Here is a 205192-nt window from a genome sequence, read left to right on the forward strand (position 1 = left end):
CCTCGGAAAGATGGAAAGCTGAGTCAACCTTGAGCCCTGGTGAGATTTGAACTGCCAAATGGCAGGCAGCTGGTGATCAGCAGAAGTAGCCTGCAGTATTGCAATCTAACCACTGTGCACCAAGCTTAATGCGGCTAGGGAACCTTCCAGGACTTGAAAGTTCAGTACATCTCTGTGGAGTCAAATAGGATAATGCTAGTAACTGAGATATAGAGTAGAGAAAGGTTCATTTTACAACCCAGGTCAAAGTCTTCCATCTTCCCTTTCATGAAATCCATGCTTATCTGATCCAGGCTGAATCCCACAGCTTGCAGTCGTAGGATTCATTACAATGATTTTTTCTAAGCATTTCTTCCCAGGCTTATTTTAAAAAAAACAACAACAAAACAAACACTTTAACTTAATTATAACTAATTGCTGTGATGCACAAATGGGCTAAGAATGCAATATTATTCAATTTATATGTCATTAGGCAGTAGGTCTAATCAGTGTGGTGCAGTACCATTAAGAATGCAACTCACCCCCACCAAAAAAAACCCAATCCAATATGAGCAGATATTTGCAGGTCATTGACATATCTAATGCTTTAGCTTCTTTAAACTCATCCTAATGCTAACTTTCTCTCTTTAATCATGATTTGTATGATACTGGAGAGCCCTCTATAGAAAACAAATCACCTGGTGCATTTTTGTTATTGCAAACTGCTACAGAATTGAGGAAAAGCTTCATTGACTAATGTTTTCATAATAATTTGCATGTAATAGGTTTTCTATCCTGTGAAGCAAAATGTTAAAATATATCTTAAGTTAGCTATTATATTATTGGTTAATTATCCCAGTCTTTTCAAAATCCTCAGGCTGGCACATATTCTTCTTTCCTTTCTCTCTCATTTTATACAATGCAACAAATTTTGTCTATTGAATTCCATCACTGAATGAGAAATTGAACTCAAGGCTCCATAATGGCTTCATTCATGAGTAGGCTCTCTAGTTTCTATTCAATATTTTCACACCTACACCGGACGTAGAAAAAAGCAGAGTACAAGCACAGGAACAAGGCATCACAGAGACCCAAATAGCAATTCTGTCCTTGCCTTTATTTTAGCAGATATATATATCTGAATGATATATACATTATACATATACATATATACATATATACATATATACATATATACATATATACATATATACATATATACATATATACATATATACATATATACATATATACCTATATACATATATACATATATACATATATACATATATACATATATACATATATACATATATACATATATATATATATATATATTCATTTATTCATTCATTCATTCATTCATTCCTGGATATTCATCCCATCATCGGCCAGCACAGCTTGTTTATATTCTTTCTGTATTCTTCTTCTTAAACTAAGGAATAAATGGTATCTATGTGATCAGAAATGGCAATGTTCACAAAATCAGTAGGGAAACATTTGACTCTCCTACAGAAATCTCTCAATAATCTTTGAAATCAGTGTTGAAAGTGAAATAGCTTGCCTGCATTTCCCCAGGTGCTTTGATTCAATTTTCTGTGATGTGAATAGGGACAAATAATATTTTAAAGTCACAATACTCTTGTTAATTAGCCACTAGTTCAAAGATGTTCATGATGTAAACGTCAGTCTCTTCCCTGTTTTCTCAACCTCTTTTTCTAATGCCTCCCCATCAGAGCTGTCTATCTTTTCATTTGCCTCTTTACTTTAACTTCAGGAGTTTGGCTCTGTTTATTCTTCTCTTCTTTGCAAGGCCTATGGCTGCAGAATTCCCCAGAAGCCATCTTGTCTCCCCCCACCTCCTGTCTAATGCTGCTTTTGATGACAGCTGTTATTTGATTGGCAGCTTAGTCATTATGATGATAGAAGACAGGCCATAAGGAAGAGGGAGGAAGGCACCAAGGGGCTTCTAATCAGCTCAAACAGGCTGTTCTTTCACACTCTGGTTTTTAATCTATAAATTACAGGAAGTTCTTGTTTAGCAGCTACAATTGGGAACAACAACTCAATCGCTAAGTGAAATAGTAGTTCTCTGAGAAATCACAAATTTGACTGTACTTTCCTTCTCCTCACTCCCCTGCCCTTTGGAATGCTCAACTAGATGCTGGAATAATTTGCAAGAAGAGAATTATTTGTGTTTACATTAATTGGGGAGGAAGGGATATAAGAGAGTAAGCAGGCACACAATCGGGAATATACCAGGCTGTGTGTGAAGCATACGTATAGCTACTAGAGGCAGTACATTGCTTTCGATGGATATTCCCCATTGTGTGCTGCTTACTCTCTTGTAACTCCTTCCTTTCCAAACTCCTCACACTACAAGGGATGGGGAGAGGAAAAAAAAACAGCTCCTTCACAGGGCAACATGTACTAACTGTAATGGTAATTACACAACTCGGGGATGCTACAAAGTTTGTAAATGTGGGCATTGGTTATAAAGATATTTTTTCAGCACCACTGTAACTTCAAATGATTATCATATTTTTTGGACTATAAGATGCACTGGAGTATAAGATACACCATGATTTTGAGGAGGTAAATTAAAAAAAGTTTTTGCACTCTGCTGGCCTCCCAAACCCTCTGCATGCCTTGTGTTTTTGCAAAAAAAAGGCGGGGCATGCAGAGCTTTGGCAGGCTTGTAGAGTGCTCCTGGGGGTTGGGGGGCAAAAATGGCCTGGTTTTTGCTCGTTTTTGCCCTTCCCAGCTTTTGCACTTTGCAAGCCTCCAAAACCCTCTGCACATCCATTTTTGCAAAGGGGTGGGGTTTCAGTAGGCCAAAAATGCTGTATTCAGTGTATAAGACACACCCAGATTTTCACCCTCTTTTTTGAGGGAAAAAGGTGCATCTTATACTCCCAAAATACAGTACCTAATGGGGCAGTCGGTAAATGAGGACTACCTGTACTGGAAGGGAAGAGAAATACTTCAAGGCCATCTTAATGGATAATTATTAAAATGTTTAATCTGCTTATTTCTGTCCACAAGGATGGTGCTTTTATGCTTCCCTTGAATACCTTGCCTTTCAAGTTGTAACGGGGGAGCACTTTTGATTACTATTCTTTGTAGTTTCTTAACACCCAGAGGTGAATGTGCAAGGGATGGAGTAGCAAGCATGAGTCAGTCTTGTGAAGGTGTTCTGATACTTTTGTTCTCCAAAAACTGGTCGGTTCCATTGGACCACTTATAGCTGAGGCATTCAAATTTCTTTTTTTCTTTTCTTTTAGAATAGCAAAGTCCCAGTTATATAGTGAGCAGGGTGGCTTCATTTATGAGTTCTGAAATGATATTATGATGAGGCCAGAAGCACAGAGAAAACTAGTGAAATCTTATGTAATCAATTATGGTGGATGGGAAGGCATCTAGTGTAGTGGTTCCCAACGTGGGGCCCATGCCCCACAGGGTGCAATTTGATTTTTAATGGGGCAATTTATTTGAAAAATGGAGGATTTTTCAAATAAATAATGCTCATGAGAGTCTGTTCACTACAGTGGTTAAAGTTGCAAGTCTAGATAAGTTACCAACAGAACATGAATTCTAATCCTGCCTTATGTACAAAAATCAGCAGAATGCCTTTGGGCCAGTCATCCTCTCTGACCAGTAGGAAGAAAGCAATGGCAAGCCACCTCTCAAATATTCCCACTTGTCCAGGCAGTCACCGGGAGTCAAGACTGACTTTAAGACACAAAAAAAAGTAAATGAAAGAGTTGAAAAGAACTGTGAATTTTTTTTAAAAAAAGATATTTACATAGTTTTATTACTCAGTTTTCAGATACAAGAAATCAAGCATATACACATGCACAATCAAATTCAAATATAACTTTGAAAAGTTGTTTTTTGAAGCTCTGTTTATTTGATATAAAAATAATCAATAATAAAGAGTCTTTAGAATCCAAACAAGTAACTAAATTGTGCATGAATCAACCAAGATTTTCAGCTGACAGCATGCTTGTCAAAATGTTTGTCTCTGTGTAAAACTCTTGCACCATTCTCCTTGCCTGCAGGATAATGCAAATGTAAAAGCTATTAAGCCTCCATGAATGCACAAATAAATATGCAGCATGGTTAACATTTCATGGCAGTCTGTTTAATACTCAGGAGAGCTTGTTGGGAAAAGGCATGTACCTTTCTTTTGCCTGACACTGTAATATTTCCTGCTCTTGGCTTTTGGCTGTACTTTCTCTTTCTTAGGCAGGACCACAGCTTTGGACTCCGTTTGAGACCTGACCTACAAAAATTAAAACTACCTCTTGAAAACCAGCAGATGCCCAGCCCTTGGCCACAAATTCCCAGAACACCGGAAATGATATCATCTCTCAGCAAGATAGAGATTCAATTGGCATTTGTTTTTGTGATTGTCATTATGCTGTTTTCTATTGCAGGAAAATATCCCCCCTCCATTATTGCATTAATATTATTTAACATATTAAACAAATTTATATAACTGCTCAACTCACACACAATGATTCCAGGAAGTGTCCACATTAAAAGCCTACAGTTAAAACTCCACAATTTAATATCCACTCATCCCCACTGGTGACGACAGAATCAAACAAGCCACATGATCAGCTACAGAAGGGGCCTCTAGGCCCACTGACAAAACCATGTCTTCAAGTCCTTGCAGAAAAACATAAGATGGGGACCAATTATATCTCTTGGGAAGGATATTCCGCAGAAAGGGAACCATCACAGAGAAGGTCCTTTTTTTAGGTGCCACAAGTGTAGTTCCTTGATGGTTGGGACCCACCCTACTCTGGTGGGGCAGATATATGTAATAGGGGAGAAGCAGTCATTCATTAAGCAATCCCCTGACCCACAATATTGGTCCATGTCTAGCACAAATATCTTCAGAAAACAGAAATGCAGAGCGGAAGCAAATGCCACAACCCATTGCCAAAGGGATGCCATAATAGGGGTCCTTCCTTTGGCTCAGGGGTTAAATCTACTTACCTTTGTTACCAGTTCGCAAATGTGAGTGCATGCACCACCTCCGTGCATGCACAGGACCTTCCGCTCATGCGCAGAGCATCAAAAATGGATGTGATGGCGTTGAGGCAGGTGGGCAGAGCCAGCTACCAAGCACATCTGAAATATGAGTAGAACAGCAAGGGGGGGGAAATCTGCTGTGCCACGCGATTTAGATTAGCTAGAAAGCAGGAAATCCTGCTTTCTAGCTAATATAAATCACGTGTCACAGCTGCATCATTCAGAATATCATTGGCCTTTTCCCCAGTGGTAACTGGTTTGGTTTGGTTTTGGTTTTCCTTTATTTGTATGCCGCCCTTTTCCCCTGGGGGGACTCAGGGCAGCTCACAATTCAGAAGGGTGGGGGACAAGACAAACAGTATTCCAAACATGGAGACAATACAACATATTAAAAAAAAGCACAACAGTCACACAATTCGGGTGGGGTTAAAATCGTAACCCCAGGCCAGCCGGGACAGCCAGATCTTTAAAGCGGCGCGGAAGGATGGAGGGTGGCGAGGGTCCGAATCTCCACGGGGAGTTGGTTCCAGAGGGTCGGAGCAGCCACGAGAAGGCCCTCCTCCGGGTAGTTGCCAGTCTGCACTGGCTGGAAGATGGAATTCGGAGGAGGCCTAATCGATGCAATCGGATCGGTCTAGTGGAGGTAATGGCAGTAGGCGGTCTCTCAAGTACATCACAGGTACATCACAGTGAAGCAACATATTATAAAGCAGCTAGAAACAGAATGTGGGTTCTCCTGACATCTTGGAAGGTTGGAGTTTACTTAAAAGGGCAAGGGAGACAGAGTTTTACTTCTTTAAAATAGAATATCCATGTATTTATTGAAAGCAATAGAGTATTTTGACATCTTAAAACAGTTTGCAGCTAACAAGGATTTCTAGATCAAAGATCATATTGTAAGATGCATGGTGCATTATTCAGAGAGAAGAAAGTATTACAGTATTTATGTATGTGTAACTGCTGGGAGGGAGGCCAGAGGATGAATAATGAAAGGAAAGGGGGGGGGGGGAAATAAAATTTATTTAAGGGTAAACATAAAGCAGCAGTTACAGTAGATATCATATAGATGTTCTTGCACTGAATAATTTATGAATATGTAAAAAGTAGAGAGTCGCTCTGGTTTAGTGGTTAAAAAACCAAACTAGAAAATGAAAGACTATGACCTCTAGTTCTTCCTTAGGCCCAAAAACAGCTGGGTGACCTTGAGCTTGTCCTCTCTGAACTAGGAAGAAGGCAATAGTGAACGATTTTTCCATACAGCTGCCAGAAGTCAACATTGACTTGCAGGCACTGCCCCCACCCCCCCCAAAAAAATAGTGTGAAAAGATAAAGACATTCCAGTTTAGCTTCATCCCAGCAACTAAATTCATACAGTTTCCTTGGCAACATTATGGAAGTCATCTATCTTAGCCAACCTCTGTATCACCATTAGAATATATTTCTTATATGTTCAGAGTAAGTTTAAATTAAGGAAAGACTGTATAGGCAGTAGCCATTTTACATAAGTAAAGGTTGGTTCTTGCCATTTGAAACAAATGGGGGCATCATGTAGAAAACCCCCATAAAGGAAGTTATATCTGTTATGTATACCTATGTAAAGGAAGACATATATCTTATGAGCCAGAAAACACATGGACAGATAAAATGCCCATTTAAAAACAAATCTGTTTTCAACTCCAGATAAAAGACACTTGTTTAACTACAAATAACGAGGTATCTGCTTTAGTATTAAGATAAGGAAATATTTGTAAAAAGCTAACACATTCCATTGAAATGATCTGCTAAATCTCCACACTACAAAACCCTATAAAACGAAGGTTAGGGGCAGTTCTTTTTTTTTAATTTTAATTTTTATTTATTTTAAACACATAAACACATCAACAGAAACAACACATGACTTAAAATAACATAGGAACAAGAAGTTCCAATATCATATAGCAGTTCCGTATCGGTTTCTTTACAGTTAGTGTTTTCCCTTCTATACATTTCTATCTTGCATTCATGGTCCCCTTATTTGTTATCCATTTTTATGTACTATTCTATATTTATTTATACTTAGCTATTTATAACAAAATATTGTTTACCTATATTACACTTTATATTCTTACTATCATTTATTCTCTTACATACAATTACAGATATACATTCACATAGTTATTCTTTTTCTTTGCCATTCTTATATTTTTGTTATTCCATTTAAAAGGTTATAATATACAGTTTGGGTTGCTTTGTTTACCATCCCTAGCGCCTGTTGTAACACCACCTTATTTTCCCTTTCTTTTCTCCCTCCCTTCCTTCTCTACTTCCTTCCTCCTCTCCTTCCCCTTCCTTCTTCCCTTACCTCTCCCCTACTCCTACCCTCTCTCTTCCCCTTCCTACCCTCTCTCCTTCTTTGATGCACCCATCTAAAGTTAATTGAGACCTTTGGACTGAATAAATATATTTCTTTTGACTCTCCAGTGAACATCTGGTATGTTTCCTTGGCATCCCAGTTTGGCAGGACTGTGGAAAAAGAAGGAGTCTAATCCTTCTGACAATGACAAAAGACTTCAATTTCTTCAGTCATCAGTCAGATTATCATCTTACTTTGGCTCTCTACATCACATTCTGTTTGCTTTTCAGAGAGCTCTCTTGAACAGAACCTACCATACTTTAGATAATGAGGTAGGGAAAATATGCTGAAAATGGCTCCTAGAATTCTTTTTCAAACTTTTTACCATCAGTGACTCTAGGAGGTGCCTAAACTCTCTTCTGCATAATGAAATAGCATGTTGCATCTCTGTATGTGTTTCTGCTCTTTTGCTGTGTTTATATGTGAAAGTGTGTGATGGGAAACAAGGGGCAGGCTGCATATGCTCCAGTTTGAGTTACATGACCAGGAGAGCAACTGTGAATGAAAGAATCAATAATTCAACCATATCTTCCATAATGTGGATTGAATTTTTTTTCCTGGATTTTTCCCCTGCACCCACCGGCTCGATCATTTCAAACTCAAACTTTCTTGTGCATTCTTTTTCCATCATTTGACATTTAGCCCTGTTCTGTTTAGTTTTCAGAGAATTATTATGCTAATGGCCAAGTGGACATAGCCCCTTTGCCCAATTGAATTGGAAAGAATAATAGAGAGGGAAGGAGTTTCAACCAACTAAAAGGTTACCAGTTCCTTTTATATGTGATGCATAATCTCAACCAATTGGTTTTTTTAAATAAACATAGCAATAGCAATAGCAGTTAGACTTATATACCGCTTCATAGGGCTTTCAGCCCTCTCTAAGCGGTTTGCAGAGTCAGCATATCGCCCCCACAATCTGGGTCCTCATTTCACCCACCTCGGAAGGATGGAAGACTGAGTCAACCTTGAACTGCAAATAACAGTCAGCTGAAGTGGCCTGCACCCTAACCATTGCGCCACCTCGGCTCATAATTAAGGAACTTGTGGTTTAGTGAGATTTTTCAACCAAGTCTCATATTAACTGCAACCTATCTATTCCATTGTGAAAATATTATACCAAATTGGTAAAAAATATATTTCTTTTTCAGGATAAGGAAACTTGTATTTTTAACAAAATAAAAGTACAACCACAGCTCTGAACTAATACCTCTGAAAAGTAGTATCAGTCCCTTATTTTAATGAAAACCGTCCTTGAGAAATGTCTATGGAGATTCTTGCTCACCCAGATCATAATTGTCCCAAAGGTGCTTTTTCAAAAGGCAACTGGACTGGTTTGTTTGTTTTGAAGAGGAGGAAGAGAAAGTGGTGGAAGAGGAGAAGGTAGAGGAGGAAGAGGAAGTGATGGTGATGGAGGAGAAAAACCACATTTCATTTCTCATCCAAGAAGCTTTATAGTTGTGTCTGGCTGGTTCTTCAAAAACTTTAGTGTCCTTGAAAAACTTTTTTTTTTTACATTTCAGTTCATTCAAATGCCATCATAAAATAGCTTTTCCTTGAAATGTTTGGTCTAGACCCAAAAATCAGCATTCCCAATCTCCAGATGTTCCCTGGGAGTTTCAGAAACTGGTTTTCATAAGTCTCAAAGTTCAATCTAAGCACAGATAACTGAAAGCTACAGCATGTTGTTTTGGGGTTAACTCTGCCCTCATTTCTCTCTCCCTAGAGGCAAACTGAGATTGTAAACTCTTCAAAGTAAGATCCAAATATTTTTTTAAAGAAATTACAATCCGCACTACAGAATTGGCATCATTATTAGTCATTATTCTGTAAGTCTGAAAAAATTCATGTGGAGAGGAAAGTGTAGCCAAGGAGGGTGTTCTTGCATGCCTTCCTAATGCTATTCTCAAATTGCAAAGACTTCTGATTGACACTAGAGTTGGCTCAGACACATGGTTCTGACGTCACAACGATGCATACTGAGCTGTATGAGTGACAGTTCTATAGTGGGAACAAGGCAGCATCAACAGTATCTTGTTATTTTTCTGCCGAGGAGTTGACGTGCAGGCAAGGCAAAATTCATGGTAACTCAGAGAAATTAACCTTTCTGCTTAGGGGTTTATGGTCCCAATTATTAAAATCTCACCCAGAAATTTCAATTAGGGAGCAGTATGCAAATTATTTCTTATTCCTTTTTTTTTTTTAACCTGAGCACAATCTGGATGAATAAAGGCTAAGGAAAAGTTAGCCTTTCACTCCCTTAATGCTGCTGCTCAAGTAGTATAGCTACTTCTCTTCATGCAGGAAGAAGACGATTTAATTCTTGGCTCCTACAGGGAATATTGAGAGAGATTCTGTTAGAAACTGGAGCATCATTGTCAGATGGGGTTAGCATCAGAAGCTGAGCTGTTCTCATCTTTTTTTAAGGCTATCACCTATGCTGCAAAAATCTAGATCACCACAAAATGTCAGCAAAGAGCCAATCATTTCTTATCTGCTTGCTGGATTTTTGCAGTCTGGGTTTCACACCTCTCAACTTTAACTGCCACATTTTCACATCAAAATTGCATGTGCCATTGTTCACATCTTTGGCCTTGCACAAGCCGATACTGAGAGAAAAGAAAAATAACCAAATTGGCTGGAGAGGGTTATAAGATTCTAATACTGCTAAATCCAGGTTGAAATCATATATTCCTTTGGGAGAAGCCTTGATTTCTTAGCAAAATATAGATGTGGGTAACATTGAGAAAAGTGCATCTGATTTGATCCTCAGTCTATATTCAGCTGTCACTTAGCTAAGAGCTATTCTTAATTTAAATGCCTATGCATAGCTTCAATAGAATGTTTAGAAAAGGCTGAACAATTATGATCCAGCAAATTAAACGCTATGCAAATAACCAATTCCGGCTTAATAAAAGCACTCATCCAGGGGTGGGATTCTACTGGTTCAGACAAACTGGTAGCTCCGACGATCAGCTGGGAGCGAATTGGTTCACTCCTACAATCAGGTGGGCCCGCCCACCCCTGCTCTATCCTGTCCTTTATTTCCTGCTTTCTAGCTAATCTCAATCGTGGGGCACAGCTGATTTCAACCACCACCACCCCGCAGATTAGGGGTGGGTTCCGGCCGCTATTACTACCAGTTCGGCACCTGAAAATTTTTGTGTGTGTGCACACCAGACACACACTTTATGTGTGTGTGCATTTGCACTTAAAATGATCTGCACATGCGCACAACATTAAAAAAGGAATAAAACTGTGTGCAGAACAGAAAATCAAGATGGCACTGCCAAGGATAGAACCGGTATGGTCACGTGTCTGCCAGAGTTACTACGTATTCAGCTGAACCGGATCGAATAGGTAGGAACCCACCTCTGCCCCAGATGTTTTACTTAGCGTTGCTGACTTGGAAGGTAAGCAGCTGAGCTTCTAAATGCTCCATTTTCAGAGCTGCGTACACAAAGCACACTTGCATGCAAAGTGCATGCTCAACAAACTGGTTGTTAAACCAACAGCATCCTACCCCTGCTCTCATCTTTCTGGATACCTGCGCTTGCAGAAACAGGAAGCTTTCTCAAACAGGTAGAATTCAGGAGTACAAAGGATGCAAGTGAGTTATTATTTGATTTGGTAGATCATCAGGTAGCATAGCATTACATTAGATGAACAGTGTGAATTCCAAACTGAAATGCATTGGCCTCTCATAATTTCTTCAGACATTTATCCAACATTTGGATTTTTTAAAAAAAAAAGACAAAGGGACTGTAGCCATATTCAGTGAAATATCTACCAATTGGTAGTACTTAGATAAATACATACATAGGCCATTTTCAGTTAAAATCAAGAGCATCCATTCACATTTATTTATTTTTAATCAGAGCATGCCTCCTTTAAAAGAAATTTCAAAATGCCATTATGTGAGATGGCTTTGGATATAACTGGGTGTATTGTTTCATGATAACAATAGAAATAATAACATTCATCCTGACTCTGTGATTTTATGTCATTAAGTTTAAAAGACCAAACAATGAAAGTGGGGGGGAGACATTTATTGGATGGCCTTGTTGAGAGGAACAGACAAACAACAGAAAAATCTAGCCAGTAGCGGATGAGGTTTTTTATCTTGGCAACAATTCCTCCCAGCCCTCTTTGGTTTACTTTTCACCCCTTTCCCAATCTGTTAATTCTCATTGTCCATCCTATTTCTCAAAATGCTCATTATACTGTATATAATTTATATAACAGTATTGCAGAAATTTTCAAAGCTAGCATCTTGCAGGAGAACCTGCTGGTAATTACATGGGCAAAATTATTCATTTCTTGGCAACAATATGGAAATTCTCTGCCATTGCGTTCTTTTGGGGTGCTGTTTGTATGTGCACAGAGGGATTTTCTTTTTTACTTCATAGTCTAGCTACCAAACTAAGGATTCCATGTGTTCTTTGATCCAAATGTTAACCATGTTTGCCCCTACGTAGTTTTTTCAAGATTGGCCAAGGCTAACTAAGTGCTGCCAATGACATCATTGTCAATTTTGATTGATTAAGTACCATCATGTTATTGTTGACCACATAGATAGATTTCTCTTCTCCGTCTCTAACCCAGCCTTCAAATCTTCCAACAATGCATTCATCACAGGGGTGGATTTTGGTCGGCATTACTGCTGGTTCGCTCGTGCATGCGTTGGATGCACAGTTCAATGGCAATTGTTCTGTGCATGCGCAGAACTAAAAAAAGATGGTAGCGATGACAGTGATGACCGGGGAACTGGTTCGGGGGCATGGCCAGTCTGGGTTGCTGCTGGTTCTGAGACCCAGGCCGGCATACCACTACCGGTTTGGCTAAACCGGTCCGAACCGGTAGGAACCCACTACTGATCCACCACCACTGTAACTGAATCTATTCACCTTGCTGCACATTTCCCTCTTCTTTACATTTCCCACTATGAGAAACCTTTCCAGAGAGCTGGGTCATTGCATAATGTGCCTGAAGTAGGATCATTTGAGCGTGGTCCTTTGTGCCAAATGTAAGAACACTGGGTTGACCTGCTAAATAATCCATTTGTTTCTTTTCTTAGCTTTCAATAGTGTTCTTAAGAATTCTCCCCAACACCAGTTCAATTAAGTTGCTTTGTTGCAATACCTTCATTTTGTACTGGAATTTTATGGCTGCTATTATCTATATACAGTATATATAAACATGTGTTTGTGCGCATGTGTGTGTGCATGCACATGTTCCAGAATAACTCTGGAATGCCTCGAGCAATTTCAACCAAACTTGGTACACAGATGACTTATTCTCTGGAAACAAATACTGTGGGGGTAAGACACCCCTAACATCCCTCGGGGACGTGTTCTGTTAAGCTACAGCATGTTGTGCCTTAAAATGGTTTCTACTGTACTACCATAAAATGACTTCTACTGTACAGCGCAGTGGAGTTGCCATGGTAACGGCTTCACAGTACTCCACAAGGAGGTTCCGTCTGGTAAGGGGGAAAATCCAACATTAGAAATTACATTTCCCCCTCTGTAAATAAATACCAGGGCAACGCCAGGTTATCAACTAGTATTTAATAAAATTAAAAAGTCTTCTTCACTAAATTATAGTATAGTATCTACTCTCTAGATTTTTAAAAGCACCCTTTGTCTAAATCTTGAGCCAATATTTCCTTTCCAAGATAACTGTTTGTCAGATATAAGCAAAAGAATGATTAGACAGATAAACCTGTTTACCTGTTTTCGTTCCAATGGTTGCTGTTTTATATTATGCCTGGGAAGAAAGACCGTGGGATTTTCCTTTTTTTCCAGTGAAATTCTGCCTTGCCTGTAAAGCTATTCATATAAGGATTTTAATGCTGCTAATTCTACAATGAGATGTAGAAGCAACAACGAGGGCCTATCTCCCAAATTACATGTGGAAGATTTTAAATAAACACATGAAGTTGTAATAAATATTTTGTTTTCATAATGTTGTATGAGCCCACCTCATTATGTTTTGTTCACCCGTGGTGTATAAAATAGTCTAATCAAATCATAGTTAAACAGATTACGAATTGATACTTAGTGATTGTCTACAATTGTGACATTAAAAAATACAGGAAATTGATGCACAGTGATTGCATTCATTCATCACACTAAGCAAAAATGTATGTGGGTTTAGCTTTCTGTGTAATGTAAACATAGTTATCATGTTTTCATTTCTTGCAACATGGCTTAATATAATAGCATAAATCCAGTCAAAAGAGTCTTATTAAAGAAAACATATTTAGGGTATATTCATTTTCATCCAACTTGTTACAGGTCCAATCGGCTTTGTCAGTTTGGGAGGGTTACTGGGAATCCCAATCCCCATTCCTTGTGAGTCTCAACTAACAACTTTGCCAAATTCAGACAATCCATGGAATAGCAGATGAGAGGCCAGGAACAAATCCTGACATAGCTATGAGTAACGTTAACAACTCCAAGGCAGACATAGTATTCAGCAGGTTCTGACCAATTCTAGAGAACTGGTAGCAGAAATTTTTACTAGTTCGGAGAACCAGTAAATACCACCTCTGATTGGCTCCGCCCCCCATCTATTCTCTGCCTCCTGAGTCCCAGCTGATCGGGAGGAAATTGGGATTTTTCAGTAACCTTCCCTTGCCAGGCCCACCAAGCCATGCCTACCAAGCCATGCCACGCCCACCAAACCATGGCCACAGAACTGGTAGTAAAATTTTTGAATCCCACCAATCCTCCAAAACCTTCCTAACTAATTTGGATTATACTTCTATCCATATGATGTTACAACGGTATATTCCTCCTTATTTTTTCATTTATACATGAGAGAAGCAAAGATTCTTGATTTTCTCAGTATTGATCCATCAGTTATGTCAACAGTAATTAGTTTTCCAATAAATTCATATTTTAAAAAATTAGCACATATACTCAAAAGTATTTTCTAGAATATATTTCATGTGCATTGGAAGGTTTTAGTGAATGAACAAGACTATGCAGTTCACTATAAATAGCACAGCAAACATTAATTGATTAAATTCATGTGACAGACTATTTATTGTTTCCATCCCAGATAAAAATAGATCTCTCCTTAACAAGAGCAAGTTCTTTAGATCTGGACTTTCAAATGCTCACTGTTAGGCCCAAGTTAAATACATTTATCCTATCAAAGCCCCATTTCACTCCCCAATTCCTTGTTCAGGTTTTCAATATATTTGCTATGAAGCATCAAGACCTACAGTTAGAAATTACATTATAATGGAATTGGATTTCCCTGCCTGTGTAAATATTTCATTTCATTTCATTTATTTTATTATTATTCTTTATTTGTATCTCACCTTTTTATTATTTTTATATAACTGAGGGCTGAGAACATATCCAATACATCTTCTATTTTCCCCACAACAACCACCCTGTAAAGTAAGTTGGGCTGAGAGAATGATTGGCCCAAAATCACCCAACTAGATTTCATGACTAAGGCAGAACTAGAACTCACAGTCTCTTAGTTTCTAACTTGGCGCCTTAACCATTAGATCATACTGGCTCTCCTTATACAGTACATTACATCCTTTTTTCAGTATTTTCCGTTGTGTCTTTCAATTGCTATAATATGTAAGCTCATTAAATGTAGCTTTACACATAGCAATTCTGCTTTGTGGGTTTGGTGAGCTTGGTAAGCATTAGGAAATGATGAAAACTGTCTGAGCATTTCTATTCAGTCATGGTTTTTATGCTTTTGGTGCAGAGGTTGTATATTACTAATAGTCGGTACAGCTGAAGATTCTAATTCTAAATTCAGCTCAAGCAGTCTGAACTCTGGAATTGCACAGGAGATGGATTCATACAACATGGTATAATGGGTATTATACCATGGGTATTAAACCATAGGACTGTGTGTTTATTTAGCCTTATTCTCCCTTAAACTGCCTGCTGCCTTCCAGATTATGAGAAGTCATCTCTTAGAATTGCTCCACAGCATCATCCATTCCTGAGAATTCTGGGAATTGTTCCATGGGAGTGATGACTATCTTAGCTGGGGAATTTATAGAATTCTTTGGTTTATCATTATTTAGTTATTAGATTTGCCTTTATTCCTCTTTTACAACTTACTCAGTACACACCAGAGGTGGGTTCCTACCAGTTCAGACAGGTTTTGCTGAGTAGGTAGTAACTCGGCCTGCCATGCCCCCAAATCTTGTCTTTTGCTTCTGCGCACGCGTAGAAGCATTTTTTAGTACTGTGCATGCATGCATTGCACTCACTGCATGCATGAAACGTGCATGCACGCAGTGCATCCCTGAGCGAACCAGCAGTAGCAGCATCTGGAACACACCCCTGGTACACACCCTATTCTTACTATCTTAACAGCATAGTTAACTTTTAAAGAATCAAAGCAAGTCTACTCTTGTTCATCTCCATGTATGATATAAATGTAGAGGTACTTCAGGGGTGGGCTGCTATCGTTTCACCTGGGTCCGGGGAACCCATACCTAACGTTATGGCCTGTTTAGAGAACCTCCAAATCTCACCCTTGGCTGGCCCTGCCCACCCCTCCCATCCCAGGCGTCATCATGCGGCAGTGATGTGCGGTGACCTTCATGGCCAGTGAGGCAAGCGTGAAAACCCCACCGAAGCCCCGGCGCCGCGTCCGCCATAGAGCGGGACCCTCACCGGCCATGAAGCTCACCGTACGTTACTCGGCAGTTCAAACTCTGCTCTGCAGCCCAAACTTTCTCCTCCCAGTAACTTGGCCTGTTGGACACAGTGGTGGCGGGGGAGGAATGGGCTGGGTGGGCTGGCTGGCTGGGGAGGGGGGAGAAGGAGAAGGAGGAGGAGGAGGGAACCAAGAGAGGCGTTTAATGGGCGTGCGCCCCACAGCCAGGACCGTCATTGCCCCTCAAGCCGCGTTTCTTCCTGAAAAGCCCTTCGGGCAACCCGAGAGCTCCGTCTGATGCCCGAAGGGCTTTGCAGGAAGAAACGCGGCTTGAGGGGCAATGACGGTCCTGGCTGTGGGGCGCACGCCCGTTAAACACCTCTCTTGGTTCCCTCCTCCTCCTCCTCCTTCCACAGCCTGTGCGATGTTGCTGCCGTAGGCCGAGAGCTGCCGCCGAAGCTGCTGCACAGCTGAGAGAGGGAGAGCGCGAAAGCCGAGGCAGGGCGCCAAGCTTTGGTTAAGGCAGGCAAGGGAAACCACGAGCCGAAAGGAAGTCTTGCTGGGAAGGCGCGGCAGCAGGGCTTTAAAGGGCTCCCCCCTCCCCAGCCAGCCAGCCCACCCAGCCCATTCCTCCCCCGCCACCACTGTGTCCAACAGGCCAGGCGTCTCACGTTTATGGCGGACATAAACACGAGACACCTGGCCTGTTGGGACACAGCGGCGAGAACGTCCCTGCCGCCTCCGTGCTCCGCCGCCTCACCCCCCCTGCCTCCTCCGACCCCACCGCTGTGAAGAAAGAAAAAAAACACACACACACCTCACAATAAAAAATTACAAATTAAATTACAATAAATTTGAATTCCCCCCCCCCCCGTCTGATCCACCTTTTCCAGCTGTGGAAACTCTCTCAACTCTCCTCTTGTCTGCCCAACGTAAGCGTGCTAACGTAAGCGTGCTCTTAAGGCATGATTCGCTGCTCCCCGATCAGGAGGCGGGAGAATCAGTGCCTCTTTTGCATATGAAAGTTTTCGCTTGTTAACTCCTCCTTAACTTTTAAAAGGCGAACAATTCCTTAGGCAAAAGAGGCTCCGAGTTCTCTGGCCTCCTCCCATAGTTAACACTGAGAACAGACACCAAGCCACTGTGACTTTGAATCTGGTAGCAACTACCCTGGCTTTAATTATTTAAAAAAAATTATTTAAAATTCTTTCTTTTCCCTTAGGAGACTGGTGAGGCTCCACCTCCCCTGCCTCTAGTGACTGCACGTCCCTGCCATGCGGACTGTTTTGGATGCAAAATAAGTGCAGAGTCTGAGCAGAGGCTTGGGAAGGGGAAAAATGGGTCTCCTAGAAGGCTGGAAACTGGCCCATTTCTAGCTTCCAAAGGGCCTCTGAAGCCTGGGGAAAGCAGTTTTCACCTTCCCAGAGGCTCCAGGAAAGCCTCTGGGACTGGGGAAGGCAAAAACACTTCCCCCCACCATGGTGCAGGAGGCCAACTATGCCAAGTCCACACCCACACAACAACCAGGCAGAGAACCCATTGCTGACATTTTTGAAGCCCACCCCTGAGATGCTTGTGTTCTGATGGAACTTTATCATGGCCAAACTGAGTTGTGGATTAATTTCAGATTTTCAACTAATGATCTTATGGTGTGAAGAGATATATCTGAGATGCAATGATCTTTTGGGGAGCTATTTAAAGTGCGTTTTATTAACTTAAAATCTAATTCAGCACAAGAAGCAATGGATGGAAGCTCAAGGAGACAACCAACCTAAAACGAAAGAGAAATTTCCTGGCACTTAGAACAATTAATCACTGGAATAACTTGCCTCCAGATGTTGTGAATACTCCAACATTCGTAGGTTTTAAGAAGATTTTGGACAGCCATTTATCTGAAATGGTATAGTGTTTCCTGACTGAGCAGGGGGTTGGACTTGAAGACCTCCAAGATCCCATCCAACTCCGTTATTTTGTTATCCTATAAAGTGTTGCACCCGGGAACCTTTTCCTCCTACCCTTCAAGCATTCCTGGGCCACCTTTCTTCCACATATACCATGAGGCCCTAACAGGTGGGGAATTTACATGGAATTAGATTTAAATTATGTCCAGCCACTGTGCTTGTTATTCTTTGCGGGTAAAGTGCTTATTAAAATTCAGACAGTTGAAAAAGCGCCTGTCTTTTCAACACTGCCTCTATTTGTAACACTGCCAGAGATATGAGTGGGAATGAATGAAAGTCATGTGAAGGAAGCAGATTGCCTGCACAATAACCATGCTTCCATTTCTGCTAAGTTTTTTATTATTATGTTTTCCACCTCCTCGTATACATAGCCCAAAACGTCTGTTCCACATTTTGCAAAAGAAAGCTATATGGGTCAATCTTTTTTCCCCATAAACAAGCAACTTCTGCTTTTGCATACGCAAGCAGTATCCATTTCCAAACATAACAGAAACGAAACTGGCAACAGCTTCCTATCGAAAATCAGCTGAGATTAAGTGTAATGAATAAGGTAACAAAGGAGGCTCACCTGGTAATACCTTAACAAGATTTCAAAAGTCATGAAACACTGAATAATGAAATAATTTATTACTGAACAATACAGAACTAGAAAGGCACAGCTTGCCAAACAGCACAAGTGATTAACTGGGTATTCAGATTCAATCGTTCATATGGAAATGGCTTCACTGCAAATAATAGCTCAAAGGTCCTTTACCCTAAGCTAGAAACAACACATGTACATCTGTATGGATTGATGCAAAATCATCTAACACAGCATGGGGAATAAGTAAATGGATTGCTGATTTTGCCACTTCGGGAAATGGAAATCTTCGTTCTGTTAGATTTTTGTATTCTTCTACAACACAAAACTATTGAAATTGTAACTGATTCATTAGGGGTTTCCACAGGATATTATGGGGAAAAAAATGGTATTGTGGCTGCCATATTCTCTTTTTTATTTTTTTTACCATACACCATAGACACCCCTGGGCAGGCTTATCCCTTCAATCCTTTATTGTTCTGTGTCTGAAATCTTTATACGTACATTGTACAATAAAGCACAGAAGTAAGTGGAAAAGCTGGTTCCTAGATTAATAAAATTCAGATGTTTCTTTATGAAAGCATTTGGGTATTCTGTTCTTCCTCTAAGTTATTCAAGATATTATGCAAGATCTACCATATTAAACAGAATATTTGTTACATCTAAATATATTTATTTTTCAGATTTCTTGTCCATTATTACATCATATGGTTCCAATATTAATAAAAGTCCAATAGTACCTTTTCTTAAGAAGCCTCCGCAAATCCTAGAAAAGCCAATTGAAGAATGAACCAACATCTTGTTTTTCATTTGAAGTTTGAGTCATTCAGTTTCTCTACAGCAGCAAGAGATCCCTCCACCCAAATCGAAGCATATGATGCAATTGTGCCTACACTACTTCTGAGTTTCCTGGATGAGCAATGCTCGTCTTCTGAGGACAGCTGGCACTTTTGACCCACTGCCAGCCTTTCTGAATGGGTTTCAAGAAAAGACAAGGGCAGAAAAGAGGCCTTCAGAAGGAAAGACTGGAAGAAGTTTCCACATTCGCTGAAGCCTTCGGCTGTATCTGTTTCATTTAAACACTTATAATCAGTAGAAGTGGAATTCATTAAAAGATTAATGGTTCTGGAATTCTTGCAGAGTGCTTTTTATAGGCAGATTGTTTGAGTGTCCAGTGTTTCATGCCTACATGAAACAAAGTATTTGATACCACAAAATATAAGACCCTGATCAGTTCTTCTGTTTTCATTTGTTCCAGTTGCTGACTGTATTGTACATCATACCATTTATCTGTCAAACAGTAAATGTAGATGTTGAAAATATTTTAATATATAAATTAAAATAGTACAATAGATTGCCCAATTAATTTAAAAATCGGTGCACAGTTTATTAAAACCAAACACTTCCTTGAGAGATGGTATGGTATCCCACATCTTTAGGGTATCCTTTCTTCCAGAACTCTTATTTGGACACAAAGGTACAGGACAATTTTCATCTGTTTCCAACTTTTTCTTTTTAGGAAAAGCTGTTGAGAAGGTGATTGGCTTACAAGTCCAAAAGGTTCTGGGTAAAATGGATTATCTTGGCCCCTTCCACTCAGGTTACAGGATCCAGTTCTGAGATGGCATTGACTGCATTTATGGATGATTTGCGGGGGAGGGCAAATCATTCTAGTCTGGAATGGAGGGCATCCATTCTAGTCTTCCTTGATCTCTTGGGGATTTCTTTGTGATTGATCATGATAGCCTAGTTGCATCTGTTTAAATTTTCTGGTCATACAGAGCATATACTGATTTTTGAAGTTCTAAAAACCGTGGTTATATCTGTTTCCTGGACACAGTATGCAATTCAATGCTGATCCAACCATATATTTGGCACACCCGCTATCATGAAATGGGGATATCAATGAGGTGAAGGATTAAACCAAATATGAACCACTGAAGAAGAAAAGGGCAATGACTACAGTGTTCTGCCAAGAAAATCCACAAGGCATTCATATCTAAGACAATAATAACAACCTGACATTAGAAGATGAGTCCCCCCAAGTTATTCTTTTTAGGCATCCATCAAACAGCTGAGGAACAGCAAAGCACAAGTGTGAATAGCACTAAGGTTTATCCAGTGGCTGGATTAAAGCTGTGTGGTTGCTGATAGACCAAGAAGCAACAGGAACGTTTGAGGCTGTAAAGATACTGCTGATAACAGAATATCAAAAGCATGCAAATTTCTTGTAAAAGCAGAAACACCAAGATTGCACAGTATCATTCTGGTAATGAGCTAGCTGAAAGAGGTAATCTGATATGAGAAGAACATCCAATCTATTGCTGACAAGAAAAACATTGAATGTTTCTCAATTTCTAATTATTAACAAAGAGGTGTCAAGATCAGTACTGGAATACAATCCCCCAAATGGTATAATTATCTCAGTTCAAGTTCAAGGCCAGTGAATTGATGTCATAGTGATTCAGGTCTATGCACCAATAGGATTTAGAGAAAACAGATTAGTTTGATGGTGACTTGCAACATCTTCTTGATGCAATGCCTTAAAAATATATCATACTAACTATAGGAGACTGGAATGCTGAAGTGGGAAATGAAATAGCATCTGAAATAACAGGAAAATTTGTCCTTGGTATATGAAATTAAGCAGGAGACAGACTGAGAGTTCTGCTGAGGAAATTATAGTAAACATCTTCTTCCAACCACCTAAAAATTACTTTATTTATATGAATATCACCAGATGGACTCACAAAATCAAATTAACTATGCATTGTGCAAGTTAAAATAGAGAAGTTATTTTCAATCAGCAAAAACAAGAAGTGGCGCTGATCATGGCTTATGAATGCTTTGCAAAATAATAAATTAAACTTAAACCATAATAATGAGACAATAAAACATTATCTCAGCAATATTCCACATGACCGAATATTAAGGTAAAGAACAACTTTAATGGGTTAGATGTCATTAAGAGGGTGCCTGAAGAGTTTTACTCTAAAACTCATGACAAGATTAAAGATGAAGTGAGTAAAAAATATTCTGAAAGCTGTAAGCAAAAAAAAATGTAGACTTTTTTTCTGCTGATACACTGTGAATAGATGAAAAACAAAACAAAGAGAAAACAAAAAGCAAGTCAGGGAGGAAAACATGCCCAATAAAAACTGAATTCCAGAAAACATTGAGTCTTAAAAATTCATAGCAAAAGTGACTGTAGTTATGAAATAACATCTGGTTCTTAGTTGGTCTAGACCAGGGGTGTCAAACTCAATTTCATTGAGGGCCACATCAGGGTTGTGTTTGACCTTGGAGAGTTAGGGGAGGGGGTGGGCATGGCCATGGCAGGCATGTTTATGACGGATGTGAGATGGGACCATACTTCCACACACATGGTTTTATACACTTATAAAAATAGAGAGGCATACATTTCTGTGATTTTATTTTTTAATACTTACTTATCACCTTATGAAAGGGAGACCAGATCAAGAAACTGACTCCATAGGAAGACTAGAACTATAAATTATTGACCTAGGCCAGTGGTGGGTTTCAAATTTTTGTAGAACCTCTTCTGTAGGTGTGGCCTGCTTTGTGGGAGTGGCTTGCCATGTGACTGGGTGGGAGTGGCTTGCCAGCCATGTGATTGGGTGGGCATGGCCAACTTGTAAAATGTGGTGAAACTCACTTAACAACACTCTTGCTTAGCAACCAAAATGTTGGCTCAGGAACTCTGGCATTGAAGTGTGGAAGTCTTAAAGCTGTCAAGTTACACGACTGTTGCACCCCTAACCCTTTAGAAAAAAAACCACAGGGGTGTTCAAACTTGACAGCTTTAAGACTTGTGGACTTCAACTCCAGAATTCCTCCTCTCGCTCTTCATCTTGATGATGTGCGGACGAGCGGGGGGGAGGTAGCTGGAACCGGTTTTAAACGGCACAGTAGATTTGTGGAACCTCTTCTATAGAAGAGGTTAGAACTGGCAGGAACCCACCCCTGACCTAGGCTATAGTAGCAGAATCTTGCAAGCCTGAAAGATAAAATATTTTACCTTTCCTCCCTTTTATAACCTTCTGAGTCAAGCATGGTTTCCCGGAGGCGCCGTTTTGGATCTGGATGGCTTCCTGGCCACCTGGCCCCCTGTGCCCCATTTTTGCTAACATAGTCACTGCGGGGTGGTGCTTTGCTATTTCCATGCTGACCCTGAGAGCCAGATCTAAGTACCAGTGGGCCAAATCCAGCCTATGAGCCTTGAGTTTGACACCCCTGATCTAGACCAAATTTTGAAGTGTGGAAACATCACAATTACAATAAAGAAGTACATTGTCAGGGACTTGAGAAAATCCTCAGTTATAACAAGAATCAAGATAAAGCTAAAATATTTTGCTTTAATAGTTAAATAATACAAAGATAACACAAAGTCAGAGGTTATTGGAAAAGACACTGATGTTTGGAAAAATGAAAAGAAATAAAAAAGAGACTAATAGGAAACAGGATGGCTAGGTACTGTCATTAACATACTAAGGACAGCTTACAATAGTAATTGACAATCCAGGTAAAATTATGTCTGTGGTCAGATAAAGTCAAAACTGACCAAAGAACAATAGACTCTCCAATGATATATGTGTAGATAAGAGTGAGACAGTGAGTTGGACAGATTCAGGATAAAAAAAAGTAAAACTAAGTTCTTAAGTTTCAGTCAGAATTCTCTACATGATGCTCATGAGCATCAATTGACCTTTGCTCATCTCTGATATAGCTCATCTCCAGGCAATTTAGAAAATAAAGATGGTAGATATCTTTTTTGACTGGATATATGTACTACACAGAAAAACAAAGATAAAGATTAATTGAAATGATAAGAATCATCTTAACCTGCAGGGAACAGTGGTAGCATTCTCATCCAGACTATGTTTTGAAAAATGAGTATTTTGTGAACATTCATGTTCACTATCTCAGGCATTTTTCACGCATATTTAAAGTTTTCAAGGCAGCCATTTTAAGAATGACCAATAATGCTATTTTTAGAAATAAACCAATTCTCATTTTTTATATCTGAATCTCTAAGTTAAAGGATGAGAGTTTGAAAATATGTATAAAGAAATGTAATAAAAGATAACAATATGAAGAGGTTTGTGCTATAACTGATCTTTATGTTTGTATTTCATTCTTTCATGACCCAAATTTGTTTATTTTTACTTGTCTTTCTTTTACAGTTTTCTTAAAGCTTGACCATTAATCAAGTGTTAAATATTACAGCAAGGCTATATGTGCCTGGATTCTGATTATTTCAGTGGTTATCTTCTACTTATATATATATATTAACACCTCATTCATTCAGCTGACATGTTCAAACTGATAGCATTATTATCTGAAATCAATTCAAATAGATATGTATATGATTTAAAAAGCACTGTTGCTTTTCTAGAATAATATATCCTATTGTTACTTCCTTAGTGGTCTTTAAAAAGTTTGGCCGATGTGATCTCTTAATTTTTGTGCAGCATTTTATCTATTTATTCCTCTTTTACCCCAGCCTCATGATTTATAGCTGTGATGGATTTATCCTGCCCCCTTTAAATCTCAGCTAGCTAGCTACACTTGGAAGTCTAATTTTTGTTACAATGACTCTGGTATTTCTTGACCTACTGGCCATAAGAGGCAGACAGAGTCAAAGATTTATTCTGTCTCCCCTCTATCACTTTGCCTCTTCTCTGTAACTTTATTTCGGGATGGGGTCCTTTGCTCCCAGGCCTTTACATATATACTCTTACTTTCTGACTCTCCTCTTAGCAGGATGCAATTAGCTAGGTTCTAGGGCTGTATCTCTATAATGTATATCCTTAAACAAATCTTTGTATATAGTTAGAAATCCTGTTCCTCTATTGCTCAGGTTGGATTCCTTGTCTAATATACCTACAATTTTTTTCCTTCCAACTAAACCTATCAGCAGGGCATTACTTTCACCAATTTATCTGGGAATTAAAGATAATCTCTCTCCCCTGGAGTACAGCTCAACTCCTGGTAACCACAGAAACATTCCTAGGACGGTCCACAGCTTTCTTTCAAGTATGTCTTTTGCCCCTTCCCAGTCTAGTTTACAAATGTACTGTGCTAACCAAATGTTAACCAGGCCTGACACTGTTTAGGTCCCAAGAGTAGAAACCATGGCATTAAAAATGACCAAAGGATTATCTACCCCATTATCCATGAGAGGTGGAGGTCCAGAGATGGAGAACCTACAGCCTCTCTAGACAGATTGTCCCATTGCTCTATAAATCCTGCCACCTTGAAGTTTCTTTCTTATACGTTTTTTTTTTAAGTCCAAGGTGGTGCAATCCCTAAATTGCTTTTTTAATTCAGGGAGCCAGGTGGTGAAGAGACATGTAGGGTTTGCCCTTAAACAGCATTATTTTTCTCCAGCCATCTGATGGTGCCCTAAAATAATTCCAGATGATGGATGGTATTTAATATTCCACGTCGCGCTCTGAAGCCGAACTTCACGAGCCGAAAACTGGGTAGTGGACTCCGAAAGGGAGGGAGGGGAGCGCTCGCGCCTTCGCTTTTCGCTTAGCAACAACCCCCGCCAACCAGTGTAGTAGCTCAACCCCTTTTAAGACTAGCGTCTGTCTCTCTCTCCACCCCCCCTCCCCGCCCCTTCGCCTTTCGCCAGCCGGCTACGATTGGAGGCACTGCCTTCCAGGAATGACTTCACGGCAGACTCCGCCCCCGAAGCTGGAGTGAATGAAGGAGCGGAGCGAGAGCAGCATCCGCCGCAAGGAGTTGCAAGGGACGTAATTGACTGGGAATCGGGCGGCGGAGGCGAGGGCGTCCGAGGAGACGGGAACTGAGCAGCAGGTGGTCCTCTCGCCTGCCTCTGTGGAGCCGCGGAAGCGTCTTCGGTCTCTGGCGGCGTCAGCAACTTCAGCATCCCAGCACTGCTGCATCAGCGGCAATCGTAGACTCTGTATCCCTCTGGCCGGGGCGGCAGCATCAGCCTTTTCCCGACAACAGCAGCATCCCTTACCCCAGCCTCCTCTTTCCCTTGAGTACCACTAGCCTCGGCTTATTCTCGCTCTCGCTCTCGCTCTCTCCCGCCCCGCCGGCGTTTCTGCGGCTCTTTTCCATCCTCTCCATCGCTGCCTGGGTCCCGGCTCCTTTTTCCTCGCCGCCTCCCCATCCCGTCTTTTTGACTCGCTTCAACCTTTCCTCCTGCCGCCCTTTTCTCACCTCCCCGAGGCCCCCTCAGCAGCCAAGACGCCGCGGGCTGTACTCCGAGTGAAGAATGGGGCGTCGAAGCTGGCCAAATCCCAGGCGGCGGCAGCGGCGGCGGCGGCGGCCGAAGCCCCCGGCGGCGCCCCCGGCGGCGCCCCCGGCGCGGGGCTCTTCATGGAGCGTTCGCAAAGTCGCCTCAGCTTGTCCGCCTCCTTCGAAGCCCTGGCCATTTACTTCCCCTGCATGAACAGCTTCGATGAGGAAGAGGCGGGTAAGATTTTTTTTTTTGGGGGGGGGGGGGGAGAAGAGGACCAAGTGGAAGGGAGGACACACCTGTCCGCGGTTTGGAGAGGGAGTGGGGGAGGCAAGAGACCCCCGACCCGCTGGAGTGAAGCCAAGGAGGTAGTCTACCTCAGTGTTTCTCAACCTTGGCAACTTGAAGATGTACGGACTTCAACTCCCAGAATTCCCCAGCCAGCGAATGCTGGCTGGGGAATTCTGGGAGTTGAAGTCCATACATCTTCAAGTTGCCAAGGTTGAGAAACACTGGTCTACCTTACAGGCAATGGGGTAGCTTAAACTCCTCCTCCCCTAATAAAAGGCACCAACTTTCTCCAACCAGGTGCCCTCCTACTAAAAGCCCCTGAGCCTCAGACAGTAGGATGGTACCCAGGGGAGGATTAGTTGTGTTCTCCCTCCACTGTGTTTTTTGTGGGGAGGGGGGTTTCTCCTTTTTTAGCTGAAGGTTAGAAAAGAAAAACAGGGTGAGGAAAAGGCTGCCCCCAGGAACTCTCCTCATCCTTTCCTTGTGGTCTACATCAGGGTGCAAAGGGAACGACTCTGTGTGTTTTTTCCTGCTGGGTGCATTTCAATTTCCCACCGCAGTGGTGAAAACCACCATCGTGAATGGAACTAAAAATGAGAAAGCTTACATTCTGGAAAGGCCGCTGGCTGAGGAAGAGTTCACCCACTTTTGTGAAAGCTTTTCTGCCCTGTGATGTGTGGAAGCAGGGCACTGGTGAAATTAAATGAGCTGGTAGGAAACAAACAGGTTTCGTGTTGAATGAGCCAAAGGCATCTTTTGGATAAATAACCAAGAAAGGGAAAAGTGGAATCCAGGCATGTCAAAGAGAAAGAGAGAGAGAAAGTAAGTCAGGGTGTCAGCTTTACCCAACTTCAAGCCTTCCAGAGATGTTGAGTGACAGCTTCCGCCCAATGTGGCCATTAGCTGTACTGGCTGCTGCTAAGAGGAGTTGCTGTTCAATAATCAGGTTGAGGAAAGCTATAATATGCAGTGGTTGAATTCTAGAGAGGAATGAATGGAAGGTGGGAGTAAATGCCGGAGGAGGCTAATATATCAATGAAAGTGTGTTATGGGATAGCAGTGTTCAAATCCAAGGGGGTAAATAAGATCCGTGTGTATGTGTGCAGTTTCCTTCTCTGAGTTTATAGAGCTAGGGCTGTAGCATGACTGCTATTAGCCTGTAAGACAACTGTCTGCAATCTGGTGGCCTCAAATATTGAACATGAGCTCCCATGATGCTCAGCCAGCATGACTAAAGTGTAGAATACAGGATGGACTAGATTTTTGAAGTTTTGCTGGCCAATGGCACGGTCATGGATGGGCTGAGTCAATTTCTACCTGAGTCAGTATGATGACAATTTTATTTAATCTGGCTAATTCTTTTTTGCAAGCTGCCAGATGCAGCTCTTTGTACATGTTGTCTATGTGTCCTGTGAAGCATACTGTGCTAGATTTCAGAATTACTGTGCATAGGATTAAAGGGTCATTTTTTACCCATAATCAAACTCCTTACTTTTTTATTTTTACTGAATTCAGTGTATTTATAAAAGTATCACACATATTTTAATCCTTTTATTTTACTCCTCGGCCTTCTGAGAAAAACACTGAAATGCAAAAGTTTAAATATGATGAAAAGGCCTCATCTGACAATGAATCTTTCCAAGCATCCTAAGCACCAGTTGTCGTCATATACTGATTAAGAATATATTGATTTGACTCTTTGCACAGCAAATATTTTATACATATAAATAGTTAAATTATGCTAATTGAAGAACATTGTTTTAATGTTTACTTAAATTTGCAAATTAAAAGAAAACTTTATCCATCAATATAGTGGTATACAACTACAATAAAGATTCTGATTCAATTACTGTATCAATGTGGCTAAAATGCAAGCAAATATATGCATTGTAAAAATAATACTGGATGTGAAAAATGCAATCTGGGGCTTTGTTGACTTTGAAAAGCTGGAGGTTCTTTTTTATTATTATTCCTTTGGAGGAGCAAAATGTCTGCTTCCTGAGGGAGAGGTAAAAGCATTAATTAATGGATTTACTCAATTAAGGGATTTACTCAAATTTAAAATACCAGGTGTTAATCTCATAGATACACTCTTTATGAGCCAGTACTAACTACCTCTTCCAGTATAGCTTACATTTTGTGGACCAGTGAGATTGATTTATAGAATCAAAGAGAAAAAAACTATATATTAAAATTAATTAGTCATACATTTTTATATTCTGGGATCTAGTATTGAAGCTGTTCTCCAGATTAAAGTTTTTGAATGTGGGAGAAAAAGCACCTCTAATGAAAAAAATCTTATACTTATTGTCTTTCCTTGATATTTCATGTGTAGTATCTCCGTGCTATTTTTTTTTAATGAAAGTATAAAATGGAAAGTGAGTTTGTAGATTTGCTTGCTACAGCTACATGCAAACTCTCCTGCAGAATCAGAGTTGCCAATTAATGAAGATAAATGTTCACCCATGCTATTGGGTCAACTGTGTTGGCTGCCTCAGGCAGCAATAAATGCTTTGGGAAGGGACAAATTCAGAATATTTTGAGAAGGCTATGCCACCGGCTTTCCACTTCTAGATTTATCTTGCCATCTCCAAGTAGCGAAAGTTACCTGTCGACTTTACCTGTTTCCTGTTACCTGTTTCTTTTGAGAAAAACTGCAGTATTATTGTGTTTAAATTCCATATTTGGACTGGATGTCCTATAATTTAAATTCTTTGCCTTAATAAAGTACCCTGGATCTTGTGTGTAAACTTGTGTCCATACATGAAAAGTTTTCATTTAGTTTAACAGTAACCTTCTTTTGATATCTTACTGCTACTTTCATATTTCTTTTCTAGCTTTCATTTCTAATCCTGGGTTTCTCTTTTAAATGATGGTTAATGTGTAACCCTTGTAACCATTGGTTATTAGCTTTATTTCTAATTACGATTTCTCTAATGTGACAACCACTGATAATTCCAAATTTCTTTGTCAAAGAGTCATTTCCAAAGAAGCAACATATATGGAAAGGGGAAGGATGAGGCCAATTTGATGAGTAATTGGATGGAAATGCACATATTAAGCCTTCCTTTAAGAAAAAGGAAAAGTATCAGTTGTGGAAGAATACCAGTGTTTTTGTTTTTTGTTTTATTAGACATTTATAGGCCGCCCTTTTCCCTGAGGGGACTCAGGGCGGCTTACAGTCAAAAGGGAAGGGAGTGTCAGACAATACAAAAAGAAATGTGCACAAAAGTAAATTAAATAGTAAAACTCAACATTCACTCAACATTCGGGAGGGGCAAAAGTAAACTTATCCCCAGGCCTGACGGGCTAGCCAGTTCTTGAGGGCTGTGCGGAAGGCCTGGACGGTGGTGAGGGTACGAATCTCCACGGGGAGATTGTTCCATAGTGTCGGAGCCGCAACAGAGAAGGCTCTCCTCCGAGTAGTCGCCAGTCGGCACTGACTGGCGGATGGAATACGGAGGAGGCCAACTCTATGCGATCTGATGGGACGCAGGGAGGTAATTGGCAGAAGGCGGTCTCTCAAATAGCCAGATCCACTACCATGGAGCGCTTTATAGGTGGTGAGTAGAGCCTTGAAGTGCACCCGGAGATCGACAGGTAGCCAGTGCAGCTCACGGAGGATCGGTGTTATGTGGGCGAACCGTGGTGCGCCCACAATCACTCGCGCGGCCGCATTCTGGACTAGCTGAAGTCTCCGGATGCTCTTCAAGGGCAGCCCCATGTAGAGCACATTACGGTATTCCAGCCTGGAGATCACAAGGGCTCGAGTGACTGTTGTAAGGGCCTCCCGATTCAGGTAGGACCGCAACTGGCGCACCAGGCGAACCTGGGCAAATGCCCCCCTGGTCACAGCTGAGAGATGGTGGTCAAAAGTCAGCTGTGGGTCCAGGAGGACTCCCAAGTTGCGGGCCCTTTCTGAGGGGTGTAAGTTTTGTCCCCCCAGCCTGAGTGATGGTATGTTGGTCAAATTTTTGGGAGGGAAACACAACAGCCACTCGGTCTTGTCTGGGTTGAGTATCAGCTTGTTTGCTCTCATCCAGTCTTTAACGGCTTCTAGACCCCGGTTCATCACGTCCACCGCTTCATTGAGTTGGCACGGGGCGGACAGATACAACTGTGTATCGTCCGCATATTGGTGGTATTTTATCCCGTGCCTTCGGATGATCTCGCCCAGCGGTTTCATGTAAATGTTAAATAGTAGGGGGGATAGGACCGACCCCTGCGGTACCCCATAAGTTAGGGGCCTCAGGGACGATCTCTGCCCCCCCACCAACACCGACTGCGACCTGTCCGAGAGATAGGAGGAGAACCACTGCAAAACAGTGCCGCCCACCCCTATCTCCCGCAGTCGTCGCAGAAGGATACCATGGTCGATGGTATCGAAAGCCGCTGAGAGGTCCAGGAGAACTAGGATGGAAGCATGGCCTCCGTCCCTAGCTCTCCAGAGATCATCGGTCAATGCGACCAAAGCGGTTTCTGTGCTGTAACCGGGTCTGAAGCCAGACTGGAAGGGGTCAAGATAGTTAGCTTCCTCCAAGGTACGCTGAAGCTGGAGAGCCACCACCTTCTCAACAACCTTCCCTACAAAGGGGAGGTTGGAGACTGGACAATAGTTATTAAGAACAGCTGGATCCAAGGACGGTTTCTTCAGGAGGGGTATTACCACCGCTGTCTTGAGCGCGGTGGGAAAGTACCCCTCCCGAAGAGAGGCGGTAACAACCGCCTGGATCCAGCCTCGTGTCACCTCACTGCTGTTGGCAACCAGCCAGGAGGGACACGGGTCCAGTATGCAGGTGGAGGCACTCACAGCTCGCATAGCCTTGTCCACATCCCCGGAGGCAACTTCCTGAAACTCAACCCAGAGATGGTTTGCCAAGTCTTCTCCTTGTGTCTCGGCTGGATCTACTGGGGTGAAGTCCAGGTCCGCTCGAAACCGGGCAACTTTGTCCGCCAAGAACTGGACATACTCCTCAGCCTTACCCTGTAGGGAGTCCCCCATCTCCCTCCTATTTAGGAGGGAGCGGGTTATCCTAAACAGGGTGGCTGGGCGGGACTCGGCGGACGCTACCAAGGAGGCAATATATGTTCTTTTTGCTGTTCTTAAAGTCCGAATATACTCCTTGGTGCATGCTGTTAAAAGTGCCCGTTTCGACTCGGACCTATCGGACCTCCACGAGTGTTCTAGGCGTCTCCTCTGGCGCTTTACCTCCCGGAGCTCCTCAGTAAACCAAGGAGGCCTCCGGGGGCCGCTGACCCGGAGGGGCCGTAGCGGCGCAATCCGGTCTAGAGACTCCGAAGCTGCCGAGTGCCAGGCAGCGACGAGGGTCTCCGCCGAACTGTGGGCGAGGGTATCAGGAATAACCCCAAGCTCCATCTGGAACCTAACAGGATCCATCAGTCGCTTGGGGCGGAACCAGCTGATTGGTTCCTCCTCCCTACGGTGGGGGTTTGGCCTCCGGAAGTCTAGCCTCAGTAGGTAGTGGTCTGACCACGACAGGGGTATGATCTCATTACCCCTCTGACCAAGATCGTAACTCCACTGCTCCGAGAGGAATATGAGGTCGAGCGTGTGACCCGCTGAGTGAGTTGGGCCTCGGATTACTTGAGTCAAGCCCATGGCTGTCATGGAAGCCATGAACTCCTGCGCTCCATCAGAGTGTTCACCGAGCGAAGGCAAGTTGAAGTCCCCCAGAACTATAAGTCTAGGGAACTCAACTGCTAGCTCGGCTACTGACTCGAGGAGCGAGGGGAGGGCTGCTGCAACGCAGTTGGGAGGCAGGTACGTAAGCAGCAGACCCACTTGACCCTTGAGGTCCAGCTTCACCAGCAGGGACTCACACCCGACAAGCTCCGGAGCAGGGATCCTACGAGGTACTAAAGACTCCCGGACTATAATAGCCACACCGCCACCCCTTCCCTGGGCTCTCGGCTGGTGTAGCACCTGAAATCCGGCTATTCAGTGTCCTAGAATAGCCTCACAAATAAGCACTCACAAAGGGCATCACAAAGAGATTTGTATCTGCTTGAAACCGAACATGGACAACTAGACATAGAAAAACATAGACTGAATAAATACTTTCATTAACATAGCTAATCACTTGAAAAGAACAACTGGACAAGTCAGCACAGGAATAATTGATAATATCAAATATGAGAACATTCTACCTGGGTCAGAAAAATCTTATATTAGGGTCTAACTTAAAATTCCCCAGATGTGGTAGGGCTGTGGCTCCAGAAGTAGAATACCAGCTTAGTAGAAGTTGATTTACATTTATCATTTCATCTTTCAAATGTGTATTCTTTGATTAACTTTATCTGCATTATCAGAGGGATAGAATCAAGATCACATGAAGTGTTAATACCACTTTATAATGCCTTGGTAAGGCCACACTTGGAATACTGCATCCAGTTTTAATTGCCACAATGTAAAAAAGATGTGGAGAGTCTAGAAAGAATGCAGAGAAGAGCAACAAAGATGCTCAGGGGACTGGAGGCTAAAACATATAAAGAATGTTTGCTGGAATTGGGTATGTCTAATTTAATGAAAAGAAGGCTAGAGGTGATATGATGGCAGTGTTCCAATATCTCAGGGGTTGCCACAAAGAAGAAGAATTCAAGATATTCTCCAAAGCACTGAGGACAGGACAAGAAGCAATGGGTAGAAACTAATCAAGCAACTTAGAACTAAGGAGAAATGACCTGATATTACAATTAATCAGTGGAACAACTTGCTTCGAGAAGTTGTGAAAGCTCCAACGCTGGAAGTTTTTAAGAAGAGTTTGAACAACCATTTATGTCTGAAATGGTATAGGGTTTCCTGCCTAAGCAGCTGGTTGGACTAGAAGACCTCCAAGGTCTGACTCCTTTATTCCATTTTATTCTACTTCTAAATAATAATATTAAGCAAAATAATTTGGAAGGTATGCATGCATTTTGGTAGCTAATTGATCATGGAAAATGGTAAGTGAGCACCTGTCTTCCCTAGACGGGTTCAAATCACCAGGACCGGATGGATTACACCCCAGGGTTCTGAAGGAACTGGCAGACGAGATCTCAGAACCACTGAACTATATCTTTCAGACATCCTGGAGCACCGGGGAACTGCCAGAGGACTAGAAAAGAGCTGATGTGGTTCCCATCTTCAAAAAGGGGGAAAAAACATATCCAAGAAACTACAGACCTATCAGCCTGACCTCAATACCAGGAAAGATTCTGGAAAAGATAATCAAGCAATGAATTAGTGAACACTTAGAAGCAAACAAATAGCCAAAAGTCAACATGTGATTTTGATTCTATCCCTCATGTGAAGTGTTAATACCAATTTATAATGCCTTGGTAAGGTCACACTTGGAATACTGCATTCAGTTTTGGTCACCATGATGTAGAAAAGATGTGGAGACTCTAGAAAGAGTGCAGAGAAGAGCAACAAAGATGATTAGGGGACTGGAGGCTAAAACATATGAAGAACGGTTGCAGGAACTGGGTATGTCTAGTTTAATGAAAAGAGGGAGTCAAACTATTCTCCAAGGCACCTGAAGGTAGAACAAGAAGCAATGGGTGGAAACTAATCAAGGAGAGAAGCAACTTAGAATTGAGGAGAAATTTCCTGACAGTTAGAACAATTAATCAGTTGGAACAGCTTGCCTCCAAAAGTTGTGAATGCCCCAACACTGGAAGTCTTTAAGAAGATGTTGGATAGCCATTTGTCTGCAATGGTATAGGGTTTCCTGCCTAGGCAGGGGGTTGGACTAGAAGACCTCCAAGATCCCTTTCAACTCTGTTATTGTATTGTATTATAGCTTGATGTAGACAATGTGAAAAGAACAATATAATAGAGAAAATGTTACATTTCTATCTTTTTAGCCCTGTTTATTAATGGAGTCAATAGTGATAATTAAGTTAGTGATTCCAAAGATTTTCTGTGTATCCTGTCTATGTGTGTGTGTATGTGTGTGTGTGTTTGTGAGCGCATGACTTTAACTATAGAACAGGACGAATAAATGAGAAGTTTTTTTGTGTTATTATGTGATCAGATGAAAAGAGAGCAATGTAGAAAGCTCTAAAAGGTTGCAGTTCGGTTTCCATAAATCCTAAATTGCAGAGAGTGAGTTGGTTTAAAAGACAAAAACTGATACGGCATTAATATATTTTAAATAACTACAATGTACCACACACATGCTGCCAGCAATAGGTTACTGGGCAATTATATTGCGTCCTCCCATCCTTTTTAATTGGGGGCAGAGTAATAAAACCAAACCAACCCTGTGATCTGTTCTGCATGTGATCTAATGTTATTCTAGAGGAGTGCTAACTTAAACAAATAACTTAATGTTGTAAGCTAAATTCCTTTTTTAAAGCAATATCATTACCCTGTAATGCCATTCCTGTTCTCATAATTCCTTACATTTTCCCCATTTTTTCCTTGACACCATTTTTAATATTATGCTACATTTTTTGTGTACAATTCATTTTTCATGCAAATGCACTGGGGTTATTGTTATATTGTTTTCAGAATGCTGAAAGGGAAACTGGGTATGTTTCAAGTTGTGCTAGCCAATACAATGGTTTCAGTGGTGGGATTCAAATAATTTAGCAACTGGTTCTCTGCCCTAATGATTTCTTCCAACAACCAGTTCACCAAACTGCCCAGAAAGTTAACAACCGGTTCTCCCAAAGTGGTGCAAACTGGCTGAATCCCATCACTTAATGATTTTAACAAAGTCAGGGTTTTTTTGCCAAATAAATTGATTTCATGACTGATATATGTCATTTATTCTAGATTGTACTTTGTGAAACAAGAACATCTTCTGGGTCATATTTCTTCCATTCATCTAGAAAAAGATAAGATAAAATGCATATTATGCCCAACAGTAAACCTTTAAGACATTTCTCAAGGAATAACAGAATGAATTACTGCAGATTATAAATTCTATAAATCATATAAATATAAATATTTATACAGACAGCTAAAGCAATTATGACAGTCCTGAAACAAATGGGTAAAATAAACTATGCAGTAATTTAATAAGGGGAAATAGAAGGAAGACTATAGGTGAATCAGCTCTGGTTTGTTAGAAATTTCTGGAAAGACAGACTGCAGGCAACCCCATATAAAATAATGGTTTTATAGCATTTTTTAATGCATCCAAAATATGCTTGCATATGTTACTTGAGAATCCTTAAGGTAGTCATGGAAAACACATTAGCATTAGAATTGTTATATTATAGATGAGAGTTGAAGTTCATGGTTAGTATCTTATTCCAGTAGGTCAAGGCAAATGAACCTTGTCTAATGATCGTGATCAGAGAAGCAGAAGACTTTAATAGCAGATGGAAGACAGCAAGAACAGTCAATCCCACCCATGACTTAAAAAAAACAAAGGTATTATGTTTGAACTTAGATAATAGACACAGAAAAGGCTCAGAAATCTAGGTGTATATTATACGTCCTGACTAGACCACTCCCCCAAAGGTTGAAAATGTTGTTTCCACACACTATTTTGAGAGCTTTTTATATTAGTGTTCTCTGAGGCCTCCACTCCATTTTAGCTAATCCACATTCTTCCTCAAAGTGCAGTGCTACGTAGGAGTAATAGCAGCTCTCAAGTAAATTATTCCAACAGAACTCTTTGCTGAAAACTTTAAAGTGCCTTTAAATATTATATGTACATGTATACATACATACTGTACCTCCTATAGTTGGTGTAATATAATCCAAACTGGAGTTTCAGGAATCAAATCCTATGATTGTGAAAATTTTTGAGTTGGAGATTGGCTCTGTGAGTGTAGCTTGCAGAGATACTCTGAAGCTCACCTGCCTTTGAGAATCAGTCATTTAAGAGACCCGTGAAAATGCTGGTTTATCAAAGACAATTTTGTAAATTATTGTTGTGATACACTAGGGAACTCAAAGCAGTGGTGGGTTCTTACCGGTTTGGTCACTGGAACAGGCAGCAACCCAGGCCTGCCATGCCTCCAAACTGGTTTTCCGGGTGGTATTGTGGTTTTAGCCATCTTGTTTTTTAGCTTCTGCACATGTGCAGAACCATTTTAATTGTGTTGCGCATGCATGTACAGTGCGCATCAAGTGCACGCCATGGTGTGCACTCAAGCGAACCGGCAGTAGTGCCTGCCGGAACCCACCCCTGACTCCAAAGTCACATAATTGTTGCTATACTCCTAGAGACTATGATATACTTGTACTTCTGAAAGTGGAAGGGTAGAGAATAAAAGTAAGAGTAAGCCAAAAAGCAATGAACTTGAAACTTGCTTGATCCCAGTGGATTCACAAGCAAGCAAATGATTTGTAAGAGCAAGAAACCAAACGGTTGCTACTAAGAAATTAGGTAAGAGCTGTAAACTAGGATCAATTATTTGTCGCATTAGAGCTGTAATCTCCCTTCTCTTTTTCCTGTAGTTTGCACTGAGGATTGTTTTAGAGAAGTATTCTATGAACTGGGCTGTGAGCCAGAATTTCAACTGATCTATATGGAGATTAGTTGCAGGGGGATTAAAAAATTAATTCTTAAAGACCTACAAAGTTTGAGCTGGCTTATATGAACGAAGATCTTGGCTGAGATGTTTGAAAGAGGTCTTCTTCCAAAAGATGCTATTAGGTTTAGGCCAAGATCATAGTTGTATGATAGAGTTTGGCTTGCAGAAAGTCCTTGGATTTTCAGTTTGAAATGACCAGGTATCAAGTGATAATAAATCTGAACTCTTAGATGGTTTGATGAACAATATTTTCATCCTTGATTAACTTTTTGTAGTGATGTATTTTATACTTTTTATTTGTATACTTCTTTAATTTCTCCCATAGTGGAGAAGAAATCCAAAATATACCAAATAAAATGGTAAAAAAAATGATTTAAAAATGTTTAAGAAAGCTCTCTATGTCCTTTGGCAGATGTTCTGAAATAAATATTAATAGGACAAATTCCTGTATGCATAATACAGAATCACTGGTGCTTGGCTTTTGTATGTACAATGAGCTTCCATGAGGGTTGTAGCTAGCTGTTTTCAGAATACAGTCATTTATGCTCTGGCTGCAAGGCTGTTTATTTGTTTTATTGTTATGCCTTTATTATCTTTATTAAAAAAAAAACTCAAAATACTCCTCCCTCCTTCCCCACAACCTTGGGAGGTGGATTGGGATGAGACAGGGACTGGCCCAAAGCATGTCAGTTGTCTTTCATAACCTAAGTAGGACTAGAACTCACAGTCTTCTAGTTTCTAGTCCAGCACTTTAACCACTACACAAAACTCTCTATATTGTACGTATAAACGTATGCATTTATATGATAATTAATCCTAATTTTTTAGGCTTCTGAATTGTTTTTACATATTTCAGTATGTTGCAGATATAGTTATAAACATTTGCTGCCTCCCTCAGAAAGTGTATTAATTGCATGGGAGATAAAATCCTTTATGGGAATAGAACTATAGATATTGAACATATATTTTATATACGTCTAGGTTACCTTTGTAAAGGTCTGTTTAGGTTGCACAAAAACTTAAATATTGAAAAGCATCAATGTTCTCCAATTTCATTGTTATTTATTTAAACGTTTTTCTCCAAGAGCTTAAGGCAGTATGCATATTCTCCCTCCTCTAATTGTATCTCCATAGCACAATTTTGTGAGGTAAGTTCAGCTGAGAAACAGTGGCTGGCATAAACACATCTTCTATGGTAAGGATGGACTGGTCCATTTTCCACCATTTAAATATTACATCATATCAAGCAGGGGTTGGATCCTCCTGCCAGTTTAATAACTGGTTTGCTGAGCTGCGCGCAATTTAGAAAAAACTCGCTTTCCGCATTACGGCTGTTGAGGAAAAACAACTGAGGTGGAGCAATCTACTCTGCCGTGCCGATCAGCTGGGCTTCGGAAAAGGAAATATAGGTGAGTATAGTGCAGGTTCAGGTGGGTGGGCCCCACATCAAAGTCAGAGTGAACCAGTTCCCTCCCAGCTGATAGTCAGAGCTACCCGAACCAGTCCGAACCGGTAGAATTCCATCCTTGATACCAAGCATTCTTCATTTCAATCATTTTTGTTCATTCTGGTATTTAGTGGAACTGGAGAGGAGAGTGAGTTGCCTTAAGGTCTGTCTTGATAGTTACTTGAGGATCATAAAACAATAATATGGCAAAGATACTTTGGTAACTGTGCAAAGAGGCTATTCAACACTACAGGTTTTTTGAAAGATCAAAAAATTCATAATAATATCAACAGTTCATAATTCCCAGAATTCTTTGGGAGAATCGGGGACAAACTATAGCATTTTTTTTCAATTGTACAGCCTGCAGTATAGCTGGGTTGTTGTTTTTTTTAACATTATTTAGAGCTACAAGGTTCATTAATACTTTCAAATCTTCAGATCCTTATGATAAATACATCATGCTTAATTGGAATTATTAAGCATGCCATACTTTCTAGTCAATTAGCAAGAATGCCAGATTGTATATTAACATCTATGTTTGTTAGTGAAATATGAGTCTATATGTGCTATGATTTAAACAGGAGTAATAGAAGTTGATAACACATACAGGCATAATGAGATAAAGTTATAAAACATTTTAAAACGTAGAAATCTGTATAGGCTTCATACTGTTCTTTAGGAAAACTATCTCTCCTCTGCATTTTAATGTTCCACATATAATCAGTCATCTTCCGTCTGAATAGCTTCCACAAGTAACTCATTTTGTTGATACAAAATATTCCATTGATAGAAGAAAAGGCCTATTTTTTTATAAGAATGGGATGAAAACTTGTAAAATTTGCAGTTTATCTGTTCGGGAATTGTAAGTATTGGGAGTGCCCCAAATCATTTGAATAAAATTCAGGGCTTGCTGCTGAAAGTGTCCCATTTCTTTTTCCAAAATAATCAAATTATGCCAAAGTGTCCCATTTCTTTTTCCAAAATAATCAAACCTTAAATATGCTAATGCATAATTTATCCTAGTAGAAATTAGTTTATTCAATTTTTTACTTAGGACTTTGCAGTTCCTTGAAAAATTTAAGAGAGGACTGGGTAGAAAATGCAGGTAATTTTTCTTTTTGGAAGTGCTGTTTCCATTACATGCAGCATATAAAACAATTTGTCTTATATATATTTGTCTCAAATTACCTATTTGTGAAACTCTCTTGTGTTTTGTTTTTAATTATTTCTTAGCTAGGAAATATCCAAACAACAAGTGTTTAAGAATTCCCCGTTGCAAAGATGATTGGATATTGCAATTGTATTTTGTATACTAAATCCATATATTATAAACAAAGATGAAGAAATATTTTAAAAATCCAGTGAGAATAATTTTATATAAAGATATAATTTATTTCAGTTAAGATAATTTGATGCATCTAAAAACCATCTTTGCCCTTATAATTGGCTCTTAGTGTTAACTAAATTAAAGTCTGTAGTTTCTTAGATTAGCACCTTTAAAATCTTACTGTTAGAGTTTGCAGCAATCCTACCAGCACACAAGTAAATAATTCAGCAGGATTCATTTATAGAAGAAACTTGTTTATATACAATAATATAAAACATGATGCATGTATACAGTACCCATGCAGCTCTTGCAATGTGGTAGCAAGAGCAAGGAGCAGAAGCCAGAAGCCACAGAAGCAAGGGAAAATTGTTTAGAAAGACATAAAATATAGTATTGGTATCAGACTTAAGAAAAATATAAACCAAAACATAATTTTTCTACAACCACCAAAATAAAATAAAGATCTTTGTTATTCTGTCACTAGCAGCAGTGGTCTCCAACCTTAGCAACTTTAAGACCTGTGGACTTCAACTCCCAGATGCCTAGCAAAGCTGGCTGAGGAATTCTGGGAGTTGAAGTCCACAAGTCTTAAAGTTGCCAAGGTTGGATACCACTGATTAGCACCATGGAAAGAAAAGTGTTTTTATTAACATGGCTACTTCCATTTTTTTAATTCACTAATTAATCCCGTTCTTTTTGCAGCTAATCCTTATCCTCATCCATTGGGCACATTTCTTGTAAAAAAAATCTGCTTGGAGTTCTTTAAGTGCAGTAAAAGTTTGCTTCCTTTTATTATGGTTGCATATGTATTACACAAGACAAGATTAGAGAATATAATTCAAGGAAGTATACATCTGCATGCAAAAATGCTAAAAGGCCAATATTAAAAATATACACATTCCAAAGCTTTTTCATAACTGCAAAGGCAATTGTTTCAGTGGTAACATCTGCACATTTATCTTTAATTTGAGCATCAAATGAATTTATATTTTCATCTCTGTTGTCTGACATAATTCCTATGCTTTTAGAAATAAAATAAAATGAGAACCAGGAGGGAAATAATAACGCTCAAAACCAAAACATTTTTTTAAATATCAGAAAAAAAGTAAAACAATAAAAAACTATCACCAAATATCACCTTTTTCCCTTCAAAATTATTATGTGAGAAATTGTTTTTAAGTTTCAACCTTTTAAAAATATCACAGTGTTTTAATAGCAGATACAAACTATACCTGAATATTTAGTGTAATACTGAGAGTCTCTTTTTCTAGGCATCTTTTTCATTATTCCTTTTGTAGTCAGAAAAGCTCTTTAATTGATTTTAACCAACAATCCATGTAATCTCCCCTTGTTCATGAGCACAGTAAAATACATCTTCCTGGGTTGATAATTAAATGGCCAGGAATGTCTGTTCCTGTTCCATCAAGGATGATGGAACTGAAAGTGGAATTTAATGAGTCCTCTCTAATTGGGAAATCTATTGGTAAATCAGATATTTCATACCAGAAGGTCTCAATTAAATAACAGGATTTCTCTTTTTCATATTTTTATGAGTGCCAACAATTATGCTACTTCTTTGTGTTTTGAACTTCCAGGTACATAAGCTTTTTTTGTAACAGTTGAATGTTTTTTTTTGGTAAAGTTGTTATAGGGATTTCAGAAGCTGTTGAACTGCTATGCAGTTGGGAGAAAGAGGTCTCTATTTTATCAATTCTGGTTCTGAAGGTAGACGTACCACTAGTTGTCTGTTTCCTTTAAAATGATGTTTATTTAACATCAGGAATTTGTATTTTTTATCTTTACCGATGAACGAAGGAGGCTACTGTTCCAAGATTTGGAGGCTTATTATCTCCCCTTTAAAGATTTATAAACAATTACAGGTTATGAACAATTTCATTACTGGATTCACAAAAGCAAAGTTTAATCATTAATTTTAACAAAAGAGCATCACTGTTCTCTAGAAGACAACAGATGCAGCAGAGTGATACCAGGGACATTTTAATTAGAAGTCCTGGTATGTCATTTCTGAACACAGAATTTGAGATTAGCTGTATTCAGGGTGACTCTTAGTACTGTTAATCAAAAGATTTTCAGCAATGTTTCTGTGTTTGTCTTTTTAGTGCATTGTTTAATGTTAGGCAACAAGCTTAGTAGAAGAATAGGAAGATGGAAAAGGGATTAATAAAGGGATCTTAGTTACTCTTTATTTATTTATTTATTTATTACATCTGTTTATTACATCTGTTTAATACCTCTCTGTGACCAGATTGGTATATTAAACTAAGATTTGGAAGGTGTACCTTTAGATTAATTAACAAAGAGTTCTCATTCAAATTACAAATAACTTGGCCTATTTTATTTTGAGCACATTGTGAAAAAGCTCCACTCTTCTGAAAAGTCTATAATGAAGGAAGAAAAGAGAAAAAAGTTGTCAACCAGCAGTGAAAGTGATGGACATGATTTCAGCAAGGGTGGGTGTACTGTTGGAAACCTAATATTTGGGAAAAGATAATCTTATAGCAGGTCCAGATCTGATCACTAAGACTCAGTACTCCCTTGGTTGCAATAAAGTTCACGTTTTCATGAAAATAAGCCTCTTGCAATCTTGAAATCTAACATAAAATGTATGTATGTTGTAATAGTTAAAACATAACACAGATGTTCACTTTAATCACTTCGATTTAAAACCTTACATTTCTGGCACTGGACAAGAAATCATTATCTAAGCATATTTGTAATATAACAGTATGGTTAAAAAAAAGATGGTTTAAATCTTATCAAATTGTTTGAAGTTCTCTCATGACTCATACTGTATTTATCCAAAAGGAATGTAACCTTGACACTCTCATCCAGAAAGTAAAATAATAACTTTTTAGCTTTTTTTAAAGATTAACTTTAGATAGCTAGAAGGTTGCAGTATAAACATGTACGAAGGTCCCATATAATGCCCTATATTTTTATCCTGCCCTCTATGGTTTCCAACTCTCAATGAAGTCAATGCTCAGCATTTTTTTCTTACAATAAATTTGCACATAATACAACACCTGCTTGTATTTGCATACAGTATATGCAATGCTGAGAGTCTGTAACCAAAGAAGGACAGGTTAAAGGAAGGGAAAATCACTTAATATTAACTGAATTAATAACTACAGAATAAAATTAATTGCTTTTAAATTATTGTGTACACACACAAACACAAATATACACACTTACTGGTGATAATAGTAGTAGTAATTGAACCCCTTCTGTATAGGCATACAGGAACCATTCTCACAGACCCCTATAATTTCATACATTCGCACAAATATACAGATTCTCATAAAGAGGGGAAAAATACTTTGAAGAAATATAGGCTCAGCAAACTTGACCTATACTGTACTAGCCTACTTTTAATATTTCTCTCTGAGTTTGATTTATCTTCACTGCAATCAGTATGACTCTCAGGTGTTGACAACAAAATGCAGTGATATAATAAAGCATCTATGATAAAAATAAACCTTTTAAAATGCATGCCAGTGTAAAATACCAATGCAAAGTACCAAATCAGAAATACAGTACTGTCCACTGATGATACATGGAAATCCTTTATTTATTTATGCACTTATTTTTTTAATGTATTTAGTTATTAATTTACTTTATTGGCTGCCCATCTTACTACATGGTCATGATTATTTGTAATACCTTTGAACAGAGTGAGCTCTATCTTCAATGTTGTAGACAATGTTTATGTTCATATTTTCAAATAAAAATTAGTCATACATCAAAAGCGAATGTGTGATCCGACTGTTTTAATTGTCAAAATTTTAGGTCTGATCACTTTAATCTTGATACAACATTTCTGTTTTTAAAGGTTTGCCTGGGGCAAGTTAACCAATTGAATGGAAACATAATTCTCTCTGAACAGTTGTTGAGCACAGGAGATGGTTTCCATCTCTGTTGGAATTTATTTTCAGAGAATATGATTCCTCTGGAGTCTCTCACAGTATCTGATCATGTATTTAATGGAACTTCAAACCCAGCCATCTTGCTTCATCTATCCTCGTTGCCTATGCAGAAATGGAAGAGTATTCAGTTGCAACATTTACAGTACCATATGTTTGAAGGGGTTTGGAGGAAATTGCATGGGGTAGGATTACTTAAATCTAGAAATCATAAGAATAAAGGCATCTCAAACAGAAATACAGGGTTAGTGTCTCTTTTGGATTGTGTTTCCTTTTTTACAAATTAGTTCTGAATACATATGTTCTACCAGCTTTAGAATTCACAGTGCAGGCTTTTGTTCCATTTTAAATGAGAAAATGTTGGCAGGATGCAGATTTTAATGGTAATTACCTATTTATAAATCGAACATGATAGAGCAGTGATGCATTTGATCCCCTAAAAGCAATGTTGGTCTATTCTGTGTAAAGCAGACATTATCCCTTGAAGCTCATTATGGCATACCTTACAGCGGGAACACAAGTTTAAATCTGGTTTCACTAAGCTTGTTGTATTGCATTTTTCAGTTTTCACAAGAGTTAAGCCAGTTTAATTTGAATAGTAAGGGAACACTTTTCAAATAATTATGGTCAACTAGGATGTTTTATTAGGATCTGTCTATGTGTTCACTAGGAATTGAAAATGATTTGATGGCATAAAATCAGACAGGATATTTTAACCAGCAAAACCTAGCATTCAAAATGTAGAAAGTGCAAGTCTTCTATCTTGCTTTGGTTCATTGAACTACATTAAAACTAATCCAGGCAGCCTTACTCTCCCAAATTGCTTCTGGAATTAGGATCAATTAATATTTTTGAAAGAGACTTCTGCAGAAGACTCTTGTGATACAAAAAAAATGAGCTGTCTATAGGTAGTCCTCAACTTGCGACCACAATTGAGCCCAAAATGTATGTTGCTAGGTGACAAATTTGTTAAGTGAGTTTTGCTTCTTTTTATGACTTTTCTTGCCCATTTATTAAATAAATCAGTGCAGTTGTTAAATTAGTAGTACAGTTGTTAAGTGAATCTGATTCCCCCCCTCCCTGGACTTTGCATGTCAGAAGGATACAAAAGTTGATCACATGATCCCGGGACAATGCAACCATCATAAATGTCAGTCAGTTGTCAAGCATCTGAAATCACGTGACCATGGGGATGCTGCAATGGTCATAAGTGTGAAAATGGCCATAAGTCACTTTTTTCAGTGCCATTGTAACTTCAATCAGTCACTAAGTGAACTGCTGTAAGTTGAGGACTACCTGTGTCATGAAGATTTCTCTGTTATTTCTTTCTTATTTGGAGTTGTATCTTACACATTTCTTTATTTCTGAGATTTATATCTTTACAGTTTCTCTGGGAAGTCAAAATGATGTATGTATCATTCCCTCCTCTTTTCTCTTACTTATGAGGTGGGTTGAGCTGAGAGAGAATGACTGGCCCCAAATCACCCACTGAGCTTTCATGACTAATGGTGACCCCCTCAGTCACTAACCTGCACTGACTCTTCTGGATTTTTATAGACAACTCTTCTTTTTTAATGGAGAATTCAAATACCCCTATTTTGCCAGCTCAGTGTATTCCATTGTTAGGCTATGTTGTCCATTCTCTTTTCATTTGCAAAAACTAAATTTGCAAATGTTTTGGTCATGTAAAATTCAGTTATAGTGTCATTTTTCCAAAGCTCTAAGGAAGCTTTTGAGAACTAATGCATAATGATCTCTGCAATTTCTGGTAACCATACCTTTTATTCAGAAAATTATTGTAAAAAAGTTTTAACTGAAGTTTACAGTGTATTTCTATACCTACCTACCTACAAACCACATCTAGGCCTGTAGGAAAAATGATTCTACCACTGCTGTTACAGCTTCCTATATTATTTTAAAAGGAATACAACAAATAAGATGAAAATGACAAAATTTACTGCTGTTTCAAAGATGTCTAATTATAGAGATAAGAAAAACATTGGATTTTGTCATTTTGCAAGCAGAAAACTGAATGGGAAATCTAACATTTTAAATTTAAAAAGTTCCATTTGAATACAGGTAATAATATCACCATGTTGTAGGCTTGTAATGCGGGTGATTCCCCTCATGGGAGAGAAAAGAATATTTACACTTAACATACCTGCTATATATGTACTAATCAAGCTTGTATGTCACCCAACTTTCAACAACTTTGGTGGCTTACCATAAGTAAAAATAAGGAGAATATGGTAATAATCAGTTTAAAATAATAGCAATAATTCCCCACCAAGGCAGTACCTTGAAGTATAGAAACAAAACAATAAGGTTGCTTGCACTGAAGCTTGTTACAAGTTCATGCAAGTATTAAAAGATGCCAATACTATCAAAAATACGTACCAGCTCACTGTAAGAAACAAACCAACTGATGTATGGCACAGCTGCAATTATAATTAAAGATCATGCATGCAAAATCAACAAACAAGAGGGAAAAAGCCAAATAGTGCACTGCCAAAATGGAAATCAGATTGGAAAATACGATCAGCATGCTAAGATCAAATGCAACCAGGCTAGTACAAATGAAAGAAAAGAAGCTGAAGAACAAGAAGACTCAATACTATCTGATCGAGAAATAGATATAAGGAAGATCAAGGAATCATTGGAAATAATAAAGCAACCAATAACAGCCACAGCGAAGAAAATCGGCAAATATGAAGGTCCAATGGCACACTACAAGAAAAGTCTTCAGTCAAATCAGAAATATTTCTACCTGTCCATCATTGGAGAGACTGCAATGAATCAACCAACACCTGACAAAGAACAAACTGCAGTTCAGGACAACCCAAAGAAATACAATAAATTAAACAACTTGTAATTATAGCAGAAATGGTAGAGAAAAGGTCAAGGAAGATCAAGAATTGGTTGGCACCAACTGAAAATGGGCTGTGGCTGAAATATCTGACTGTTTTGCGCGAACTCATTGCTGAGCACTTTAACAACATATTGCAAGGAGTTAATGATGGAAGATTTGTTAATATCTGGCAAATCTGATAATGAGAAACCCAACAAAAGGGGAAGCACCAGCCAATTACACTCTTAATTACCTGCTTAACAACTTTCAACTTGCTAACTGGTATGGTAGTTGATACAGTCTAACAACATCTAGTTGAAAACAAGCTCTTTCCATTTGAGCAAATAGGAAAATGCTTAAACAGCAGAGAAGAAAAGATCCGCTCCTAATTGACCGAAAGAAACAATAGACCACCTAGTTAGCTGCTGCAAGAAGATGGCACAGATTGATTGCAAACAATGACAAAGTAGCAAGGAATGTCTGCAAGCAATTTGCCTGCAAGCAAGAACTGGCAGGACCGCAAAATAGATAAAGTAATAGAAAACAAAAAAGCTAAAAAAATTAGTCTTCAGAAGTCAGAAAAGCATCTGCCACGAAACATCCCAAACCTAACCATTTTTAATAAAAAGACAAATAATTTTGGATAGTGAACATTGCAATACTGGAGACAGTAAAACAGAGGAGAAAGAACTGGAGAAACTGTCAAAAGGAAGCAAGTATTGTATCAATAAAGTAAGGTTTCTCGGGTGCAATCCCAATGTATCTGGAACACCACTTGAATGCTATTGGCATTGACAAAATAACCATCAGTCAATTGCAAAAAGCAGTTTTACTTGAAGCAACTTACATCCTGCAACAATATCTTTAACACCATCAAACAAGAATGTCTGCCTATATCAGGTCCTTGAGAAGGATTCAATAGGAGAATAAAAATGCCAAATCCAGTCTAAACATCTGGCTGACTGGGATGAACCATAATAATAATAGTAGGTCCCACTTTAAAAGAGATGAGAAAGTGAACATGAGAAATGAAATGCTGTCCTGTGTGGATACAATAGCACTGTTCACACAACACGTTCAATCCAGTTATAGATTAAACCTGTTATGGGTTTGCACACTATATAGGAGCATAAACTAGCCAAATAACTTGAGTTTGCACTTTAGGGTAAGTCACAAATCATTAGATTAAACCAGTCCAACCTCACATGCTGCAGTTTTGCAACTAGATTTACAAGTGACCTGGTTAAGCTGATGCGTGAACACAGCTATTCACTAGCATCAGACTTACCTAAACATATCTGAAAGATAAAACCTTTCGTAACATGCTACACTAAGCAGACAAACCAGTAGTGCCCCTAATAGACATTGGGCCTTGTGATCCGTTATGAGATTCTTCATTTAAAAAGGATTTCTTGGGTGTTTTAGAGCTGAAAGCTTTCAGAATGGTGGGGATCCAGTGGCCACACAGCTTGAATTGTCTGTCCGTTGCTGCGGTAATTGTGGTGAGCTACTGAGACGTTTTGATCTGAGTGGTATTCAAGCTGCTTGCAATAAAACCGCCTGTGTCAAAATGCTGCACTGTATGAGGACATTTCCATGGCAACGTGCAGATCCCAAGGTACATCGTTTTGAACTTCAGAATCAGCACAGGCTTCTGTAGCCACCTATGCAGTCTTCTCCCAGAGGATTGCTTGCAAACAGCATAAACATCCTAAACTAGGTTCTAGCGAGGGTACACCAGGGGGGGATTATGAAACTTTGCCTGACCAGGTGTAAATAAGGTCAGACAGACTGTATTCAGGCAATCATATCTCATCATGTGGTGGTATGTATGGTGGTAGAGTTACAGGAAGCCTGGCCCTGTTTACATCTGATCATACAGGATACGCTTTGCCTACTAGTAGCCAACACATGGCTCACAATCTTTGTCTGAATATTCTGCTGCCTCTTGTATTGCCAGAATTCATACTGGGATGATTATAGTAATTTATTTATGTTGTAAAAGATTTGTAAACTAGCCTTTTAATGCTTTATAAAAAAACATGATAATGCCAAGCAGTCACATTTAAGTGTAATTGTAATTTTTAAAATGAGGCAACAAATAACAAAACTGGGAGGAATATAAATAATGCAAATTGAGATGTGTGTGGAAATATAGTCCCAGCTCCCTCCAGGACAGAAGTTTCAGTTAAGTCACTGCTTAGCATGGATGAATTACGTGCAGTGGGGACGGAACAAATTGCCTATGGAGATTCTCAGTCATCCAGGTCATGGTTGTTCCAAAGATGCTTTTTAAAAAGGCAACTGGACTTTTGTTTTCCCTTGCAGAAATTTCGCTTCTCATTCAAGAAGCTTCTTCAGCTTCTTCAGCGACTAATACTCTTTTGTTGGCTTCAATTAATTTTCATGCATTGCTAGGCATCCCTCAAATGGCAAGTAGCAGATTAGGAGATTGGCTTGTTTTTATGGTATGGGTAATATAACCAACCCACCTCAAACTTCAGGATCTATTCTGAGTTGATGTTTTTATAGGAAAAATAAAAAACCCCTTGGAATATTTTACTTCCATATCTTCTTTGAGTTTAAATGAAGTTCTTACAAGAAAGAACCAGACATAACATAAATCTTTGGTAAAGATGCTTACCACGGTCCTCTTCATTTATTCAAAATGTAGTGAAATGAAACGAAATTAAATGAAATGAAATGCAAAAGTATGTTACAATTTCATGGCAAACTCAGTAAAGGCAGGCAACAGATGGAGAAGCAGAGGGGGTTTTGTTGCCTTCTTCCCCTTTTAATTCTTTATTAAAAATTTAAATTGGAGAAGTAAAACATGACTTTCCCTCATTTCAATGGGCTGCTTGGGGTTTTGAAGCCAGTCATATGGTAGCTCAACAGGGACTTGCTTTATATATGAAGTTGAGCTAAACCTATTATTTTTAATGGATGCTTAAATAGTAAATGTTTATAGCCTTTTGAATTTTTAAACTTTGATTTTTGCTTTAACTTGTAAATTTTAACCCCATTTTCCATTTTGCTTTTAATTGTTTTATTATGTTGTTGTAAACCATAGCCATTTAGATAAAATGCGTGGTGCAGAAATTTGTAACTAAATAAAGTGTGAAAGAACAGGGTGCTTTTTAAAATTCAAGCATCTGATCTTTTATGTAGTAAAAAATCAATTGAAGGCAAGATTAAATATGAACTCTCTGGCCCAGATTCTTTCTTTTGTATCTTGCAATTTCACTTTTTTGTTGTTTTTTTATGTTTTTTTCCTTCCTTCCTTTTTTTGGTCCTTCATAGTTATAGAAAGTTTGAAAGGGGCACCATGCTGCATTGGGTATATAAATAATATTCTCCACCATTTTGGCTGAGAAACTTTTTGGGAGTCTGGCTCTGATGATAGCACAGATTAACTGAATTCCAGCTAAAATTTGACTTGTCCTTGAGAACATCTTCAAAGTTGTGAATAGATCTTGGAAATCCCACTAATTCTTATCAGTGTCCGATTATACTGAATGGTGATATTTTGCATTTGTCTTTTCTTTAATATTTAAAGCATCACTCCAATTTACTGGAATGCCCAAGTAATAACCTATTGTCACCCAATATAGGAATTCTATGAAGTGCTCTATAAGGTGGAGTCTTTGAGTAAAAAGACCTTTCCCCCACCCCAAGTATTATACATTGATTATTTTAAAGACTACAGCAAGGGAATAAGGGGATAAGACTTTACTCTCGCCCCTCCCGAATGTTGAATGAATGTTGGGTTTTTACTGCTAATTATTTTCAATCACATTTTCTTTTTGTGTTTTGTCCTGCATTCCTCCCCCCCCCCCCCCTATTATTGTAAGCCGCCCTGAGTCCCCTCAGGGAAAAGGGCGGCCTATAAATGCTTAATAAAATGAAAAAAAAAATGAAGGGAAACAGATTTCCTACTTGAGCCGGGTATGACTATAGGGGAGGGGGAACAGACCAGCAAAATTTGACAGTGAAATAGAGCAGATCTGATAGGATTTTGCATGTAAACTCTTTGTATAACCTTCAGACTCAGATTATGCTGGGTATTAAATTGTATGCAGCGTATGCATGTAACTCATATTACATATTTCCTTTTATAGACATGGTCCCTATATCGGCTTTGAATGAGGGTGAAGGTCAGTGTGTGTGACCCTCTTTTCCTTTCATATAATGGCTGACCACAGGAGTGGGGAGCCTAAACAGAGCCTAAACAGAGTCTTGTGATTGTTATATTTAAATGTTTGTTATAAAACACAGATTCTTGTCTTGCCTTTCCTACTTTAAGAAAATTTTTGTTTTTAGTTGGCTGCCTGCTCTGAAATATCCTGTTTCACTATCTCTTCTTTCTGTATTTCTTAAAAGTGTCAAGTTTACCATTGCTTAGATCTGCTGTTCTGCTATCCATGTTGTTTTGCAAAAAATTAGTGTCAATTCAGTATGCAAGCTGACAGGGCACTGACTTTGCAGCTGAATATCAGGTATTCCTTGACACCGCTGACATTTTTCCTTTTACAAGGCATTTCAGCCGTTTTATAGTGTCTGCTTTTTTCCATCTTTTGTCTACAACTCTCCCTTGGTTTTGTTGTGTCTTAATGTTTCTGGCATTGCTACAACTATGTGGGGGGGGGGGGAGAATCCTGCCATTTTGGCATACGGCCTGATTCCTCCAGGAGTTTTCAATTCCCATCCGTGCTACATCAATATTTTATGGTATTTGGGTTTTAAAAAAATATTACAGTAATACATTTTCCCCATGGATACAGTTATTAAACTGAAGGACCTTTCCCTGTGTTGGCAATTGTTTATCCTATTTATATAAAAAAGAATGTTCTTTACATCTGTTACGTTTGTTAACAGTTCGTCAGTATATAATTGCTATTTCATGTGCATAAGTTATTTTTTTTATTTGATCTTATATATTTCTTCTTTTTCCCCAAAACATAAGGCTTTAGTACTTGGCACAATTAGTTGGAAGAACAACCTATTTAACTCATATTTTACTTGTACCAAAAATACTGAAATGCCTATGCATCAGTTTCATCAGAAACAAAATAGTCTCTAACTGCATAATTCTGCATACATCTAACTTAGAAATAAATCGCAGATTGGTATTTCAGGCTTAATCTTTACAGTCTTGTACAGTATCCGGTTACATGGGCTTATATTCTTTCAATTCAATGTCTCCTCTTCTAAGTAGAGAATTCTAGGATAGCTTCTGATTAAAGTATTGTAGAGACCAAGCATAATCTGATAGAATTTCCTTTTTTTTTAAAATGATTAAATATTTCCATGAAATCAGACAATGTAAGAGTACTGATGCGTGAAACAAAAAGTTTTCACTGAAATGAAATCAGAAAAGAGAGCCAATATGGTCCAGTAGTTAAGGCAACAGGCTAGTCCTGCCTTAGGCATGAAAGCTGGCTAGGTAACATTGGGTCAGTCTCTCTCTCTCAGCCCATGACATCAGGATCATACAATAAGCCTGTAGGTCAATTTCTGTCGCAACTGATGGAACAAACACTCACTTGATTTGGAAAGGGAGATGCTGCACTTGCAGGAAAATTCTAGGAAGAAAAAAATATGCACTAGAAAAGATACAGGGTTAAGTTAAACATGTAACTTAACTGGATGAAAACTGTATAGTTTTGGGAACAGAAAAATGTGGTCATTTCTAGTTATACATGGAGAATTCATTCTGCCTACATATAACATTTATTAAAGGAAAAAAGTAACCATTTAGAATTAACAAATTTTTCAGTAAATCTTTATTTTCTCCTTCTTACTGTTGACTTGATGTATTTAACATACTAAATCCTACACCATAAAACATAGTAACTGGGTTTATACAATACACTGTCAAAACCAAGCACCCTTCATTGTTACAAAACTCTCAGTTTATTGTTCATTCAGTTTTACTTTCAGACATCCCTCAGAGGCACATATGCATGGCACCTCCCTTGCATTCTACCTACTCCAGAGCTAGATAGGTGCAGCTGAGGCTTTGTGACCCAGTGTTGGTTGGGCTGATTTATTAATGGATTTGCTCACACATATCCAATGAAATGCCCATAGGATCTCTGTTGCCTACAAAAGCTTTGTTGAATATTTAGTCACACATTGTCATTCAAATTGGCCAAAGGTTTTGGGATAGATGATGTGCCAATATCCAAAGATTCCATGCACAAATTGTGAAGTCTCTCAAAATGAGGTCCCTTACAGCAGAATTTTAAATCCCTATTTTTTTTTAAAAAAAAAGCCAACAGCATTTGTGTAATGGTAAATAGAAATGACCTTGGGAGACAGGAAGAGGAGTTGCAAACCAGACAGCTGTCAGATAAGAGGCAGATGCAATGGGGTGGGTGGGTGGGCACTGCCGGTTCAGACTGGTTCAGGTGAACGGTTAGTTCTGACCAGCGGCTGGGCCTGCTCACCTGCTCTGGTGCTATCACATCCTATATAATCGACGATTTTTTGATGCCACACACATGCACAGAAAGGTCTCTCTCACATTTTCGGTTCTGGGTGAACCGATTGTTGCAGTATGTGATGCCCACCTCTGGGCAGATGTGTCCACAGAAGGGATAGAGGCATTGCAAATGTCTCAGAAGGGACAAACCCCCCCCCCCAGTTTCTTGGCCTGTGTTTTTCTTGGACTTCAGACATGCAAAATTCTGTTAATGTAACCTTACAATAAAGTTAAACCTTATAGTTCTGGGTGTGCTTCTTGTCTGGACTATCTCACAAGGCTGACAATTTGTCACACATTTCTTTCCAGGTCATCTTTTGTTGACCATTGTGTGGTCTGTAGCATGGTTTATTTCCTTGTTGTATGCTGCATGATAGGGTGTTTGTTTGTTTTTGCTGGCTATTTTGAATTAAGGAATTCTTAGCAAATTGTTATTTGCTAAAATATTCTGATTAAGCATTCCATTTCTATGTTGTGCTTGACTCTCAAATGTAGTTCACTGACCTAGGAAATTTAAATGTCATTTGTGCTGATGTTATTGAAATGTTATCTCTGAAGGTTTTTTTTTTTACTTCTGGTATTCAGCAAATGGGCAAAGATATAACTGAATGTACCTTGTGCAAGCATTTTTTATTGAGTTATAGAATATTGTAAAAGACAAAATGCGTACAAAACTAAATAGAAGAGCAGTGAGAGGAGGTGGGGAAAGGGGAAAGAGGTGAGGAGAGAGAGAGAGAAAAAAGAAAAAGACTTCCAAATCTCTCTGTTACAGTAAAATAAGGCATTAACATCAAATCACAACTCTTTGCTTTTCCATAATAGTATAAACAAGCCATTTCTATAAAGATCTATCAGTTTAATCTGTAAAACTCAAAGTCAGAGTTTCATTCTTTTCCACATCGAGCACAAAGTTCAGAAGCGGTCTCCATGTGGAAGCAAAAATGCTTATGTTCTTTTCTTTAAATAATGTAGTCAGTTTTGCCATTTCAGCCAATTCCATCAACTTCTGCAACCATTCTTCCATGCTAGGAATAGAAGTATCCTTCCATTTTTGTGCATAGAATAGGCTTGCTGCTGTCAACATATATAGTAACAAAGTTCCAATTTTTTTCTGCTCTCTTTCCTCACCTCTTTCCCCTTTCCCCGCCTCCTCTCACTGCTCTTCTATTTAGTTTTGTATTTTGTCTTTTATAATATTCTATAACTCAATAAAAAATGCTTGCACAAGGTACATGCAGTTACATCTTTGCCCATTTGCTGAATACAAGTTCTTTTTCTATTAGGCCCAAAAGGAAAAGTTCTAGTTTCATTTTTATCTCCATTTTCAAAATTTTCTGTATTAAAATATGAATCATACACCTTTTTTTGCTTTATCACAGATGATAAAAAGTCCACTTCCAACATTAATTTGACATATTTTTATACAATTTAAATAACTTATCTGGTGTTAAATACCAATGATACAACATTTTATAGAAATTTTCTTTTAGACATTAAATTATAAATGTAAATTTAAACTCTTCATCCACATATTTTCCCATTGTTCAAGCATCACATTATATCCAAAATTCCTTGCTCACTGAATCATACCATGTTTTACATGTCCATTTTCCAAATTCAATTTCAATAACATTTTGTAGATCTTAGCAATAATATGTTCATCATTGCCACATGATAAAATTTCCTATTCATTTTTAATAGTCAAATCCATAACAATTTTTATCCAGTAAACCAATGGCAAACGTAACCCTCTGATTCAAGTTCTTCCCTCGGCTTCAATATTGGGTCACCAGAATTAAAAGATAACATTTTACCATACATCAACCAATCTGGCTTTGCCACCATTTATTTTCTTTAAAAAAAGCTTCCTGTGGTGACACCCAAAGGGGCAGCTTCATTGAGAGCCTTGTTGTAACTGCATGTGCTATTACGACACTGTTTTTATCCAGACTGTGCCTTTTAATAAAAAGGTAAGAGATGGACATCTTGTATTACGTGTTAACTGTCTACTGATTTTTCTACACCATAGGGCAGTGATGGCTAGCCTTATTTAATTTCCTTTTTAACTTTGGCAATATGTGTTTGTTTTAATGTTGTACGCCGTCTTGAGTCCTTTGGGAGAAGGGCGACATATAAATCCAATAAACAAACAAAACAAACAAAAACCTATTACTAACGGCACTGTCCTTGCTTTCTTTTGCCACAATCATTCTACTTCTATTTGCAGGTCTTTATATTTTGTGATTTTATAACCAGTTTTTTTCCCCTTCTATTCTCCTGTTTCCAGGTATTGCAATGATTTGTTTATATTTCTTATCAACAGTTATGAAATCTGTGGCATTATGTGGCAGATGCTTTTCTGTTTGAATTCTAATTTCCCAAAGCGCTTCAGTTTCTTAATTTTCTATTATTTGTTTATTTTGTGTTCCCACTAATTGTTGCTTGCAGGCAAATGGTATCTCTCAAATCTTCCAATGCACTATGGTTGCTACTTTGGCATGCCGTGGCTTATAATCAGTCTGTGCAATCTTCTTGCAGTGATCTTCTGTTTCTTCAGCTTCTTTGAAGAGGTGACGCTTGCTCTCTGTTGTTGTCTTTTCAATTCTGGCTTTGTATGCATTTGTTCTTAAGGCTTGGTTTTGTGCCAGATTTAACGCCCAATGTCTTCAAATTTCCTGCTCTTAACTATTACCAGATCTTGTTATGGTAGTTTTATTTTTTTTAATATTCTGGCCATGTAATACTTTGCCTTGCCATGTCTCTTTTCTATTTTTAATTTGATCTTTCATATACGTCAGTTTGATCTCCTTGCTATTCAGTAAGACTTCACAATGTACTAGCTTCAGTGCATCTTCTTCACTGTCCTTCAGATAGTCTTCTTATGTCCTTTTTTCTTCTCCTTCAATTGTTTAATGTACTTGCAACATTCCATGTCCACCTATGCCCCACAGAGTCTGTCAACGTTGCTGCATAAATGAAGGACATGATTCATGTCATTATTTTTCTGGTCTTTTTCTGTCTAGGACTTCTAGTTCAGTTTGAATCCAGTCCACTATTCTAGCTGTATTTAAATGACTGGATTCAATGACTCTTTGTGTTGTTTTTGTAAGCATCTTGATTCCTTCAGTTTTCACTGTTTCCCCCCGATTGGTGATAAAGGTGGCACGTTTCTCCAATATTTTGGCTGCGTATTTGAACAGTGTTTATCAGTAATTCCAATTCAGATCATGCTTTTCCATACGGCTTCCAGTCGTCCGTGTAAAAGAGGTGAGACAGCTGGACAGACATTTTGGGTATTTGTTAGTCATGGCCTGTCTTGTTCAGTATTGCTGATAGATAAATCAATGCAATGGCAAACATTAGTGGTGATAATTAATCTTCTTGAAAGATTTATCTCTTGATTTTAAACTCTCTCAGTCTATCACAATTGACCAGCAATTATGTTTTCCATTGCGCCATTGATCTTTGCACATTTTTTGATGTTTCTACTGATTCCTGTTATTTCTAGATACTTGATTATCCAATGATTCATCTTGTCAATTAGCAGCTGATTGTTTCTCTACTATTTGGGTGTTTTCCTTTTCTGCTCAGATGAAAACAGTTTGTTTTCAACTATATGCTGTTGGACGGCATCAGTTACCACACCAGTTAGCAAATTGTTAGTAAACAGCTAATTGGCCTATGATTGCCTGATGCTGAATCTTTCATTATCATTGCCAGATGTTCTGCTAGGCTATGCTCTGCTATTTCTAATTCTGGATGTTCTTTCCAGAGGAATGGAACTGGTGCCTTTTTTCAGGTATCCTCTTCTCACTGGACTTTGTAATACCAAATCATTATTTCTTTGCTTTCAGACTTTGCATTTTTGCAAAGTAAGCAATTTTTCTTCCAGTAGTCCTGCAGCTGTTGGTTTTCGTAGATCAGCCAGCAGTGCTGAATCCTGTATCCACTTGTCACAGATGTCCAGGAACTCCAATGCCTAGTACAGTCCTTGTTGATCTGGGCAATGACTGATCTGGTGTAGATTTCTATAAATTACATCTCACAATATTGTTTATGAGCGAGATACTCTTTATCTGGCTCCTCTGATGAGACTTGTCCAGTATGGTTGAACTTCTGGCAAAGCTCTCAAAGCATGCAAAGCCCTACAATTGCATCAGAGTCACGCCTCACTAGAGGATTGCTATTGTTGTCATTTAAGAAAACAAAGCTGAAGAAAGCAGAAGCTGCATTTTTTTTGCTCCAAATTTAGATTTTTGCTCTATCATTTCATGGCATCTTCAAAATATCAGTATCTATAAGACTTAGCCAAATTTCAGCATTATTCTGTACTTTAGAGGAATTATATGATGTACACAAGCAACTCTGAATATTCTGATTGCCAGAGCATGTCTTTTTTCCCTTAAGAGGTAATGGAAGAACTTCCATGTACTCATCTGTTGGAATTTATTAGGGTCAATGTTAAAAAAACAACATTGTAAGTAGAATTCCATGTTTGCATAAGTCACTGTGATCCTGTTTTTACTATTCATTTCCTATAACATAAACTAGCCTTGTGATCTGGAATTCAGAACAGAATTAGCCCTTGACTAAAAACAATCAGTGATGGAAAGCTATCTTCTTCTTGTCTCTTCTTCTCTTCCTGATTGTTTATGATAAACTATAGAGAATTGGTTAGTGAGAGCAAACAACTCCTCCTGTTGTATTACTTTTAAAGATTTTGAAATATTTTGAAGGCATTTTCACAGTACTTTTCTATGTAGAACAATGTTTTCAACATTGCCAACTTCAAAATGCATGGACTTCAACTCCCATAATTCCTCAACCAGCAATATTGAAGTTGCCAAGATTGAGAAACACTAAGGTAGAATGTCTATAACCAAAAATTTAGAACATGGACTACAATTATGGGGGAAATGTAAGAACTGAAAAGTATTATTCTTGAAAAGCATTTTGGTAAACTATAGAGTTGAAAGCAGCCAGATCTGAATTTAAACCCCTTTTCAGTGCAGGAATTCCAATTAAGGTTACCTCAACAAATCTGTGCACACTATATCTCTTTGCAAACAATCCCAGAGCAGTTTGTAATATTTCAGAATAAAATCTATTAACTCACAAGTATTGTAAGGAGTTAACAACTATGGAAAGCCAACATGAAAATGTAGTTTTAAAGATGAGTGAAACAGAAGGCAACCAGCCAGGAAAACTGTACAATCTGTTTCATTGCTACACTCATTCTCCATCAAGTATGTAGTGCCAGAAGAAGATTCTGGATGATGGACTATCTATGCCAGGAGGTTTGTGTAATGGAAGAAGGATATTGGAGTGTAGGGTCTGAATAGGTGAGGTGCTTATGTTTAATAGAGCATGAGGCAGGCGAATATTACATATGAATATTTTGGCTCTATAGAGGCTCCTTTATTAAGTGCTATAACTCCAGAAATGTTGCCATAGAATTTGATCAAATGCACAAGAAAGCTTGTCATAATTTCTGTAGGAAATTACACTGATATATCTATTTATGTAGACTGAAGCAAGACAAAGAATGATTTCATGCTAGGCATAAATACATCTTTCTAGGGTCAAGTTTTATAGAATATTTCCTTATTAATGCCTCCTTTATATTTTTGGAAGGAGAAAAACTGAAAGCACAAAGTAAAATGTGTTTAATTATAAACTGATAAAAAATAGACCATTTCAGTTTAACTCACTTTTGTTCTAGTTTCTTGGTGCTTACATTGTAAGTTTTGAAGCTGTACAAATAAGCTACTTTTATTGTTATTTTTTTAAAGACAAAAATGTAGGCCAGATCTGGATTATATTTAACACTGTTCTGTTTCAACTTGACAACTAGTTATCAGGTTGATAACCCAAATGAGACTTGAATCTGTGAAACATTCCAAAAGGGATGTGTTTAATTTCACTGGGTATATATAGCCACATAATTGTACCCACATTTAGGAAACAGCTTCATTAATTACTTCCACAAACAAATACCAGTGATTTCAAAGACAGGGGCATAAGATGCATACAGAAAATATAGCCATTTTTTATGCTTGCATTCTTTTTCCAGGCATCATTCTCACTTAAAATAGGTATTTTAATTGTTTTAATTCATGTTTGGAATAACGGAGCTGTAATTGGATACAGATCTGTCAGGTTCTGTTTTGTAAAATAGCTTAGTTGAACAAAAGTGTTATTTGCTTGTAGAGCATCTTTGTTTGGTAATGCGCAAACTAGATCGTAATACTGCTATTATATTTGTTTTAGTTTGTGAGTTTACAACTTTTGTTTAAATCGTATGATGAAACTTGCTTTATAGATGGCATTTGATCCATCTAGGTAATTCTGTTTAGGGTTTCAGATATGTAGCCTGAAGTCATCATGGACTGATCTGATTTTTCATGCAAATTATTAACTTTTGAGCTCTTCCCAATGGATTGCTTCACAAAAAACCCCCCCATTAAAACATGGATTTAATGGTATAGAAATTAATATGTGGCTGTTCAACCCTTTGCATCTTTGATTCCTGTTACTTTTTCAGTTATAGTTCATTTGATCCAAAATGACAAATCATGAACCTTCTATGTCTTGTAAACCTGAACTGAACAACACTTCAAGTCATTTGCAGGGCAAGCCTGCATTATTGAAACCAGCTGAGATATAACAGCAACCCATGTGCTCTGTATGACTAATTAAACATGAAGAGGTGAAATAATATGAAATAAAAGAAAAAGCCAACAGAGAAACACACAATAAAAATCAGAAGCAGCAATAAGGGCAATGAATATGGCCTACAATCACAATAGACGACAATATACAATAAAGTAACTATAAAATTTCAAAAATGTAAAACATCAAAATGGTTTTTATAGACCATATAATATTTCACCTGGCACTGTAGAGTCATGGTGGCACAGTGGTTAGAATGCAGTATTGCAGGTCAATTCTGCTGACTGCCAGAAATTTGTTCCTGACCTCCTCCAGGTTGGTAAAATGAGGACCCAGGTTGTCGGGGGCAATATGCTGACTCTGTAAACCACTTAAAGAGGGCCGTAAAGCACTATGAAGTGTATGTAAGTCTAAGTGCTATTGCTATTTCACCTGGCATTCACTCTTGAGAGACAATTCCATAGATGGAACACAACCCTTGAAAAGTTCCTTCCTCTAGTAGCCACCCATCTTGCCATATCACAAGATGAAAATCTTAAGGTTTTCATTAGTGAATAAAGTTTAAATAGTAAAAATGCTCCTTGAGAAAGTCCAAATCCAACTTTGACTGTTTTCAAAAAGATAAATAAGGTTAGACTTGATTACTATTGTAAAGACTGAAGTTTCCAAATCTGGAAGCAAAGAATTTGAGATTAGACAAGACCAGTCACAAAACATGATACAAGAAGGATGAGATACTCGAATTTCTTACATTAAACAGTATTGCTAGATTCCAAAGTAGCTGATCATCTTCAGTAGAGTTCCTGATATCTATAATAAAAGCACATTTTCTATATGAATAAACTCCTTGATGCTTTTGCTGCTAGCACACTTGAGTGCTGGTTGAGTTTCTACTACATAAGGGATTTATTGTTCTAAAGGCATTCTAAGAGTTCAGGCTAGACTGCAACATTTTAAAAGCAACCTAAAATAGGCAATAATTATTTTCATAGTGTTGCCAAGAAAAATAAATTGATGTACCCATGAAATCATTAAGAGTTGATCTTGACATGACCCATTTAAACCATTCTTTAGGTTAATGCCTGTTTGAAGATGTACTGGTAGTATCCATCTGAAGATACATCAGTAGCCAGTACTGATGATAAACTATTGGCATCATAGGATTGTTCTGGCCAGTCCTACTTAGCCAGTTAATTAATTGAAATTTCTGAAAGACAGTCCCATATATAATATATTGCTTCCTCCAGTTTCACCAGTGTTGTTAATATTTAAGAAGAAAGATTGCTCTGAAATATTTAGTCAGGTGAGCCTAATAGTTACATGAAGTTTCTCTCGTCGGCTTCCTAATACTTGATTGGATAAGAGAATGTCCCCTTTATGATTTCACAGTTCAAACCTTGGGGGAAATTATGGCTTAAATCAGTGGTGGGTTTCAAATTTTTTTAGAACCTATTCTGTAGGTGTGGCCTGTTTTGTGGGAGTGGCTTGGTGGTCATGTGACTGGGTGGGAGTAGCTTGGCATTCATGTGACTGGGTGGGAGTGGCCAAGTCAATGCCACTGAATTCTTTGCCCCAAAGAATGACCTACATAAAGAAGATATAAAAAAAGGAAATTTATTATTTTGTGCACTTACTACTTAAATAAGAATAAAATAAGTACACAAAACAATAAAACAGCTACTTACAGAGGAAATATGGCTGTCCTTGCTGGACTTCAACATTACTGATCACCTTACACACACTCTTCCAGCCCCTCTGCCTCTTCCCTCTTCCTGCATTCACCCAGACGTTTTTAAAACTCACAGCCTGTGCACAAAACACACACTTCCAGTCTCTCTGCCTCTTCCCTCTTCCTGCATTCACCCAGACTTTTTTAAAACCCACAGCCTGTACACATACTCTTCTAGCAGCCCCTCTGCCTCTTCCCTCTTCCCCAACATCCTCCCTCCCCACCCCAGCCACTCACCAGTTCTTTCTTATTCTGGTTCTTCTTCTGAGAACTTTTCGGCAGCATGGTGAGGATGGGATGAATGAAAGAGTGAATGAGGAGAGGGAGCATTCCGGTATGGGGCCTCCTGATCAACGGGTATGAGAAGGCACGCTAAATTTCACCATCAGGTATGGGCGTACCGGTCCGTACCGGTTGAAACCCACCCCTGGCTTAAATGCATAAATACATAATAGCAACTTTACAGTCTCCCTTCTATAAAAGAGATAAAGTGGTGTACTTTATTTTGCTTTACATACAGTGATCATTGCAAAAGAATTGATTGTAAGCCATCCCATGAAAACGGTTTCCTCTTTTATGTGCTACATAAATAATTAAATGTATTAAAATTAGGTGCAAAGCATTCCATGAATAAAATGTTTTGTACATGGGACTGCCACTTCTAGGTGATTCGTTTCAGCCTAAAACTGGGTATTCTGGACTTAAATGTTTTGGGTGGAATAACTGGGAAAATGGTGTGGAGTCTGTGGCAGTGATGATGGCTAGAGGGAAAGGAAGGTGCTGGGAAAATCGTGGGAGAAGCTAGTGGGGCAATGGATATATTGAGCTTGTTTTCAAGGGTGGCAGCACATAATGGCTGAGGGGTGGTGGGAAATAGTGTTGGGAGATAAAGATGAGCACCAGGCAGGCTGCCACCCTTACATCCAAATGCAGTTTATCTCCCACCCCACAAACATCTTTTCCATCTTCCTTTAGTTGTGGCTAACTTTGCATTCAAGCAAGGCTTAGTCAACCAGGCAGAGACAGGCTAGTCAGATATGCTGCCCTTGAATTCATTGGAGGCACTGATGGGTAGCAGTTATGGGAAGCATTGAAAAGAAGATGATGAGAAGGTTGGTGAGTGGGCCAAGATATACTTATTCCAATTTGTTTGAAACTGTCTTAATGTATGCTGCTCCGAGATGGAAACCTGAACAACAAAGGTAATTTGAACTATTGTTTTCCGTGGTTTGAAAATTATACTTTCATTGACGTAGGCTTAAATGATTGTTAGTGGGATTTTTGGTGGTGGTTATTTTGCAGTTACATCACATGGTTGACTAATATACAGGTTATGATCAACTATTATTCTAAGATATTTTGTATAAGTGGTGCAACCAAACCAGATATGCCTTATTCTGGTTTTTTTTTCTTCATTTGATCTATGTTTCCATGAATTATTTCTCAATTGCATCAATTAATCTTTGTTCCATTATTCCAAGCTCTGCCTTAGCTGTCAAGTTCAAATTTTATTTCTGTCTTCTAAGATATTGTATTATTTATTCCCTCAGTATCATATCAGCTGCAGTTTGATAAACATACTCTTCAATTTCTCATTCAAGCCATCCATAAATGTGGCAGAATGATGGACCAAGATGCTTGTGGCTCCCATTGTAAACGTAATTCTAGTGTGAAGAACTGCTCATAAGCACTCTAAACATGATTTTTCAGCTTTTGTTCTCATTTTCAACTTCATCTTAAAAAGTTTCTCCTATATTCTCCATCACTATTGATTGATACCACACATATGTTGAAAAATGTTCTGATTAATAGAAGAACCACACTTTACATGTTGAAAGTTCAAAGAGTAGAAGAACAGTCTTTGCAACTTTTCAAGCTAGCAGAATTTTCATTCAGTTGTCAGGAGAGGTGGTATTCAGCAGGTTCTGACCAGTTCTGGAGAACCAGTAGTGGAAATCTTGAGTAGTTCAGAGAACTGGTAAATAACACCTCTGACTGGCTCCGCCCCATCTATTTTCTGCCTCCCAAGTCCTAGCTGATTGGGAGGAAATGGGGATTTTGAAGTATCCTTCCTCTGCCATGCCACCATGCCACACGCACCAAGCCAAGCCACTCCCACCAAGCCAAGCACACCAAGCCATGCCCACAGAACCGGTAGTAAAAAAATTTGAATCCCACCACTGGTTGTCAGGTTATCCGGCTCTTAGTTAACTAGTTTGCAAATCAGGCTGTCAGTTTGCTAATCACTTTTTGGTCTAATACTTCGCTGAAGATATATTTCCTCCATAGCACTTCTACCAAGGAAATTACTCATTTAAAGAATGACATTTTTTGAATAAATCTATACTGGTTTTGATCATTAATGCATTGTTTTCAAGCTCCCTATAATCCTTATTTTTCTCTAGTCTGAATGCAGGGACATTTATCTTCCTCAAACCATCTGAATTTCCATCTGAAACTTTAGGATTTCTCAAAAATAATAAGAGTTTCAGCCAGGCCATCAGCAATTTCTTTCAGACCCTACAATGCAATTTGACTAGCTTCAGAGAATCAATATAATTAATTAATTTAACTATATCTCAGTCCAAAATGATTTCTCTGACTGTATCTCAGGCATCTATGTTGCTATTCCATCTTACCTCATCATAGTTATTTTTAATAGCAGGGAATTGGTGGCTGGTATGTCTCAAGTTATTATCACTGTTGTTTGTCGGGGTTGGTGAGTTGCATAATTTTTTGTATTCCTCTGATTTCACTCTTTTTAGCTACCTTTATTTTCCTTATTTCTATTCTGCCTTTTTCCACCTTTTGATTCAACCACGTTTCTTAAGGGTTTTTTTTTTTTTTGCAAACTGACTATATCATCATTTTGTCTTTGATATTCATAAAAACACTTGACACCTTGATATGACTCTATTTTTCCTGACCTATAGTTATTAAGAAAAACTTTTCACGTGGAGCTATATTTTCCCTATAGGGATGTTTTACAAATTTTACAAACTATTATTCTCTGTAACCATTATAAGTGAACTATAAGGAGAACTCACTGCAACATCCTCAATTTAGTACCTCCAGTTTTATTATAGCCAGCACTGGAAGCCCTAAAGAAAGGCTGCTCCAGAGACTGGTTTTATTTTAAAAAGACAAAAGACAAACATGTATTGATTTTGAACATGATTTATAGCACCATTTTCCCTCAATGTCTATGAGTAATGTATCTACATAATTCAAATATTCTAGATACATCTTTCTACAGATAATATACCTTGCATCTGTCAGAAAGTCTTTTAAAATGAATTAACAGAATATCTCTGTCATTAAGAGTCAGGCTCAATATAAGTATGGGCAAAAATCTTTGCTGATCTTTCCTATTTTCAGATGGGAAAGATTTAACAGGTTGAGATATAAATGGGTCACTTATTTGCTCTCCATTCCTTCATAGTTTGCCTGTTTGTGTTCTTGTCAGAAGTACCTACAAAGCTAACCAGAGGTTGCTTCTGGATTGAAAGGATTTGCTGGTGACAACACCGTTGCCCAGGGGACAACAAATTGCCAGACGTAATGCAATCTTCATGTCTCCCTCATAGTTTGTCAATGACCTGTTTAGCAAGCTGAATTATATTTGATGATGTCATTCATTTCTATTGCATAAATGTTGAGAAATTGGTGATATACTGTGCATTCAAGCCATTTTCTGGTGCAAATTTGGTGGATTTAATCAGCATGTGATACTGAATGGTGTAATTAACAAGGTATGTAACACCAACTTGGAAACAGATAGAGGTGAAAATAAAAAGTATTTGAAAAGGACAAAGTGGAGGTTAATGATGCATGATTAATGCCAGGCAAAATTGTTCACTAAGCTATTGTGATTTAATGATGCCTGCTCAGATGCACAAAGAAATCTTCAGATGGTTCATGACTTTCCTATCTTGGATCTTAAAGAATGCATGGACAAAAGCAGCACTAGTAGCTTTCTTGAGCCAGAGGACAGTAAAAGTCATTACAAAGCTACTTAGTGTTTCCATTAGGAGAAGATAAATGCAACTCCAGGTTGAACTGTGGCGTCCTTGATTCTCTCTGAGCTTGGTTGTTTGTTTGCAGATGTTTCCTTACTGACTAGGCAACATCATCAGTGCTAGTGAGGGGTTAGCTCTCTATTACATACAGTACCTTGCCCTGCCAGTATTGGTGAAGGTCAGTGGCGGGTTTCAAAGTTTTTTAGAACCTCTTCTGTAAGTATGGCCTGCTTTGTGGGAGTGGCTTGCCGACCATGTGACTGGGTGGGCGTGACTAACTTGTAAAATGTGGTGAAACTCACTTAACAACGCTCTTGCTTAGCAACCAAAATGTTGGCTCAGAAACTCTGGCATTTGAAGCACGCAAGTCTTAAAGCTGTCGAGTTACAAGACCCTTGCGTCCCTAACCCTTTAGAGAAAAAAAACCCCAGGGGTGTTCAAACTTGACAGCTTTAAGACTTGTGGACTTCAACTCTCAGAATTCCTCCTCTCGCTCTTCATCTTGATGATCTGCGGACGGGCGGCGGGGGGGGGGGGAGCCGGAACCGGTTCTAAACGGCACTGAAGATTTGTGGAACCTCTTCTATAGAAGAGGTTAGAACTGGCAGGAACCCACCCGTGGTGAAGGGTCTAGTTTTCTCCTTGGTAGTTCATTGATTAGGCTATTGTTTTTTTTGAAGAGGTTACCTAGTTAAGTAATGAAAAATCTTGAAGCAAACAACCAAGTACCAAAATCTCCAATTATGCATTGTCTCTGTTAGCTGGTTCATGAGATGAATCAGGAAATCTCTGAATCCAATTCTACGGCTTCTGCCATAACAAGTTTCCACCATTCAGTGCTAGGCTATTTGTCTTTTCATCCAATATCTATGGAGATTCTCAGTTATTCAGATCATGGTTGTCCCAAAAGTGGTTGTCCTCTCCCCCCCCCCCAAAAAAAGGCAAATGTAATTTGTTTTTCCTTGAAAATGTTTCACTTCTCCTCCAAGAAGCTTTTTGGGTCAGAGCTGAAGAAGCTTCTTGGATGAGAAATGAAATTAAAGCTGAGAGAGGTTGAATATTTTAACAATACAGTCTGAAACATACTTCTAAATTAATAATGAAGTACATGTATTTTCTACTTCCAGCCAGTTATTTAGTGACCGTTCAAAGTTTATAAAATGGAGAGAGGAAAGGGAAGTAGAGAAGAGAAGGAGGATAGAGAGAAGAAAGGAGGTAGGGAGGATGAGGAGAGAGGGAGAAGAAAATGATGGCTAGGGTACAAATATGGTGTATGGAGAGCAGAAAAGCCATTAATCATTTTTTGGGGTTGATGGTAAGACGAATTGACGTAAATATTTAATAATACAAAATAATGTTGGTTATGAAAATAAACAAAAATTAAAAACTTTATTTTTAAAAAAGTGACTGGTCTTCACACCTACAGCCATTGCAGCATCTCCATGGTCACATGATCAATATTCAGGTGCTTCGCAAGCAGCATGTATTTACAATGTTTGCAGCATCCCAGGTTCATTTGTTCCAATTGTGATCTTCCCCGCTGGTTTCCAACAAGCAAAGTCAATGAGGGAAGTAGGATCCACTTAATGACTAAGTGGTTCACTTAACTGCAGTGATTTCCTTAACAACCATGTGAAAAATAAGTTGTAAAATCAGGTGCAACTCACTTAATAAACACCTTGTTTAACAACAGAAGTTCGGATCCCAATTATGGTCATAAGTTAAGAGTGCCCTGTGTACTCATGAGATATAAAAAGATTTTAGAATGGCCTTTACAGTCCCCAGACTTGAATATTATTTGGACTCTGTGGGAAGATCCTAAGTTGCAGTTTATGCAAGGAGACCTAAGAATATTTCTGAACTAGAAGAGTTCTGTGGGGAAAAGGGTACAAAATATAACATAGGTAAGGACAGAAAAGTTCTTGGCTGACTATGGAAAATACTTGGAAGCTGTTATTTTTGCTATAGGAATATTCGGAATGAAAGTCTAATCGTAACCTGAGATATTTGCACCTGCTGTATTCAAAGTTTTACTATTCTGAATCCGTAAAGAACTGCCATAAATAAATATTCATTCAAGTTTGGTGAAAGATGTTGCATTTAACATTTTTGCCATGCAGGAGAAGCTTCTATTTTCTTAGGGAATCATTAAAGCATGCAGCTTGATTAGAGGAGCCTAAACATTTGCATGCAACTGTACAATAGTTCATATCATGCAATTAAAATACTGGAAAAAACTAATTGGTTTAGCATTAGTCCTAAAACAACATTCCTGACGACAACAAAGAAGATCCACTACTGACTTGTTCTATAAATGTACGTTGATGTCTTGAAAAAGTATTTGAAGTTATGGAATATATATAATACAGAAAATATACTACTTTGTGTATTTCAGTTCTAAGCCATCTAGGTTTTAAAGGAAAAACATAAGATTGTAATAAATATATACAGGCATTTGGGGGGGAAAAACACCATAGCATTTTAACTGCTTTTTAAAAAACTTTAAACAAAATCTTAGAGGCATTAAAATGCAACATTGTGTAAACTGTAATACTCAAATTGCACCAAATCTAATAAATATAAGAGTTCCTAATGATTTACACTGGTGTAAAAGTCTGCCTTGTTACATTAAAGAATTGTTAATTTTTTTCTTATTTTTTGTCTATAGAATGTCATTATTACTCTTACTTTAATGATGGAGGCCAAAAGTGTTATTTCAATCCCAGTTTAATATTTCCTAGATTGGCAATTTATAGCCAATCAATAAAAAGCAATCGGTTCTACATTGGTTAGTTATTGGCTTATGCACTTTAGGTTTTTGCCTGACTTAGTAAATTACTTTCTGCTCAATAATTCATTGCCCTCTAACCGTTTATTGTCATTTTGATTTATTAACGTGTTTGGCTGTCCTTGTACTGGGGGTGAAACAGAGTCTTACTGTGGTCACATTTTGCAGATTCACAGCCTTTCCTATAAGAACACCATGCTATTTGTGGCTAAGAGAGCCTGCAATATGCCATGTGATCTGAAAAAGGGGAAAGCCACAATTTTCAATAAGTGGCAAAGAAATTTGGAATTCTCCCACCAATAGATTTTTAATTGGACATCTCAGGCCACAGACGGTAGGTTGAATGAACAGAATCCATTTTGTCTATTGGATTGACAATGAACTTTTCTCTCTTGGGGAAAGCTGCTTACAATGAGGAATGTTAAGCAACTAGTTGCAAATGATAGGGGTAGGACAAGGGGACTTCCTTGTAGTTGTTTTCAATAACAAGGCATGCCGTTGATAGTTTTTACTTTTTTGAAATAAAGAACCTACAATAAGGATTCTGATAGCAAGAATCTGATGAGAATTGGTTCAAAGTGGCTAAAGACAAGAACTATTCAGAATGTTAAACGTTAATAACCTGAAAACTCATTATAATGCGGAAAACACACCTCCTGAATATGCAATTAGATATTAACAAGATCATGCTAACAATATTGTGAGATGCTATGAACTGTTACACCATAGATATATAGTTACTGAGCATGTTCACTAGATGCATGATGACTCAAATGATACTGGCCCACTGAAGAACGCATTCCAAACCCAACGTGTTTGAACTGTGTATATAAAGTAATTTCTCCCTTTTCTAAGGGTTTCTACCTTGTATCCGTGGGGTAGACTTATTTATGCATAAATAGATATTATTATTCGTTTCTAGCTCGGATGCTATTTTGACAAAGGTGTACCAGACTAAGTACCTTGCTGTGGTTTACAACTAACACAATAAGGATCTCGCTCCTCCCATTGCTCTCTGTTTGAGGCAGTGTTGCTCATAGATACCCCGTCTCTAGTTTAGAAATAGGTGCTTGTGGAGGAATGATGCCCAGTATCTGACATAAATCTCCAGAGTGAACTTTTTTTTTACAGCTCTCATGTGCAGCATATTTGAAAATTAGGATAAATGCAATGTCAGAAATAAATTGCTGTTTTTACTTCACATCTATAGCTGTTGCAAAACACAGATAGGAGAAATGCAATGACTGAACCAAAAAGTTGCATTTACCCACATTTTTTTGTTCAATTTAGGTCAATACAATTGCCATGACCTGCTTCACATGTAATGTTGATTCATGGGGAGAGTGCACTGAACAAAACAATCCAACAAAATGTCTGTGAGATAAGACTGTTCATAGACTACCATTACATACGTTTTATCCTAAACTCATGTTAGTACAATCCTCCATTTGAAGTGATGTCTGAATTAGCCTGTATCTTTGGGTGTGCAACCTCTAAAGAGAAAGGAGGTAGCACCATATGAAATATGTACACTGAATTTATACAAAGAATGCTCTTGACCACATTTGGCCAGCTGAGATCGTTCATTCTCTATTCTCTCTTGTGTTTCCTAACTTCTAAAACAAGTGTCCAACTCTAATGCAGTTGTTCCCTCTAATGCAGTGGGTCCCTCCTATGGGGCCCATGCCCCATAGGGGGCAATTTGACTTTTAATGGGGGCAATTTGAACCTTGTTTAAACCAAGCTAATGGCCTTTTAGACTTCCTTCACATGAGTAGAGTTCACTTTTTGAATGTATGTCATGGGGGGGGGGGGCGCATCAGGATTGTAGAGATGCTTAGGTGGGGCATGGCCAAAAGAAGGTTGGGAACCACTTTGTTTAAAATATATGGAGGTGATACCAACTCATTTCAGAATCCAGTGGTGTGGCTGATAAAGTTTGGCTGAGCACAGTTTTGCTCAGTCTCTTTGCTATTCCCTAATTACTTCCAAAGTCAGAAGGTATTGTGCATAATAAAGAAGAAAGTGGAAGAAATTATTTGTATTAACTCAGAATTATATATTATTTAATGAATATTTTACCTTCTGTTAATATACACTGTTCTGTTAATGTGTATACAATGTACACATTTGTCTGGAATCTGAGTAGATAGCACAAATTACCAATTGATGTTATTTTTTTTTCTTATTATTTTCTGGAATACTATTTTCTTTTCTCCTCCCCCCCCTTTATTGCATCTATCTTCTTTCCTTACTTCCTTTTTTTAGCTCCTCCTGAGATGTTAAGGCTATGAGTATATTTAAATATTAAAAATGGCCTTCCTACTTGGCAATTCTTATATCTGTCATGCTGCAGTCAATCTGACATGTGATTCTCTAATTGATTATGGCTTTGACTTGGTGGAATTTTCGTGCCAAAACTGAATGTGCTGCCTTACATGTTAATGAACGGCAAGAATTATGTTGCAGAAATTGCTCTTGCAATTCAGCGTCTGTTTATGAAGAATGATTAATTTGCTCCACACAAGCTGTAACATGCGCTAGCAGCAGCATTAGGGTAGATGGATAGCAGAAAATATTTAAAATGGCATACAGCTCCTATTTTATTTAACAAGTATGATTCACTGCTATGTTGTTTTGGAATATAAAGAGGGAAATCTCATACTTCATAGTAAGAGGAAAAGTATCCTTCTGCCGCGTTTTCCCTTTAGTCTGGATGCAACAAGAGGGAAAGGATTGGCTAACATGCTTCAACATAGAGAAAATCTAAATAAGTTGCACGTGGAATATGATTAAGCTTTGAATACATCTTAGATAGAACAGAAAGGCATTTGAAAACCAAGTAGGGGATTATGTGATTTCTCAAAGAACAAAATGCAGAGATTAAATAGTTCAAATGCCAATAAAAGAGCTTCATTTAGAGCTAACCAAATAATATTCTGAAATAGAAAAAAATGAGTCCAATCATAATTTAACATTACAGATAGTCCTCATTTAGTGATTACAATTGGAACCACCAATTAAGACTTAAGTGAAATGGTTGCTAAGTGAAACTGTGCTTATGAACTTATTTCAGCTTTCCTTTGCTTTATTGACCTGCAAAAGTCATAAATTTGAGGATAATTGCGAATTTACTTTTTATTACTGTCATAAATGTGAATGGATATAGTTGCTAAATGAGGACATTTAACTGTAGTGTTGTTGTTTAATGTAATAATACCATGAAAGGCAGGATACTCATTACTGCTCAAGATTGTATAAAGACAGTTCAGAAAACTGCTATCTATACTTTTTTAAACAAGACAGAAATCCTGTTCATGGAGCTTATAATAGCAAGGGGGTGTGGGGAAATCAGCATCCTCTCCTGGCACAGCATGGTATCTGCACTCAGAGACTTGTGACTCATGCAAAAAATCAGGGGTTTAAAAAATTATGGCTAGAACATATCAATCCATCTTCTGTGCAAGAACAATGGTTTGACTTAATCAGGATTAGTTAAACCGACCACAATACTTTGGTTCATTTTTCAGACTAAGTTATGATTATGAGTTCAGAAAGATTGTGTTTCATGTAACATGCCAAGTCAAATCAAATCATATAATGGCTTTGTTTGTGTTGGGTATATAGATGTAGCCTCTTTTATGTTAGGACTACTTCTACACTTTATTTTAGTGGGTTACAATAATAAAAACTGAAACAGTCTAATGGTTATTATAACAGATGTTCATCGAAACAAAAAGTCAGTGTGTCTTCACTCAGTTTTGGTTTGCAGTTTTCTCTTGCTCTGGCTAAGCTGGCTTCAGCTCAGACATTTTATGGCCTCTTATGAGTCAAGTCAGTCACATTTGCATTTATGGAAATGTTCTGCACAGAATCCACGTCGTCTTGCCAGAGGTCTGCCAGACTACATAGAACAAATTGCAATAGTTTATGATCTGGCATTATCAACTGGATGCTACAAAAGGGATATTATGAATGCAAAATCCTACCTTGGCCATAGACTATTAGTGAACTTTACATGTCATAATCTCTCTTGTATGCTCCTGCAATTGCATAACCATAAAAGATACGAATAATTGACACAATAATTGAAATTTGTCTCTTGGCAGAGATAATTTTTAAAAATTTGAGTGGGTAATTTTTCTTCCTACGTTCTTTAAAATTATAGTCTGGCTTGGTGATGTTTTACTAATAGTAAAAATGCAGCACATTACTAACAACATAACAAAATCCCATTGAGTGTAGTGGTTAAAGGCATCAGATTGGAAACGAGGAGACTGAGTTCCAGGCCTGTCTTAGGCTGGATCAGTCCTCCTTAAGCCTAGGAAGAAAGCAGTGGCAAGCCACATCTGAAAATTTTTGCCAATGAAACTTCATGGACTTATCAAGCAGTCTCCAATACTCAAGACTGACTTGAAGGCATACAGACACACACAAAATCAGCTTGATTCTTTAATTGCAGTAGAAATTCTGCTCCAAAAGAATATATAGTTATTTTATTAGTTAATTTACCAACTAATTTTATTGTGATTTACCATTGCTGTTTTGTTAATTTTCCTTGTCTGTAACGCACTGAAATTGCGCAAAAGCAGAAAATGTGCTTCTAGTTCAGGAGTTTCTTGTTTGAGCAGCATAAAAGACACAAGAGAAGTAACCACCGTCTGAGCTAAATAGGTATTACAAGGACCCAACTTCTAAATCTGAATCAATTGTGCACAAAATTGCATTTTAGAACCAAGTCAGGGACAGCTGAAAAATAAACAACAAAATACTGTGAGATACAATAAGTGCATACCATCTCATTTTCAATCCATTTATCTATAATGCAAGTTAAAGACAGATTTGTGCTCTTAAGCAATGTTTACTTTTATGTACATATGTGTAACTTTTTGCAACCAAAGGTTATGCTTTTTGCGCACAATCAAGAGGTACAATCCAAAATATGAGTGGGACCCAAGGAAAATGTGCTAAGTGATAACAAAAATTATATAGCATTTAATTTTGATCAAGATGTAAGTAAGCTTTAATTAAATTAAATATATTTTAAATGATTAAGTGATTATAATTATTTCCATGCATTTAAGAAATTTATGTCATATTAAAACTAAAGATTTTGGGAATGCTGTTAGGAATACAGTCAAGGTTTCTGATCTATCTCTGCTCTAAAGAACACACCTGGTTAATTCCTAAGAAGAAATACCCTGAAGTGAAAATGATATTGTAGGCTAATGAGTTTTTCTCCATGCCATGTAGTAACTATGTATGATATTCCTGAACACCAAATTAAGTACAAGTAAAATTATGCATTCTTAACAGCAATACGCCAATTTCTCTGAATTGCAGGTATTGTCAGCACGGAATCAGTTGTACGATAAATTATTATTGCATTTTCTCTGGGCCAATGGAGTTTTGGTGCTTCCACTGGATAACTGCTGGCAGCCCCAGAGTGTAGCTGAATTGGTACAGAACCACAACACAATTACAGTGCCTGTCACAAGAAAGTTCATGTGGCTCCAGATTTTCAGGCAGAAAATTTGTTGTGCTGCATATTAAATTAATTTTCTTTGTTGACAGCATCCGCCCTTCACAGAAATGAAGAAAAATCCAATGTATGTTAGATTCCCAAAAGCTCCTCAGTTAATTATGAAAACCTGTAAACATGAATAATGACAAAAAGATGACAAGAATAAAGCAAGCAAGCTGCATCTCTGGCACAGCATCAAAATAATTTACAGGGCCTTAAATAATCCAGTCTCTCCATACAGGCTGACCTTGTTGTAATCACAGTTTATTGCAGATTGTTTCCAGTGCACTCTATAAATCTGTCCCCATGAAATCTATTTCAGTAGCAATGGCAAAATGAAAATTCCCCTTTCCCCTCCCTTGAGACTGCATGCTGATACGTGACAAATGAGTTTCACGAGATTATATTAGGCACAGGTATGACATGCTTCCTTCCCATACTGCAAGCACTTGTGATGAGAAGCCTGAAGCTATTCCTGTTTTCAGAAAAAGCAGGATGGATTTAGTTTAAGGGTTGATTGCTTTTCAGGCTTGACTAATAACAGGACGTTCTCTTTCTGGTGTCAGATTTTGTTGTGGTGATCCATGGTTAGGCCTTTGGCATAATAAGGCAGCAAATGCCTGGCAGGGGAGTGGTGGGGTAGGCAAGAGGAAAAGCTCTGCTTTGTCACTGGATCTGTCCTGTTATCATTCAGCTCATCTGTTGCATTCAGATGCAACAGAAAGGGCACAGTGTTACCTGCGCTAGAGGAAAATTCAGCTAATTTTGGGACAAAATCTCTTGCGCTAGCAAGAAACTTGTGACTTCCCCTGAAAAAGGCAGAAAAGATGATCTTTTCATATGGTGCAGAAAGCTCTCTACATTCCAGCAAGTACTATTATAACTGTTGTGGTTGTCTCTGCTTGCGATTTTGATTATCTGTTGTCAACCCTGAAGCTGGCCTAACTGGAGCCATTTTCTTTCTGTAGCTTTCCTCTAAGGAGATTTCTCTTCACATTCCTTCAGGGCTGACACAACCTGGCGCTAAGGGACAGGGAGTGGTGTGTGTGTAGCAATAGCAGTTAGACTTATATACCGCTTCATAGGGCTTTCAGCCCTCTCTAAGCTGTTTACAGAGTCAGCATATTGCCCCCAACAATCCGGGTCCTCATTTTACCCACCTCAGAAGGATGGAAGGCTGAGTCAACCTTGAGCCGGTGAGATTTGAACAGCCGAACTGCAGAACTGCAGTCAGCTGAAGTAGCCTGCAGTGCTGCACTCTAACCACTGCGCCACCTCGGCTCTAAGAGTAGAGATAACTGGGGTGCGGTAGCCAAAATAAAATTCTTTTCCCTGGGAATCAAGGATGTTCATGCAGGTGTTCAAAAGGTGAGACTGAAGTAACCTAGCAACTGGACTATATACTGTTTGGACCATGTGACTGTATTACTTGGAACCCTGGCATCCGTTTGCTTTCAGGCCAAGTTTATGGTGCTGCACATCAAGCTTTAGAGCGTCTTTATTCTCAGGAGCTATTACATATCATTAGCTGAATTTCACTTATGGGCTTAAGCCGGAGGATTACCTAAAAGTGACCATTTTCAAGTTCAAGTCCTTTTATTTTATTTGCATACCAAGTTCATTTCTATATATCATCTTCTTCCCAGCACACAAGGTCAAGGAATGTGATCAGAAGCTTTCTGTTGTGCTAGAAAGATAGCAACCCCCCACAATTTGACTACAAATTGGGACAATTGCATACTGCTTATTTTTTTCTTCTCTGTCTGAATTTAATTAACTCCCTATCAAAAAGTCTTTTGTGCCTAATGCTCATATGAACACATTTGCACATTCAGGTCAGAATATTTCTCTGTTCCTTTTCTACAGTGGATTCAGTTAGTCTGGAAACAGTCAGGAATTTAATTCTCTGCAATGATTTCCATAAAATATAGAACTGCCTCCATCCAGACTTTAAATTATTTTCTCCTACGTTTGGAGTTGGTTGTGAGCTCTCCCAATTCGGCTTTCATGGAGAAATTGTCTTTCTTTGGCTGTTTTAATTGGCAATGTTGTTGTGATACTATTTGGATTCACGCAGTGCAAAACTCCTTAAGAACTCATTCTATGGATTGCTTTAATTTGTATTCCTGCACCAAGCAGGATATTGAAGTCAATAGCATAAATGGCACGTTCCATTTTTGTTCTTCTCCTGGAAAAATAGCATGGATATGTTCTAATATAATAAGCACATTTTAGTAAAGGCATTGGCTTCACCTGAGTTCAGACAATTAAGATGATTACAGACTACAGAAACAACATTATGATATCCAGTCTAACAGATCAGTTTTATCAGGTTTGAAAAACCACATTGTGTTGGGACTTGTGTCACCCCCTGTCCACAGATTGTGATCTCTGGAATCAAAACTTAAATAATTGTTCAGAATCTAATGCAGGGTGGGGAATGATGGTCCTTTTATGAGTTGTGGGTTTCAACTCCAGAATTTCTGAGCTAGTCATAATGGAGTCATCATTCCCCCACCTCTGATCTAACGGGTTGTTGGTTTTGAACACAAGTAATAAAAGTAAGCATCCTGATATATTCAGGTTGAGCAATTGTACACTTGGAAATTATTTCATTAATGGTCAGTTGCCAGACCACAGCTGAAGGTCTTAGGAGACTAAAATGTCATACCAGTGATTTTGAACATTTGAGATTAGACTTGTTCAGATGCCTAGCACAATAAAAGGTGCGTTTTAATATAGTCATTTCCCCAATGAGTTTTTTCTCCCCTATACCCAGGGAATTCTGGGGCATATGGGGTTATTTAGTCATTCTTTCTGATGTTGGCATTTGACTCTTTTCATGAAAAGGTATCTTTATGTAGGTGGATCTTTTTGGTGTGTTCACAAGGTCATTTCCTGGAACCAGGTTCCAAGATAAACAGGAAGAATTCATTAATAGTTTTTATTTCTTCTATTTTACAAAATGCAGACAGTCAGAAACATTACCATGACTCAGTTCCAGACTACTCCATCTGGGTGACTGAGAATCTTCATTTACATTATAGCCCTGGTCTATGCATTGTTTTTTTAAATGAGGCAAGTTGCCTTTTAGATATGGGAAACTTTGGTAATTTTTAATGCTGTTTTCTAAAGTCTTGTTTAACCTTTCATATGAGAACATTTTTTTTAAAAAAAATAAGATTGCCATACGAAAAGGTCAGTCCAAAGATAATGAAACTGTACAGAATTCAAAAGATTAGTTCTGCCCCAGATAGGCATCTGGATAGGATGAGGGACAGTCATCTCAGCTGAGTTCTCCTTAGTCTGGCAATAACCTCTGTTCCTTCTTCCTTGCCATTAGAGGAAAATGGTCTTCATTAGCTACTTCTTCTTTTTTAACTTCCTATCTGCTCTGCAACTCTGATTTTCTTTGTAGTCTCCCTTCCAAATATTAACTGGACCAATCTTGTTTAGCTTTTGGAAGTTAGTCAAGGTCACTTATTTATTGAACTGGGCTTCTTAAAAATAAAGACTCTTAAATGGCTATCAATGACATGTTAGCTCTTCTTACATACTCAGGTCACATAAGCTGCATCGACTACATTGTTTTTTCATTAAACCTCAGGGGCATCTCATTAGAACTGAAAGCAATTTCAGAATGCATAAAGAATTCATTGTCATGGGATATAGAAATGGCCAAACTGGCTTAGGTGGAATGAACATAAATCCTAATTATTCAGTTTAAAATGAAGCATTACATCTGACATCAATGGATTGCAGTTCCTGCATCAAAAGTGGAAGACTGTGATCTGCCTTTGTGGGATACACACACACACACAAACACACATACAAGCACACAGTTCTGCTTCACTAGAGGCTTTTTGTTGTTGCTGTTCCTTTGACTTTAGTCATTGACTTTGGCTTCTCTCTACTAAAGAGTAAGCTTTTTTGTTCATTCTCCTTCCTTCCTTGTCAAATTTACAAAATATATCCTTGTTTGCTCCTGGTACACCAATCCACAGGGGTTAAACATACTAATACAAGAAAATGAAAACCTGCATAAAATACCCGGTGAAAAACAAATCATTTTGTGAACTTAGAGTATGCAGCAGGAGTTTAAGTATTCATGTCATTCAGCTAAGTTACTATTTTTATCACTTTTATTTTGAACAAAAGGGTTTTTTTAATTCAGCAAAGAATGAATGTGTAATGAAATACCTCCTGGCAAATAATCCATTGGATTTCTGTTGTCTGCATGTGAATTAGAGAGAAAGAGAAAATTAAAATACATGCTATCAACAAAATCACATTGAACCAAGCTTCCTGAGACAAGAATCAAATTAAAGAATTGGAAGAAAAAAGGTGGCTGATCAGTACTAGAGGAGGCTCATCCTTGAAGTTCAGTAGATGACCTTGAGTCACTATCCTTGTCACAAGGAAAGCTGGAGAGAACATTGCTCACTTGATTTTTGCTCCTTGGAAGAAAAGTGACAGATGCAAATGCTCAAAATTTTGGACGTGACCTCTGAAAATAAAAACTGAACTTGTTAAAGAAGGAGGAACCTGTTGGGATTTAACCAAAAAAACTTTACATTCTTAATTCACTAAGAAGCTTTAGGGTATAATAATGTGGGCACTTTTAGGCCACCACATCAGAAGAAAGACATTAAAATCATTATAATGGTTATTTTTGTATATATATTTACAAGGCTTATCACATCTTTTTCAAAGTTTAAAAATTAAATACATCTATTAATAAAGTGGGCATTTAGAGATTTAGAGATTTAGAGATTTATTAATATTTGTAGGCCGCCCTTTTCCCTGAGGGGACTCAGGGCGGCTCACATAAAATAGGGGAAGGGAGATACAGACATTAAGATAAGACATATAATAAAATAATAAACACATACATTTATGGCCAAGCAACTGATGAACCTGTTCAGTTTGCTCTGCAGGACCAACTATTGATTAAACATCTACTGGAGCCCCTTCCTGTATTTATTTACTCTTAAATGGACCTCCCAAACAAGAATGCCTCCAAACGTTCCCCTGTTAAAGTTCCTAGTTTTTTTAAAAAAAATAAAAATAAAAATTGCAACTGGGCATAAGGGTGGGTTTCTTAAGTAGTCTATGAAAATAGATTTTTTTAAAAAAAATGGGAATGGTGACCTAAATGCGGATGAGAAAACGGGCTTTCTTGCCTATTTCTTAAAAATAGGCAGAAGACACAACCCACAGAAATAAGCTGAACTAGAAGACTATTAATTATGGGTCTCAAGACATTTGGCTAATGCTGATGAGAACTCGAGTTGTTGCTGGTGCATTAATGAACTTTTGCAGAAAAAGAAATGTTGGCCATATTAATGCACAGTGTGCTTTAAAAGCAAAACCAAAATTCTTGGAAGGTAAGGTTCTTTACACCATTTTTTTTTCTTTGTGTTTCAATCTTGAATCAGTAGTATTTAATTTAACTGTGAGAAAAGGCACTTCTCAAGTGAACTTTTCTAAACTATTAAATAAATGTTATTTAGCCAGCAGTGTGAAGCAGCTGCCAAAAAGCCAACACAGTTCTAGGCTGCATAAACAGAGGGATAAAATCAAGATCACGTGAAATGTTAATACCACTTTATAATGCCTTGGTAAGGCCACCCTTGGAATACTGCATTCAGTTTTGGTCGCTACGATGTAGAAAAGATGTGGAGACTCTAGAAAGAGTGCAGAGAAGACCAACAAAGATGATTAGGAGACTGGAGACTAAAACATATGAAGAACCTTTGTAGGAACTGGTATGTCTAGCTTAATGAAAAGAAGGACTAGGGGAGACATGATAGCAGTGTTCCAATATCTCAGGGGTTGCCACAAAGAAGAGGGAGTCAAACTATTCTCCAAAGCACTTGAGGGTAGATTAGAAGCAATGGGTAGAAACTGATCAAGGAGAGAAGCAACTTAGAACTGAGGAGAAATTTCCTGACAGTTAGAACAATTATTCAGTGGAATAGCTTGTCTCCAGAAGTTGTGAATGCCCCAACACTGGAAGTCTTTAAGAAGATGTTGGATAGCCATTTGTCTGAAATGGTATAGGGTTTCCTGCCTAGGCAGGGGGTTGGAGTAGAAGACCTCCAAGGTCCCTTCCAACTCTGCTATTGTATTGTTATTTAGTAATATGGGAATAAAAGCCACGTATGGATCTGATGAAAACTGATGATCACAGCAAATGGAATTTATAACCAGAAAGTCTAAAAGGGGAGGTGAAAAATGCCTTTTGGATAAAAAGAAGAAATTACTTATTAAGGCACAAATGTAAAGTAAAACAAAACTTTGGTCAACTTATATATATTTCTCATATATTGGGCTGAAGTAAGTCTGTGTGTTCACATATATTCTCCCAAATATTCATGTATGTTATTCAGTAATTTATACACTTGCAATGTAAAAATAATCATTTTAAATTTGTTATTAGAATTTTTGGATACAGTAAAAGCATAAAAATTATACTTTAAGATGAGTAAGTAAATAAGTAAATAAGAAAAAAAAAAATAAAGGGAAGAAATAAAAATAAAAATAGAATTATACCTTCCGGCCTTTAGTTATTCACTTATTCTTTCTATTCCTTTTTTTTTGTCAACAAAAGTTCATACAAAGTTTCCAATCTTAAAAAAAAAATCTTCTGTAAGCTTCATCAATTTTATAATCCAGTCTTCTTTTGTGATGCAATATTAATTTCCTGTATTTATTTTCTAGTTCAATGTCCATAAAACTCAGTAGAAATTTCTGATTTCATCATAATGTTAATCTGCAAGATCTTTTGGATATGGATTTGCCCCCAAAATTCCTCTGCTTTTTCACCAGTCTACAATGCATGATAAAAGGTCCCCTCTTCATTTTCACACTTCCAACGCTGATTTGATATTTCTTTGTACATTTTTGACAGCTTGACCAGTGTCATATATCTATGATACATCATTTTTTTTTAAATCCTCTTACTTTGTGATACAGTGCAAATTTAACACTACTTTCTTACATTTTTCCCATGTATCCATATTTATAACTAGCATTTGCAGCCTGAAGTAAATGTGCTCTGGATGGCATTACAATTAGGTTGCTTGAAAACTGTACTAAGCGTTGTTCATCAATAGTTATTCATCACATTGAAGTGGTATCAAGTGATATGCCACAAGGATCTATCCTGGGTTCTCTTCAGCATTTTATTAATGACCTAGATCAATAGGAAGAGAAAATGCTTATCAAATTTGCAGATGTTACAAAATTGGATGGCATCACTATATATAAGATAGAAATACAATTAAATGACCGTGATATGATATGGAAGGATGGGTTGAAGATAAGAATAAATTGGTAACAGAGTAATGTAGAAAATTTCACTTAGAAGCAAAATTTAAATCTTAGGTGTAGGATCAGATAATAGGAGTTGTAGGATCAGATAACAGGCACTGTGAGAAAAATATTGGAATAGTAGTTAGTGGCAAATTGAATCTGAGCCAAATGTGAATTGGTAAAGAAAGAAAGAAAGAAGAAAGAAAGAAAGAAAAAGAAAGAAAGAAAGAAAGAAAGAAAGAAAGAAAGAAAGAAAGAGAAGAAAGAAAGAAAGAAAAGAGGGAGGAGGAAGAAAAAAGAAAGAAAGAAAAACAAAGAATGAATGAAAGAAAGAAATGCAGTCCTAGGTAGCATCATACACCAAGTATTATTTCCAGATCATGGGATGTAATCATTTCACTCTATTCTGCTTTGCTCAGATCTCATCTCAAGCACTGTGTTCAGTTCCCGACATGACATTTGAAAGATTCTGAGAAACTGGAACAGGTTTAGGAAAGATAAAGAAGATTGAAGGATCTGGGCAAATTAAAATTGAGAAAAGACATGAGAGGGGATATTGTAGTATGCTTCAGTTACCAGAAAGGATTTCATATAGAAAGTAAAGATCTGTTTTCCATTATCCCAAAGTGCTGGATATGGAATAACAGATACATCTTAGAGAAAAGCACAAGTTCAACAACAGAACCAGTTACTCACAGTTGGGAAGCCTCCTTTTCCTTAGCTATGTTCAAAGAAAGGCTGGAGAGCCATCTGCTTGGGATGTTTAATTTGGATTTCTGAATTGAGAAAAAAATATTGCATGCATTGGGAGTAGTTCTGTTGTATTAATTAATTTGATCAGGTCAAATTTAGCGGTTCTTCTCTTTACCCTGTTCCTACCCATTTTTTTAACCTAGTACCCTTTTGAAAATTCTCAGGGTGGTCCTAGCCACCCAAAAGTATACTCTGCTCCCTTGGCATAGAACTACTTAATGGGTTTAGAGTGAATGAGGATTTCACATCACTTAATCTTATTTAATCACTGCGTGACAGGAGCCTCTGATAAGGAGCAGCAAACAAGTTCCCAGAAGACTGGAATAAATAATCATTACTGATTCTAGTTTTAGATAAGTGGTGGCTTCATCTGTAATTACTGTTTGTAAGAACTCTCATGGTGGATAAATTGATATACAGTAAAGAAGAAAGACATTGACAGGCTTTGACTTTAGCAGAAGCTGAAATTAACGGATATATTAGTGGGTCAAAAATTCATTGTTTTGCCAACTATCACTCAGTGCCACTGTGTAAGACTTTTTTTTCTTGAACTGGTCATAGTTTGGTAAAATGGTTAATTATCTCACGAAAGCAGAGATGGTATTCTACCAGTTCGCCCAAACCAGTAGCGGAAATCTTTGGTGGCCCCGCCTGCCCATCCCAGCTGTATGGCACCCCATTTAGGCCATTTTTTTACCAAAAAGTGCATGCACAGAAGACTTAGCGCATGCATGGAGGTCAGCGCACGTGCTCACATTTACGAACCGATAGGGAAGGTAAATAATACCACCCCTGCACAAAAGCCTAATCTGAATACACTATTAAGTTAAGAAACAGGGAAAATATTAAAATATGAACCACATTGCAAGACAGAAATAAAATACATAAAATACAGTGGCTGAAAAGGAATTGTTGCATAAATAATAACCTCCCTATCTTATTGGCTACATATGATTTTCATTACTCATAAAAGGAGATGTTTTTAAAAAATTTCCCAGGAATAGAAGCAACAGGTGTTCATAAAAATAAGTTGATAAATCCAATAGGTAGACAATAAATATCTCAGAGTATACTGAAAGAGACTGAAGGAAATTGTACTCTTAACATATGGAAAGCTACTGGTTTTCTACCCTTTATCTTAAAATTCTCCATGATATTTATGAATTGGCAGGAGAGGGGACGACTTTCACTCGCCCACTAAACTTTGTTGGCTCCAAATGTGAAAAATTAATTAAATTATTCATTATTCTCAAAGTCTTCATATGAAAGATTTCAAAAACTGGGCTTTTAGCTTGCAAACAATTGATGTTGCATCAGCTGGTTTTGGTGTGGTGGCTCAATGGCTTAAAGACACTCAAGAAGGTCTGTGCTTCAATTCAAGTCCTAGCACCAGGAGATGGAAGGAGCTAATGTCACTTGCCTTGGCTTCTGCCAACCTAGCAGTTTGAAAGCATGCCAGTAGATAAATAGGTACCATTTTGGTGGGAAAATAATGCCACTTCATGCAGTAGTACAAATCCAACTGGTGCTGAACTTGCCCAAATGTGCCACCTGAAGGTGAGGCAACCTCAATGGAGGAAGAAAGTCCTGAATGATGCTGCAGAAGGCTGTTAGCATTCTGAGTGCAGAGCTTGTTTGCCCCTTTTTGTACTCTTCTGGATATTGCACAAGCATGAAATGAACAGACTAGCAATCTTAGGCAGCCAAATAACTGTACTCTGTATTAACATAGTAATATCCTGGCTAATGTATCATTGCCATATACTAAATGAATAAATAATGCATCAGCTGGTAGCTCTGTATAACATTCATTTAATGGTTTGCCATGACAAGAGATGGTCTTTTCTCAGGAACAAATGCCCGAGCCTTACCGCACACTCTTTTCTGGTTGCATCCAATAGTCCAAGCTCTTCTGATTGCACTTGATCAGCAATGTCTCATTATTTTAAATGGGTGGTTGCGTTATTAGCACTGAAAATGACATTTTCAGACAGAACTGAATTTTTAAATAATACACAAATATTCTTTCAATACAATCTCAAGACAGAACCCAGAAAAAGTGTGAAAGAATAAGTGGGTCTAGTAATTTCAACTGAACCAGCATTTAGAGGAAAGACCAAGCCCACAAGTTTTGTTATTGGAGGATAAAAACAAAAAGGTTCTCCCTTTAATTTAATCTACAAAATCTGAAAAGTGTTATGGTAATACAGGTAGTCCTTGACTTACAACGGTGATTGTTCAAAGTTACTGCGGCACTGATAAAAGTGACTTATGACCACTTTTCACACTTATAACCATTGCAACATGCCTATGGTCATGTGATCAAATTCAGATGTTTGGCAACTGACTCATATTTATATCTCCCAGGGCCATATAGGACTATTGAGTCATTCTACCTTTTGCTGCCTTCTGACTAGCAAAGTAAATGGGGAAGTCAGATTCACTTAACAACTGTGTTACTAACTGAACCACTGTAGTAGTGATGGGGTTCAATTTTTTACTACCAGTTCTGTGGGCGTGGCTTGGGGGCATGGCATGGCTTGGTGAGCGTGCTGTGGCTTGGTGGGTATGGCTTGGGGGCATGGCAGGAGAAGGTTACTGCAAAATCCCCATTCCCTCACTGATCAGCTGGGACTTAGGAGGCAGGGAATAGATGGGGGTGGAGCCAGTCAGAAGTGATATTTACCGGTTCTCCGAATTACTCAAAATTTCCACTACCGGTTCTCAATTGTGGTAATAAGTGTAGGACCACCTGTATATCTGAAAGAGATCTTCTTAAAGTTAAATAATGTCTACGCTAGCTTTCAGATTTCAGAAATGTCAGATTTCTAAGTGTTGGTGTTTTAGGCATGCTGCTAGTATTTAGTGTTTCATTACTGAATATTCTTCATCCAATGTCTAAATGCCAATCTCTCTCTCTCTCTTTCTCTCTCTTCTCTCTCTCTCTCTCTCTCTCTCTCTCCTCCCTCCCTCCCTCCCTCCCTCCCTCCTTGCTTTCCCTTCCCCCAACTCTCTTCCTCTTTGCTTTAGAAGGAGATGGCCGGAAACTCAAAGGTGCTATCCAGCGGAGTACAGAAACTGGACTTGCTGTTGAAATGCCAAGTCGAACTATCCGGCAAGCCAGTCACGAATCCATTGAGGACAGTATGAACAGCTATGGATCAGAAGGAAAGTAAGTAGTAAGCAAAGAGACGAAGAAGCACAGGTTGAAAAACAAGTGGTTCCACACTCTCTGCAATTCATGCTTTTGATGGTTTTCCATATATATGTAACCATATATGTAAAGGTGGACTTTCCTTTAGTTCATGTGTATCCCTTTATATTTGATTATATGAACTGCATGAATCAATTTAGCCCCAGTTTGGGGAGACCCTTTTTTGAATTCTTTATGGTTTTTGTTTGTTTTCATCAACTGGAATAATCATTTAATTGTTTACTTTATTTAAAAACAATTTTTTTAAACATATCCAAGTTTTTTAGCCAGACTTGTCCTTCTGGATGGTTTATAATGTTACCTTTAAACGACATGTGATATCTAAAAACCACATGTTCTGATAAACAAAGCCCTGAGAACAATCTTGTCACGTAGAGAAAGCAGTGAAATTTCATATATTAAAATCTTATTTTTAAGGATCAGGGTTGTATCTTGTCTGTTCCCTAACAATTATATCTTCTTTATTCATTATTGATATTCTCAGTTTTAGCAGCTGTGCCCTCTCGGTGTCTTTTTTTATGGAAAAATCAGCAATATGCTGAACTCTTTCCTCCCACAAGATCCACATCACTGTCGCTCAGAGCCATTCTGCCTCATAAAAATCTGGTGGCAATCTGGTTGAATCTTTTAAGATCAAAGAACATTGATAATTCCATGCGGGTGCCTGCCAAGTAATGCTTACATTACATAAACCATGTACTTAATAATCTATTGTATCAATATCAAGCTGATCATATGCCTGGGTCCTCTTTTTTCTCCTTTTTTAAAGACAGGAACAATATTTCCCGTTCCTTGATCCTCTGGAATTATCCCCATCTTTTGTAAGTTTCAGAGTTCATAGAACAGGACCCTGAGGTGGCATCCTTCAAGGTCTTTCAAGACTCTTGGATATAAATGAGTTGGTCCTGAGGCAGAGGTGGTATTCAGCAGGTTCTGACCAGTTCTGGAGAACTGGTAGCAGAAATTTTGAGTAGTTCGGAGAATTGGTAAATGACCTCTGACTGGTCCTGCCCCCATATATTCTCTGCCTCCCAAGTCCCAGCTGATCGGGCGGAAATGGGGATTTTGCAGTAACCTTCTCTTGGAGTGAGGTGGGAATGGAGATTTTACAGTATCCTTTCCCTGCCACGCCCACCAAGTCATGTCCACAGAATCTGTAGTAAAAAAAATGAATCCCACCACTGTCCTGAGGGCATATTTATGGCAGCTTCCTGTCTCTTTGCGTATCTACTCTCTTTGCTTATATTTTCTTGTTGTTTCTGCCTTGAGGTCCTGGAACATAGTTCCTTTTACAGGGCAAGACTGAAGCAAAGTGTATACTCCCATCACCTGTTAATATCCCTGTCAAGGTTCCAAGTAGTACACTCTATTCAATAAGAACTCTGAGGCAGGCAATTCCTCAAATAACATTTTATTGGGATTATCAAATTGGCACATTCTCGGTGGAAAACCGGCTTTAAGTTCCCGTTGGTTTTATACCCAATTAAAACTAAAACGTAGTCACTCCCCCCTCCAGAGTCTCCAGTCACATGATCCAATCAGCATACAGTCCACTTGCTAAGTAACCTCACTTTCCACCTTTGAACACCTGCACCAACATCCTTGATTAGCAGAAGAAAGAATTTTATTTAGGCTACAACACCTCAGCTACCTCTACACACACACCCTCCCTGGCCATTCGCTCTACGCTGTGTCAGCCCTGAAGCAGTGAAAAGAGAAACCTTCCTAGAGAAAGCTGCCAAAAGAAAATGGCCAGAGTTCAGCCAACTTCGGGGTTGACAGTCCCACTATATATGAGGAGCATTTACATTTTTTAAAATTTGCTTTAAAAATTCCTTTTTAACCCCAAAGCACCCCTTTTGGGGATCTTTCAACCTAAGTTCCTTTGGCAGTTTGCCTTTCTGACTCTCTTTTTCCAGGTATGAGGCCCTTGCTGGTATTTCTGCTTGATGATTTCACCCATCTACCATTTTCTACACTTTTCTTTTAACTCTTAGCTTGGTCAAAAGCTCCTGCACATCCATAGCATTTTTAACCTGCCCCCTTGCATTGCTTTCTTCTTACTGGAATGGTGATAATGATGTGATTCATTTCTGGATCTGCAGAGGACACAATTTTCCTCTTCTCCTCCTTTCTCCAATGCTTTTTAAAACTGCTCTTTATTGTATGTTCCATCCCTTAGCAACAATCTCCTAGTACCAGTTGCTGGGACTAGTCTCTTCCAATGTTCCAATTCTTGGACCACTTTGAACAAGTCCCCCCATGTTGCAATTTCTCCCCCATCAATTGCTTTAAAACAGCACTTAAGCCAGTCAGTCTGTAGTTCTCTTGATCTCTTCTCCATTCCTTTTTTAAAATGGATGTTAACACTGGCCACTTTTCAGTTTTCCATATAAAGAAGGGCATGATGCCTGTTTTATTGAACAATTCAGAATTTTACATTCACATTTTTGAAGAATGTATAGTTGACTCTTATGTGGACCTGGTAATTTTCTTCAGTTTGTCAGTAAAATCTATGTTGTCTTCAGTTTGTCAGTAAAATCTACGTTTTAGATCCTAGTTTACCTCATGGCAATATTTGCCTTTTTCCTCTTTCTTCCTGAAAAGACAGTTGCAAATAATTCATTCAACCTCCTCTGCACGTTCTTATTTAATTTTTGCCAACCCTTTCACTGTCTTAGCATTCAGTATTTGGTCTGTCTCGCTAGTTAATTTCCTTCTAACTGATGTGTAGACAAGTGACTCAGTTAATTTTTGAAGGATGATTTAAAACTAAGAACCTTTACAGGATTGTTTTTTTTCCTCATCATCATATTACACTCATCACTGTCATCAAGTTGCTTTGCTCTATGTAACTATAATACAACTTACATTCTCCATGAAAATGCCTCCAGCAAATGATTCTCCTGTGTAATTTTAATAATGCAGCTCTGCTCCTTGTCTGTATTACAAAACTGAGATGAACAGGAATGCATTTTTACGCCTTTGACAGTGCTAAAAGCTGTTTGCCACATGACAGCAGATCTTCCTTTTCAGATATTCTGACTTTTCCTCAGAAACAACAAACACCTTGCATCATCTCAGCAGCTTTATTGCAGAGTGTGCTGCTTTTGCTTTCCAGCTGTGATCAGAGGGGAGAAGGCAATAACAGTGCAATCCTAAAAATAGTATTGCATCTGAACAAAATATAAAGTTGCTCCCTTAATGGCATGCACCTGTGGTCTTGGCAGTAAAGTCAGAGGAGGAATGGAAGAATAAAAAAGCTGCCTCGTATTCTAGACCCTCTCTTGTATTGATCCACAAAGGATTCTTTTACATTATGCTGAAAATGTCACGTTTGGGGTATTTTTAAATAAACCAATGGGATGTGGATAATGGTGTGAATTCGTGCTTATCTGGAAACGCTCATTTTCATTCTTGATAGTTTGTTCCCTGCGGGTTATATTTTCCTTAATGTAAAATGTCAGTTGATGGACATTTATGCATCTGAAGTATTCATGTCATGGGATTAATAGCTATTATACAACAGACAAAACGATGGCTCCATAAAACACGATAAAAGCAGAATTATTACCTTATATAATTCCTTAGCAAAAGCTTTCTTCCAAATTAAAGGTTAAGGTTCCCAAATTCAGACACAGTCTCAGGTTTCTAATAGTATCTCATTGTTGCATAATTTATAGGCAGTTTAAGGAAAGTGTGAGATGTGAATCCTTAAATTTATTCCAGTACCAGTCTCTCTTTTATTTTCTGGACTTGGACACCATTTGCTGTACTAGAGAATGTTCTATTATTGCCTTTTCTGTGTTCAAAGAAGGAAGGCACTAAATAAATATTTGCCATGCAATCTCAATTTTAATTTCCTTTTCAATTGATTGCCAAAACGAATCAGTGCTAAAGGATTAATAAAGATGTGTTTGAATTAAGATTTCAGTTAAGGCTGACTAAACTTGTACAATTATTTATTTAAGGCAATATTGATGATTGATTGATTGATTGATTATATGCCATTAAGTAATTTTTGACTCCCAGCAACAACAGATGTAGATTTTTTCCCTTGATGATCTGTCCTTAATATGTTCATTCAAGTCTTCCAACAGTGCACTGATTGCCACTGTAATTTATTTAAGGGAATATTGCTAAAGAACAAATGCACTATATGTATAACTTATATGATGTAATTATGACGTCCTTGAAGCTCTCTGAACTTGGTTGTTTACTTGCAAATATTGATGTAATTTCATTTTTCATAAGCTCTGGTTTAAATTAGTGCATTCAGAATATATGTGTTAATAATGACTATGCATCTTCTACTTTTCTTCATGGTCTTGTGATGTTATGATTTGATGTAAGAACTGATGCTTTCCATGTTGAAAGTTCAACATACAGTCCTGGCATCTTCACTAAGGATTGAATCTTTCCCATTAGAAACATTGCTTAAAATACTAGGTTATAGCTTACATAGTAGAATGCAGTTTTCAACCCTAACTTTAATATTCTTTCGATTAGATTTGAATTCATAAAAAAGTAATTGTTTAATGAAACTAACAAACAGTTACATTGACTCACCTATCTTCTGCATTGCTTTTAACTTGACATAGTTTACATGGAAATAAGTGCTCTTCATACACAAAGCCATGCAGCTATTAATATATAATATATTAATAGTCTCCCTTTATTTATTTATCAGCACAAACACTATATATATATATATATATATATATATATATATATATATATATATATATATATATATATATATACACACACACACATACATACATACATACATACATACATACATATACTAGTCTCCCTTTATTTATTTATCAGCACAAATACAACATATATATGTGTGTGTGTGTGTGTGTGTTTATTTGTGCTGATAAATAAATAAAGGGAGACTAGTATAGATCAAGCTATTTAGCTCTCATCAGCTAGCCATACCCTTACTGGGATTCGAAATTGTTACATTTAAAAACAAATGTAACAAAGGCAACAGTAAAAATATTGGGTTATTATTATTGACAGAAACCCAATATTTTTACTGTTGTCTTTGTTATATTTGTGTTTTTTTATTTGTGCTGAATTTATTTATCAGCACAAATAAAACACCACACACACACACACACACACACATATATATTCCCCTTGTAATTAATAGTATTTAGATAGGAAACATCTTTGAAAATGTTGATCCCTTCCTTTTAATGCTTTCAACCATGATTCTTTTTACCTTGTGAGCTATAACTGTGGTTTAGGATTAAACATGAACTGATGCTGATCTAATTAAAACTATTATTTATTAGAGGACCTGATGTTTTTGAGGCTGCTTTCCAATTTCCAAACCATGTCTTACAGATAGTCAGGAAGAAACCAGATCAAGCACTCTTCATGGGAATATTTTTATAAAGTGTTCATTAATTTCATCCAATCTGAAATGCAGAGCTAAAATGCCCACTGTTATTTGCTTTGTAAAGTACATTATCTTGATCCATCTGCATTTGTTTCAAAGGTCTAAGTACAATTTATTTGCAAGACTAGTCTCTCCCATATGAATCTTCCATACAGCATGATTTCATGCCGAAACACATGAACTCATGTAAAAAGGCCCACTCCACAGGACAAAATTCACTTTGTGAAACGGCATTATGTATATAATGGAGGCACATACTGAGGTATGAAAACAAATCTCCACCCAGTTAGAATCTTCCTTTATAGAAGACCAGACCTGGAGTACTGTTTACAACTCTAAGCAACATATTTGCAGAAAAATTCTGACAAACCAATCAAAGGACAGTAACAAAGATGATTCGGGGACTTCAGGAAGAGAGGATTGAAGTAGACATGATAACCATGTTTGGATCCATAAAGAAAAGCTATAGGGAAGCTGCCTGAGAACTATTTTCCATGCCCACAGAAAGTAGAACTAGAAACAAAGGATTTAAATTGTAGCCACCTAGATTTTTAAAAAATATAAGGAAAACTTTCCTAATAGCAGAACAAAGTATCTATGGCAGAGGTGGGTTCCTACCAGTTCGCACCAGTTCTGTAGAACCGGTTCGTCAAATCTACCGAACGGTTAGAAGAGGTTCCACCAGAAAGCAGCCAAAAATTTTTGAAACCCACCACTGACACCCACACACACACACACACAGAGAGAGAGAGAGAGAGAGAGAGAGAGAGACTCACACAGACTCACAGACTCACACAGAGAGAGAAAGAGAAAGAGAAAGAAAGGAAGGAAGAAAGAAATAAAGAAAAAAGAAAGAAAAGTGAGATGAAAGAAAAAAAGGAAAAAGGGACAGAGAGACAAAAGGAAGGAAAGAGAGAGAGAGAGAGAGAGAGAGAGAGAGAGAGAAGGGGCGGGAGAAAGAAAGAAAGAAAACACATGGCCGGCAAGCCACTCCCACAAAGGAGGCTACACCCACAGAGTAGGCTTGAAATTTTTTTGAAACCCACCACTGATCTATGGTGGGGCAGGGGGTGTTGGGTTCTATATATCTGGAATTTTTTAAGAAGAAGCTCTCTTGGATGGTTATCTGATACATCACCAGGGATTAATCGGACTACTATAGATAGCCTTTGTGATCTCTTTCAATATGACAGTTCTATTATTCTAGTTGGTCTGTATGTGATATTCAATACATGTCTAAAATTCCCTCATAGGCTTACAGGCATCATTTTAGCTGTGAAGCACAAACTGTAGCTAATTCCCATATCCTTGCAACGTTTTGCATATTCAGTCTATATGAAGACGTTCTTCAGAATTCTCTTATGACTTTTTTCATGTATTGTTGCCTTTAGAACTCTGGTTTCAGTGAAGAGAAGGACAAGTTTGGATCAGAGTATCACTGCTGTTCTTTCAGATTTGGAACTAAGTCTGATAGAAATGCAGTAGGCTTTTGTTGTTTTTTTTTCAGCAGATTATGTTTGTTTTATTGACTCTGTGGGATGCTTGCATCCTCCTACCGTGATTAGATATTGTACTGAAACGATTTATTTAGCCACCATAGGAATAAACTGCTGAACTAGACCTTTGCACTCATTCAGCACAATTTTTATGATGCTTTCTTGACTGTGTTTGAGAGTAGATGTCTGAGGGAAGTTTTATTGTTTTAATTATAATTATTTTGAAAAGGATGTTGATGTGGCCAGAAAGTGGAGTATAAGTGTTTAGATGAAATACAAGAGCCCTAATGTGTCATGGACTATTGCAAACACAGAAAAGATTATTCTCCCACACTATCCTATAATATTTACCCAGCTTACAATGTGCTGACTAGTCCACATGATACTAACAGTGCAAAAGTCTCATATATTCCACATTGAGTAGTATTTAAATGCTTTCTTGTTTTCTAATTTACCACTGGTTTGTTTTGCTTACTGAAGCTAAGATACCCTTCTTTAGAATAACTCAACAGTCTGTCACTGCAAGAAGAGGAGAGACATACATACTCCTGTTTGATAAGAGGAAGTAAAAAGAAAAAAGAAATTCAAGGACACTTTGTCATTGTATTCTGCCTTCCCTTTCAGGTTTTATTTGAACTCTTAAAATAAAATGTTCTCTTTCTACTTCCCTGGAGATTTTATGAGCCTGTTTCTCATTTACTCCACCCAAAAAGGCAACTTGAGTGGCTGAAGAGCCTACAGCTGTTTGTTACACATCTACTTGAGACACCATTTCTGTTCATAGCAGACACAGGTTTGCTAAACACTAGAAGATTCACCTGGGTGAAGTTCCCATCCAGTTGGATTAGATAATTCATGAATTATCCAGACGGCGGGAAGGTGTCTTTTATACTAGTACTAAAGGTAAATAGAGAATCTGGGAAACCATATGTTTATTAAAATAGATTATCTCGACTTGATTTAAACCCATTCTTCTTAGATTTGCCATGCCAACTAAATTGTCATTTGAAATAAACTGCCAATAGATTTTCTGCTCTCTTTTGATAATGAATAAAGTGCCTTTCAACTTTCTCACACTGGACTACCTTAAAGTAAAATAAAGATAGATCCAACCTTGGATTGCATAATATAAGGGGATGATAAACTCCTGTAGACTTTGTTGCTCTCCTTTGATTATTTATGTCTAACCTGCCTTCCAGTCTTCTTACATATCTAACATTTTTGTTCCTAAGAAAACACATGATCACATCTATGTAGTGGAACTTGATTCCAGGGAGGCCTTCTCTATGTAACTAGAAATGTTTCTGTCAGGGTTCCAAATAGCCTCCAAAAGTATATCAGAATCCAAGGCAAAGTATTGCTCAAAGTTCCAATTTATTAAGAGAGCCATGTTGGGACATCTGGGAAAACCTGAATCTGAAAGCTTCCCCACCCAGTTGAAAGTCAAGATCTTGCCCCTACACCCACAAGTCCATCACATGGCCCAATCTTCCATTGCCATGCTGGCAGTTGCACCCATCCAATTCCGGTCAGGTGCAAAGACAAAGGATGACCTTGGCTTTCTAGAAATAATTCTGTTATGGCTACATAGCATCTCACTCCTACAATTTCTCCTCCCATTTTCCCACAATAGAAAATGCATAGTAGAATAATAGAAAGTGTGGCAGACCAAAGATCCAAAAGAAAAGATGGCTGCAGGCCTGACAGTTTCCTTTCTATAGATCTATAATGGTCATTAGTCACTGCAGAATCTAGCCAGTTCAGTTTTTAAATGGGATTGCCATCAACTTTAAAGGATAATTGGCTGGGACATGCTGGTTTAGAAAAAAACTGACAAGGTGGTCCAGGGCTTCCTAACAATAAAGAGGAAAATTCTCTTGAAAATTGCCTGGGAAGAAGGGAAATAGAAATACATTTAATTGTCTAAATTATATGACATCAGCAACAAGAAGAGCTAATCTCTTTTCAGCAGTAAGGCGGTAAACAAAAAGCCAGTTCTAACAGATTATTTGCTCCATTTATTATGTTAGGTAATCAGGCAACTCAGTGCCACAGATTTCGTAAAAGACCAATTTTAGAAAAAATATATGGTGATGCAGCATTTAACAATTAAGACAATGGTTTTCGCTCTCATTCTTTTCTGATCATTGGTGCTTGCTTTATAAACCATGGCCCTTAATAAATAGTCTTCAGGAATAAGAGGAAGCTACTGCAATTCTCTTTCTTTTGACTGCATATAACAGTATCTTTGATTCAGCTTCTCTCAATTCTCAGGTCAATGTCTGATGAACAGAAGCATGAAATTCACAGCAATTACAGTATTCTTAGTATTGGATATCTGTTAGTATGCTCTCCATTATATTCCCTCTCACTGGTGATAGCATTTTGAATTCACTTATATGTTGAAAACTCACTTTCTTCACTTCCATTTGGCCAAATTATTGGGGCTTCTGACAATTAAATGCCCATCTGCCACAGTTGGGCTAGTAGATTTTTAAACTTTATAGTTTTGATGCCATCTAGTAATCATCCATAATTTTGTAGTTTATAACTGGTATATAGCAGGCTTGAAATCCAGCAGGTTCTGACAGGTTCTAGAGAACCGGTAGCGGAAATTTGAATAGTTCGGAGAACTTGAAACTCTTTACACAGAAAATCAGGGCAATCTTACTAAGATTGAGGCCTTCCCTTGCAACTGCCACCTCTGGCTTGCCCCAGAGTGGGGTGGGAATTGATATTTTGCAGTATCATTCCCTGGAATGGGGTGGGAATGGAGATTTTGCAGTATCCTTACCAAGCCACGCCCACCAAGTCACACCACGCCCACAGAACTAGTAGTAAGAAAATTTGAATTTCACCACTTGCGTATAGTTATCTTCCCAACCAAGCCAAACCCCAGAATGATGATTTGAAGTTCTCTTACTTAGGTCTTCCACTTCATTTAACATCCAGCAGCAAGTCTGGATGTTAAATGTTAAATTAAGTTCCCTAATTCTTCCTGCACTTTTCCAGTGGCGTGGTTTTTTTTTGGGTTTTTTTAGATTAATGATCACTGGGCTAGAAATTTCTTTTATTATTCTCTTTCAATTTGGTGGGATTAAAAAAGGCTTGCTGGGTGGAATATTCACAAGAATGGTGCAGGATTTTTCACCTACTTTAGTTATCTGGTGACATGAAATATGGGAATATTCTCTTTCCGTGTAGCATCATTTTCCCAAGGTCATGTCTGGAATCTTACTGAATCTCTAAGGCAAGATTCTTTCAATTAAAGTTGCCATGATTGAACTTGAAACTCTTTACACAGAAAAGCAGGGTAATCTTACTAATATACAGCCTTCGCTTGCTACAAAAATGCCATAATGTAAGCCCAAGTAAGTAACAAAAAGACAGGGCTTTTGAATGTCAGTCAGGAGGTTCTTCAACCTGCTTTTCCTACATGAATCTTTTTTTTTTTTGAGATATGGATCAATAGCTATTTGAGGGGTTGGAGGAATTTAAGAAGCTGAATACTAAGTTCTTGGTCTGGCACTGCAGAGCGGTGCTTGGCATGTAAGATCTTAGAAGAGCATTAAAAATAGATTTAAAAAGAGGTCACAAACTCCACACAGTCAAGAAAAGAAATTAATGATATGTTGGACTAAACTTAGCTGTGCAAAAGATGCTTTCCACCTGCTAATGTGTCACATTTGGCACATTGAAGGGAACTGCTTCCACTTGGGATTTCTTCAAAGCCATTCCCTGCTGCAGGCAATTTCTTTCATTAGGCTCTTTGAAGACTATGACTTTCCAAAATAAGAGTTTAAAAGCAGGTCAAGAATACAGATAATTTACAAGGGAATGTATTGGAAAAAATATCATTAAATCCAGCAAAGACAATAAGGTGATCTGTTTGAACATCTAGCTGATTGATGGCACAGAATAAATGTGATGCTGAGAGACATTGAGCTAGGAGAATATTTACATATTAGAAATGTCAGGTTCAACTAGGAGCACAACAGCAGGTTAACTAAAATGGGATTAGCCACTAGGTAAGCATTAATGAATTGGCTGACCTAGTATTGTCATGAATAACTGCAACATCTGTGACTTTGTTCTTTCGGTCTAACTTTATTGTTGATGCTGCTGTTGCTTCTATTTCTACATGGTTACATTTGTTCCACATGCTTTGTTATTTAATATTCGTGCCACTTCCTGTAAAAAAGCTTCTCGAAATGGTTTACAAAACAAAGAATAGGAACAATGCCCTAAAAATATATAAACCATAAATAGAAATGGGAAAAACGCTAGGGAAAAAAATTAATCTAACCTCCATACAGAGAATGCCTAGGTGAACAGAAGGATTTTCAGCAGAGGTCTAAAAGATGATGTAACAATAAGCCCCTTGTGAATTTCAGGGACAAGGTTATTTTTTAGCATAGCTGCCACTCAAAATTGACCTTCCATGACAGTGAAATCTGTAAGAGCCCCCTCTCCAGTGATTGGATTCAGTTCACACCTATTCAGGAGACCTGGTTGTTGGAAGAAATCTCATTTTGTTTTTTTCCATTTTACAGGGCTAATCCTGTAAGGAAGGCAGTAAGGAAACATTCTGGTGTTGTTTCTAGCCTAATCTTTAGTGCCCTGCTTACAGAAACTGCCTCTCTGATCAACCCTTATTACATTGTAACAGCTAAAGCGAAGCACCCATCGACGTGAGTGATGTTGAGTTGGCCATGCCCACCCAGTCACCTGACCACCGAGCCATGCCTACCCAGCTGGTCATTAGGGCAGAGAACTGGTTTAGGTGTTCTTTTTGACAACAAGCAAACTTCCAAATTTGCACACTGAAGAACTTCATGATCTTGTCATGATTTATTCTTAGTTTATTGGCTCTCATCCATCTCATTGCTGTCTTCAGACTCTAGTTTGGAACATGTTGACATTCTTGATTCATGTTATATGGAAAAATATAGCATCATCAGCATATCGACAACACCTGCCATAGATCTTTTTATATACATGTTAAATATCATTGAAGACTAATAAGTGGTCTGTGGTACTCCTGTCAATCCCTGTAACTAAGAGCAGAACTAGTTGGCATTTTCATAACATCACTTTTTTTTAACTTGAATTCTTCAAAAGTAGTGTCAATCAATAGAGAATTCCCTTCTCTTCCAACATTGGGGAAAAATAATCATTGATGGGAAACAAATAACCTCCCAAACCATGCCAAAGGGAAATAAAACATACTGCTTGTGTCCACACCATGCTCCCATGTCAATATTTCAGATGGTGTGCATTTATCTGCCAAAAAAAATCTGATCATTTTGAAATACTAAACTGGGAGGTAGGAGGAAGCAAATGATAAAATGGTCTACTCACAAGCTTCAAGCTTCAAAGAGCCTAGCTTTTAAAACAAAATACAAGCTGTACTACAATTTCAAATAAGAAAAGGCTAATCCAGAAATAAATCAGCTCAGCAATCCATCACAATGTTATGTGATCAAAAAGGATCAGAGATTATTGCAAATTTGCAGATTCGATATATGCACTTGTTCTTTTTTGTGTCTCCTGGTTAGCATGATACAGTAGAACAGTGTTTTTCAACCACTGTGCCGTGGCACACTAGTGTGCCATGACATAGTGTAAGGTGGTGGTGGGAAAAACACTTTATATATAGTCAATATAGGCACAGAGTTAAATTTTTTAAACATTTTCTAATGGTGGTGTGCCTCGTGATTTTTTCATGAAAAAAGTGTGCCTTTGCACAAAAAAGGTTGAAAAATACTGCAGTAGAACTACCCACAGTCATCCTCAAAATACCATTTTTGAAGGTGGTCTGATCAAAGGTTTCAGCTGGTAATTTTAAAAGTAAATGACAACTTGAAGCTATAAAGTAAACGACAACTTGAAGCTATCTAATTCAAATGAAACTGCAAGGCTGCTTTCATTAGCCTGATTTTCCCTGGAATCAGTGATGATTCCTGGTGACTCCAGGGACTAGTACCTGCAATTTTCTTAGTGATAATTTCAGAATTGGTTTGTCTTGCCTCCTTCCTAGTTCTGAGAGGGTGTCTGGCTGGCCAGGTGACCCAATTGGCTTCATGCCTAAAGTGGGATTAGAAGCTTTCATTTCCTAGTTTCTTGCCTGGTATTTTAACCACTACGTCAAACTGGTTCTCCAAATATTTATACACACCTATAAATCAATAGGGACATGGTGGCTCAGTTGCTAAGGCGTTGAGCTTGTTGATCAGAAAGATCGGCAGTTCGGTGGTTTGAATCCCTAGTGCCGCGTAATGGAGTGAGCTCCAATTACTTTTCCAGCTTCTGCTAACCTAGGAGTTTGAATAGCATGTAAAAATGCAAGTAGAAAAATAGGGACCACTTTGGTGGGAAGGTAACAGCGTTCTGTGCGCCTTTGGCGTTTAGTCATGCCAGCCATATGACCACGGAGACGTCTTTGGACAGCGCTGATTCTTCCACTTTGAACAGAGATGAGCACCGACCCCTAGAGTCGGGAACAACTAGCACATTTGCGCAAGGGGACCTTTACCTATAAATCAGTGCCTATAAACCTGGATTATATTGAACATTTTAAAGAAGTTACTTTTCCCAAGGAGGCAGTTCAGTGTGGAAGTTTTGATATGTAGGAAGAGAGCCAAAGTAACCCTCCCTAACCTTTTACCGGGTACATGTAATAATCATGCAAATTTGTGCTTAAGTCTGGCAAGATTCCTGTCTATAGGTGAGCAACAATACTTGAGGTACTACTCATGTCATGCTTAATTCCTTGCACCCAATGGTGGGTTGCAGGGGGTACGCCCTGGTACGGGCATAACGAAGGCTGCCCGGAGCACTGGTTACCGTTCTGGTACAGTGCTCCGGAGGGCCCACCGCCCACCTGATCTCCTTACCTGTCCTTTAAAGCCTTTGGCGTTTACGCACACGAGCATGGTGCGTACAGTGCCTGCGCGACACTCCACCGGAGACATTCCCATATTCCCATATAGCTTGTGGAGACATCGCTGGCAGGTACGACGCCTGTTCACGCCACGCGTGTGTGCACGTGTGCTGCACGCGTCCATGTGGACAATGCCAGACCCATTCCAACTGTACCGATTGGAACGGGATCCGGAACCCACCCCTGCTTCCACCTCACAAATCTATTAATAGCAATAGCAATAGCAATAGCAGTTAGACCTATATACCGCTTCAAAGGGCTTTCAGCCCTCTCTAAGCGGTTTACATATTGCCCCCAACAACAATGGTCCTCATTTTACCCACCTCGGAAGGATGGAAGGCTGAGTCAACCTTGAGCCGGTGAGATTTGAACAGCCGAACTGCAGAACTGCAGTCAGCTGAAGTAGCCTGCAGTGCTGCATTTAACCACTGCGCCACCTCGGCTCTTAAAAATCTCCAGTGCTTGACTGAGGGTAATGTGGGCTTATTTCTCCTTCACACCCTCCTTTTCTTGCTGATAGCTTTCTTTCCACTACAATGGCCCAGCAACCCTTTCTGCCCTCTGCTGACCTTGTTCAAACCTGATGATACAGCACATACTGGTTCATCAGCTGCTCCTCAGGGTAGGTTTTTCCATCAGTATAAAGTTTTGAGGAGGACTTTTCCTAAAGCCATCTGATCTAATTTTCTAAAAATCATTAACATGCTGCTGAAATGAGTACATCATTAATTATACTGACTAGAAGGCAGAAATGATAGAAGGCAAGAGATTGAAGGGATTTAAAAGAGGTGGCTCATTGAGTTTAGCTTTGTTTTTGTTCCTTGCTTGCATATGTAAAGATTAGAGAGCCAAGCACAGAGGCAAAACCATTGTTAAATAAAGAATGCAGCGGTTTCTTCAGGTCTGGTACAATTAATAGAACTGTGAACGTCTTATTTTATGTAAAAGAGAATAAGTAGAGCCCCTCCCCCTTCCAATCAGTTTCCTTCTTCCCTGATTTATATTTTCTGGAATGTACAAGAAGTAATTTGTCTTAATCTTTTGGTTTGGGTTTTTTGTTTTTTGGTCAAGTTGCACAGGAACCTGTTTATGATTTAGTTAAGTGCATCAAGTCAATGTTTATCTCCAGTGACTGCATGGATAAATCCCATCTCAACCTGTCTCTAGTAATAATCTGGACCTTCTGGAGTTTCTTTAAAGGATATTCCTGTAGGCCACTTAATGTCACTCCTTCACTTTGTCTATTTAACTTCCCTTTATTTCCAGTTTCCTCAGCCTAAACATGCACCTAAACATACATATACACATACATATACCATTAAGCATTTGCATCTTAGGTACAAAGAATGATAGTTTGGGAGCTTTTTGCTATTGCAGATTTAAGGTGAAGCTCATCTGTCTTTCAGATGGCAAGAAACTATGCCAGCCTCACATTTGCCAATCCTGCCAGTCTCCTCCTATTCCAATTCATTGTTGAAAGATGCTGGCTTGATTTTTCACAAGTAGCACAAGACTGATACATTTTTTTCCAGCCTTGCTTCTGCATGGCACCAACATCTGGGAGAAATATCTGCAGCAGGAATAGGGTGGGTCTAGCAGCTAGGCTATCGAATTCATCATCAACTATAAATGTGATCTAGCAATACATAATTTATTTTATTTTTCAGAAACAAAGAAATGCATTAAAGGTGGATATGTATTATCTGCAGAGAAGTAGAAAGGCCTTATGGTTTTGTGAATGTCACTCATTTTCTATGTCATTATACAATGATTAAATTATATTCCAATTAATAATGAAAAAAGTTTTGAACAGGGCTTATTTTGCTGATGAATAAACCCAGAAGGTATACACATTTGTAGAATAAAGGAGAAGGGACATTTTGGACTAATGTATCCAAATCAAGAATGGAGGATTCTAACATCTCTGATTATGAATTAACTACCATCTAACAGCTGGTGAAATATACCAGCTACTGATTGTTAACTAACTACAGTACGTAAATTTGTTCTTATAGGCCACACATTAGGCTCTCTATATTCATATAATTATGTGGAATGGAATTCTTCCTAACATGATTTTGGAACAAACAAATTTTGCAGGAAATGCATTGTTATTAGCATTCTGTTGGGCAGACTGAGCCTATTCATTTTTGCACTGATGACTGAAGACAACACTTGGGTCGGTTTCTCATTAGTGACTTCCACTCTCTTTTATGTCATTCAAACAGCATTGTACTGACATAACAGTAATGAGGACAGGTTTTGTACTGTATCAGTGATGGTTAGATGATGCCATAAAGATCTTTTAGCTTTTTAACGAGGAAGAGCAGGAAGTGCAGCATAAGGCAAAAACAAATGGTAGAACAGGATGTATCACTTTAAATTGCAAATAAAGATGATGTTATTCATGAAGGTTTCTTTACATAAAATTCTGGAGCTCCTTAAACAGAACGCTAGCATAATATGCTGGGATGAAATCTTTCAGCCTCCCACCCATTTTAATTTACAAGGGATTTGGAGGTAAAGGTTAAAATCTCCCCTCCCGTTTCTAAAAGGATTCCCATCAATTGATTGAAATGGTATAATTAATTTTCTGCTATTTTCTTCTGTGAGATGTGTTCATCAGGCATCAGACAAAGGAGCTTACTGCTATAAAATTCCCAATAAAATCATACAAACACATTGAAAGCAAACATTACAATATCTGTCTGAGAATTCTAAAAAACCTGAATGTGGAGATGATATTTTCCCGAGGCCAATTTCTATAACTTTGGAAACATTATGCAATTCCAATTTTTTTTTAAAAAAAAAGGCCCCAAAAGGAAGTTACTGGCTTATAGTCTCTTCTAGATAATTGCTGCAAAAGTTAATAAAGAATACATCAAGGAAAAGTCAAGGACAGATCTTAAGGATCAGTATGACTTCTGCAAAGAAAGTTTGCAAAAGTAATACTTAATAAAGTTCTATTTCATCAAGACTGTCAAAAACATGTAGACTAATATTTTGCAGTTATTATTAATCTGGATTTTCAAAAGAGCATATAATTAAAATTCCTCCTAAAAAACCACCCTACAGTTACCATGTAGAACAGAAATGGAGGTCCTCTGGTGTAGGGGGCTCCAACCTTGGCAACTTTATGACTTGTGGGCTTTGACTCCCAGAATTCCTCAGCCAGCGCATGCTAGGAGAATTCTAGGAGTTGAAGCCCACAAGTCATAAAGTTGCCAAGGTTTGACACCCCTGCTCTAGTGGTCAATATTTAGCTGAAGAACATATATGTGGAAGGTTTTAAAAAGTAATGATCCCCAGAGAGAAATCTTCCGGATGCCCCAAATTCTATGGCCTCCCCAAAATACACAAAGAAGGAACACCACTCAGACCCATAGTCAGCTCCATAGGTTCACCTCTACAGAATCTTGCCAAATTCCTTGCCAAACAACTTCAACCCTACACAGAATCCATCACCTCACACGTACAAAACTCACTCCACTTCATAGAAACAATAAAGAAACAAATGAATGAAATACCATGCAAAATCATCACGTTATTCATGTTGTGGGGGTGTTTCTCTATTTCAATAGCTTCCATAATTATTCTCTTGTTGAAGTGTTCAGTTTTGGAGACTAATTTGGTTCCTTCAAAATCAATTTCATGTCCTCTTGCTTTAAGGCACTGGAAAAGGGAGGAAGTTTTTTCTTCTTTTCTGACTGCGTTCTTGTGTTCTGCGATGCATGCATTTATTCTCCTATTAGTTTGTCCAATGTATGTGGCTGGGCAGTTTTTGCATGGTATTTCATAGAGTCCTTGGTTTTCTAGCTGGATCTTGTCTTTGGGGTTTCTTAAGATGTTGGCTATTTTTTGGTCAGTGCCAAAGGCTGTCTTGATATTGTGTTTGTGGAGAATTTTGCTGATTTTATCTGTGGTGCCTTTGATGTAAGGAAAGAAGGCAATGCTGTTGTCCTGTTCTGTGTCTTGGTAAAACAGCAGCTCCAATCACGCTTTGCTGGCACAAGCATGAAGCCAAAGGCACCAGCCTGAGGTTAGACACCCTTAACATGCCTCGGGATGTGTGTTCTGTTAAGATACAGCCTTTTCTTCCTTAAAATGGCTTCTACTGTACAGCACAGTGGAGTTGCCATGGTAATGGCTTCACAGTACTCCACAAGGGGGCTTTCTCTGGTAAGGGGGAAAATCCAACATTAGAAATTATGTTTGGTCCAGATATTTTCCCCCTATAAATAAATACCTGGGCAACACCAGGTAATCAACTAGTTTTTAATAAATAAGTTTTTAAAGGTGTTATATTGGGGTTTGTTTGTTTGCTTGCTTTATTCCTTTGCTTTTATTTTTGTTGTAACTTCAGACTATATTGGGGTCATTGGGAGAAAACTGAGTCAGCTGTCCAAGAAATAGATCATGACACTGTGGTTTATGGCTTGATGAAACTGTTCATTGGGTGTGGTTAAAATGCAAAACACAGCTTCCATGTTGGAAGTTCTTAAGACAGGAATTGAAAATAGATCAATGGAATGTCTTTATAAAAGTATATAGTGCAGTGTTTAAATGCTATTTTTAACTGGTTGCTGCCTCAAATGATTGTATTATCTTATATTATGCAGCTGGAAAAGGCAGAAAAATCAAAATGATAAAGAGAATATGAGCAATGATTTGGGAGCAATGAGCCCAATTTTACCCAAAACACGAGAGAGACATTTTGAGAGACATTTTGGGAGACATTTTACATTAAGGAAAAAATTGGGAAAAACAATTACATAAGGGAAAAAAACACCCTTGAATAAGATGAGGGTGATATTTGATTATAAAATTATGTATTAATTGGGGGGGGTTCCTCCTCCCCAGTTGTGACAAAGAGGTGCTAAAATAAAATTAAGAAATTATCTGCTTATTCCGTAGCAGACATTCTGTATGTCATACCCTGTTATTTTAATTTCTGAACAGGATCTTTGAAAGAATAAAAAGCTTAGTTTTTTTAAAAAATATAACAGTAGATAAATCCCCCCCCCCATTTCCAGCACTTTCTTTGAGCATAAGTAGCAAATAGCTGGTCTGTGCAATATTAGATTTCTTCTTAAAATGTGTATCAGAGAGAGATTCATTAAACATTAATTGCAAACTACTTGTCTCTGCAGGATAGATATTTTATATTTTTCTGAAGTATTTGGGGGAGGAGAGAGGAGTACAGTTGAGAAGGGGCAAACATCTAAGATTGGTGTAGAAATTATATTTTCCTCAAATTCTTTTACCAAGAAGAATTTGCTTGTAATTATCTGTACCTGCTCGCGCATATACATTTCCTAAATTAGAAAGAGAAATCGACTGAAAAAGACATGTAACAATCTGTGTGAAAATCAGTGAGAATGGCATCTATAGAAATAGTTGTTTATTCTATGCATATCTTCAATTAATTGTTGACTATTGTAAAGACTTGAAATAATAGTCAATGCTAATCTACTGATTTTGCAGCTTGAATTTCAATGGAGTTCATCTGGCATCCACTGGGCAGTTCAGTGATTTCTTGGGCAGCATGGGACCAGCACAGTTTGTGGGTCGCCAGACCTTGGCCACTACCTCCATGGGTAAGAATTTTTTTTTCTCTGAATGTAAGTAAGTATTCATTTCGTCCTATCTATCTCTGTGGTGCTTTAGAAAGAATTGGCTAAATCAGGGGTGTCAAACTCAAGGCCCGCGGGCTAGATCAGGCCCATCGAGTGCTTAGATTTGGCCCGGGGGGGCAGCCTGGAAATAGCTACGGCCTGTGGTGCCTCTGCTCATGAAAATGGGGCACAGGGGCCTCCAGTGCCCCATTTTGGCCTGGACAGCCTCCTGTAGCACTCTGCTGGCCAAAATGGAGTGTGCCACATTTTAGCAAGCAGGGTGCTGCAGCAGGCGTCCTTCCCGTCTGCTGTCTGTCCCTTCCCCCCGGCCGTCCTGTGGAGGACAACTGCAATGCTGTTCCACCCTTAAAGAAATCCAGTTTGACAACCCTGTGTTAGATGAATCCATATCACAAGGGGTCAGGGAAAACAACTCGGAGAGATTTGGAAAAGCAGGAAAGGAATAAGTCCTAATTTCAATTATACAGTATGTACTTTGCCTTAGCAGTTAAAAGGATACAGAGATTAAAAGGTTTTCTAATGGTCATAAGGAAGCAACCAGTGCAATTGAGATGGACAGATTAAGCTGAAGGGGAAGCAGATGAAAGGTTTAAACTATATTCTCTTCAATTTAGTGATCTGCAGCTGAACTTTGAATGCTGTAACATTCTGTTTATTAAAGTGGATCCATTTTCTTCCTAGCTTGCCAATACTTCCTTATATAGTTAAGGGATCAAGGCCATCCTTTTCTCTGTTATCACAGGCCCTAATAATGGGCACTGCTTTGCAATCAGAACTTTGTTCATATTGTGTATGGATGCAAGGTGGCATGACCTCTGCCACAATGCCAGGACCGCCATCTTATAGATTTTGCTACTCTATCCACCATATATATCTCCAGATGACCACCTTACAAAAGTAGCCAAAATTGTGGAAACCTTTTGGGAAAAGTGTACAGTATTGTTGAGATTTGATGGCTAATAACACCATTTTTATTTGGAGTAGTACCATAAAATTATATATCAATGGAAATATAATTTAATCAAGAATGTAATGCAATAACTCTTATGAAGGATTTGAGAGATAAAAGTAACTTTTTTTTGGTGGAATTCTAGATTTTAGGCCAAATTCCTGCAGTCCTTGCACTCAACTTCACATTGCATTGTACCCAGTGGTGGGTTTCAAATTTTTTTAGAACCTCTTCTGTAGGTATGGCCTGCTTTGTGGGAGTGGATTGCTGGCCATGTGACCAGGTGGGAGTGGCTTGTCAGCCATGTGACTGGGTGGGTGTGGCCAACTTGTAAAATGTGTTGAAACTCACTTAACAAAGCTCTTGCTTAGCAACCAAAATGTTGGCTCAGAAACTCTGGCATTTGAAGCACGCAAGTCTTAAAGCTGTCAAGTTACAAGACCCTTGCACCCCTAACCCTTTAGAAAAAAAAACCCAGAGCTGTTCAAACTTGACAGCTTTAAGACTTGTGGACTTCAACTCCCAGAATTCCTCCTCTCGCTCTTCATCTTGATGATGTGCAGACGGGTGGGGGGAGGGAGCTGGAACCGGTTCTAAACGGCACTGTAGATTTGTGGAACTTCTTCTATAGAAGAAGTTAGAACTGGCAGGAACCTACCCCTGGTTGAACCATTTCATCTTGTATATACCCAGATGGTTTTCTTATGTCATATAGGCACAGTCTCTTAATTCTTCTATCATCACTTGCTGTTCTGCACCTTTTCCCGCCTTTACCAGTGTGGTTTTGTAGTGACTAAGTCTCCTTATACCTCTACAAAATCTTAGAAATGCCACCTTTGGTTAGGTTGCCACCAATTTTTCTTCTAATTTCTTTATAACTGTAGCGTTGTTCACTTAATAATACTATTTTACATCACTTTCTGGGCAACCAGTCAATGCTTTGCACCATTACTTTAATTTTATTATGTTTTACAAGCTCACTAAATGAAAGAACACAAAAAAATCCCAACCAACTTGATAGCGATCACATAACACACTGACAAATGTCCTCCTCTCAGCTTCAATACATGTCATCAATAACTGAATCCTACTGTGATCTGATTGGCTCATTGCCAAAGCAAGATGACACCTGATTGGCTCTCTAAACACTCATGCTCATTGGCTATAATCAGATGAAGGAAAGCTACCTGATATCAACCTAAGCAAGTTGTGCTTCCTGTTTCTGGTTATTTGACTATAATTTTTCATAGAATACAGATAATTAATCAGACGTTGTTGCATTACATTCTTGATTAAATTATCTTTCCGTCAATATATAATGTTATGGTACTACTCCAAAAAAAACGTGGTGTTATTAGCCATCAAACCTCAAAAATATGCTTTTGCCAAAAGGTTTCAACAATTTTGGCCACTACTTGTACATGGTAATCTATGATCAGATATTTGTTTTAAAAAGAGTTATGCCCTACTTTATAGAACTGTCTATTACCATTCTTACATATTAAGAAATTTTGTTCTATAACAACATATCTAATTATGCTATGAAGTTAGGGAGGGATGAAGAGAAGAAAGAAGGAAAGAAAAGAAAAATGATTTTCTGTAGACAATCCTTAGCAGCAGACAATTTTTGTAACCCTGTCCCAGAAATGTGCAAGGATTGCTGAAATTAGCTGAGGCAAGGAGGCAAAAGAGAATGGTTAGCAGTATTTTGGAGTATTTCTTGAGGAAAAGGTCAAAGAGAAACAGATGGAAAAAGTGCAAGCATGTTCTTCCTGGGCAGATGGTCTCCCCGCCCTCCCCCCCCCCCCGGTTGATTCAGATAATATCTCTAATTGTAGCTGTTTCTCCCATCTTATTTGCACTATTGCCACTGTAGTATTGTTCGGGGAAATGTAGCAGTTAAGATGCTGCCCTGTAGATCAAAACAATTCTACGTGACCATAGAACTTACAGAGTGATTTTCTGGCCTAGTTCTTCTTTCACAGCCCAACCTACACCAAAAGGTTAATCTTGAATAAAATCACAGGGAACCCTCCATGCAAACTGTCCTGCATTTCCCAAGAAAAGGTGGTCAGTAAATAAAGAGCAATTGCATTTAAACTTATATACTGTCCCATAGCGCTTTGCAGCACTCTGTTACAAGGTAAACGTTATTTGCACATTGCCCCCAACAATCTGAGTCTTCATTTTACTGGCCTCAGAAGTATGGAAAGCTGAGTCAACCTTGTGCCCCATCAAGATCAAACTCCAGGCTGTGGGCAGAGCTCCAATAAACAAACACAATTTTTAAAAATTGAGGATTTAGGAGTATTCATTCCTCGTGGTGTACTTAGTGCTAAACTGAATTGCCAAGGTGATGGGTGAACACAAATGTCTGGAAGGAAGTATTTGGAAAAGCTATCTCTAAAGTTTGCAATTTTCTTAGAAATAATCAATGTTGAACAGACCCCCTTATATTTAAAAGCCATTTAAATGTAAAGAATCTGTTAAATGTTGCTATTTTGTATGGAATATTGGGAATAAATGTTAAGACTATTTGGCTTTAATTTACACCTTGCTTGGTGCACAGGAGATGTGGAAATCGGATTGCAAGAACGAAATGGACAGCTGGAAGTGGATATTATTCAAGCCCGAGGATTGACCCAAAGCCTGGCTCTAAAACCCTTCCAGGTACTATATTTCAATCTCAGTTCTTTCTTCCTTTTAATAAACTGTTGTTTCCTCACTGTTGTTACAAAATGCTGGACAATACCTGTGTCCCTGATATTGTTAGCAGAAGCTGCTTGATTCTAGAAAGAATAATCAGGAAGGGGTTTACAGCAATTTATTTCTCTGTACAGTGCAGTTAAATATTTTAGTGACAGCTGAATGATTGAAGTCCTTCTATGATAAATTTTCAGACATGGATAAACACTTTTAAAGATGTTTAAAGTGAAAACCACACCTTTTGAAAAGTTGCAATCTGTTCTAAGATAGTCCCAGCCCCAAAAAAGTCTAGATTAAGGCTTGAAATCTTTTGCCAACATTCTATTTTACTCAGCTAGTCTTTTCCTGCCAATCCCCTCCCAAAAGTGCCCATTAACGTTTCCTTACCATTGTGCAGGGTATAACCTTGGGACTAATCTGAGAGGACATTGATGGCCAATTTTGCCAGTGACAATTTACCCAAACAATCCTTGGATTTGCAGTGATGTTCCTAAGCATTCAAGAAAACATATGGCTGGATAGGCTGGGATGTTAGCTACTCTGCTAGCTAATGTGACTACATGGAGTAAGCAATCTATTAGGGCACTTCTTTGCTTGCAAAAAGGATGAGGAAAGGTATGAGAAAGGGAAGATAAAACCATTTGTTATTCTCCTTATACGGTAGTTTTTTGCATTTCTGTTTCAAGGCATTGAGTAGTATTGTTGCAAGATGATGGACCACGAGTACAAACAGTCTACAAATTGTTAAAACCTAGTAAGAACTGTTGGTTGTATCATCTCATTGGTTAACTGTATTATAAAGTCTCCTATAGAGATAAAAAAGTTCATGCAAGATAGTGAGAAAAATTCTTCCAATCATTGCTAAAAATGGAGCTTTTGTTATGATTGTGAACTGTCATTGTAGCTGTAAACAAATCAAGCTATCACTGTGGGAAATTAATTGCACTCCATGTAACACAATTAATTACATATGAGTGAACCTTATGATGTGTGATCTATAGCAGAAACACAGTACATGAGCATTAAGGTATATCTCTTTTCTTTTCCCACTATGATTGGAACAAAAGTTCATCCCTTTGTGCAATTAGGATCTCTAGGAAGAAAACCCCCTTCTTACTTTTCTTACTGGGAAACTTAATTTTCACAAGCTGTCTAGTTGTGAGAATGGAATTAAATTTTTGTTCCAATAAGAAAATACATATGGTTTTCCCAGTTGGGTTTCCCAGTCTGAACAAGACTCCTGTGAGTCCCTTGGACTGCAAGGTGATCAGACCAGTCAGTCCTAGAGGAGATCAACCCTGGCTGCTCTTTAGAAGGCCAGATCCTGAAGATGAAAGTCAAATACTTTGGCCACCTAATGAGAGGAAGGACTCACTGGAGAAGAGCCTAATGCTGGGAAAGATTGAGAGCAAAAAAAGAAGGGGATGGCAGAGAATGAGGTGGCTGGATGGAGTCACTGAAACAGTAGGTGTGAGCTTAAATGGACACCAGAGGATGTAGAGGATAGGAAGGCCTGGAAGAACGTTGTCCATGGAGTCGTGATGGGTTGGACATGACTTCACAGCCATGCATTTGCAAAGATGGATGTTAATTCTACTGAATTGACTAATGTTGATCACTGCACGAGGAGTTGTATTATTGCTCCAATTGCAACTTCTGAGCTGCCTTCACAGGAGGTAGGCAACCTAACTGGGAGATGAGTCACTGGTTTTCTGCCCTTCCTGGTCCAAGAAAATTTGCAATTGACAGAACAGCCAGAGCTGGCTGAAAGTTCCCTGGCCAGGGGATCCCAACTTGCTGCTCTACTGAAGCTGGGAAACCAGAAGAACCCTGAGTTTTTACATCAACTTCTTCAGATAAACACAATTCCACCAAGAGTAATAAAGGAAGCAAATGGGGCCCAGAATTCATGTGTATAAACAATAACATTGTCTTAATGGGATTCAGTTTCAGTCTGCTCCTCCACCTCCAATCCCCACAACCTTCAGGCACTAGATCAGGGCACCATCAAGCAAAGTACAAACTGAAATTTTAAGTGAAGCAATGCAGAACTAGGTTGCCACTGCCTTTTTCTAAAATATATTTTGACTTTTCAGCCCAGCTTACAGCCTTGATGTTTCCTTGAGATTCAAGTAATAGTTAGGTTTGATCTTTGCTGAGACACACAAGTGAAGAAACTTTTTAAAATCATCTTAAAAATAAAGCCAGTAACTATACAGGGAAACTCTTTCCACAAAACAACTTCCTGCCTGTGAAAAAAGCCATATGAGCTTCATGGTGGATTTTTTTTAAAAAAAAAAAAGACTTTGAACTTACCCTGAATCACATGCTTTCTTCCAGCGGCATACATCAAGGCCTATCTCCTAGAAAATGGGGTTTGCATTGCCAAAGAAGAAAACTAAAGTGGCTCGCAAGTCTTTAGACCCCCTGTACCATCAAGTGTTACTTTTCCCAGAGAGCCCGCAAGGTAAAGTACTTCAGGTAAGATGCAATTTGTTCACTTTATTTATATTCCCCCTTTCCATTAAAAATTGCTTTCAGGACACAATCAAAACTAATAAAATACCATTATGATCAAAACTCTAGTGGGAAGAAATACGACCTGGTTCAGTTCCAATCCAGGAGGAAGGCACTGGAAATAAAATGGAGGCTGGAGGCTGATTGAAAGAGGGTGCATTTATTGATGAAGCAGAAACACCAAGCACCTGTGATTCTGGGCAGCTGACAAAATAGAATTGAGAGTGAGGGTTTTATACCTTCTCTGGGCTTCGCACTTGAGCTTCCTGTTCCTGTGGAAGAACATGTCTTTTATTTGCTGTTGTCAGATTCCTATGGGGCGATGTATGGGTTATGTAGGGGTCATAGCTAGCTCTGCAGGCAAAAATGGAAATGCAAATCCTAAGTGTTTGTCTGAGCTCCCAGGTTTGGTTGAAGTTACTGCTCTAAGGATGATGCAATTCCTATTGTGACTTAAGGGCTTTTGTCCTGTTTTGGCTCTTGGGTGGGGGTATTTGCTTATGAATATAGCTATCTAGATACTTACCTTCTTTCAATAAGCTTTTATGTCCTTAAGAGCTGACATCTGCGGTGGGCTGCTTTTCTGCCTCTAAAAACATGTTTCAACCATTTCTCATTTAGGGAATATAATATTCTGCCTTTTTAAAAATATTCCTTAAAATATTTCATGCTTCTAGGAGGGAGGAAGGTGCTGACTTTCTACACTCTTAAATGAATGAAAGCATACCAATGGTGGGGGAGCGGCGGGGAAGCAGGCACCAAAATCTAATTAAGGAGCAAGACAGTTTAACATCTCAAAATCCCAATGAAATGTTTTTGCTTGTTGGCAAAAAGTTGGGAGAGTGCACACCAGGGTGCTGCACCAGTCAGAAAGTAACTCCAGTTTTTCACAACATCAGCAAATCAGTTTCTTTCTGGCTCTTCTGCAGAGTGAAACTAGTATTTCCTACTGCAATGTTGTGCCTTTTTGAAATGGGCAGCAAGGCGCTCTTCCCTTATCCTTCCTTCTGCCTGCAGAGGTTCTCTAAAGGAGATGCTATTCTGAGGGCTTTGCACTTCCACTTAATAATCCGGCCAAAAGAAGCAGAGGTAAATTTGATCAAAGTTTCTGTTTCACTTTCTCTTCAGCAGGAAAAAAAACACCTTATAATCACAGGCTGCTTCCTGCCACTCCTGTGAAAACATTGCTGAGGGGAAAAATATTGCTACAGGATCTTGAGCAGCAACCTTAGAATTTGCTCAATGTTCTCAGCATTTCAAGTCAATAGAATAAATACATAATCACAATTGTTTTATAAACAGCTCTTGAAATTTTGAGAAGTCAAAATAGTAGTCATGTCAAGTATTTGAAATCAAAGCTACATTTCCCTCCTTTGCAGAAAAATTTCTGAAACTATCGCTGGTATTCCTGACAAATATGCTCCCTTGTTTGTTTATTTTATTTGATGTATATTGTTAACATATGTAAGAGTGATGTGGGGCAACTTAAAGGAACATGAAAAAACTAAAACAAAACACATTCTAAAAGGTACAGCATTGGAATGTTAAAAACAACAGGGCAATGAAATAGAAATAACAATAATAACAGAAGCAATTGAGACCAACCACACAAATCTCATTCAACGGTCTTAAACTCTGTATGGATTCATCCCATGTTCTGGTGCAATTTTCAGGGGAAAGGCAAACCTTTTAGAGCCTTGTGAAAAGAGATATGTTGATCTATTCCAGAGGTTGAGGAAAAAATAGGTTTACAAGAGTCATTCAAAGGCAATTCAAAGTTCTGGTGGACTGCTATTGCATACAGCAGGCAATGTAACAGAAAATATGGTTTTCTTAGCAGCCATTTGAAAATGTTACTGGATGGATGAGACTCAAAGCATGCCTGATCGGTCTTACAGAATGGGCATCTATAGCCATGATGGCAAAACCTATGGCATGCCTGCCACAGATGGCACACGGAGCCATATTTGCTGGCAGCTCCAGAGGCTGGAGAGGGTGAAAAACGGCCCCACGAGCCAACTGAAAATTCAGGAATGATCCATTTCCAGCTTCTGGAGGGTCTCCAGAGGGCAGGGGGAGGCTGTTTTCACTCTCCCCAGGCTTCAGGAAAGCCTCTGGAGCTTGGGAAGGGGTCGCATGCACATGCACATGTGGGTGGGTAGGATTGAATTGTGTGGGCATGCATGCGCATGCGATAGCACATGCAACACAATTTTGGCGCACCATAAGAAAAAGCTTCGCCATCACTGCCATGTACTGTATATAAGTCATATATAACCACTAACTTGAATTGCTTTTGGGGAAAAACCCAATGACCAGGAAAGTCATATATTTCCCATAATCAGCAGTCTTGCTGCAAAATTCTGGGGCCAGATGGACTTTCTAAACTTTGTTCAAAGGCACAACCCAGCCCTCTAGTTAAGGATGGTGGAGGTATAATCAAATCAGTAACAGTTACTAGCCTGAAAACGTATTGAAATATTTATAGTCCTTCATTTATTTATAATATTTATGAATGACTCAGGTCCAAAAGATTCTAGATGGTATACAAAATGTAATCTTCAAAAACATTGTTCAGTGTAGCTGATAAAAGGATAAATCTCTACCAACTGGCTTGAGTAATTCATATGCCTGAAAAAGGGGAGGGATATAATAGTGAACCATTCCCACTGCTTTTCATAATTAGGAATCGTTTCTTTTCTCATCTGTACCCTAATTTATTTTTCTGATTCTAATAGAAAATGACAAAACGTGGAAGGAACCATAGCTCAATATCATGCAGGAGGTCTTCAATATATTATAATTAGAAAAAAAATAGGTCAGATAGTAGGAGATAGTAAGACCCCAGCCAGCTATTGTAAGTAAGAGTAAACAATAGGTTAGGAGGATCGAATAATATAATGTAGATTAAAAGAGATGTCTATATTCCTATAGCTGGGCTGTCTTCCACAATGCTATGTCAAAAGTAGAAATGTAGGAGACAAACCAATAGGTTTTTCCATCTTGACAATACTGGAAATGCCTGGTGTCAACCTCCTCCGATATTTCCCTCAAGTTTCTCCTTTTGATGTTGATCAGATCACAGTGTGTGACAATATTTGTCAAAAGAAAAAAAAAATCCCCCAGTAAAAAAAATCTCAACATCTATCATTAGTGTCCCTGGATCCAACTCAACTCCCATTCTTTTTGTTCCCAAGGTGATCGTCTGGGGAAACTATGGGCGCATGGAACGCAAGCACTTCATGGGTGTTGCTCGGGTCCTCTTGGAAGAACTGGATTTGTCCACTCTGGCAGTTGGTTGGTATAAGCTTTTCCCAACCTCTTCAATGGTGGATCCTACTACTGCTCCCCTCCTGCGCCAGTCCTCACAGCTTTCCCTAGAGAGTACAGTAGGACCTTGTTGTGACAGATCTTAATGAGCAAGGAAGTACTAAGGGTACTGATTCTATTTTTAAGATCATGATCTCAAGGTTTTGTTTGCCTGAACGCTGTCCTCAAGTGCATTGCATCTTCAATCAGTCCCTGGGGGAGTCTGAAGGTGAGGATAGCCAAGTAACCTTGATGAAATCAAAATGGAGGCCACTGACCTTTCTCCATCCAAGTAGGAGGAGCTGTGGGGCACAAGTCCTAATTATGAAATGATGCTGATAAGACACACTTTTCGGTTTTTCATTTATTCACTGTCATCTACACATCTTCAGATCAATGTAACATCTTGAAATGTTGCAACCATTTATTCTCATTGGGGAAGATGTTCTTTTTTAATACTATTTTACAAATTTGAAAATAAAATGAACTTTGGCTATTCTTAATTATTCAAAGCAAACATCTGACCTAAATAACAGCAGTTTCAGGGAAACTTTATGGAGTTTGTAAATGTTCTTTTTCCTTTTAAAGAATGGGGAGGAGGGAGAAAGAACTGCAATTATTTCTTAGAGCAAGTTGCATTTAAGGTACAAGTACCATTGCTGTATTTTTTTAATACTGTGCCAAATTACCAGCAGTGTCTTCTACTACTATAGGACTTAGGTCAACAATACTGCTGAAGAATTATTTTGTGGGAAGAACTAGAAATGTTCTAGGTCACTCAGTTGCAACACAGAACATAGCAAACCACATAACTGGAACACTGCACAAAAATTACAAATTGGAAAATTTGTAGCGATTAGGTTTATTATTGGATATGAACATTGTCAGCACACAAAGACACACACCATACCTTACCTCAGCTTTTGCTGTGCTTCTTCTCGTTGTGTCATCTTATTCCCAAATTCAAGCCATGCTTTGGATTTTTAGTGCATATCTTTTGATGTAGAATAGGGTTTGGTTTCAAGGACAATAATTTATTCCACTATTACAAATAAAATTACAATATAAAGGTTTGCTTTATTTAAGGGGAAGATACAAGAAGGTGACATTCCATTCATCATCTGAGAGACATGTGCAAAAGGTCTTGGGAAGCTACATTTAACAGAAGGAAATTTTATTTGATCTACCAGTGTTGCGAGGCAACCTGGAAAAAGAAGAGGAAAAGTTGGATTTTTTTTCAAAGTTCAGTTGCAGGAAGTAGAAAAGGCATTTCACAAGTGACTCTAAAAGCATCATGAGGTCTTTGAAATTATTTGTGTTCATATGTGAGTTATTATAATGCACTTTTGAATTAATGAGCGCAGGGAATAATAAAATTGGCATTTTGGCTTTCATGTGGCTTTGTATGCTTGTACATATAGCTAATCTATGAGTGAACATGCCCTACTCATATTATATTCTTGATTCCTCCATGCATCATTATACAATTGTACATATTCCAGAAGCAGCAAATAAGAATATGGCTTCTACTGTGCTAGATATATTGATATACATCTAGTATAAAAAGAAGGTTTATTTTTTAGCAGAGTTAGCTTTGAATCAGCAGAAGAGGTGGAACTGTCACTGAAGGTTTGCAGATGGAATAATGACTTTCTAACAAGTCACTTGTGAAAATGCTCTAGTTGTTGCAAATTACCTTTGGGAGAATTTGAAACTATAATAATAATAATAATAATGTAAATATTTTAAATTAGCCAATAAAAAGGTTAGCTATATATACACATATATAATATATGGTAGACAACAAATTTCAGAACAGTTGGTGGTGGATACTTTAATCTCTACACTAGATTTCCTGGGCATTGTTCTAACTGAAGGCAGTAGAATTGCCTCTCCAATCTGGTCCTCACCAAATGTTTAATTACAAGGCCCTAATTCCCAGGCAGCATGATGGATGTCCATATTTGGCTGGGAATTCTGGGATTTATACCCCAACACATCTAGAAGTTAACATTCATAAGAAGACTGCATTAGAGACAGCTGTTTTAAACAGTGTTTCATGCCAGGATTAGAAATTCTATCTAGATGTTATTATATTCCTTTTAGTTTCTACTCTAATGATTGCTATGTTTTTCTGTTAGAATGGCAACAGTTGTCTTCATTTCACAAGTCAAGATTCCAAACTATGTATTAATATTTTGGAGCCATCTGAAAATGGCTTCCTAACCTGTTATTACAGCACAAAGTAGTAATCAGGGGACACAAAAAAAGCATGGCTAAAGCATGACTATAGGGATACCCATAGAATGAAATCTAGACAGTTGTATGTTATATGTAGCATTTAATGGTTTGTAAAATAACAATCAAATGTTGATCGCAAAATCAATAGGTCTAGTATGAACTCTGCTAGGAATAATCTAATATAGATAATAGAATACAAGAATGATGTTAATTTTAAGCATTTACAATCATAAAACCTCCAGAGTTTCAGTCTGATTGTCTAAAACTATTTTATTTATGTGCTTTCCAGAGAATTCTTTCAACATTCATATCAGAGAATTTCTGTGTATAGACTGAAGGAAGATAGTTGCAGTATAGACACTGGTCAAAGTATGTTATGACTCTTTAAGTTTATTTTTTAAAAACCTTATACTTCAAGTTGGTATATATTCAGACTTATGTATAGTAATTATTAGGCAATATTGTACAATATCTGTATGAATTAGAATAGTTTAGGTTAGATTTATAGTTGGTAGCCAATCTAACAATCTTGTTGTTTAGAAGAACTATAGGAAACTGATGCATTTCAGGATTGGGAACTGAAGGGCAGATGTTCATGTTTTATAAATTCAGAAGATGTTTTGGTTATTTAAACTTATAAATCTGATCGTATTTTGTATGTGTTCTGCAATCAGCTGCCAATTTTTACTGCAAATTTAAATATCTTTTATTCTTATATTCCCGGGATAATTATCAACAAAATAAAAAAAAGACAACAAAAACTGCATCAAAAAAAAAAAAACCCAAGGATTCCAGTAAGAGATTCTATTAAATATAGCAAAATAGAATAGAATATTAACATGATTAAAATTCACTTCTTAATAGACTAAAGCCCTGGTAGCATAAAAAAGAGTTTTGCATGCCTAGGGCAAAAACCATTGATAAAAAGTTGAGTGGACAAAGATGATAAAGTTTTCAGAAGTTCTCATCCTCTGAGAAATTCTGCCTAAAGCTATCTTGATTGAGAAGTATACATTATGGCATATGATTTAATATATGTAAATGTACACCCTGCATTTGCAAATAGGCAATGAAATATAAAGCTAACATACATTTGTGATTTAAATATTTACTTACTGTAATATACAGCTATCTGACTTGGAAGGTTGCAAACAATAATTAATATGCAAAATTGTTCAGCAAAGTACCAAAAGTAGTAGAATACCATCTGCATTGAAATATTTCTGTTAATTCAAGTCATCTCAGTATTGGCTTTACGATCAGGTTAAAAGCTGGTTCCAAGCCTGCTGAATAAATCACTGTTGTAAAGTGAGATATAAATTGCTATTTGATCTAGAATAATTTCGAATACATTATTAAACCATATGCATAATGCACATAGTGATTGTTTTAAATGAAGAATTGAAAATTGATTTATTGAAATTCAGGTTTTATGCTCTTTGTAAGCATGCGATTCCATTAATTGGTCTGTATACAAATTATTTACAAATTAATTGAAATTTGTTGAAATAGTAGTCAAGGTTACTAACTCCTCTGTAAAGTTACGTCAGTGATAGTATTAAATAAAAATGGTGCCAGAGGGTAAACAACTTTTACAGTGCTCCTCCAAGTCATTTATGTGCCCTGCATCTCATTCACGCTCGGAGCAGGAGAACAAGAGTCACAAGTTGTAGTTTCCACTTCTTGGTCAAGCTCTCTGCATCCTCTAAAACAGTGGTCACCAACCATGATCTGTGGACCACTGGTGGTCCGCAGAAAAATTATTTGCATGTTTTATATTGCACTAAATACTATTTATCTTTTTAAAAAATTCATATTAGTGGTCCTCAAGATTTAAAATTATGAATTTAGTGGTTTCTGAGGTCCAAAAAGTTGGTGACCCCTGCTCTAAAAGAGAAACCGGCTATACACATGGATGGTGTATACATCAAAGTAATAGGAAGGGTCAAATATATCAGCCATGACCACATAATAAGTCCCAACAAGAAATCCTGGTGCATGTACTACAAGTCAAACGGAGGGGAGGGGGGTGGTTTACTGGTAACCTTTTAAATTTATGGAAATTATTTAGCCCCTTCTCATTCCTAGCATTCAGTCCAAAAGACTTCCTCTGAAGATGGATATATTATGGAAACAGTATTATTAATAATTATTGACAAAACTGTGTCATCAGAGGGAATTAGCAACACTCATAGTTGCAAGACTCCAGCAATTATCATAAATAGTAAGGCAGATATATAGATTTGATCTGAAACAACCACTTCCAACCCCTACTTACATGCAAATATACCTACCTACTGGCACCAGAATTAAGTTATATTTTAGGTGCAGTTTTTCTTCACCTGTATACATCTGATAAAAGATGAGCCATATGAGATCCATTTTTTAAAAACAGCCAAAAATGGTGTAGAAATTTGCAAGAATAAAGATTTGTTAAGAGTGAAAAGATCTGTCCATAATTTTTTTTCATGGAACAGGATGTACCCAGATTCAGAATTGAAATCTGCTTTTTGAAACAGGAAACTGAATCTGGGTTTCCCGGGAGTACCTGATTATTCTTTCTCGATAAGTAGAATTATTTTGAACATGAGAGATAAAACAAAATCAGACTGCTGTAGTTCAACTCATAATTTCTAGCTCTGTGATGAGAGTTCCGAAGAAAAAGAAAAGAACAAATCGCGAACGGTTTTGTTGTATATATAACGCCTTTTTAATGTTTCTAATACTGGCTCTCTTATAAATGTACTGTTTAAAAAGTAGTCATAAATTAATGTATAGAATGAAATTCTGTAGAAGTTGAGGCAGTAAGAATCTCAGTGTAAGCATGTATAGTAGAAACCATCTTAGATAGCAGGTCAACTTTTTAATGAAATACCTTCTAAGTTTATTACAGGCTGTTTAACACTGGAGAAATATGTTCTTTAAAAACAAAAAATGCTGTATTTTTTTTTACAGAGGCTATATAATTTAATCTTTTTTTAACAGAAAATGTTTTATGCTCTTGGTATAATATTGCTTTTTTCTTGTCCATAGAAACATTTTTAAAACCTACTAGAAATAAATGGGTTACAAGATCATAGTAACGGGTTTGTCCCACTGAATTAAAACAGAACTTCAGCACAACTCATAAGTTAACCTTGAAAGACTTTATTGAGTTAGTATTAGATACAGTATATTATAATTTAAACATTTTAGTCTGGAAATGCAGAAATATGTAAATAGCTACCAGGAAATCTTCCTGTATAAATTCCACTTGAAATTATAATTTAATATTATTAATATTATATAAGAATATTTGCAATTCTTTATTAAATCACTGCTAACAATCTTAAGAACTAAGCCTTTCTTGAAGGAATGGATGTTGAAATTTGAAGCTGAGGGGAAAAAAGAGACCTACGATACTTTGCTAGTTGTCCTAATCCTATATCCCTATAAACAAATAAAAGATTTTTTTATAATAAGTTTAAATAGTCTTACAAGCAATAATATTTTTTTGGGGCGTGTATTGATTGTGATGTGGAGATGGCAGTACATGGATATAATCTACAATGACAGACTTAATTCTTTGGGATTTCAGCTCTGGAATAGCCATATTAATCATGGTCCTTTAAGTGTGTTTTAGTAATGCTCTGCCAATGGTTTAATTCTCAAAGTACTTGTGCAAGCAAATTCTTTCACTGACCATCACATTTCTGTAAGTGACTTTCATGATACAGGGTTCAATATAAAATTACAGATGTGTCAGATTTTCTAGTTTTGGGATTATTTAACATTTGTCATTGTTGTTCCAGGCTTTGCCACTGCCAAAATGTAAACTCTGAATTTCATAGTAGCACTGCCCCCTCTAATGGCCTCTTTGGCAAATGTTCCTCACTGAAAGAAACGAGTTACAGTGCATTATTTTTCCTTGGCTATATTCTAATATTTCTAACATGACACCAAAGCAGAGAAATACATGCACCTTGATAAACCGCAAGGATGAATCAACGGCCAAACCTGTATTGTTTGTGTGTCTTTTCACAAAATTGCAAATGATTTCTAGGAGCTTTTACCTAAGGCTTCTGCCAGATGACAGCTGTAGAATCTACTTGGTTATAAAATGTTAAATAGCATCCAAAAAGCCATCAGCCCAATTTACAAAGTAAAATATTATTCTTCCCCATCCAGTGCCAAACAAAAGTGCTGAAATGCAATGAGAATGGGGGGGGGGGGATGAGCAGGCAAAATCCCATTGAAAATATATTTTACTTAGCTTTAGCTCAGGTAGCCCTTTTTTTCTGGCAATCCGATGGAAAGTTAAATATCTTTGTGCTGATTAATTTAATCACCAGCTACATTTAGGGTGCCAAATTTAAAATAGCTGTCAGGGAACAATTCCTCTGGGCCAAATCTGTTTTCTTACTTCCATCTGCCAAACCCAGAGCCCAAACACAAAGGTTCATTATTTTCCCTAGAGAGGTTCACCACTCTAATGCCAAGGCCTTCCCTGAAAAGTCACATTATGTGTACCAGTGTTTCTCAACCTTGGCAACTTTAAGATGTGTAAACTTCAAGTCCCTGAATTCCCAAGTCAGCATGACTACAGTAGTTAAATCATGGAATTCACCGTGGTAAAGTGATGGCTGCAACATAAGAAGCTGTAAAAGAGGAATATATATATATATATATATATATATATATATATATATATATATATATATATATATATATTATATATATATATATATATATATATATATGTTATATTTATGCTGATAAATAAATAAAGGGAGACTAAATATATATATATATATATAAATATAACAAATGTAACAAAAAAAAAGGCAACAGTAAAAAAATATTGGGTTTCTGTCTGGATGGTCTCTTGTGACGAGCCTAATGACAGAGAGTGGAAGTGTGACCTTCCTCCCATACTTGGGCATACCAGGGGTTGTGACTTTAAGTATATATATAATATATATATATATATATATATATATATATATATATATATATATATATATATATATATATATATATATATATGCGCATATATATGAAACTAGTTACAATATCTGCTAGCCTACTTCTACAGCTGCTAAGAAACCAGAGTAAGAGGGAGGGGGTGCAAATATTGTCTTTAGATCGCATCTTTGACACAATAGTAAACAGAATATAAAAGAGTCCTTTTTATAAGCATCAGGGTGCAATGGATGAGTAGCATGATGGCCTAGTGGTATAGATGCTCGCCTCCCACTCAGAAGGTTAAAAGTTCAATAGTATCAGGGGTGGGCTCCTACCGGTTCACATCAGTTTGGTGGAACCAGTAGTGGAAGTGGCGACTGGGTCTCCGAACCGGTAGGGACGGCATGCTTGCCACGCCCCCAAACCGGTTCCCTGGTTGCTGTGACATCTTTTTTTGACCTTTTTAAATGTTCTGCACATGTGCAGAGCTATTTATAGGCAACTGCACACGCACCGAACTGGCAGTAATGCCAGCAAAAACCCATCCCTAAATAGTATGATTACATAGCCTCCAAAATAATAACTCATATAGGTAAGCGCCTTTGCTTCATGTGAGGGTTGATTAAGTCCAGCCTGTACACAATAACTCTAGGTATGAAGATAGTCAAAATATACTGTGTAAAAGTATGGAAAAGAATGAGATCTTGGTAGTCATCTAATCCCTATCTCCCTGCTCAAGGTAGGATATCTCATCTCCATTGCCATGCTTAGCTGGTGTTAGAATTTAATAACCAGCACACAAGAATTCCAGCAGTTTGAGTAAATAAATAGGTTTGTTTTATTGCCAATTTATAACTGCAGCACACAGCACAATCTCTCCCCCAAAAGACCAGGGCACTAACTTCTACTAATGAATACTATTAAACTTTTACTAAGGTGCATGCATTTCCCTGGTTGGAATTTTTTGTGGCAGATTGTTCTGCACACAATCGCAATGCTGTACATGTGGCAAAGTGTGATTTCACACATAGTGTCTGGCACCTTCATGTTGGATACTGTCTTTTGTCTTTAAGGGAAGATTCTGGTATACTGTTTTCTTCGTTAATTTTATCTGGAAAATACACAATGGTTGGGTAATTTACAATTAAGTGTTAAGCTAAAGAAATTGTTGAAAATAATAATAATAAAATAATAAAAATCTTCCTTCATTTTTTAAAAAAAACGAATCTGGGGCTTTTTATTGAATACGTGCTTTTTTTACCACATTGCATTGGAATTAAAAACACATTTTCCTTGTTCAGGAAAGAAATGAAGTAAAGAGAACATGCCCAATTTGCATCATACATATTAGGTTCACTGCTTATGAGGATTTGAAATATGCTCACTTATTGCTGATTCCCTTTAGATTTAACTCTTGTAAAATGCATTTCTTGTATTGTAAATACAAGTGTTGTATAATATCATTATAACCTTGGTATTAAGTCTGCCCAAAAAGACTTCTAATCAGACTGTTATTGCTGCCATAACCCTAGACATTTTTCAGATTTAAAAGGCATGTTCTCTTCAACATTTGTTGGAGAAAGGTGGGAGCAGGAACTCTAACACATAAAACACAATAAGTGTTGGAACTGGTAAGTAAGATATTAGATGAGATCAATTCAGAAAATCAACATAATTGAATGGGGTGCTCAGGTTTTTCCTGGGAACCTTCTAATGGGTTGCAATATTTTCATAAATGTTATATAATATATTGAGTAGGTAATATATGCATGTTTATAAACAAATAAGATGCACAAATGAAGGCGAATATACATGTCCCAGGATAATGTTGCAGGATCCAATCTGGAGGTTTTGTCTTCTGAGCTTTCAGATTCGTACTGGAGCTCATCTTCAGGGAACTTAAAAGTTTCTTGAAGATAGGTTTTAGCACAAGTCCGAAAATTCAGAAGACAAAACCTCTTAACTGACCAGATTGGATAGTGCAAATAAGATGTACATTGCATATTGCTTTCTGCAAATGTATCATTTTATAACCATCTTCAAAAGCAACAGACCCAACAACCAAACATTTGCATCCCCTGGGAATCAGCAAATGAAGATAATTGTTTCTAGTATTGCAAACTCAAGAATCTGAGGTGGAGTGTGAAGCCACAGTGGTATTTAAACAAACATTCCAAGGATGGAATGTACCACGCGATCGTCGGAATTTTCTTTTTAACTTTTTAAAGCATTCTTAGTACTGGTTTGGGCAAACTGGACCGAACCGGTAGCATTTCACCCCTGATAAATGTGAAAAATGTGCAGAATGGCCATTGATGAAAACTCTGGAAGCTAAAGTCCATTTACGAAGACAGTGGTCTGTTAAAAGGGAGACCACAATTAAAATTCTAAAAATGGGTCTTTGTAGTTCAGTCCTACCTCCATGGCTTTTTCATTCCTGTCTGCCTTCCAACCAAAGCAGTTTTCTCCTGCTGTCTCCAAATATAGTTTAGTGTTTTGTGACTACAAAACACATTCAGATCATCCTTGAAACTTCTAGTCTTACGGTATTTTTCTCCTAAATATTTTCGCATTTCTTCTAAACATGATGTGGCCCCAGAATTCCTCATTGGCATGGATAATGTCATAGTAAAGTGGTTATTGATAAGCCATATAGGCTGATAACACCATTATGTTATCACTAGACCAACAAATCTAGCAAGTCTATCAAGTTGGACAAAACTGAATACATGATAGAAATATTGGTAGGTGAATACACAAGCTTTATCTGGAGTCAATTACAGCCACATCCAAAGGTCTTACTCATATTATATATACACCTTTGAACACAGCAATGGAAGATGGAATGAAATGTTGAAAGGAATGAAGGGATGAAGTAATATCCAGAAAGAATAGCAAAGGAAGAAACGATGCCAAGTTTGCTCCATTCCTGGTAATCAAAAGTTTAACAAAGGAATGTGAGAGAGCCACTATAAAGTCCCTCAACCCAGTTTCCAAAGGCAACATCAATTTCTGACAGTTGCTAGGCAACTAGTGGCCTTAGCATCAATATCACCTAGCAACTTCAGCATGGTAATGGAAATAAACAACAAATGGTTGTTTTGCTTGATGGTTTGCCAGTTTCTATAGGGCCAGCAGTCACGCTGCTTTGTGAAAGTAACAGAACCCACTGGAAGACCCACTTAGAAATTCCATCAGTTCTGGAGACACTGCAAAAAGACAAGAGTGTAAAAAGGGGAACCGTTAAAGCAGTGGTTCCCAAACCTGGCAACTTTAAGACTTGTGGACTTCAACTCCCAGAATTCTCCAGCCAGCAGAGCTGGCTGGAGAATTCTGGGAGTTGAAGTCCACAAGTCTTAAAGTTGCCAAGTTTGGGAACCACTGCGTTAAAGGAATAGCAAGCAGGCTTTGAGTCACAGAACCTTTTGCTGCCTCACTGTGGTCATACACAAGTATATGATCCACAAACAATCATTCAGAAAAATAATCTGGATCCAGATTCTGCCTCCTGAAGATTCCTTTTAGCTACAGTACATTAAGTATCTGTAACCTTTCTGGGTAATAAAGTCTTGTTTAGATATTTGAGAACATGTCCTGAGAGTCTGACAAAAATGGTTGCCAAAGGACTTTTGCAAAATGGCTGCCATTTGCAACCGCTTCTAATTTACCATCTTAAGATGTTTCAATATCCTTGCTTACTTTTTTCTACTTCAGGGCAGTGTCTACCAATCCTTTTTATCTTCTCAGAAAGCTTCCAGAAGCATCCTTAGAAATTAAGATGATGCCAGAGGCTATTGTTTTTAGTTTTATTGTTTGCCAGTATCTCTTTAATTTTTTTAACAAATTACTTTGAATGTGGGAAGCTGAGTGAGGCAGGAAGCGCAAGGGAAATTACTAGAGACATTAAGATAAGTCAAACCATGGTTTACAGCGAGTGGGTTCAGACTGATTCACACAAGATCCAAACTAAACAAAATACATTATGTCACAGTACAGTTTTAAATGGTTTTCTTACATTATGAGCTATCCACTCACTAATTGTATCAACTGCAGATGTAACCCTAAACCACTTCAAGTCATTACTAAAAAATATTGAATAGCAGATGGGCCAATTCTGATTCTTATAGAGCTACTTGATAGTTACATCTAGTTTGATGATGGTACAGCTGTGCAAGGTTTTTTTTCCCCCAGACAAGTCCTTGCTGACTTTTGGCCAGATGCAATCCATTTTGTTATGGACGTTTAACTTAATTCAATATAAAGATGCACTTCCTGACCATATTCCTAAAAATTTAGTTTCAATCCTGCCTTTCATCTAGTTTTTCACAAATTCCTATTGGAACTTTTTCTTTTGAGAGAGAGAAATAACCCAAAAAGACTGTTGAATAACTCTGATTTTCCTTTGTTACCCTGTTAAAATTTTGCCTTCTTCAATCACCACTGATAAAACTTCATATTTTTAAGAGAAACTGAGGAAAACGTAAGCTTTTTTTGTTATTCGTAACATCCTTTGCTAATGCTACGCTTTTGCTTTCCTGGCACCAGTTCTCCAGTGACAGCTACCAAAAGTTCCTTTGTGAACTTATTGTCTTTCCCTTGCCTATGTGTCCTTCCTTGTTTGCCAGTCTTCACTAAGCCTACAACCATGAAAAGCAGTGCAATCTGTTTCTGGATGCAGAATCCAAGATGCTGCTATATTTAGAGTGTCAAAAGCTCATTCTGCTTAAGTCTACTGAAGTGGAAAACTCTAAGAAATACTATATTTTTTGGAGTATAAGATGCACCGGAGCATAAGACGCAGCAAGGTTTTGGAGAGGAAAACTTGAAAAAAAGTTTTTGCACTCTACAAACCTCCCAAAAACGCCCTGTTATTTTGCAAAAATGGGCCTGTTTTTTTTTTTCAGAAAAAGTGCATGAATAGTCCTTAGGAGGCTTGTAGGGGGTTTCTGGGGCTTGGTGGGAGGCAAAAACAAGGAAAAAATGGCCCTTTCACGAAAATGGGCCCGTTTTTTTGTAAATAAAAGGGCATGGATAGCCTTTAGGAAGCATATAGAATGCTGCTGGGGGGGGCAAACAACGGGCTGATTTTTGCTCATTTCTGTCCTCCCCAGACCCTAGGAACTCTCTGAAAGCTTTCTAAAAGCTATGCACCACCATTTTGGTGAAGGGGGCGGGGTTTCGGGAGGCAAAAAATGCTGTATCCGATGTATAAGATGCACCCAGATATTCAGCCTCTTTTTTGAGGGAATAGGGTGTATCTTATACTCCGAAAAATACGGTAAGGGGTGCATACGTGTGTGTGTGTGTGTCTGTGTCTGTGTGTGAGAGAGACAGAGACAGAGACAGAGGGGGGTGGAGGGAGGGAAGGAGAGAAACAAGATTGGCAGTTGAGTCAAATGTCAGTCTTGTGATTTTTTTAAATGGATGAAAATCAGGAGAAGTCCCCAGCCTAAGAGGTTCTTTGGGCTGGCTCTTCAACCATGTCAAAAAAATCTTCCTGCTTGACAAAATTCTGTAATCATAGGATGTTGGGTAGTTGTTCTGCCTGTTCACCACAAGATGGCACTCATTTCTGTGAAATAATAACTCATTAAGTATCTCCGTACTGTGGTTTTGCCTTAAGAGTATTTTCTTCTCACAGGAACACGGCAGTGATGGGTTCTGGATCCCATCGCAACCGGTATGCTACGACAGGGCCAGGTGTCCACCACATGCACGTGTGCTGCGCATGCATGCACACCCACCTGTGATGCTCCAGATGCTTGGCGGAGCGTCACGCAGGTGCTGTACGCTGCGTGCATATGTGGAAATAAATAGCCCAGTTAGGTCAAATACAGGTAAGGAATGCAGGCGGGTGGGTGGGCCCTCTGAAGCACCGTACCGGAATGGTGCCTGCTGTTTCCAGCAGGCACCGGTATGCCCGTACCGGGGCGTACCAGCCGGAACCCACCACTGGCACACGGGTAGCCATGGTCAAAGATTTACAGTCATACAGATACCCTACAGATAGTCCTCGACTTACAAGCACAATTCAGCCCCCCCATTTATGTTACTACTGTAAGTGAGACATTTGTTAAATGAGTTTTGCCCAATTTTACATTTCTTGTTACAGTGAATCACTACAGTTATTAAGATAGTAACATGATTGTTAAGTGAATCTGGCTTCCCCATTGACTTTGCTTGTCAGAAGGTCGCAAAAGCTGATCACGTGACTCCAAGACAGTGCAACCATCATAAATATGAACCAGCTGCAAAGCATCTGAATTTTGATCACATGACCAAGGGGATGCTGCAATGATTGTAAGTGTGATAAATGGCCATAAGCCTCTCTCTTTAGTACTGTTGTAACTTTGGCCACTAAATGAACTATTTTAAGTTGAGGGCTACCTCTACATTATACCCATAAATGGTTCTCCTAATTTTGGGAAATTGGAAGAATGTAATAAAAAAATTCTATTTGTATATTTCTTACCATGTTTAAAATGAGCTTATATCTGTAGTGCAAGCATCTGGACAAGCATTGGATGACAGCAAAGGAATAAAAGATAATTCTTATGATTTCCATGTAGCGGCTTTCTGAACTTTTGCAATCTTGCTGTGGTATACCTACAATGTTTTCCCCAAAATAAGACTTCCCCAGATATTAAGCCCACTTTGGCTTTTGAGCACATGCGCTAAAATAAGCCCTCCCTGAAAATAATGCAACACAGCAGCAGCCATGAGGTGACCATGCTCGCTGCCTCCTGCACCTCAAAAATAATAAGACCTCCCAAAAAATAAGGCCAAGTGCTTATTTCAGGGGTCAAAAGAAAATAAGACCCTGTCTTATTTTCAGGGAAACATGTTAAGTAGGGTTGTATTTTTGCCTCCCCTCCTTTTTTTTAGTTAATTAAATAGTGGAAAGGAGGGAGGAACCTAAGGCATCTCATGCATATCTATGAACATAGAAAATTTAACCAAATATTTCAATAAAGAAAAGCATATTATAATTTGGTCCGGAAGGAATTCGTTTACAAGGTCCAAGTGTTTAATCCATTTAGTATCTTTGTAAAGTTAAAAAAGAAGTTAAAAGATGGGGAATGCATTTCTGTTGTCCAGGCATCTGAATATAGGAAAAATATGTTCATATTTTTTGGAAAAAATGAAAGCCTGCCTCAAAGTATACTTAATTGTAACTATTTAGCTATGAATTTTAACATTCATAATTCGGTCATAAAAGCAGGTCAGTGGAGAAATGAAATTTTAAATAAAAAAAAATTAAGTTGGTCCAACCCGCTCACTCCACCTCACACTTCTAGAGGATTAATTCAAGGTAAAACTGAAAATACCAATCTATTTTGAGATCACCGAACAAAGACAGCTCTCAAAATAATTACACCATGTGTTATCAAAGTGTATTTTCAGATAATTTGTATTTTTAAATCCCCACACAGCTAATTGAAGCAGTGCTATTCACATGGCAGTTACTATTTTTAGCAACGTATCAAGTATGTTGACCCACTTACTTCTTCATAAATTATTAGCACACTGAAGCTGAATTAAAAATGGATTTTTTTAAAAAGCACTTGCAAACAATGTACTCTAAATGGATTGTTTTGCCCTTCCCATTAGATAAAAATATGATTGTCTGCTTTCTGATTCAGAATGGCATGTGAGAACATCCTAATTTGATTAGTCAGATTAAGAAAACTAGGTGGGGGTATTAAACAAGAGACTCGCAATGAACCTGCCCTCTCATATAGGAAAAAACAGGCGGTCCCCCAACTATTCTAAATATTTCCATTTAAACCAAACTCTAAAAGCCATGATGTCAATTATCTGTCAGGGTTCCATCCCAACTGGAGATGCCTCCCAGTCACGCCACTCTAGATGCAGGGCAAGATGTCCTTGGCTCTCTATCTCCCATATTCCATATAATCCCCCCTCCCATTTTCCTACAGTAGAAAATGTGGCAGGCCTGAGGGCCCAATGTAAAAAATGGCTTCCCTTTTTTTTGTTCCAGATGTAATGATCAAGAGAAACAGAATTACATTATCACAGAAAGTCTATTTAGTCAAGCAATTTGGATTCTGGATAAATGCACTTTGAAATTCCAAGATCTTTCCTACAGAAAAGAATCTGTTCCCTCTTCTTTTAGCCAGGGTTAAGGCATACATTTGCCCTAGATTTAGTCAAAATTGCTACATGGCCTATGATAGGAAAAATAAAGGAAGATTCCTATGGGAAAAAAAAACTTGAAGCAGATATGTTTTGCATATGATTTGATGCTATAAAGGAGTGTTTCTCAACTACGGCAATTTTTAAGATGTGATTTTAAGATTAAGATTTTAAAGTTGAAAAACACCGTTTTAAAGGACTGGGATATTAAAAGAGGATAGATTATTGATAAAACTTGATTGTTTCAATTTTTTCCCCTATAAAGCATTCTGATGGGAAAAAGCCAGAAATAGGTATATGCAGAAAAAATCCTGGGTAAGGAACAGCTTGTGCCTGAACAGAAGCACCTGTTTCGTCTGTGCACAGAATAAAATGAGGATATTTTGGTCCAAGCAGATTTGGGCAGCAGGGAGAAAAAGTTGAAATCAGCAATTGGTGAGGAGAGAGGAAGGGAGGAACATGCTGGGAAGATTGAATTGGAGAGATGTATCTCCATGGTCCAAGAGAGACCAACCTTGACACCACTTCCACCACCCACTCTGAGTTTCAGTTCTATGTAACTATAGCTGGTCTGAACCAAAGGTGCTTTTTCAAGAGGCAACTGGACTTTCTGGTTTTTCTTTGAAGATGTTTCACTTCTCATCCAAGAAGCTTCTTATTTTCCAAAGCACCCGAAGGCCAGACAAGGAATAATGGATGGAAATTGACCAAGGAGAGAGTCAATCTAGAAATAAGAAGGGACTTTCTGACAGTGAGAACAATGGAACAGCTTGCCTTTCGGGAGTTGTGAGAGTTTCATCACTTGAGACTTTCAAGAAGAGACTGGACTGCCATTTGTCAGAAATGATATAGGGTCTCCTGCTTAAGTGGGGGATTGGACTAGATGATCTATAAAGTCCCTTCCAACTCTGTTAATCTGTTATAGCTGAGTGAAGTGAAACATCTCCAAAGAAAAACCAGAAAGTCCAGTTGCCTCCTGAAAAAGCACCTTTGGGACAACCATGACCTGGATGACTGAGAATCTCCATAGACATATGTAGCTGACCTGAAATAGTTCAGGAGGATAGTTTCCCCATTGTATGCACACCTGTAGGGTGGAATAAAGTCACACTTTAATTTGAAACAGTTCTTTACTTAGAGCAAGTACAGAAATATTTGAAGGAAGAATACAGAATATCTTTTCTCACGAAGAAGGTCCCTCTGGATGGACATAGAAACCACTGGAAAAGTTTAGGCACCATCCATATGTAGTAACAAAATGGACCTGAGCACTTATATCTTTTTAGAAAACATAGCCAAATTAAAACATTTGTTTGAACAGAGTCTTCCAGACAATTTCATTAAAATCAGTATAAAACTTACTTTCAATGTTGTTAAAATCATTCATTTCCTAGAATTTGATGTCTCATGCAGCTGCTACACCCACATTATTTAAACTCCATTGTTTATAGGTTTAAATATAGGTTAATTTTGTATTACTTTAGGTGGGTTATTAGATTAACGGCATAGGAAGTATTTTAATGTTGTCCAGCACCTAGTAACTATAGCATAGAAAAGTTAAAATAATAAAAACCTCCTTTTGTTTGGTAATTTGCAGGTTCCCTGCGTTAAACTTCTACAGTGACTTTACCCATTAAACAATGTGGGATTAATATTTTTTCCCTACCCACCATCCAATTTACATCTCTCTAAATTTGGTTGCTAAACCAATTCCAAAAATAACATTACCATTGTCGGGGGGTGGGGGGGTGGTGGAATTAAAGGGTCCTTTATGTAAACCTCTGACATGTTTTTAAAAATTAAGCAACTTGATTCCTTCAGATATACTTACCCTGTTTCCCTGAAAATAAGACCTCTCCAGGTAATGAGCCCAATCAGGCGTTTGACCGCATGCACTAAAATAAGCCCTCCCCCCAAAAATATTGCAACACAGAAGCAGTCATGAGGTGACCACGCTTGCCGCCTCCCACACCTCAAAAATAATAAGATCTCCCCGAAAATAAGGGAAGTGCTTATTTTGAGGGTTAAAAGAAAATAAGACCCTGTCTTATTTTTGGGAAACATGGTACTGATTTGTCACAGTAAATTCATCTGTTGAAAAAGATGCAGCCATTTATGGTTTCTCCCATGCTGGTTGATGAGAGACACAAATCAGGCTCAAAGTTGAAGCAGACAACTTCTGATTCAAGGAAAGGGGATCCCCCATCCTAAAATACTAGAATAAACCCAGAATCAAATCAGGTGATTGGTCCACATCCTGAGATTAAATCATCGGCAGGCAAACATAGATGCTCTGCTTCCAACTCCTGCATAATAAGATTTCCAATTTTTTCATTAGCAAGACAATGTGTGTTTACAGAAACCCATACATTCTTATACAATATGCAACAAAATTGGGCTTTCTAAAAAGGAAAAATTATGCTCGTCATCCATGACTTTCAAGAGTTATTATACTCCAAGAGGCTTAATATTATAATAAGCTAACTTCCCAGCCCAATATTGTTCAGCAATCATAGGAGAGTGCCAAGCAATAAATATAGCAATATATTTCTTGTGAAAGAAATAAGAACATCTCTCATCTGCAATATGCCTGCTTTGCGTGTAAAAGGATACGTGTAATATTATAGCTAAAAATATATGGATAAAAAAAATGTATCTGGACATTTCCCTCATCACCAAAGGCCTAGCTAGATTATGCTGGACTAGATGGGCAAATAGACCTTGTTTAAGAAAAGCAACTTATGTAATAGCAAAGGTTCATATGTCACACGAAGCCAGTGCTACACATACAGGCTGTTGAATAAGTCACAAATAACTAGGTTCACTCACCATCCTGAGCCTGATTTGCAATAATTATTCAAATTAGTTTGAAGCCATTTAGAAGCCCACTCACTTCTTATGGAAGCCTGGAAATGTTGTGCCCACTTATTTAAGTGCCACCCCTATTGCATTTCTATGGCACCTTAGGAGGGGAAGCTCCTGCATTCACTGTACAAGAAACTAAATTAAAAAGTAATTAACCACTGTGCCAGATTAGTCATTACACTCAAGACTGGAATTCAGTGTTAAGACATTAGTGCTGCTTTTTGGTGTGCCTATTTTAATTATCTAACTGGGGGGGGGGGGAGTGTCATTTTCGTTCCCAGCACTTTAGTTAACATTCCCAGACAATATAGGCCAATTCTCTGTCCCACAGGGGTGATCTTCCCGATTTTTAAAAGGTACTTCAGAATGGGAAGAGTCAGTGTTAAATCACAGCACACATTCTAGTATTGCAGGACATTGAGAATATCTGAATTGGCCTGAATCCAAAGGTGGATGCTGCCCGATGAGGAAATGTAGCTTAGGGTTTTCTGAGATGGAGGGTCCCCAAATAAATCCTTTGACAGCAAGAATGCTTTGTGTACGTTATTAACTTTGTATGTTTAGAACTAAGAAGAAATGTCTTGACAGTTAAAACAATCAGTGACCTCGTGGGGGCCAAGGTGGGCGTGGTCAGGGTGGGCGTGGCCAGCTTGACATCACTCCTGTCAAGAGCGCTAGTGGTGGCCTGAGTGTTCTGCCAGCGAAAACAGGTTCCTGAGTTCCATTTTCAGCTGCCACAGCCTCCTGCAACCCTCTGCCAGTAAACCTTTGCCAGTTTTTGCTGGCAGAGGGTTGCAGGAGGCCGTTGCAGTCCAAACCGGAGTTCGGGAGCCTATTTTTGCTGGCAGAAGCATTGTGGGCAGGTCCTTTGCTGTTTCCAGAGCGGCCCCGCAGGCCAGATCTAAGTACCATGCAGGCCAGATCCAGCCCATGGGTCTTGAGTTTGACACCCCTGGTATAGAATTTCTTGCCTAAGCAGGGGGTTGGACTAGAAGACCTCCAGGATCCTTTCCAACTCTGTTATTCTGATCTATTCTAAACTAGAAACAGAACTAAAACAACCAAGCCTAGAGGACACCAAGGACCCCGCAGAACCTAAACAATAATATAAATATCATCCTTGGCCTTTCTGAAAGGAGTTTAACCATGCCACTGCTAACCATCCCAAGTAAAGCCCAAAAATGATACGGAGAAGACAATACTTACTCTCTTTCTCACTTCACATATAACCAGCAGCTCTACAATAAAGCCTTGGGTTGCCAAAGGGAAAACAGCAACCTTCTATTGCCATTATTTCCCATGTTATCTGCCAACCAAGTCCAGGCAGCAGCTGCTGCAGCAGCAGACTATGAAAGACACACAGTTTCTCTTCTAACTTGATCCCTTTTCCGTTTTGTAATTGCATATATTGATGGTAGAGCTGCTGAAGGCAGCTGCAGACAAGAAAGATACAGCTATTCCAAGGCTGGTTTCGGTCTTTGGTGCACCAGCTTCCCTTTTCTTTCTTTTTCTTTTTTTAATGATGTTTATGAATTTTCAAGGCTGCAAATATGGACTACTTGATTTTGAAATTTCTCCACAGGGCTTAGAACTGTTTATGCTCTGCTCTGCAATATTCTATTCTATTCTATTCTATTCTATGGCTAGCTTTGCCAAGTGATAAGAATTAATTTTTTTACAAGCAAATATTTGCATATATTGGTCCAACAAGATTGAAACCTTGGGAGGGAAGGAGCAATAAGAGACATTGTGAATCACAATTAGCTGCTCCCCAATCTGCTGCCCCTCAGACGTGATCCCATTTGTTCTTCTAAACTGGAAGGGAAATGAGGAGAACATTTGTAACGATGATTGGGATTGGTGCAGAGGAGTAGGAGAGGTTTTCTGATGGTTAGCACAGGTTGATTGGCTTTCTTCCAAAGGCCACTAAGGATTTCAGGTGAAATGTAAACTACTAGAGGGCCCAAGGAACAATGTTATCTTACGTGCCTTGCCCAGTTTTATCAGCTGGGAGAAAGGCAGTTGAGAGATCCTAGCAACACTGGAAGTCTTGGAATATAAATAACCGAGAGAAGGGCTAAAGACATGAAACAGTCGTGGCAGGCAATTGCTCCATAATGATTTCCAGACAGAGCGATGCCTTTAATTGGATCCTGTCTGTATGTGAAAGTTGGCTATATAAATCACTGCTGTGTTTCTTTACAGTTTAAAAAAGCCACATTGCCTTTTTATAGTATCTTTCTTCCCACTCCTCCTGAATACTGTTTTCAGCCCCAAAGTGATAGATCACTGTACAATTTTATTTCCTACCACTGTGTATGCAAATAGGTTTCTAAATATGCTATTTGTACAGCTAAAATGAAGTGAGATGCACATGGATGTGTAGCCTGAGTGATGGGACTATGATAGATTATCATTCAAGTCTGGTGGACAGCTATATGGCTGTTTTCAGTGGCCTAAAACACTTGTAAATACATGCACATAAATTTAATTGAGGCACCATTAGTCCTCCCCATTTTCAGCCTGAAAATAAGCCCACCCACCTTCATCCCTGAATAACATTTCAAATCCAGAACACCTAATGGGAGAGCAAGTAAAACACTGTTCTAAAAAATCTGAATGGAAGAATCTCCCTATCAACATCCCTCCAAATAACCTTTGATGTTTAAAGATGTACACCACTACTGTAGATAAAGACAGTTGTGGTGAGAAAGCAGAACCTCTCCACAATAACTATTACAAAGAAGCCTCGGTGGGGCACACAAGTATGGATAGTCCTTGTTTAGTGACCAAAACTACGACCAAAGCTCTGTTGTTAAGTGAAGTGGATGCTAAATGAAACTGTGACTGTGCTTATGACCTTAGTTCAGCTTTCCTTTACCTTCCTTTACCGGCAAAGATGGTGAATGGATTGTTTGTAAAGTTACTTTTTCACCATTGTTGTTACTGTGAACAGTCATTAAATGAGGCAGTCGCTAAATGAATCCAGTGACAGATTAAGGCTCACTGGTGTCCTAAGCACTGACAAATCTTGGTGCCCCCCTCCTTTGTACATACTGTACAAATCTTCATTGGTGTTTTTCTTTCTTTCTCAACTTTGTGGTGCCCCCTTTGGGCCTGGTGCCCTAAGCACGTGCTTAGTCTGCCTAATGGTTAATACACCACCAAGGTGCTCCCAAACTGCATGTCCATTCTTTGCCCTATTACAGAATACTCAGTAGAACCCACAAGTCTGACATCTGTCCCATTTCTTTTAGGGTGTAGATCTGCCGACTTCTTCAGCAAAAACAAGACAAGCTGAGCCTACAGGCTGTCTTGCTACAACTGGGTATTATCTGTACATTTACCCCAGTGGAATAATTAGACATCTCCACAGATGTTATGGAAACTCAGAGGCACTGTGGGGTTTTAGTACTTAAATCCATTGAGCACTCGCCTTCTAATGCAAATGTTGTGACATATGTTGACGGAAGAACTATTATTCAGCATTAATTTCCAAAGGGCATTGCTCAGGCAGCATTGCAAGGGCTTGGCAGGAATGCAATATCCAGGGCAGAGGTGGATTCCTACTGGTTTACCCCGGTTCTGCCAAGTAGGTAGTAACACGGCTGCCCATGCACCCGAACCCGTTCTATTGTCGCCGGCGCTATCTTGATTTTTGCTTCTGCACATGCACAGGACAATCTCCATTGCAGACCTGGAGAATTTTTTGCACGCTGAACCGCCAGTAATACTGGTAGCAACCCACCCCAATCCATGGGTAGACATTTCAGAACACGCCTGCAAGGAAAAGGGGGAGGGGAAAGAAAAGAGGGCACTCCACAATTATCTGACAATTCAATTCACAATTTATCATCAAAGCACATGTTCGGTAGCAGGACACAGGCCCGAGTAAAAATTAAAAACAAAAAACAAAAGTTCCAAAGAGCATGCATGCTTTTCAAATAGACTTTCTCCGGACTCTGGAGTGCCCTCGGCAACTGGGACTATCAGATGACAAAGTACTGCCAGGAGAATTCAGGCCAGTGTGATCCTTACCACCTAGGGAGACTTCCATGATTTTGTAAGAAATTGAGTTATAATAAACCAGATTTGTATGACAGTTGAAAGGTTCAGCGTGGGGAGGATCTGGGCTTCTGTTCAGCCGTGGCCTGTAACACAGGCATGTACAAAAGGAAGGGACTTTTGTGGTAGAAACCAAGGATTTTCCTCTCTGCCGCTCAGCGTCATCATGGATCAATGGGATGAGGTTCATCTGACTGGTCCTGTCTTCTACAGGGAGCAAGATGTCGTTTGTACTCTGGCTATCTTCCCTGGGTTTCAAGTTGATGTAATTTCTGGCTCGCCTTAAAGACGCCTTCTCTTCTTCATCCCGGCGCTCATCTTCTGAGTTCATGATCAAAAATCTGAAGACCACTAAATTCAGGAAGGCCCCGATCACCGTCAAGCCCACTAAGATGTACATAAAGCTGAAGGCGACATAAGGAGGCTTCTTCTGCAAAGCTTCGTGTTTCTGCAAGGCGACAAAGTCTCCAAATCCAATGGTGGTCAAGGTTATGAAGCAGTAATAAAAGGCATGAAAGAAAGTCCAGCCTTCAAAGTAGGAAAAGGCAGCTGCCCCAATGCCTAATGTCCCCATACATGAGAGAAAACCAACCACAACCATGTTTTTCATGGAGACTGTGGTCTGCCTCATTCCCAGACACTGCTTTATTTTTTTTAGCAGCATCCGAACAAGGATGTTCATGCGCTCCCCAAGGCTCTGGAACATAACCAGGGTGAGTGGGATACCAAGGATTGCATAGAACATGCAAAACACTTTGCCAACATCAGTTCCAGGAGCTGCATGCCCATAGCCTGCAGCAAAACAAAGAAATAAAAAGAGAAATTTTTATTAAAAATGAAGAAAGAAAGAAAATCACAGTCCATCCTATTTCAAGAACTAGCTTAATCATGGAAATTTCATGTAACTGCCTTTGGGTGACGACGGGTGCTGTCGGTCTCAAGAACTAGATATTCCCCATGGATACAAAACAACCTTGTACAATATGATACACAAAGAAAAGATTATGAAACTTCACATGTGTTGAAGGACCAGATATTTAAGGATGATGAGAAGAAATGCAAACATGAAATGATATGATCCCTTAGAAAACACAAGCAATAATTTATTGGCCCAATGTGTGATGTTATCTGAAAAAAACTTGATATTAACCCATAATACATAGTAGAACAAGGCTTCCACGTTCACACTAGAGATTATTGATAATCCTTTCCGAGAATTAAAAACACTTGCTGCTGAAAGTGTTAAAGATGTGCATGAACAGTTAGCGAGTGGAGTTACTCAAGAGGAGAAAGTGAAATTTGTTATGTTCAATGCCAAGTTTGAGAACCGTTGGAAAAGCTTTCTGGTCTTCTCTATCCAATACCCTTGTTGAGTAGCCAGTTCACTAAAAGGCCACTACTCCAGTAAATTTAAAAACAAAGATGCTTATAAGCAACAACTCCAGCTTGTTCGTACACGCCCAGTTTATTGAGTGGAACATAAATTAGTTCAGGCGTGAAATTGTATTGGCAGAAAACTAGTAAATATTTGTTTAGTAGCTGCTTTTGTAGACTTACTAGCAAAGCTGAACGATGAATTTCCACTCCAAACCTACAAGACTGATTTTCTTTATGTTTTAATAGTAACTATTATTTTGTTTGTTATTTTTTTAATTCTTTCCCAATTTATCTTTTTTCTTTTCTTTCTTTCTTTCTTTCTTTCTTTCTTTCTTTCTTTCTTTCTCTTTCCTTCCTTCCTTCCTTTCCTTTTCTCTTCTCATTTTTTGGCTGGAGTGGGTAGACAAATATTTCAAATGTCATTCCTCTCTAGATTTGTTTATAAGCATTATAAATGATGGGGTTTATTTTCTTTTCAATTCCTTTCCTAATGAAATGTGCCACACCATTATCTTTTTGCCAAACAGTTGCCAAATGTCAATGTTTTCTTTGAGGACAGTATGCTCATTACAGCACTTTTGATAAAATATTTATATCATAACCTACATCTACATTTTACTGGTTATCCATTCAGTTCGGAAAAATGCTTGGAGAACTCTCTGTAATCCCTTCCCCCCACCATCAATGAGCATCATCTACTGCCCATTCTAATGTAATCTGCGAAAATATTAAAAAGCAACATTACTATTGGTGAGTCGCACTTGGGGCTCCATGTCTTACATCCCTCCACCGAGAAAAATGCCCATCTTTTCTACTATCTACTTCATTCTTTAACCAAATTGAAACCGAAGTCCTGGTTTCGCGAGAAGTAAAGACAATATTTGCATGACAAGATAAAAGAAAGTGGGGATCAAAAATTGAATGTTGAGAAATGTAAGTTGCACAAAAGTACAGTGGAAGGATAGAGTCCAGGGGTGGGATTCTACCAGTTCAAACCAGTTCAGATGAACCAGTAGCTCCGACTATCAGCTGGGAGTGAACCAGTTCGCTCTGACTTTGATGTGGGTCCACCCACCTGCCCCCGCGCTATACTCATCTATACTTCCTTTTCAGAAGCCCAGCTGATCGGTGCGGCAGAGTGGATTGCCGCACCTCAGCTGGTTTCCTCGCCAGCAGTAATGCGGAAGGTGAGTTTTCTGTAAAGTGTGCCCACACGTGCAGTGCTCATCGGGCAGGTCAGGTGCATGTGCGCGCTCAGCAAACTGGTTGTTAAACTGGTAGGATCCCACCCCTGATAGAGTCCCATGCAAACCAGACATTGCAACTTGCTTTCTGCAAGGTTTGGCAAGAGCAACTTTGCATGGATTCTTTCCCATTCATGCTTGTCCCTTTATCCTGTACATAAACAATGATGTAAGCAGTTCTTCTCCAAAGAAAAGACAGTTAAAGATACATGAATATATCACCATAGATGGAAATCATACTTGCTATTTATTTATGTTATTGTGGGGAGAGAGGAGTCTCATTATGGTGCAATACTTATTTTTTCTTTCTATCAAATATTGTCCTTTAAAAAAAAATCAAACTCTATCATTTGGACAGTGGGGATTGGGAAAACAAAAATGTCCTAAATTGCATAGTTGGTAATTAATTTGTAATTTTTAATATTTGAAACCCACTTGCCCCATGGATGGTGAAAGAAGCAATCACTGCCAGTTCTCCAAAATGCTGGGCAAACCCAGGACAGAAACAAGTGCCCAAAAATACATATATTCTCTCCATAAATACCTTTCTATGCCTTGTTTTATAACAGCAGAGAATGTTGCTCTTGTTTTAAGTGATTTAATTTGTGTCATGCTCCATATAAGGATAAAGGTAAAGGTTCCCCTCGCACATATATGCTATTCATTCCCGACTCTAGGGGGTGATGCTCATCTCCATTTCAAACCCGAAGAGCCAGTGCTGTCCGAAGACATTTCTGTGATCATATGGCCGGCATGACTAAACGCCACAGGTGCACAGAACACTGTTACCTTCCCATCAAGTGTGGTTCCTATTTTTCTACTTGCATTTTGCATGCTTTCGAATTGCTAGGTTGGCAGAAACTAAGATAAGTAATGGGAGCTCACTCCGTTATGCGGTACTAGGGATTCGAACCTCCAAATTGCCAACCATTCTGATTGACAAGCTCAGAGTCTTAGCCACTGAGCCACTATATCCCTTTCATGCTCCACGAGGATATACATCTGCAATAGAAGAATTGGATATACGAAAGGGATACTCAACTTAAAACTATAGGTTTAGCCACCATTCAAAGTCAGAATAGGGTTGGAAAAAGTTACTTATGATTGGTCCATTGCAGCGTCTCCAAGGTCATGTGATCAACTTTGGGTGTTTGGCAATTGGCATGTATTTATGATGGTTGCAGCATTCTGGGGATCATGGGATTGCCTTTCTAGCTAGCTTCTGATGAGCAAAGTCAATTGAGAAAGCCAGATTTGCTTAAGAACCTCACGATTCATTTAACAATTGCAGTGATTGGCATAATAATTGTGGCAAAAAGGTCCTAAAATCAGGCACACTTAATCACTGCCTTGTTTAGCAATGGAAATTCTGGACCCAATTATGGTTGCATGTGAAAGACTACCCGTGCACCTTTACATGAATGAACTACAGGTCGTCCTCGACTTACAACAGTTCATTTAGTGACCAAAGTTATAACAGCATTGAAAAATGTGACCGATGACCGTTTTTCACAGTCGCAACCTTTGCAGCCTCCCCATGGTCATGTGATCAAAATTAGGGATTTTATATTTATGATGGCTGAAGTGTCCCAGGGTCTTGTGATCCCCTCTTGCAACCTTCTGACAAGGAAAGTCAATGGCGGAGCTAGATTCACTTAACAAATGCTTACGAATTTAACAACTGCAGTGATTCACTTAACAAATGTGGCAAGAAAGGTTGAAAAATGGGGCAAACCTCCCTTAACAAATGTCTCAGTTAGCAACATAAATTTTGGGCTCAATTGTGGGCCTAAGTTGAGAGTGGCCATTTCTAATCCTATAGCCATGTCACTATTTCCAATGCCCCCCCCCCTTTCTCCCCCAATCTTAGGACTAGATCGGTAACAGTAACGGCTTCAGAGACCAGGTCAACAGCCTTGATGTGGCAAGGACACTCCTGATGTGAACTCTGCTGACAATTTACAGATTAAAAGAGTTGGAAGGAACCTTGTAAGTCATCTAATGCAACCCCCGCCCCCCAAGCAGGAGACCCTACACCATTTCTGACAAATTACAGTCCAATCTCTTCTTGAAAGCCTCCAACAACTTCCTCACAACTTCCGAAGGCAACTTCTGTTCCATTGGTTGATTGTTGTCACTGTCAGAAAATTTATCCTTATTTCTAAGTTGAATCTCTCCTTGATCAGCTTCCACCCATTATTCCTTATCTGGCCTTCAGGGGCTTTGGAAAATAGCTGGATCCCTTCCTCTCTCTGGCAGCCCTCAAATATTGGAACACTGCTATAATGTCTCCCCTGGCCCTTCTCTTCACTTTCCCAGATCAACTGGGGATGAGTGGCCAGTTACATTACAGCGTATAAGGTTGCAAAAGAGTATAAGAGTAGTAATTTTCTTGAAAATTATGAACCAGTGTGAGTACACTAAACTGGAATTGAGGCTGGACTTCTTCAGTGAGCAGTATTTACATCTCAAGCCTTCCTTGGAAGTATATATAGTCTTCAATTTACGACCACAACTGAGCCCAAAATTTACACTGCTGAGGGAGAAGTTTGTTAAGTGAATTTTGCCCCATTTTACGACTTTTCTTGCCACTTTTGCTAAGTGAATCACTGCAGTTGTTATATGAATAATACAGCTGTAAAGTGATTATGGTTTCCCTGTTGACTTCGCTTGTCAGACTGTTGCAAAAAGGGATTGCATGACCCAGGGACACTGCTACCGTCATAAATATGAGTCAGTAGCCAAGCATCTGCGTCACACATCCATGGGGATGCTGCAACAGTTGTAAGTCTGAAAAGCAGTCGTAAGTCGCTTTTTTGAGGGCTGTTGTAACTTCGAACGGTCACTAAGCAAACTGTTGTAAGTCGAGGGCTACCTGTACCGTCCTTTTCTCTTTCGTAAATGACCCCAGTTCCAGGTGGAAAGTGGATTGTGATCAAGCGAAGTACTCTGTACATATTCCAAAATGCTTTTCATAATAGTTAGCTCACACATTCTATCGTGAAAACAGCTAAAATTAAGTTTGAAATGTAGGCTTGTTGGGAGAGCTGAGGAAAGCTCACACTGACTGATGGCTGCAACAAGTGATTTCTGGTGGTCCAATCTGCCTATGAATTCCTCAGCTTGTAGCCCCAAAACAACTTGTAGCCCCTAAGCATCCCGAGACCACCAAGCTGGGGAAGGCTGGTGTAAGAGAAGCTGCAGGAACCAAGTTCACACTGACTAGGGTCATCGGCTTCTTGTGGGCTCTGGGTCCACGGAAGAGTGAAACGCTCACCTGGACGCAGGTAAACTCTGTCCACCAATCCTTCTACATGCAGAGGCCAACGCCCCTAAATTGCTATGCCTTTTAAGATCTGGCGCACCGAGCTCGCATTCAGCCTAGACTGGATGCCCCAGGATGCCCACACGCCACACCTCCTACAGCTGGCGGGGCAGATGGAGCCCCAGGCTCACCCACAGGTGGCTCCTTGGAAGGAGGGCGAGGGGATGATGATGATGATGATGATGATGATGATGATGATGATGATGGGGCGGGGGAAGGGAGGGGAGGGCCACCCTGCCGCCTCGTGGTCAAAGGGAAAGCGGACCCTGGATGCCGAGAGCCGCGCACTCACCGATGGTGGTGATCACCGTGATGGCAAAGTAAAAGGAGCCGGCGAACCTCCACTGGCGGCCGGCTCGGTGAGGCTCGGCCCGTAGGACCAGCCGCTCAAACTCCCGATAGTCTTCCGGCGAGAAGCGGTACTTCTTTCGGAGGTCGCTGCGCTTCTGCTCCAGGAGGCGCTTGTGGCCGATCTCGGCCTCGGACTCGAGCGCATCGAAGACGGCGGCGCCCACCAGCAGATAGGAGAAAACGCAGACGATCAGGGAGACCGTGCGGAGGTTCTGCCGCTTCATGGCGAGCAGGCGGCCGCCCCAAGGAGGCAGCATCAGCTGGGGAGCCGCATGGCCCCGGAGCAGCCGACCAGACCTCCCTAGGCGCAGTCCACCATCCCCTCGGCGACCCCCTCCCCCGGGCTTTGCGTGGCGAGGGAGCCCGGTTGGAGAGCAGCAGCTTCCGCCAGCAGCCGGGCTCACCTCCCGTCCCGCCTGCCCTGCCTCAGATCGAGCGGCTCCCCGAGTGACAGCCAGGAGGTCGATTCCGCCTTCCGCCCTGGTTAAGCTGCTCGTACCGGCGGCGATCTCCGGCGTGTTGCAGCCAGAAACGAGCGGCGGCTCCAGTCGCAGGCAAGGAGCTACCACGCCTCCCCTTCCCAGCTGCGGGTGTGGGAAGAGGAGGCGGGTGGGGCCGGGAGCGCTTGCGCCACCGGAGGCCGCGCCCCGGTGAGCCGAAGGAGCTTGGCTGTGAACTCGCGCTGTCCTAGCTGGAACCTGAGCGCCTTGAACGCGGAGACCGCGAATCGCCTTCAGGTTAGCTCCTAACTGTGGTCCGGAGCCTTAGCCATACTGGAAGCAAAATCCCATCGGTTTCTCTCAGCAAGGCAGTCACTGGTGCACACATAGCCGATGGAACCCAGTAGAATTTCTTTCCAAGTACTGCATGCATTTTCCCCCACATAGCCAACTGCACAGCTTATTTGGTCTTTGAATGACGTCATTGGGCCCAGTTTTTGTCCTGGCGCTCTGACATTTTGAGCAGTGAGCCCCTCTAGCAGGACAAACATTAAACTGGCTTTTATTTGCATTTGGCGTCTTTTAGCTCCCCCTCTCCACTGGCAATAACTTTTTGGATTTCAAAAGCTGGAAAACAGGCTTTGAAGCACTTCTGATTTCATATGCAGCCTTTTGCTTGAATGCTGCTTGGCCAGGAAAAGCAAGCAAGTAGTAAAAGCTCCCAGGGAGGAAAGCTAGGGCAAATGTAGACAGCATACTAAAAAGCAGAGACACCACCCTGCTAACAAAAGTGTGTATAGTCAAGGCTATAGTTTTCCCAGTTGCAATGTATGGCTGTGGAAGTTGGACCATAAGAAAGGCTGAGTGCCAACGAATTGAGGCTTTTGAACTATGATGCTGGAAAAGTCTCCTGCAAGTCCCTTGGACAGCAAGACGATCAAACTGGTCAGTCCTAGAGGAGATCAACTCTGACTGCTCTTTAGAAGGCCAGATCCTGAAGATGAAACTCCAATACTTTGGCCATTTAATGATGAAGGACTCACTGGAGAAGAGCCTAATGCTGGGAAAGATTGAGGACAAAAGAAGGGGAGGACAGAGAATGAGATGGCTGGATGGAGACACCAAAGCAGTAGATGTGAGCTTAAATGGACTCAAGAGAATGATAGAGGACAGGAAGGCCTGGAGGAACATTGTCCATGGGGTTGTGATGGGTCGGACATGACTTCCCAACTAACAACAACAAAAAGTAAAAGCTTAAGTGATGCACTAAAAAGAAAACATTCCCAGTATGTACTAAACAGGACTTTATTCTGCTTTTGTTTACAACCGATGTTGTCTTCTATAGTTGTTGCCAAAGTGTGATAAATTTAATGTCAGCATTTTATTAACGCATCAAACCAGTGAATAGGCAATCTATCAAAAATTAGGTACTTAAAATGAATGTAGAAAAAATCATTTAACGTGAAGTACGGTAAAACTGTGGATTTGATTCATTGAGATCAAAGCCAAAATGGTGTCAGTATAAATTTAGCTCTCAGTAATCCTTTTGATCGACATTATACTGTTCCCACCCACTGCTAGGAGATTTGAAGAGCCCTCCAGCACAGCAGGGTGGATGTCACATGCTTGCTCTGTTTCTCTTTTAGTTCCTGTTTTGTAATTTTTTTAAGTAATAATTACACCAAACAGATGGCAAACTTGCTGAAAATAACTTCATATATGAAAAAACAAAATCATATTCTGCCAGCCTTACCAGGTGGACCAAACAGGAAGCAGGACTAGATGAGCTACTTCTACCCTACTACAAGGCTATATTATCAGAATCTTGCAAGTCTGAAAGTATAATTTTGCCCCATCACTTTTACATCCCCAAAAAATTAGGGAGGGTCTCTTCTGAGCCTCTTCTTGCCCCACCCACTACCCAGGTGTGGAATAGGCTGTCTCTTATTTAACTGTTCCTTAAGACCATCTAGGGACATGGTGGCTCAGTGGCTAAGATGCTGAGCTTGTCGATCAGAAAGGTCAACAGTTCTGCGGTTTGAATCCCTACTTGTTCCAGCTTCTGCCAAACTAACAGTTCGAAAGAATGTAAAAATGCAAGTAGAAAACTAGGGATCACCTTTGGTGGGAAGGTAACAGCATTCTGTGTGCCTTCAGCATTTAGTCATGCCAGCCACATATCTTCGGATAGCACTGGCTCTTCGACTTTGAAACAAAGATGAGCATCACCCCAAGAGTCAGGAATGACTAGCACATACGTGCAAGGGGAACATTTTTCTTTACCTAAGCACCATCTCTTCACCCCATGTTCCAAAGTCCCTTCCACATCCCATTATATATTCAGAATAAAATGTGATAACTTAATTCAGGAAGCTTGAATTCAGAACATCTGTGTTGCATTAACACACCTTCATACAATAAAATCAGGAAGAGTGCTGCAAAAGTCAAAGGGGTAAAGCCTCATACAACAGAACCCTAAGTCATACAGATACCAGCCCCAACATTTACATCTGTGTACTAACTTGGCATCTGCATAGAAAATGCTTATGCATAGTGATCCCTGCATGAAGGCTTCTGGAAATTGTAGGTGGCCCTGGCCACCCACCCTGCCTCTATGGCGTCCCATTTAGGCCCTTTTTTAGCAAAAAGTGCATGCACTGAGGTGTTCTTTTATTTAGCACATGTGGTCACATTTGCAAACCAATAGGGAAGGCAAGTAAATACCACCCCCGAGTGGCAGCCAGGCATACCAGAGGTGCCTAATTGTAGGTGTGTGTGTGTGTGTGTGTGTGTGTGTGTATCAAGGAAAGTATAGGTAATACTACCTCTTTATAATCAGCTATAATTTTATTAGTAACATTCACTTAAACTCTTTTTTGTACTAAATTTTTTTTTCAGTAGTATTAATTCAGTTGGATATTAAAGACTTTTTTTTTTGCTGAATTCACACTTCATATTACACCAGAGTGTGGTATTTTTTATATATATATTTTTGCTTAACTTCTTTTAGATGGTAAGCCACAATTGTTTTTTTCAGTAAGACACTGTTAAAAATAAATGAAATGTAAAACAAGCTTTGAGAAAATTATAGCAATGTTATTAGGACCTATTTGTAAGAAGAGAGTTTCTGGAGCTGGAAACAACAGCTCATTAAATGGTAGGGTCACTGTGCCCTGCCCACAGTCCCTCTAATGTATCTCAAAATGTATGGCCCTTAGACACTAAAAGGTTGCCAACTCCTGATTTACAATTACCGGTAGGTAGAATCTGTTACTCTTTGCAGTTGCTAATGAAGAGAAGGCTGTTGCTGGGTGGATGGCGGTTTCCCAAAGTCTAAAACTATGTATTCTGCTTACTTCTTTGTTATCAGTACATCTTAGTCAGAGCAGGTGTGCAATTGGGGGTTTCTTTTGGTTTGGAAGAACAGATGACATCCATGGGTAATGGCCTTTGAACAGATGCATTTTGTGCATCAATTGCACCCTGCACTGGAATGGGAGACCTTTTTCATGGGTGATTCATGTCTTAGTCACTCCACCTGGATTATGGAAATATACTCTATATGGACTTGTTCTTGAAGAGTGTTTTGAAGCTGCAGTTGGTCCAGAATGACAATGCAGGCATTTTTTGACATCTCCTGTTCTGCTGCAGTGGTTCCCAGTAGGCTTTTAAAACCAATTCAAGGTGCTGATTACTATCTATAAAGCCCTGCGTGGCATAGTACCAAGCTATTTGTGGGAGTATCCATTCCCCATTGGTTCTACCAGCTCTTCCAGGTCTTAACAGGGAGAGCATGGTCTGGATCAGCAGTCACCAACTGGAGGTTTGTGGACCACTGGTGGTCTGCGAGAAAATTCTGTTGGTCCACAGAAAAATTATGTGCATTTTTTATATTGCACTAAATCAGGGGTCCTCAAACTACTGCCCCCAGGCCAGATACGTGCAATCAACATTTGTGTTGTTGCAGAGAGTCTCACCCTTCTGGGTCTTTTTGGGCAGGTCAGAGGGGGGAAGAAACTCCAACTTCAGGTCTGCTTCAGCCTCCTGGTGCGGGGCCTTGGTTGAAGGTTGGGGGGAAGTGCCGCTGGCAGCAAAGAGCTGGAGAGCCTTGTTCCAATGGGACTGCATCATGGTCTGGAACTGGCTGACTATCTCATCCCACTGAGCCTCCAGGCACTGGCACCTGGCCTTGCACTCCTGCAGGTCTTCCCTCTGCTTGGAAAGCTTATGCTCATAGTTGTCAGTGAGGTGCTTCTGCTGAGCCTCCTTCTCGGTCAGATTCAATTTGAATTGAGCCAGCTGTTTTGCCAACTTTTTTTCATGGTGGCTGCTTAGTTCCAACAACTGCTTCCTGTTGGGGCCCTAAGGAGTGTAGGCAAGGAGTGGCAAGGAGTGGCTGGCAAGGCACCCCTCGACGCGAGTGACATCAAGTTGGCCATGCCCACCCAGTCATATGACCACCTTGCCATGCCCACCCAGCCAGTCATTAGGCAGATCAAATTAGTGGTCCACGGGATTTAAAATTATGAATGTAGTGGTCCCTGAGGTCCGAACGCTTGGTGACCCCTGCTCTGGATCCCTTCAAACAATGCCATCTTGTTGGACCCTGGAATATTGCCTTCTTTTTGGCTACACCTACACTATGGCATTCTCCTCCACCAGAGATCCAGATGGCCCAAACCCTATTTTTGTTTTTAAAAAAATGTTCTTTTGTAAAGTTTTTCTAACTGGACGTGGTGGCTCAGTGGCTAAGACACTGAGCTTGTCAATCAGTAAGATCGGCGGTTCGACAGTTCGAATCCCTAGTGTCGTGTAATGGAGTGAGCTCCCATTACTTGTCCCAGCTTCTGCCAACCTAGTAGTTTGAAAGCATGTAAAAATGCAAGTAGAAAAACAGGAACCAACTTTGGTGGGAAGGTAACAGCGTTCCATGTCCCTTCGGCATTTAGTCATGCCAGCCACATAACCACAGAGACGTTTTCAGACAGCGCTGGCTCTTCAGCTTTGAAACAGAGATGAGCACCACCCCTTAGAGTCAGGAACGACTAACACATAGATGAGAGGGGAACCTTTATCTTTACCTTTTATATTATATAAATCTTTATAAATGGTAACCTACACCCTGAACTGCATCTGAAACTCCACTGGCAAGTATAGCAATAGCAATAGCAGTTAGACTTATATACCGCTTCATAGGGCTTTCAGCCCTCTCTAAGCAGTTTACAGAGTCAGCATATTGCCCCCACAGTCTGGGTCCTCATTTCACCCACCTCGGAAGGATGGAAGGCTGAGTCAACCTTGAGCCGGTGAGATTTGAACCGCAGAACTGCAGATAGCAGTCAGCTGAAGTGGCCTGCAGTACTGCACTCTAACCACTGTGCCACCTCGGTGCAGAGATGCAGAGATGTCACATGGGTATAGAGAGTAAGGATGATAACCTTGACAAAAACAGGCCTGATCCATTGCTAAAACAATGAAGGATGAACTACACTTAAGTCCACAACAGACAAAATTGAAGAGGACAAAGATTGGCACTTCCTTATTTCACAAGAATACAAGGAGAGGAGGCACAGCACAATCCAACAAGCAAAATTCTGTTATAGACACTCTCAGTAAACAGGGCTTCAGCCTTCCGGTGGAGTTGATTTCCTGGTCTGGTCTACCTGGTGGGGCTGACATCCACCATGGCCTTGTGCCACTACAGTCTAGTTGAAACTTCTGATTAGTCTTCAAGGGCAGCCCTGTTTACAGTCTATTACATTAATCAAGACACGAGATAATGATGATATGAATGAGCAGAGGCTGTGAACGTAAGAGGATGCCCAGATCACACGCTACTCCTGAAGGGAAGTGTAACTCCATCCAAAAATAAAGGTAGAAGTTCCCCAGCCTGAGGCAGTCCTAACAACTACAAGTATCCAGTTTTGCTAGAATTGAATCGGAGTTGATATTTCCAGAGTTGGTCACTGTGGCCCTTCTGAAGACATCATTTTGGGAAATACAAACTCCAGCTTTTGGCAGGTACTAAAACCAAAAGTCATTCATCCTGAGCATAAATTTCACAGGCATTTTATGGATCCACAAGTGTTCAGAGGACATTTGGGTGTTTTCCTGACAATCTGGCAGACAGTTCTGTTTTGTACCTGATTGATCTCTGAATGAAATTGCTTCTATGAGGTCTCTGCCCAGTTGCTGATCCCAATTTCAGGCCATTCAAGATGTGTGCAGAAGCAAGTACATTGGAAAATCAATACGTTGCACAGCTTAATGTCTAGGATAATGCTGCAGCCAACATTTTAGATCAACTCATTGTTTGAGTGTGTAAAAAAAAGAGAGAGAACCTACAAAGGACTGGAAAGCAACAAGTTGTGCCTACAAGATCTGGGCTAGAAAAAATCTAGACAACATTAGACAGCATTAAAAAGAAAGAAGAAATCTGCATTTTGGTGTAGGAAAAAAAACCCCTTTGATAATTTGCAGTAGCAATTCCTGTTGGCTGTACTGAATGAGATAAATCCTGGAGAAGAGTTCCAAGTTTAGGCCACAATCATGTACCAATGGCAAAGTGCAAAGATTATGTAGTCCAAGGATGTTTCTTGCTATTTATCATTGCTATAGTAATGTTGGTAGAAAAGGCTTCAGGTGATAAACAAATATCAATTCTCAAAATCTATGGAGGTAGAATATAACCTCAAATATTAGACAGGCAATGTATTGTAATATTAACTACCACAACACCAGTGACGTGCGGTGTGGTTTATGGCTGGTGAGGCAAAAAGAAAGAAAGCGGCTTTTGGCGGCCCCGCCGCTATGTCCGACATGGGTTAGCTGCTGCCAGAGTCCCCAATGGATGACTCTGCTTAACTGTTTAAAAAAGCCTCTAAAAAAACACCCTCTACAGGAGGAGGCAAGAGAACCACGTGCCTCATCTACATAAGGAATTGTTCGGCTTTTAACCCTTGCATAACTCTGCTCGAGTAATCATAAAGTCAGACTAAATGAGGCACGTGGTTCTCCCGTCTCCTCCTGTAGAGGGCACTTTTTAGAGGCTTTTTTAAACAGTTAAGCACTAAGCAGAGTCTTCCACTGTGACTCTGGCAGCAACTTCCTCAGCTTTTCCTTTTACATTTTTTTCTTTTCATGATGTCAGTGGTGAGGCTCTGCCTCCCCTGCCTCCCCTGACTGCAGGTCACTGCACAACACCATGAAAGTCAATAATTGTATTCATTATTGAATATGGAATGAATATGGAATTATACTGAATAATATTGAAGGTGAGTTGATGAATTTCATTATTTCATTAATGAAAACAATTCATAGTTTTGGAGAACTCTCTGGATACAAAATTAAAATCGCAAACCCAAAAATAATGACAAGATATGCAGTGTAAGAAGTTAATTTTTTGCAGGAAAATCTGACTATCACAGACCACTCAGAGTGATACCTTGGTCTGGCATTTGACAGGTAATAATCAGGAAATAAAATAATTCTGTTAAATTATGGCATGAAATCAAGAGAGATCTTAAAAGGTGAAGGAACATGGTTAGGAACAATTGCAATCATTAAATGAATGCATTGCCCCAAACAGATTATTTGTTCCAAATGGTGCCAATCGGTAAAGAATTCAGGTAAATGTTTGTGTATCTAAAATCATTTTGGGAGCTCCTGAACCCAGATCTTCTCTGAATCCAATATTGCTATTATGTCATTCGCTAGGGTTTATTAATTGGTGGGCTTCCATAGTTATTTGAGCTAAATTATGCCTTATTCCATAATTATATATTGAATGGATTAAGATTGATATGATTTATTCATCATATTAAAGCACAGCAGAGGAGCTGCGTTCCCACAAGCACGACATTAGGCCACAAACAAGCTTAGTGTCTGGTATGAACCCAGCCTTAGTGCATTAAGCCATATGAGCCAAGGGGGTGCAGTGGTTAAATGCAGCACTGCAGGCTACTTCAGCTGACTGCAGTTCCGCAGTTCAGCTGTTCAAATCTCACCGGCTCAGGGTTGACTCAGCCTTCCATCCTTCCGAGGTGGGTAAAATGAAGACCCGGATTATTGTTGGGGGCAATATGCTGACTCTGTAAACCGCTTAGAGAGGGCTGAAAGCCCTATGAAGCGGTATATAAGTCTAACTGCTATTGCTATTAAGGATTGCAATCTGTTAGCTATGGGTTATTAGTGTATTCAGTGGTGGGCTTCAAAAATTTCAGCAACGAATTTTCTTCCTTGATGCTGGGTGGGCGTGGCCATGGTGGGCGTGGCCTAATCAGCCTTCTGCACCATGGTGGGGGGATTTTCACCTTCCCCAGCCTCTGCAAGGGTGAAACCTGCTTCCCCCGGGCTCCAGAGGCCAGAAATGGGTCTGCTTCCGGAATTTCCAGGAGACCCATTTTTCCCCCTCCCCAAGCCTCCACACAGCCCCTGCACTTATCTCGCATCCATAATGGGCCATGTGGAGACCAGGGTGGGCGGGGCCAGCCAGGGGTAGGATTTGGAGGTTCTCCGAACAAGTCATAATGTTAGCTACAGGTTCTCCTGAACCCGGGCGGATCCGTAACAGCCCACCCTGAGTGTATTGTGTAAATCCAACCATTGCGCTTTCTAATCCTCAATGTTACATAAACTACACAATGTATGAAGCCACTCACAGGACTGCTGCTGTGGGGTTAGTGGAAGAGTTCTTACAACCAAGTACATGAAGATCTGGGAAAATGGATTTCCTATTGATCTCATTTCTCCCATGCAAAAAAATCATCTGGCTGATAAGACAAAACTATTTTTTTCCCTTAGCTGCAATGACTATTTTCAAACAAGCTACGTGAGTCTGCTCGTTCTTGTCAGTTTCAATTTTCTTTTCCTTTAAGAGATGGGGAGGGGAAATTCCTCCCCCTCCCTTGCAATAGCTGCCATCTGCTCCAGCCAGGTCACAGTGTGCTATCAGCAAAGTGGTAAGCAAATAATAGTAATAAAAAAGGAACTCAGCTGAGGTTTCCCCTCCCCCAACCAGCACACTATCTTTCAGAGACTGATGTATTGCTGCTATTAGTGGAATTAGATGCGATGATACATTGACATCAAACCTTCTCCCGCTCCCGAGTTAATGGAATGGAACCAAAAACCCAGCAAAGCAGGCAAGAGTGGCCTCTTGTTCCTTCTATTTATACTTAGTAAATACAGTACTACCACAATTATCAACCGTTTTAGTGAACAGAATACCAAAATGACTTGTTATGTTTCTTTAGGAGAAAGATTGAACTGCAAGTTTTCTCTCACACTTGAACGGACTGATTCTTCAAAGCTGTTAACAATTTTTCTCATCCCTGATGCTAGAAAGGAATAAGGGGTATCCTTTAGAGGGGTATTAAAATGTTTGCTTGCTCTTTCTGTATGCACAGATGTGTCATCAGAGGATCTGTGCCATATTAGACATTCTGACTGAATTCATACATGATGTTGTACCACAGGGTGTTAACTAAGCCAAAATTAGTTGGACTCACACATCATGCTAAGCCATTAAGTTTAATATACAAACCAAAATAGCTGGATTATCACAACCCACTAAGCCAAAAAGAAACAAGCCATATTGTGGCTTAGGACAGTATGTGGAACCAACAACGACATCACTGTTGCTAAATATAAGAATACTAGCGGATGTACCAGATCTGAATGCAATCATAGCATATAGCCTTACAACACAACACAACACAATACAATACAATAGCAGAGTTGGAAGGGTCCTTGGAGGTCTTCTAGTCCAACCCCCTGCCTAGGCAGGAAACCTTATACTGTTTCAGACAAATGGCTATCCAACATCATCTTAAAGACTTCCAATTTTGGGGCATTCAAACTTCTGGAGGCAAGCTGTTCCACTGATTAATTCTTCTAACTGTCAGGAAACTTCTCCTCAGTTCTAAGTTGCTTCTCTCCTTGATTAGTTTCCACGCATTACTTCTTGTTCTACCCTCAGGTGCCTTGGATATTGGAACACTGCTATCATGTCTCCCCTAGTCCTTCTTTCTATTAAACTAGACACACCCAGTTCCTGCAACCGTTCTTCATATGTTTTAGTCTCCAGTCCCCTAATCATCTTTGTTGCTCTTCTCTGCACTCTTTCTAGAGTCTCCACATCTTTTTTACATCATGGTGACCAAAACTGAATGCAGTATTCCAAGTGTGGCCTTACCAAGTCATTATAAATTGGTATTAAGACTTCACGTGATCTTGATTCTATCCCTCTGTTTATGCAGCCTAGAACTATGTTGGCTTTTTTGGCAGCTGCTGCAAACTGCTGGCTCATATTTAAATGGTTGTCCACTAGGATTCCAAGATCCCTTTCACACTTACTACTATTGAGGAAGGTACCACCTATACTGTACCTGTGCATTTCGTTTGTGTTGCCTAATTGTAGATGCCTTGTATGTGTGCAATTGAACACTCTGAATATTAACACTTTGGGAGCAGGCAGAAGCACCTGACTGACTTAGTTTTGGCTTTAGAAATTAAGATGGGTTAGAGTTTGGATGAGCGGCTTCAAGATATTAAGGGTTGTAGACTGGACTGAATAGTTCAAAGAATATTCTGGAAGAAAACAGCAGCATATCTCTAATTCTGCCAAGAAAAGCATAGGATTCAATGCAGTGGCGGGATCCTCCTGGTTTAACAACCAGTTCAGTGATTGCACAATTTGTGCATGTGTGCACAGTTTGAAGAAATCGTCACTTCCGGGTTTCTTCGGAGGAATAACACAGCTGATTCGGGCAGCAATCTGCACTTCCACATGAATCAGTTGAGAAGATAAAGGTAGGAAAATAGCACAGGGGGTGGGCCCATCTGATCATCGGGATGAACCAGTTCACTCTCAGCTGATCATCAGAGCTACTGGTTTGCCCGAACCGGTAGAATCCCACCCCTGGTTCAATAGATAAAATCACCACAAGCTGAACTCATCTTGAAGGAGACTGTGTCAAAAAAAGGCTGGTAGAGAATTTCTTCCTCTCTTAATATAGGGAGGAAAGCAGCCTAGAGAGGATTATTGTTGCTAGAGAAAAGTGGCCCACAAAGAAATGGGTTCAACACTTCTTTTTATCCATTTAAATACGCCAACACTTAATTTTAACATCGGAAACCGTTTCCACCAAGAGTTCCTTTATGGCTCGGTCTTTAGTCTATACTTTGAAGACGTTTTGCTTGTCATCCAAGAAGCTTCTTCAGCTCTGACATTGAGGAGTTGGAGCTGTGCAGGATGTTTTCTGTTCCTTCCCTGTGGAGTTCAGTCGCAGGCTGTTGGGGATGAGTCTGTGCTGTTTGCATCTCAAACTGAAGCACAAATGGTTCCTGTAATCTGTACTTTTTCTGGAAATCTGTTCATACTCCTGCACCATTCGATGGGTGCTCATCCCGAAGTGCATCACTAAATGTCTGTGGAGATTCTCAGTCATCCAGGCAGAGGTGGTGTCAGGTGCTGCTTCATTTAATAATCAGGAAAGAAACCACTCAACTCCATTTTTGAAATTAAGTGTACTTTTACTAATTACAAACGATAAGTAGCAAAGCAAAGCTGAGTCTGGGTAAATTGGCGCGAAAGCAATAGATATCATGTATAGTTCAATCCCCTCCCCTTGGCACCCCATTCCATAGTCCAATAATAATTCACCCAACTGTCAGGTGGGAAATATCTTCAAAAAACATCATCACGGTGGAATGCTGGACAGTTAGCCTTGGTGGGAAACTCCCTTTCTCCACATGCGCAAAGAGATGGTCAGGACAGCTTCTAGAACACTCCTCCAGCACATAATGATTCCCCTCCCAAATACCATGCCCCTCCTCCCCGTTTCAATGGCAGCCGAAGCAGCAGCAAAGCAGAGGCTGACAGGTGGGTTCCTACCGGTTCAGACCAGTTTGGCTGAATAGGTAGTAACTCAGATGAACACGTGACCGTACTGGTTCTATCCTGGGTGCTGCCATCTTTATGTTCTGCCCATGTGCAGAACAATCTTCATTAAAAAATGTATTTTCTTCTTTTTTTTAATGGTGTACGCATGCACAGACCTTTTAAAGTGCAAATGCGCACGTGTGCAAAAATTTTCGGGCACTGAACCAGTAGTAATGCTGGCAGGAGCTCCCCCCCACCGCATCCAGGTCATGGTTGACAACCATGAGAGAATGTGCAGAGCTCCATGATGTTAGCAAGATATATGAGCTGTGGTGGCACAGTGGTTAGAGTGCAGTACTGCAGCTACTTCTGCTGACTTCTGCCGGCTGCCTGCAATTTGGCAGTTCAAATCTCAACAGGCTCAAAGTTGACTCAGCCTTCCATCCTTCCAAGGTTGGTAAAATGAGGACCCAGATTGTTGGGGGCAATCTGCTGACTCTGTAAACTGTTTAGAGAGGGCTGTAAAGCACTATGAAGAGGTATATAAGTCTAAGTGCTATTGCTATGTACATCAAAAAGGGAAAGGAAGATTAGCCCTTCCCTTCCCTGCAGGAACCCTTCAAAAATGCCTCTTTCTCCAGCACTTTGTCATGAACTAAAGTTTCAAAGGACCAATTGCTCTAAAGGATTTACTAGTTTTTACCCTAATGCCATTTGCCAAGCCACACCACATTTAAATATTGTCCCAGGTTCAAGGTTGAATTGAAAAATAGCAGAATAGACAAAACTGTTATTTTGAGCTATTGGATCACCTATTGATGAGTTAGCTCTTTTCTCCTGGAATCACCATTTTGCAACCTGGAGATCAGCAGTATTTCATCTCTCTGCTTTCTCAGCAAAGATATAAGCAGCAGCTAGGATTTGTCCAATTTCCATTCAGCCCCTGCGTGATTTTGCTTATGAGAAAAGCCAGGCAAGGCCAGAATCCTTTCCAACTGCATCAGCAAAATAAAGGGCTTAATAAACTTCACTACCTGTTCCATATTTCAAGAAACCATCCCACATTCAGGGTTTAAATGTAATTTCCCTTTCCAAGCTAATAAAGAAAATTGTCCGTCCCTCTTGCTTGCTCCCTCCCCACTTCTTCTGCAGGAGAAGCGTATACAGTACAGTAGATAAGATGCACTAAAAGGGCAGTGAACAGCTTCAGTTTAATCTACTGCATTTATTATGAAGTAGTGTTCAGATTAAACAGCTCTTAAGAGGTCCCACTACCATTATTAAATACCTTTATTAAATCGCAAACATTATAAACTGCGGTACAACTCATGTTTTGATACTTGTATATCTTACAATAGATTTCTAGTCTTAGAACTTTTGGATTGATAGGTTTAGGCCCCATGTACTTATTTATGTTTCATTACAGTCATAAGGTCAATTATCCTCTTAGCTTGGAAGAGAATTTCTCAGTTGTTCTGCCAAATTTTGATCACAGTAATTGCTCTCTGTACAATAATAAACTAGGATGTACTGTATCTTCTGCCTAAACGATGGGGTTTATAGTTCAGCAAAGGAATACATGATTCATTTGTTCAAAGACCACCAATTTCATCCAGATTTAAAATTAGGGGGAGGAGCAGGATGTTTTAGGTAAGATTGCCTCCCAACCTACACCTTATCTCTATCTCACCTTCACAGCCTTCTCAAAATAAAATGTAAGCTTTACTTGGGAATTAATTTTCAAATCTTCAATTGTTGTTGGCATTCTTTGGAAATTTTTCACTTTTCTGAATTTTTCTTAAACTGTGGGTGTGACCTAACCAATGCAAAATCGAACGGTAGGATTCTCATGATTTCCAGGCTAAATGTGTGTTTGACTTTGTTTCTTTCACATCATGTTGCAAACTCATATTCTACTTGTGAGAAATTAAAATTTTAAGATCAAGACAGGGCATCAGACTGTGAGGAATAAGCAAGGGCTTAATATGAGAATATTTTTTCCCATTTCCAATGGAAACTCTTGAGTTGTAATCCACAGAATTAATTAAAAACAACACTTTCTAGGAGCTAGGAAAGGATTTGTCAATTCCAAGATTTCTATTTCTCTTCTCTACCTGATGTCTATCTATCTTGTAATTCCAAATCTTTTGCAGAATATCAGTTTAGGAAGGCTAGTTTAAACTCTGAATTCTGCTTAGGATAGTCAGGCAGCAGATGACAGAAAATACCTCTGCTTAAGTTCCTGAAGAATGCTTACTAAATGTAGTCCAGGCAAGGTTTGGATATCCAGACAGGATCAAAGTTCCATTCTAATAGATCCCATCAGAAATCCCAGTAAGCCATTCATATATCACATTGTCTAATTCTCAGCTGTTCATTCTGCTTGGTCTTTATCTAACCTACAATCATTGTTTATGCCCCAAACCATCTGCACAAATCTATACACTACTATAAAGCTTGAAGCTTTCCATTATGTACTGTTTCTATAAACAGCTACCCTGTTATTATTTCCTAGTTCTACTAATGTGGGTGATATGTCACTGTGATTATTGTTCATTTAATTCCTGTTGTTATAGTTACTGTAACATTAACTCATCCTCTGGCATACCAATTTGAATCCTAAAATCATTGCTAACTTTTAAAAGAAAAGTGTAGGTCAAAAGCAGCTTGTTCCGCTACCTAAACAGATGGCTCAACAACAGGGGGGGGGGTATATTCAAAACCCAACATTGGACATTATTATGGGGTATGATACGATACTGATACTAGTTTAAATGAAGTAGGAGCATAGGAAGATATTTGTATACATAAATATATTTTAGAGCAATGGATATGAGATGATGGATGTATCCTGAAAAACCTTCCTATCGTGTTTTGATCCAGTTTTACTGGTGGGAAAATGAGATCACATTCAATACATTCAGTGCGACTGAAATGAATTCATGGAGAAACAGGAAATTGAATCCAGACCAGAATTTTTTAGAATCAAAATCTGGAATCTTAAAAAATGGGCTGGAAGGACTGGGGAGAAAAGTGTTCTTTGAAAATGGTGGAGGGATCCAAAATGAGTTGGAAGATTAAATAAAAGATAAAACAACCGGACTGAAAATGATCATTTTATGTATTCTTGGATGACCTGAAGTTAGGGATAGAAAAACATGAAGAAAATTTATGCCGTTGTTAAGTCTCTTAACTTGGTTTGTTGAAGATCTATAAGCTGGTGTACATACTTGGAATTTTGAGAACATTGCCAAATGTTTGCAAAGGCTCTGCCGAGGATCCCCAATGAAAAGATATTTTTGACAGTCTGCCACCAACAGCTGAACTTCCTGCCACATTCCCTATTCTATACAAAAACCTGACCTCCAAAATTAAGTATAAGGGCATGGTTTAGTTTACCAACTAAAGACATATTAGAGTCCCCAAACACACCCATTTCATGAAAGACAGACTGGATCATTAACTAAACTGATGAGTAGTCATTCTTCTCAGGATCATAGACTCAAAGGGCTGGAAGGAACCTTGTGGGTCTTCTAGTCCATCCCCCTACTCAATGCAGGAGCCTTATACCATCTCAGTCAAATAGTTGTCCAGTCTGTTTTTGAAAATCTTCAGTGACAGAGAGTACCCATAACTCCAGGAGGCAAGCTATTTTAGTGATTAATTGCTCTCACTTTCAGAATGATTCATGTAGCCACAAATATTCTTTCATATTAACGTACGTGCCCCAAAATGTTTCCTCTCTCCTCAATCATCCCTCTGCTATTTTGCCTCCTCATCTTAGACAACTCTTCTCTTCAGCATATCGCCTATACCTTCTGTCATCCTCAGCCAACCTGGTCATTGCTGCACTGGCTGAAAATGATGCCAGGATAATGCAAAAAGATGATGCAAGGTAACATATCTAGGGTTGTATTGTTTGGATAAAGATTGTTGGGTGTCCTAACTGGATGCAGTAGCTGACCCACAACCTGGTTCACAGTAGTATTGCAAGTATTGCACAGTAGTATTGCAAGTATTTTATGAACTCAACTATTGTGATTTGCAAGCCATGGTTTAAGACTTAGCACAATGAGCTTATATCACAATGACCAGAATACCACATTAGTTAAATAAACAATGACATGATGTGCAGGGATGGGTTCCAGCTTCATTGACTGCTGGTTTGCTCAGGGACGCACTTCAGGGGTGCACACACTTCAGGTATGTGCATGCGCAGTATGTTAAAAATGCTTCTGCGCATGCACAGAAGCAAAAAACAAGATAGAACCGGTTTGGGGGCATGGCCAACCTAATTACTACCTACTTGACTGAACCGGTAGGAACCCACTTCTGATGATGTGATATATAAAGTAGAGCATCAATAGAGGTCAGAAGAATCAAAATGTGGCAAAAATGCCCTAAGCCTAAGGGACTTTGAATATGTAGTTGAGGGCATCATGTTCCCTTTGCAAAGACACCTGACATGAATTCAGTCACTGACTACTTTTTATTAAATTTCCCCACAAATATCTCAGCTGCAAAGTATAAGAATAAACACAAAAGCAAGGGCATTTAAAGTTTTTTACAGAAATAGATGAGAAAGCTAGAGTGCCTTTAATCTAATTCCGCCCCTTTTTTCTCTGCTTCATCAGTATAAAAGTATTGTCTCATATCTGCTAGGTTAGCCTGACCTATCTGTCCCTTAGGACATGTAGTTACAAGTTGGTTAGTGTTATTTCCTTCCTCCTAACACTTACAAAAACATCTTGCAACATTGTTCAGTTGTACAAAACCTAATGAAGAATTACAGGACAGGTTTTGCCCAGCAAGGTTGATAATTTGTGACCTAAACTTGGCCCCTTTTAAAGGCAACCATAATGTTCATAGTCTGCATTTTATCAAGATATATATGCATGAAGGAGAATATTTGTAGCTTAGGGTTGAAATGAAGCTTTGTCTGAGCTTGCAGACATTGTTTTCTTGCAGACATTTCATTACTCAAACTAGGTAATAGCTGTCCTATTTGTTAGGAATATAATCTAACGGTTGGGTTGGCAATTTATAAATCATGTAACAATGCTATACCTGTTTCTTTAAATCATACTATAAAATATAATTGGTTGCTGTTTTCCTCAATCGGCCATAAGAGGGAGCCAGAATGACTGTTAGTTCTCTGTTTGTTAGATGCTGGGCTGATCTGATCTGAGTGTTTTGGAAGCTGGCTGTTAGAAAACGCTGTGAGCTATTGTAAGTTTTGCAACTGCTAGCAAACTTTGAGTACCGGACTGTTTATATGATGCTGGACTATGTTATTTGGATTATCCCTTAACTGAAAGACATTGATGACTGACTATCCCTGTATGACTTGGACTGTTTGATGGACTCTGATACCTCTATTTCTACCTCTATTTCTTCTCTAACACAACTCTCACAATGCTTCTCTGAACACGCTCACTCTCCCAACGGGGAGCTTACCTAACACTATTTGTTGTGGCCTGCCAGCAGCCAGCAGAGCTGGCAGCAGATTCAGACAGTGAGGAGGTTGGGGAAGAACATGGGCCAGTCCTGGAGTCTGGGGAAGGCTCTGATGAGGGCTCTGCATCAGAGGCAGAGATGGGACCTGGGTCATCTGATAGTTATCAGCTGCCTTCAGAGTCAGACATCAGTGAGACAGACGAACAGCTGGAGCCTGTTCTCAGTGTGCGCATGTACAGAGTTGCCAGATGAAGGGTACAGCTAAAGAACAAGGGTAAACGTGGAAGTAAGGCCATGGGTGGATGGTAAATGGCCCCTCCAATAGGGAATAAAAGAGGAGCGAAAGGGGAGGAGGGCTTGCAGGAGACAATTAGTTCATGCCTGCATTCTTGTCGAGTATTGTGGCATCTGAAAGATATCAGCCTGACCACTCTCCAAGCCTCATAAAGGTCGGTAATTGTGAACTATCTTGAAAGACTGCAGGCCGAGACTTTGCTGGAGAGGAATTCACTGTAAATTAAATGAAAGGGGTTTATCGGGACGAGGACTTGGCTTCGTGCTGCTGGAGAAGCCTAGGTCAGAACACTGTTAAGGTGAGGGGTTTGCTCTCAATTTATATACTAGTGGCTTATTCTCTCAGTGTTGGTGAGAATAGTCTTGTAGGTTCAGTGGTTGGGCTATTGTGCATGAAGTATAATCTAAAATAAAGGTAACAATACCTGCAAGTTACAAATACTGCCATTCAATCTAAGATGGAAAAGTAAAGAAAATAGTGGTAAGATTTTTTTTCTCTCTGATAGTACACGGGATTTAGTTTTATAGAAATGCAATTTAAAATTATGTCATATTCTCCAACCTGTTACTCTTTAAACATGCTGCATTTCAGTTCCTAGAGTTCTCCATCAGCATGTGGGAATCCTGGTTGTTGAGTACTCTGAAGGGTATCTGTCTTGGGATGATGGGTTTACGGTGCCACTGATAAGCCCAGAGTGAATCTACTGCTGCAATTCACAGTCAATTTGCCTCTCTCAAGAATTGTATTCTGCCCATACCCTTCAAATCCATTATATAGATTAGTTAAAAGAGTGTTTGTATCTAGACAATATCTTGGCTCTTGAGACGAAATGCAGATTGGTGGTCTGTGCTGCAGATGTCTTATGCTCAGCGAGCCAGTCCAGAATATTTCTTCAGTTAAAAGATAAGAAGGTAAAGACAATAAGTAGGATGAACACAGGGATTTATTTGTTAACAGTATAAATTCTGCCTTTCAGACAAGGCCTTTAAAGATTACAAAATAATAACCAGACAAATAAAGTGATTTTTAATTATTAGTAGTATAATGGTGCAAAATCAAATAAGATAATAAGAGAAAGAAAATCAAGAAACTGCAGAATTAAACTGTTATATTCTCTGTCCCCAGTACTGGAGGGTTAAGTTTTGATTTCCAAAGCAATGAACAAAAAAGGAAGATCTTACAATCCTTCTGCCAGTCAGGGAACCCCAAAGAGATGGTGTTCCCTTCATAGCCAGCAAATATGCACCAACCCCATCCATTAGGTCTGTTTTGAAGTTCCAACCCCCCGGGGCTTTTCAGCTAATATCTGAACCACCATTATTCACATTTACTTTCAATGGGTTTTAAACTCTTGATATAGTTACAATTGACAACAAACCCTAAAATTGCTCAAGTTGAGAAACATTGTATTAGAAGAGAAGAGAAAAGGCTAAAATTTGTTTCCTGTAGGAAAGCCCATTTCAATGAAGCTTAATCCAGGCTCTGTGTTGGAGGGAGAAGTCTGGGCAAAATGTATTCTTCTACAGCTGCTCATTTGTGATGGAGCTCAAGCAGATTTAGTCAGGAACAAGTGAGACAGCAGTCACATGAAGTGGTCAACATCAATTATGAGTTTAATCTTTTCCAATGCCTTGGGGCTTACATTAGCACTATTGCAGGAATTAAATCAGCACCTATGCAGCATTTAAATACTATATCTGGTTTGGGAAGATTTGGATCACCAGTGGCATCAAAAGAATTAGAGTTTTCTGTATCTGTTTTATGTCACTGGATAGTTGCTTGGATTTCTGCAGGCTAGATATAACCTTCTCCAATACAGCTCAAGAATGGCTTAGGAGATTCTTAAAAGGGAACTCAAGTTAGGATTCAACCTTCAACCCCATGAGAACATTGCTCAAGAACACCCATTAAAAAGGCTACAGGTAGTACTTGATATTGGTTGCTGTTCTTCTCCACTACTTTGTTCCTGGAACTAGGCTGGCTACTGGTTTTTGTTCTCTCTCCTCTTATTTCTTCAATAATTTTCACCCAACTACAGCAGACAATATCCTTCACATTTATATAGCTGGCAAAGCATAAATAGAAGCCATATTCAATTACCTTCTCAGAAAGATCAAAGAAACCCAGAAAGATGTATGTCCAAATAATTATTCTCTCTGCTCTTCCAGTTACTAGTTCCAGGAAGCATGACACACTTCTCTCTTTGCTATTTATTTCACAATAAAGGTTTTAAAATGGGCAATATATCAATATGCAATTTGGCTGCATCTGCATAGTAGTTTTCACAGAGTTAACCATGATTCACTCAACTCAATTTTCTGGAGAGAATAATTTCAAATGGTGATGGCACACATTATATTAGGCCACAATTCGGTTGACTGGTTCAGTATGTCTCATGAAAATAGTGTTATGACAAATATCACAAAGCTCGTTAAAAGCAAAAGTAGATTGAACTTGTAATTGAATTGAATTGAATTGAATTGAATTGAATTGAATTTATAGGCCTCCCAATCCCGAAGGACTCCGGGCGGCTTACAACAAATAATATTTTTTTTAAAATAGAAAGTTAAAAACAAGGAAACACAGATTTAAAAAAAAACCACATCATGCACCCAGTCTAATCGGGGCTGGACCTCAGTCATGAGGTCAACAGCCCCAGGCCTGCCGGAATAGCCAAGTTTTAATAGCCTTTCGGAAGGCCATGAGAGTGGGTAGGGTCCGGATCTCTGGGGGTAATTCATTCCATAGGGTTGGAGCGGCTACAGAGAAGGCCCTCCCCCGGGTAGTTGCTAGCTGACATTGTCTGGCTGACGGCACCCGGAGAAGGCCCACCCTGTGCGATCTTATCGGTCATTGGGAGGTATGTGGCAGAAGACGGTCTCGCAGAAATCCGGGTCCTAGGCCATGTAGGGCTTTAAAGGTAATGACCAGTACCTTGAATCGCACTCGGAGACTGATAAGGAGCCAGTGCAGCTCGTGGAGGATAGGTGTGATATGGGTGTACCTTGGTACACCCAATATCGCTCGCGCGGCTGCATTCTGGACTAGTTGAAGTCTCCGAACACTTTTCAGGGGCAGCCCCATGTAGAGCGTGTTACAGTAGTCAAGTCTTGAGGTGACAAGGGCGTGAGTGACCGTATGAAGTGCCTCCCGATCCAAATAGGGCCTCAACTGGTGCACCATGCGAACCTGGGCAAAGGCCCCCTTGGTCACAGCCAACAGGTGATGTTCTAACGTCAGTTGTGGATCCAGGAGGACCACCAAGTTGCGGACCCTCTCTGAAGGGTGTAGATTTTCACCCCCCAGACTTAGGGATGGACTATCTGGGCTGTCCTTGGGGGGGCAACATCCACAGCCACTTGGTCTTATCAGGATTGAGTGCGAGTTTGTTCACTCCCATCCAGACCCTGACAGCTTCCAGGCAATGGCACATCACTTCCACCGCTACGCTGAGCTGGCATGGGGCGGAGAGATACAACTGGGTATCATCCGCATATTGGTGGTATTTAATCCTGTGCCGACGAATGATCTCACCCAGTGGCTTCATGTAGATATTAAATAGGAGGGGGGATAAGACCGAGCCCTGTGGCACCCCATATTTAAGGGGCCTAGGGGTCGACCTTTGCCCTCCAACCAACACCGACTGCGACCTGTCGGAGAGGTAAGAAGAGAACCACCGTAGAACAGTGCCTCCCACTCCCACCTCTTCCAGCCATCGCAGAAGGATACCATGGTCGATGGTATCGAAGGCCGCTGAGAGGTCAAGGAGCACAAGGATAGAGTAATGTCCTCTATCCCTGGCCCGCCAGAGATCATCGGTCAGTGCAACCAAGGCGGTTTCGGTGCAGTAACCAGGCCTGAATCCAGACTGAAAAGGGTCTAGATAATCTGCTTCACCCCATATTTAAGGGGCCTAGGAGTCGACCTTTGCCCTCCAACCAACACCGACTGCGACCTGTCGGAGAGGTAAGAAGAGAACCACCGTAGAACAGTGCCTCCCACTCCCACCTCTTCCAGCCGTCGCAGAAAGATACCATGGTCAATGGTATCGAAGGCCGCTGAGAGGTCAAGGAGCACAAGGATAGAGTAATGTCCTCTATTCCTGGCCCGCCAGAGATCATTGGTCAGTGCGACCAAGGCGGTTTCGGTGCAGTAACCAGGCCTGAATCCAGACTGAAAAGGGTCTAGATAATCTGCTTCATCCAAGGTCCGTCGGAGTTGTAGGGCCACCACCTTCTCAACAACCTTCCCTAAAAAAGGGAGGTTGGAGACCGGACGAACGTTTTTAAGAATAGTTGGGTCCAGAGAAGGCTTCTTAAGGAGGGGTCTTATTAAGAATACAAGACAGAGTTCTTGTGTAGAACTTTTGTACATTCACTTCTGGAACAGGCGCCAACAAATGAAATATAGGACATCAAAACAGCTTCTCACATTCCATATTCCATCTTATCTGCATTTTTTATATTGCCAAACAATGTTATTCATGCAAATGATAACATAGCATAAATAAATCTAAAGACTGTGATAAATACGAAACTGCAAAAATATCATAAAGTTTAAATGTCTTCCCAGTTGCCAGTGAGATGTTTTATTTACACATCATAACAAACACATGAGGTTTGCTTAACTGTGCTTTCCCAAAGAAAAAACCTACAGTTCCTGAAATACAAACAGATAAATGACATTTGATTTTAGTCTGTTAAACAATTCCATTTAAAGTGGGTGTATTCACACACTACTGGCTGTATTCATATCACCATGATTATTTTAACCATGACTTGTTAAAGAGCCTGTCTTGCAGATAAAGTAATAATTCTTTGGTCAATTCCCTATTTATTTTATGAGCATCCATGGATGGTTAAAGAATTGGTGAGACACACAACTAAGCTAAGAATGCTGAAAATCACAAGCTCTGCATCCTGGTTCATCCTGGCTAAAACTCCAAAATAGGACGAGTCCTCCAAATATCTAGCCAATAATCCCCAGAGAAAGCAAAAATCTCCCAAATCAAGTTTAGCTGTGTTGGCTGGCCTTTCTTAGTTCCATCCAGAGAAGTGCTGCTTTTCCTGACAAGAGGAGATTTTTCTGGAGATGCGATTTTGACCTGAAAAATCTTTAAAGCTTTTTGTTAAATTAGCCATATGTGTCCATTGATGTCCCAAGATCTTCTAGATGTGCCCATTGTTTTCCTCAATAGATCACTCTGTCAAAAAAGTTCAGGTTAATTTGGCACAACTTATTTTCGATATCTGCCACTAAGCACTCCCTAAGCACTCCCTACTTTTCTAAATGCTTGTAGACCAACTGTTCATCTGTTGGTGAATCATCTGTTCTAGGTTCCCCTTTTCACACAGCTGATAAGTCCAGCAATTTAGTTCCTTAGGCATTTTTCAAGGAATGAAATCTTAAGGAATGTCCTCTTTGTTGATATAATTGAGAGAGGATATCAAATGTCTCTTGCTGAACTACGCTTCATAACAGAAGATATGCCACTCAAGGGAGAATCTTCAATAGTTCAGCAGGCACTTGTCATCTATCAAATGGTATTTAGAAATTCGTGGAAGCTGAAAAGTGCTTCATTTCTTAAGCTTATATTGAACATTTAAAATGTATTTGGTTTTTAAAATTCCATTTGCTTTTATTGAGGCAATTATTATTTTTTTAAAAAAATCTGGTTCTCAATTTCACATGTGGTTTTATATGTCTATGATCTTGTTTATAGAGGAAATTTATAGTCTTCAGGTTTTTTTTTACTAGTTTCTCTCTGTTCCTCATTTTCTGTTCCACTCCCTGCTGCTCCCCATTTTTTCCTATCATTAAATTTGCCTTACAAAAAAAAGCCTCTTTCCTCCATTAAACTTTATTTTGTGTTCATTCTTCTCTAGTTTGTATAATATTAACCATAACAATTCCTTAATGTATTAATTTGGGGGGTATTTTTAGGGTGTAGAATACGTACTTGATTATTGCCTATCTTCAGAACTTATAGTTTTATTTTTAAATTTATGGCTGTAATTTATTAAAAGAAATCTTCCTCTACTTTTCAGGCTTGTTCTTATGGACTTGTGTTCTTATAGGCTGTGAAAGGATATAGAACTGTGATGAAGAACCTATGGACCGTGTGTCAGAGGTGGCACACAGCGCCGTCTTTGATGGCACATGAGCCGTCACCCCAGTTCAGCTTTGCCACGCATGCATGCATGCCTCCCGCCGTCCAGCTGGTCTTCGGATCTCTGCTGCCCATGTGCGGGGGGCAGGGTGTGCATGGGGGCGGGTGCATGAGCGGGGCATGTGAGCTTGCATGGGGGTGGGGCACAGGGTGCACACATGCATGGGGGTGGGACACATGCACAGGGAGTGCGCACACATTGTATTTGGGAGTTCAGGCAGGCATGTGCACATTCGCCCTCGCCTGCGCGCACTTTGGGCACTCAATCTGGAAAGGTTTAGCCATCACTGATATAGAACATGGTTTATTTTTCTTGCTCATTTTCCTAATGTTACAAATATACAATGGCAGTATCCACTGTAACATGAAATGCCAAAGACCTGGGGTTTCTTAGCAAGCATAGACAAATCTTTTGTCTTAGGAACACATCTGGTTGCCCTGTTGTCTGAGCATGTCAGCAGCCAGGCTGAGCCAACAGGAATGGATGTTGCTTTATATCCACACCCTCTAGTTGTAAATAAAAGCTCTGGGCAACATTTCCTGCTGTGGTTTTACAGACATCTTCTCTCTTACAAGCACTTTGAGCCCATTTTGTCTGGTATGCATTACTTCATTACAGGCTAAGCCTAGAAGTTGATAGGGTACATTACAAGGAATGCCATTCAACAGCATCCCTAATTACCATGGTTTACCAAGTATTTTCAAACTCCATAAACTTTGTTCATGGAGCAATTTTTTTTTCCTTTAATGGCTATTAACCTGATTTCACAAGTGCTGTAGTCCATGTTTAGCAGCTGACTTGGCCAAGCAACTGTTCAGAAATGCAATAGGGATTTTAAAATGAACTTTGTGACTAATCATCTCATTTACAATCTTCATAGATCTCTAAAGCAAAGGAAAGCTGAAGTAAGGTTATATTTTGTGCTTGCCCATTTATTTGTTACACATCAAGACTGCAGCTATGATAGTGCAATAACTGTCTTTTTTTGAAGATGTGTTGTGGAGCTTCAGTTGGGGAAAACAAAATTTTAGACAAGAGGAATGCTTAGTCTGATCCACTGACCAGAGCAATTGTATTCTTGTTTGTTAGGCAAGTGACCAAATAAGTCCATTTCTTCCCCATGTTTCCCTGTGAGCAGGATCTTGTAATGCTCTATAGAAACCCAGACCAGTTGGCTTGAATTCATGTGCCTTTGAAGCAAGTGAGGTCAAGTCATGTCGCTCCCTAAACTGTACATATTTATTTGGTTATTACCATTCTCTGATATGGATATAGAAGATCTGATTTCTTTCCTGGAAGCTCAAAGAAGATCTATTAGTTCACACAACGACAGCTTGATATGATGAATCTTCATCCAGTTTCCAAAGCTTTGGGGGGGAAATAGTTTGGTAAGTATTATTGGTTCAGTAAATATTTATTGTACAAATTTCTCCTGATGTTCAGAGCTGGCTGTGGAAGAAAACCTATAGGGAAAATCAAACATTCATCACTGACTTCAGTGTCTGCTAAATATCACCCTATTATCTTTTTCTTTCTGTCTTTGCAGACATTTTATAAAGTTGTGGGTCTTATTTTTCCTATCACGGAGATGATATGGATATGGAGAAGGCAGTTGATGTCCTGAAGCTTCATGAAGTCTCTAAACACCCTTGCGTTATGGCCTCTGTTACTAAATATTTGTAGCATGGTCCCCATCATTGGGATGGATGATGAAAGACAAAGGGACAAGGAAAGTGACTTTTGAGAAGATGGTCAATGTTTTACTCAGGGGTGGGCTTCAAAAACTGCAGAAATGTGTTTGCTGCCCTGTTGCTGGGTGGGCATGGCCATGGTGGCTGTGGCCTAGTTGGCCTCCTGCACCACGGCGGGAGGGGCTTGTTTTCCCCTCCTCAGGTTCCGGAGCCTTTCCTCGAGCCTCTGAGAGGGTGAAAACTGCTTCCCCCGGGCTCTGGAAGCCCTCCAAAGGCCGGAAACATGCCCAATTCTGCACTTCTGGAACCTCCAGTAGGCCCATTACCCCACATCCCCAAGCCTCCATGTGGGTCCCTGCACTTACCTTGTATGATGAACAGGCCCCATGGAGACTCCTCGGAGGGGTAGGGCTGGCTGGGTGTGGGCATGGCCAGCCTGGGGTGGCATTTGGGAGTTTGCTAAACCATGCAGAATCTTTGCTAGAGGATCACCTGAACCCGTGCGAACCCCCAACAGCCCACCCCTGGTTTTACTTGATAATTTATTATGTAACTTCCCTTGTACATCAGTGTTTAAGCCCATGTCAGGACATGAAGTCCCCAAGCCACATGCTTCTCTGTTCTACCTTTATAAGGAATCTTACATGACAAGGATTACAGGGAATCTTTGTAAACCAGAAGATTGGTTAGATAAAAGGAACTCAGTATAAAGAAATTGATTTCCCCACAGGATCAAGAAAAGACAGAACTCTCTTATTTCTGTATAGAATCAGATGTGTATGCCACTGAATTTCATACCCAGGAAGTGTCACAGAAATCAGACCAAGTTATTTTTGTACAATTTTTGTACAATTTGCCACAGGAAAGGAGAGTATGAACATTGCTGATTGTTTACAAAGTTACATGATAGTCACACCTGCACACCCCATAATGATTAACTAGATTCACCTACTTTATATAAGCTGACTACTATTGGGTGTGTTTTTTACGATGATAATGATAAATTGTGCTCATTGCGAGTCTCTTATCTGTATGCCCCTAACAACTGCTAACTAAACATCCTGTCACCTCCCTTAATTCCTGTAGCAACTTACTTGCTATGTATCTTAGCCGAGTATTAAAAACCACATCTTGTCAACTAGTTTGTGAGATATTTGTCTATGGAGTGTTTGTGTAGCTCTCCCCGGCAGATGTTAACATTTTTTTTACTTCTTACAGTCCAAGAAACAGCTAATCTAGCTACCTAGCTTTCAAAAGTCTCTAATTACTTATTAATAAGTTAATAAAAATTAGACAAATATCCAATTGTCCTACACATTCATCTATCTGCCTGGCAGAGAGTCCAGAGCTCATATTTCACTTCTTTTATCTGACCAGGACTCTGATATATCTTCTCTTTGTTCTATTACACTAGTGGTGGGATCCTGCCGGTTTAATAACCGGTTCGGTGAGTGCATGCTATGCATTCATGTGTGCTTTACGTGCGTGCACAGTACTAAAAATGAAGCACTTCACTCAGCTGCTTACCTTCCAAGTCAGCAATGGTAAGTAAAACAGCTGGGTGGGAATCAGCTCTGCTGCATGTTTGAGATGAGCTAGAAAGCAGGAAATGAAGGACAGGGTAGAACAGGGGTGGGTAGGCAGGCCCAGAGCGAACTGGTTCACTCCCAGCTGATCGTTGGAGCTACCGGTTCACCCGAACTGGTCCAAACCGGTAGAATCCCACGCCTGTATTACACTAACAGTAATCTTGTACTAAATGCACTTTAAATTGTACTAATCTAATCTTGGTGAATCTCTCTATTATTTGTACTAGTATATTGTTTTATAAGATTGTTTTAAAACAAGCTGGATCAACGACATCAGTATTGGCAAAAGAAAGCTCGGGACCTTATTGGTTGGAAACATGTGGAAGAGGCCTTCATCCTGCAATGGCTAAAATGATGCCAATGATTGTTTTATTACATCTTATGTATATTTTTATTTATATCTGTAGCTCTTAAGTACCTATAGTAAGTGTGTATGTGTATATGTATGTGTGTGTGTGTATGTATGAATGTATGTATGTATATACATACACACATACACATGCCTGCCCGCATGCATGCATGCATGCATACATACATACATACATACATACACATACACATACACATACACATACACATACACATACACATACACATACACATACACATACACATACACATACACATACACATACACATACACATACACATACACATACACATACACATACACATACACATATATATATAAGATTTTTACAAACCCTGGTAAGCCCCAATTATGGGAGGAAGCTAACTGGGGCTAATTGGGGCTTACCAGGGGTTGTAAAAATCTAATAGATACCTTTCACCCTGGCTTCGCTGATAATGGATAGAGCCTATGGCCTAATGGCTAAAAAGTCTGCCTAGTATGAAATATAGCCCAGGTTCAAATCCCAGTAGGGGTATGGGAAGCTGATGAGAGCTAAATAGCTTGAAATAGATCTATACTAGTCTCCCTTTATTTATTTATCAGCACAAATAAAAAATAAAAAAAACCACACACACACACACACACACACACACATATATATATATATATACACACACACACACACACACACACATTATATAAATACGATATACATGTTTTCCTGCTTGTCGTATCTGAACCAGCAGAAGCATGTCAATTCCCTCTTAAAGCTTGCCATCTGGTGGGACCCAGCAAGAGAGCTTGTTCTGTCCAGCTTCTACTTCTTGGAGATCAGACTTGGTTCTGTCACTGGGAAAGGAGGGTTGGAATGTATGGTAGGACCTGTGGGTGCAAAATTTCAAGAAAAAATGCACATGCCTTGAAGTTGTCAACTATGTGAACCTGTCATTTCCTGACAAAAGTGCAGAAGTGTTATGTTATTGCTTATTTGGCAATAGTTTTTGTTATGACCCATGTGATCAAGGCAAGACAGGCCTCTAGAGAGTCCTTTATTGCTTTCAATAAATGGTCCAACTAACAGCCCTTCAGTAAGGCTTCACCCTGCACTACCCTGAAGACAGCCACTCTCAGTCCCCCAAACAACAGTCCCTATAATGCAAAAAAGTTCTATAGGGTAGGAGCAAGCACTCACAGGACAAGGTCCAGGGTTCCACCAGGCTAAGCAATTCAATGTGCAGCAGCTGCCAAAAAAGCCAACGCAGTTCTAGGATGCATAAACAGAGGGATAGAATCAAGATCACGTGAAGTGTTAATACCACTTTATAACACCTTGGTAAGGCCACACTTGGAATACGGAATTCAGTTTTGGTTGCCACGATGTAAAAAAGATGTGAAGACTCCAGAAAGAGTGCAGAGAAGAGCAACAAAGATGATTAGGGGACTGGAGACTAAACATATAAAGAACGGTTGCAAGAACTGGGTATGTCTAGTTTAATGAAAAGAAGGACTAGGGGAGACGTGATAGCAGTGTTCCAATATCTCAGGGGTTGCCACAAAGAAGAGGGAGTCAAACTATTTTCCAAGGCACCTGAGGGCAGGACAAGAAGCAATGGGTGGAAACTAGTCAAGGAGAGAAGCAACTTAGAACTGAGGAGAAATTTCCTAAGAGTTAGAAGAATTAATCAGTGAAATAACGTGCCTCCAGAAGTTGTGAATGCTCCAACACTGGAAGTTTTAAAGAAAATGATGGATAACTATTTGTCTGAAGTGGTGTAGGGCTTCCTGCCTAAGCAGGGGGTTGGACTAGAAGACCTCCAAGGTCCCTTCTGTTGAATAGCTTCGTAAGTCCTCACACTAACGAATGACAGCTTGGCAGCAGCCAGGCACATCTTAGCCAATCAGATGCGCCTGCTGGTTGCCGGGCTGTCATACGCGAGGAGATTGGCTAAACAGTTTGACAGCCAAGTATAAAAGGCTGCACAACTCCGGAGGCTATCCGATCTACCATGCACAACTCCAGAGGCTATCCGGTCTACTGTTAGTTACTGTTGCAATACGTTCTTGTTACAATAAACGGTTACTGTTACCTCAGACGCCTCTGATTCTTCATACAGCCGTTCTAACACCTTCCAGCTCTGTTATTCTAATTCTAATTCCACAAGGCAAACTGTAGTCCACAGACAAAGTCCAGGCACGAGATAAATGATAGTCCTCAGAGCAAAGACAAGGTGCAAGGCAAAAAGCAGTTCTAAATGCCAAGCAAAGCAGAGAGTCCACAAGACAAGGGCAAGGTCCAAGACAAAAGGCAGAAGCAGTGACGTGCGGTGAGGTTGATACCTGATGAGGCTCAGCAGGGCAGCGGTCGGCCTCGGCGGGGGGGGGGGGGGGATTTGCATCGCGGGAGCAACCAAGCGCCCGGGTCTGCAGCAAAGGCACTTGGTGGCTCCCGCGATGCAAAGTGCCCCGCTGCCCCCCCGCTGTCCCGGCCTGCATCCGCTGCTTCTCCAAGCTCCGCCGCTGGAAGTCCCAGATCGCCTCTGGGGGAAGGCTGAGTGAAAAACGGAGGGAAGCTTCTCTGCGGCCTCCCAGCGCTGCCCAGAGGCTCTTGCAGGAGCACGTGTCAGCGGCCGGCGGCCTGGAGCAGCCCCGGCTGTGAGACAAGGGAGCACTTAAAGTAGCCGCTGCCGCCGCTGCCACCACCCCTCCTTCGCCCGGCGGGGCGGGAGCCGTGCCATCCCTGTCAGGCGATCCCAGTTCTAAACAGGGGCCATGACAGTTTATGAATTTCCACTCTAGCATGTATTCTTGGTTTTCTTGTAAGTACTAAGAGGTACTTAACCAAGGGCAACCTTCTTAGGTTTTTTTAGATTTCCCCAGTGGTGGGTTTCAAAAATTCGAATCTACTCTGTGGGTGTGGCCTCCTTTGTGGGAGTGGCTTGCCACCCATGTGACCAGATGGGAGTGGCTTGCTGTCCATGTGACCGGATATGAAATTATGAATTAGTACTTAGGTCAGTCCAAGTAGCTATTGAGAAAGTTTGGCATTGAAGCATCCAAGTCTTAAAGCTGTCAAGTTACAAGATCCTTGCACCCCTAACCCTTTAGAAAAAAAACTAGGGGTCTTCAAACCTGACAGCTTTAAGACTTGTGGACTTCAACTCCCAAAATTCCTCCTCCAGTCACGTTGGCTCAGGAACTCTGGCATTGAAGCATGCAAGTCTTAAAGCTGTCAAGTTACAAGATCCTTGCACCCCTAACCCTTTAGCAATGGTGAGTTTCAAAAATTTTGGGAACCTCTTCTGTAGGTGTGGCCTGCTTTCCGAGTCCACTGGTGGAACCTCTTCTAACCAGCCCGGTAGATTTGATGAACTGGTTCTACCGAATAGGTGCGAATTGGTAGGAACCCATCTCTGGATTTCCCCCAAACTAATATTCTCTTTCAATCAAGTTCAATATTGATCACTTCATGGGTGCCCAAAGCTAGTTATACACACTGGGCTAGCACAAGGCCCAGGACCAAACTGAGTTAAGCTACAAGCCAATTTTTGATTTGTTGTGATATGACAACCTAGTCAACCTGTTGCAAGCCCCAACCATGTTTACAGCACTGAAGCTTGAAGCTACCATAAAGTTGTATGGAATATAACAAAAGAAAATAACCCAAAAAATATTTTTTCTAAAACAGTTAATCCTATTTCTCAAACTTGGTTACTGAAATCCAGAATTTATTCAGTATCTCATAATTAAAAATTAAAGGCAACCATGTTGGATACCATATGTTCATACAGAGTACTAGGGGTCAGGATGGGGAAAAAAGTCAATATGATGATTGCTATTATGGGATAGAATGCCACCTTGATTTTTTGACCCTTTTCCCCTGTGCAGCTGCAGCTGTGCTAAAGGCTCCTGAAACTAAGAGGATTGGGGTTGAATCTGTAACATTTTCTCCACTTTACTGGTTTTGTTAGAACCAATGGTTTACTGATATATTTATTCTCAATTGTTTAAATGTTAGCTGCCTAGTGATTTTTTAAAACATGTAAAAATGTAGAGCATGAATTGGAATAATATGTAGAAGTTGTGATGAATTACATGCATCATGACATCATCACACAAATAATGTTAATTATGATTTTTTTGTCATTTGAGCCAAGACATCATAACATTTTATCATATATCCCAGCGACCCATCCTATAAACTCCTGTGCTATTTATATATTGATATACATTGAACTACATCTGTGTTTCTCAACGTTGGCAGCTTCCAGAATTCTGGGAGTTGAACTCCGCACATCTTAAAGTTGCCAAAGAAACACTGATTTCGATAAAAATCCTGCCTTTGTATTACCCGGGTTAATCATTTCTTTTCTTTTCCAAACTTTCATTCCATGACACTAAATTCTGTTTTAGGATTCTTTGTCTAAACTGACTCTCATATTTAATTTTGGATCCCTAGGTTACTCAACTCCCTAAGGGAGCAGGAAAAGAGAGCAGCCTTTCGAATTGTGCCTAGTGAAAAGTTAGATGTAGATCACATTTAATTCTTCTAGTCACATCAACTTGGATTGTTATTATCTATTCATAACAATCTGAAGTTGCAGCTGCCAGTTCTTTAGCTGTTGTTGACCTTTATACACATCAAGAATCTGGGATATCATAATGTATCAGCATAGTACCAAGCAGTGTAGCCTTTTACAATAAACAGATGGAGTTTTTGTCAAGTCTTAACTGCTGTCGATTTTGGGATATAGAAAAAAAACACCTTGTTTGTTTGTTTATGTGTTTGTTTGTTTATTTATTTATAGTTACTAGCTGCCCAACTCTAGACAATGTACAAAACAAGAAAATAAAACAGGTAAAAATATTACATCAAAAAGTTATATTCATTAAAATGAATGACAGGATAGTCACAGTTTCTTTCCTTCTTTCTTTCTTTTCTTTCTTTTCTCTTCCTCTCTCTGTATCTATCTATCCATCCATCCATCCATCCATCCATTATCTATCTATCTATCTATCTATCTATCTATCTATCTATCTATCTATCTATCTATCTATCTATCATCTATTTATCTCAAGCAAATCCATTTTAGATTTTTTTAAAAAATAAAATAAACTATTCTGTTATAGTTTTGTGCCTTACATTTTCCCACATTCCCACCTTGGTATACAGTTCAAGATGGGATTAAACTATTAATCATGGAACAAGGTAATATACACTGAAATACTTGTGGTTAAAGAGTGAAAGTGATATAAGCTAATATAGTCACTTATCTCTATCTCTGTCTATCTGCCTGTATGTCTGTATACCTATCTATCATCTGTATCAGGGATACCTACCACCCACTTTTGTATCTCTGTTAGAGGTAAAATTTTCTAACCGCCCACTGGTTCCACAGGAGTGATTTAGAAAGTAGGGAAGTAACTTTACTTTATAAAATTTATAAAGCAGAGTTACAGCAAACCCCTACCACCCACCATGAAAGCTGGAACGCCCACTAGTGGGCCGCAGGTTGACTACCACTGATCTATATTAAAAGATATGTATGTGTTGTGATTTTGTGCAATATACCATAATGTAGCCTTTCAAAAATACATCCATACATTTCTAGTTTTTTTTTATATAAGCCATTTTATACAATTTTATACAAGCCATCAGATACCAAAGTTCATCATTCCCAGTCTAAAACAGTTTAAAAGATTTTGTAGAACTTGAACCAATGCAGGTTTCACTGCCCCACCCCCAGTAAGGAAAAATAGACATTTCACATTTCATTGGAAATGCTAACTAGCCAGCTAGATAACAATAACTATATACGTATATAGATATACATTTATGGCAATAAACCTTCTGGTTTGAGTCTTGTATGGTTTCCTACTGCCACCATACATGTACAGAGCGAAAAAGGAGTACTATTATACATAATGTACAGTATATGATGTTTTCAGTCCAGCAACTTTTAAATATTCCAATCTCTTCAGAGGACCTCCCATGGAAAATAGAAATATAATGAAGTAATAAGGGCAGGGCTATGCATCCAAGTTAAAGATTAATTCAGGCAAATAATAAAATTACAGGCCCATAAATTTAGTTGTTTATCTTTCATAACCTGTTCCATTGTATTCCATACATTCTCACTCCACACTCTCACTCTTTTGCACATTTGCATAATGCTTCTAAACTGTGCTCCAACCCCAATTTTCAAACTATGAAAAACATTAATACCTGTATCCATCAAATGATAGGAATGTTGGAAAAGAGGGAGGAGCATTCGGACGGTCAGCATGTATGATATGTTCCTTTAAATTAAAACTATCATTCAGAGATCACTAGATAGCATCTCTCCACATTCTTTATCAAGCATAATATTTGATTGCCTCAACTCCAAATGGGGCTGGAGTTTGTCCTCGAAAGAAGTCTTCAGACTGAATCTAATGTTTCTAGCAAATTTCCTCAATTGCACTTCTAAATCCTCACGGGCCAGCAGGTATAACAAAGGGTTCAGGACACTATTCAGGCTAGCCAAGACTCGAGTCACTTGGTAGAAGATATAAATATTCCTTAAAGTCTGGTTGCAAAATCCCTGACATTGCCATCTTCGAGACAAGAAGTTAAGGTTCCTAAAGATATGATACGGGAGGAAGCACACGTAGAAAAGTGTCATTACCATAATCACCAGCTTGATACTCTTCTGCTTGAGGTTAGGATCCATGTTCTTGTTCCTCCTGAGGACAAGGACCACATGACAATAGCACCCAGTGACAATGAAGAAAGGAATAGCAAAGCCAGTCACTGTTAAAATTTGAAAGTATAACAGATAAGTCTCCAGGTATTTGTGTTCTGTTGAGTCATGGCACTTGTCGGACATGTGACCCCTTTTGTTAAAAGTTAAATCAGGAGAAAGTTGAATCGTGACCCAGAGCCAGACCAAAACACTCAGAAAGACAGAAAAGCCAAGGTTCTGGCATCTTCCTATCATCTTCATTGGATGGACAATATGCAGGTAACGATGGACACTGATGCAGGTCAGAAAGCCAATGCTGGCATAAAGGTTGACATGGAAGAAAAGTCGAGTTAGCTTGCACCAGCTTTGGCCAAAGACCCACACATGTCCCCCAAGATAGTAGGACACAAAGAAGGGCAGTGTAATCACATAAGACAAGTCTGCAAATGCTAAGTTACACAATAGCACATTGAAGGGGTTCCAACTCTTCTTCCGTGAGCTTCTGCACAAGGACCACAAGCCCAACGTATTCCCCAAAAGACCCAAGACAGAGAGGATGAGGTAGAAAGCGGGCAGGAACCATTGGGTGAAATCTATATTAACTGGGCACAGAGCATCAATGTCACAAATAGAGTTGTTGGTGGAGTTGTTGACTTGATTGCCCACTTCTTTCATCACGGTCAATGCTGAGCCTTGGAGGAGACAAGAGAAAGTGGGGGGATGGACCTACACAAAGGGCGTGTTCTTTGAGGCAGGTAGGGAGCAGTTCACCTGAGTGGGTGCAGGATGGAATTGAGGAATTTCTCAAAGGAAACCATCGGGAGAGGGAATGCCTGGAGGAAGAAATGGGGATGCCAACAGCGGAGAGGCTTCAGAAGAGTAGACCGGCGAATTAAACCTTGTCCGGGGGGTGGACGGTGGATGCAGAAGCGAGTTTTGCCAGCGGAAAGAAAGCGACGAGGCTTCAGAAGACAGACAGGTGTCAGTTTGGAAACTCCGCGAAGGGAAGAAAAAGCCACGTGGAGTCCCTTTTCCCCGTGGAAAGGCTGCAAACCATTCAAAGGTGGCGCAAGAGAGGGACGAAGAGAGGGGAAGATGCAGGATAACTCCACGGTCCGGGTCCCGAGCTGCGGGTCGGCCGTCGAACCCGGTCTTCGAGACGTCTGGAGCTCCGGAGAATGGACACGCGTCCGTCTGGCTCGGCAGAACGGGGAACTCCGCGGATGAGACTACCCGCGACCACCCCAGGATCCAGCGCTGGGCGGGCAGGCAAAACCAGCGGCAGCCGAGCAAAGCTTCGCGGCGCTCGGAGAAAAGCTGCGCTCGAAGAAGGCGGGATGGGGTGGGGTGGGGTGAGTCCGGACAGGACGGAAGACGAAAAGGGAAGGTTAAAACCGAAAGTGAACGCGGTGCTTAGTCGCGGAGAACGAGAAGGAGCGGAGCCGGGCAGGAGCAAAGGGAGGGTGGTTGTCATAGGACTTAACAGTAGCATCCTTGTGAGTTTCTCTTTTGGACCGAAGGGGCAACTAGCCGAACCGTCGGCGGTTCGGCGGTTCGAATCCCTGGTACAGGTCTCCTACGTGAGCAGGGGGTTAGACCAGATGACCTCCACGGTCCCTTCCAACTCTGCTACTGTTGCTAACACCAGGAAAGGACAGGTGTCCTTGGCGGTTCCCGCTAAGCAACAAGCTATGACCGTGTGGCCAGGACCGCTGAAAAAAACATCACGGCTTTTTACCGAAACTGAGAAAATGGATGGAGGGAGGGAGGGAGGGAGGGAGGGATGGATGGATGGATGGATGGAGGAAGGAAGGAAGGAAGGAAGGAAGGAAGGAAGGAAGGAAGGAAGGAAGGAAGGAAGGAAGGAAGGAAGGAAGGAAGGAAGGAAGGAAGGAATGACTCTCGGGCGAAATCAAGCCAGAGGAACTGAAGCTTTATCCGGTTGGATTGGACCTCGTCTCACTCAAACAGATAATAATCTACCGAACTGCTAAACTCGGAGAACACACGAGTGAAGCTTTTCCTTCAGGTCTTCGGTACTTAACCAGCCCAATGACGTTGATTCAGTCCTCCAGTAGTGGTGAGCAACACTCAAGCATTTCTCCGGTACTTTAAAAGAGAAAAGTGAGATTAAAGTAGTTTTTGGATTGCTACAGGTAGTCCTTGATTTACAACAGTTCATTAAGTGAGGACAGTGGAAAAATGATTTACAACCTTTTTTTTCCCCATAATGGTTGCAGCATCTCTACAGTTCATATGATCAAAATTCAGTTGCTTGGCACCCAGTTCGTATTTATGACTTTGTGGTGTCCTGGGATTTTGTGATCACTTTTTGCAACTGCCTGACAAGCTGAGTCAATATGGAAGCCAGATTCACTGAACAACCATGTCACTATTTTAACAATTGCAGTGATTCACTTAACAAGTCAGGCAGTTTCTAAATCCAATGAGAAAAAAAAAAAGAAATAATTGGGCCTTTTCTGTCTAATCCATAAATAGGTATGTGAGAAAACATAATTATTTCCAGGTGTGAATCTCTGTGACTCCCTTGGAGTTGGGAAATCTTTTGTTACAAGGCCCAATTTAATTTGTAGCCCTATATCTCCAACTAATTATTCCCATGGCCTTACCCAAATAAGAACTGGAGACAAACTGGTTAGATCTATTTTACTTCTCACCTGGGTCTGCCAATAAGATCTAAAACAAAATCTACAAGTTCTGGACTTTGCAAACACCTTACTAGGGAAAGTATATAAATATTAAACAGCAAAAAAGGTAAAATTCGAGACACTCCTCTCTATTGTAACTGCATTTGACATTTGGTCAGCACAATCATACCTGAGTCTAAGGTCAGGGCTTCCCTATAATCGTGACATCACCAACAGAAGACAACTGTCACAGGAAGCATGTATAAGCTTATCCCATAATTATGGTCTAGATCCATGATGGTGAATCTGAGCCATTTCTGAGGGCACATGAGGCGTTGTCCTGTCAGCTTGAACAGGCATGCATGCGCTGGCCAGTTGATTTCAGCCTTGATTTTCAGCCAGTTTTTGCCCTCCGGAGGCTTCCCTGAAGCCTCCAGAGGCCAAAAAACAAGCCAATACATAAACCGGAAGTTTGGGAACTGACTTACAGTTTGTGTGTTAGGCTGTTTTTTTGCCCTCCAGAGCCTTCAGGGAAGCCTCTTGAAGCCTCCATAGGGAGAAAAAAGACCCAACAGGAAACCTGGAAGTCCGTTCCCGAATTTCCAGTTAGCGTGTTGGGCTGCTTTTTTGGCTTCCCTGAAGCCTCCAGAGGGAGAAAAACACTCCAATGCGCAAACCGGAAGTCCGGAAATGGGCCATTTTCAGCCTCCAGAGGACCATGCCCATGCCCGGTTTAGTGAAGAGGAAAAAAGTTGTGATATGTCACGTGATGATTCCGTGATGACATGAGTTTGTCACCTCTGCTCTAAGGTGTGTGTATGCACATCAGAGGTGGTATTCAGCTAGTTCTGAGGAACCAGTAGCAGAAATTTTGATTTTTTGATTTTGATTAGTTTGGAGAACACCTCTGACTGCCCCCACCCGCAATCTATTCGCTGCTTCCAGAGTCCCAGCTGATCGGCTGGGTCTTCTTTTGTTGCCCTGCACAGGAGAATGTGGAAAGCAGGTTAGTAGGGTGGGGAGGGAATGGGGATTTTACAGTATTCTTCCCCTGGAATGGGGTAGAAATGGAGATTTTACAGTATCCTTGCCCTGGAGTGGGGAGGGAAATGAAGTGCGCATGTGTGAGGAACATGTCTGCTGAGCTCACCGCTCTGGCTCCATACAAGAGAAACAGCCAGTAAAGAGGAGAAATTGAGCTCAGAGATTGAGCCGGGGAGAGGCCAATGTACGAGTGATTTTTCGGGGACCTGGTGTTGGCAGTGAACTGGAGAGATTTTGCTCTCCAAGGCTGCCGTTCGTGAAAGACGCTGACGCCGCTCAGAAGGCGCTGCGGCCCAGCTGGTCTGAGAGAGCCCCGACCCTCCCGTGACTGCTGCCCTGACTGCCGCAACCGCCGCTGTGCCACTGGCCCGCTGATGCCGGCTTGAGAACGCCGCGGCTCAGCTGTTTGGAAGACACCGTGGCCGAGCTGCTAGGGGAGCCCTGATCTTCCCGCGACTGCTGCTTTGGCTGCCGCGACCACCGCTGTTTGCTGGCTTGCTGGCCCGTTGATTCCACTGTAAGAACACCACGGCCCAGCGGCTCGGAAGACCCCGTGGCCCAGCTGTTTTAGGGGGAGCCCAACCCTGCTACGACTGCCGCCCCGACTGCTGCAACCGCCGTTGTGCTGCTGCTGGCCCAATGGTTCGCTGGCTCGCTGAGGCCCCTCTGAGAACGCCGTGACCCAGCTGTTGAATGCCCCCCCCTCCACCGTGGACGTAGCTCTTTTCAGCTTTGGGTTCAGACTGCCAGGGGGGTTGGTACGATTATTTCCATGAACTGACTGCTGCATATTGGGCCTTTGACCATCATGACCGGCCTTTCAGCTCTCGCTGCTGCTGCTGCTGCTATCCATGCTTACTTTGCCTTCCGACCATCCCCGACCCTGCCTTCGTCCTCAGGACCACCATTTTGCTGTGAGCTGGGATTCTTGAACCCACTTCCGGCCTCAATCCTTGCAGAAAGAAAAAGCAAGGGACGAAGAAGACGTGGGCAGGGAGCCTACTCCGTTCCTCCCCCCAACCGAGACTAATCTTCCAATCACTTCAGACCTTTGGACCTTGCCCTCTTTACTGGACTCTGCAGAGGAGAAGACTAAGAACATTAAGACCTCCTCTCTCATATTAGTACAAGCCTTGTACGAATTTTGCACAGTTGCGCAACTTTTAACTTGTATGGTGAGTGTATGTGATATATATGCGATTGAGTGAATGATCCCACTTTTTATTAACCTGGTGTGAATGGTATGTCTTTTTTTAAAAAAAATTTTTTAAATTTTAATTTAAAACAGGTACAGCATCTTTCTTTACATCTGTAGAAAATGTGTCAATCAATTACAGATAAGTTTTGGTACATCTCCTCCACAGTCAACAAACATAACTCATATTAACTCAAGCATTATTATATATCCATTTTCATTTAACTGTAATTATTATTTAGAAATATTAATAAAAGTAATAATCTTGAACAATACCTGCCCACACCGGTGGGAAAAGAAAAAATAAAAAAAAGGGCAAATAAAAATTAAAATTAAAATAAAAAATAAAAAATTAAAATAATACAGAAAAAGACAAAAACGACAAGAGACAAGGCAGGAAAACAAAACAAAATACAGATGTCTATTATAAAAAAAAAGAAGTATATCAACTGGTTACAACATGCTTTGGTGCTTCTTCCATTAACTCATATTAATTCAAATATCTTAACTCGAATATTTATCATATCAACATCATTATACCTCCAGTTTTAATTACCTATGGTTATTTAAACATCCTTCATCCTTAGCTATGCCAAAGAATTAATCCATAACACATGCTGACAATTCATTTACTTATTTGTAAAATCCTCTATTATCATCAAATCCTCATGTCCTATTTTAGCTGAACATCCATAATATTTAATTATATCATATATCATAACATTTTCCCAGTATTGATTAACATTTGATTGTATGTATTTTATTTAGTTTTTTTAATAGTGATAATTATTGTAGTTAATACTCTTTATGTATAATCTAAAAATGTTTTCTCATATCCAATTGTTAGTTATCATATCAACTCCACATTATATACATTACTATCAATATCAATTATTATTCAACTATATCTGTTACAAAAAAGAGCAATTAGGTTTAGCTAGTTTTCAATTGTGTTCTTCAATCTATCAGCCAGTTCCAAATTATATATATTACTATCCATATCAGTCATTATTCAGCTATATCTATTACACATTAAGGTAATCAGATTTAGCTAATTTTAAATTGCGTTCTTCCATCTGTCAGCCAGTGTCTCTCCAATAGCAAAATCTTCTCAAACCAATTGCCACGCGTTGGATAAATTTACCAAATGTTTTCATAAGCAAATCCAGACAAAGATATCTTCGCACCTTTGGCCTCTGAATGTCGGTGATGAAATAATAATGTTGTCCCGGGCATGTAAAATTTTCCAAATTAACTTTAATTCTCAAGGGTGGATTTTCCATTCCTCCTGCACTCTGTCTCTTTAAATGAGTCTTCTTTATAGCTCCCCCCCTCCTTTCTTCCTCTGAGATAGACCAGACACCATTTCTCACATTTTCCATTTGTATTTCAGAAACATTTAGACATTCAACGATCTCAGTTTTTACTTCATATTTTAAAATCAGATGATCCAATTTTCTTTCCAGCCTTTGATAAGAGTCAAAAAGCTCTCTACATGCGGAAAAAAGAATCTGGAATGAAATCTTAGAGGTATTTTGAGACGCCATGATGTGTCACAGTTAAAAATTGCAAGCTCTTTTTTTTCCACAGACTTCGAAGCACTTTTCTTAGTCTCTTGCAGGCTGTGCAATCTTATCTGATCGTAAACAGAGCCAAGTAATAAAGTAATAAAGATGGCGAATCGTGACGGGCTAATTAGTAGAAAATAAATTTTACGATCCACTTAGGATCGAGTCAGAGGGGGGAGGATGTCGAGGAGTTTCTTGAAGCATTTAAGAAGTAAAGTAGCCACCAGCCATAAATCCATTAAAAAAAACCAATTCACCGCTAAATTTTCCTATTCTTTGGTTTCAGTTATCTTAAGCTTTTAACGCGGACAGTCTCTCTTGGATAATAAAATCAGCTTACCAGATGACATCACTTCTACCATTCTTAGGGGCAACCTGCAGTTTCAGTTAGCACGCAGCTAATCCAGAAAGGAATTGGCACGAGGAGTTAGTACCCCCCCCCCAGAGACTTGCGGATGTCTCTGAGGTCCTGGGTCTCTCCTCACCTTCACTGTCGTCTCCGGGACAGCTAGAGTTCAAAGAACCCATCCAAAAATCCTTTGGTATAGAGGAATTTCAGGAGTAGCCTGAAACTCCATCTTCTCACTGCTAAGCCCCGCCTTCTTTCCCGTGAATGGTATGTCTGATTGATGATTGTACCCACTTTTTAACCTCATTACTGCTGTATTTTCTGTGTTTTTTAACTGACCTATGTGGGGAATGCATGGATGAGTGGCAGTGTTTGTGTAAGAGGATGACTGATTCGAAGGGCCTGTCGGGGAACGCGGGAGCCATGGGGGTGGATGAGGGGACTACGGACACGGGAGTGGGCCGGAGCATTACGGTCTTAACAGGGAGGGGCAGATATGGCGGGGACTTTAGGGCTGGCCATTACCAGGGAAGGAGGGCTCGCTACGTTACAGAGATCCCTCCTTCCGGCCCTATGAGTCCCACTCCAAGGCCAGATGGTGCGAGTAATCAGGACCCTGGTCTCAGGCTGCTGTCGCTAAATGCCAGGTCTGTAGTTCATAAGGCTCCCCTCGTTTGGGACTTAATTTTAGAGGAGAGGGCAGACCTGGCATGTATTACTGAAACCTGGCTGGGCCCGGAGGGAGGAGTCCCCCTCGTAGAGATGTGCCCAGAGGGCTTTCAGGTGCTTCATCAGCCGCGAGCGCAGGGAAGGGGTGGGGGTGTGGCCATTGTTATCCGAGAGTCTCTAGTACCTCGTAGGATCCCTGCTCCGGAGCTTGCCAGGTGTGAGTCCCTGCTGGTGAAGTTGGACCTCAAGGGTCAAGTGGGCTTGCTGTTAACGTACCTGCCTCCCAACAGCGTTGTGGCAGCCCTCCCCTCGCTCCTCGAGTCGGTAGCCGAGCTGGCAATTGAGTTCCCCAGGCTTATGGTTCTGGGGGATTTCAATTTGCCTTCGCTCAGTGAACACTCTGATGGAGCGCAGGAGTTCATGGCTTCCATGACAGCCATGGGCTTGACCCAAGTAATCCGGGGCCCAACTCACTCGGCGGGTCACATGCTCGACCTCGTATTTCTCTCGGAGCAGTGGAGTTGTGACCTTGGTCTGAGGGGTAGTGAGATCTTACCCCTGTCATGGTCGGACCACTACCTACTGAGGCTTGACTTTTGGAGACCAAACCCCCACTGTAGGGAGGAGGAACCGACCATGTGGTTCTCCCCCAGGTGACTTATGGACCCGTCGGGTTTTCAGACGGAGCTTGGGGTTATTCCTGATACTCTCGCCCGCAGTCCGGTGGAGACTCTGGTTGCTGCTTGGAATTCAGCAGCGACAGAGGCTCTTAACCGGATTGCGCCTTTACGGCCGATCCGAGGCAGTGGATCCAGGAGGGCCCCTTGGTTTACTGAGGAACTCCGGGAGATGAAGCGCCGAAAGAGACGCCTAGAGCACCGATGGAGATCCAGCAAGTCCGAGTCAGACCGAGCACTTTTAACATCCAGCATCAGAGTCTACATCCGGGCAATTAGGACGTCAAAAAGAACACACATTGCCTCTCTGATTGCTTCCACTGAGTCGCGCCCAGCCGCCTTGTTCAGGATAACCCGTTCCCTCCTAAATAGGAGGGATACGAGCGATCCTTTGCAGGGCAGAGCTGAGGACTACGTCCAATTCCTCGCGGATAAAGTTGCTCGGTTTTGGGCGGACCTGGACTCCAATCCCACAGAACCAGCTGAGGCACCAAGGGATAATCTGGTAGGACATCACTGGATTGATTTTCAAGCTGTTACCCCTGAGGACGTGGACAAGGCCATGAGAGCTGTAAGTGCCTCCACATGTGTACTGGACCCGTGCCCCTCCTGGCTGGTTGTTAACAGCAGGGAGGTGACACGGGGCTGGATCCAGGCAGTTGTTACCGCCTCCCTTCGGGAGGGGGTCTTTCCCCCCGCATTAAAGGCGGCGGTGGTGAGACACCTCCTGAAGAAACCATCTTTGGATCCGGCCGTCCTAAACAACTATCGTCCAGTCTCCAACCTCCCCTTTGTGGGGAAGGTTGTTGAGAAGGTGGTGGCCTTTCAGCTCCAGCGGTCCTTGGAGGAAACCAGTTATCTAGATCCCTTCCAGTCGGGTTTCAGGCCTGGCTACAGCACGGAAACCGCTTTGGTCGCATTGATCGATGATCTCTGGAGAGCCAGGGATGGAGGTCATGCCTCCATCCTAGTACTCCTTGACCTCTCGGCGGCTTTCGATACCATCGACCATGGTATCCTTCTGCGACGACTGTGGGAGGTGGGGGTGGGAGGCACTGTTTTACGGTGGTTTTCCTCTTACCTCTCGGACAGGTCGCAGTCGGTGTTGGTCGGAGGGCAGAGATCGACCCCTAGGCCCCTAACGTATGGGGTGCCGCAGGGTTCGGTCCTGTCCCCCCTCCTCTTTAATATCTACATGAAACCGCTGGGTGAGATCATTCGACGGCACGGGATAAAATACCACCAGTATGCGGACGATACACAGCTGTATCTGTCCGCCCCGTGCCAACTCAATGAAGCGATGGATGTGATGTGCCAGGGCCTCGAGGCTGTTAGGGACTGGATGGGGGTTAACAAGCTTGTACTCAATCCAGATAAGACCGAGTGGCTGCTGTGCTTCCCTCCTACTAATTGGCCAAGTGTTCCACCTCTCAGGCTGGGGGGTCAAATAGTATGCCCCTCAGATAGGATCCGCAACTTGGGAGTCCCCTCGTGGACCCACAGCTGACTTTTGAACACCATTTGTCAGCTGTGACTAGGGGGGCATTTGCCCAGGTTCGCCTGGTGCACCAGTTGCGTCCCTACCTGAACCGGGAGGCTCTCACAACAGTCACTCGTGCCCTTGTGACCTCCAGACTGGAATACTGCAACGTGCTCTACATAGGGCTGCCCTTGAAGAGTATTCAGCGACTTCAGCTTGTCCAGAATGCAGCCGCGCGAGCGATCGTGGGTGCGCCTCGGTTCACCCACGTAACACCTATCCTCCGTGAGCTGCACTGGCTGCCTGTTGATCTCCGGGTACGCTTCAAGGTGCTAGTTGTCACCTACAAAGCCCTTCATGGTATTGGATCTGGGTACTTGAGAGACCGCCTACTGCCAATTACCTCCACTAGACCAATTAGATCCCACAGACTAGGCCTCCTCCGAATTCCATCAGCCGGCCAGTGTCGACTGGCGACTACCCGGGAGGAGGGCCTTCTCTGTGGCTGCTCCAACCCTCTGGAACGAACTCCCCGTGGAGATTCGTACCCTCACCACCCTCCAGGCCTTCCGCATAGCCCTTAAAACCTGGCTGTTCCAACAGGCCTGGGGCTAAAGACTCGCTGCCCCACTTCGAATGGTATGATTGTTGTGTTTTTTTTAAACTATGTATGGTTTCTATGTTTTTTGTAACTTTGTTTGTTTTTTTTCCCTCCCTTTGAGTTGTGAGCCGCCCTGAGTCCCTTTCAGGGAAAAGGGCGGCATACAAATAAAATTAAAATGAAAAAAAAAAAACTTTGCCATATCCTTCCTCAGGAATGGGAAGGGAATGGAGGTTTTGCAGTATCCTTCCCCTGCCACACCCACCAAACCAAGCCATGCCCACCAAGCCACACCCACAGAACCGGTAGTAAAAAAAATTGAATCCCATCACTGATGCACACATTACTCATCAAAGCTCCACAGCTCCATAGCAAGTAGAAAAAAATCTAATACTGTAATTCTGTGTTGCCTACAAAAAAGGATGGATATATATAACCAATACACACTTAGTGACCAAAATTACTACGAACCTCTCCACAAGGTACTTATGATCTAGTTCTGGAGTTCCGATGGCAGTACTTGTCTCAGCAATCACATGACTGTATTTGAAGCAGTGGAAACTGACTTGCCTTCATGGTCAGTTGCAGAATCCCACAGTCATATGATGGGATTTATGTTTTTTTAATTGCAAACCAACCTTTTGGCTACTTTCCTGCCGAAAATGCTCATAGGGATGCACTGGCTCAATTAATGACCACAACATTCACTTTACAACCATCACATTCAGTTCATAACAGTGACGTGCAGTCAGCTTTATGGCTGGTGAGGCAGCTTTTTAGACTTGTGGACTTCAACTCCCAGAATTCCACAGCCAGGCATGCTCATTTCCGATTTAAAGCGACAGCATTTCCCCTCCTTGCAAAATAGGTTTTCCCATTCTTTTTCTTCTCCCTCCCCCTCCTTCCTCCCTCTCTCCCTCCCTCCCCCTCTCTCAAACAGACACACACACACAGAGAAATTGGATCACTCACTCACTCACTCACTCACTCACTCACTCACTCACTCACTCTCAAACAAACACAAACACAGAAGTTGGATTGGATATATTTTCCAAAGGCTTGAAAGCAGCTCCTCTGCCATACCCCCCCTTCCCCTGCTGCCTTCCGATCAAACTTTTTGAATTCCTCCCCCCTACCCACACACGCACCTTTTCCAGCTGTTTCAGAGACGATTTCAACTCTGCTTCTACCTGCCCTCATGAAAGGCCAGAGCTCTGAGTCAGACTGAGCTAGTTGCTCCCAGAGAACTCTAAAAAGCCTCTAAAAATGCCCTCTACAGGAGGCGAGAGAACACGTGCCTCCTTTGCATACGAACTTTTTGCTTGTTAACCCTTGCTTAACTCTTAAAGGCGAAAAATTGCTTATGCACAGGGGGCCCCTATTTCTCTGGCCTCCTCCTACAGTTAACACTAAGCACTGTTCCAAGTCACTGTGAATCTGGTAGCAACTACCTTGGCTTTAATTATTTTTTAAAAATTCTTTAAAATTCTTTCCTTTTCCTCATGACTGGTGAGGCCACGCCTCCCCTGCCTCTAGTGACTGCACATCCCTGGTTCATAACCACAATGTTCACTTTACAACTGCCACAAAAAAGGTCATTACATCAAGTTGGCTCCATCACGGTCATAATGAACTGCCGGTAACTTTAAGGACAAGCTGCAACCAAGACAATGGTCAGATAAAAGAACTGGGCAGAAAGATAATTTGAGAAACATGATCTTCTCTTCTTCTCATGAAGAGAAAAGGACAGATACAGGAGGCACTTTTACACTTGAAAGATTTTGTTACTGTAACCTTATAATAAAAATAGTCTACTCTCCCTTGGAGAGCTGACATTAATTAATTGAAGAAGCTTTCAATTTGTTCCCTAACTTGGCCTGAGAGATGGCGTCAAATGCACACTTGAGATCATGGAACTACAGAATTGGAATGGATCTCAGAAGTCATTTAGCAAAGGCAGGTTCTGCTGAAGCATTTCAGACAGGGGGCTCTCTGGCATTTGTGGGAAGATTTGTGCTAAAGGGAAACATTGTGTTATCCCTTTGCACTCAGGAACGTTTTGATCGCAATGGCAAATAGCAAGTATGTATGTATGTATGTATGTATGTATGTATGTATGTATGTATGTACGTACGTACGTACGTACGTACGTACGTACGTACGTACGTACGTACGTACATCGGTGAGGTCTCACTCGTCATCTTCAGGCTGGTGTTTTCGGCTTCGTGTTTGTGTGAGTAAAGCATGGTCAGAGCTGCCGTCTTTCTATAAATCTTGGTGGGGTGTGTGTAGAGTGCTGTCTTTGTTTCAGTAAGTGGATTAATTGGCTGTGTGGTTGTATCATGATTGGTAGATTGGTGCTGATTGGTGCTGGCTGTGTGTCCGTTGTTGTTTTGTGTTGTAACGGCCTGGGTGGTGGGTGGGGCTCGTTTGTTGATTAGGGCTGGTTTCCAGATGTCTGGTAGGCGGGAGGTATCATCACGTTTATTCATGTTGTGGGGGTGTTTCTATCTCTATTTCGATAGCTTCCATAATTATTCTCTTGTTGAAGTGTTCAGTTTTGGAGATTAATTTGGTTCCTTCAAAATTAATTTCATGCCCTGTAGCTTTAATGTGCTGGAAAAGGAAGTTTTTGTTTTTTTTCTTACTGCGTTCTTATGTTCTGCGATGTGTGCATTTATTCTCCTGTTTGTCCTATGTATGTTGCAGGGCAGATTTTGCATGGTATTTTGTAGACACGCACACACCTTTCTAATTCATGGATTACGCTTGGAGAAAATTAAGTCTATGCATAGTCAGACAGGGAGAGGCCGTTCCTTCAAGGTGACTCAAATGAATTTATGGGTAAATGAGGTTTTCTTACGGCAGAAACTGTCATCTTGGTGTCCAAATAATTGGCTTCTCTATGTAGAAACTTGTTCTCCTTAAAAAGTATCTCAGGAGCTTTTGCTCAGAAGTTCAGGGGAATACATGGGACTTGCTGCCCATTTGATAGATCTGTTTAAGCAAACTTTTTCAGGAATGAAAACTAAGCAGTTCCTTTGATTAGAAGCAGAATGTTCTTTATTGGCCAAGTGTGATTGGACACAAGCAATTTGTCTCTCTCCAATGCATAAGCTCTCACGGGTAATACAAACAACAAAGTAATATAATCCTAATATACCAAAAGGAAAAGGTAATAGAAAGAATGAGAAAGATAATAGTAATATAGCCCAGCTACATGGGTAGGTATCCTTGGACAAAAGAAAGTGTTAGGGGAATTACTAGGTGTTCAGCAGAGTGATAGCACAAGAGCTATTATTTGATTAAAGAAATATCGTGAAATGTTAAGACTTGAAGTTACATTTCACTCATATTTCAATCATAGTTTTTTATATATTGGTTTAAGTTTAAAATGAGAGGATATTTGTAGTGTTGTATTGAGTATTGATTGTTGGTATTCTTTAAGATATTGTTTTATGTACCGTATTCTTTGTTACTGAAAATTTATTCTAGGATTTTGGGGGGGTTGAAAAAGAAAAAGAAAATTTTGATTTTGGGATTGAACAATTACAATAGATCTGTTTTGATTAGAGAAATATGATGAAGTTCTAAAATTACATATGCATGTTTTTTTTCATTTAATAATATTTTATCAGTCGGTTAAATTAAAAATGAGTTATTTGAATTGCATTATTTTTATATGGTTCAACATGTATTGACTTAAATTTAGAGCAAGGGGTTACTATATTGTATATTTGTATGTTTATTATAAAAAAATCAGAAATTACTCATTGTATACATTATGTATTTTTTCTGTTTTTAAAAAAAAATGTAAACTTTTTTAAAGTTTAAAAAAAGTTTTAATTTTTTAAACCTTTTAAAATTTTCCCCATTTTTATTTAGCCTCTCCAATTTTTCCCCTTTTTGTTATTTTGGATTTTATGATATATTTTTTTGAAACTCAGTAAAATCATGTGGAAAAAAAACAAAGGAATGAGAGCTAAGCAATTCCAGGGCCCAGACCATGGCTTCTGATTGGAAGGATACATCTCTTGCATACAGTAATGGTGTCTGGTAAATTCTGACACCTCTCTTTGTGGAAACCTAACCCCTAATTCTGTTGATCCTCTCTGCTTGTCTCACTCTCCTAAATGGATATCGCCACAGAAGCAGAATATACAATCAGTTTATTTAAAGCTCTTGCTAGTTTGTAGCTCTATAGTAATTGAGGCTGTCTCCATCTGGGCCTTGGTTCTTCCCAGGTGTCCTGTCTCATTTTCCCCTTCTTTAATTAAACATTAAAGGGGTTATGTTTGCCTTCCAGTGTTCAACTGCTCTTCAAAGTCTCCCCTTCTTAGTTTCATATCTCTCTGAAGGTTCAGTCAGGTCATCAGGTGAGGTCCCTGATGGTTATGATTTAATTTTCATTCTCTCCTGGAACACTGCTGGCTGGAAAGTGAAGAACCTGGATACCAATTTCTTATATTGCATTGATGCTTTATGTCCTTTCCCAAGAAACTTTAATTATGGATGTTCTATTTATAGCTGGACATATTACTGTATATACTCGAGTATAAGCCTAGTTTTTCAGCCCACTTTTTGGGCTGAAAAAAGCCGCCTCGGCTTATACTCGAGTCAGTGAAAAATTTGCCCGAAATGGAGGAGAAAAAGGGGCGGGGCCATGCCGCTGGGTGACACTCGTGAATGGCCCAGTGCCCCTGTGAGTTTCCCCTCCCTCTGTGTCAGTTTGCCGCGCAGCGCGCACCGCACCATCCCCCCTCCTCACGTTCTAATGTAATGCAGGGCTGTCTTATGATTCCCCTTCCTCCCCCTCCTGCCGCTCTGCAACGATGTCCCACCTCCTCCTTGTTATGGCAAGCAGCCACATAGCGATGTCCCACCTCCTCTGGTACAGTGATCCAATGATAGGAATCACTGTGCCGTGTGTCATAGGAGGCGGGACATCGCTCCCGCGGCTGCACGGGACATCATCATCACAGCGGGACATCAGCATCATGAGGTGAGTGAAGTATTTCATTGAATACACCGCTAGTTTACTGTTTTTCTTTGAAATAAATATTCAAAAACATTATTGGTATCTATTTTTATTTTTGAAATTTACCGGTAGCTGCTGCATTTCCCACCCTAGGCTTATACTCGAGTCAATAACTTTTCCAGTTTTTTGTGGTAAAATTAGGTGCCTCGGCTTATATTCGGGTCGGCCTATACTCGAGTATATACGGTAGACCATTACCTAGTGTAAAACGCAAAAAACTCTTGGGAGGGGTTTATAATGGTTCCTACTTCCTACCAAATCCAATATTCCTATGATTAGTTTAGAGAAATGTGCTAACACAATCCTAGCCTTTCTTTTCCAATTCCAGCTTTGCAATATTCTGCTTATTAACATATGCTTCCATCTACTTTGTAGACCATCTGTCAGATCTCCTTGACAACAATTAATAATTTACTCTCCCCAGATGTTCCAGTAGTTATTGCCAGCAATTTGAATGCACTTATTGAGAATAATGATGCCTCACTATGAGCTCATTTTAAGTTGCATTTTTCCACCAAAGAAGGAGCTTATTATTCTCATATTTGGCAATCCCAAGAGACTCGTGGTAACATGACAGATTTGTCATTCTAAAGGGCAATGCAAGGGAAGATTTTAATGGATAATTCACTTTTTGAGGCTGAATAGGAATCAACGTGACTGATTTCATACTGATTTCACACATGCCCACGCCTGCCTAATAACTCATTTTTTCAACTTGCCTTGGGCAATCATTTCCCTTCAATCAGCCTGCTGGACTCTGAAGCAAATACCAAGTTCCTGGATGAAGCACTTGTACTTTTTGTTCAATCATAAAAGAGTGTGTTCAGAGTAACAACGAACATTTTTGTTCTCTTGATCGTGTATCCCTCCTTTGATTTCTCTCCCAAATCTGCTTTGCACACTCCTGTAATTATTCATACATTATTACACTGTTATCCTTATTCTCTGCGCTCCTCTATCAAGATAACTTCAGAATGTCTTAGTCTCTAATTATTATCTAAACTCTGGTTTGATAATAATTTTATCAAACAATAATTTTATCAAAAAGAGAGCCAATGAACACTTTTTTCACTTAAAAACATTCACCGGGCACATTCCAAGTATTTATATAGCAAAAGGAGTCTTACAAAATCAAGAGGAAGGGGAATTATGAAAGAGGAGTGAGAAATCTCAATGGCAACTGCTAAACTTGAGAAATCTTTCTGATTTTGATGATTAGTCAGCAACTCCCTTAATGATAGAGACACTGATCCTCTCTGCCAAATATCCACAGATTCTTGGTAGAACTATTTCCAGAATCTTCTTACAACTGAATAAATGAATCAATAAACAAGTACTGCTGCTACTTTATTTTAGTTTCTAAAAGTCTGTAATCTAATCTCCTTTTCTGGTATTAAATCTGACTAATGAGATTCTGTGTGAATCTTGCTTCCCTGGTTGTACACTGCCGTTAAGGAGTTGACACATTGTGGGGTTGAGACCTCAGTGGAGCCCATTTCCATATAATTGGCTTCTGAATCAGAGTTGAAAAATGAACTGCCCTATAATATTTGATCTGGCTGTGGTTGCCTCATTAGTGCTTGGATTGTTAGGACATCGACAATTATGCAGTTGTGTCCTTTTGGAATGGCCTGAATATTGCTGAATGGTGCCCATATTGCTGTCATTGCATGTAGCCTCAAGGTTTCTGAGCAGGAAATGAAGATGGTGCACGACTGCTGAGTCCTGAACAGCTGCAAACAGTTTCCTTACTTCTGCAAGACCTTATATGTATAATTCTAACTCTTCACACTTGCCAGACCATAATGTTTGCTGAAACTGCTGGAATTCAGCAAAGCCATTTCCAGATTGTTTGCTGGATCATGAGCTCATTTCCTAGGCAACATTATCTCCAAGGTCACTTTGAAGAGAAAGCAAGGAAGCTATTCCTTTTTCACCATGGCTTCATTACACAATTGTTAAACACTCTGGCGGTTTTCACTTTGTAGATATGATGATTGAACCTTAGCGGAAGAGTACATCACACTCTCTCAAACATCTGCTCTGTCTCCCCCCCCCCCAGTTCTCTTCTCTGTCTTTCTTCTTGTTTGCTGCAGTGTCTTTTGGGACTTGTAATATGAAAGTACACAAACCATGTTTCAGCCCAAGTAGGTACACCAGACTTAGAAACCAATGGCAAATAGGTCAGAACTACTTTTATTGTAACAGCTGTAGTAACAGAATCTTGCCAATCTGAATGTGCTTCTCCCTCCTTCTATTTATCTTTGTGTGAACTATGTCTGAGGCGTTTTCTCAAATTGTTTTATTGGCTTGGCCCAAAGTCCCTTTTGTCTGACCATTGCCTGGGTAGCAGTCCTTCCTCCTCGCCTTCAGGACCATCCCCCTTGACCTCCACACTATGACGGTGTCTGTCATGTGGATTACAGTAGATATTTGAAGTCCCTGAGCCATCATTTTCCATGTAAGCTCTGCCTCTAGATATTATTATTCAACCTGGCTCCAGTTCATGGACCTTGGACTTCTAGTAAAAGAAAAACATATAAAGTATAAACTGGCAACTACCTGATTTTGTAGCTTCTCTAACTCTGTGAATGTCAAGTATTGTTTTGGGATTTACAGTTGATGAACAGGCAGAAATATTTGACTTCACTACCTACCCGGTCTCTTTAAATAGCTATTTTTAAAGATTTTTTTTAAAATCCTGCCTTCATTATTTTTGTAAATAATTTAAGGCAGCGAACATACCTAATACCTTCCTCCTCCTATTTTCCCCACAACAATCCTATGAGGTGAGTTGGCTATGTCAAATAGAGTCACAAGCATACATCGTATTAAAGTATAGTTTATTTGCTTTGCTTACAGAGCCAACTGTAGTTTGTTCAATAAACCAGAACCAAAGAAACCATGGCACAGTTCAATATACAAACCCTGTTTTAAGTGTGAATTATAAGTTTTCTTCTGAGAAAGACTAAATTAAATTAATTTCTGCAACTCACTTTTTCAGATGTCTGATATGTCTTCCTTTTCTCATCCACTTTAGCTAGAGAAACAAACAAATTCCTGAATAGAAAAGGCAGTTTAAGGATCTAGAAGTTATACAGCCATATGTGTGTAGCGAAGACTCCCTTTTTATGCTATATAATTCTATAGGAGCAAAATAAATGAACATCAGTTAATTCAAATCCTAATTTTGGATAGCAGATTGTTCCTGAATGCAACAATATCTTCGAATTCCCCTTATTTTGAATGTTTAAACTCATTTCAAAACTTGCGTTTAGCAGACTGAAGTTACAGTAAAACAGATTGTTTTAATGTCTTTTGCCCAAAGCCAAAAAAAACCAAAACATATCAAATCAAATCAAATCAAATCAAATCAAACTATTATTACGGTCAAAGACAGCATAAACAACAGCAAGAGAAGACGGGAATAGGGTTAGGAAACATTGACTTCATTTTGATATTGTATTGTACAGTATAGCACCACCTAGTGATTACGTTTTGTAATGGCCCTGTTCCTTACAGTCTTTTTTGTTCTGGTTCTTGATAGGGCTTACACATGTACAGCAGCTCTTTGGACAATGATTGAAGTGAGTGTGACCCAAGCACAGTAACATAGAATAATTACTATTGGTAATTTGGACATTATACTTCTGTTGATGCAAAAAAATGTATTTGCCCTCTTTGGAGCCTCACGACACTGCTATCTCATACTTGGCTTGCAGTAAAGATTTCACCTGTTTCTGTTATGCTGACGTGAGATATCACCTCTCTTCTCTTCCTTTTATTACAAGGCAATACTGCCTCCATTCGTCCTTTATTAATTTTTCTTCTGCCTTTTTAAAAGCTATTTTTAATAATTCAGTGGTGGGATGCACTACATTCTCTAATGGCTTTATCATGCTCTCTGAGAGGGAATGCTATTTTTTCCTCGCTGATCGTGCAGTTCTGTGCATATTTGTCTAGAATTAATTGTGCACAGAAGATTTGTGGAACATAGGACACTTTCACAAGGAACCCGGTTCAAACTTCTGATTCTGCAATGTCAGTGCATCTGTGCCCTGGGTCAATTTATTTCTCGTTGAATTTCAGTGTTTTTGAATAATAAGAACAACAACAACTTCTTGAATTCTAATGGCCATATTCAAGAATTTGTGTCTCTTCTAGCAATTGTTTTAAGGGGAAAATATTTTGATGTCTATGCAGCTCCTTCCCTCCCAAAAACATATTGACTTTTTAAAAAAAATTCAGCCACATAAAATAGGCTTTGGATTTATTAGGCTGAGTATATAAACAGTTTCATACATATTCACAATAAGTCACAATTGTGTCAAATGATAAACTGTAACTTTTCAAAAATAGTTTTATAATTTTATTACTGAATTATAACAAACAAAAATAATAGGTGATAATATAGTAAGAAACCACATGCATAATAGTGATTCAAGTAAACTGAATATAAGGGGGAAAATCTCGAGAAAAAGGATTCATATGACAACAATATAAAGTTAATTCATTCCTTAAACATATGGCATCTCTAGACTATATAGAAATATATTAGTCCACCTTTTCATTTTTAGAAAAGATGGATTAGTTTTATCATTGTTTGAGATGAATGTATTTAGTTATGTCACAGAGCAAGCTCTGTCCATTGTAATGCAAATTGTGTTGCCTTTTTCTGTAAATGCATGAGCAATTTATTATTTCTATTTTCTATGAAGCAGAAGTGAGATCTTGCTTTTTTCCCCCTTTTCTCTATAAATTGCAGCAACTCAGGGTGGAGGCAAGGTTCATTTTTCTTGCCATGTACATCTGAACTAGATTGTGCTGTTTCTCTGTGTCATATATGTGGATATATGCATAATTTTGTATTTATTTCTGAAGATGGAGGACAGGCAGCAACGGCTGTAAAGAGTTCTTCCAAAAGTTAATTAGGTTTTTATATACATATACATATACATATACATATACATATACATATACATATACATATACATATACATATACATATACATATACATATACATATACATATACATATACATATACATATACATATACATATACATATACATCATATACGTATACGTATAAGTATACATATATGTTCTGACCCCCTCCTCTGTCCAGTAATGAATGCCGAGACAAGCTTAACTGGAATGTACTTTATTAGCAAGAAACCAAAACCTCGGTGGCTGAAAGCCAAGCATCATTTGATATGTACTTGCTCGTGCCTTTTTGGCACAGATCTTGCTTTCCTTTTTGCTGCTTTCAATTTATATCCAGTAAAAGTACTTTATCTCTATTCAAATGGAGTTGAGGTTTTTCTTTCTTGGATATTGAAGGAGGCATGCCTGACATTAAAGTTATTCTGAGTTTTCTAAGTAAGTGATTTGCGGGGGGGGGTTGCTCCTTGTTCATAGTGCTTTGAGGGGAGAAGGCATAAAGACTGTCATGTGAAGATGACCACCATTCATTTAGTTCTGGGAAAATCCCTAGATTTCATTTTATTTTATTTACATTTCACACTTATTATTTTATAAAAGCTCAAGGTGGTGAACATATCCTCCTCCTTCCTACTTTCCCCATAAAAACAAGCTTGTGAGATGAGTTGGCCTGAAGGTATTCTTGATCAATGCATTTTATTCTTCTTATGCATACTGAGAGCATATGCACCAAAGACAAATTTCTTGTATGCCCAATCACACTTGGCCAATAAAGAATTCTATTCTATTCTATTCTATTCTATTCTATTCTATTCTATTCTATTCTATTTTACTGGCCAACGGTCACCCAGCCAGCTTTCATGCTTAAGGTGGGACTAGAACTCACAGTTTTCTGCTTTCTAGCTGGTGCCTTCATCACTAAACTTCAAACATACTAAAAGGCACTTGGAAACTTTTATGCAAAAAACTTGAAACTGAATGCACACCCCCATAAATCTTTTAGTGGTCTGCAATGTTCCCTCTAATTTTTTTTCAGTGTGAGCGGCAAAGTATAGTGTTTGAGCGGCACAGTTTCATGCCTGAGCACCTAAGAGAGCAACAGTTTGAACTGCTGTCACGTCTGCTGGACATTTGCGCAACATTCCAAGCGTCAAGCACCGATTGCGAGCAAGGTTTCAGCCTGATGAATGCCAGGCATGAAAAGTGCCACTCAAACACTATACTTTTCCGCTCACCCTGAAAAAAAAAAAGACTTCTGCTCAGCTTTTACATTGTTAGACTGGCTAGAGAGAGACATGGCACCAACAGGGTCCTGGGTCCTGGCATTTTGCAGGCAACCTGTCCTCTCACATTCCTTTGGAATGCAACCCATCACATTTGAATTAGATTTTGCCAATTATCCTATTAAAAGATAATCCTATTATTCTAAAATATGACTAACTCAATATTAAAAACTGTAAATATTTAATGCTGATAAATAATAGCAGTAATTGTTATTTAGTATGAGTAAAATCAGTATTGATATATCAATATAATATCTGTCAAAATTGACAATAAACACTAAAATAACAATACAAATATATAATGTGAAATATAAATGTAATAAATATAATATATAAATGCAACATAAATGTAATAAAATAATTTATCATGAAACTCTCCCCCTTTAAAGTAGTAAGATCAATTAAATAGTCTAGCAAGTTTGTGCTATATATTATATGTTATGTTACTTAAGAATATATATACCTCAGAATCAGATACAACATCCACATCATTTCCAACTGAATCAATAAAACCATATGCCATGCCAAAACTATTTTAAATAAAGATATGAAATTAATCAAGTCTTGCATTTATTTTTCAAAATGAATGTACTATTTTTTTGTTATTTAAGTTTGTACCCCATCTTTTCATCTCCAAGGTATTCAAAGCAGCTAAAAGATTTTTTAAAAAAAATTTGAAATCTACTTAAAAACTGGTGTTAACATCACCATAATCTAATTCAAAAAGCCTGGCTAAAAGGGGAATTATCCTTTTCTAAAACCAAAAAAGAAAGAACTGCTTGTATTCTATAGTATTTAATCAATGCATAGCTTTCAAATGTAATCCAAATTATATATCTAAACAACATTATAAATCATTTAAATATCAGAAGATTCGAGCATTTTTCTGATCTCTTGGTAGAAAGGATGTGTACTGGCATTTTATGGAATTTAAAATGATTAAGTCCATGACACAAATTGCACAATAGGAAATCCAGGCCAGAATGCATTTAACTCATTGTATCACCAGGGACCAAAATTTAGCAGGCCCAGGGGAAAAAAAAGTAGGTAAGGCCACTTTATAGCTAAATTTGATACCATTAAAAATTAAATAGGATTAAAATCTGTGGTTTATAATTTACCCAGTTGTGCAATGTCGCCCGCCCCACTCCTTTCGCCGGCAGTAGCCTGCTGCACCAAGGGGGCATGTAAGAGGGAGGGGGAAAACAGGAGGAGAGGTTCAAATCCAGATTTCCACCCGGATGCCTCCCAGATGGGCCCGAAGATTCCGGCCAGGGTGAGCACTCTGGCACTGCCTATCATTCCTGCCGCTCCCCGGGGAGGTGGGGCAGCTGCATGGAGATGCATCTGCCTTTTGCGCCCACCAACAAGATACGGATCCCAACCCCGGGCGTAATTTGATTCCCCTCTTCCCTGAGCTCACAATAACACCCTGTCTCACAAACCAAGAGCCCATCAGGCCGAGTTCGACGGAGGGGCTTCGAAGAAACAAGCCAGCATATATTTTTTTCCAAAAAAAAAAAAAACCCAGTCTGGAGCTCAGCTGAGCTGAGGCTGTTGGATGAAGCCATCACCAACGCGTTTCCCCCTCCTCCCCCTCCCCTGTTCCTTCAAGACAGGAAAGGAAATTAGGTCCGTGGGCCACATCCAGCCCAGCCAATCTCTCCGCATTTTCTGGGCGGGGTCTCGCAGTCGCAGGAAGGAATCCCCTCTCCAAGGGATCCCCCAAACATGGACTTGAAGAGCCATGCTCTTCAAAACAAGTCTGGGGAGGTCCTTTGCAGGCGGCCAGTTCTAGCCGCCTGCAAAGGACTTCCCCACGTTTGCTTTACAGAAAACTCTGCGCGGCAGATAGAATCTGCTGCGCGGGCTTTTCTTGTGATGTGCGCGACCGTGCAGGCACGCACCTTAGAGGGAACAGTGGTGGTCTGAGATCCCACTTAAAATTTGGGGAAAGGGTGCAAAAACACACAGGCATGTCACAAAGTGAATGGAATGGAACTAAACATGCTGCCACAGTGAAGACTTTCTCTTTTCCCCATTTCCCTATTTAGGACATTTTTTTTATTTTTTGTAATATGCTAAGTTAATTTTTTAGAATTATGCAGCAGTTTCGAGGAGGATCCAATCTTGTGATGATACAGACATGCAGTCTCAATGCTCCGAGACTGCAGCCGATACTTTTGCCGCTGGGTGGTCCAATCAGACCTAAACCATCCCGCAGAGACAGTGAACAGGAAGAATATGTCTTGCTGTCCTCAGGGAGATCGCAAAGTCCCTGATCGATGCAAGATAAGTTCTTCAAGCTGGCGACAAAAAATCCAGCCAAGGCTGATGAAGTCGGGGCGGCTCCAAAACAGAAGGATACGGAAAGAGAAAGTGTTTCCAGCTGGTGAGGAACTTTTACCGTTTTAAAAAGAGACTGCCTATAAAAAAATCTTAAAATTAATTTAAATTGGAGAACAGAAGAATTAAGCGGCGGAATTAAATTTGGAATGGTTTTGGACAGTGGGTTATCTTACTTTTTAAATGCTATCTTCATAGATGGCATTTATGCAAGCCTTTTAAAATGAATGGATTAAGTTTTCTTCTATTTTTTTTTCTCTGTAACCTACAGACTAAAATTTTCCTCTTTCATTACTGTAGGTGTTCTCCTAACTCATTCAAAAATTGAACTTTTTTTAAAACTTGAAATACAAAAAAGATACAAAAAGAAACAAGGAAATTTGCAACAATAATATTGCTACTCAGATGCTGGAAGGTTTGTGTATTGGAAACGAAACACTTTTATTTTTCCCACTGATTATTTTGGCTTGGCACTACAAAGTCTCACTGCTTGGTTATAGAGAGTGATAAGAAGGAAAGCATACAGATGTCCCTTTGAAGTATATCTTTCACCAGAGAAAAGTGAAAACGAAATGTCATTGTGAATCTATGTTAATCTTATTAACCTTCCAAGCTAGAGCAGCTGTTTTTGTTAGCTGGAGATAATGGCACAATTTCAACAGCAGAAAGAAACCTTAAGCTTGCAAAGATATTCTCAGAAATACAGAAATTATCAAATACATATGAGAGGATAGAGAAGAAGCTGGAAGACTGAGCATCTAACAACAAAATTTGATGAAGAAGTTGAGGATGTTTATCAAGTGGAAAACGTGGTGATTAAAACCTCAAAAATTGAAGTGGAAAATGAATATAAAGAAATTAAATTTTCTGATATTTATGGTGATTGGTTTGTCTCTGAAAATGGAAAGAGTGGAATACTGAAAGAGGAATTAAATGGAAGGGAAATTTACCCCAATTGTCAAGATACAGAATAAGAAAAAACAAAAGAATTTATGGATTTAAAGAGAGAAATTTTATTAGTAATATCATTGATAACACTACTGACAATCAAAGATAAGCTGAATAAGGAAACAAAAGAAGGGCAACAAGATTACATGAGAGATCTTATAAGCAAGGAGTTGCTAAGAGGAGTCCATACAAAGTTGATCAAGGAGATGATTAGAGGACTGGCACCACAAATGTCAGAAGACATGAGACTGTTTTGCTATTGGAAAGATACAGGTTGATAGATGGAAGAGTATAATTTAAAACTAGTTAAACCTAGTGAAATTTATTGACAATAGATATAGTTTAAATAAACAATTGATAATGTTACTAATGTATACAATGTGTAGTGTGATGATGAGTATAATTGGATATGAATATTGAATTGTACCTATGAAAGGAAGATTAAAAATCCCTTTGGATTATATATAAAGGTTAATAAAAAAAAGAACTAAGTTAGATACAGTTAAAGTTTTGATTATTAGGGGGAAAATGTTATGATACAGGATATAGTTAAATAAAGGAGGGATAAGGATAACAATGTATATATAGATATGGGTATAACATAAGAAAACTGGATGTAAATTCTAAACAGTGATTTGGAAAGGAGGATTAGAAAATTTTGTTATTAAATTTTATGGATGCTTAGCTCGAATAGGACATAAGGATTCAGTGTTAATGGAGGATTTTAGAAATAGTAAATGAAAGGCCAGTATGTGGTTATGTATTAAATCTTGGTATATTTTATGATGAAGGATGTTTCAACAATTATAGTCAAATGAAAATGGAGATATGATGATGATGATGGTAACATGTATAAATATTTGAGTTAAAATGATTGAGTTAATATGAATTATGTTTGTTGACTGTGGAAGAGATGCACGAAAGTCTTTTTGTAACCAACTGATACCCTTTCTACAGCGTGTAAAGAAGGATGTTGTGTTTGTTTTGAAAAATAAAAATTAAAAAATATTTTTTAAAAGTTATGCAGCAGTTTCAATATTTCCCACCTCTAAACAATAGAAAACACGCCGATTTTTAGCAGTTGTGTCAGTAGCTTCATTAAAGGCCCCAACAGGACCATTTGCAATTATAATCAAAAATGTCAAGATGTCAGTCACAAACATCCCATCAAAGTTCTGCACATTTAAAAAAAAGGATGGGGTTTTGTTGGCATGTTGCAGCCAAGGTCTTGAGGTTTTTAGACCACTCCCAGAGATACTCCAGGGATCACAGATGAAGGTATCAGATGAGCACAGTTTGTTCAGACATACGTACACAAAGAAATGCGCATCAGAATAAATGACCTAAATCTTTCATTGGAGTTTTGCATTTTGTTTATGAAATCAGTTTGGATTTCTTTAGCATAATATACGGTAAATCCAATAAATGTAAGGATTGTATAGCTTCCATCATTGATGCCACTTCTGTTGTTCTTAGCTCTGATTCTTTCCCTTTGCAGGCTACCTTTCAGTTTTCTCATCCTTCAGTCCATACACCACAAAAAAAAATACCCCTCAAAATATCCATTAGGATATGTTGCTAAATGATCAGTATCCCCTATTATTTATATTCAGTCACATGCTGACTGAGGAATTCAAGGAGTCGAAGTCCTCACTTTATTTAGATATTTATTTATTATTTTTTACAAGTAACTCAAGGTGTCTTCAACATATCTCCCTCCTCCTATTTTCCCCACAACCCCTGCCCTGTGAGGTGAGTTGGGGCTAAGAGAGGGTGACTGACTCAAGATCACCTATCTGACTTTCATGTTGGTTTTGAACTCACGGCCTTCCACTTTCTAGCCTGATGCCTTAACCACTAGACCAAACTGGCTCTTAAACTTGCCAAGGTTGAGAAATGCTGCTCTACATTTATTCTATAGTATTGCTTCCATGGACGCCCATAATAATCCTGGAAGTCCGCAGGCAGCTATAAAAGCAATAACCTTCTCCTTATTTTTTTTTCTCCAAAAACATGCTGAGAGTGGTTATATACTGAGTATAGAGAGATAATACAGTAGGACTTTCTCATCCTTTCACCAACATATTATTAGCATTATTATTTTTTCTAATACAAACATTGGAAATAAATGTATTAATTTTAGCACAGATCTACTTATTTTTCTTTTGTTCACTGTTAATTTTGCACTGCTATTCAAATTCCACAATTTGCTGCCTGCCAATCTAGAGACCCGCCATTAGAGGGCAGGTTGACCTCATTCTTCAGCCCAGTTAAGTGGGAAAACCTCTTACTTGCAGAATTAAGCAACAAGATCCATTTTTTTTAAAAAAAATATGTTTTTCTAGCTTTAATTTTTGGGATTAAGAGGGCAGTCTGCTTCATTCTTTTATTTTGGCCTGAGCCTATACAATATTGGCCTCTACACTGTCTGCCTGGAGATCTTTGTGTGGGGGCTTCTTGTATTTTTGGAATACCTTAATCAAAAACAATTGCAGATAAAAAATAGAATTAGCATCAAAACAAAAAAGCAAGTTATCTTAAAGTGCATCTTAAAATAACTCACAAAAAAAAAGAAAATTTGCCAGTTGGGGAAGAACTATCATTGGATATTAGAAGAATGTCAGATTAAAGGTACAGGAGAAAAAGAAACATGTTTATTTTAATGTCAGATTGACCACTTTCTGTTTATTTTGGTATCTGCTGCCTATAACTGGATATTTGTTGCTTTATTGTAAAGTCAACCACAAAATAATTTATTTTTCTATAGAAATAAGATGTTGAAGCTTTCAATAATATGTCTTTCCTTGGGCATGGTAGCAAATATGTTCTGTTCAGGTTAGGTGCAATATTTTGAAATGTGTATAGCTGGCCTGCTTTGTATCCTATGTATTCCCAAGCCAAGACTATATCAAATATGCAATGCTTTTCTTGAAGTGAAGTGACTTTGAACAGAATATTTTCAAACTGCTTTGGACTCAGCATTAGCTGAGGAGAAAATCTCACCAGAGAATGAAATTAAAAAAAGAAACAAGAGCTTAAATAAATGCTTCCAGGGACAGATATACATAAATAGACTCTATATAATTTGACTTAGATCCTTTCTCATATCATTCAATAATCAACATGGTTTTGTAACCAAGCAAACTTGCAACAAGAAATAGTAGCTTATCTGTCTCATGTCTCCAAACAGCATCAGTCCTCATGTGTAAGTTTCTATAGAGGTCCAAGGATGAATACTTTCAGTAGTGTCTAAGAGGTTGCAATTTTAGAAAATCTGACATGAAGTTTTAGAGTTGTTTTTTTTTTGAGTTTTATTGAACACTTATAGGCTGCCCTTTTCCCTGAGGGGACTCAGGGCGGCTTACAATAATGAGGGAGGGGAGTGCAAGACAAGACATAAAAGAAAATGTGAGTAAAAAATAATTAACAGTAAAAGCACAACATTCACTCAGCATTCGGGCGGGGAGAGAGTAAAGTCCTATCCCCAGGCCTGACGGGATAGCCAGATCTTGAGGGCCGTGCGGAAGGCCTGGACGGTGGTGAGGGTGCGGATCTCCATGGGGAGATTGT

The 205192-nt window shown here is 39.5% G+C and overlaps 3 protein-coding genes across 3 annotated transcripts; 1 reads left to right on the plus strand and 2 right to left on the minus strand.

The window, feature by feature from the left end:
- The first annotated feature begins 25978 nt into the window (after positions 1–25978).
- Positions 25979–114493, plus strand: RIMS4 (regulating synaptic membrane exocytosis 4). The gene is given in 8 exon segments (XM_032218450.1): positions 25979–26075; positions 84509–84650; positions 104032–104144; positions 107702–107773; positions 107776–107802; positions 110179–110225; positions 110227–110319; positions 113553–114493. Coding segments are annotated over 8 exon segments (810 nt in total). The 3' UTR covers positions 113772–114493.
- A 21213-nt stretch (positions 114494–135706) lies between these two features.
- Positions 135707–142764, minus strand: KCNK15 (potassium two pore domain channel subfamily K member 15). The gene is made up of 2 exons (XM_032218811.1): positions 142175–142764; positions 135707–136728 (listed from the first exon to the last, which is right to left on the minus strand). Exons 1-2 carry the CDS (start codon positions 142488–142490, stop codon positions 135812–135814), a joined length of 1233 nt encoding a protein of 410 aa, XP_032074702.1. The 5' UTR covers positions 142491–142764; the 3' UTR covers positions 135707–135811.
- A 32811-nt stretch (positions 142765–175575) lies between these two features.
- LOC116509560 (P2Y purinoceptor 1-like) lies at positions 175576–178129 on the minus strand. The gene has a single exon (XM_032218755.1). The coding sequence runs from the start codon at positions 177506–177508 to the stop codon at positions 176429–176431; it is 1080 nt and encodes a 359-aa protein (XP_032074646.1). The 5' UTR covers positions 177509–178129; the 3' UTR covers positions 175576–176428.
- Between the last annotated feature and the right edge of the window lie 27063 nt (positions 178130–205192).

This window comes from Thamnophis elegans, chromosome 5 (genome assembly GCF_009769535.1).
Source record: "Thamnophis elegans isolate rThaEle1 chromosome 5, rThaEle1.pri, whole genome shotgun sequence".
NCBI lineage: Eukaryota > Metazoa > Chordata > Lepidosauria > Squamata > Colubridae > Thamnophis > Thamnophis elegans.

Bases quoted from the DNA above. Each gene is read 5' to 3' on its own strand.
- LOC116509560 (XM_032218755.1), bottom strand. From the start codon at position 177,508: ATGAAAGAAGTGGGCAATCAAGTCAACAACTCCACCAACAACTCTATT.
- KCNK15 (XM_032218811.1), bottom strand. From the start codon at position 142,490: ATGCTGCCTCCTTGGGGCGGCCGCCTGCTCGCCATGAAGCGGCAGAAC. The intron at 136,729-142,174 runs GTGAGTGCGCGG...GTTTTGCTGCAG, and splicing joins CACGGTGATCACCACCATCG to GCTATGGGCATGCAGCTCCT.